The sequence below is a fragment of the Patagioenas fasciata genome, chromosome 1 (assembly GCF_037038585.1).
Source record: "Patagioenas fasciata isolate bPatFas1 chromosome 1, bPatFas1.hap1, whole genome shotgun sequence".
Lineage (NCBI taxonomy): Eukaryota > Metazoa > Chordata > Aves > Columbiformes > Columbidae > Patagioenas > Patagioenas fasciata.
This window is the reverse complement of record NC_092520.1, coordinates 30033695-30322052: the sequence shown is the minus strand read 5'-3', so window position 1 is coordinate 30322052 and position 288358 is coordinate 30033695. Positions and strand designations below refer to the sequence as shown.

The 288358-nt window shown below is 41.5% G+C and overlaps 5 protein-coding genes across 10 annotated transcripts; 3 read left to right on the top strand and 2 right to left on the bottom strand.

The window, feature by feature from the left end:
- Nucleotides 1-22782: 22782 nt before the first annotated feature.
- On the bottom strand, nt 22783-27746 carry C1H13orf42 (chromosome 1 C13orf42 homolog). The gene is made up of 3 exons (XM_065835640.2): nt 27333-27746; nt 23844-23991; nt 22783-23024 (listed from the first exon to the last, which is right to left on the bottom strand). The coding sequence occupies exons 1-3, from the start codon at nt 27744-27746 to the stop codon at nt 22783-22785; spliced, it is 804 nt and encodes a 267-aa protein (XP_065691712.2).
- Nucleotides 27747-55834: 28088 nt separating this feature from the next.
- Nucleotides 55835-104243, top strand: FAM124A (family with sequence similarity 124 member A). Of its 2 annotated transcripts, none has more exons than XM_071805339.1 (4): nt 55835-56008; nt 67328-67359; nt 86190-86929; nt 100433-104243. In XM_071805339.1, the coding sequence occupies exons 1-4, from the start codon at nt 55950-55952 to the stop codon at nt 101036-101038; spliced, it is 1437 nt and encodes a 478-aa protein (XP_071661440.1). In that variant the 5' UTR covers nt 55835-55949; the 3' UTR covers nt 101039-104243. The 2 variants fall into 2 exon arrangements, with proteins under 2 accessions (XP_071661440.1, XP_065711812.2); XM_065855740.2 differs by having other exon boundaries at nt 100235-104243.
- A 22971-nt stretch (nt 104244-127214) lies between these two features.
- SERPINE3 (serpin family E member 3) lies at nt 127215-147169 on the top strand. The gene is made up of 8 exons (XM_065862767.2): nt 127215-127348; nt 128158-128455; nt 132707-132940; nt 134219-134416; nt 139903-140101; nt 141167-141267; nt 144389-144475; nt 147042-147169. The coding sequence occupies exons 1-8, from the start codon at nt 127223-127225 to the stop codon at nt 147167-147169; spliced, it is 1371 nt and encodes a 456-aa protein (XP_065718839.2). The 5' UTR covers nt 127215-127222.
- A 3740-nt stretch (nt 147170-150909) lies between these two features.
- On the bottom strand, nt 150910-194599 carry INTS6 (integrator complex subunit 6). 3 transcript variants are annotated; one of them, XM_071805328.1, is made up of 19 exons: nt 194527-194599; nt 194056-194216; nt 193744-193821; nt 192796-192945; nt 175011-175100; nt 169570-169753; nt 168477-168602; nt 167452-167606; nt 164477-164629; nt 164214-164346; nt 163606-163700; nt 163073-163183; nt 161221-161436; nt 160986-161112; nt 159629-159771; nt 158077-158311; nt 156968-157339; nt 156413-156506; nt 150910-151500 (listed from the first exon to the last, which is right to left on the bottom strand). In XM_071805328.1, the coding sequence occupies exons 2-19, from the start codon at nt 194164-194166 to the stop codon at nt 151407-151409; spliced, it is 2667 nt and encodes an 888-aa protein (XP_071661429.1). In that variant the 5' UTR covers nt 194167-194216; nt 194527-194599; the 3' UTR covers nt 150910-151406. The 3 variants fall into 3 exon arrangements, with proteins under 3 accessions (XP_071661429.1, XP_065717736.2, XP_065717885.2); XM_065861664.2 differs by lacking the exon at nt 194527-194599 and having other exon boundaries at nt 194056-194498; XM_065861813.2 differs by lacking the exons at nt 161221-161436; nt 194527-194599 and having other exon boundaries at nt 194056-194498.
- A 20267-nt stretch (nt 194600-214866) lies between these two features.
- Nucleotides 214867-283883, top strand: WDFY2 (WD repeat and FYVE domain containing 2). Of its 3 annotated transcripts, XM_071805319.1 has the most exons (15): nt 215015-215139; nt 219914-220026; nt 233222-233314; nt 233879-233979; nt 251474-251541; nt 256581-256654; nt 264488-264542; nt 271237-271387; nt 272959-273071; nt 273999-274125; nt 276016-276121; nt 279388-279489; nt 281621-281751; nt 282000-282108; nt 282757-283883. In XM_071805319.1, the coding sequence occupies exons 4-15, from the start codon at nt 233921-233923 to the stop codon at nt 282784-282786; spliced, it is 1125 nt and encodes a 374-aa protein (XP_071661420.1). In that variant the 5' UTR covers nt 215015-215139; nt 219914-220026; nt 233222-233314; nt 233879-233920; the 3' UTR covers nt 282787-283883. The 3 variants fall into 3 exon arrangements, with proteins under 3 accessions (XP_071661423.1, XP_065717986.1, XP_071661420.1); XM_065861914.2 differs by lacking the exons at nt 219914-220026; nt 233222-233314; nt 233879-233979 and having other exon boundaries at nt 214868-215139; XM_071805322.1 differs by lacking the exons at nt 219914-220026; nt 233222-233314; nt 233879-233979; nt 256581-256654; nt 264488-264542 and having other exon boundaries at nt 214867-215139.
- The last annotated feature ends 4475 nt before the right edge of the window (nt 283884-288358 follow it).

The window sequence follows — 288358 nt, the reverse complement described above, 5'->3', positions numbered from 1 at the left end:
ACAGTGGTTATTGATGGTGTGAAATATGTGATGGTGTTATACATAGAGCACAGCAAGCGGCATTTCATGACTCTATTTAATGAGTATTTCTGTCTGTTCTCGTGGGAGCATGTGTCGGTAATGCACAATGTAAGTCCAAAAGACCATGGTGCTCAACTCTTAAAATGCATTGCAAAATCACTTCTCCTGCTTTGTATAATAAAACAACATGTAAATGTCTTGATCTCACACACTGGGCATGGTTTTTCCTGCAAATAAAACCAGAATCACTCTGGGTTGCACGATACGAAGAGATGCCGGAGTGACTAGGAGTTGAGATAGCCAGCTGAGAACCTTGGCTGTACACAGGGTGCAGAGCAGATGAGCTTCAACGCACCGTGTCACCACTGTGACTCACAACTGCTGAGCCAAATTAAGACTACTGAGGCAAAAGTCCTGTTAACACCAACAGTACTTTTGCCTGAGTATGGAATGCAGAGTAGGACTCTTTATTTGTTCGCTAGGGGAGGAAGTAATGCCACAGTAAGAAAACTGTTCTTGTAAGTTATTTATTGCTGAGTTTGGGGTTGGTTAGGACCTGTGCCAGATACTAAATCACTGCAGGTCATGGAAATTTTATTTTTAAGCATTGGTCTTTTGGATGCCCCAAAAATTGCTTTAGCTGTGAATTATTCTGAAAGACCATGACCAATAAAAATGTGTAAACCATAAATCAGAGCCAGCACGTCCCCGCTGGAGAACCTGAATATAAAATAGGAAACCAGAATCAGGATTACTAGGAAATAGATTCATTTTTCTTCTGCAGGTATGGGTAAGTGTAAATACCAAGCCTAAGTTTTCAAAGGGGCTGCCTCAATTATTCTGCAAAATCCATAGGTACCTGAAAAAAATAATGTTTGTGTGCCCAAGCAACTTCTCTGCTTGCTCTATATATTTTGCTTTCTTCTCCCCTCTACTCTGTGCTATCAGTTTATGGTGTGTCCACAGAAAGCCTGATTCCAGCTTATTCATCCCACATTTAGCACTGCTGTAATGCACTAATCTTGCAGAGCTCCTTCCAAGCTGCACTAGAAAGGACAAGACCGAGATACTCAAGGACTCTGTATAACGTCTGCAACTCAACTTTCTCCAGGTAAAAGCCTTAACAGAAAGAGGAGAAAAGCCTGCCAGCAAAGAAGTCCAAACACAGAAGGCAGTGGATGTCATACCCTTTCCAAGTTATTACTTCACTCAGTACAGCCTGTTACTCTGAGAGGCCTTGAGCCCATGGAAACCTGTCCAGACAGGGAAGCACGCTACTGCCGTGAGGCCTGGATCTGCCTGCCAACAATTGACTCTTGTGTCAGTGAAGTATTTGCTAGGATTTTTACAAGGTGAGGGTTAGGGTGATCTTGTTCTTCCATCTAAGTACCTGTATTTTAGGTGTTGGATGGAAATATTAAGTAATGTGAAAATAATTCTGTTCATATGATGTGTGTCTGTGGGTGGCACTGTTCACACTTCCACTTAAAGCTTCCCTTGATGTCTCTCTTAGACATGCTGGATTGTCCCCCTGGAGCACCTACCTTTTTCCACTGACTCACACGTTGAACTGACTGATCCTAGGAATGCCCCCCACGTGAAATCTCCAAGTAGCCTGGTGTAGATAATACCAAAATGTCTCTTGTTTTATAACTGCTTTAGCCAGAAGTGATGGGAAAGAAACTGCTCAGGTTGACTTGTTCCATTTGCCACTTCCTTTTCCCTACTGAAAAGCTACTGAGCTGAAGTGGATCCTCCGTCCATGAAGCTGTGTTGACAGTGTCTCCAAACAAGTGATACTTTGGCATTTTCTCATCAACAGCCCCAGCCAGCACTGGTGCGGAGTGAATCCCACCTCTCATTGGTCAGTATGAATCGAAAATGAAATGGGATACGTCATATCAGCTTCTCATTGTCTCTACCTAGAATATTTAGCAGTCCTTCTTGAACAAGCATGCCATACACAACTTGTAACAGGCTGTTCCCTATCTCCCATTCTAGGGACTAAATAACAGTTTACTCCTCCCCAGGAACCTGTGCATTTGCTTGCAGAAACAAAGACAAAGCCTTGGGTTGATGACAGGGAGTGCACTGTTTGTAAGAAGAAGACGATGATGAGCACTTTATTTACTTTTCTATCTCGTGACCGTCACACTGGTGATGGCAAGGGGCAGAAGAGAAGGCGGCATTACAGCTCTATTGTACCCATGGCAAACATCACTTCAGACAACTCTCCACTTGACTGTTCTCCTCATTACCCAGCACCATAAATTCAATATTCCATGTATATACAATTAATATTGTGTTTTTGCAGCTAGCCAATAAAGAGTTGTAAAATTCTATATTTTCAACAAACAACACTTGCCCTTGTAGAAGCAACTCTTACAAGCAAGGAACAAGTGTGAAATAATTCATTATGTAAATTATTTTTATCTGTTCATGAGTTACTAAATGACATTCTGGTTATCTCTAAACACAAACAGCAATAAAACAGAGTTTGTTCCTGAGTACTTGTTTCTCTAAATTGTCAGTGAATGGACAACTTGGCCATTGTTAAATGCACGGTTTTGTGCATTATTGGATTCTGGACTACGAAGTTCTTCCTTCTGCAAAATTAAAGCCCCACTGCCTGAATTCAGCATGGCGTTTAACAAGAATATTAACCTGAAGTGTATGTTGACCTCCACTAGAATAGGACGTCTTGATTAAATATTTACTGATAAATAAACTCTATTTCAAAGCAAGAATTCAGTCATCCATACCTGAATGGGCTCCTCAGTCATGGCGTTTATGATCTCTTGGGAAGCAAATCCCATACCAAACACAAGATTGGCTCCTCTTAGTGCATGTCTAGTGACGGGGACTGTGCTGCCTCCACCCACCTGTTTCATCCAGACATCAGAAAATTCTACAATCATAAAATGTCCAATTCCTGCAAGTCACTGAAGCCAAATGATCCTTATTATAAATAAGCAAAAAAAAAAAAAAAAATCAAAAAAACTTATAATTTCAAGGATTGCTCAGTGGCAAATTTTTAGTTCGGGTTTTTCTACACAGATGAGTGTAAGGGAAAATTAAAAGATCTGTAAATTCTTATCTCAAAGCATTGAAAAGAATGAAAAAGCCTCACTTTACAAGAACAGATGGTTGAAGTTCTGAAAGAACACTCTCTACCTCAAATTTTCATCCAGTTTCACTCCCTGTGATCACCACATGTTCTGTTCGGTTAGACAGAAGAAAGCTCACAATAAAAACCAATCGAACAAACAAAATCACAAACCACTGAAGAAAACAGCAATAGAAACACTTTATAAACTCTATGGACATTGCCTAATTAATCAAACTTGGAATACATGGAATTGAGTTTAATGGGCTCACTGGCAGAGCAAGTATCTGTGGATGTCACAATATCATTGAAAAGTACTGTGCAGGAATCAAGTTCTCCTGAGGAAGAATTCGGCTCTTAGATGTACATTTCTTCATAAAGATTTCTATTATTATTTGACTCAGTCAGTAATACTCTTTAATTTCCGTAATTTGCCAAAATCCTATTAATTGGTTTAATAGCTGAAGAAAAACTCCCTGTAAGCATAGGAGAGATTCTCATCTTTCTCTGTTTGGTAGCTGAATTACACTGATGTGTGCTAAGTAAAGACACCTCTGACTGGAGTATGTAAAAAGCTTTTGCTTAGCAAGTGTTGGATGGGACTTTGCTAAATTGGTATATTCCAGATAGAAAACAAGCAAAACACATGCCACAAATGCTCTCCTTTCCTATTGTGACTATTTGTATTTCTTTGTAACAGTGTTCTCTTCTGAAAAGCTTTGTATCAGTGGTACTCAGGTAGGAATTTATGATGCAAGTCTCATGGCTGAAGTTTCCAGGCAAGACCTGTTCTTCTCTTGCAGTCATCTGTTCTCCATCATCGCAGCTGTAAGGGTCCCTGATGATGCTTGTATGCTCTGAGTGTTGTAATTCATCACGTAGAGAAAGAGGATACTTTGGGACTGCTTTGGTAAATACACTGTTACAAAGGGAGCTGCGAAGTTTAAGACCAGATATACTAGAGAAACCATAAGTAGTGAAAAAGAAAGGAACCTGCAGTACCCGCATCCACCTTTTTTCCTTCCTTAAGCTGATTCCTTAAGTTTCCTTAAGCTGATGTGTCTTGGTAGCACGGCATATAGCAAGTTCTCTGTCTTTTCTGCCTCCAAATTATTGGAAAAGATCCTGAGCTCTTCCTTTTTCCTCTCCATCTGGTCTGAAAATTCTGTCTCTGCCAGGTGCCACTGGTTCATCAGGATAAGGTCCCTTGTTACATCATGAGGTGCAATGTCAGGGAGTTTTATCTTCAACTCCTCTAGTTATGCCAAGCTGCAGAGCCTACTGGAGCACAAGCGCATCATGCATGGACTCCATCCAGTTCATGTACCCTTTAAATAAAATCATGGATCAATGACACTACTAATGCACACATTTTGTTCCTTTACACCTTCCCAGCCCATTGATTAGTCTGTGATAGAAGCAACACAAGCTAACAATGCTTAACATTTTTTAGACACATCTAGTAATGCTTGTCTCAACATACCAAGACACTTGGAAAGGAAAGCTGCAATAATAGGTTGGTATAAAAACCTGAATAAAGCCTCCTGCACAGGCTGAGGTACAACCGTGGCTCGTTCTCATCACATTCCTCCTTGTTTCCATGCCTTAGATGCAGACAATCATCTTCCCTATGAATTTGGCTGTTGCACCTGACCACAGAATATGAGAAGACCATAACTAGCCATCTAAGAAGAGCTCTCTACATCCAGAAGTCTTTCTAGGAAATGTATCTCACCCTTGCTGCAACTCATCATCTCCAGTCCCTGCACTATGACACAACAAATGCAGAACTGTTTTCATGGAGCAGAACGAAGGACATTTGGAATGTTTTCCAGACATTTTAACAAACAACTGTCATCTTCATGGAGAGGTGGACAAGGTGTTTCAAAAGAAACTGTTAGGAACAATGACAGAGCTAACATCGTTGTAGCGACACACTCATGAAAATAATTTTTTAATGTGTTCATTGGCAACCCATCTTTGCTCCCATTGAAATCAGCACTAAAGCTCTCACTAGAAGCAGCTATGGCAATGCAAAGAGAATCTGATCATCACAGAAAATTACATTTAGGATCTTGGGTGCCTGGGAATATAGGGTGCTAACAAGAAAAAATCTCCAGAAGAGCTGATATTCTGTATCACATTTCTTTTCCATAAACATCTATTCACAAAAGCTCAAGTTGCTCAATTTTTTGTTTGTTAGTTTTGGGTTTGCTCATTTGTTTGTGTATCTTGTCCTCTCCCTGCCTTCATTCCACAAAGAGAAAAGTAAAAGCATATCTCTGAGCTTCAGCATGGGCTGGTTTCTATATGACTTAGATAAATTTTCTCCTTTTGCTTTGAGAACAAATGTTGATGATGCATCTTCTCACACTGAAAATGGGGAAGGTAACTGGTAGATATATGATGGCAAAATATTTGTTTAAATGGGTCCCTGGGTTCCATATTCCTGATATGAACTTCTGAATATTCATATCTGCTTGCTTGACCCACAGCTGAAGGAAGGAAAGTTATGAATAAAGATTAAAAAAAACCTCTTTCAAAATAAAAATAAAATAATGCCACAATGAGTGTCTGCAGATGAGTGTCGATGAGGGAGTCAAGGAAAGACTGATATAAGGGTGAGACAGGAAATCATTTTTTTTAAAAAAGACGCACTGGATGATGTGCAACCCTGTTTCTCACCTTGACTTTGAGAGAAGGCCCTGCTGGTACTGTATTCTTGAGGAAAGATCTCAGGGGTGGCAATGTTTATATCAGCACTGATGATGCTAGATTAAGGCATTTAATGTAGGGATGTCATCACACAATGTATGGAACACTGTCACTCTAAGTTCACTTTGTAGTCAAGGGAAAAAGACAGGCACACTAAGAGCCTGATGTGTGCTCTGAACTCCGAAACTCCAAAGAAGGTATTCTGGAGATCTTCCTCTCCACACTGACTATAGACGAGTCCTCGGCTGACAAAACTGTTAACCCCTGTGCTTTGATTTTGGACAGATTTGTGACTCTGCAAATACCAGACTTCTGCTTTAGTCACAGCACCTTCCCTTGGGAAACAGTAATGATGAAGATCACAAAGCCCCAGCCTCCCAGTCCTGAAGTACATCTCACTTTGGGAATGCTGACTGAGCTGGTTTTAATTTCCCAGGTATATCAATGAAAGCATCAAGTCACCAACATGGTATTCCTTGATTTCCAGGAGCAGGTAAGAAAAAAGCCTGCAAAAAGAATAAGTCTATCTATCTGCATCAAGTTCACAGCAGTCTGGGGCAATTTGTGCCAGGTAAGAAGCCAGCCAATAGACTTATTTCTCTGAAATAAAGGTTTAGTTCCATGTTCAAACCAAGTATACTACCTTACTGCTTCGTCAACCACATCATGGGAGGGAAATGCACAGCAGAATCTTCTGTCTTCAGCCCAAAGCTTCTCTGGATAAACAGGATCAAAAATAAGTTCCAAGTTCTTTGTAAAAGAACCTAATGAGACAAAATAGAGACCAAGGAGACACTAGGAACAGAGAGAGGATTATGAAAGGCATAAGTGGTGCTGGTACAAAATAAGTTTTGCTGAAGGTGTTGGATCCCTTTCTGCTCTTTGTAACTTCAAAAAACATATTTATCATAAACTGTCCCCAGAGTATCAGTCAATTAATAAAAAGTGTTTTTATTTTCCATAAAAGAAAATATCTTAACTAAACTGATTTGTAGAAACTTGACAAACTTTTTCATGGTGCGATTTTTATGGAAAAATAGAAAACAGTTTTGTTTTCAGATTTTCAAAGAAATCTGAACTATTTCAGTGGACCTTCATTTTATTTTGCCTGCAGAAAAGTTTTTGTTACACTTTTCATCAAAATAATTAATTGAAAATGTGGCCATCTATTTTTGCTTCTAAGGAAAGAAATATAAGCTAATCCAGTAGTTAGAAATATTTCTATGAAAAGGCTGAAAGTGGGGGGTTTTGGTTCTTGTGACAACATGCAGATACATTGTCCCATTCTTGGTGAATGAAACCAAAGTAAAAGCAACAGGTTCATATTGGTGTGTCAAGGGAGAGCCATAAAGCATCGCAAGGAAGATGAAATCTGCCTGCCTGAACCCAAGTACTGTCACATGCAAATTAGCAATGATCAAATTCATTTTAATTTCCCAAACTAAATATAAAAGCACATCATCAGAAAACTTCAGCTATCATGTTGAAACTGACCTCAAATGCCAACTTTCTGCCCACAACATGGTTTTATGGAGACTGTAGTAAGTCCAGAAAACAAGTTTTGTGAAAATGCAGTCAGAAAAGGATTCTGCACATAATAACGCAAATATGTTTTTTATTGCTATACAAAACTCCTTCGTATAGTGCTGGAGGCTACCTCAGTGATGCTTTCTTGATTACAAATATACTCACGAACACAGAAAAGCAATAGTTGCCGTTCATGTGGTTTGGTAGAAATGGCAGTAACTTGGCTGCCTCAGCCTATTGAAATCCTGTGGTTGACCCAAGTGCAGTTATTGTCTAATTGCCATTGGAAGAGTTCAAAAAGAAGCCAAAGACAGTCCCAATAAAACACTGAACTGCAGCACATCTGAGACTGTAAATGAATACATTTTGTATATGAATCTATCATGTTCTAGATCCATGATCCTTAAAACTGACATGCTGTCTTCAGACAGCATACATATATATGTGTGTGTATGCATGAACACTGGTGGTGGTAGTAGACAGCCATCAGCAGTTCATATCTAGAATCTGAGAATATATCATTCTGACAAAGAATGAACTGTTTCTTCCTCTTCATCATCCTTCCAAACATCAATGTCCCATCTGACATCATCTATCATCTATGTGGTGCCTTCTTTTCACTTCAGACACTTTTCTGGAAAACTAACTGAAAACAATTCTTGTCTCTTCCTTGGGTTGTAAAAGCAACTGCAGCAATTATATAACTGCTGAAAAAAACAACCTCCTTTCAAGAAAAAATGTACACAAAATAGTTGAAAGAAGCAAAATGAGACGCAGAATATGTATTTTTCCTGAGCATATAACCCAATGCACTGCACCATACAAATAAAAGTTAACTAAAAGCTCTACTACAATCAGAAGAAAATAAACTCACTGCATATCATGGTCTGGCTACATTTAGACAATAAAATCTCTCCCACCAAAACCAAACTCTGCAATCCTTGCATAAATCAATGACATCATCTTTGATGACTCACTGCCTACGATATTTATATTCAGCAGGCTGTCTCCCTCGTGGGAAAGTGTCTGTGCTGCTGAGACCCATCGTTTATTCTGATCCTTGTACAGGAGGTAAAGAGGATGTTCTCTCACCTTACCTTAATTTCACACACTTTACACAATATCCCAGTAGGATTGCTTTTCTCAATTTCACAACAATGTTGAAGAGTTCTTTGTCTCCCGAGAAGCTTCATCTTATCCTGTCTAGGGAACAGAATAGAGAAGAACATATGTGAGTGTGCTCATGTTCCTGTGTATGACATAAATCATCTTGGTAGACTGTTTTAACATGATACACTCAGATAACATGAAGGCTGAAAGATAAGCACTTACTAAACATGAGATGGCAGTGGTGCATACAATATTCATTTTGCTTTAGTCTGTGAAACAGTGATGATGCATTCTTTCATTACATACTCATACACTCTTTCTCAAATACTCTCTTACAAATTTTTATTATGCTTTCCCATTATCTGAGCTGGTAACCCCAGGCTTCCTTTATAGTCAGTAAGAATAAATAGTCATTTCTGCAGTGTATTTCATCTCACCTGAAAACAGACACCTAAAATATGACAGCTGAATCACACTTGAGAAGTACCCTTCAGTCATCTACACCTGTATAAAATACAGTCACCTACCTTGATTGAACTCACAGATAAGTGCCCTGCATGAATGGGAAGATAAAGGACAATCCAACTCATCCATCTTCATCTCTCTTTAAACTTCAAGGCTGTAATGTGTGTTATTTCTAAAATATTGATGGTAGATGAAAAAAACCTCCAAACTGGCAGAAAAAATTGTAAGCAATTTTCCTCATTTCTGTAAATCATTGAACACACCTTATTATCTTTATGAAAGGCTCCATTTTCTGAATTGTGTCCATTCTTGTTTTCCTCTTTGGGCTATTAAACTTCTGCAGCACAAGGAATAATACATACTTCTCTCTGTCTTTGCACTCCTCTTCTTGATTAAAAATGGCCATTGTCACTTCACTGTTGAAGAACAGACTCTAGGTTACCTGGTTTAAAAGCAGTCATATCTTCATATTGTGGTCTAATGATTTAAGTAAATTATTCTACATCAAATGCTGTCATTTTTAAAGTTTATTGATGAAACATCTTTTCTCCCTTTGGCTCAACCTGCATTTTTGCTGTTACCTAGATCATCGACAGGACTATTGGGTATAAAATATACCATATAAGGGATAATTATAGCCAGATTTAATAATGATTTGTATCCCTGCAACTTCATAAACCCCAAAAATATTCAGTCAAGGCATAATGATTCCAGATTTACACCAGAAGAACCAAACTCAACATCTGGTTCAGAATTTCTTCCAGAGTAAAAATGTTTCAAACTGTGAAGCTTCTGTGTGCATGTGCTGGTGGGGGTGGAAAGTGCAAGAAAATGGGTGTCTTTCAGAAATGGAAACACCAGGCAATTTTATAATTATATTACTAAAAGCTGGAAAAGCAAGTTCTGTCTCCCACACCCAACATGAAATTATAAAGCCAAAAATATAATGTTCATCTGACCCTTTAAATGCTATCTCAATTATTTTCTGTCTATGATATTTATAGAGTATCTGTCACTGCATACGGGCACCAGCTGCATAACCACAACTATTTGGATATGATAAAGTTACAGCCATAGGACTAAGAGTAGCAACCATTAATTTCGATTATGATTCCCACTGCCCACAACAATGTGATGCTCACAGTAATGCATACACATGTACAGAACATAAATCCTGGTTTTCAAATGAACAACCAGTGCTGTCTCTTTGCAAGTGGTTAGGTCTTAAATACCAACCAAGACCTCATATCTCAAGCACTTTCAAGCATAGATAATGCAAATTGTGTGTTGAATCCAATGCAGAGCATTTCTAGACACATACAGGTATGGTTCACAAGTAGCTTAGGCTTTGTTCATACAGCCTCTTCTAGCTTTGATTGCCCTGGTTAAGTGAACACCACTCCCAGCCTGCGCAAGAACTGTGTCACCACCCTACCTACCAGTCAGATCTACCAGCTGTGCTGCTCGTGTAACTGCTCCCCATCTATTTCATCCAAAGCCTGGCATGTAGAAACACACTGCCATGTCAGAAGAAAAACACAGGGAGGACTAGGAGGGGCCCAGATTTTAAAAACTGAAGCATTTTATATTATGCACCCTGGTATGTGACTACACTTCCTCAGAAGGTGTCCTCTATTCACAGGTTTCCTCTAAGCAAGACTGTCAGGGCATGCATGGCCGAGTGCAGTACAGGTGAGGTAGCACTTCCATCTTACCTGGCATGGCATGACAAAGGTGTCCCCTGGCAAAATAGCAGTGAAGAAGCATTGCTCTATCTGTTCTTTCCACACAAAAGAAGGTGCATTTATTTCAGATCAGAAATTCATAGTATTTCCAAAGACCTACAGACACTAAAAGTATCTTGGACACATTAGCCACTGATGAAATCGACATACTACCTGTTTGACCTAAAAGATATGTCTTGAGCAAAGATCAGGAAAATAAACTAACTTACTGGAATGAGTTATCCCTTTTTCTTTGCTTCTTTGCTTGGAGGTTTCTATTTGTATTTTGAGATATTACTAATGATACACAAGGCTAGTTTGGGGCAAGCCACACAGAAGTGCTGCTTGTCTCTCATGAACTTTGGTTGTCCACAGAGAGAAACAGAGGGTTATTGATCCTGTTCAAGTATGAATTCAGAGAACAAGGCACTGTCTGCTCATGAAGAGATGCTATGCTCTCCATTAGCCTGAGCAGTGGTGTTCATTTCTCCATCACCGTGTAGAGACAACCTCTAGGGTGGGCTTGAAGGTACCTGAATGGAGCTCCTCACGAATGAGTGAACAGGACTTACTTTGGAATGGGAGATGATTCCCTCTTTGGTCTCAGAGAGAGGTTACAAGCATATCTGCCACAACCTGACATCTTGGTATGACAGCAAGGTCTGCCAGGAGGCACTGGGATAGACATCAATGTTCTCTAAGCCGTAGAGAAGTAGTAAACTGTCTTTACTTAGCATGCCACAGGGTTCTCAAATCAGTAACATCATCATGCACAGCATAGGTCATGAAGGTGTTTTTCACTTCTGCCTGGGTTCTGAAAATACAGAGATACAAATTTCAAGTAACATACATGGAAAATCATCCAGTCTAGTTCCCTCTGAAAATGATACTGCCAGAGACAGGGGTGAACACAGGAGAAACAAAAAGCAGGGTCCAGCAATTTCTAAACTTCTTGATGGTATAAAAGGTAATTTTGAAGTAACAATAAAGAAACTGCATCAATCCCTGTCAGCAGATCTTTGGAGTGGTGGGCTGAGGGGAACACAGGGGGCATGCAGCAGTTCCTCTGTGCTTTCTCCAGAAGGTGTGGTTCCTCAAAAAGAAATGCAAGTGGAAAAAAAAGCCATGTGAGAAAACAAAATGTAGTCCTTTAGCCTGATCTCTTTATGTTTGTTTATCCTAAGCATTTTCAACTCAATGCAGAGCTCTCTTCTCCTCCTCTGTTCACAAAGAAAATCCAGAAATGGTCTAGATTAGAAAACCAGGTGGAAGGCCACAAACAATCATTCCTCAGAGCTTGTGTGTAGCCTGTGTCCCTCTGCACTTGAGCAATTTCCAAAGGGCCCAGACAAGATCATGCTCCTGGTGTGTTTGATGCTATAAAAACCTGTGTAAGAAAGAGTCTCTGGCCCAGTGGGAGTGGGGAGAATCTGAGAAGGAAAGAAAGATGTCATGGGTTTAGAGGGGTAGCTAACAACAAGGTTTCAAAAGTAGGTTTTGAATGCCCAGTTTGAGATGCTTCAAAGGACTCGATCACCAAGTATTTTAACCTGAATACCTAAAATCACCAGAAGTTTTGGAAAACCTTGACCTATGCCACTTTGTTATGTTAAATAATATTTTCCTCTACACAGGGAAGATTCAGGATTGAATGCTCATCTCTTAGAGTGCTTCCCTATGTTAAATGTCACTCTTATCTAACTAGTGAAACTCCTGATAAGAGACAGGTCCTGTCATGATTGCTTTCTAGATCTGAAATACTAATGGCATAAAGCAGCCAGTGGTAAATTCAAATCTCTTCCCAGTGCAGCTACTGAGATTGATCTAATTTGTAACCTTTTCTGATGGCCCTCTAAGCATCATCAAAGCAGCATCAAAACTAGAGAGGAATGGACAGAAGCATATTCGGGCTCCTCACAGTGTGCTTAAGTATGTGACTCCTTTCTACTGACGATCAAGGGCAGTGGATTTGAGCAGCTCTGGGTAGCAGGCAGGCTGAATGGCACATCAATCGAAGACACCATACATGTTGCAAAGAAAAGATTTGCAATTCATTTCAGCTACCTTTGGACTGCTAAAAAGTCGTGCATGTCATCAGAGCTAATTGCCCAGAGTTTTTTTGTATACTGTGAGAGAAAGGTATTTTCAGAAGGTGATTCATCCTGCCCATCCCACCCCTGAGATGAATAGCCTGTATGAACGGCTCTCAGCCTCCAGGGACTGCACAGGGACCCGAGGCACAGCTTATACAACTCATATGAGCCTTTAGGTGCTAAGAGTCATCCCAGCCAGAGTTACACAGGTTGAATATGAGCCCGTGTACCCTGTCCAGAAGAGCTCATATGTATGCACTTCTTTATATCTGGTAGAAAACGCTTATATCAGTCAGTCCTCTTTCTTTGCATCCTCTTGTATTTTGGCTACACCTATCATCATGTTTCTCTTCCTGTTCTCCTGACATTAATGCAGTAAGGCACTACCAGAGAAATACCGTTACACTGTAGGAAGAAGGAGGAATAAAACACACTGTGTGCAAACCCATTTCAGAGGCTGAGAGCAGAAAATTAGAGCACAAGCACAACAGCCTGAGTATTTCTGGCGGGCTTGCAGGCACAACACAAGTAAACATCTGAAAGACAAAACTACTATCAGCTCAGCACAGAAAGCAAGCTGCCAGATCCAGACAAAAATGAGTGTGAGGCCCAACCTAGGCATGTGTATGCATGCTGAAGAGAGCCAGAAAATCTCTACAAATGTCACCATCCACTCCGGTTTGATATACAGGCCCCAGCGGCCAAGAACTTGACTCTCAGATCTTTTCTGTGCAAACTGTGACATCTCAGACTCACATCAAGAGCTTTCTATATGTTTTGGCTCAATAGCTGCTCCCAGTTATGTTGGTGGAAGGAACTTCAGATTCACACCAACCTAACAGAGTTTATTTTGCCATCTGTCTGTGTTTAGTCTTCATATTAATAATTAAGGCAAGAAATGCAGATTGAGATGGAAATTCTTTCCTGAGGAACAGTGCTATGTGCCACGCAAACCACATAGCAGCCACTGAAACTATTGTTTCAATAATTACTAGTGAGAAAGCTCACTACTCATTTTTCCATAAGTATCAGTATTTCTAGGATGTCCAGTGCCATGGGCCTGTTTTTTACCTTTTCTGCTGAACAAGAGCATAACCAAAGAGTAATGGGCTTAGTTAATAACATGCTGTGAAGTTTGTGAGGGTTTTTTGAGCTATAAATGTACTTTCTGTGGTCTGTTAATGAAATCATCCTTCCTGTCAGTGAAACAGGCCCATGGAGAGGTGAGTTGTACGAGCTTCCCCTAATGGAGTTTTTCCCAGCCCACACCACAGCACAAGGTTATTTGCACAGAGGTCCCTTCACTGGCTCAGGAAACTCTTCCAGACAAGGCCATTTCCCTTGAAAGGATCATCAGCATTTAGTGTGGCCTTAGCTCAGAGCTTTTCTCCACCCAAGACAGGAGTGGTGGGTCACCATCAAGCCAAGAAGGTCTCTGTCAGCCATTCACCACTTTCTAACACAGGATGTCTAAATGAACAAGCCTGGTCTATGATATGCAAAACATGAAATCCCAGAGGGAAAAGGTGGACCTGTCAATAGGTTAAAGCCATTATTAACCTCATAGACAAATGCATTTGTCACCATCAATGTGGGATGTCTTTGACTCTTCTGAGTTGTTTCCTGATTTACACTGAGCACAAGAGGCTCAACTTCTACAGGGATATGACTCAGCACTGAATTTTGGCACATTCTGATCAGAATTAATTATAATGGTGAAGTGCAGAGCTGTGGGGGCCCCAATTCTATTGATAATCCTCCTCACCACATAATCAGATTTTAACCCCCTTTGGCCTCATTACCAGAGTCCCCATCCAGGACCAGTACTTCTCTTCTGGACAATAAAATACTTACTTGACTTTTCCCGGGTCTCTTTACCAAAGTTCTCTATAACAAGAGATTTCAGACAGGAATTGATAAATCCATAGTAAAGGGAGGGAAAGCATTAACATATTATACCTCATGGAATAAAAGGGGAAAAACAGAGCTCTTGAAATGCTAGTTAAAATGTAATGACAAGCCTCTAAAGAAAACAACAATGAGCTCATTTTTGTGTGCATTTGTTTTTTCAATAACTCTGCTCATTTTGATCCCTGGTTCTACATTCTTTACATCAGTAATTCAAGTTTCCATAAAGAAAACATAGTAAATTTTGAAGACACAATGTAATTAAAGAAAGTTACAAGAAAATAATTTCTGGGTAATTTGAATCCTTTTAGAACCAATATGGCTGAGCTATTGACAGAATAAAGAGGGGAAATTAATGGATCTCATATCAGACTTGAGTGAAAGGCAACTGTTTTTTTTGGGAAAACCACATAACAACCGGCATTTAAATCTGACTTACAAAACTTGCTATTTAATTTTTTTAAAGTGTTCTCTCACCATATATTTTCATCTTTAACAGTGATATGGAAGACGCTTACCATTGTTTAGCTGCCTACTTGCAGCTTCTGCAAGGCAGGTGTTCTCAGGTTTTTGTAGCATCCAAGTTGCTCCTGCTTGTTGCTGTTCTGGCACACCAAATTTGAGTTTCTTTTCTTCTTCCTTTCTTTTTTTACAGTACATCAGTTCTGAATGTCTAGAGGCCATGGCACACAGGACTGAGAGACCCACAGAGAAATACAAACCCCAATGTTTGTCTTTCTACATATCCTTTCACAGCAGAGTAGGGCATATTACTGTGAAGAGAACAAAGATAAAAGCATTTTTGTTGGTCTGCATCTGAACTAAGTGTTTCAAGGTAAAAACTTGAAGTTGTTCAGGACATGTTGAAGGGAGCGGGTGTTGTTTCTAACAGAGCAGCCTCAGTTTTGAAATCTATAGATTCTGCAGGAGGCTACTGACTTCTTTGAGTGCTGCTGTCAAGCCAGCTCAGACACCCTGCATCTGTATGTGTCTCAGGATATGTCTAGGCAGCCAAGTGTAGTCCATTGCCCACCCAGCCTCTGGGACGAGGTACTCTCCGTAAGTCACATGCCAACTGCACCTGGCAAGTCTGGCTGATCTTTGTCACTGTGAGGCATCACACCACAAGACAAGTAGAAAGACCAAATACTGTGTTTAAAAAGGCAATACTTGCACTAAATTTCTTCATACTGAGATCTCCCCTAGGTTATTTCTTCTCTTCTCATCTTCTGTTTCCCTTCAGCTCCCTGAAGTTGACAGACGAGCTCCAGATCTACCATAGAGAAACCTGATCTAGTTGAAGATGTGTCTACTCACTGCAGGGGGGTTGGACTAGATGAACTGCAAAGGTCCCTTCCAACACAAACTATTCTATAATATGATTTTATAATTCCAGGATTCTGCAATAGTGAAGGATATCAGACTCTGATCTTTCATATTTCACTTCAACAGTTCAGAAATCTTTTTCTGAGGAACAGTAAGGTTGGTGGGATGTTGCCATATCAGCTTGTCTATGGAAAACGTCGCGTTGTCATGTGCAAGTATCCCCTGACAGAGGGGTACTTTTGCAAGAGCCCTTGGACACGCTTCTGTGAATAGAAGAGCAGCAGCAGTTCTCGTATTCACACAACATTCATAGAAATTCTGTTTCCATAAGTAATTGCACTTCCTGGAATATTATCAACAAATCCTTAGGGGCCAGGTTACATGAGAGCGTAAGTAAAAACCAACAGACCTGAAGGAAGACAGCAGCAAGGGCTGTGGAAATCTGACAAAGGTGTGGGACAATTCTTTCTTCCAGAATTATGCCACTTGAGGGCTTAAAGTTAGTAGGCTGAGAGGCCTGGACTAATTCTGGTCGTCTTGTGAGTCTAATTTAATTCTTAGAAGTGGAGCTGTGTCTGCTCTAGCTTGGCTCCAGACCATCTTTTCCAAAAGCAGTCAGGCACCAGTGCAATTGTCAGAGTCACCTAACTCCCACTGATGCTAGTTACGTGCCTTTTGAAAATCCCACTAAGGGCGACTGTAAATCTGGCCCTGAATATACTCACTTCAGTTTATTCAGCTGTAATTATGGGTCAGCTCTGCTCACACTGGAGTCCTTCCACTGAACTGCTCACTTTCCTGGCACAGCAAAGACCTATATCATTGGGGCGAGGGGGTCAAAAAATAATTCTGTGTATTGGAAACTGAAAAGTGAAGCTATTGAAGGGTAAGAATGTGATGAATCAGTTCTCTACAATGAAGTGATACTGAAGCTAGCTTTAATTTAGGAACAGCACAGTGTATTTTATTGTTCATCAAACTCCTTCTCCCTGTGCTGGTCCCTATACAAGTATCTGGAGATGACAGCACTGTGTTTGTCAGTTAACAAGAACACAGTGTCATACATCAACTCACAAGCAAGCCCAGACTAAAAGCTTGCATGTGAGCAGTCCCAGTGCTGAAGTTATACTTGAGCCTTATTAATGCAGGGAACCTCATTAATCTGAACACTTTGGGACCACACAACCATCTGAATTAATGAAAGCTCCTGTTGTTGATGTGCAATCATAACCAACGCAAAGACATATTCCTTTTGCTTTTTCCTGTAAATGAGTATTTTGGCATAAAACAAAGCAAAAAAAACCCCACAGCCAAACAACCCAAACAAACTACTACAACAAAATAACCAAAAAATAAACAAACAAACAAACAAAAACAAACAAACAAAAAACCCCACCAAAACTCAGTAAGTTTAGCATGCATGTACTACATATAAACATACCCCTGGAAGACACAGGAGCAGCTGATGCAGGAGCAAGTTAGCTTTTGACTAATTGAGCTGCTTGGATTAGCAAATTCTCGAATAATAGCATTACAGGCCCCAAGAAGCTAGAAACCTCATATATTGATTCTCCTGGGCCTTGGAAGTAACTTCAAAATCAGGTCAGAAACTCTTAGCTCAGGCATATCTCAAGATTGAACATCTGAATCTTCAAATCCTCTGCTTATTATTTTTTAATCCATCTTCATATTTTCTGTGTCTGAGAGTGCATTGTTTCTGGCAATGACATTACTTTGTCCATTTGTTTCCAGACACAATCAGAGGCAAATGGTCAGCATCTCAGACATGATTTATCGAGGTCCCATTTTCTCCTATGATGTCATGGATATTTATTTCCTAAGGAATCATCTATCTGGAAGAATAAACTCATTTACAAAACTAATGTTAATTGGAAACTGCCATGCAAATGCTTGTGAATAAAGGAGCCTAGAAGTGAATAACAAATACACACATTGACAAAGCAGGACCAAACACTTCCCTTTCCCTTTCACCCCCAATTCTCTTGCTGATCAGACAAACAGGAGGGCTGCAGAATAGCTGGGAATTAACTGCCACCGTGTGGCCAAGGGACAGTTTTAGCTACCTTTCTAGAAATCTCCTTCAACAGCTATTGCTCTGACACAAGTGACATTTCCCAGCACTTACTAGTGAAAGTTTTCTGCTCAATCACACATTTGACTTCGGCAGCACTTGCAGTGCCTCCCTAGCACTGGCCATAGGCTTCTTGGTGAGGTCTTCCTCCCTTCTCAGTCTTGCTTTAATAAAAGGGTGGGACATATAACTTTTGATTCCATCAAATCTTTTTGTATTTTCTCTGATAGGTCACCTTATCTTCTGACAGGGGTCACGGTATCATAATTACTGAGCCATTCAGGTAATGGTGCCTGATCTTGCCTTAAAAAGGATGGATAATTTTTTAATATGACAAGCCTCTTAGTAGAAAAGTTTTTGCCATGCACTAGATTACTGCTAATCAAGTAACAGGCTCTAATCTCTGCTGTTCGGCCTGGTCTGAAGCAGCCAGTCTTATATGTTCTGATTTGTCCTCAAAATTCTTTCAGAACATGTTTTTCTAGCTGTTAAACTCAAGTCAAGACCCATTCCACTAACTTGATGCAACTTGGTTCCACTTTACCACGGGCATTACTCAGAGCTACAGGCCCCAAAGTTGGCAAAAGCCCCCTGAACACATACTGCTGTGACTGGTTGGCTTTGTGCTGCTTTCGTGTCCTTGTGGGACTGTTCCACCACGGAAACGGAAGAGGTGCTCTCCTGAATTTGCCTGAAGAGAACTACAAACCGGTCCTACAACTGTGAAAATTTTGAAGACATCCACCAGGTGTTAATCTATTATTTTTTATACACCTCATTCATTCTGGAGCAGCTGATAGCTATATATCTTTGCTATGCATTACCTTGGAGGATTTCCTGCATTACTTAATGCAGTACTGACACCTTCTGCCTTCATTGTAACTTTATGGCACTGAAAGATTCAAACCTGAGTGCACATCTTGTCCAGCTGCCAACTTTCCATTAGCTGGCTATATTTCTTCTGTTTCTGCCAAAGACGCTTACACTTTCAGTTCACTTACGTGCATCATGATTATATTGAATTGCTCAACACAAAAGGACAAAATGATTTTGAATTCCCCAGGACACTATTTCTTCAACAGACTTCACCTCTCTTCAGTTACTGGATTCTTGCACACAGTGTCTTTGGTTTCTCATGGATAGATGCAGATGAATTCGTAGCCAGAGCCCCTTCAGAGCTAGTGCTCAACAATGACACTAGCTAGAGGAATATGAAATACCTCAATACTTCAGCTGAGCTGAATTTGAAACAACAAAATAAGAGATGGTCTCCTAAAGATCTTGCCTATTACTCCAATGCACTCTGGGAAAGAGCTTTTGGGGATCAGTGCTGCGGTAATGCTCACACACAGTGGCCTTGATCAATAGAGCTCCTAGTTGATGTACTTCATTATCAGGGCCTGGGGGCACAGCTGAAAGAGCTCATTAATAACCTCTGAAAGACGTCTAGGTCATACAGAGCTCTGCTGGTCATTATAATAATAATTCGTCTGTATGATTTGCATTGTCAGAGCACCTATAGTAGGTTTTTAACTTCAATGTTGCAATGCCTAAAAATAACCGCATGTTGCGGGAAGGTCATTTAGATGGCCTAACCAAGGCAGATAGAGCCACTTTAGTGTCAGTGCAGTGTGCTCTGCCTCCAAAAGCCCTGAGGGAATAATTCATAGCAGCCAAGGAGCACCTTTGTGGGACAACTGACTGCTCATGGAAACTATGTGGAAATCTGCCAAGAGTGAGTCGGCGTTAGGCAGTGGCACGGTTCTGTCCCAGGGCAATGTAGAGCATGCTGCCATCCACACTAAACCCTTCTCTGAGGAGGCAGTTAACACCGGGGATGGAAATACTTCCCTTTTCTCTCCCCTGCTTCCTTTCTGCTCAATTGCCTTGTTCTAGCACAGGCAGCACAACACCCAGGTTCTCGGCTTGAACCCTCAGCTCCCATCTCCCCAAAGAGTGCCCTGAGATGCTAGGGCCACTCTCCATAGGCCTGTTGGAGCTGAGCCACGTCCAGTGAGGAGATCACAAGGGTTAATACGCTAAGAGAAGGAAGATGCCTGCATTTATGGGACAGAACATTTATGGGTAGAAAATGTTCTCAGAGAAAAACTGCTTTATTTTACTTGCTTAATAAAATTTTTCTAAGATGATGACAGACTTGAAGTGAGCTTTAAGAAATGGGGAAAAAAAAAAAAAACAAAAACACAGAATCCAAACCAAATTTACAAATATTTTTTCACCCGTTTGTCTCTTATTCATAACAGCAAACACATATTTCACACTGGAGTTTGTATGCTGGACAGCAGGGGGAACCTTACCCTCTGTCACAGCAGATCACCAGAGATCTCTCCATTTTACAAGGACACACAAGAAGCCACAGGGAAGGTCAAACATGCTGAAGCAATCTGGTTCTGCACAACACAATGCATCCTTAAAACGATAGCAAAAAGATTAGCTACTGCAGTGAGTAAAACCTTGGCACTATGAACATGGAGCACAGACCAGGGTAGAACACTGTTGGAATAATGGTCTTCTTCTTTCATCAGTATTTTAATTATGCACATGCCTAATTCTGTTACAGTAGCTCAAAAAGACAGTGAGGTTTTCTGTCAGCATCCATTCATGTCGCAGGTTCTAGTAGCAGAAAGGTGACCACACATTCAGTAAAAATATTCCTCGGCAACTTCAGCATGAGATTCTGCTTGGAGAGGGGTTTCAGGGTGACACAGTTGCCAAAAATGTGCATGTTTTGGCCTTAAATGTTCTTATGTCAAAGGCAGAACAGTTTTAAATACAGTTATGGTGTTCAGTTCAGGGCAGACAGGGCTGGAGAGATACAAAGGCAACAACACTCCCTGTATAGCAAATACAGACTAAGCATGAGAAGCACCAACAGAAGGGAAGCAAAACCTGGACCTTAATTTAAACTCTTCATGAAGATGTATGAATGATGGCAGTTAGGTCATTTTGAAGAGGATACAGACTAGAAAAAGGGTGGCAAAAGCACCTCCAGAATTAAAGCGGTACAGAAAGAACCTAACCCTCTCCTTCACGAATACCACTAGAAAAAGAAACAAAATGTTTTAATCAAACAGGAGATGCCAGCTCTGAATGGAGGACAATGTTTTTTGGCACTCTCCTATCTCATGATAGAAAATGTCCCAGATCAATGACATCCAAGAGAGGTACTTCCACCCCATGGCAGAAATGCTGTTTGAACAACTTGGTCCCAAATACTAGGAACAAAAATCAGCAAGAATTGCCACCTGCCAAATGTTTTGTGTGGTAAACACAAAGGTTATAGAGATTATGATATATCAGATAGGTTATATTGATGGCCAGTGCCTTAGGAAATTTATTCAAGCTTGTGGACACAAAAACTACTGAATGCAGAAACAAGAAACTGTCAGTGAATCACCACCTGGTCATACCAGTGCTGCAATGATCCATCTGCCACAGTGAACCACTGATTCAACATCAGATGAAAAAAATCAGAGACAAAGCATGAACTGGGGGATGTGGCTCAGACTGATGCCTGTGATGGAAATGGTATTCACGTATCTGAAGGGCCATAGCGTAGTATTTCCATAAGGGGCTAGATCCTTCTCACTTTCTATTCTGTTTTACATTGCTGTACTTCAGTAAAACTGGCAGAGTATGGGGTATTCCAAGTATCACATGGAGGACATGTCACCTCTAAGATGAAAGAACCTGAAGAGGAACATTTCTAGACTGCATTCTTCCTAATATGTAGTCTTCAGTGATGAAGTAGCAGAATTCCAAAAGTTGGGTATGGTCTAATGCTGATGCAGTGGATTTGTCTGCAAATTGTCTTCTGTTCCGCCTTTGTTCCAATTTATTCACAAAGTGTTCTCCTCCAAGACATTAAGCTTTTCCAGTGTGTACTGGGATGCCTAGATTCAGCAACAGGGTGTTAAAATAGATGAAAACTAACAGGTGATGTAACCACATGAAAAAGTGTTGCATACATTTGTGCATGCAGTGAATCCCTTGATGCTTGATGTTGTATCCCAGGACAGAAACATTCCCAATAGCAAACAGAGTACAAGATAGCTTGTTTTTTCAAAACACACTGGAGCAATTCCTCAAAACACAGGTTTCTAATGCTGATTCCTTCATCGCAGCTTTTTCTGCTTATACCAGAGTCTGCTTGTACCTCAGCGCTGCTGTATACTCTAGAATCGCAGAGTCAATGATGGCACACATATTTTCTCTCATGCAAAAAGAGAAAGAAGAAAATTCTGGTTCACTGCTCTGAAGTTGAAAACACTGGTGCAAAAGCTCCAACATATTAGCTGACTTGCTTGAATTGCTATGCAGTACTGGAGTCAGAAGAAAAAATACTGCACCAGGGAGTCTCTGAATCATTGCTTTCAATAACAGCACTAAGAAAAAAGGCTTGTCACATCGGAGTTCTCCCCAAGTTGAATGACAAAGCAGTAGTGTTAGGCACAATGAACTTGATGAGTTAAACCCTCATATGAGTCCAATGTTGGAATAACAATGGCTTAAAATATGTCCCAGACAAAGAACCCTCAGTGACCACACACATCACTTATAGACTGTAAGAGCTGGGTCAAAGGTGAAAAAAAAAATAAAATAAATAAAAAAGGCATCAAGTCTTCAACGTCCTATTTCATATATTCTGTCTTCAGCTGAAGAGGGAATATTCATTCAATATTCTTTCTTACGTGTTTTGGGCTTAAATTTTAAAGTGCTATATGCCCCTTCCACAGCTTTGGGCAAATACATAGGATGTCTTTCCAGCTTTTTCCTAGAGCCAGTCGTTCTCCTCTGGCTGTTTCTTTGAGACTGGCTTGCAGCCTTTGTTGTTTGGGCAGCATCTTCTGAGTATCTTCGGGGAGCACGAAGGATCCAGTTTGAATGTAAACTGTGTTCGCTTGTGCTGGTAGCAACTGAAAGACAGAAGATAATCTGGTGTTAACAGTTTGCCAGTGATATTTTTACATGCACAGTGAGAGAACAGGGTGCCTGCTGGGTCCTTCCTGAAGATAATGCTGAGAAACCAACCTGGTTTCACTCCAGGACGTTGCTTGGGTGGGTTTCATACTATCTAATATTTCAATGCCTGCAGTGTAAATACATATGTCAGAGCCAGTCAGTCCCTTTAAACGCACTTTTAGGGCACAGCTAATCTGACCTTTTTCTGATACCCATCTTAGCCTAAGACAAAGGAGAGAAATTTCTGTTTCTCTTCACTGATCATACAGGATAAATGATGAGCTCAAATAAGCACATCTTCATTTAGTTAGGAAATGCCATCCTTTCTGAGGGAAATGTACCATTAGTTAGCCTAATCTCTTTTTTTTTTTTTCTTTTTTTCTTTTTTCTAGTTGGAGAGAAAACATCCAGCCATTTCTCAATGAGCAAAATGAAAATCAGATTAAGAAAAAAATATCTATTTTTTTAGCTCTCCTCCAAAGACAGCTTGGGGTAGAGATGTAAGGGTGGAATTCAGCTCTGGGCAGAAGCACTGTTCTAGCACTACATATGCTACATCTGCTCCTGTAATGGCCACACATAAAATAGTTGCACCCTTTCAACAGGGAACAAGCAATATATTGCTGTAGTTTTACACACTGCATACAATAGTCCTAGATCTGGGAAGCAAAATTTGGAGGATAACTGTGTCTATTAAACAGGCAAATGTGCCACTCCTCCCTTGAACCTCTGCACACCAAAAGGAATCATATTTTGGCTGGTTTATACTTCACCATCAAAATCAACATCCACATTTGGCAAATCCACATCAGGAACTCTTCGCCACCTCTCTGAATCCAGGTCTGCAATAATTGAGTCGAAGAAAGCTATTGCTTCTCTCACATCTGAACCGGCCTGTGGGCCTTTTCTCTCCATGGATGCCTGTTGATCAGATGCAGGGGAGGGGGAAGTTAGCCAAGGGCTGGGCACAATGACTTGGCACAATGACTTCTTAATGAGTAAAGTGTATAAGGAAGCTGCAAAAAATGTATTTGATTGAGTACTTCAAGCTGTCAGAAAAGGACACAGGTCCAGATTACTCCACAGTTTGTAGTCACCAAAGAAAGTGGGACAGCCACCTAACAAACGTCCATCTGGTTACACGCTCAACACCAAACATCTTCCACTTGGGCGCTGCTAGCCAGGTGTTACAAAATCCCTCAGAATCACCGTATCAGAACATTTAATTAGGTGGTTAAGAGACAGCTGGTCTTTGTGACCAAATTTATTCTACCTAGTGGTAGGCACCTAATGAGACACACATTAGAAATGTAGTCATGCAGGGCTCCTTCTGTAATTAATGCAGGGCTTGAGTACCTTCAGAAGATGAGTCAGGCCTCAGGTAGGCTGAATTCCCCTCTGCAGGCAGCTCTTTTAGCTGCAGAGGGATTGTGGGGTAACTTGGTTACTAATTTAAGCATCTTATTAAAATGACTAGGTTAGGTGAAATGAATCCAGATCTAAATTGCTAAAGTCTTTTTGAAACGGAAAAGGACTGTGAGTGTTAAAATATGAGTCATTCAACACTGTGATAATTCCCACAGGAAAGCCACAGGGTTTACAATTATGAGCCTGTCTTGATAAAAAAGCAAATGCCTGTCTATAAATGCTGAAGCAGTCATAAAGCCTCGGTTAGCAATTCTGTAGTCCCATGTGAGATGAATATTTCCTGCCAGGCTCTACCTAATGAAGGGCTGTATACTTTCCCTGCCGGTCCAAGCTAGGTGTATTGCCAGGCAGCAATACCAAGGCAATATAAATGCTACCTTGGGTTTCAAACACGCAAGCAAAAGGTACCTGCTGTATCACATCTCTGAAGGACCAGCTTGCTTCCCATTCTGTGGAGGAAGAGAGATGAACTAGCTTATTGTCCTCCTGACATTATGGGTTGACTGACAACCTCACAAGTATTAAAAGGTAACTGCTACCACACATCGACTGAAAATAGTGACTGCTATTATGACTAAGCCCTTATTGGTTAAAAGATACTTTAAATAAATGCCTATGTACTTCCAGCATCTGAGACACCTTTCTGTTCGTATCTCTCACTAGACCAAATTGGCAAATTTTGAATCCAGTCAGCCTGCAGTCCGGCCCCAGCAGTCTCTGGATTAAACTTCCCACAAGGACAGAGCTGTCTGGGCAAAGTACCTTCCCATTAATCATGCAGCAGGTAGGAGAAAGAAGTGCATTTCCACTGACATGTAATTTAACACAAACAGATAGTTAGGAACAAAACCATTGAAGCCTGTTGATAAGATGAACCTTGAAATCTGTGAACATAAAATTTGTAGTTAGGAAGCAGAGTATTCTGGCTATTCTAGAAGTCTTCTTGACCTTTCTCTAATTTTTGCAAAGCCAGGGCTGCACAGCTGTGACCTTGTCATTTTTGTTGGCAGGAATGACTCATATGGGTGCCATATCCTGCTGATGATTCTATCTGTTCCCAAGGGGATGGCCGGTGGACATAGTGTGCCAGTCAGTACCAGGGCTGTTCATATGTAAGAGCTATTTGGCCACAGTCAGAGAACAGCAATCTTAGCCTCAGCCTGTGGGAGATTCAGCTGCTGGCAAACCCAGGTTAAGCTTCTGGCATCTTTCTTAAGTGGTATTTTCAGTGGCAAACCTCAGAAATTCACAGACCTGCATGAAGCCTACTTGTCCAGAAACTATCTCCCAGCCTCCTGGTCCATGATTTTAGCACCCTTTTGCACTCATTTTTTCCCACCTGGCTGATGGTCAGTCATGTACCGCTCTGCTACATCACTGCTCAGCTCATCAGGGAACTAGAATCCTGTAAACCTCTACTGCCTCAAGCCAATCTTTGTGTGACAGTGCACAAAGTCAATTCACAGACTGTATCTATAGTGTGGAAATCACTCCTGGCACCTGGCACCACCAGACCACTCTCCTATATCTCAGTCATTCTCCTTGTATGTTTCTCTGGTCCTAAATAGTAGTGTCTTTAAAAAATCTTCTCCAGCCCACTGACCTGAGTATTGTTTCCTACTATTATTCCTAGCTTCTGAGAATCACCATTCAAAGTATTAAAAAGATAACATAAAACCCAATAAAACCAAAAGAAAATTCCCCCTGACTGAATGGGTATTAGATTAAAACATAAAATTAAAAAACATGGTACTTAGTCCTAAACATGTGAACCTTGTCCTTTGAATAAATAATGCCGGCAACAGAGTTTCAGCTTCATCCATTCTGACATTCTGCTGTGACAGAATGTCAAAATGTGGCAATAACTTTTTTTTGTGAAGTCTACCTGGTCTAATCAGTAAGTCAGCTATACATCCCTCCTTCCCACCATCCCCATTAATATCCAATTTAAAGACTACACTGGGTAACCTGTGAGTCTGCTGCCAAAATCATGTTTGTGGTTGTGTTACCTAAACAGATCACCCCACCTGCTGCAATCCTTTCCTTTGTCCTCACTAAATCAAGTCCAGAGTCATATTAATGACTGACCTGTCTAGAAACATGCAATTTACAAAGCACAACCAGAAGGAATTTTTACAATGTTTTTCTCTCTAGAATACATAGACAGTCTGTACCAAAGATGATATTTCAGTTCTATTTTCGTGGTATCATTACAGTAAAAGGTGAAGAATTAGTGTCTCAAAATAACCTGCCAACTTATTAAGAAAGTAACCCTTAAATATTCCGCATACCCCACAGGTTACCAGTAGAGCTTGCACTGCTGATAAACATAGCACTGATAAGCTACCTGACCAGACAGAAAAAATCCTGTTTGTTCTGATGAATTTACAATTATTTTGTGTAAATAATTTTACGCCAATAAAAAGGCTGCCAGTAAACTTAGGGATTACTGTGCCTGTTAGTCATTAACAACTATAAATAATCATAGTGGAGAATTCTGGGGCACTTAAGTAGCCTGTCAGAGTATCACGAGAACAGTTTGCTCTTTCATAACATGTTTTCAGATACTTCCCATACTCTTATACTTCTTTCCTTCTCCTACGTTCTCCCACCTCACACAAACACAGATATATATATTTCTTTCCGTGCCGAGCCATGCATGCTTAATTTCATACTACTCAGAAAGAATCTTAAGGTATTTAGCAACATTTTAAATGATACAACAGTAAAAAGATAAACAGCTGAGACCAATAAAGCAGAAAATCAACAGAGGCCATACAGGTAATTGCTCATGGCTTAAGAACAAGTATATGGCAAAAGTTCTTAGGAATTACCTTAGAAGACTCTTTGGAAGGAAGTGGAAGAAATGACTTCTTTCCAGTTTTGGATGATTTTGTGGATGTTGGGGAATCTGCAGCCATATGCATGGATTTCAAGTTATTGATGTTGTCAAGATATTTTTTCCTCAAGGCTAACAGATCCTGTAAGTACTTCAAGCAGTCCTGAGTCTTAGAGTACATCCAGTCTCTGTCTTCCTCTTTTGGCTGAAAGCAAGAGTCGATGCTGGTTGTACTTTTGCATTTTTTTAGTGTTTCACTAATTTTTTCTTGCTCACCTCCAAGGACATACATAGAAGTGCTGCGGATCAATCTCACTGCAGAACCTGTGCCATCACAGTAAGGGATGTCATCTGTCACATTTCTTCGGTGGGAGTTGGGGTGAAATATAGAATGGATCTTTTTGAACATAGTGTATAACTTCTTGCCCTTTATACCTTTTCTCTTTCAGTTCCTTAATTTAACCCTATATCTGGTAATCAGCAGGTATAACTCAGATAATTTTGCCACTTACTGTATTATCCTTCCAGCTGCTTTCAGTCTAACACATTATGAAGAACATGATGATAACACAGAAGTGTGTTTTCTATTCCATTTGTGTCACCGACATAACTTTATCCTTTCCTGGGTTTAAAATATAGCACGGGAGGTCAAATATCATGCTTTGACCGTTTATTTGACTGCTGCTTCCCGTAAGAACCATCAGCATCCAGGCAGCAGTTCCCTCCCCCGCGGCCGCCTCGCCGCTCCTCACCCCCGCGGTGCCTCCGCCGGCCGCCGGCCGCTGACCGTGGTGCTGAATTGCTCTCGCCCTCCGCCCGGGGTCCGGCCGCCTCCTGCCGTACGGACCCGCAGTTCCGCGGGCCTCAGTAGGTTGCTCTTGGGTTTTTGGTTTTGTTTAGTTTTAGTTTCGTGGTTTTTTCTTTTTTATGAAGAGCTTCCTGAGATCAGCCTCGACAGGGACAAAAGTCTGAGTGGGGAAGAATAGTTTCTGTCGAGTAGTTCAGCTGCTGAAAGAAGTCGCTCTGGCTTTCACCCGATGCTAACTAGGAGATGGTTACGGCTATCTGATACCGCAGCACTGCTAGGAACAAGGTGGATTCAGATGTCAGGCTCTATTACACTCAATCCAAAGATGCCCTGTGTAAGGGATGCTGTAAAGTAAAACACTCTTCCAAACACTCATCTGGCAGAACAGTGCAGACAGAAACCAATACATTTGTATCTTTCCATGTTAGTTTTTATCCTAGATCAATGTAAGAACACTTAATACAGTGGTTTTGATGACTAGTTTTTGGCTGAAAGCTACTGAGAACATTGACTATTATTGGCATATTTGAGCATTGCCAGTATTTGTGACCGTGACAACATGATGCATGTGTCAGAGATAAGTAGAGAGTGAAGTTGGTCAGTTCTCACTACTAAGGCAGTCAACAACTTTTAAAAAGCAAGCAGGAATATCCAGATTTACCATGTTCAAAAGCACTTTCATAATTCGTCCTGCTCAAGCATTGAGTACTTTAGGAAATAATTAGTTTGAAAGCCCATAGATATCAATCCACACACTCTACAGAGAAAATTTCTGCTAATGCCACTGGAAGTGTCAATGGAATGTTTAAGCATCCTAAGATCTCAACAGGATAGACAGGTTCTAACATAAATTTGTATCCATTTCCTCCAGAACTCTGATTTACAGGATAATAAACATATACCACAACCATCTTAAAACATACATTTAGATATGCTACACGGGATACTGGTCCTCAATTATAGACTCTATGCAATACCAGTGAGCCTCAAAAAGGCACTCTAAGTGACATCATAGTCATGAAACCTGTTATTCAAGAAAATCAATGGGAGCTTTAGGAATTATTGACAAAGAGTTGAGTCAATAATGTCAATGGGAACTCCACTAAGCAACTGCTTTCAAGATCAGACATTGCCTTTCAATAGCAGATTGATTTCTAAGCTCATCTAGACTTACAAAGAGCTACAAGGTAAAGGAAAAAAAAAAAAAAAAAAAAAGACATACAAACTTATAAACAAACAAAAACCACCAGCAAACTACCAAGATTCTGTTCATGAAATCACAGAAAAAAGATACATCTGTGAAGAGTATATCTGATCATGTATACTGCAATTTGAAACCATTTCATATAGGTCATAGTTTTTTCTACCCTGCTTCAACTATGTTCTTAAAACATAAGCTGACATCTCACTGATTTAAAAAAAGCTTTCAGGATCTTAAGAGGGTTCTCAATTTCAAGCATATTCATTCCCAAGATTTAAAAAAGCTTCCTGGGCCACTTTCATTCTGTGTCAACATATGTGTGGTTCCCATTGTTCATGGTGGTGTTAAAATAAAGAAGGATTAATAAACACATGAGACAATACAGTAGCTGCATTTTATGCTAGAATTTCATTTGCAGTAATAAAGGGTCATTTACAATTATTTCAGACATGAATAATTTCTTCTGTGCTTTGGTTATGAGCAGTGGGACTACATAATCTTCCTTTCCTGTTGTAAAAATGAATATTAATTTCTTTTCTTCAGAGTACCTACTGTAATTTAAATAGCTCAATGGATTTCAAAAGTTAAAGGACAAAATAATTGATATATTTAAAGGTCATAAATGTCTCTACTGTGTTTTGTGAGAACAGGAATGCCCTATGTCTTCTCAAGATATTTTCCTATAATGCATTTGCATCGAAAACTGTTTCCTGAATAGTGCTGTCTTTATAGTCAAACTCTGGTCCCCTCATACCTGTAAGTGGCCCCATTTAAGTAAACAGAAGGGCAATTATAATTCAGCCACCACAGATCACAGGTCTCTTCCCCAGTGTTACTGCTGGGACTGAATATGCTACCGTTATCTAAGATGGCTGGTAATTAAAAACCAGGTCTTATTCAGGAATTATTTCCTTCTGCACTAAGGCACTCATCAAATGACAAATGGGGTTGAAGAAGAATATTTAGTCTGTTGATTCAAAGTACCAAATTCACAGGCAGCTATTAAATCATAAATAAAGACCTCCCAAAGAAGGAGCTTGTGAGAAGTAGATCAAATAGACCACACTAATCAAATAGACCACACTAAAAATTTAATAGCATCTAAGATTACTAACTTTGACAAGGCAAAGCACATACCTTGTTTGCTCATTTGGCTACTTGAACCTGAATTCACTTACTCAATATTTTTTCTTTTAAGTGACTTTTTTCTTTTTCTCTTCCTTTTCCTTTTCCTTTTCCTTTTCTTCTTCTTCTTCTTCTATTATTTCTTTCAGTGTTTCTGTTTGCCCTCTAGCTAGCAGAGTGGTCTACATTCCATGGACCACCATTCAGTCACTCCTAAAACTGCTTTTGTTATCTAGCCCTGGCATTCTGGCAGTTCCTGAGCCATTATGACTGGGTAGAAAAATCGAGTTAGAAAATCCAATGCACACATTCTGTTTAACTGTATTAACTATACAGCAGTTGCCCATAAAATCAGATGTACAGATAGATACAATTAAAAGAAAAGCACACCTTTCAAGTTTTCCACAATAACTTATTTGTCAAAAATGCATTGTTATCCCCAGAATACCACGCTATCATGTATACAAATCTATCTACTTGATTGTTACGTTTCACCCAAGTGACTGGTACAAAGGAATGTCAAATCATCCTTGAAACAAACTAAAGCTCTGGTGTCAAAGAAGAAAAATTTTGACAAACTGTAGATGACAAGGTATTATTTCTGTATCATAAAGTTTTATCAAGCTGGTTTATCTCATTCAGAATAATAAACTTTATTGTATTTTAAAAATTAAAGTGAAACCACACTCCTTTTAAAGAAAAAAAAATCACACATAAAATATGTGAGCGGACAGTAAAGTCATTGGGCCTTGTGTTATTTCAGATAATTCAGAAACTAAAGTGCAGTTGTCAATCTCTGTTTAACTCTGCTGTATCTATACAGCTACTTAAAAGAGCAGATTGTTTGGAGAGAGCTAATTGAAACAGTCCAAACAGGAAAAAGAGCAAACAGTCACAACAGGTATCCACTGAAACTACACTTTGCTCCATAGACACTTGTCATTTACCACTTTGTACATTCCATTGAAGTTCTGCAAAGACACACAAAAAATGCACAATCTCCTAGAGAAAAGAGAAAATCAACAGATGCAGCAATGCTGAGACAACAGCTCAATACTAAAGAAAAAGAACATCCCAAAGTTTGATACACATATATGGTGGTTACAATGACATTTACTGTTTCAAAGACCATACATATTTGAAAAGATTAGATGGTGGGGCATTTCCAATACATAAATTAGGTGCTGAATGTCAGTGCTTTTAGTGAAACTTTGTGGTGGCAATACCACAGGACTCCTACCTTTCATTGACTAAAAAGCAAGGTGGAAGAAGAACACCCCTTGTTATCAAGCCAAGAAGAATCCTCAGGAATGGTTGTTGCTTCTCTTTCAGACCATGAAGTTAACAGTCTGCAGGACTTCTACCTCTCCAGAACTGCTATCAGCAACTGCTTGATATTCTTCATCTTTTGGGAAGTTCTTAGAATACAGGAAAGGAGAGCAATTTTGATACCATGCATTTAATATAGCTATGATTGCTTCTCTGAGGCATGAAACTGGAGAGAGCAGTTTCCCAAGAATGAAGATAAAGATCTTTGCTTCAGCTGATTTAGGTGTAAATGCAGTTAAATCCAGATGTGTTGCCCCAGTCAGATTTAACAGTGATCTTTTTTTTTATGAGTACACGCTTGAGTCATGCTGCCACCCGGGCAACACCGACCTGCAGAACTAACTGAGTCAGAAAATCAAGGCTTCTGTCAAAGGATGAATAGAATTTTTTGTAAATTTGGTGCATCATCTTTTAATCTAATCTAAATCTGATTCCAAGTATTTCCATCTGACTTAGACCCTGCATATTTTCCATAAATTTTCACCGCATGCAAAATTTGCATTCATTGAATAGGTTTTGTTGCAGCATAAGCACTGATTGCAACCAACCAAAGTAGTGATTGCATTCCTATGAGGCATGAGAAGATAAAGAAATGCCATTCATGTGGATAAATTCTTAGGATATGTTTATACAAATGAGACATCAGTCAATATATTTTCTTTTTATTTGTTACCCTGACATCACTGTCGGGAAAAGTTTTATCTGCATCCTCTGACAAAGCAATCAAATGCACTCCAGTGAAACACCCTCTTCTTTAGAGCTCTCTCTATAGCTGTTTTCTGGCAGCATTTTCAGAGGGTGAGAGGTTACCACACTTATCCCCTGCTGTATCTAGCCTCCTCTTTCCCTTTGTTCCTTGAATAATCCCACTGTCATTAAAAACTCCACCTCTGTGACAAGTTTGACAAGGGAACTTTGTATTGTCTTCTGTCACACAGGGTCAAGGGACAACCAGTTGGTCTTGCTTGTTTCATTGGAAGAATTCATGTCCTTTTTTTGTAGAAACATTGTTAGGATCTTTCAAAGCTTTGTTAGTCTTTGTTGGATTAGTCATTGTCTCGCCTCTTGAGCCTTTTGTTCCAAAGATGGCTGAAGAATTACTGTGATGTCTACCTTGTTGCCTGTCACATTCATCACTCATTGATAAAGTCTTTGCCAGGAGAATGTGATGAATAGCTAAGATTCCTCATGATAGCTCAATGAGAAATGGATGTTGTAAGCAGCAGTTCTTCAAATTAGTTTATAGAAGAAAAACATTTAAATGACCTGTGTGTCTTGATCTTTAACTGGATCATCTGTTTCTCATTCCAATTAAATTCTAATACACAATTTATCCTTCCCACAAAGGAAGCCTATAGGAGGATTTATGAGAGCAGACAGTATGGATCTTTTGGCAAGTCACAGAGTTGCCAGACCAGTCATGTCCAGGCAAGCTCCACTCACACTACCTAGAGACATTTTTGTAGGCGCCGTTGGATCCCTACTTCCCATTTCTAGCTCTTTCCTGTTCCATTAACCCAATGAAACAGGGCAAAGACGGTTGAAAACGGAGCAGCAAAGAAAGAGCAGTTTGGCTGGGATATCTGAGGAAGTGAGACTTCGTACAAGTGAGATATGAGCACTACGGAGGATAGAAAGAAAGAGATAAATAAGTCTTGAGCACTTTCCAACAGTATTTTTGAGCATATTAACTATTTTTCTGCTCATATGTCAATGTCCCTGGTGAAAAACATATCTGTACACAGCCTAACAAAAAGTGGTCTTGCTCTGATCCTGCCCCTGCTGCCCTGGTATAATTAATTTCAAGCAATTATTTTATTTCCTACGTGTTTCTTGAACATATCTCCTAGTACATCACCTTCAGAATCTGCAAAAGCAGATTGGAGCAACTCTGGTTGTGCTGAGGAATACAAGGAGCTGGTCAGGACCCTTTCACCATACACCAGCTACACCTGCAACGACAACCTACAAGGACTGAGTCCTACAATACCATCACTGTTATGGGTGCACACCACCAGCTGTCTGTTCCAATAACTGCTGTTACTGCTCCATGTGCTGTTGGAATGGACAAGGTTTTACTGAGAACAAGTAGCTCTCTGAAGGGGAGCGACCAAAATATGCAGGGTGATTATTAACCACGATTGTCAGGAGCAGTTTTTGTTGTGTCCTTCTGAGTGGTCAGTAAAGAAGTGGGAGAACTCAGACTCCACATTGTTCTTGCTCATTTTTCCAGTTCTAACACGAAATACTGTCGCTGGTAAACATGAATTCTTCCTACTCGGCTAGTTTGATCTTCTGCCTCTACAGGCCTCAAGCCTGACAGCATTCAAGAAGCGACTGGACAATGCCCTCAGACACATGGTGTGAGTTTTTGTGGTTGTCACGTGCAGGAACAGGATTTGGACTTAATGATCCTTGTGACTCCCTTCCAACTCAGGACATTCTATGATTCTGTGAATCTACCCAGTTCCCACCTACCCTTCCACTGCCCTTGTAAGGCAGCCCTGCCAGTCTGTATTCAGTAAGACATTGCAAAGGTGCGGGAAGGAGAGACAGAAGCAGCTATACAGCCTCAACTACCACTTTCAAGCCAAACTTCAAAAAGCATTTCCCCTAAACCCACTGTGAACAGTTAGATCATACACTCCCAGAGCTGTGGCTATTTGCATGGGCAAAACCAGGTCATTTACATCCTCCCAGGAATTTTCAGCCCATTAACATCATCTTCCATAGCATTTGATCTACTATGTGGAATATTTAATACATGGAAGGAAATATCCTTCTGAAGCAGCAGCTGCACAGAAGCTGTAGAGAGCTGCCACCAGCCTATTGGGCACAGCACAGTGCTGCTGCTGGGATATCTGGATTCAAAAAGGCCACGTGAAGCCCTTTGGTAACTTGTAAGAGTGGAGACTTGAGGTGGCCCTGGAGCAGACAACTGCTTGCATTGGTTTCAGAAGTGTTAATAAACTTAGAGATGGTTCACCAATAATACTAAAGGATGTAAGACAAAAATAGCTAAATCTTTATCTACTCACATTGTTAAAGCAATCTGAAAAGTCTGAGGAAAGGTATCTGGGTAAGATTTCAGTCATGTCAGAAAAACCACTGAGAGACCTAGGTGCAGGTGGTCACATATGCTGAACTGGGTTTGCAGCTTAGCAAGGCGTTTGCAGTAATCTGCAAAACCGAACAGCACTTTCCAGGCCACGCGTTAAAATTACAAAGCTTGCTTTACTTAGGCTAGGCTCAAAGGAACATGGAAATTGATGCCTGTGCACTGAAATCGGGCAGAACATGTGCTTTTACCCAAGGTGGGTAAAATACAGAGGTGCTATCCATTATTTTCTCTGAGATCTCCAAATCAGCCAGGAGGGAAGCAAAACTAGGTTTACTGAAACAAAATATTTATGTGAACTCTGGTGAACTGCAACAGCTGAGTCCTACATGCCTGTAATCTGGGCATCAGCACAAACTGAAAGGAACGGCCAGAACAGAAAGCATTGAGGAAGCCAGCATTCCTCTTGTGATCTTTTTTCTAAAATCATCATTAAGAAAAAGCATTTCCAGGAAACTGTGGTAGTTACAGAAGTGCACAGGCCAAAATAACAGATCAAATCATGGCCAGAGCTGGCAGCAAGCAAAGGTCACTGCATTTCTGAGTCAAAACATAGTCAGCAAGGACTTTATGGAGGATCTTTAACATATCCTCTGGTGATAAACACATACAACAGGAACATCCAGAAGTATTTGCTGCAGTGGAAATGCACTGCAATCTATCATCCATAATTCTTCCCACATAAAGAGAAATCCAATTGTCTGAAAACATGAGGCAGCAGAAACTGAGTTGATATTTCATTTTAATTCACTTCAGTTCACCTTATTGACTTCAGCAGTATGAAGAACACTATTCTTTATCACTCAAGTGTCACTGTTCTTCATTTTTTGCATAGTCAATATGGTTATGACTATTGATGTGCTTATGAAATATGCATTTAGATTCCTCCACAGTGTCTCTGGATTTGTGTCTGTAGGTATCAGGAATTTTCTTGTGATGGTTGAGTTGTTTTTGTGTTTTGTTTTGGTTTTGTTTGTTTGTTTGTTTTTTCTGTGGGTTTTTTTTTCTGTTGGTTGTTGTTTGTTTTGTTTTGTTTTGGGGGGGGGGGTGGATCTTGTAAAAGCAACACTCCACAAGGTCACAGATCTCTTTCTTTACAGAGTTCACTGCTGTTGCAGAATCTCTAATGTCATTACAGTTTCCAAGAAGGTCTCTATTTGTTCCATCTCATTGGCATATCCTTGCAGAAGTTATCATGAGCCAGATTACAGTTTTAAACTATGTGAAAGAAAAAAGACTATCAAGACCTCTTGACGGGATGATTGCAACGTGGAAATTGTCTTTCTCTTCATCCTCCGTGACAGTCCCATTTTTTCTGGGAAATGAAATCTGAAAATATAGTGCAGAAACCAACCAGGCTTTGCTTTCTACCATACCTGAGGCAGTGGGTCGGGCTCCCAGCTCATGCAGTACAGTCATTGCCAGTACATTTGCAGAATGTCCTGCCTGGCTTTCAGTAAAAGACAACACCCATCCCAGTGAACTGCTCCCCTTCCTGCCTGAACTACACTGTGCCTTCCAAACCTCAGCAATGTTATGGGTTGCTTGGCCTTTCTCCACCTTTTATTTTCTTGCTCTTCTTCCCAGTCAGTTACAATTTGGAACAAGAAGGGGGATGTTCACAAGGACCTAGCCATTCTCATTCTCACGATTTTCTGCTTTTTCACCTTTAAGTTTTACCACTAGATGGAAACCTTGACCTCCAGAGTTACTCCTTTAGATTCCTGACCATTCAATTGCACACCCAAGCTCCTTGGTGAGATGTTTATCTACACTGAGTCAGATATTAAAGTAACAATTTGCTGGAGTCGGGCATTTCTGTAGCTGATTCTTAAATGGAATGTATAAAACCATATAAGCCTACCAGGTGTGGTGGCATTCTCGGATGAAATTGTAAAGATAACTATTGCTATGTAAATCTTTACTAACAATATGGAGCTTGACTGGATCGGCCATGGATAAGCAAAGGGAAGAGAACAGAATCACTGCATCCCACCAGTCTCAGCATAGGGGTGCTACTAAACGGCAGAACCATTTAGATTAGATAGTGTGCATGTCAGCCAGTGGTATGTGAGGCTACATCTCTGCAGATACATCAGACAGTGAAAAGTCAGTCCTTTGGCTCTGAGGGCAATGGACGTAGCATGGATTGTGTCTACCCAAACAAATTCTTTATTTGCCCCAGAATATCTGACTCTGTCTTTAATGCCAGACAGAAAGATCTCTAGTCTGTGCTATGTCCAAATTGCGAGGGGCACTGTTCAATGGAGCATGAGGTGATACAAGCTAAAATTGCTGAAAATCAAGTAGCCAGTGTGGACAGTCGCAGGCTAGTCGTGATTCCATGGTGCCATGGACTGGTTCCATCCACCAGCACAGGTACAATTCTTAAATTTTAGACCCTGAACTGGCATAGATAAGCTAATTCAATGGGTTTACACACATTCAGTGCAGTCAAGGATTTGGTACACATTAGCACAAGTCAGTACAGGCTAAGAAAACAAAAATTCTACAGGTTTGTTTTCATCATTGAATTTCACATTTCCATTTGCCATTGCAAATGCTTTATATGGAACACAGACAGCAAAAACAACCCTCTAATCCACTTCACAGGCAGGTCTTTTCTCTTGGGTTCTTCTTGGGGTTAGAATTGTGCTATCATTACCCTGGATGTCATTAATCCCTTCCATTCATTTGAGTCACTCTGTTTCATAGTTATGTTTGGTTTTATTTGGTGTCTTTTTCATGGATTGAGGCAGGAAGGAAAACATGTACCATCTCTGTGAAGCAATTGCACTGTAACAAGCAATTTTATTGCTTATTACAAGAAGGATAATGCATTGTTTGTCTGAACTAGTCCACACCATACACGTGTTATCTTGGTGGGGCAAACTACTTGAAGTCTAAATGTAGTATGTCTGGACTTCAAAAAGGCACTGTAAAAAAATCACTTTTCCTGGAAAATGGTTTGTTTGGTGTTGCCACAACTAACACTGGAGATTATTGTAATTGAAAGGGATGGAGCATCTTGGGCTTGGGCATGGTTTCTTTTTCTCTACACTCCCTTTGATTCCTTATGGAGCATACTACATGGGTTAGAGCATAGTCCTGCACAAGCTGGAATTTCTGGCTAAGCTTGCCTCAGCTTCTGCATTACAGAATGATAAGCTGAACTAATAATATTCATCTTGTATACATCTCTCACATAGTAGAAAAGAAGGGAAGAAACTGTAGTTGAATACCAAAAAAAAAAAAAAAAGCACACCAGGAATCATGAATGGTTGTACTATCTGAAAATACTTTGAATTAATTTCTGAAATGAAATGCATTTCAGGTGACCAGTGTCCATTTTAAGAAATGCCATTTAATGTGAAAGTCATTTGGAGAAAAGAAGCAAAAGACTCATTGATAATGCTATCAGCATGGAATGAAAGATGTCACTGTATTTCATCATTGCCTTCTGTGGTAGGGCTTGTGTTTATTGAATGGAAAGCTGTAAATAATAAATACATTATAAGCTTCTATAAATAGTATCTTTTTATTATTCTAACCATTTTTGGTTTCCCATGAGTTGCAGATGCCTTGGATTTTGCAAGTAGAAAATGCACACACAGACTGGACTCTGTTGCATGGGAAGAGGTGAGAATGCCAGTCTGATGATTAAAATTTGAATTAATAATTTATTTCAGTTTTATTTTAATCTATAGTTATAACACAGTCATGTGAGCATTCATTTTATGGGCCAAACTGCTTAGATCTTTTATTCCATTAATGAGCCAGCTGCTGCTGAGACATTCACCAAATTCAGTAGATTCACAATCTGTTCCCGAATCTAATTACTAGTAAAGGTGCCCACAGAAAACCTTTTTTAGACTGCTTGATTTTACAAAGTTTAATGTAGTTTTACCAGTCAGAAATACAAGTCAAAAGCTGCACTGGTTCCTGTGTCTGATACAATTAGGTTAATGGCATGAAGCCACTGGAGTGTGGAGATGCAGGCAGACTTCTCTGTGCCCAGGAGTCAGAGCCATGGTCATGTTTGCCCTTGCTGTCAAAGAGAAGAGAACGGCAGTGACAATGGTGGCTAGAAGGATCTTTCTAGAAATAAAAACTGTCAGGCTCTCCTTGCATTCTCATGCCCGTAGGCAGCTGTCCTACAAAGTACTCCTGCTTCCAAGAAATTTCAGTAGGTTTTTCTGAGTATTGACAGAGAACTATTCACAATAATAGTTGAACAACTGGGTCTAATGAAAGATGTGAACGGCTGTGCTCCTGAGGTCTGAGTCTTTCCTTATGTAGACAGTGGCATGAGAACATAAGAAGAGATGAGGATGAGGTCTCCCTGCAAGTGAGAACTCATCTCAAATGACTTGAACATTCCCAGAAAAGCCCCTAATATCTTAAACTTTTTGCAGCAGTCTTCCTAAAAGGTTTGTCCCCATTTTCTTCCTGTTCCTTGCCACTATTTTTGTGTTTGTTGTTTTGTTGTTGGTTTTGCTATTGTGGTTTGGGTTTGTTTTGTTTGTTTGTTTTGATTATTTTTTCCTAGTTTCTATTAGCCTGCTTCCAAGTTGTGTGTTAGTTCAGCTGTAACAAAGTCAATACTGGAATGACCAGCATACTGTCCTCCCTGACCATTGTTCTGGCTAAATAATGGCTTACATCACTCACACTTGAAGTGTGTGATCAAGATCAAAGACACCAAGTTTGATGTCACAACTATCCACTCTTCCTACAATTGTTTCTCTTCTATGGAGGTATAGATACAGGCAATTTCCACCTTCAACAATAGCCTCTGTCATATGGACTTGTCTGTGTATTATATGGAAATCATTATTAAGTATTACTGAGGAAGAGCCTAGTTTATATAGACACGAAGCCTACTTTCATTAAGGCAGTCGGATTTCAGTTATTTATAGACTGGTTCTAGTTTTTTTTTTCTCCTTAGGAAAAAAAATTACTCTCTGTCATAATTCTGTTCTTGTTTCATGGGGAAAAGGAGGTGACTGGGAAGGGCTAGAAAATGTAGAGCAGATTACGTGGAACATTCTCAGTAGTGAGATGAATGATCACCATGCTGCCACTCATGCAAGGACCAGACTCTGATTTCTCGCTGGGCCTGAGATTATCCAGTCTGTTAGGGATGTGCTACACTGCATAAACATGATAAAAGGTCAGTTGAAGCCTTAAAGGAGCTAGAGACACCTGGAGACAACTCCTTAAAATGAACCAGAAGTGTGCAGGTGGAAGGAAGGTACCTGGATATGATACCACTCAGGTCTAAAAGCCGTTGAAAAAGATATGCCAGAGAAGGTTTAGGTTGGACATTAGGAAAAGGTTCTTCATCCAGAGGGTGGTGGAGCACTGGAACAGGCTACCCAGGGAGATGTCACAGCCCCAAGCCTGACAGTGTTCAAGAAGAGACTGGACAATGCCCTCAGACACATGATGTGAACTGTGGGGTTGTCCTGTGCAGGGACAGGAGTTGGACTTGATGATCCTTGTGGGTCCCTTCCAACTCAGGACATTCTGTGATTCTGTGATTCTGATTCAGTCTGTATCCACATGGCACTACACCCAGTTTCACAGTATCACAGTATGCTTGGGACTGGAAGGGACCTCAAAAGATCACTCAGTCCAATCCCCCCGCTGGCGCAGGAACGCCTAGGTGAGGTCGCACAGGAACATGTCCAGGTGGGTTTTGAATGTCTCCAGGGAAGGAGACTCCACAATCTCCCTGGGCAGCCTGTTCCAGTGCTCTGTCACCCTCACTGAGAAGTTGTTTTTCCTCAAATTTAAGTGGAACCTCTTGTGTTCCAGCTTGATCCCATTACCCCTTGTCCTATCATTGTTTGCCACTGAGAAGAGCCTGGCTCCATCCTCATATATTTATAAACATTAATAAGGTCACCCCTCATTCTCCTCTTCTCCAAACTAAAGAGTTCCCTCAGCCTTTCTTCATAAGGGAGGTGCTCCACTCCCTTAATCATCTTTGTTGCCCTACGCTGGACCCTCTCCAGCAGTTCCCTGTCCTTCTTGAACTGAGGGGCCCAGAACTGGACACAATATTCCAGATGGGGTCTCACCAGGGCAGAGTAGAGGGGAAGGAGGACCTCTCTTGATCTACTGACCACCCTCCTTGTAATACACCCGAGGTTGCCATTGGCCTTCCTGGCCACAAGGGCACAGTGCTGGCTCATGGTCATCCTGTTGTCCACCAGGACCCCCAGGTCCCTTTCCCCTACACTGCTCTCTAATATATAATTTCCCAACCTATACTGGAACCTGGGGTTGTTCCTGCCCAGATGCAGGACTCTACACTTTCCCTTGTTAAATTTCATCAGGTTATTCCCCGCCCAACTCTCCAGCCTGTCCAGGTCTCACTGGATGGCAGCACAGCCTTCTGGCGTGTCAGCCACTCCTCCCAGCTTAGTGTCATCAGCAAACTTGCTGATAGTACACTCAATTCCATCGTCCAAATCGTTAATGAATATATTGAATAATATTGGCCCCAGTACTGACCCCTGAGGCACCCCACTAGATAATGGCCTCCAACTGGACTCCGCACCATTGACCACCACTCTCTGGCTTCTCTCCTTAAGCCAGTTTGCAACCCACCTCACTACTCTATTGTCTAGACCACACCTCCTCAACTTAGCTGTGAGGATGCTGTGAGGGACTGTGTCAAAGGCTTTACTGAAGTCAAGGTAGACCACATCCACCACCCTGCCGTCATCCATTCACCTTGTTACATTCTCATAAAAGGCTATGAGGTTGGTCAAGCATGACTTACCCTTGGTAAAGCCATGCTGACTGCCCATAATAACCCTCTTATCCTTGATACGCCTTGAGATGGCACCAAGGATAAGTTGTTCCATTACTTTCCCAGGGACAGAGGTGAGGCTGACCGGTCTATAATTACTCGGGTCCTCCTTCTTGCCCTTTTTGAAGACTGGAGTGACATTTGCTTTCCTCCAGTCCTCGGGCACCTCTCCCGTTTCCCAAGACTTGGCAAAGATGATGGAGAGCGGGTCTAGCAATGACCTCAGCCAGCTCCCTCAGCACCCATGGATGCATCCCATCTGGACTCATGGATTTATGGATGTCCAGACTATTTAATTGCTCCCTAACCCAGTCCTCATCAACTAAAGCAAACTCCTCCATTGACCTGGCTTCACCCGGGGTCTCAGGGGTACAGGGCTCCCCAGGACAGCCTCTAGCAGAGTAGACAGAGACAAAGAAGGCATTCAGTAATTCTGCCTTCTCTGTATCTTCTGCCACCAGGGCACCCACCTCATTCATCAGTGAGCCCTTGTTTCAGATGTACCATTACATGAATTCAGTCAGTGTGATTTGGGACTTGAACTGGTAAGTCCACCTGGCCTGGGAGCATCCCCATCAGCTGGAGAATCTCAGTACCATGCTCCATTCCCAGGTACAGACATCCCTCTGATGTGTCCCCTCCCCAGAGGTGGACAGGGAGAGGTCAGACAAGGATCTCTGCCAGCACCACAGGAGTGGAGGTCACATTAGGAACCTCTAACTGTGATGTGGGAAAAGAAGCACTTGATAGTTTTTTAGCACTTAGGCCTAGGCTTCCACTAAGTGACAGAAGCCAGTGACTACAAACAGTTCCTTTCTTCTCTTGCCCGTGTGTAGCTTCAAAGCAGTGAAAAAAATAAGTCCATCATTTAAAGAGAGATATTCTTACAAAAGCACTCTTCAGCTGCTACAGACTTTTACTGTAACTTGAGTGCCTCCAGGAGTCATGAGACATACAACTTCTAGAGATTTTATTGTAGAATGGAATTCAGATAAACACCAGTAGCACCTTGACTTCCTTTCAGCTGCATTGTCTACCCTGGCCACCCTGCCAGAACTGATCAGTGACCCATGAAGATCAATAAAAGATCACACAATAACAGCACACACACTTACAGCTCAGTATCCTAGCAAACTGCTTCTTTGGTCATTGCCATCTTGATCTTAATAATGAAAATTTTCTGGCTCAAAGCACAAAATCTGCCTTGGAGGTACATACAGGGGCCATTGATTTCACTAACTCAAAGCATTGAAATGAGGTGTTTAGGATACCATCTACTTGCAAAAAGTGTACTGCCTGGTACTTAGAAGGAAGCAAATTCCTTTGGAGGTGACTCAGGGGACCTATTTCTCTTCATTGGTTTTGAAGGCAGTCCAGAGAGATAAGTTTGCAGGTGTATAACCTTCACCAATCTGATCACCTGCCCACAAATTTTCTCCAAGAGTCTCTGCTATGTGGGAGCGAGGGAGGTGTCCCAGAGCACAGACACAGTCCTCCAGTACCATGTCCCCAGTGCTGTGCAGGACAGCAGACAGGCAGCCCATGGCCAAGGGCTTTCCTGAAACAGCCATGGTGACACTGCATCCCCTGTCCGCTAGGTAGGGCACTCAAACTCCAGGAAGCTCCTTTCTGTGTAAGGGTTTTCTGCTAACCTGCAATGCAGGTTAACTTCATGGAAAAATAAAAGAAAGCCACATTGTAAGTCAGGAGCAGCCCTGGAATTAGCTCAAAAAACCAATGTGATGAATATCATGAAAAAGTTTCCTTACATAACCAGATATATACAAACAGTGAGAAAAGCAAATAGCAACATCTCTCTGTTACAGACTAAATAAATAATCAGCTACCGAGGACGCTGTTGAAAGTAGAGCTTGCACTTGGCAAATAAAGAGATAAGATTAGCAGCAGGATTCACAGCATTTTGCATTTACTAATTTATGCAAAATAACAAATACAACACTCATACAGCGCTTCGTATCTTCACAGCACTGAATAAACATCACTCTGGCATATAACTCAAAAAAAACTTATATCTTTTCAGTGCCCCAGCAAGACCTAGCTTTAACCAGACACACGCTCTGAGGGAAGGCTGGCTTCCCTATCTGTCCAGCCTTTTGCCTACAAGGTGGTGAGATATAGCTGTGGTCTTCTGTCACTCACGCTAGAAGAGAAAACTAGAGCAGATAAATCACTATCTAGTTATTGGATTGTAAACCACTGCTATTTTTTGTTGGCTTTTGAAATGATCCAGAGCCCACATTCAGTTCCCTGAGCCATCAAATATAGCCATTGCACAATTAGTCACAAGCTGTACCCTAAGTTTTCACCATTATCACTCATTAAAATTCTTCCTTACTTACAGAATGTTTAAACACATGTTGTTATATCATGGCCGATACAATAATGGCTGACAATGTGGGTGGGGAGGTGAATAAAACTTTTTTGGTCCATTTACTTCTTCCACCACCCAAAACCTTGGCCAAAAAGGAAGAAAGGAAGCAATCACTCAAACAATCCAATAAACATTTTCTTCATGTGGGTGATCTCACGATACAGCAACCACAGTAACTATAATAGTTACTAAAGGAAACTTTTCCACCCCAGATGGATGATCTTATCCCACAAGAAATGTTTGTCTAGCAGAAACAGGCAGTACACTAAGGCAGTTACATTATCTGCAGTCTATTGGTTAGTATGATAAAGCTCCTTCAAGAATGCGGAATTTTGAGGCATCTATACAGGAGAATACTATAATAAATCTGGACACATTTGCCCCACCACCCACATGTAGGTTTCTTCTGTAATAATGAAGAAACATGCCACGCACTGTGAATCTCCCTAAGGGTGCCTGTCCTCTCCATTGTCTAAGGAAGGCAGATGACCAGGTCAGCTAAGTTCCTCACCTAACAGTCCTCAGAAGACTGCCTAATATCAAGCAAAATTAATTTGCTCCAATACCTCTTTGGTTTGGTATGGTCATTGTTCCCCTGGACTACAAAACAGAGCTGCACCCAATGAACTTGCTCCCTGCTCTCATGCATAGACAATCTCCATTCTTCTCTTCCAAATCTCCTTTTGGACAAAACACTTTCTTTGAACTTTTCCCCAAGCAGTGACTTTTCATCTAGCCTTGTGTGCTGGGCTAGTGACTAATGCATCTGGCTTTTTTAACCTATAATTTAACACTACTAGGTTTGCTGGACAAAGATCTGTTTCTCTCATATGTTCAGCACAGACTTCTGAAGAGTAGAGAGTGGAAGGAGAAGATAACACAGTCCTTGTTTACAGCAGTACAGATTTTCCTGTACAGATGCTGAAACTCATAGTAAGAGGCATTTTCATTGTAGTTTCCTGCAAACACCAGAAAAAAGAGTGGATTTTTGAAGGAAGATTAACAAATAGGGTATGGATCCTGAAGATGAGCTAAAGGGGGTCAAGCTGTAGCAGTCAAAAAAGCAAAAAACAAACAAACAAAACAAAACTAACCAATCTAAAAAAGTTATTTCCTCGGGGATATGAGCCAAAAGAAAGGGCAGAAGATGGCCATTTGTATGAAAACTGGAGGAAAACAAAGGGATGGTGTAACCTTGGATGGGATAAGACGATCCTCTGCTTTCCTATTAATCACTCCATCCTTTTCTCACATGTTTGAGAGCTTTCTTATCCTCCAAAACTGACACTTGAATTAATGGCTCCTATTCAGAGCAATAACAGAGATGTAGATTTTGAAGAGTGCTGAGCATCTGCAGTGCTCATGGACAGTAAGCTCCGAAAATCTTGTCGGCTTTATGTGGCAATCTAAACACAGATGTAGATACCTAACTTTAAATGGATAGGCTTGAAAGTGAGTGTCTAAATGTAGGATGAGATTTTATTTGATAAATGCCAGGTGAATAAACTTGGCATCTGAATCATTACTCCATGCACAGAACTTCTGGAGTGCAGTTATGGGAGCAACTTCTGGGCATGCAGAAGTAACTTGTAAAACTTATTTTCACATTCTTTGAGGAAAGGCAAGTGCTTAAAATCATGTACGTCATTTCTTCTTGTGACAGCCTTGGAACACAAATTTTTAGAAGTTTTTGGACCTTTTTTCTTTCTCTTAAGTTTTTCTTAAAGGTTTTTTTTTTTCTCTTATCATTCTAGCATTATCATGGAAAACAGCTGAAAAGGCACTATTTATGAGATCAATCCTGCAAATACAGAATACTGCCCACAGTGCATATTCCAAAAATACTGTATAGATCCACAACACACTATAGTAAATAGTCCCAGAAATGCCAACATGCACACATGCACACACACATATAAGGGTATAAAGGGTATATATATCAAAAATGAAATTTAACATTTTTACATATTAGTGCCATTTGCTGAACAGATGAAAATAATAAGTAGTGTTACCTTAGCGTTAAGATTAACAGTGCATTTTCAGGCAATGAATGTAATTGTTTCATTGGTTTCATACATTTTTATTTTGCCCAGAATCTGTATCTAAACCACTTCATTAAAGTCACAAATCATTTCTTTGAGCATAAACAACATTCCTCACAGACAAGAACATGCTGATCAGCTTCCTTGAATAGCTAGTTAAAGGAGAGATGATGAATTTATTCTCCATTCTCTGTGGAGTGGCATTTTTTTTACATGCTGACATGCTGTGATGAGCACTTTATGATGCGTAGCTGACCGGCTCTAATACCACTTGATCCTTTGTAAATTAAGAGGCAAGAGGCGGCAGCCTGTCATGTAACTCCATTACTGGGATTTGGATTAAGAGTGTTTTGCACATGTTATTGTCTTTCTTTCAGCTGCTACATGTTAGGTGCCTTGAGAACAGCTTTTGGAAACCTTTCTCTCAAGTTGTCTTTTTACTGCCCATCTGGGCTCTCTGAAAGGATCTATTTGCCAGTGAGCTGCATGGGCCCAGCTCTGGGGGAAAATCCAGCAATCAACAGGGAAAAACAGTAAGTTTAGAAATAAATGTTTCTATTTGATTTCCATCTGCATTGCAAAACCTGATCTTGGCTACTAGAGTAAATGCTTTTATTTGCATAATTATTTCTAGGTTCATCCTAAATACCCGTTATACTGTGGCAGTGATTGTTTTCCCAAGAGATAGTTGGACGTTGTCTCTTGATGTGATTTCCACGGTGATTGATATTGTTACCTTTATTCTTCCAGACAATCCTTTTCCCCCACAAAATGAAACCAACATATTCAGAGAGGACATAACAACTCATCTGTATACAGGATTATACCTATAAACCACTAGAGGCCAGCTCCAGTCAGTAGCACTGCCAGCCAATAGTGTTCTTGACAGGTTCACCAAGAAGCTTTTGCTACAGCACAAAACTCTGATTGAGGCATATCAAAGCTGAGGACAAAAACCATCAAATGCTCTGTCACCTACAGAGTACAGATTTCCAGGAGGAATTAAATTAGAGTGTAACTGCTGCCAAGACAGCTTTCCTCTTTCGTTAAGATTTGTTCCCCATCACTAGCTGTGTGATGCTACTAGACTGCTACTAGAATGTGTAGCATTCAGAAAATCAGCCATGTATTCTCATAGTCAAACTGTTACCCCAGCCAGAGGTGGGCTGAGCATACCTATGCTCTGATCCACTTCATAAACTCTTACGATCCCTGGCCTTCTTAAATATCAAAGTTGTATCTTGAGATAAATCCGGGAAGTATCATTAGAAGTTGGCCCTGTTCTTACACTTGGCTACTTAGTGACAAAGATACTGGGTGAGATGGATCTTGGATACGGTCTAGTACAACTATTCTTACAGTCTCTAATAAAAGAAGATTGCAGAGTAGCCAGGGAATCCAGGAGGCACTGCTGTTTGAAGGGAAGGCACTAACACGCTCCAGTGATGGGCAGCCATCCAAAATGCTAAGGTAGATGAGCAGCAATAAACTCCAGAGATAAGCAGATGGCTCCCAAGCTACAGAGTGAGTTTACAGCTACAGATACTAATGGTCTTGAGCTATTCCATGAACTTGTCACAAAATGCCAGAGCCAGCTATTACATGTCTGAGTTTCTTAAACATCAAAGCTATTTTCTTAAATTTGATTTATACAAGCCAAAACAAGTTATACAACTTTCAGTTAAAACACAGAAATAGCATCCTTTTTTTTCCCTAATAATCCTTTCTGGCTAATGGATTTTTGGGCCAAGTTTTCTGCCCTTCATATTTTTATATAGTCCAGTTATAGTTCTGCAATTCTTTCAGTGCCGTTTGAGAACAGCAGCTGAAGTTAAATTGAATCTGGGCTGCTGTGGTCCTGTCCTCAGCCCTAGAGGACTCATGTGCTGCTGGCCATGCTCTTCTGTCCCTCTCTGTGTGTTGCTGCTAGCACTTGTGCAAGCAGAAGGTGAGTCTCTCCAGGAAAATAATTTAGCTGAAGATGAAACACTTCTTTCTTTTGCTGGGCTGGTTTTTAGTCAGAGAAGCTCCTTCAAGTTCCCCAGGTAGTGTGGAGATGAGGAAGTGGATATGCATGGTCAGGGACAGGAGAGAGGGGCAGAATTTGCCACTCCAGTTGAGCTGAATATTAGCTGCTGAGGAGCTCTGCTGCTAGCAAAAGTGTGAGACACTCTGGTTCTGCAGGTCTTTGGATGATGCAGTTTGCAGGTTTAGTTGAGACCTCTAATTTGATCCATAAGCTATCAGAAAAAGCCACCCTGGTACAAATGAATCAACCAGAAAACTGAGATGGTTTACATTCCTTCAGCAATTTCCCTGCTGTGAGAGGACATTAAAGAACTGCCCAGCCCATATGTTGGGGAAGAGTGATTCTCCTCCTTTAGAGTCCCACTGATGTTCTTTCTATGGTTCCTGTATAATACTTTCATTCCTTACCAGTTTTTAATAGAAGTACACATTTATATAAAATATGATTTCTCTTGCACACCTGCCCTTCCCTGTGCTGATCAGCCACGAGGCCTCTGAAGCAAAACTCTCTTGACGCACAACTCACTGGCAATCATTGCCTCCTAATATTGCCAGCACAGGTTGAGACATCAAATATACAAGGTTGCTCCCGACATGACAGGAAGGATATTTTAGCATTTCTTCTCTCACCATATCAGTAAAAGGAGCAGTTATAGTCTCAGTCTAATGAGGGCCACTGGACACAGGACCTCCTTCACCAACCAGAGCAAATGAGACTTCAACATCTCCCTCTACACCAGTAAATCTACTCTTGTTTATAGATCTCTGGAGTAGAAACAGAATCAAATATCTTCTAGCGAAAAATATTTAAGCTTTATTTTTGTGATCTACCTTACTATGTTTACCATGGCTTTGATTACACATAAAACAGCCATTCCTACTGTTTGCTTGATAAATCAGTTGCTAAACTCAAAATTACTGGATTAAGAGTTCTAGTAAAAACATTTAAATGTAACAGGACCATCTGATCATCAATCTTATGATTAAAAATTTGTATCATTGGTAATTCAAAATTGGAGTTTTAAAAAATGTGGCAGAACAATTAAGAAATAAAATCTTCCTTGAAGATCTAACAGTGTTTTAAATGTAGCTGCTTTCCAGGGTAAAATGTTTTACTGTCACAAGCAGTTGCAAAAGAAAAAAACTCAAGACCATTTTCCCCTTCAGAAAAGTCTACATATAAGAGCTGCTATAATATTTACTGCTGCTGCCATAGGGGTTTAATCCTTCCTCTTTAAACACCAGTGGGTACAGGATTGGTCCTTGAAAATAAATGTTTCCTCTGCCTTGTAAAGCACGCTACTTCATGAAAAAATTCATTTAATATAAGTTACCATGGTTACCAGCATAGGAGTGCTTTTGTAAATGTGATGATCATGCACTAAGTACACGTGAAGGGCTCAGGATGCCCACCAGAAGCCAATGTCTCAATGACCTCATAAAATTGACACTAAGTCCTTTGTCTGTTTTCCTGGTAAACTTTTCATAAATGTGGCACCACATGACACTTGCTAACACTCCTTTAAACATGACAACTGAAACATTTTCACTATGCTTTAATGGTTGTGTGCCAATGTCCTATTACCACTTCCATCAAGAGAGAAACCAAGCAAACACTTGAGCATCCCCTAACACCCACTCTGGCTCAGCTGTTGCCTCCCCAACTCAACAAGTCCACAGAAGACAACTTCATTCTCCATCCATCAGCCAGCACATATCAGAGTAGCTTCTGGCCAAGCAGGCTAAGAGCACAAAGAAATACGTGCATATTTGTAGGTCTATGTCCAGCCACTGAGATCTTGAAAGCACCCCTTCAGTCCCAGTGGAGTCCCAGATGGCCTTGTTTGGATTGTGGTGGTTCTTTCTTGCAGGACACCAAAGGACAGGTGCAGTATAACACCAGCAGCTGGTGACCAGAAAAAGAGGCATTCACTTGCATGACCTCCACATCCCTTCACATAACTGTGGCATGGAGTCCTTGTAACCCAGGCTTCCCATATTGAGGGCTGTCCAAACTACTGCTGAGCTTTTCTAGGTTCCTTAACACCAGTGAGAGCTGGGTCAAGGTTTGGAGCAAAAGCTCACTGCTTGTATTTTATCTAGGATATCAGTACCCATCAGTCCACCCACAGACCCTGGGGACTGATTCGTCATCGCCTGGCACAGAGCCACTGCCCTAAAGTCCAAGCCCAGGTGCTGATCCTGGCAGCTTCATGCAGCAAACCCACTGATTACAACCACTGAAAAGATCCATCTGAATGGGATCATTTGCAGTGTGAGAACAGGATTAATCCCTTAAAGTCCACAATACAGAGTCACCTCGACTTCCCCTGAAAAGGGCTTTCTATCACTTATCTTAGTCAAGCCTTCAACCAGATGCTTGCATAGAGATGGGGTGCAACTCTGCTCCCACTTGTACTCCCACTGAGTTCTGGGCTTCAGGATGATACAGAAAGGGACTCCAAACACTCAGGTTTTTATAGAAGTTGTTACTGAATACTAGAAGTTTTCAATAAAAATTTTAATATACTAGAATTCAAGTAAAAAAGAGCCATTTGCTTATAAAATACATATTTTCTGCACTGTACCATGAACTTTGTTAGGAGTGTGCATGCTAGGGTTTTCAAATGAAACTTAAAAGAGTGGGACCTGGGAACCGAACTCCCTTAAACTCCCCTGAAAACCCTCACCTCAGTGCTTTGAAGAAACAGCTTTTTATAGCATAGTTGTATTTTACCTCAAAATTGTAGAATTTTAGGAGGTTGGGCGTCTGGCTCAAGACCTACCACAAATGAAACTGACCTCGTCATAACCCTTCAAAAAACCAACAACTCAACAGTCTATGTGAGAAACTGCCACAAGTATTTTGGCAGCATTTACCAGTTTGAAAGTCAGCCGTTTCGGGTTGACCTAGCTGAAGACTGAACCACATGCCAAGCCGTAACTCTGTTCCTCCTTCCAAAATTGCAATTGTCTCAATTTTTTTTTAATCCACAATCCAGTGTCTTAAGTCCAGTAGTGAATGTTCACAAAGACTTGACCTGCAGAGTACTAATTTCCACTGGGAGCACTAAAGGAGAAAACCTTTTCTATAAATGCCAGATCCTGTAAACTGAGAAGTTCATCACTGCAACACCTAGAGTGCGATGGAAAGTGCCAGGAATGGAATCCAGAACCCCTCATTAGGGGCAAGATTCTGCTTCCAGAGTCAGGTAGCAGAGGATGGAGAGAGCATGATTATAGTAATTTTTGAAAAGTTTTAGTTGGGAATGAAAAATCCTATCTTTTATCATATTTGTCATTTTTTCCTCATGGTACTGCATTCTTTGCTAAGCTAAGATCATGGTCTGTCTCTCAAAAAATAGGAGGACTCTAATTTATAGCATAATGCCAGAAGGAACTGCAGTGGCATCTGTCCCCTTTTCTTTTGGAACTGCACAGAAAAATTGAAGGATCCAAAATGCTGCACAAAAGAACATAATCGAGTGCCCTTATCATCAGAATTTCACCTACATGGAAAGGGACACATTCTTCTTCTTTCTCCCTACCCTACAGTGAAACTCTGCCATTGTGTAGAAAGAAATATAGGGGAGAAGGTAGAAATATCCCGTAAGTGATACCAAAGTCAGTAGAATATTCACATGGGAAATTAAGAAAACAGCCACTTCTTTTTGCCCACTTCTCTTTGGGCTGGAGAGCCAGACTCTCACTCTTCTGCTTGCTCTCCATCCTCACAGTGGGAGCAGGAAAGCTGATATCCCAGCAGGCAGAACTCAGGGAGCAGAAAAGAGTTTGAAATCTGAATCCAGGTGCGGATTCATCAGGGAAATTGATGCTTTTGCTTCCTGTTCTGGTTTAGCACGCGTATGATTTGATGCAGTTCATCTTTCAGCTTTCCACTCTGCCTTTCTTCAGCTCAAGGCTGCAGCTCTCGCTCTCCTACACCATGTTCTCAGTTACTAAGACCATTATGTGAGGGATGAGGAGGAGGAGGAGGTTCTGCTGCCTGTGTTTGCTTCTGTGAGGACAGAGGTAAGAGCAGCTGGAGGTTGTAGTTAAGTGATGCTTAACTTTGCTGATATGAGCTGAAACAGTTAACCATGTACAATCTAGACATACAGCACCAGCCACATGGAAAGTTTCCTTTGGAAGGCAGATACATCCTAATTATCCACTGTATAGGACTTATTATGACTACAGATTTGAATACAGTTATAAAAATTCACTTTACATCCTTCTTTAACTACCTTGAGTCCTATTTTAGATCTGGCCCTAGGCAACTAGAAGTAAGAGAACATTCTGCAGAACTAGCATTAATTTTACACCTCAGTGTTTGGTTTTGACAATAGAGCGCTTTACTTTTTTGCATATTTGAAATTGTCTCCTGATACTTTTGTATCTGAGTTTTTGTGAGCACTGCTATTAAATGCTATTTATTGAAAGGCTTGAAATTTGAGGAAATTTAACCTAGAAATACTTTTACTACTATCCTTATTTTTAAACTGATATCACAGCCTCATAAGAAAGTAATTAAAACTTTTCTCTTTTCAACAAAGCCTACAGAGGAGATAATGTGAAGCATAGGTAACAGAGAAAATCTAAGTAAAGGCCTGGACTTAACACCTCATTCATTAAAATCTCTGAAATGCTTGGAATTTAATGCAGAGAAGTCTCCTTTTCACCATAATTATGTGAAAGACCAGAATAAAACAGAGTTAAATGAGGCAAATATATAAATAACAGAGCCTAGATTTTGTGGTAGCTTTACTTACTGTCTTAATTATATATTTCCTTCATATGTTTCTTTTTTCCTTTGCTGGGACAGATGGAATAAATTAATCTTAAATGCAGCATAAAATCTATTCCAGATCCTCTCATATGCCAGTGCTCAAACATAACTAACTAGAATAATAAAAGTCAGAGATGGAAAAGATCTATTAGCTGACCACCTAAAATTTTACATACAGAAATGTATCAATTTAACTAAACCTATTTCTAAATATTTAAGGAGGTTTGGTTACATCTTAAATCAGTTCAACGGTAGCTAGAGTCAATTTATTTCACTTCGAAATCACACTGAAAAGCAAATGGAAGTGACCTGCTCTTGAGCGCAGTTGCACTAACTAAACAAACGCACATGTGTAGACTAAGAATCAGAGTGTCAGCAAGGCCTGTCCAATTCTGGTAACACAGACGACTGAAACCTCCTTTGTGGGGCTCAGAGTCCTCCACTGCCATTGCAACTGATGAAGAATAAATATTTACCCATTCCCAAAACAGAGCCCGAAGCTGGGAATCAAGATATACTGAATTTATGTCTCAGGTTTTCCACTCTCTCTGGACTTGGATCAATCTCTCACATTGTGTCTGAAAGCATGTTAATGTCTCTTACCTGAATATGATGATTCAAATATGAGCAAGCTGAGAACCTGCTCATGCCACTGTTACTTTCATAGCCAGGAACCACATTTTGGTCCTGGTCCTGAAAGAAATCACATGCATTTAATTTAGTGAGTAAACTGGTTTAGATGGCAGTTTACCAGTCACAAGAGACAGAAAATTTTGTTTCCATACATTCTGAACTACTATGTAGGTACCTGTACAGGACTGTTCTGTATGAGCAATTTCTATAGCATTCTGTCCAAACTACCGTTTAGCAACTTGCTGGGGAAACAATGGAAGAGGGATTGTAATTAAAGGGGCCGACTCCATACCTAAAGCCTTATATTTATGGGAATATCTATGTGAAATCCTTCACATAAACTGAAAAATTATTTATACATGCATGCAAATCTAGCCAGATATTCAAAACAGATTAAAGATCAACTTTCCTATAGAACAATTTTTTTCTAACTCTTGATGAATAGTAGAGGCTGAAAATTTCTTCTAAAGATCACTTGGAGACACACAGTGGACTGAATTCCTGTGATGCCAAGAGGCCACATGACTGTGCACAAGCCCAGTGTCTCTCCATGACATAGCAGCAGGAACTCACCAGTTTCATAATAAGCATTTTGGGTTTGGTACCTGCTCTTTGTTCCTACACTATGCTAACACCACCTTGGCAGCTTTTCTCAAGCTGTTCTCCTTTCCATTGATTTTACAAGCATCCTACACACACCTAGATTAGAGAACCAGGGTCATACCTATTAGAGACAACAGTGGCATGAACTACACCCAGCATGAGCCTGTTAAACAATGCCAGATGTCACTATTAATTTGTGTTACTTTATACAGCCTGATTGACCACTGGCAAGCGTAATTAATCTTGAAATGAAGGACACCAATGCCATGCAATGTAGACATAACTAAAAAAGTACTGGTGGCAAACTAAACCAGTTCAGTGCTTCTTCAGCCAATGTAAGATTGTCTTGTGTAGAATATTTTTACATTCTGGCCCATTTTATTTTTCAAATACTGAGTTTTTCCACTTTTTTTGTTTTGTCTTGTTTCTTCAAGTGGCCATCTCCTGCAGCTGATAGTAATTTGGTAGATGGAACAATTTGAAGAGAAAATCTGAATTCATCAAACCTGATATTTTTCCACAAAACATTAATAGAAGAGGTTTGCCAGCTCTGGAGCAGATTTATTTATTTCAGTTGTCCCACAATATCTAGACTGCGGGGAACACCGACCACCACCGCCCAGCTCCATATTTTAACTTGATCCAAGAGACACAAGTGCTGGTCTTCCAGTTTGGAGACACAAGCTGACAAATCAGTTCTGTCCCCTTCTCTTGTTTTCTGCTACAGTCTGAATAACTGAGTAGATTAAGGAAAGACTGATTTGTTTTTTTTTTCTGGCAGAGTGAGCTCTTGGTTCACACCTACATGGGTGAACACTTGTATTTATGTGATGGAGAAACAGAGAGGTGTTCACCTCTGAAAACAAAACAGGCAGGTTCACATGACAAGCACAGATTACAGGAGCTCACCCACAACTTTTCCCTGCACTCTCAGGTTATTGAACACAACTGCCCTGCTACTGATAGGCTTTCCTCCATCAGCATTTCTTCACAGGCAGCATTCAAAATGCGCCTTTTGCATCACATCATTTTTTTGTCGTCATTACAGAAATTCTCACGGGGTCAGAAAACCATCTCCTGCCCACTTCTCTGTGTAATTTCAAAATTATTGTATTGGATGCAATGAGCAAGTGCTGGGCATCACTAAGGGAGACTGGAGAAAGCTCAGCACAGCGAAAGACTTCAAATAAAAGGCTGTAGACAGCGTAATACTCCAAAGACAGATGGATAGTGAAGACATCCATCCAACAGGCTCTCTTAACTTTCACTGGAAACAACGTGTCGCACCTTTTAGCCCTTCTTCCAACTGGAAAAACAAAATGAAGGTGCTGAAGTAGTTTCTAAAATACAAGCCACCTAAACACAGTGGGCTGTCGGCGAGCGTGGATGGAAGGTTTTCTCTGCGGGACAGGAGCACTTGCAGAGATCCGGGCGAGGCGGGCGGTCCCCTTCTCTCCGCCCGGGCTCCCCCGCGGCAGGAGGGCGGCAGGAGAGGGGAAGGGGGGCTCGGCGCCCGCGACGGGCGGTGAGAAGGAGGCCGGGCCGGAGGAGCGGCTCCGAGCCCGGGGCAGGCGGGCCGGGGCGGGCCGGGCGGCGGAGCCGCTGCCCGTCGCATACGGCGGAGCGGCGGCGGCCGAGGCGGGTCGCGGCAGAGGCAGGTGGCGGCAGCGGCCGCTCCCCCCGCGGGAGCGCGGGCGTGGAGCCCCACCACCGCCGCCACCATGGAGAAGCAGCCCGGCAGCGAGGACGACTGCGTGGACTCCGGAGCCGAGACGGGCGGGTGAGTGGTTTGGGCCGGGCAGGGGGCTCTAACCTTTTTCCCCGGGCCGTGGCTGGAGGGAGCTCCCTCCCGGGCCGCAGCGCCCGCCTGGCGGCTGCACTTGTTGCCGCCTGCCGCCGCCGCCGAGCGCGTACCGGCAGCGGCGGGGCTGGGGCTGGGGCGACGGGTGCGGCTGTGTCCCGGGCTGAGCCTCCTTCCCACGGACGGGACCGCACCCGCCCAGACCGATAGTTCCTTCCCCCCGACTACCCCGGGGCCGGGGATCCTGTGCGATCCCCTGGGGAAACGGGGAGCGCTCCTGCCGTGGGGCATCACAGTGCTTGGAAAGTCCCAAGGAATTTACCTTCTCCTTCGGTTGAATTGGGGGAAGCTCCCCATCATCATCCTTCTACACGTGGGGAGGAAGATACAAAGAGGTCGTGGCCATGGGCTTTAAGTTTGAGCCCCAAAGCACATGGTGCTGCCTCAGCGGTGGGGCCCAGCACAGTGCTTTATGGGCTGTAGACACATTGGTGAGGACTTGGTGCTGCACCATCCCTGTTTGCCACGATAACTTGTGTTGAGGATAGTCTGGAAGCGTGCCCAGCTACCTGTGCTGTCCTTGTGGCAGTGACACCTGGACAACATCAAGCAGACAGAGCTGACTCCTTAGAAGGACCATCAGAGAGCCACAAAAGCAGGCTAGATTTGTAGGCACCCTGAAACCAGCTTGCTGTTGTCATGATACTCATTGTACCATTCTATGAAGTGCTGTAATCTTTGCTAGTAGTTCTCCAACCTGTGTCGTATCAGAGGCAACGAGAATTACTTTCTTTTCTGACTTCGTGACCCAGCTGCCAGAGGTGTGCTGTGTTTGTTAATTGGATGACTTCTCCTGAGATCATGGAGCTGCAAGGATGCTCTATGGGATCCCCCATTCAGCTCCCACATTCAGCCCGTCTCATTGGGAGCGACTGGGAAGTGCTTTCCAGCCTGTCCCACATGCTGCTGCCATGTCATCTTGTCAGGAACAACACTGAGCCTTTGCTCCTTTTCTGACTCCGGAAGGACAAAAGGAGGTTGCCCACTCCTGTTAACACTGTTCTCCCCTAGGTCTTCGTTCTCCTCCATCCTTGTTTTCCCAACTGTATTTCTCCCAGCTCCTTGTCTGGCATATCTCCTTTGGTCTCTAGTCTGACTGTTGTGTGAGCATGAAGGTGTACGCATACACAGATACTTCCCTTGGCAACAAGGTCAAACAGTGTTCCTGTTCTTTCTTTGACTTTTCCTTCCTCCTGTGGCAGGGCATGCTGAGGTTCAGGGAGAAAGGCATTACCTAAACTCAGACTGATACTGGTGAATAATAGCACCTACTGTTGCATCAGGGCACCACACTAGTGTATGAGACTGAGAGCATAACAAAACTGTAAACACAAAATTGTTAAGAATTTTTTTTTCTAAAAAACAGGTGGAAATGGAATATGGCGATATTTTTAATACATCCAGCTATTAATTAAAATCATTTTTTTAATCTCTTCTGTGGTCTGGGAAGTTAAGGACTTTTTCCATCACCTTATATCGTTTATATAGTTGTAGTATTGTGGACACACCTAATGGGGTGAGTTTTAAAGTGGTTTATGTGACATGAGCTTAAAGGAAAAAATTCACGCTTTTTTCCATATAATGGGATAACAGGGTTTTAATTCATTTTGGGGGAATGTGGGGAAAACCAAACCAAACCAAAACAACAAAATAACCAGTGAATTCATGGCTGGTTCAAAGCTCAAAAAATCTTTGGTGAGTCAAGTCATTCTTAGTTTGCGGTGTTTATCGGGACTAGAAAAGCTGGGGTTTCCTTGGGAGCGGCTCTTGGAAGGATGTGACCCAGCTGGTGACATTAGCTTTTAGACCGCAGTGACCAGCAGGACAGTTGCTTGTGTCTGGTGTTGAGGATGTGCTAAAACTGATGATTTTATGAAGCATCCCTGTCCCAGGCTCAACACTGGAAGGGGTAGGTTAGCACAAGAGTCTGTCTGAGGAATTTGAACAATGACATATGGCAATTAATAACTGCAGTGCTTTGCACTGAGTTTATTTTGAAAAGCAATGGATCTCTGCATTTCAATTATTATTTTTAGTTCTGTTTAGCAGCTATTTTAGTCTGATAAACATGTTGCGTATGTCTCTTTCACAATGTTTATATTTCAGCTTTCTCACCAAACCAACTGTTCACAGCACTTGCTTTTCCCTCTTACCAGATCTGCTTTTTGCTTTGTTTCAGTCCCATCATAGTGCTAAATTGAGCTGTTTCCCTTTTTCTCCAGTTATTCAATGGTTGAAAACAAAAACAACAATAAAAAAACAAACAACACAACAACAACAAAACCCAACCTATTCTGAAGTTCAGCCATGATCCTCTGAAAGTCCAAGGAGAGATAACTGTCAGCATAATTCAGTAACAGTTCTACATGAAGTGGTCCCTTTCTGTCACTCCAGGAACAGTAGTGGAAAGTGACTGTAGTAAATCCAGGGCTGCAAGCCCTTGTCATGTTGATGATCGTATGTAATGATGTGTGAGCTCTTATGCAGAGCCCATACCTCTGAAGCTGCTTATAGCAGCTAACCAATCTAATACATCAAGTACTCCATGGGACATATGTTCCTTAAGGTTTTGCTGTGGCTTCCAGCTACAAGAGCAGGCACAACTCTGTGCTACAGGCAAGCCTGGTTACAGTTTGAAGCCTTCATTTTCCTAATCTGTTGGAAAATACCTTCCTCTTACTGCATTTGCCTCGATAAATGGGGTTGGCAAAGAGGCTGCTGAACAAAAGTAGTGTATTATGTGTTCCTGAATCCAATAAGAACGGATTGAGCTGGTGTTGTCAAGTACCTAAATAAAGGGAGTAAAACATATAAGCCAATTAGTTTATATTGGCTGTTTATTAATGAGATTTTAAAGAGTTTGACCATCCTTGCTCTTAGAGATTTTGCCTGTGCAAATTGTGGCTTCTCGGGAAATGTGTTCTTGGGCTTTTTAGTATAAAAACCTTACTTTATCCACTACTGAAATGTTTTAGCCCAGAAGAATGTGAGACAGAGAGCTTTCTATGGTAATAATTTTAGTAGTGGATTTGTACTATAAAACCTGACATTTTAGGAAGAAGTAAATGGTCTTTCTTTGGTGTTTGATTAGAAAGCAAACGGGGAAAAACAAGTGGAAGAAAGAAATTGAAGGGAGGAGAAATATGTGTATTTAAAGAATGGTAGATAAATTGTAAAGAAAAACAAAGCAAAACAAAAGCTAGAAGAAATAATACCAAGTTACCTAAAATGAGTTGTAGAAATGTTCATTTTCAAATTTTCTTGGTTTTACAACCCATGCAAATGCCATTATTTCACTATTCTTTACTCTGAATAGTAAAGTTTTTTGAGTCTGAAACTCCCAAGATAACAAACTAAAACAATTTTAGGAATTGTTAGGTATGTAATTTTGAAGCAGTGAGACAGATTCTTGCTATCGCTAATGTCAAGGGCAAAGCATCAGCTGAATTCATTGTGTTCAGGACTGATATCCCGAGTAATACATAGTGAATGTGGAAAACGGGGAGTTTCTCAGACCTAACGTCTTAAATTTTTGATTCCTAAACTTTTATTTGGTCCTGTTAGCTGTGTTCAAGGACTACTTCTATAGGAATGCTCCCTCCTATTTATCGTGTGTGTATGCCTTAACTGAGCGTAACACTTCAGTGAGATAACTGACATTAATGAAAATTTCAATATATGTGACAATTCCCACCAGATATGTGACAATTCCCACCAGAACTTCACTTGTTCCTTTAAACAGCTGTGAGAGCCCATCTTAAAGGGTTCATACTTTAATCATTAGCTTACGAATAGTATCAAGGTTTGCCTAAACCCTTCGTTTTCTCCTTGTTAGGAGTCATTTAAACCTTCAAGTTTTAACTTTTTACTTAAATTATTTGAATTTGAACATTTCCATTTATGTTTCAAATAAATTATTATATTTTTAGGGAAAATGGGAAGACATTATTGAAGTATAAGGGGTTTTGTTTGTTATTTTGTTTTGTTTTCTGTAGAATAAACTTAAAACCTAAATATCAATGATGCAAACTGAATTTGTCAGTAGTTAATTGCTGAGTATTTGATGAATTTTAGGAAGAAAGAAAATTATACTTGATATACCTTGATAGCAGGCAACGGCCAAGGAACACTTCAATGAAATATAGAGAAACCTATCGCAAAACAAACAAAAGGTGCTTGAAGCTTAGGGCGCTGTACCATGCAGCAGCTATTTTTATGATTTGCTTAGCAAAATTCGTTACTGTTTGGTTACAGTCATATTGAGGAGGGCTGTTCCCTCCTTTTCATTTTCTCCTGTGGTTCTATCCCTCAAATTAAATTTGCAGAGATTATGTTAATTTTTTTACTGTGCCATACTTGTTTATTAATCTTCCTTGTAGCTGCATGTGTGACCCTGGGCAAATCACAAATTATTTGAGCCTCTGTTATCTGTTAGGTAGAGAATTTTTTTTTTCTTTTTTTGGTTGCAGTTCTGTAAAATGCATGAGACTTTAAAGCGGAAAATACAATTGCTAATAGGAGACAAGGCAACCTATAAAAAAGATGGTTTACCACACTTAAAATAGAAAGTATTGAGAAATTGTAATTCACGTGTGTCCTCAGAATGGGTTGCTTAAATTAAAAAATGAGTAGTTGAATGGTTTATTGGAGTGAGAGGTTGTTTTCATGTGACATGTTTCTAGCTTAAAGGGATTCAACATTTATGACTTTGTCATTTGTACGGTAGTCCTTCCATATGACATGTCAGTCTTTTGTCACATATTTCATCCATTTATGAGAAACTCTCAGGAATAAAAATCACTGCTGCTGAAATCTATTTTAAGGTTTGTTTTTACCTTGGGGTTTCTTCTTTTTTTTTTTTTTTTTTTTCCCTGAGGCTTTCACTTCCTATATATCCGTCATTCCAGACGTACCAAGGTTAGACAGCTTGTCTCTGATTTGGCATTTGAATACTATAAAGTTGAGCTATTTGTTGCAAATTGGTGGTGAGGCACCATTTCTAACCAGATCTAATTGGTGTAGCAAAGCTGTTTGGTTTAACCACGGGGCAGGCAGATCTGCTAGCATGTGGCACTGAGGCTAGGCACCGAAAGTGATGCTGAGACAGATTTTAAATCACATTCTGGTGGCCAGAAGGTCTAGGCTGACACTGGTGATCGCTGGGTCCCAGCAGTCAGAGAGGTTTACCTCAGCTAACTGTCGCTGTGCAAAGGTTAGGTGTTTGGTGTAAGGCTGCTTCTGTTGTTAGTTAAGAGTGATGGGACCCTGGCAGGATGACACACCTGCTGGCTTTGGACAGGCAGGTACGTGACACCTCAGTTCTGATGCTCACTAAAGTACAGTATGGTCCTGCCCCATCAGATGCATCTTGAAAGATTACAAACAACTGTTCCTCCTTATGATGATGTCTCTCATGTAGGGCCTCAAGCACTCTTTTTGTTAATAACCTCCTGAATGCGGTAGTTACAGCTGAGGGATGGGAACCCATCTTCCGACTTCATCCCTCGACTAGAAATCCAGAGCAAGGTGTTTTAAGACAAGATGCTCTGAGTTATTCCATTGCAGTCATCTTGATTACAGAAGTATCACAGAATCACAGAATATTAGGGATTGGAAGGGACCTCAAAAGTCCAGTCCCCCCGCCAGAGCAGGAACAGCCAGATGAGGTTATGCAGGAAGGAGTCCAGGCGGGTTTTGAATGTCTGCAGAGAAGGAGACTCCACAACCTACTTGGGCAGCCTGTTCCCGTGTCTGTCACCCTCACCATGAAGAAGTTTCTTCTCAAATTTAAATGGAATCTTCAGTGTCCCAGTTTATACCCGTTGCCCCTTGTCTTATCATTGATTGTCACCGAGAAGAGCCTGGCTCCATCCTTGTGACACTCACCCTTTATATATTTGTAAACATTCATGAGATCACCCCTCAGTCTCCTCCAAGCTAAAGAGACCCAGCTCCTTCAGCCTTTCCTCATAAGAGAGATGCTCCACTCCCTTAATCATCTTTGTTGCCCTGCGCTGGACCCTCTCCAGCAGTTCCCTGTCCTTCTGGAACTGAGGGGCTCAGAACTGGACACAATATTCCAGATGTGATAGATGTATGGTGAAGGTAATGGATTTGCATTGGACTGATATTAGTGGAGCAGATTGTAGTCTGACCCTCAGGAATTTGGTGAGAAGAAATCCAAGACAGAGCTACAAAGCTAAATCTTCCGACTCACACATTGTGATTTAGCTGCTATAAAATCTTCCCATGTGCCCTGTGGAGTGCTTTCTGAGGCAAACAAGCTGTTAAATACAGCTCTTAATATGAAACAGTGAAATCTGAAGCAATGCTAGGTAGAAAAGGCAAAGGAAATGTGAATCCAGCAGGTGCTGTTACATCAGTCCCACGTAAGTGAAGGGTAGGGACAGCAGAAGAGCTGGTAAACTTTCCACAGTTTCATTTTTTAGGGGGATTAAGGAGTCCTGATAATTGAGACCTCGGGCATATCATGGTGTAGTATTGCGTTAGAATAACCTGAGAGATGTGTGTTTTACACAGCAGACTGCCTTGTGGAGGTGCTGCCTGGCTGAGAAACGTAGTTACAGCCATGCCAGTGCATTAAACAGCATATGGGGGTGTCCCTGGGCACTGGACAGAGTTGTCCATAGTGTTGAATACTTAAAATGGTTGATGGCCTCAGTTTGGATTGGACCATCTAGCTCTCCCCCATGTGATTTTTGGGTGTGTTTTACTGTGGGCCAGGGACTTGTTTAACCACGTTCCCACGTCCCAGGGACCGTTCCTGGCAGACCACTTACCAGTCTGTTTTAGAAGGCAAGAGGTTTTAATGGTACAGGTGCAGAGTGTTTCATGGCAGTTGGCCTCAGTCCCAGATGGTTCTCTTGAGCACGTTTGTTTATTAGGGCAGATGTCACCGCTGTAGCTGTGTTAAGGTGATGCTGTGCCATGACTGATCAGTACGCCAAAGTAACTCAAGTGCAGTGTGATGCTGGTGTAGTTACATTACTTGTGTGATGCAGAAATGGAACGCAGTTGTGCTTCTTACCCAAAGAGTATTTTTGTATACCATACTCAGTAACTGCAAGTTGTGCTAGTAGCTACTTACTGATATTTGGTGGTCTATTTCCCTTTCTTGGGTGTTTTGAGGCTCTGTATTACTAATCAGCAATGAGGAGTGCAGGCTGATTTCAGAGGATTGCTCAGCATCATTTGTGCTCACATTTGTGTCTTACACTCTCCGATAATGCACAGTACTGATCCTTCAACAGCACTAATGGGAATTGAGGTCCCACATTTATCTCAAGCTTCTACATTCCTATTTTAATGTCTCTTGACATGTTCACAGCTCCTCTTTGCTGGTGGCCTGACTGTTGAGCTCAAATTCCTTACAGACTGATGTGTCTTTTGACTGAGCGATGAGCCCTTCTTTTCAGCACCTCCCACTGCTTCAATACCCTTTTTGATCATTTTTTTTCCTCATTATGTGCCTATAAAGGGAACAGTCCTCCGTTTGTTCAGTCTCTGTCCTGAATGTCTCTTTCCTTTTATCTGTAATATCTATCAGAGGAAGTAGCTTGCTGCAAGACCATGTAATTGGCCTGGAACCTCTGAGGCCCAGTATGGCCCCAGTCTGTCACAATTAAAACCCATGAGTGCTTTACTCTTGAGGTATCCTAATGGGAAAATCCCCTTCCAAGGGAACTGACAGAAGCTGATACTTGGTGTGTTTAAAACAGGGATGGAAAGAATAGGAAGGAACAAAGTTACTTCATGTCCGGAGACTCTATATGACCAAGGAGATGTTTATCTTGTTACTTAATTTTTCTAATACATGATCTTGTCAAAGGGAATGTTTGCTGTGTAGTAGTCTAAAAAGATTAAAGGACTTACAGAAACTTCAGAATTTAGTATCCTAAATAGCTGACTATAAGAAAAAAAAAAATGTATTTTGTAAACCACTTACTAGCGATTGTCATGAATCTGAACAGTTCGTGCCAATGTTTGAAATTATTATGGATTTTACTAACACTGTTATTTTTGTTCTTATGGACTAGATTTAAGACAAATTCTAGGACAGGAAGAAGTTGAAGAGAGGACGAAAGATACTCAGTTTGGCCCTGAGAGCACACAGAGAGACTCATAGTCATCCCATTTAGTTTTAGGCATGTAGTTGAGGGTCCTGCATTAGGAAAGTGGTTTCTGTAGGCTTCATCTCTAGACAACATCCAGGGAGAGACACACTTCACACCTCCATTTTATTGACTATAGAGGGAGCTTAGGGAGGGTACAATCCTCATTTCAGCATCTGAGGTTGACATAAGCCTTTGAGCTTAATTACCCTTTTTCTTTAATTCTGTGTATGTCAGTTATGCAACAAACATGAATTAAATATTAGCTTGAACCATATTAGAATTACAAAAAAACCCCAATACGATTCTAAAGCCGATTAAAACGTGTCTGTGCAATTAGTCTCCAAGCACACTGTTGTCTCCTCCTTTCTCACTCCCCATCTTTTTATTTTTCCTCTTGTCTCATTTTTCATGTCCTGCCACTTCCTCGGTTCAGGACTCATTAATTCTCCATGTCCTATAATATGCCTGCAGCACTTTGGGATAATAAAATAACAGTGTGAAGTAATAGAAAGCTGCTTCTACTTGCAGTAAGCGAAAGGCAAAATGTTGTTTCCCTTCTATCTGAAACACAAGCAGTGCAGATTCATATTGAATTAGCCACCAACTGCTGAATACATATACATTGATGGACAGCCGCGGGCTGTTTTCAAACAGAAGTGCAGACTAAATGGATCCTTGCTTGGGGTGCTTGGAGGCAACTGGATGTATATTGTTTGCCTCTGGGCTTGCAAAGAGTGACATGTTACACAGTTTTCAAACCCTTCCAAATATACATGCTGCCAAATGATACCAATGTGATTTGCTGCTGAAAAATACCATGCAGCTTTATGGCCCTCACAGCACTATTTAGCCAGCCTCAAGGATCAACCCCTGCTGGCCCCCACCCAGAGCCAGACCAGTGGTGTGTGCATGGCCCAGCAGCAGGAAGAAGGAGGTCTCCTTCTCTGCTCATGTCGTTCCTGCCTCTGCCTTTCCCAGCTACACAAGGGTCCTGGGAGAGGTTGGTTGAGGGGTAGCATTTTGTTTGTGAAGGAGGCGCTGTGTAGCAGGTATATATGGGGCGACTGAGAGGGGCTGCTAAAGACCATTAGGGGGAAGCCGTATGAGGAGCAGCTGAAGTGACTTGGTTTGTTCAGCCTGGAGGAGGCTGAGGGGAGACCTCATGGCAGCTACAGCTTCCTCACAAGGGGAGGAGGAGGGGCAGGCTCTGATCTCTTCTCTTTAGTGACCAATGACAGAACCTGAGGGAATGGCAGGAAGATGTGCCAGGGGAGGTTCAGGTTGAACATTAGGAAAAGGTTCTTCACCCAGAGGACGGTGGAGCACTGGAACAGGCTCCCCAGGGAGGTGTCACAGCCCCAAGCATGACAGTGTTTGAGAAGAGGCTGAACAACACCCTCAGACACATGATGTGAATTTTGGGGTTGTCATATGCAGGGACAGGATTTTGACTGGATGATCCTTGTGAGTCCCTTCCAACTCAGGGCATTCTGTGATTCTATGACCTAATCCTGGAGTCTCTGCCATATGTGACAAAGATGTTTCCTTGCTCCCTGGCATTATCAAAGTGGCTGGGAGTGCAGGATTTAGCAAAGGAGAGAGAGTGCGCGAGAGCTGCAAGCTCCCATCAGCAGCTCTCTACCCAGCATTGCATAGACCTTTTTCAAAAGCTACAATAATTTTAAGGTATTGGTGGATTTTCTTTTCATTAATATTGTGAAAATTCAGTTTGTGTCATCTTTCACCAATCCAGCAGGACTGGGAAGAAGAGTCTAGGGTAGTTCCTCATGGTCTTTCTCATCTAAACTGCAGTCTTTGCATCTGATCTGCCAAATAATGAGTGCTAAGCATGGGGCTAGGAAATAGGGGCTGTAATTGGTTCATTTTTTCTGCAGAGATATGTCCATATTAAAGCAGCTGCTATAGTTACATGAGGTTGATGTTCTTTATTCCCTTGGATGCCTGAGAGCATAGAGTATGAAGGTATCCTGAGAACATGCTTAGATGGTATCTATTTCCATACAAATATCTTAGGAGTCAAGGCTCACATGTTTTTTTTAATTTAAAGCAATATTGCAAACTTGTTGCAATTATTTGTATGAAACAAGCATTTAGGTTTGAATCCAAGAACTGTGTTAGGGCTCCCCAGACACTTTGCTTGTCACGTTCAGGGCACTGCAGGGCATAGGAGCAAGATGTTAGTTGTGGCAGAAAGCTCTGGTGAGTGGGGTCTGTTTTGGAGACCCAGACACCCGCATAGTGGAGGCCATGTGATTTTAAACTCCAAAACTAAGCACTCAGAAGCCATAGGTAGGGCCTTGGAAGTGAAATAGGATTTTTGTTTTTAATACTCAGTGATGGCATGTTTGTTTTACCTGAGTATTTCTGAATCTTGAGGACATAAAAGGGCCATGTTTTGATCAGCCCAGAATGGGTTTTTGAGGAGTCTGGGCTTATATGCAGCTGCAAATTTAATTGCATTGTTGCTCAAAATATTTAACTACTCTGACTTTCTCATGGGTAAGCTGTATGCACTGAAGTAGAACCAATGGGTGTATGGTTTTACTGAGAGATGTCTTAAAGAGGAAAAGGGTTTCCTGAAGCAAAAAGCTTTGTCATCTAAATGTTTATATTTTGGTACTCATTTTGTGTCTTTCCTGCCAGTTGTGACCAAATAGCAATAAAAATTTTGCTCTTTGAATAGAATTATTTTTAAAAAAGAAAAAAATCTGCAAAGCAGCATTTAGAGGATGTAAAGTAAGGAAGATGAGGAGCAGAGTCAAAGTCTAGTAGACTGTCTAAAGCAGCCTATTTTTTCCTTATAGAGAGCCTTCTAAGCTTTAATTTTTATGCCTAAAATTAGGTAGCGTGAATAGCCCCTAGATAAATCCCTAGTTGCTTTACACACTCCACATAGGTGTTTTCAAAATACATGTGGGATGCTAGTTTTTCTGAGGCCATGTTCAAAACCCGTTCCACAAAATATCACAAAAATAATGCTAAATGGGCATTAAACTACTTTAATATGCAATGTGAGTTAGATGTGGTACATTTTTCATTATCTCTTTTAGATTTAATATAGTCTAAAATCTTTTTCTTGCAGGTCTGAGTACAGCCGTATGTCATCTACCAGCAGTGAGTATAACTTTTAGAATTTTTTTTAAAAGGGTTCTCATATTTTCTTTTTTCTGTTTGCTAATATTTATTAACATCAACCTAGCGTTATGAAGGAGTTCACTTTGACAGAGTAAAGCCAATGTGCCTTCTCTCCTTGGATCTGTGTCTAGAAACAGTGTAGAAATTTAAACTGATTGGATGTTTATGACCAAAATAGGATCCATGTGTAAAGTCATAAATATTGGAGGTCACAAGAATGCAAGGCAAAATGAGAACAAAATCTATAGACACAGTGTGGCCAGTGCGAATGGGCCCTCCAGCCAAATGAGTCTGCAGTGATTAACGTCATTAGAGCTGGGGGATGCAGGAATAATTGAATGCTTATTGTAAGCTGATGCCAAGGAAGCATTTGAGAGCAAATTCTGTGAAGCATTTCTTTGATTTCAAGGATGATAGACACCCTAGTAAGTGTCACAGTCTTTCTACATGTTTACAATAGCCAGTTGAATTTCAGGTTATCCAGCTGATAAAAGACGAATCCAGACGCTGCATTATTGTTTCTCTCTTTTTGACCAGTGCAAAATGGCATTATTTTAAGGAACAAGGAACGCTTTTTCAATCCTCTGTCTACCTACTCCAAGCATTTTGTTAGTTGTAGTACATACGCTATTCACAGAACTTTGAAATGCAATAATGCTTATTCATGCACAGCTACTGGTATCTCTCTCTTGTCAAAGTGCAAGGTGATGCCTGTCTCTGCAATTCACACATAGTCGTGGGCTTTATTTATGCCAAGCAAGCAGATAAAAAAATTCACAGATGACAAATTGTGTTTTATAATCTGGATCTTTAAGCACCATGAAAATCGGAGGGGAAGAAAGCTGTCAGTGTTTTCTCATTCACACATTCTGGCTGCAGCATGGAGAGGGTTATTTTCCATCTCCCATGGTCTTCACCAGAGGGCTTTTATTGATTTCAACAAGAGCTGGATCAGACAGTGTTTGTAATGTCTGGCTCCAGAGCTGATGTGACTAGAAGGGAGCTCGCTGTCTTTCCTCCATCTGCTCAGTGTGAGTCTGAGAGAGAATTTAGTGCAGCTTCTTCCTAAATTCTGTTTAAATAGATTTCTGGATTTCCTCTACCCGACATAGTTTTTGAAATGATTGGGAGGCAAATTTCAGGCAATGAACTTTTCTGTGATAGTAAAAGCATATTGGATTTGACTGGTTAGACGAGATGTGTGCCCCACCACCTCCTCAGCTCACGATTTTGAGTGATGGCTTGGGGAATATGCTGCCAGCTTCCTCCACTTTTTGGGTGGTGACTCATAATTATTTGCCTCATAGAAGTGCTTATTTGGCAGACAAGTTCAGAAGACAAGGTGTAAGTAAAGTATTTCTCATCTAAAAATGTGGGTTTGATCCCTCACAACTTAGCATAACTGCTGCGCATTCTACAAATAAAGGTAACAAATTACGTTTATAAGTCTTTGTTTTTATCAAATGAACTGTTTCTAATGGTAATTTTTGGTTGTGTGGCAGCTACAGCGTGTCCTGTTAACTGTGGTCACCCCAGTATCTTGCTGGCCACAACTGTCCAGAATATGTGGGCATTACAGTTGTATTTTAGCATCAGTAATTTGTCAGTACAAGGAGGTATTATCATTCCAGCAAAACCACAAAAGCTCAGGAGACAGGACAGTCTCTTTCTTTCTCTTTTCTGCTTCCAAGGCAAATTATATTGATACAGCTTCACAAGTAGCAGTATTTAACTTTGCATTTTGTGAGGTTTGTGTGGTCGGTTTGATGAGGCAGTGAAAGAGTAACAGGAACAGCTACATAAAAGAATTTCAATAAAATAGAAATGCTTTCATGTTGGAGGCTGGCAGTCAGGGGCTGCACAATGCATTTGAAGAAAAGATTATTGGGGAAGAGATATTAGGAAAAGAAGGTGATTTGGTCATTCTAATTTATTTGGGGAGAAGATTCAGTAAGTGGCATCATTTGTAGTACAGAAAGCAGTCTAATCAATGATAGTGTTAGGCCCTAATATAATACAAAGTAAGTAGTTGTAAATTAAAAAGTGAATAATCTCTGTTACCTACAGCTGCTTCATCTGGAGCTCCTGTTCTAATGAAGTGGAGTTTATCTAAACCAGAAGGATTACAAGCTAATTTGGTTTTACAAGGGTCTTATTCAGTGGTACCAATGAGCATCCAATTTCATTGTTTAATAAATGAATAATCTCCTAAATTTCAGAATTAACTCCACTGGACAAAATTGTTCCACCAACATGCCAAGAAAAGGACAGGAAAGATTTAGCAGGTGAATTAACTCCAGCTGCCTGTGTCACTTGCATCAGTGACAGCAGCTGAACAAACTGCAGGACTTTGCACCAATGCAGAAGTATATGGGAGCCTTAGACCCCCCACGTCAGAAGTAAAATCTCATCAGCTGCTATCTGACAATGGAAGGATCATTCTGTACAAGTGTCATTTCTAGAAGGTTTTTCCCTAAGCATATGGCAGCATTTATCGTGGGCAACGCACTCCTGCAGCAGTTCAGAGCCCTGCCTGGGGGGTTGATTGGACTGTGGGTCTTGTGCAGCATCTCAGTTATTTTCTTTTCCCTTGTGTCCTGGCTTTGGATGACCCCAGAATGCTTTTTACTGGCACCATTCATCTAACATTTGTGGTTTTGTACAGCAAGTACTTTAGAGAAGAGTACCAAAGTTTGCAGGGTGTGTTTATTTCTGCAGGAAAATGCAGCAGTTATCTGCTGTGCAGGCTCTGGCTGTTGTCAGGGTGACTGCGTGTCATTTTGCCTTTTCTCATTGAGCAGAGTAAATAGGCCATGCAAACCTGTCTGCTGGATGCTGGATTTTGAGGTATTACAGCTTTGAAAGGATCAGCAGCGTGATTTCAAGAAAGAGATGTGCTAAATTAATTTTGACCTTTTTTTTTTTTTTTTTTTCCTGAATTCTGGTGTGTGTATCCACTTTTCCCATTGTTCTTTAGCAGGAGGTGTGCTTTGTCTTATTAGGATGTTTTTCCCATTGGTATGCTCTTCATTAATCTAGAAAAAGTATTAAGCTTCTTTCTGCTCATATTTTCAATTACCTTTTCAATTACAGTCCTCAGTTACCATTAGGGATCCCTAATCATATATGAGAGGGAATTGTGCTAGGCAATTTACACACACAGAAGAGAGAGATCTTTACCTAAAATACATAATACCAAAATATGAAGACCATAAGCAGCATATCAATACAGACAGTTGGAATAACAAAGAAATAATTAATTAGTGTTGGTCAACACAAAAAGCAACAGTCTTTGCACATCACTGTTTTAATTATCTGCAGATTGCTTTGAGCTATGTGTTTCAGGGATGATTTTCGGCTAGGGAGGAGGAGTTTTGATGTGGGCTGCTTATTTCCTCCTCTGTATAATCTTTGCATTTATGATAATGGCTCTTCAGAAAGACTCAAAGCAAAGTGGGCATTTGGAGGAAAGACTTTTGTGATTTGTAATATTTGAAATATTCCATACCTAGTCAGCTCTGGAGCCAATTTAACCAGGTTGTCTGAGAAATAATTGTGGAAGTGAGTGATTTTTTTTTCCCCTGACATTTTCAGCTAGGCAATCAGTAGGGAGCTGCCTGGATGCATGTTTGTGCTGTTCCAGCTAAGTCGGTAAATGAAACATAAAACTGGCCCTATGGGATAAGATACAAGTTCGTGGTAGATTTTAGAGCATTTGTGATAGTAAAACTCTGTAGCATGTGGTGGTTCATGTTGTGCTTCTCAATGAGGTAAAGGGCTTGTCGCTTGCTTTGCAGTTGAAAAGCTGGTAATTCACCTTCCCCTGCTCCCCTGCCCTTCATCTAGTAGCTGGGAAATGACTGAGTCCTTTTGGTTTGTTTTTAGATTCTTCGTGTTCTTCCATTGTAAACCTCAGTGCTGGGATATTTAAATTTTATTTCTGTGTTGCACAGACTTTCTAACCCATGGAATTTTATCCACTTACTGGTTCTAAAAATTAAGCACAGGAGATTTTTGGCAGATTTATAAATATGTGGGTTACTGAGCAGGTTTCATCTTAATAACTTTTTTTCTGTTTGTTATTCTGTTTTTATGCTAGTATAAATTCAGATCTTTGGTTTGGGATTTAGTCAGTGTTTTGTCAGTGTTATCTGCATCAGCTCTCCCGGTTGATTTTGGACCTCGTTTTTCTACAAATGGCAAGAGTCCTCATGTGCAACACTTGCAGTCTTTGTGGAGGGCTAATAAGGGCAAAATGGCCCTTGTTCTTGATTTCAGAAGAGGGTGAATTGCTAAGGCTGTGTCTTACCTCCATGCACCAGCTGTATATTGAAACAGGCTGTCCCAATGGCACTTTGGATGGTAGATTTTGTTTCCTGAGAAGTGTTTACTCTTTGTGCTGGATCTGGCCATGGGGAATAGGAAATCACCAGCACTGCAGTACCTGCTATTTATGAAAAGCCCCTTGAAACCTTGTGTTCATGTATGCACCTTGAACTAGTCCAGTGACATACCCTAATCAACATCCTTTTTCTTTCAGACTTATTCCCAATCTTTTTTTAGACACCTAGCAATTCACATTAAAGACAATTAGGATAAATTAATGGCATGTAGTCAAGTGACAATGTCCAAATAAGAAAAAAATGGTTGCCCAAAAGATAGTGCTGTCCTGAATTTGAGGTGAATGTTTGTTTTTCCAAAGCTGCATTACCTTTCATTCCTGATTTGGTGCTGCATTTCTCTGCTCATATTTTGAGCAACTGTTTACCTTGCTGCCAGCTGTGAAGCTAGAGCTTCATTAGAAGTAGAAATTATGTATTTGTATGCACTGTCATTCTGAGGATCCATCAAAAGCTACGCAGGTGCCTGTGTAGTCCATCAGGTTGTGAGGGTTCAGTGTTGGGCCACTTCTCCCATCCATGCTCGGAGCTTGCCAAGGCACCATTACATGACAGTTTTCACACTGCTTCCATACCATGTGTGTGTAACAATATGCTGCCTCTTTCTTTTGATCTTTATCTTGTCTGTTCTCTCCCTCCTCCCCATTTTTTTTCCTTCATTACAGCATCTCCTTCTTGATGTTACTTGGCAAGAACTTTCCTCTTCCCTTTCTCTTCAACTTGTTAGATTTTAAGTGTTGCTGGAAAGAAATGTGAAGAGGAAAACGTATACTTGAATAGCAGAAAGAGTCAGATCCAGCATGAGAACTAGGTCCTTTATAGAGGAGAGAAAGTCAGTGTCTCCCGAAGTTCTCCCATTTCTCATTTTTAAGAATTTTTGTTACCAAACACTCCAGAGACCAAGGGTTTACATCTGTCAAAATGGGCACTAATGGAACTTTTGACAAAAAGTATGTAGCCTTCCTGGTTGCAGAGATAACAGGAGCTACAGGAACATAAGAATCTGTAGTACTATGCAGATTGTCCAGGTTTCAGCAGGGATAGAGTTTATTTTCTTCCTAGTACCTAGTATAGTACTGTGTTTTGGATATAGTATGAAAATAATGTTGATAACACACTTATGTTGTAGTTGTTGCTGAGCAGTCAAGGACTTTCCAGCTTCTTATACTGACCTGCCAATGAGAAGGTGGGGAGTGCACAAAGATTGGGAGGGGACACAGCTGTGACAGCTCACCGCGACTGACCGAAGGGTTATGCCATGCCATATGACATCACGCTCAGCATATAAAGATGGTGGAAGAAGAAGGAAGGAGGGAGTGGTGAGAGTGATGGTGTTTGTCTTCACAAGTCACCGTTACGTGTGATAGAGCCCAGCTTTCCTAGAGAAGGCTGAACACCTGCCTGCCCATGGGAAGTGGTGAAAGAATTCCTTGTTTTGCTTTGCTTGCAAACACGGCTTTTGCTTTACCTAGTAAACTGCCTTTATCTCAATCCATAAGTTTTCTAATTTTTTCCAATTCTCTCCCCCATCCCAGCAGGGGAAGTGAGTGAGCAGCTGTGTGGTGCTTGATTGCCATCTGGGCTTAAACCATGACACAGACCTGTAGGTGCCTTGTAGCAATAGCATAGGGAGAAATGGCTTCCCATTACTTGTGTATCGTTTCAAAATCTGGTTGCCTTCATTTAACCGCTAAAGGTGATGAAAACTAACCAGGACCAAGAAGCATGCATGGTTTGATTTAGGCTTTTAAAAATCTGTCACAAAGCTAAAATTTCATAATATAGTTACCTGCTTTAAGTTAGGTTAGTTTAAACTGGTTCTGACACAGGTACTGGTGGACTGGCTGTCCCCTAAGTATATTTCTCCAAACAATGTAATTTAATAAGAGTAAGGATATAATTGTATTCTTTTAGTGCAACATGAAGATGTACTGTAGCATATTGTTTCTTATTTCCATAGAGAACTGAGATGCTTTTACAATGGCTGGCAATGAGTTGTATTGAATACAATTGTAAAAACAATTTACAGTGGGCTTGCCAGCATCATGCTGCATTTCCAGAAGGTGGTATTACAAAAGGAAGACTAATTAAAGTATGAGGAAAAATGGAAGAGGAAATTGGACCCAAATCATGTAGAGCTCTTAGCCTGGAGCATCTGTCAATGTTGCATATTCAGGTGTTTTATATAGTAGTGAAATTCAAAGTGTCACCTCCTGTGGAAAATATAGTAAGCATCTTCTGCATTTCTTACCCAGCCTGTATTATGCTGCTAGAGGTAAAAAGCAGTGTTCTTTCTTATCATGGCTGTGTGAAGAAGGTAAATGTCACTGCTACATGCCACCTAGCAGTCCTTGGCTGTGCGAAACATGCTAACATAGCTGCTTGTCATCAAATTCCACCACGGTGAAGAAGCAAATGCTTGTATACAGGATAGAAAAGTATAGTACTGAACTATAGAAAAGTATAGTACTGAACTACAGAAAGCTGAGGTTGGAAGGCAGCTCTGGACATCACCTAGTCCAGGCCCTTTGCTGACAGCAGGGGCAGTGAGAGCAAGTTGCTCAGGGCAACCCATCATGTTTTGAATATTCCCCACAGCCCTTCTGGGCAACCTCTTCCAGTGAGTGGCCACCCTCACAGTAAAAAAGTTTTTTCTTATGTTTAAACAAAATTTCTTCTATCTCAGTTTGAATCGTCAGCCCGGAGCAACATCAGCAGGCCCTGTTGCTCCCCAGTCCCTGATTTGCCCTCTCAGTTGCATAATTTTAATAATTTTAATAAAATTCTTCCTGTTTTGTTATGTTATTTGATCACACAACACCATGCCCCCTCCCAGCCCCACCAGCTTTCCCATCTCATCCACAAGCATCCACAAATGATGCAACCTGATTTTCAGGAGCTGCTAATGGACCCTTTCCTGTGTCAGGAACAGCACAGAGCTATCACTGCTGCCAAGCACCATTGCCTGGAAACTGTGCCAGAGATACTGATATTGAGTTAACATTGTTATTTGCACTTTTACCTTTCAAGAAGTTGAGGTTAGGATGTTGTTCTAGCAAGGAAATAGCACACTGGGGCTTGTCTTAGTGGACATGGTTATTTAGAGGCATAATGAGAGGGAATGTGTCCTTAAAGACATGACTAAAGATGGCCAGTGGCCAGAAAGAGGAGATTAAAAAAGAAATGAGGCACAGTCTGTGTAAGGACATGCACAAGCATGTGACTGTGCTTAAAATCAAATCTAGATTTTATTTTTGCAGGCCAAGTGTATGGCATTTATCACAAGCATGCCCTTCCCTTTGTAAATACTGAAGTTCTTGTTTAAACGTATTTAGCTTAAAGTAATCCATATATCTGTGTTCTTTGTCAAAATCAGAGTTTCACTCGTTGGGATCATTTAGCATACACCATACTGGCTTAGTGCCAGCTTGGGATTTCTCTGTCAAGGGAGTGTAAGTGCACCCTAAACAGTTACTGGACCAGAGCCATCAAAACTCTTGGTTTTGTTGTCTTCTACATTATTTTCTGACCACACCCAGTCAGGTGTTTTTTTCTTATCATTTAGATACAGCAGATAAAAACTGGACTAGTTATTAAAAAATAATAATAATAATTAATGTATGAATGACAATCTAAATGTTTTTGAAGCTCATTTTTTGTGCACACATAGTCATATTCAAAACCCAATAGTGGGTCTTTTACCCCAAGCAATGGGTTGCAGGAAAGGTCTTGGCGTTCCAAGTTCAGCTGGTACAGTGATGAGAATGATCTGGAAATTGTTGAGATGTCTGTCTGAACTGTTAAAACCCAAAGAGGGAAGCTAAAAAAAATAAATCTGTCCCATGGCAACTCCTGACTCAGAGGCACCAGTTGTGGTAGAATGGGAAAAGACATCTGACTCACTGAGTCGAATGTCAAAACACTTGTGAAGGCTGAAGCTATTAAGGCAGTTTCTACTAAATGTGTGCTGTTTTGACAATGCCAGCGATTAGTTTCCTCATTTGATGGCTACAGTACATTATCATGGTGTATTTTATTTAGTTGTAACTTTTAAAAATGAATAAATAAAATTTATTTAGCCAAGCTGGATGGGGAACTGGAATATTTGGTGATTGGTGTGTGCAACATTCTAGAGCAGATGTCCACTGTCTGCCTCATGTTTGCTGGCACCACGTATTTGCTGATTAATAGTTTCAGAAAAAAATCTTGTATCTGTGATTTCTAAAAGACTCATGAAAAGTTTACCAGGTGACTCCTGGCTGCCACCATAATAGGATCAGGATGAAGCACCGATGACAAAGAATTCTTTCTATTACTGCTTCGCTTTTCCATCAGCTGGTCTGGGGTAGGCCTTTTGAATGGCACACTGCTGTCAGCTGAAAGGATTATGACGTTCAAAATAGTTTTCCACTAATGTCAAGTCCAAATGGCTCCTTTGCTGTGATGCTAATATTGTTGATTGTCTAGAGACACAAACGTGGCAATGCTTGACCATGCTTCACATCTGATCTGTCTCCTATGGGGACAGGCTGAGAGAGTTGTTGGGCAGTGTTATTCAGCCTGGGGAAGAGAAGGATCTGGGGAGACCTTATTGCAGCCTTTCAGTACTTAAAAGTGACCTAATAAGAAAGATGGGAACAGACTTTTCATCAGGGCCTGTTATGACAGGACAAGGAGTAATGGTTTTAAACTAAAAGAAGGGAGATTCAGGCTAGACATGAGGAAGAAATTTTTTACAATGAAGGTGGTAAAACACTGGCCCAGGTTGCCCAGAGAGGTGGTAGATGCCCTATCCCTGGAATTATTAAAGGCCAGGCTGGATGGGGTTCTGAGCAACCTGATCTAGTTGAAGATGTCCCTGCTCATTGCAGGGGGTTGGACTGGATGACCTTTGAAGGTCCCTTGCAACCCAATCTATTCTATGATTCCATGATTCTATGATCACGTATTTTCTTGAGTGTAGATGCTTTGTTGTGGCTTCTTCCTTCCCGCTGGCTGGGTTTCCCTACTATTTCTTTGTGATACGAAGAAGGTTTGTGCAAAAGTGCAAACTGATTAAAAGAAAAGGTCTTCCTGAAAATTATCATTTTTAGCTAGATCAGTTCTCTGACAGCCACCAGAAGGCATAATCCTGGTTACTCCTTGTCTGAGGCCTTTTTAGTCTGTTCAACATTCTGTTTCAACTCGCACCTAGACCTGACACATGGGAAGCACTGGAAATGCTTAGCTGGGAATAGAAGGGGGAAGGCTGCCAGCAGTGAAGTCTTAAATTGTCTTAAGCCCATCATAAAATCACACTCTTTAACTGGAGTACATTGTGTGAGGTATGGAGCTCATTGGTGGAGCAAATTTGTCAGCTGCTCAAATATAGTGTTTCTTGGGTTTTTTTAAAGCAATGTTCTTTCTGCTCTTTTATAAAAGCCATATTTTTGAGAATCTCAGCTTTACATGTGAGTCAGATTTTGAGAAAATACAATGCTTGCACTCAAAGGGCTTTGAACAGTATGGTGTTCGATGCAGTTTGAATGCTGACATGCATTGTACAGCTTTTGGTTTACTGGTGATTGCTGATAGGAGTTTTACTGAATTACTACTACAATTGCAACTCTGTACAGAGTCTGATATTAATACCAAAGATTTGCAACTGGGTTTTTGTGAAGTACAGCAATCCATATATTTCCTTAGGAAAATGTTATGATTGGGAAGGACATGTATCTTTGCAAAGCTTAACTCTTCTAAAAGTGGGCATATGCAACCTCTTTGTTTCAGTTTCAGGCACTCTTCCTTTCCCTATCCCCTTCCCCCCCCCAAAAAAAAAAAAAAAAAGAGATTACTTTTTTTTTTAGTTCTACATACAATATAAAGTAACAATAAAACAATGTAATAGTTGAACATTAATAATTAATGCACCTTCCCTTTATTTCTTCGCTGGACTGAATGTAGCATCGATATAGGCTGTGACATAAAGTCCCGTGTTTTACCTTGATGGCAATAGCATCACCAAATTCACTGGGGCAAACCCTGCAGGCTGCAGCTCACTGTTGTGCTTCTCTTCCCCACACAGTGGTTTCTGATTGCTGTTTCTTCTTGTGTGTTCCTGAAAGACATAGAATGACAATTGCCATCTGTTTTCCACAGATCGGGAATACTTTTCAGGATATATAAAAGAAAAAAAATCTGTACTGTTTCTCTTATGGGTATTTGGGTATTGAGTCCTCTGTGAGAATTGATCTCTGTGTGATGAAGTCACTTGAGCCCCTAGATGCACAAATCAAGATAGATTATGGCTTTTGAGTGAAGACAGCTAAGATAGTGAAGACAGTTTAAAGGTACCAAATCATGTAAATCTGTTTTGGGGCATGAACATGTGCGGACTGAGACACCAAGACAGCTCTAAAATTGTGGTGACCTGTGTGGAAGGAAAAAAGGGAAATAACAACAGTTGACACCCAGGAGAATATCCGGGAAGGTGTATGAGTATGCCAGAATTTTGGGGTTCTTGCTTTTCATCAAGTTAGTAGCTAAATCTGTGGTTGAGAACAGTATTGAAGTAAGAGTTTGGTGCTCTCCAGAGGATAAGTAGATGACAAGGATATTTTTTTTAAATTGAAATTCTGATTATTTCTAACACTGCTGTTGCCAATGTAACATATGGTGTCTGCAGCATATTTTGAGGGAGGAGAACACCAGGTTGTGAGAACACCAGGTTGCAAGAACACCATGCAGCAAGAGTAAGGAGCTTATGGAGAAGAACACAGCATTGGTGGAAAAATACCTATTTTGAGGGGAGTTTGTGAGGAATTGCCAAGCAGTTTGCTTGCTTGTAACTATGGTGTGAAAGCACCTACTATGCATTCCTACAGTTTGTCTGCATGAAGACGTGTGCCAAGAGAGGTTTAGGTTGGACATCAGGAAAAGGTTCTTCACCCAGAGGGTGGTGGAGCACTGGAACAGGCTCCCCAGGGAGGTGTCATGGCCCCAAGCGTGACAGTGTTCAAGAAGAGACTGGACAACACCCTCAGACACATGGTGTGAACTGTGGGGTTGTCTTATGCAGGGAAAGGAGTTGGACTCAATGATCCTTGCGGTTCTCTTCCAACTCAGGACATTCTGTGATTCTATGATTCTATTATCTTCATTAGAGAACATTTGTGTTGGGTTTGCATGGCAAGGTTTTGTTAGCAGGGGGGCACAGGAGTGGATTTTATGAGAAGCTGCTAGAATCTTTCCCTGTGTCCAACAGAGCCAACACCAAACAGCTCCAAGATGGACCCATTGCTGGCCAAAGCTGAGCCCATCAGCAACAGTGATAGCACCTCTGGGATAAGATATTAGGGAAGGGGAAAAAGTTGCTGTGCAACAGGAACAACAGCCAGAGAGAAGAGTGAGAATATGTGAGAGAAACAACTCTGTAGATACACAAAGGCCAGTGAAGAAGGAGGTGCTCCAGAAAGCGGAGCAGAGATTCCCTTGCAGCCCATGGTGAGGCAGGCTCTTCCCTTTCAGCCTGTGAAGGTCCATGTTGAAGCAAAGATCTGCCTGCAGCCCATGGAGGACTCCACTCCAGAGCAGGTGGATGCCCGAAGGAGGCTCTGACCCTGTGGGAAGCCTGTGCTGGAACAGGTCCCTTGCAGGACCTGTGGCCCCATGGAGAGAGGAGCCCACGCTGTAGCAAGTTGGCTGGCAGGACTTGTGACCCCATGGGGAACACACTCTGTAGCAGTCTGTTCCTGAAGGACTGCACCCCATGGAAGTGACTCACGCTTGAGCAGTCCGTGAAGAACTGCAGCCCATCGGAAGGACTCACATTGGGGAAGTTCATAGAGAACTGCCTCCTGTGGGAGGGACCCCACGCTGGAGCGTGAGAAGAGTGTGAGGAGTCCTCCCCTGAGGAGGAAGGAGTGGTAGAGACAATGTGTGATGAACTGACCACAACCCACATTCCCCGTTGTCCTGCACTGCTCAGGGGCAATAGGTAGATAATTTGGGAGTGAAGCTGAGCCCCGGAAGAAGGGAGGGCTGGAGGGAAGATGTTTAAAGTTTACTTTTTATTTCTCATTACCCTACTCTGATTTGATTGGTAATAAATAAATTTTCACCAAGTCCAGTCTGTTTTGCCTATTACAGTAATTGGTGAATGATCTCCCTGTCCTTATCTTGGCCTGTGAGCCTTTTGTTATATTTTCTCTCACCTGTCCAGCTGAGGATGGGAGTGACAGAGCAGCTTGGGTGGGCACCTTGCATCCAGCCACGGTCAACCCACCACAGCATCCAACTGCAGCTCCACAGGAAGACACTGCTTTGAAGGGAGTGTGAAAGAGGTTTCTCATCTTGTCACTGTGCTGTGCAGAATATTCCCTTTCTTATGGCTTCTGAACAACCTTCATGAGTTTGAGGTGGTTTGTGGAGCAGGGCATTGCTGAGAAGCACATTATCCTGCAGCCCTGCATTTGTCGGATGCTATTAAACAGTGAGGAAAGAGAATGGAAGAGCTGGTGAATCTGTCACATCCTGCTTGTTCAAAAGATTATTGATGCTGCATAATTCATCAAAGCATGACCTAGCAGTGGGTTCTGCTGCCAGAGGTGTCCAGTAACCACTTCTGTTGCAGCTGCCCATAAACTGATGCTTCTTGTTTGTGAAAATAGCCTCTGTCTTTGTGTCTGCCCATGAGCCTTTTGATTAATATGCCGAAAAGGGTCAGTCTTGCCTTGGACTCATACAATATGAAGGTCCTGTTCAGTGAGAAATGCTGCCATTTCAGCATTTCTTTGTGTTTTGAAATAGGACTGAAAGAGGAAAACACTGACATTTTCTGTGCAACAGAAATCTCTTGAGGTTTCAATTAGGAAACATTATAGTGTTTTTTTCTGACATTACTTATGCAGTGATTTTTTTTACATTTCCACAGTTGAAATATTTTGATTTGTTAACAATGAGCAAATATACTAATCTGTTGTGTTCAGGTTTGAATTATTTCATTACTTCCTGATGATAGCAATTATTTCCTGATAATGAAATAACTGCTCGATGGGAGCTGCAGTTCAGAAGCTTGATATGCTTATTCTCATCCTCCCTCATTGCCCGATTTACATCTTCTGTAGTGCATCACACAGTTTGGTCAGAATGAAATGTGAGATCTTACTGCCTGATGTACCAATAAAGGAATCTAGTCTGTAATGTGTAAGAAAGGTTCAGGCTTTGGTTCCCAACAAGCAGCACAGTGCTACAGGAAAATATAATTACATGTTCCAGTGTTCAGATTCTCAATGCAACCTTGCAGGACAGCTCAAAAAAATATTTTTGTCAAATATTTATAGGTTGAATACTTGCTCTGAGTTTCCTGGATAGAAGATTTATAATGTAGGTGCATAGGAAATTGGAACTACCTGCCACAGTTTGTGAATGTACTTTCCCATGCACAAACTGGGGCTGGGATCCAGTCTGCCTAAAATTTCTCTTTGCCATAAACTCCATCCTAGCTCATGTAGTTACTGGGTTTGCCTAACCCTGTAGGTAACTCCTCATTAAATATCTCCTGGTGAGACTGAGAGGTCTATAGGTCCATACCTTGATTCACCAACAGAGGGTTAGGAGAGATGTTTCAAGGGAGACATGTGCTCACCTCTTCCCTAAGCTCTGCTATGGGCTGCGTTTAGGCAGGTGGTGGATTTCCTGCCACATCCACTGGAGAAGCCTGGAAAATCAGGTGTCATCAAGATTGCTGAAGATGGTGATTTGTGAAATAGAGAAGTGGTTGGAGCACTACCCTGAGAAGGGACAGATCCTTGTGCAGGGCAGCTCTAGGGGAATGCAGCCTAGGCCTCTCTCAGTGTAAAAGAGGGACCAGACTGCCAGGTCATGGCCAGATAACCCAGTAACCATTCTATTGAAGCCAAGTGTGCAAAAGTCCTGTGGCCAAAAAGCAAATGCAAGAGGGAGACTTCTCTAACCTAGAGTTATTCAGCTGCCATGGGAGAAAACTCTGCTCATTTCTTCTAGGGACGTTTTGCCTCTTGTGTAGTTTAATGTAAAATGCATACATACTCCAGGGGGAAGGGGTTGTAGCTCCCATTTCCCGTACCTCCAGCTGAGCCAAGCTTCTTCCCAGCTGTTGGGGTTGCTGACCTGAAGTTACATCCATTCATGCCTGCTTTGGGCCAGGAGCCCTGGCTTCCTGGCCAGCTGCAGCAAGGGTGGTGTTACCAGGTACCAGAGTCTTTATGGCACCTCTGAGGCTGCCCCCCACCCTCCGTCCCAAGGGAGGAGAGCACTTAGAGTCATAGAATTAGTGAATGTCCTTAGTTGGAAGGGACCCAGAAAGATCATTGAGTCCAACTCCTGTCCCTGCACAGGACAACCCCAAAATTCACACCATGTATCTGAGGGTATTGTCCAAATGCTTCTTGAACACTGTCAGGCTTGAGGCAGTGACACCTCCCTGGGGAGCCTGTTCCAGTGCTCCACCACCCTCTGGGGGAAGCAACCTTTTCCTAATGTCCAACCTGAACCTCCCCTGGCACATTTTCCTGCCATTCCCTTGAGTTCTGTCATTGGTCACCAGAGAGATCAGCACCTGCCCCTCCTCCTCCCCTTGTGAGGAAGCTGTAGACTTAACCCATTGAGTCCCACTTCACCCATGGATGTTTGTGTCACTAGATGACCACTGTTGTGACAGCCATCCCACGAAGTATTTCTGGCCAGGGGAAGGCTGAGCAGCTCAGGATACCAGCAGGGTTGTCTTCTGCAGGTACTGCTGTTCCCTACAGTGTGAGGGATGTGGGAGAAATTAGGAGGGCAGGATCATCCGCCACAAGTTTTCCAGCAAACGTAGGCAACTGGGCTAGACAGACAAGTACCTGTCCCCTCTGTCCCCAAGATGAGGCAGCTTGAATTTCAGTGAAATCATATCAAAAGGAGGCAGCTGGCACTGAGAGATGTGACAGCACCCACTGCTTTCTGTCAGATCGTCTTTCTGATGAAGATTCTGGTTTCTGGGAAGGGAAAGGAAGGCAGAAAGAACCGCAGGGCAAGGCTGCCGTTCTGCTTTGCAGGTCTTTCTTTTTTCTCTGCTCAGCAAAACTGCATCAGCCACGAAATAAAAAATAGTATGTAGAGAAGGACCCATCCAAAGCTCAGTCATAAAATATCAAGCCACCTTCAGGTCCCAGCTTCAGGACATCAAGTGTGACAGTGCCTCAGCACTTTGGCTGACTCCTTGCTTTAACCTCTCATGGGCGTTTAATACTACCTAACAGAGGAGTAAAAAGTTTAGAATTGTAAAATGGTCTTTCAATCCTGGTAGTAATTACCTCTTAGCAATGTTAGTGCTTTGCCAACTCAAAGAGAACTAATCCCCTTCTGTCATAGGAAAGAAAAAAAAAATGTAGTAGCTGTGAGAACTGTGCAGCTTATTTTCAAATAGATGCCTCAGCATTTTGATATTTTCTGTGGGATTAACTAGTAACACAGGAAGGCTAATACATATGCAGAGCTTTCATTTGCTTCTGTGACCATTTGCCGGGGGCAAATTGAACTGTGACAGGAGAAATGGTGTCACGTCCCCCCCTTCCTTGTCAGTCGAAGCAAAAATACTTGTTAGTAACATAGAAACGATTTGCAACTTATCATCAGTTCAGATGATGTTTCTCTTAGTTCCTTGCCTCATACTTCTGCTTTTCTTCTGCTTTTCTTTTTTCTGACTAAAATAGAAAGAACTGCCATTTTACAAGCACAGAAGCCACATAATGAAAGGTGTAAAAGTGTTGCAGTAAAAGCATCTTTGCTACCATGCAATAGATATGGAAGGTCTTTCTGTACTGATTTGTTACACTTTTCTCCCTTCAGCATAGTTGCTTCCTGCTCAAAAAAAAGATGATTTGCTCTGCTGTATGTATAACCCTAGCTCCTAATGATGGCTTTGTGCCATGCTTTGGAGCTCTTTGGAGGCTGGTTCTGTGAGCATCTGCTGCTGATGGGCACAGGGAGCGATGGCTGCAGAATACTAATGCTGAAACTGGCTCCCACAAGGCTCCACTTCTGAAAAACGCTTTAGCCATTCAGTGTCTGCACCATGCTGAGCAACAGGAGGGCAGAAAAGCCGTGCTCGGGGATTTTTTTTTTCCAGTGCAGAGCAAGAAGCCAAGAGGGACAATGACTCTTTGCTTCACATTGTTGTGCCCAGGCTTCTTTCAGAGCTGCAGTCATTTATACAGATAAATATCAAGCTTGTCACTTATTGCAGGCCTTGATAGCATTTTTGTAACAAAGGAAACAGAGGGAGAAAAGAGCTGAATGTCTTCTATTCCAGTCTTCGAAAATGAATGACTGGGTAGCTATAGTGGTTACTTTCTTTCTGGTTTTCTTATATCACTGTTCTCTGAAATTTGTTTTGCTTGCTGTCCTGTGTGAAGGACCACGAGAGGACCTCCCCCCACAACCCGTTTGTCTTTTTCCCATACTGTGACTATCCACAGGGTATATCTCAAATAATTACCTACCAGTAATAATTGCCACAGCAAAGCTTCTTGCAATGTACTGACATATACTGCTTCAGCTTTTTTCGTCCGTTAACCAAAGTCACTTCGCATTACCCATTTCATTCATAGATGCAAGAACTCTGCTGTAATTGTATTTTTGATTATTTACTTGATTTCTTTATATCCCTGTAGGCAAAATGCATGCTTGCTCTTTGCTCTGCATACCACATCTTTCTGCAGCTTCTAAATTGAGGTTGGTGGTATATTTACCAGTCACCTCTGGAAAGCTATGCAGTTGCATCTAGCTTTTCTCTGGGTATTGCAGCTATTCTGTATTCAAAGACAACTAAAATACACTACTTGTATAATACTTCTTTTCCATTAAAACAATTGCTGAAGCATCACAGGAATGTTGTTCAGATGCCAGGAGGGAGGAGGGAGAGGTTCGTACTGATTGCCAATAGGAGGGGAAACAGCCTGTGAGACAATCCCCCTATTAAATGTGGTCTGCACAATGAAAAGCTTGGGAAGCTTTTCTAAGGCTTCACACATTTAGGCTTTGTGCCCAGGCTCAGGGTCTCAGACATGGAGGTGGTTTCAGAAAGCAACACAGTGGGAGCCATTTCAGCGAAAACACCCAGATTACCTGCATAATTTATTAAACTGTCTTGGATCTGCATTCACATGCACCTTTATTGGCTTGCAGCTCCAGCAGAACAGAAGTGACAATTCCTCCCTTGCTGTCCAACCAGCCATTACTCTGCTTCTGAGCTATCAAAGATGTTTCAGGGGCAACAACAGATAGAGCCCCTGTGAACATTCACATGGATAACTAGAGGCTTCTTTTTTCCTCTAAGTGTAATTTTGTGTGCTTCTTACTTTTACCAGTCTTCCCTAATCTTATAAAAACCTTGAGGCAGTAGTATTATAGTCTTGATGGTCTGAAGATATAAACAGTGCCGGATTTGTAGGGACAAGTAATATCTTTTCCTGAAGAAGGACTTGTGTGCCTGAAGGCTTGTCTGTTTCTTTTTTTTCCCCAACTGTATTGGTTGCTCTAATAAAAGATATTACCTTTCCCTACAAACTTTGCCTTACTTATTAAAACAGTTGCCTCCAGGACACAGAACACTCTTAACTGGGTGAAAAACTCCAACGTCAAGGTGATAGAGTGGAGTTCAGTGGTGTGATTTCCATGCCCCAAGCCAACTGGCACAAATTAAAACAAGGTGGGATGAACACTGAGCACTGTCACACTGAACACTGTACCCTGATAATTCTGCACATCATTAATGTCCCTTTCACACCCACTCTATGTCAGTATTTTTGCCTTACCTGCCACTCAGCTGTATGGGGCAGCTCTTTTCTCAGACAGAAATACACAGTGGGTAATGTCTTTTGGATGCTACCTCAGTAGAAACAGCAAGTCTTACAGTATGCTTGACAAAACTTCTCTGTTTTCTGATTATTTTCTTTGTTGCTATATCTCTGTGCGTTAGTTTATTGCAGGTGAGCTTGGCAGAGATGAAAAAAAAGCCTAGTGTGTCACTGTGTGACTGTGAGTAGACTGTTTCTCCTTTAAGGATCATAGAATCCTAGAATCATTTTGGTTGGAAGAGACCCTCAAGACCATCGAGTCCAACCATTAACCTGACACTGGCACTAAACCATGTCCCTAAGAACCTCATCTATGCATCTTCTAAACACCTCCAGGGATGGTGACTCAATCACTTCCCTGGGCAGCCTGTTGCAGTGCCTGACAGACCTTTCTATGAAAATTTTTCTCCTAATATCCAATCTAAACCTCCCCTGGTACAACTTGAGAGCATTTCCTCTCATCTTGTCACTTGCTGTTTGGGAGAAGAGATTACCTACATGTTGTCAGCTTGATTACAAATCTTAAAGGATATTTTTCTTCTTATACTCTCAGGTGAACTTTCTGTGGAAGGCATACAAGACCCATTCCTTGTTAGTGTACATATTATCACAGACCCAGGTGAATCCAAGACTCTTCAGCAAGCCATCGATAAGCTTCTAGCCTGGATCCATCCAGACCTCCAGCTGTTTCGAGTCTCAGAAAGACGAGTGCCCAAGAAGCGCAGGAAGCCATGTAAGGCTGGTGTTTCTCAGCCAGCCCTTGCTGTCATTCTTTTTCTGCAGGAGGAATATGGAGAAGAACCGATCTTGCAGCTCCACGAAACCTTTCAGCGGCCACCTTGGCGTTACCACCACACAGAAAAAGTGCATGGGAAGTTCCTCCCTTACATGCCATGCAGCCAGGACTTCTACACTTTGGCTCCAGAGACTCCTCTGTGGGCCATTCGCCCAGTGCACTACGGGAAAGAGATTATCCGCTTCACTATATACTGCAGGAGTGAAAACTTTGTTGACATTTTGAAATTGTACGAGTTAATACTGAAAAGACCAGTGTGTCAGAAAAAGGAGGACTTTTGTGTTTTTCCTGTCTATTCTAACATGGAAATAGACATTCAGTTTTCTTTAAAAAAACTTCCGAAGGGCCAGGTGCCAATACCGACAGAGTCAGCGGTGCTGGAGTTCAGAGTAAAAGACGTGGGGCAGCTTGTGCCTCTCTTGCCCAACCCTTGCAGCCCCATCAGTGAAGGCAGGTGGCAGACAGAAGACCATGATGGAAATAGAATCCTTTTGCAGGTAAGTACAGTACACAGGTAAACAGAAGCACATTTCTTTGTTTGGTGCAAGAAGCTTAGCCTGCAATGGCACCTAGAAAAGCAGAGGGTTTTTTTGCTCTGTCCTAGGAGAAAGAGCCAGGACGGTACCACTAAAGAAAGAAGAAACCCCTTGCTCTGTGTGACTAAACAGGAAGGCAGCGGGTGATACTATCCCGATATCAGTCTACCTTAGTTTATGCAAAGAGTGATGTGAGATGAGGTAGCTGTTTAAAAGAATGAGGAGGAAAGGAATTATGAGCCCAAGTGGAGAAATGATGGTTGATGGGTGTAGTTTTATAAGAAATACAGGCACAGAACTGACAGGGGGTTATAAAACAGCTTGCAGTTATGAGATTTTTATGGAAGACAAGCAGAATTCCTGATTGCACTCATTATTTTCTAGCATCATAGAGTAACAAACTGTATCTTCTTTTGCACAGTGGTTATCAGGATGAGGAGAGAGGTGGTGAAGGAAAATAAATGCACCCTGAAGTGCATTTCTCTAAGAGAGACATTCCCACAGACTCTTTTTCAACTAATCTCAAGTGCTCGTAACCAAGCCCTGAAAGAGAATTTATTCATTAGGACATCTGTAGGCACCATATCTGGGCAATGTATCAGCATGCTCTGCTTCACGATGCCACATCTGAGGGAGATAAAGGGAATAACAAGCAGCAAACTTTTAATAGCTCCCTGCCCTGCAGAGAGGGTATCTGTGGCAATCCAGACGCCAGTTAATATGCATTCCTGCACTGCAGAGTTATTTATTGCTGCTTAGCGTTCGGATCAAGGAGCACAGACTCTCACCTTTGGAAAAATGTTGTTCAGATTTTGAAGTAGGATTTTTCAGAGTGAATTGCGTTCATGGAGCTTGTCAAATTGTCTGACCTTGTTTCTGTGGAAGAGACATTGCGGATAGCATCCTTCCACTTGTATGGACCTCCCAGCATGCAGAGAAGTGCGGACACCCTCCCTGCAGCATAGCACCCCTGGGTGTGTAGCTCCTGGGACTGAAAATCCAGATACTCGAGGCATCTGTGCTCTGGTGAGTCACATCCAGGTGGTGGTGACACCTTTCAATGCCTGCTGGCAGACACTGCCCACAGAGACACCCCATGCCAGAGCTGAACAGTACACGTGTAGGGTTCAGGAGGCAGTTCAGCTTTTGCCGGTCTGCCAAGACAATCACCAGTTTGTCAGGGTTACTGTTTTCACTGGAGGCCTATCTGTGTTGGGCTGAGATAACTTGTAAACTTAAGCTTCCATGAGCCATGAGAAAACTTTTGCACAGCAACCACATGCACCTATGTCCTCTTTTCCCTGTTCTTTTTCAGGAGATTTCTGCTATGTGATATGATCTTGGTTTACATGATTTTGCACTGGTTTCAAGTAAATTGAAAGGAAGGGGGAAAAAACCAACAGAGCTTCTAAATAAGGGTTTCCATTTCAGAAAAGCAAACTTTCAGAAATAACAGGCATCAGGCAGTACAGAGGTAAAGTGAGACTTGCCAAACAGCAGGCTGAGGTAAACCCTGCAAAGAAAATTAAAACAAGATTTTAACCATATGCTCCAAAAGAGAAGGGTGAAAGCCTGCTAAGCATGGCCTCCAAGTGCAATTAATTTTCATTTCTATTTTCAGTGAGGATGATGATGCTGAACAGGAGGGTGAAATGGCAAATGGGAATGAAGTTATAGAAATGGATAGCACATTACAAGTGTGGTGAAGCAAAATGAGTTTAATATACATAAAATGAGCAGAAAACAGAGACTTTGGGTCAAACTTACATGACTGTAAAGTCGTGAAGTCTGGGTCCCAATATGCAGGTTTTTAATAATTCTGTACAGTCGGAAGTGGACCTCTATAACTAAACCCAAGGGAAAATGTCCTGATTGTACTCAGATGACTACAAGCCACCGGTACAACACAGCCATGGAAAGAGAAGTGCAATCTCCAGTGTGTACCAGAGTTAGTGTCCCCTAAGTCTCCTTCTCTGGAGACATTCAAAACCCACCTGGACACATTACTGTGCAATCTACTCTAGGTGTACCTGCTTTGGCATGTGGGTTGGACTGAATGGTCTCCAGCAGTCCCTTCCAACTCTAACCATTCTGTAAGGAGTGTGGGAAGTGCTTGTGCCATTGCACAAGGTCCCACGGGCCCCACCTGTGTTCAGCCCTGGGCTCCTGAAAGGTGGCTACAGGGAGGTGCAGGTACAGGAAAGGGCTCTCACTCCATACAGAGGAGTGGAGATACTGTCTTACAAATGGAAACTGGAAGAGCAGGGTCACCTGAGCCTGGCCAGAATACGTCTGAAGGCAGCTCTGACTGTGCTCCGAAAATATGCCAGAGGGTGAATGGCAGGAATGGGAAAAGGCTGTTTCACTGGATGACTCTCCTAGCACAGGAACAAAACAATGTCAATAAATAGGTTTAAGTTGGCAGTTGTCAATATTGATGGCCAACTACATAACAGCCACCCAGCAGCTGCAAACAGATTTCTACCCTAATTCAAGACAGGATGGTCAGTTAAGGAAAAGAGATTGTATAAGGGAGGACAGGTTATAGGAAACACAGGATTGGGTGATCCCTGGACTCCTCATGTTCTTTTAACTCACTCTGAGTTCAAAGAAAAATATCTACCTTTTAAAGTAACAGGGCTACTCTTTGATTTCTCTTGGAGTGCTGCTGTTACAGTATTATCAATGCCACAGGACTGGTAATAACTTTCACTTCTTCCCAATTATGTGAACCCAAACAATGGCATAGTGGTATTTTTCAGTCTGAACATCAGTTGGTACTTAGTAATCAATATATTTTTATTTACTTCATATTGGTACTGTGCCTTTTTACAGACTAAAATTACCAGTTGTACCCAAAAGGACAAATTGACATCCCCATTAATAACAGGCACTATTTAGTGCTTGAAGTTTGAATAAACCTCCATGATTAGACTAACAAGACGTGACCTCTGTATTTTTCTTGGTGTGCTTAAAGGGACTTGGATACTTGCCAGCCAGATTGATCCGTGCTCTTAACCCATTTTACAAATGCAGTTACCAAAGGGCTTAAATAAAGTCAGTGCAAGAGAAAAAACCCAACAAAACAAAACCAAAAGCATTATTAATGGGCAGCATATTTAATACCACAGAAACTGTTCCTTCATTTGTAAGGAAACCCTTCAGAATTATTTTGTCGCAGTTGCTTTTCCACATCGGCAAGTTAGCTCCAAGGGTACACCTAAATAGCAACTGACTCAAAGGATAAGCTTCAGTTGGCTTTAGCAGGAGCAAGGCTTAAAAGCATGTTTGCATCCTGTGGGAAGGCACCCATGCTGCTTTCCCAGTGCTAAACCCAGAAGGAGGAGTTCTGGGGAGCTCTTGGCAGAGCAGTAAGAAGAGTATGGAAATAATGTAGCTAAGAATATAGCATATATTGGCATACTGAACGTACTGCCAGTTTTATAGGTCTTGTCCAAATTCCTGTCTGCCTCTGGGCATAATCTCTGCAGAGACAGCTGAAGTGCTAATGAACTTGCATGGCTGGCAGTGACACATGGGAAGCAGGAAAGGTTAATAACTGATGGGCTGGCTTGGCCATGCGTGTTTGGGAACCACAGATAGTGAGCAAAGAGAAGAAAGTGCACAGATGGCTTCTTTAAGTTGCAAGAATGTCTTCGTATAGGATAGAAGGGTACATTAAACTTAGCATTTTGGCAGAATTTCCTATCTGCTCTGCATGAGGGGGGACATGCAGACACTCTTGGGAGGAAGGTGGGCGACAGCAAACGAGTATCTCAGCCAGGTAGTGACTCAGCACTTAAGTGTAAGATCTGCTGTTTTAACATGCCAAAGCGTACCCAAGACACCCTGAAGAGTTCTCCTGGCAAATTAGACTCAGGACCTACAGGAGCGCTGTGCCCCTCTGGAATGCCAGGCAGGCACCCTAAGAGATGCCAAAATGGACCATACCCCTATGTTCAGGCACCAGATTCACCTTGTAATAACCTATTTCTCGAGGAAATTCCTCCCCCTCCACCATCTCTAGCACCAAGAAAGAAACGGATAACATTGCCAGAGAGCCAAGATAAATAAAAATCCCAAGAAATGTGCAGTTTATGACCAGTGTTTGCTAATCTTGCCTGAAACAAAGTTGTGAGATCTGGCATTGTAAGGCTCTTATGGCAATTATTGTGCTAATGACTCTATACTGTTTATGGGGTGGCTATTTTCTGCCTAGTGCTGCTTTACAGAACGTTTCTGAAATAATAGTGCAAATGTTAACTGATCACAGCTTTTTGTTGGAGAGATTTTTCAGACTATTTGCTGAGGTAATCAGCCAGGCTTCCTCTTACCTATACCGTGCAACCACAATCTTGAGTTCAGAAGCAGAATAATGATATTTAGGAAGCATGGCTTATTACCTACATCTTCGGCTGAGAGAAAAGATTGCCTGTGGACCCAACTGTTAAGTCTTGTTAACCTGCTGCTGTGCCACCTTGGAGGTTTCTCCACCGCTTGGTGTACAAAATATGTACTCTAGATCTATGGTCAGGCAGGACTCATCTCCTAATGTTTTCATGAGGTCAGCTGCAGTCATTTACATTCAAGATCACTATGTTACTGTTGAATATGTCCTTGGAGTTGCCAGAAGTCAATCTGGGAGCGCAGATGTCTGTCAGCTGCATGCGTAAAGGCATTCTGTGCCAGGCATTTGCAGTGTAGAATGCCTGGTGATGGGACGCATCATGAAGGTTACATGTCCACACAGACGTAGGCAAATACATTGTACAGAAAAAAAAAGAATCAAAAGCTTATAGCTGAAAATCTTTTTTTGTATTCAATGTAGTATATACAGGTGTCTGTGAGACTCCTGAACTCATCTCTTCATCTCCTTTTGTCTGGGGCCAAGAGGAGAACAAAAGTGCCTTTATTTCCCTCCGTTTACTTACAACATGTATGTATCTGCATGACAAGTATGGTTGTAGTCAAACCTCACACTCAAGATAGCCGAATACAGAAATTAGAGAGATTGTTTTCCATGATGCACAGCTGATCCAATGTGTTTTAGGCTGAGAGGAGGGAGCAGAGACTGTGCCTTCTTATGGAATGCTGGAGATTGGCCATAACTGAAGCAAGGAGTTGGGACAAGAGAGACATGGGAAATGCAGAAAGTAACCAGTCTGAGATATATGGACAGCAGGGGTGGGTATTACTGACCTGCTGATGTCAAAATAATTACAAGTTCTGAGGTTAGAACACAACTTTTCCTTTTTCTTTCCCAGCCCGAATAGAGACCAAGAGAAACATTCTACTCCCATCTTTAGCACAAGGAATACTTAATCTCTCAATCTTATCTTGGCCAAGGAGAGGTAAATCTTGGAGGCTCAGGGTCCACTCCCGTTTCTGTTGAGAGGTTTAGGGCAGAGATCAGTGTGGTCATGGTTGCATTTACTTCAACTGACCCACCAAACGCTGCCAGACCTCACCTGTCTCTGAATTTCCTCTCTCCAACACACTGCAGCCTTCCCTCTCCTTCCCCTGATTTCCAGTTTGGGTGCCGTGATAGTCATCCAACATTCATATGATCTTGATAAAACATGTAAATAGTCTAGGAGCATTAGTCAATCTGCTACCATTTTAGAGGTCTTGGAGTTTTTTGGCACCTCTATCTTATGCCCCTGTGTGAAGCATACAGCAATGCACTCTCCTGAAAACTGAAATGCTTTCATCTGCCTAAGGTGTCAGCAGGCTCAGTAAAGAAATTGCTTAATGATTTTTAGAATGATCAACACAAGGTCAGACTGGATGATATAATGTACCCTTGTAGTCTTAAACACAGTGAGACCATCTTATCCCTGTTTCGTAAAGCATTACCAGCTACAAACTATGGGTGACTGCAGTCTTGAGTCACTACAGTTAAGTAGAAGAGAGAAGAGCAAGTGAACCAGGAAGCAGAGAAGGTAAAAAGGAAAGACAAAAACAGGTGAAGAGAGGGAACTTTCGCAGGGAACAGCTGGGTCCGTAAGAGGGAAAGTGGAGATGAGAGAAGAGTTTCAAGCTTGTTTGAATTAGTGGTGCAGCTAGTGCCGATCTGAACACAAAGAGGAAGAAAAGCATCAAGGACAAACAAGGATGTATAAAGGACACCTTTACAAAAATTACCTTTACTTTCTGTTTAAAGTAGTGAAAATGACAGACATTTGGAGTAAAAATTGGCCCAGTTAAGGGAGGTGGCTTAAGTTGATTTAATTAATCTCTAAGTCTATTAGTAGCCTCCTGTTTTATAAAATATTCCACTCTATTTTTCCTTTCCTTTTAGTGCCTAAGGTGTTTAGTTTTTCTTAGTGCTAACAATTGGCTTTGGGGGTGACACAGCTGAATCAGTCACTAAATCAAATAGGAGGTGATTTTTTAGTTGCTTTTCTTCATCCCAAGGTACTTTGTATTGCCTGTAAGTGCAGTTATCTTTTGTGGCATAGTAAAATCTCTGATGATAGTACATACAGCAAAAACTCCGGAGAGTAAATATATTTAGCATTGCAAGACACCTACCTGTTCTAGTTTTACAAACACAGTATCTGCCGCTTTTCAAATATATTCAACTCAAATTTAATCCTAATTTTTGTATTTTGCCTTTTAACATTGTGCCCTTCTGAATACATTTTGCCTTTCAAGTAAGACTTATTATGGTGATACTGAGGACTAATCTCTGCCACTTTATTCTCAAGCTGATTCTTTTTTATTATTATTTCTGATTCAATCTCACTGGTTTTAATACAATTAAAAAAACACCATCACACTCCTTTCAAGCAAGGTGGGCAAAATCTGGGCTCGAGATGATGTCATTGCCATACTGGCTGTTTGGCTGGGTTCTGGCCTCAACTCAACGGAGGCCTGCGAGCAGTGCTTAATGCAGATAATGTGTAATGAGATCGCTATCTGCTTTTTTAAAAAGCAGATAACTTTAAATAGACTTCAGGAGCATGCGTGGATTTTTTTGTGTTAGGTGTAGGCAGCCCAACTGAAGTTGAAAGTACATTTCTGTGAGGTTTGCTCCAACTTGTTCATGGCATTCCCGGATATTCGTCATGAAATTCTTCTGCAGTCCATTGTAGTACACAAAGACTCTAAATCCCTCCAGGCTTCACAAAGATTTGTGCAGAGATTATAAATGAGCAGCAGATTAGCGCCACATGAAAAAAAAATCTGTTCTGCTAGAGAGCTAATCTGTTCAGTCAATGGCTGGTTTTGTTGTGCATCCTTATAGCAGAGTCTGATGCCTCTCTTTCCCTGTATTTGGAATTTCAGTCAAAATGAATGTGTCGGTTTGGATCAAGCCTTTGTCCTCTCCAACGGCTGTTCCCCTCTCCAGCATCTCTGCCACACTTGTGCCTGACACAGGCAGCGTGACTGTACTGGGCAGGGCTCTGCCAGGCTGTAGCCACGTATCAGGCGATGCAGAACATGAGCTGTAAGAATGCTGAAGATAAGGACTTAAAAAGGAAAATAATTCAGAAAAATTAAAGCAGATGCAACAGATTCCAAAGCCAAAGGAATTTTGGGGAGGCAGGGGAAGGCTGTTCTGCTGCAGGGTAGCTGCATGTGCATCACACTGTCTTCAAAACAGATCTTGATGTTCTCAGCTTCTCTCTCTCCTTCTTGCTTATTGTGGTTTCACAGAATCACAGAATATTAGGGATTGGAAGGGACCTCAAAAGATCATCTATTCCAATCCCCCTGCTGGAGCAGGAACACCCAGATGAGGTTACACAGGAAGGTGTCCACGCGGGTTTTGAATGTCTCCAGAGAAGGAGACTCCACAACCTCCCTGGGCAGCCTGTTCCAGTGTTCTGTCACCCTCACTGAGAAGAAGTTTCTGCTCATATTTAAGTGGAACCTCCTACGTTGCAATTTGCACCCATTGCACCTTGTCTTATCATTGGTTGTCACCGAGAAGAGCCTGGCTCTATCCTTGTGTTTGTATTTACAAACATAATGAGGTCACCCCTCAGTCTCCTCTTCTCCAAACTAAAGAGACCCAGCTCCCTCAGCCTTTCCTCATAAGGGAGGTGCTCCACTCCCTTAATCATCTTTGTTGCCCTGCGCTGGACCCTCTCCAGCAGTTCCCTGTCCTTCTTGAACTGAGAGGCCCAGAACTGGACACAATATTCCAGATGTGATCTCACCAGGGCAGAGTAGAGAGGAAGGAGAACCACTCTCGACCTACTAACCACCCCCCTTCTAATACACCCCAGGATACCATTGGCCTTCCTGGCCACAAGGGCACAGTGCTGGCTCATGGTCATCCTGCTGTCCACCAGGACCCCCAGGTCCCTTTCCCCTACGCTGCTCTCTAATAGGTCATTCCCCAACTCAAACTGGAACCTGGCATTGTTCCTATGCAGATGCAAGACTCTACACTTGCCCTCGCTACCGTTCATTAAATTTTTCCCCGCCCAGCTCTCCAGTCTGTCCAGGTCCCGCTGGATGGCAGCACAGCCTTCTGGCGTGTCAGCCACTCCTCCCAGCTTGGCGTCATCAGCAAACTTGCTGATAGTACACTGAATTCCCTCATCCAAGTCATTGATGAATATACTGAAAGTACTGGTCCCAGTACTGACCCTTGAGGTACTCTACTAGATACAGGCTTACAACTAGACTCTGTCCCATGGACCACAACTCTCTGGCTTCTTTCCTTAAGCCATTTCACAGTTTCTCCTGAGAGCAGACACACCTGGAAATCCAGATTAAACTCTGTGGGACTGTTAGGCACTGTGAGTTTTAAATGAAGAGGAGCAATCACATGAACGCACAGGCTGCATGTAGTGCTCTGTGTGCCATGTCGGGGTGGTACAAGGGAGCACCATCAATGGCCTTGGAACAGGAATAGGAGCTAGTTTTGCCTGAGTTTTAATCTTGCCTGAATCATTGAATCCTCTGTGTGATCTCTGACAAGCTACAGAATGTAGATACAGAGGCGTCTTATTAGTCCATGTAATCCAGTTGTCTACAATATAGGATTAGCCTTTAATCTTTATTCACTAGTATTTCATGAGATGGAGCTTCTGATACTCTACCTGTAGTACAGTTTGTAGTCCAGTATTCTCACAGTCAGGAAAGTTTTCAGTTACGTTGCTTTAATATAAAGGTATTTTTAAAATCTCCACCTATTGTTTTTCTATTCTGCCCCTATCACGAAGAACAGCATTGGAAAATCAGTCTACTAAATCATAACACATCCAACTAAAAAAAAAATCAAGGTAAACAATTCTTCTTATAAACAGAGCTGTTCAGAAATAAGCTGTGTTAGTGATGCTTCTTGGCCTGGCGTGCAGGCAGCCATCCTAAGGGCAGGCTGTACTTGTCCCCTTCTCCGCACTGATCCACCAGTACCTCCTGCCAGGCCAACTAAACTTGCCGAGGAGCTGTGACCCAGCAGCAGGAATAACAGCAAAGACCTCGTATAAAATGAAATGTGTTTATATGTCCACGGGAACACTGAAAGAGCTAGGAAGAAAAAAATTTAAAAGAACAAAACCTTAAAACTAGTATCTAACATAAAGTAGATTTTTCTTGTTAGTGTAATTATGTTCCAGTTAGGCCAGGAATTTAAACCTGTTTGGCTGCGTGGCAGCAGGTTGCCCCTTCCAAGTGCTCATACTTAGGGGTGCATTTCCGCTTTCTTTTGAGTCTCTACTTTTTATCTACATTTTGGTTAGGAAATTGCTACATGAGAGCCCCTGGGGTTTCTAGCAGAGGTGTTTCATCTCACCTCATCCATTTATCCTGGCATTGCCCTCTGCTCCACACCCTCATAGGCAATACCTTGGGTAAACATCCTTTTGAGTACTGGTAATTTGGTTGCACCACTAGTCATTGTGTGTTGCATATCTGCAGTCCAAAACTAACACAAGGTGGTTTAAACTGGAGAGTTTGTAAATATTAGGGAGATCTCAGAACAGCTATTCTTGAATCTGTGCTTTATTCCCAAAATGCTTAAGACTTTACCTGTATTAATAAATTAAACATGCCTAGGAGCATTCCCAGGCAGTGAAATCTCAGAGATGGAGCGGCCCTTGGTGTGCTTGCAGGCCAGGCAGGGCATGGCAGGTACCTACAATTAGACAACTGAATCAGACACAGTATCTCTCACTAATGGTGATCTGAAAGACTTTTTCTTTGGAATGTGTCAAAAATTATGTCAATAAATAACAAATTATTACCTTCATATAAATGTATGAGGCATTTACTAGTGTGCAAATTAAAGTGAACACATGGGTGTTATCTCTGCAGGACTCAGTTCAGCTCCAGATTGTAAACACCTAAAACTGGTGTCTAACTGCAGATATTTTTGTGTGAGCAGCAGTCTGTGTTCTCATTGTAGCCAATGGCCATGTACTCAGAACAGCCCAAGGACCTAAAGAGAAATTCAGCTAACCAGACACAGGAATTTTTCTTCACGGGAAACGAAATTGCTCTCCAGACTCCACTGGCTGTATTAACTCGACAACTAAGTCCTACATGTGGTATCTGTAGGCTGTGTCTTCTATACATATAAACAGATGGTATGGTCTGTGCAAGGTAAAGCGAAGGTTTTTGTACAGCTTGTGTTTTCAGGTGTAGTTTTGTCCAATCTGTTACCAGACGTAGTGGTCCCAAAGGCATCCTTACCTTTTCACAAACAAGAAGACTGCACTTGCTTGGTCTCTTCCCCCAAGTAACAAGCAATAGTACAAGAGGAAATGGCCTCAAGTTGTACCAGGGGAGGTTTAGATTGGATATTAAGAAAAAATTCTTCACAGAAGGAGTTATAAGGAACAGGCTGCCCAGGGAAGTGGTTTTTTAAAAGATGTGTAGATTAAGTTCTTAGGGACATGGTCAGAGGTGGACTTCACAGTGTTTGTTTAACAGTTGGAGTCAATCTTAAAAATCTTTTCCGGCCAAAATGATTCTCTGAATATATGCTTGGATCCTTGATTTCTTTGGATGCTTGGTCTGCCAGATTATCAACTAGGTACAAAAACACAAGAACATAGCATAAAAACAAGCCATGGTCAGGCAGACCATGCTAGGTTAACAATTGGACTCTATGATCTTATAGGTCTTTTCCAACCAAAACAATTCTATGATTCTGTGATTGTCTCACTGAGAGACAACAGAAGTGTTCTGCAGGTGCTTATGTTCATTCACCAAGCAGGGTGGCTGAGTCCAGGTAGTGTATCTGATATCAGAGCTACTGCAGAGAAGAAAATAGTATATTTGGTTAATGCAAACAAAATATTATTAATGTTTCCTTGGACAAACCCATAAAAAAAGTGCAGTGATTTGGTTTTGTACTTTCAGCATGTCATACTGTAATTGCTGGGTTACCCAAAAATGTCCAGTTAAGAAACAACTGGCATTTCCTTCATGGACACAAGCCTTTTATCTTCCTGAGTAGTTTTTTAAACAAATTACCTCCTGTATTGCATAAATAAAATAATGTTGCACATAGAGGTCTAAAGTGATTTGGAATTAATGTTTTGTTGACAATTTGACTCATGTTATTTGACTCTCTTGTACTCAGTTTCTTATCAGTTAATGAAACTGCTCCACTACTGTGGTTAATTTCCCCATTAATTCCTTTAATTCTTTATGGTATTAAGGAAAGCAGCTTATTATATTATGCAGAACTAGGTTATGAATTAACATACCTCACTATGGATATATTGGTATATGTATTCATCTACAATGCATAAGTGAAATATGGTTTGGCTGTCCTATAAATCACCTCTAGCTGGGTAATCATGAATGAACAAAACATTTTTTGCAGATGTGAAAATCCTTTTTTGTCTATAAAATCACTGCAGAAGAAAACAGAATATGGTTATGACATATCTGGGTCACTAAGACAATGTGATGTGCATTCGGAAGATGTTAGAAGCAGCAATGTATGGAGTTCTTTTAGAGAAGGGGGAGACAAAGGACAGTCTTGGTTGCCAGGTCTCATCCAGTTTTGTCATATCATATAATCTCTTTGTTAAAATGATCAAGCTCCATCTTTATCCATTACTTGCCCCAGAAGACTCTTGTACATCTGTTGTGATTAGAAACCTTTTATTAGTTTGTGGTTCAGGTTTTATAATGGATAGTAAAACTTTTTTTTCTTGTGGTTGAATCTTTTCCAGTGTGAATTTATTCTTTTTCACATTGGCATGATTTGAGTCATATGCAGCATCATGGATGAGGTGTTAGCAGTGTTGTCCCCGCTGCAAGTCCCATAGCTGAGATTATTGTTTATTCTCAAGGGTATGATCTTGCACTTTATCCCGCTGTCCCTTTTGGGACAGAAATCTAGCATTTTGTATTATGTGAGAAAATCCAATAAGGAGACTTTAAATTCAGCTTCTTAAAACCTGAACTTCTAAGAGTGAATAACTTCATGATTGCTCAGACACGAGGGCCTCAGTTCAGTTACCCACACATCAGTGTCTAATCCCATAGGAAGCCTGGCCTCCAGCTGCTTCTTGAGAAGGACATCAGCTCCCGATTTGTCACAGCTGCTGTTCCTGTGCAAATGCTCAAGTATCTGGCAGGTAGACAACTTAATTCTGTCTTGGGGATGAGGTTGAGGTCCTGATTCAGATCATAACCATCAGGTTAGTCTTCAGTCTAGGTGTCTACAAGCACATCCGGTATCCAAAGCTGTCCTTAAAGTTATTACAAGCTAGAGAATAGAGCAAGTGGGTTCTGGGGTGCACTGTTCAACTAACCAGATGTGAAAGTGAAAATGTGGAAGGGTTGCAAGAAGTAGTAAATTCCCATTGAGATGACAGAGTATGAGGTTGCTTGTTAAAGGTTTTTGATATTTCAGTGGAAAAAGTAAAAACATTTATACCACAGTAAGGAAGAAATTAGAAATAATTATGATGGTAACACATGTCTCCCATTTCTTCATTTTTGTTCTTTTGCTGTCCACTAAGGCAGTAATATTGGAAAACAAAATATGAATGAATCTGAATAAGTCAATAGTAAGCGAGAATTTCAAGCTTGTGTAATTCAACCCACAAGGCCAGGCTTCTCTACCATTTATTCTTGTTGTCTTCAAGGCTCCTTATGTAAATATTTGGGATTTTGGCAGGGTGCTTTCTCTTTGTTATTGAAGGGAAACATTTGCTGCAACCATACTGAATAAAGTCTGCTTCGTAATTATTTGCAGTAACAACTTCACAATGGAGACTTCTGGTTGTAAGACTGCCAATTCTGTATTAATGTGATCTTCTTTTCTCCCTCTCCTGGCTGCAGCAAGCACGCAGTTGGTGTAGGAAGTCTGAAAAGCAGAACAAGCAACCATATCCATCTGTGTCAACAGATTCCCACTTCACCACTCTGCCAACCTTTCTTCCTCAGAGCCACCAGTCTGTCCCTGAACAACCAAAAGAAATGGGTCAAAACAAGGTACATCATGCAAACAGCCTTGGTCATTATCTTGGTTTCTCCCAGCAGGACTTGAGACGCAGTAGTCAAGGAGATTTCACACGCAGATCCAGCAGTGCTTCCAGCATTTCATGGTCATTTCAACGAAGCAAGTCTCTATTCTGCTTGCCCACAGTGAGCTCCTCCTCAGCCACAGAGACCTTTCATTTCAGTGAACCATTTAACTTTTTAAGTACTGGGTCATCTGCAACCAGGTTGAAGACATGGAAATGCAGCCCCAGGCTTAACATTGATGACTTGGAGGGTGCCCAGGAGACTGATGTAGACACGGGGATGAAGCTGTCCTTCTCAGACCTGTCTGTGGTCTCTGCATGCTCTGCCCTTAATGGATTTTGCAATGACTTGGAAGCCTCTCTTCCCCCACAGAAACAAACTGTCAGTAAGGCTAAACAGGCAGCCACCAGTAGAAGGCCTGTATCAGCCGTGTGCAATACCTTTGAGTCAGTTGATGGTTCACTGCCTTCTCTTTCTGAATGGTCTTCCAGCTCATTCATGTCAGCATCTCTCTCCAAGCAACCCAAACAGTCCTTGAGACCAGCTCCCTGTTCTCTGGATGATTGTGCTACTGTTTGTCCGCCTTCACCAGCTAATGAAGAAGAATTTTACATCTGAGGTTTCTTTATCTTACAGCTTCCAGGGAAAACATGTTCTACTTGTGAATGACAGCAGTGGGCACACATTGAGCTTGCTCCTTGCTGAGGAGAGGTGATGCAGCACAGCATGCTAAATATTTGGAGAGTGTGCTGGGATCCCTCAAACGTGTGTCCCCAGGCAATTTATAGTAAAGCAGTCTGAACTTGTGCCATACAGCTTTATACTGGAGGGAACAATCAGCACAGAGGCTTGTCCATGGCAGTGCAAGGTGGATGGTTTCTTTGACTGGCCCTTGGACTGGTGGTGAAGGAAATACCAGAAGAGGCAACTAATAATCCAGTTTTCTTTGGCAGAAAATGAAGAGTAATTTGTGACACCAAACTCCTTTAACTTTTCTGAGAAATTCCCTTAACTCAGGAAAGATGGGAGGAGGAAGGAGTCTTCTTTCCCTTTCACAAGTTCCAAAGGCAGCTCTGAGCACAGCAGGTCCCAGTAGCACATCTCCTGTAGAGTCAGGCAAGACATTTCCTGTGGGGACACACATGGTGCCTTCTAACTTCTGAGAATTGACAATGCTGAGGTGGGGAGAAGCTTCACTCCTTCCCCAGGGAAGAGGAAGCTCCACTGTATTGCTTTGACAGTCTGTGATGCAAAAAGTGCCAAAAGGGAAACCTTACAGAACATTTTCATAAAGCCCATCCTTTACAGCTGGAAGTGAGCCATTGGGGCTGTTGTGTGACCTACTTATGGAGACAGTGGTAATCCAAGTAAACAAGGTTTGCTACTTCTAACTCAGGCAGTGAAGAGCTTACATTTTTGGAATAAAAATCAAGGAAGGTAAAACAGTGTTTTAATGTATTTCTACACCACTAGTCCCAAATATATGGCAGCTCCCTATTTTTTAAGGGATTGCAATTTTTCTATTAAAAATAATTAATGCAAAAACTTACTTTTCATTCTTCCAGTGTAAGCATACTTCTTTCTCGGTAAAACACACTTCTTCTCAAATACCTGTATCCAAAGGGAAAACAAGGCACATTTTACTGGCTTTTCAAGTGATAATTTTAAATATTCATTCTTGTTAACCTATTTTGCTCCAATTAATCTGATATTAAAAAAAAAAAATAAGTAGTAAGCTGTTAATATGACGGCTAAGTACCTCCACCGGGATTTAAGTTCCATATACAGATTGTATCATGAATGTTCTGAAAAGTTACATTTTTGACAGAGAAGTGGCACTGATTGCAGCTCTGGTCTATCAAGTGAGAAAATGACCATGTTAAAAGGTGTATATGTAATACTGTATGCAACAGGTACAGGTGCTGAAGACCTACCATGGTGGCATTATGGTGGATGGAATAAAAATGCCTTTATGGAGAAAAATATTTGTTATATTACCAAGGAGTTTTGCTCAGAAGAATTGTTGGTGTGGGAAAAGGAAAAAAGAAAAAAAAAGCACACACATATTCTAAATAACATTTACAAAAAGTAGAACAGCTCCCCTGGCCCATTTAAGTAAATGCACAGTTTGTACAAAAAATTCTGGAAGAAAACCTGGGGGAAATTGAGATCAGGTTTATAGGAGAGTGGGGGGGATTACATTAAACCTGCGCCCCTAATCCAGAAGAGGCCAGAGGGACAGTCAAGAGTCAGGATGCTGCTCCTCACGTCTTCTTCCTTTTACTGTCATTTTCTCCACACATGGAAAGAGGCTAAAGTCTAAGTCTCCTCTTTGTGAGATGCTATCATAGCATGTACCAGAGGTAGACCTTGTCTTTCGTGCTAAACACTATGTATAAATAGAAATATCTGTTCAAGCTCTAAGAGCACAGGAGATTACCAGCCTCCTCCTGCCCTCCAAACTGTTTAGGCTTACTGCAATTTTGGGTAAACTGTTCTCTTAAGAAATGTCTGGACCAGAAATAGCACAAATGAAGGATTTGTCATGGTGTGCGTGTGTTTACCTGCTCTACACTCCTTGAGAGTCCACGTAGTCTTTGTGCTGACGTTTGTGCCCTTTAGATCAAACCCTCTCTGAACACAGCGGACATGATTTATCCAGAGTTGTGCTCCATGTTGTTGTTTGTATCCTGTCAAGATACTTGTAAAACACTGTGAGGTCAGACCAGCAGTTTTTCCTTCAGCTTGCAATTCACCATGGGAGCAGCAATGCTTGGGACAGTCAGGCTCCACAGGTTTAAACTTATGGTTAATTGTTTTCTGTCATATTCGTTTTAGTACAAAATCAAATGATGAAATAGCGTTGTATATTTATGGGACAGGCATTTCATCAACACTAACCACTTCCAGATATGACAACTACCAGGATAAATTTGGTTCAAATCTGTTAAAAAATTTAGTATTCATTATTTGCAACAGAAAAAAAACTTTTAAAAATATTTTTCTCAGTATTTTAGTAATATAGATAACATTTGATGTGAACATGGAATCAAAAACTGATTTGAGCTGATGTGTCTGTCTGATCCTGGAATTATGCCAGCATCCAGACTCCTGACAAAAGCTGACTGGGGCTTTTAACAAAGAGGAGTCTTTGAAACATCATTCCGCCTAGGATGTGCCTCTGCAAGGGGTTCAGCACATCCGGGGCCGCTCTCCTGTCGCAGCAGGAACCACTGGAAGTCTGGTACTGGAGGTCTGCAGACAAGCACAGGACAGCTCAAGTGTCAATCGTGAGGCTCATGTGTGGCATTAACCAGCAGCTCCACAAATAATCTCAGCTCCAGATTTTACCATGTTAATCCTAATGGGAAGAAAGCCAAATGAGCTTCCACAGACTCTGAATTTATGCTGTCTCCAAGTATTTCTGTTCTGTTTACTGATACCTAACTAGAAGTGAAAGTTTTCATTGTTTACATTCATGGTGCTTGTAACCAAATTTTGGAATAACTGAGTATCCTACTGTCAGGAAGAACAGAGATGATAGTGTACATAAAACATTTTGTCTATAATAAAGAAAGACAGATTTTGAAGAGTGTTTCACTGAAGGTAAGCTTCATTAATTCTCTTCACATTATTTAAGAAGGGGTTGATCTCTTCAGAGACTTGAGCATGTACAAGTTTCATGATATTTACTTATGTATCATATTGTTTTGGTTAAATTATGAACAATGTCATTTGAGAACTTGAAGTTTTCCCTGAAATTTCTCTCCTTCCCACCCCAGAATGCATTGCTTCTGTGAAATAAAATAGAGGTGAAAAGTCAGTTGTGCTTAACCTTCTCTGTGTTCATTTATGACATACTGAAGACTCACTGACTATTTTAACAAGGCTTCAAAATGAATGCAGTGACACAAGCTCTCCAGCTCTTGGCAGTGCGTGTCAGTGGGATATTTACAAAATAAACACAGCAAAAATATTGTTATGTTGTACTCAGCATTGCCTCTGCAGACCAGATCTTTTGTTTCTCACTGTGTTATTGTAAATCATTTGGTCCAGTAAAACTGCATGATAAAATAGGAGCTGTGACATATATTGGTAATCTTGCGTGCTTAAATCCCATCTTGATTTGTTTCATGTACATTGGTCTTCATAATAGTCCTTCCCTCTTATTCCTATCAGTGTGTGGTGTTATCTATTACACATTTCTTTATTCCTTTCTTGGGATGTTTCTGCACGTCAACTTTACGTTGTATATACAAAGCTATGTAGGCTTGCCTTTGTTTAGTTTTTACAGTTTGACATTTTGGGTTTTATATATATTTATATGGCAATTACAGGATTGTAGAAACATCAGGAGTTGGAAGAGGCCTCCAGAGGTCATCTAGTCCCAAGTGTCTACTGAAAGCAGGCACAAAGTTGCTCAATCCTCAAGGCTTTGAAGTTAAATCAGGTTGTTCAGGACCTTGTCCAGTCAGGTTTGAAAATACCCAAAGGTGGCAATTTCACAGTGTCTCTGGGCAATATGTGCCAGTGGTTAACCACTGGCACGGTAAAGAATTACTTCCAAATCTGCAGTCAGAATTTCCCATGTTCACACTCATGATCTTTCCATCTTGTTGTTTCGCTGTGTACCTCTGAGAAACTCTGGCTCTGTCTTCTCTATAATCTCCCTTTAGGTCCTGGAAGACTGCAGTTGCTCCCACAGCATCGTATGCTCTAGCTCTCTGACCATCTGAACTCTCTCCAGTTTCTCAATATCTCTCTTGTACTGAGGTGCCCAAACCTGTACACAGCCCTCTGGATGTGATTTGAGGAGTGCTCAGTAGGCAGAAAGAATAATTTCCATCAACCTGATGACAACTCCCTTGCTTATACCACCCAGTATGCTGCTGGCCTTGTCACTGCAAGGGTGCACAGCTTAATCATGCTCAACTTAATGTTCAGTGGGACCCCAAGATCCTTTCCTGCAAAGTAGGTGCTTGGCTTCTGCTGTCATACCAGGTTAGTCCATGCCAGCTGCAGGACTTGCAATTGTCGTTACTGAACTTTGTGAGGTTCTTGTCAGCACCTTCCTCCAGCTAGTGAAGCTGTCTGTGAATGGTAACCCTTGTCTTCTGTGTATCAATCACTCCCCTGAGTTGGGGGTCATCTGCAAACTTGCTGAGAGTGAATTTCATCCGCTTATGCTCGACATAGATGAAAACATTGAACAGCAGTGGACCTAGTGTTGACCTCAGAAGAATGCCACTTGCAACTGGCTACCAGTTAGACTTTATGCTGTTGTCCAGTACCCTTTGAGCCTGACAATCCAGTCAGTTATTCATCTGTGTTGTAGTCCACCCATTTAGTCCATGTTTCCGTGATTTGGATACAAGGATACTGTGGGAGACTATGTTGAAAGCCTCACTAAAGTCAAGGAAAATGACATTTATTGTTCTCTCACCATCCACCAAGGAAATAATCTCACCAAAGGTGGCAATCAGGTTAGTCAGGCATGATTTACTGTTGGTAAATAAATGCTGGCTGTTGCAAAACACCTTCTTGTCCATCCTGAGCATGGAAATGTCTTTGAGGATTTCTTGATAATTTTCCAGGGGTCTGAGGTTAGACTGATCTACCTGTAGTTCCACAGATCATCCTCTTGCTCTTCTTGGAGTGGGTTATGACATTTTGTTTCTTCTAGCCCTCTGGATCTTCACCAGGCACCACAACTTTTCAAAACTGATAGCAGTTTCACAATGACATTGACAAGTTCCTTTGGCGCTGTCAGATGTTGCCTATCCAACCCCATGGACATGTGCATGTCCAGCATCAGCTTATTGCATTCCTGACTCAGTCCTCTAGTATGATTAGTAATTTTTTCCTCCAAACTTTACTATTAGCTACAGACACATGGCAGGCATGACAGCAGACCTCGAGGTTGAAGATCTTGGGACTGAAGACAGAGTTTTTTCCAATTGGCAAGTTTTTTCCAGTTACAGAAGACAGGAATTGTTCTAGTCTGTTTTGAACCAGTTTCCAGTTGTTCAGAGAAGGCTTTGCTGTCTTCTCTTCTTGATCAAGTGAGTTGTAGGAGATACCTACAACAATATGCGTTTTGTTGGCTTGTCCTGACCCATGAGCTCTTGACTGTCTTATCCTCTGTTCCCTTGCAAATGTGCATGCATTCATGCCACCCAGTTGCCTAGAGCACAAACCCCACCAACAACCTTTCCTAAAGAACCTGTATCTAGATATGGCAGCTCTAGTTATACAACCCTCTAGTCCTCTGGTTTTGCATCCTGAGAGTGCTAAGGTCCTTCAGGAGTGATTTCTAGGTTCAGCAGCCTGAGTGTTGGCATTGGCCGTCCCATCTGTCCAGCACAATGGAGCTACCCTGTTCTTGGTAAGACAGTCCCATCTCACAAAGGCCTTTGGAAGCAGAGTAAAACTGTGGATGTGTTAACTATTGAGGAATCAGAATATTGGAACATGCTGGTGTTGTCGGTAGTATTAGCAAGGAGATGAGCATTTCGGGCCTGCAGTTTCATGCCTGGGTAGCAAAGCACTGCAGTGGTCGAGCTTGAACATCTAAGCTGTCTTCATAAGAACATATCCAAATTGTGTGGCTCAGAAAGGCTTAGGGTGCTACAGACAGCAATTTTGCAAATGTTTTCCTTTCTTGAATTTGCCCTTTGTCATCTGCAGCATCCTGTGGCTACATGTGGAACGGCAGTATGTTGTACAGGAGGGGTTATCTGCCAAATCAGCCACCTGCTAACTCCGTTTGGTACCCCCTAGGTTTGCTCTAGGGAGAGACAGTCAAGAACCATTTCTCATTCGTCATTTTTCAGACCAGTCATGGGTTTATAGATTTCTATAAAACCTTCCTTTCTTTTCTCTTTTCAACCTGAGAAGTCCTAATCTGGTTAACTATTCTTCATAGGAAAATTATACCATGCTTTTGTTCATTCTTAATAACATTTTGTGGTTTTTTTCTATTCTGCTATGTGCTTTTTGAGCTAGGGTGTCCATAACCACACATAGTTTTGGAGATGTAGATGTAGATGCACTGTGGATTTACAGAATGGCTTGAAGATATTTTCCATTTTATTCTCTGTTCCTTTCCTAGTAATCTGACTCCTGTTTGACTGTGGCTGAGCACTAAGTTATCCTTTTCATAGATCTTTATATAGCCCCAAGGTCCAATTCCCAAGCACTGAAAGTCAGTTCAGAGCCTACTATTATATATGCAAAATCAGGTTTATTTTTTGGATGTAATTAATTCTAGAATTATCTACATTGAATTTCATCTGCCTTTTTATTGTCCAGTTGCTGGGTATTGTGAGACTCTTCCACAACTTCCCCAGTGGTCCATCATCTTTACTATCTTGGATGCTTAATAACCTCAGCAAATTCTTATCTCAAGAAACCACCCTTTTTTCCAGAGTTAAGTCATGCTGAACAATATAAGCTTGAGTACAAATCCTTGCACGACTCCACTGCCAACCTCCTTCCACTGTCAGAACTGGCTATTTATTTCTACCTTCTGTTTCCTGCCTGTTAATCAGTCCTTTATTCACATAACCTTACCTCCTAAACCACCACAGCATGGTTTCTTTAAGAGGCTTTGATGAAGGACTTTAGAAGACCATTCTTAGCTGTATGCCTATTTGTTGATGCCTTCTGAAGCCTCCACAGATTTATGAGGTGTGATTTCTATTTATAAACCATATCAATCCTTCCCCAAACTAACTAAAAATTATTTCTGTTCAAATAATGAATTCTTTCTGATCTGAGTGTCATTTGAGTACTGAGCAATCCTTCCTGTGGCATCCTTCTCCAGCTTTCAGGGTTCAGCATAATGTAAATTTCTAAATTTACACAGAATCCAGACTTCCTGAGCCAAAAACTGTGTTCAGATCGCTGTGTGACCAACTGCTACTTTGTGCTAGCAATGGATTTATCCTCCAAGAATTTGTCAAATTTCCCATTGAATCTTTTTTAATTAATCAGATTTCCGCGGCAGTTTGTGACAATGAATGACACTGAATTCCTGCCCTGCATGAGAAGACAGTCACATTTTTTTGCAGCCTTCACCCAGGTAATTTAATTGACTGCTTCCTCTTCCAGAAGTCAATGCAGAGTGTGGGGCAATGTTACTTCAGTACCTGGGAAGGATCCTACCACCCTGAGCCCAGGAACAAATGACTTGTGAAATAACTGGGAGGAAATGTATTGCATGTGTGCACATGGGGGGAGGAATTCCACAGCTCCATGTAGAAAGCCCTGCAAGGCATTGTAAATCCTGCAATGGGAAATGTCCACGGTGGTAAATGGAAGAGGGACAGGATACTGGATCACATGGCTGCTTGTTGGCTCTGTTTTGAACCTGCTCAAGCAGCTTTCTCCAAGACACTACCTGGTGCCCTTCACCTCAAGGACTGTTCCCACTATGGAAGAGGCTACATCAAGCCTGGGTCTCTCTGTCTCCAACACTGTCCCACCAGGCTTTGCATCTTCCTGTCCTCCCACGTGCCTTTGGGCATCCCGCAGGGCATGAAACACAGCCGCTTAGGGTCATGCTGTAAAAACACCTCTTAGCTGGGCTGCAACTTTATTTTGGATAACAGTTTCCCTTGCAAAATGGGATAATTGTGTCCTAGAGCCATAAGGATCCCGCAGCAGTCCAGGAGGGAAGCCAGGGCAGCTACTCTGTGGGATGACTGTGACCAATGGATGGGACGGCTCTGAAGGGTGTGGGCACAAGTCAAACAGTACTGGGCTGGCCTTGGAGCTGGAGATCAGCATTCAGCCTGCTTTTATTTAGCACTTTACAGACAGACAGTGTTGCTTCAATTTGGCCACAGAAAGGGCATCTGCAGTCTTGGGGAGCTTCACAACTGAACAGGCACACCCTGTCTCTGCCTTGACTCAGCCTTTTGCATTAAGTACAGTTTACTTTAGAATCAGTTGTGCTTTTTAATCCCTTTTCTCCTTAACACGTGAGGCATAAAATGCAAAATAGTGTGGTAGGTGGAAGCCATTAATCCAACCTGCCCATAGTAAATGAAAACTGCTGACCATCAGTACATAATGAAATAGCAATGGAAATGGATTTAGCCAAAGCTGATCAGTCAGTAGGAGAAATATCCTGTTCACATCTCTGTGACTGCACAATACCTGTATTTTTTGATGGGATCACAGCAATGCAGCATGCTATTTATTTTGTGTACCTTGCTGGGAAGCCAACAGCCTGCAAAAGTTGCTAGTGCCATCTCGTGGTTTTCATGCACACCAGTTCCAGCACAAGGACTTGCCAGCCCAGGCAGGTGACACCCTTGGGCACTCAGTGGGGGGACCCTACGAGCCCTGTCACAGTGCCCTCCACACCCCGCAGCAGTGCCTGGCCAGCTTGAGACATGTCCCTGTCCCCAAAGTCTGCCAGGTACCCTGCAGCAAGCATCCCCAAAGAGCATGGGGTAACTGCAGTGATGTTTGCTTCACAGCATGGTAGAAAGCAAGCCTTGCTCCAGCCTCTCCTCCAATGTGACCTGCCAGCCCTCACACCCTCTGTGCCTTGCAGTTCACCATTAGCTGCTGACAGTGCCTGTGCTGGGCTTCCACCTCCCTGCTGTGCTTTATCGCTCTCCCTTTTGTCACAAAGCTGGGCAGCAGAATAACCCAACGGCTTGATGACCCAAACAGCTCTGCCGTGCCCTTTTGCTGCACCAGAGCCATGGGCAAGGAAGCCACTACAGCCCACAGGGCGACCACTCAGGGCTGTGCTCAGGATGGAGCGGAGCATCTGCTGCAAACAAGCCCTCGAGCACAATGCGGTAAGCTGGTTGGCTGTCACAAATTCCCCTATTTACTTTGATGGAAATGTTAGCCCTCCTGGTACAGAGATAATCTGCTAAGTATGACCTAACTCCTGCCAAGACAATGCTTCTTGTTAGGTTAGCAGTGCCACCACAGTGCTCCTGCTCCTTGGGTGTAATGCACTTGGTGACAGGACATCCCGAAACTGATACAGCTTAAGAATGCAGTATTTAATACCAATTTTATAATCCCTCCTGCTTCAGTCAATTAACAGCTATATTTTTGTAGCTCATGTGTGCTATTGCATGGACAGATTTTTTTCTGGGCAGGATTGTGATTAGGACTGAGTGGGATTTTTTACGTGGTTTGTCATGGTATGGCCATGACTCCCACTTTTTCCTGCTCCGGGTTGGGGTTTTTTGGTCACAAGAAAGCAAAGCTTTAATTAATTACTTGGTGACTCTCATGGATTTTGACTAGTTGCCAGCATTCCCTTGTTATGCCTTGTAAATCCATAGAAATGCAACCTCTGCCCTTAAGTTTCTCTCTGAGCACTTTGCTGCCTTGCTTCCTTTGAAGAGCTGTTCGCTCTGTGGTTTTCCCACAGGAGGGGTGAGGATGCTCATTCCTACCCTGCTATGTTTGTAAAGACTGTGCAGAATTTTGGAAGAAAGGAGATTTGGGGCTGCCTGTGGCAGCAATAGGTACAGCCGCTGCTGGGGCTGCTGCTGCTGCCTGTCTGGGTGGGAGATGGGGAGTAAAGAGCTGGAGATGAGGTTCAGGGGAGTGCTGGGACAAGACAAAGGATGGGAGGAAGATGGGAGCCAGCTGTGACTTACCTTTCTTTTTTTAGCCCCTAATGGTGCACGAGCTCCAGGCACATGAGTCCGTGCAAGACCTTGCTCTTCAAGACATGGGGGTGAGATATGGGGATGGTGGAGGAGAGCCGTCAGCCCCAGGGACTAAGGATGCTGAAGTTGTCAGGTTGCCAACAGGGCCCAAGTGCACAGAGTGTTTTCCAGGTTTCCAGGACAACCTTTGCTCAGAGCTGACAGAGTGGTTTGCATTTCAACCCCTTCCTTCACAAAGGAATTCCCTTGGGTTTTTGCTGCCTGTCCCGACAGACCCTCCTTTTCCCTGTCTTTCTTTTCTTCCCTTTTTATCTTCCCTCTTCTTTGTCTTCCCATCCAGCTCAGTCCTCTCCTTCACAAAACCCCAGGCCCATAAAAATCACACTCAGTACAGCACTAACCCCTCCTTAACCAACACGACCCTAGAGATGCTCCCACTCTTCCCATCTCCCGGTTCCTTCACACATCGCCTGTCTCATCTCTTCAGATAGGACCCAAGTTTGGGGCTGCGCCTGCAGCTCCATGTCTAGAACTGAGCAGCACAGGCCCCAGGCTCCTGTTGTCCTCTCCTTAGCATCTGCTTATTGAATCAATGCAATTTGGTACTTACCTTCTCTCTAGCATTCTGGGAGGTACGAAACTGCCTTCAGCATCATAGAGAATCATTCAGTGACACCTCTGAGGATGCAGCTGCAGGTGTGCCCTGCTCTTCTCTGTGTATGGAGGCTTGTTGTCTGTTGGATGTACCAGGTCACCAGAATGTGCCTTTTCTGATGCTGCAGTTTTTGGTAGATTTTCCAAAGAAAACCTGGCTGCTCTCTGGAGTGACAGCTAGCTTGCAGCCTGACGCAAAAGGACAGCAAGATGGAACAGATTTTTGCCCCAGGCCTTCTCTGCTGATGTGTTAAGTTTGGCAGCATCATTTGGAAGAGAAGTGAATTAATCTTACTGGAGTTGTGTATGAAAGAGACGGTGGGAAGAAAAAAAAAGGAAGAAAAAAAAGGATGTGTGAACCCATGTTGATTATTTTGAAGCCATAAACAAGTGGCATCAAAAAAGAATTTGACAACCATATGGACTTTCAGAAGTGTGAAGTCTTCTGAAAATGATAGGCAATCGTATGAAGAGTGGCATGGAAAAAAAAAAAGGAAGACTTGAGATATGGATGGATGAGAAGTATAGACAGAGGACTGCAGTCTGTGATACAGGAGTTAGGATTCTGAGTACATGACAAGAATGCTATATAGAAAAATGTATATAAATCAAATCAAGTTACAGAAAATAATTCTCCCAAAGGTGACAGGAATGACAGACAGTCCTATTCCTTATTGCTGGTTCTTAGAACTTGGCTGTTTTGGCAACTGCAGTGTCAGGGACTGAGGAACAACTTTTCCATGAAAATAATCGTTGTTTTCCTGGGAAGTTTCACTGAAAATGCCACATGCAATCTGGATTTTACACAGAGCAAAATCTACAGGTACAAGTGCACAAGTCCTGCTGAAGGGCATCAACTGCTTTCCCTGAGTTCAGTAACTAACATGACAGTGCTAGGTTTGTCCCCTGATGTTCACTAAGAGGACACTTCTTATGCCAGAGCTTGGGAGCTGCTGGCATTGCTCCTGAGAGGTATGTAGGATGATAAGAAAGCAGATTTTCAAATTCTGTAACTTCACTGTAGCACATCTCCATACATGCTATATGTGCACATTGCAGGGACATATCTGTGGGACACAGGGCCCAACAGATACACATGCATGATACAAAGTACTCACACACCAGGAAAAGAGAGAAGTGCTGCTCTGCCATCTTGGGGAAACAGGGACTATCGGCAGGGGGAGCTCATCAGATCTGGACAAAGGCCACCACACTGCGTGAGGTCTTACCTGCGATGAGGAGAGAAACTTGGGAATTTTTGATACTGTCTGGGGGACTAAGTTTAAACGCTGACACTCTGAGCCTCTTTAGACCCTGAGTGTTTGATGCCTTTCTCCTTCAAGTTATCACAATGCGCAATTCTGTGAGACACAAACTGCAGCAAAATTCTGTTTGGGTTTGATTTATAAATGGCTCTGATTTGCCTCTGATTTCAGCTTCCCCTTTGGCAGCTGTCCAGGTCCAGGAATTGGTCTGTAATGCTCGTCACATCATGATGGAATGGGAAAAGAAGATGAAAGGTGAAAAACTGAAAGTGGAAAACAAACCAGATGTGCCATCCTAAAGAATGAGGGAAAAAAAAAGTAGGCCCAATGCTCAGAGGAGAAAAGATCTATCATGAGAAAACACAGATGAGGGCAAAAGCTGGTTTTCATCTATTGATAGAGATGTGTGATGGAAAGAAATTACTGAGGTACATGAAATGCATCTATTGGCATAGTTTGGACACTGGATCTGATGCATCAGCAAAACTTTAGGTGTGAAGTTACTGTAGTTTTGGAAGAGGAAGATGAAGTCACCTGAGCATCCTGTAAGGCACATTACTGCAGCTCACCAAAGCACTGGGGTCTTGACCCCAAAAAATGCAAAGATGGCCAATATAGGGGAGCCCAGAATCAACTGAAAGATCCCAGTTGTCTCTCAAAGGAGCACTTGTGGGATTCAGGAAGCCCTGGAAAATGCATGGTTGTTTAGCTCAGCAAAGGTCTGTGGAAGTTGGTAATGATCATCTCTTCCTCTTTCAAACCGACAATTGCTTCTTAACTGCAGGACAGTGGCTCCTCCTCCATCAATAACAAATATTCCCTGAGGCATGGAGAAAGCAAAAGTCCCCTGTGAGATGTGGTCTATAACCAGGCCCTTGTATGACAGCTCCATGATGCAGATCTCTAAGAAGCAGTTAATAATTTCTTATGTGCTTGGTTCATTACTACAACGACAGCAGTTTGAAAAGGGCTGATGTGCCCAGCAGCTTCTCTCATCTACATCCATCAGCAGAGATCTTGCCTCCCTACAGACTTCACTGGTCTTACACAAAATGGAAAGTTTCATCAAGAGAACTTCAGAGCAGCTTTTCTCAGCTGCCTGGGGAAGGTGGTGGGAGGCAGGCAAGGAGGAGCTCCTGGGAGATCCAGGCTTTACAACTGCACAGCAGATCAGACAGGGGAGGATGTGTATGTGTCCCGCTCATAGCCCAACTGTGGTGGCCCCATCACATGAAACCTCCCCCAGAAGCAGCTAAAGGGAGATGCATGGGGTTCCTGTTGAGGAGACCACATGGATCACACCAAGCACTGAGAGAGCAGCTGGGACATGGGACAATAGATAAGTTGTTCTACAGTGAGCACCGGTAATGACATTTCTGGAAGAATATCTGCACTTTTTTTTGGCCTTTGAGCCATTTCCTCTCTTACCTGTAATGCCCAAAGGCGTTTTCTGCTTTTCTCTGGTGTTTGTGGCTCAGCAGGGTACATGCTACAGAATTGCCTACTTCTGTCCTGCTTTGCACCCAGAATGAAGAAAGCACAAAAACTGGGACATATACAATCCTATTGTCTGATATTTTGGGTCGCTTCTTCCTTGCTTCAATATGCCCATTAGACCACAATGTCTTTAAGAACTCAGTACACATACAGAAATCTTCACATCTATCTTCTGTATATGCCTCCTAAATACACCCTTTCTCTCTTTCCCTTTGCTTTTCATTAGCCCATTGCAACACCCAACAATCTTTTGTTCCTTGATGGCATTAGCACCCTCACCAGTAAATTTAATTTCCCATGGACTTCTTCCACCACAGAAGGTGGTATTTGAAGGTAGTCCTAAGAGGGACCAGCAAGAAAGTGACATTGATGAGAACGTGATTAAATGTATAGAGAAACATAAATCTCTTCTGCTATTTAAAAATTAAACTCCTGTGACTAGTTTAAGATGCCATGATCTGTATTTTCAGACTGTGGAGTGACAGGCTAAAGAAAATCATATCAAGACTCTCCTTATTTCTTTCTTTAATGAGGTACAGGGTTTAGCTGGTTTAGCTTAGATGATTGACTGGTAAGTATTTGGAATTTTTGAGGGTCATAAAGATCAAGGCAAATGGATCAATCAAAAAATAATTAATTTTGACACTGTGACAACTGCTGGCTGTTTTTTTTCCCCCAAACATGCTATGAATACTTTTTCTCTTCTCGAAGTGCTGAAGTAAAAGGATTGTCTTATTTTCCAAGGAACTGCAGTATTAGATGTCCCCATACTTGACACAAGCACTTATGGACAGATGTAGCTTTTCTATCTCTAAAAGAAAGAAAACATTGAAAACCAGCAATTCCTTAATTTCATGATTCATTCATTCATCAGCTGGTCCTTTGGCACTTTTTCTTAATTAATAGAGTTGTTAGGAAACAAAGCAGCGAGACAGACACATTAAGCAAGGAAAAAAAAATCCATTGAGAAATAAATGCTTTATGTTTAATTACAACAGTCATACAGTGAGCATACGTGCTATGCCACGTCTCAGGCAGAATCAGCGTATCATTGTGTCCTTGAAGTGACCTTCAGAAAGAACGATTAGCTTTTTAACACTTTATTTTCTATTACTACTAAAATTTCTGATGAAACCAGGGTAGTTTAACAGCTTAATTTTGTCTTCTTCTGGAACACAGATTTGCCATGTGTATATTTTCCAACATACAACCTCAGGAGTTGGGAATATAGTAGTGCTGAGGGTCTAGCTGGAAATGCTGCTCAGGACAAATGTGCACAGAGAACAACTGCAGATGAAACACCAGCAGCCATCACATCCTGTAGCTAATGGCACAGGCCTTCTGCATGGCTTCATACAAGACCCTCAACCACATTGTGCCTTGGTGTCCCTAGAGTAAAACTGAGGGTAACAACATAGTGTTACTGAAGCTAGGTCTAACACAGAGCTGCTTACTACAGACAAACCTGAAAAAGAAATAATTTGTTAGATGCATATTCCAGCAGACTTTAGTTTAAAGGAGAAGGCAGCGCATGTTTTCTGTAAGAGCTGAGACTGCATTTGAGATCTGAAAGTTCAGCTTGGAGCCAGCTCTCTTCTGCCAGCCTCCAGCTGTGTCGGAAAGAGTTCATGGCTGGGTATGAAGCTGGCTGCATGCTGATAGGAGGGAGGGCAGCTTCCCAAAATCACTGCTACTCTGGATATTATTTTCACTCTCTTAATCTCCAAGAACTGCTGCGGTTCAGGGATGATACTTTGGAGTTAAGGAAGGGGGGGGAAGAAAAACCAGGAAAAGAGGGGTGTAGCAAGCAAAGAAACCTCATGCTGGAAACCAGCACTGGTTCATGCAAGTACTTGCTCACCTACTTCTAAGGCTTGAGCTGGTTTTGCGCTCTCCTGTTTGGGGCTGTCTGAACAAAGGTAAACCCCAGGCAGTGAAACACACTGTGCTCAAAGGATTGGAGGTGCCCCAGTCACCACGGTATCTGAAAAACTACCACCTGGCTCCTTGGTGAATTTGCCTAACATTGGCCACTTCAGGATCAGCAAGTTACTTTTCAGGATCCCATTGCTGGCAGATTCTTCTATTTTGACCTTTGTTCTGCTACTTTCTCCATTTTTCCACCTGTAGGAACATATGTGGCAATATAGAAAAAAAAAAAAATCCAATTTTAAAGCTGTTTCTCTGAGCTGTAAGGGTGACCCTATCAACCTGCCTTCATCTGATGTAGAAGTCTTGAGTGACGATCCCAAATGAGGCAGCAGTCCGGCTGGGTTGAGGTGTGTGAGGAGCCGGCAGGCAGCAGGGCAGCAGGGCTCTGTTGTGCCCAGGATCCACCCTTCCAAGAAAAGTTTCATTTTAACATATAGGGTCCCTATTCAAATGCTGGTCTGGCCATTGCCACTGTCACAAAGATCAAGGGCCAGAGCTGCTAACATGCAGCCATTAACACTGTGTAGGGGTTATTTTGACTCTGTAACAAGCTTTTCTTGCCACCTCAGGTATCCAGTTCTCTGTTGCCTTAGCAGATGGTAGACCAAGCCTGGCAGAGCCAAGCACCATCATCTCCTGACACCAGTGGGTAGGAGGGTGCAACTGCGAATTTCCGCTTGTTCCTGTGGAAATGAAATCCATGAATCATCCCCAGCTCTAACACTGCATTGCACTTTTATCTTTGCATGCTCTTTCATACCTAGGAGGAGAGAAATGCAGCTGCCATGGGTAAGACCCTGGTGTCAGAGCCCAAGTGAGCTGCCCAAGTCCCCAGGTTGTGATGGAGGTGGGAGGGAGAGGGCTGGGGAACAGCCAGCAGGCAGTGCTGGGCCATCACAGGGGAGGTGACACTGGTGACACAGGACCAGCCGCTGTGAGGGGAATCAGGTGGATGATTTCCTGAGCTCTTCCCTGAAGAGTAAAGATATCTGCTTTGCCTCCTAGTGAAAAAAATCCCCTGGCTTGTTAGCAGCTATCTGTCTCTGAAGCACAGTGGAGACACACAGGAACCTTCCAGGAGACTGATAGTAGCCTCAGATACTCCACTGGGAGAGAAAGGACTCTCTAGCCTCAGCTGCTGCATCTCCTTGTTCAGGAACTGAATGCCTTCTCCAGGTTTCAGTTGATAGAGACCTCTCCAGGCCTGTGAAGTATATGTGCTAGGAAAGGAAAAAAAAAAAACCAAACCTGCTATAAATGCATGATTTTTTTTCAGAAAACTGTCAGCGGGAAAACAATAGTGTATAACTTGGGGGAACATGCTCCTGAAAAGTGTGACGATCCATTTCTCAGCCATATCAACCAAGTCACATTAAATTGGACACCAACAGGAGGTGCAACCCATCCACCCTGCTGTAAATCAACCCCTTAATGCTCTCTCCTGCACTGACTGATTAAATTTAATTGCCAGAGGCATATTTCCTCTTGAAAGAGGATCCCAATGCCATTGTGAATGTATCTATTGATCCACCTCTGGATCTCCTGCTTTCCTCCTGCCCTTATCCTCATGGCTGTAAACTAACCTTGATTTTTCTGCAGCAGGATTCTCTGTCTCATTGTATGGCTGTCCCTTCAGGTCTGCTCTGCTATCACAGTGGTCACAAGGACAGGCTGAACCCTTCTCCTGGACCACTGGGTAGAAATACTGGACATCACAGTTCCTCTGTGGAGACAGTAAGCCAAAGGTTTTGCCTTGCCTGGTGCAGGACACCATGGGCTACCATTGATCTCACGTCAGGAGGGAGTGGAGAGCAGGAGTCTGGTCTCAGGGAGGCTGTTCAGGGCTTTTGGGTTGTACTGAGACACCTGGACTGTGGCAGTCTGAGAGCTTTACTGTTATCTCTGTGCTTCACATAGGTCTCCGTTGTGCCTTGAGCAGACATACATACCTCCCAGATGCTCTTGCTGCCTGTGGTGCCGCAGCAGTCCAAGGCTCTCATAGCTGCCTCTCCCCACCACCAGCGAAGACTCTTCTTGTACCCACCTTGCTCGCTTTGCTGCATGTTGTTTGCTTTATGGGCTACCATGAGGCTGGGGAAGACCTTTGGCATTCTGTGTCACATGAAGAGGGCAGAGCTTGTTCTGCTTGGTAAGGGAAGATGAGAGCCACGGTGGGCAGCGTGAAAGTAAAGATACATGCTCTCTTGCCCCTTCCTGAGGCTCCATCAGACATGGTATTTGTACACAGGAAAGAAAAAGAGAAAGGACTTGTGTCTACAAAGTTGTGCTCCTTTACTGCTGAAAAAGAAGAAAAAACTATTTTCTTTGGATTTCCATGCTTTTAACTTTCTACCCTGTTGCAGAGCAGCACTGACAAAACAAACAAACAAAGAAACAAAACAAAAAAAAAAAACACCAACAAACAAAAAATAGAAAGATATTAGGAAAAGGTCTTCCAGTTAGTGCTTTCCACCTTCCTTACAACTCCAGCTTCATACAGTGGTCTCCCTGTGCTGTGTTTAAAGCCATATCTGCCTGTAAGTCACCCACAACATGGAGCAATAGACCTCCCTCCACGAAGCACATGCACCGGCAGATAATCCAGATCAGTTTACCTCTGTGTACCTGGCAGCACGCTACTGTGCAGTGACCAAATATCAGAAGAGTTTGTGGTTAATGAGGATCAGATTAATCCCTACTGACTGCCTGTCTCTGTGTAAAAAGGGCACCAGAGGTTAGAAAGTATTAAGTACCTTAAACATCTACTTGCATAATGTAAAAACCTAATGAAGATCCAGAGTTTGGGCTTGAAAGTGTCGATGTGAAATTACTTACTCCTAGATGCATTTAAAGGTGCATCATAGCAAACCAAGAAAATCCATTTAAAAGTTTTCAAGAGGAAGTGTAACAAATATATGGCCAAGGAAAATAATAAACCAGCAGCACAATGGAGATAAGACATCTACAAAGAAAAGGCCTTAGAGATTCTGAACATTTACTTCAGCATATGAAATATCATTTTTGTGGCTGCAAGAAAGCTTTTTCTGGGAAAAAATTGTACTTAGTTTTCATTTTAATAGTTCCTATTTATCATAAACATACAAGAAGTGATAATTAGATAGTTTTATATTTACACCCACCCTATGGCACGCCCCATGAAGCCCAGGGGGCTTCACAGAAAAGGCACATTTCCTTGCTCTTACATGTTTGAATTATTCAATGCATTCCTGACACTAAAATGTAGATTTTGCTTTCTTGAGATGCATAGCTATCCCTAAGCATGTAAGTAATTACTGGACATATCAAACAACAGACACCATTGTTCTCTTAATTTTAAATGTAGTGGGGTTGATTTTAAAAGCTGAGCAGCTATATAAGTGGAGATAACAGTAAAAAGATTTTCAGAGCTGAGAGAGACTAATAAAGGATCTACAGGTCTATGGAAAAATGGCAAGCTTGCACACATCTTCACCTATGCTGATAGACCATCGGCCCATACTTCTTTCTTATTTTTTTGTTACTGGCACATTTATATAAGTATTAGGGACATTTATATAATAACAGGATATTAGCGCCTTTTGAGGTCATCTGTTCTTGTGACTTATTCCCCATTTACAGTCATAAGCTTCTCATTGTGACATCACCTTGGCGGTCACAGCATTACCTGTGATGTCACCACGAGCGATTATGGTCTGAAGTGGGGAGTAAGCTGCAAGAGCAGATCAGCTCCTAAAGAATGAAGGTTTTGTTCTGCCCTGCTAGCAGAGGAAGAAGGAATCACCCACCCACCCTTTCTCCTCTGCCTGTCAATGTGGAGCAGGACCATTTTTCCAGACGGTGCGGGCTGATACTGCAAGGACCCCTGGGTGCTGCCTCCAAAACCCACCAAGACTCTGCTGTGAGCTCTGGTGGAGCAAGACTGGTCAGGGAGATGGACCAGACCCTCCAGAGCTGGAACCCAAAACCTCACTGTTACTCTTTGGTGTTGTTGAGCCAGTGTTGGGGTGGCACAAATACAGAAATCTGTCTGGAAAGAGGCAACCAGGATTTTCAGAAATGCTTTGCATACAGGGACATCTGTGAACTACAACTGAACTTTCCCACAATGATTAGTGTGTGGTGTGCTCTGGTAAAGAAGCACTGAACGCCAGGGAGGAAACTCCTCCAGAGAGGAAGATTTGGGCTGGCTGGGTAGGCAGGTTTGGTTAGTTTGGGTCAACTGTGGTGCACCAAAGTGGGTGCATGACAAAATACGTGCAACATGTACAGATACGTGCAACCTTGCTTCTCTGCCCAGCTCAGGAACACATCACAAGCTGGGCTGAAAGGGTAAGACAACTGAAGTTTTGCAGTGAGCATAGCAAAGCACACTCAAAAGCCGCGATGGGACACACACAGATGTGCTGTTCCTGCTGCGTGGTCCCAGCAGCACCAGAGGACCATCAAATGTTCCTCACTTGGGTCCAGTTGGTTTTCTAACCTTATCCTCAGGCCAGAGGGAGGGTATCTGTGGGATGACAGGCAGGATATAAAAGCTGTGGCTCAGAACTAAGTTTGGAATAGTAGATCCACCTGGCCAATTCAGCCCATGGGAGAGGCAAAACTACAACTGATTAATTGGCCTATGCAGAGCTGCCCTGTAAATAATGTTTTTCCACATTATTCACTCTGGAAGTTGCAGTTTGGTCTCACCCCTCTTGCCTACTCAATCAAATGACTCTTTCTGAAAACCAGGCTTCTTATGGGATGTCAGCTCTGCAACTTCATAAACATCTTCATGTTTTCATCTTCTCTTTGGTTCCCTGTCATTTCAGCCAGATCAGTAGCATAAATTGCAGCTGGCAACATGTTCATATGAGGACCTCTTCCAATGCCATTTACTTGGCACCATTTATTTGGCACAGTAGGAGACTGTGATAGTCAGTTAGATAAGCATTTGGGGGACATCTGAATTAAAATCAGCTTTTAACATACTTCCCTGTCAACAGTAAATGTATTTAAATTGTCAGTTCATGTAGTCATCTGGGAGGAAAATGTGCTGCCACAGTGCTGCTCCCCACCCCTGCTTTTGGCTCACCAGTCTGTCTTGTCTGCGTAAGAATTTCTACCAGGTCCCATGTTAGGTACTGACTCTCCCCCAGCAGCAGTTAAAAGTTGCAGATACCAAACAGGTGACTTTTGGGGGCAGAGGTGGCATATCATAGACTGGCAAGTCAACTCTGAATGTGCTGAGGCAGCACCTCTGAGCCACTGCAGACAGCAAAGTATCTGACCTGTGACAGCAGCCGTCACAGGTCATCTGTGCACTGGGGAAGGCTCTTATCATATGTTAGGAGGCCACAGAGAAGAGGCTTTAGTGCTCTTCATATAGCACTACAGAAAATATATACACAGCTGAGATCATCTCTTTGGTGCTCATGTACTGGTTTTTCCCAGAGTTTCTTAAACCATCATCCCCTGTGAGACACATTTAGGAGAATTATTGGATTACAATAAGGATGTACAAAATCTTTACTCTCACCTGAATCAGCTTTATTTACTTTTTAATTTTTATTGTTATTCAAATAAGTTTAATTAAAAAAAAAAAAAAAGAGTGATCTTGTAATTGTGGTTTCTCAGTTGTTTTGAATTCTGTCTATTGAAAACCATATAATGAGAACAGTCACCATCAGTTAGAAGACTGACCTGATTTGGGCTCTTATTCAGCCTACGCTTCTGTATGTGGAAATGTGTCACTTCATCAGGGTTATGATGTTAACCTCATTCAGTGACAGACAAACTCCTGCTTGCTTTGCTTTGCTTTTCACCAGAGAAAGGCCCTGCGGAAGATATCACACAACACATTAGAAATATTAATATCTACCCTGCAACTTGACAAAAGAGTTGACTCCAACACTGATAGCTCACACCGCTTGTTAACTTACTGCCTAAGTTTTGGGTTGCACCCACCACCTGTCTCCAAAACTGCCCCCAGGTACATTTCAGGGCCCTTTTATTCCAAGATTCATCCCAAAAGCCCCCATGGTAGATCCTGACCCATACCTGGCTTCTCCGATGCCAGTCCATCAGCCCTTGCATCCACAAGGGTGCCCTTGGATATCTCACAGGGCAGGAAACACCAGTTCCTAGTGTGATGCTGTAAAATCACTGCTCCGTTATTCCACTTGCAGTATTAGAGATAAAGGAATATGAACCCACAAAAGTGTTGTATTCATGTTCTAGAAAGGGACTGAAAGCCAAGTCCTATGCAGTTTGCTCACAGCCCACCTGTGCCACTGCCCTTCTGCTACTTAGCCTGCAGCCATGGGCAGGGTGGCTACCTCCAGGTGTGTGAGCTGCCAAAAAGCCTTTATCACTGCTTACAGTGCTTCTTTCCACCTGGAGCTGGGCAAGAGGGTGTGAGGACAGTGGCCTGGGGGCTCCTGCAGGCTGAAGCTCTTCTGTGCGACTCTGCACTGTGTGTCCTGCCCGGCAGGTCACAGCTGACCAGGTGCTGGCACCAAGCCCATCTGTTCAGCAAGGCTGTGCCCTGTGGAGGAGTTTTTTGCCACACCAGTGAATGGAGTTTGGTCTGAGATGCCACCACAGGGTCAGCTGGATGATTTTTCCTTTAATAAAGCCCCACAGAAATGATTCACTTCACTGGACCTCTCCTTTGCAGGCAATCCTCTACAGTGCCCATCCATCGAAGAGCCAAACTGCATCCTCAGGCTTCAGTAGGAGGCAGAGGCAGTGGTGGTTTTTACATTGGCACATACATAGCAGTAAGCAAATTCACTTGAACTTGCTTGGCTTGGTATTTCACAGCTCCACAGCCAATCGCCTCCCTGCAGAATAAGCTCTGCATGAAATGATGACGTGAAATTTTTCTTATCCTGAAATTCAGCAGAACCTTGTCCCTGACTGAGCAAATGTGTTGCTATCTTGCAGTGTGGGCTCTCTCCTGAAAGGGAGATGTAAGCAAGAAGGAAGCTGGTTTGGATTCAATTTCATTTCCCCAGGGTTGTATCTCTTAAAGAGAGCAAGCACACAAAAAACAGTTGCAGATAGAAGGATAAACTTTATTCTCATTTAAGAAGGGGTAAGTGATTAGTAATTCTGCTGATAACAGGGTTGTTGCAGAGCAAAAGGACGGCTGCTGGAGACCAACTTCACACAGGAAAGCAAACAAGAGGGTTCTGAAGTGGAAAACCTGTTTCTCACCTGGTCTTCTCACCTTTTTCAGCCTTTCCCTGGGATAAATTCTGTTCTGGATTTCTGTGTAAAGTCTGTGCAGCAAGAACCCAATCTGACTAGAGCCCAAAGGCAGAACTGCTCCCCATTTTCTCTCAGCAGCCACTCCAAACCAGGGCTCAGTTTTATTAGAACACAGATTTATAAATCAGAGAAAGCTCCAGTCTTCTGGGAGAAACGTTTTGGGGGAAAAAAGGCTTTCAGAGAAATCTCCCTCTGCCCACAGTGCTCATGCAGGCTGTGCCTTTCCCTCTGCTTTCTCATTTCAGTCTTGTGACTTCTGTCTCCTTCCAAGGCTGAACAAGCTCCTCACCTTTTTCCCCAATGCTACTGCCATGGAGGCTCAACCTTGAGTCCATTTTCCATGGTCAGGGAGCACTCTGTCCCCTGGAGAACCCTTTCAGCCCATACTTCCCCAGAAGATCCACATTTTCTTTAGGATCCAAGCTGATGATGAAGGTTTGCATTACACTCCTGTACCTGTGAGCAGAATCTGGCCCATGAAGATTCTGAAGATGAAGTTCTAGAGAACAGCTGTCTCTGACCATCTCTCTTTCCCTTGTCTCTCCTTTTGCATATTTTTCACACCAGACATTGCAGAGCCACCTATGATAGCATCTGTCAGTGCAAAGCAGTGGGGGATGCTTCAACAGTCTGCCCCCTTGCCCACCACGATGGTCACACAGGGGGACATCGAGGGCCCATACAGTAACAGCACTGGCATTCTGCAGAGGCAGACGGGCTCTAACCCATCAGTGAAAACAGTCACCACCTACCCCTTTTATCCAGCACTTTTCACCGGTTTTGCTCCCTATTTGGGTGTTTGCTCACACATCAGGAAGCTCTTTGCTGTTTTCCTTCTCAAAGAGCGATGGTTTTCTCTGCTCAGTGAGAAGACAGGGAGGATGGGCCTCTCTGAAGCCCTTGGACCTGCCCCTGTAGATGCCCAGAGGAACTCCACAGAGGCACAGCATCACGTGCTGCAGCCTCCTGCCCACACACTGCAGTGACATATTTTCTCTAGACCATATTTCTCCTGGTCTGTGCCTTTTCTCACTTCTCTCACAGGCAGTCTAAGTTATCTCAATGTCAAGAAGCATTTCTCAAAACACAGCTTCTACTTCTGCCCTTTTCTGTCTTTGAAGAGTTATCTTGGAGACAAATCAACTGCATTCCTTCTGAAATGTGTTTCCAACTTCTTAAAAACAAAATGATTGCAAGCAAATTTATCGGTACTTTCCCCAGCACCTTGTGATACATATCCAGATTAAGACCCAAAGAAGGATGGGATGCTTAAACTAGGACACAGACAAGTTTAAAGACTCTAAAAATAAATTCCTCAAAAAGGGCCAGAAACTCCCTTTCTCCACAGCAGCCCAATCCTCACACTTCTGTAGGTGCAGGGCACCCTTCTTTTTGACCTGGAATTTCTGCAATAGGCCTGTTTGGTTTGCAGCCCCCAGGTTATGCACCAAACTACCCTCTCTTGGAGAGGTCAGGTCCTGGCTACGTGGGCTCATTTGGCAAGCTCAGTTTTCACATTCATCCCCAAGTGGCACCAGATTTTCCATGGACATCCAGTTTTCAGCTTTGGATCACAGTTTGGGGAAGAGAAATTTAAAACTGAGGCTGCTAAACTGAAGGGCAATGAGATATTTTAATTTGGCCTGGATCATGATAAATGATTTTATCACTTGTTTTTTAGCCACAGCTAGTTTTACTGACTCTTCCTTCTTCCTTACTCTGCTGCCTTTTGTCTTTCTAATAATTCACTAATGGATTTTATTTTTTATTCATTGTATATAAAGCAAATTTCTTATTCCCCATGGCTGCTTTGAACAGCATTTATTCATTTTTAGTTTTCGTAAGTCCTCTGTCCTTGTCTGCAAACACTGCTTTTGCTGCTAAGATTCCTCCACATACTTTCCCAAATCAGTTGCAGAGAGCGAGAGTTTGAAACAAACACCCCAATTTCTAAGTCCTCTCTGTGGTGTGACATGAGCTAGAATGTTGGGTTTTTTTCTTTCCCACAGAAACTATGCTGTCCTACACCACATTTATACTGGGTCTAATTTTCAGTTACATCTACCAAATCTGAATAGCAACAATTTTGCCAGGTGAGAAATGAATGTCAATTTTTGACAGTAATGCCTAAAACCTTCACAGGCTCCCTGTCTTTCTTCCAAGTCTTAATAAATCCACAGGAGAGTATCAAGTAGGGCACAGAGAAAATGTCTTATCAGTTCTGGAACCTCTAGAAATGTCACATCAAATCCAGCTGTACAGTCTTCACTAGTGACCAGAGTTAACTTATCTATCAACAGCTCTGAGACCTTGAGAAATCACTTGGTGGCTTCTGTTTCACTCCCTCTGAATGCATCTCCAGTCAAGTGGACACTATTAATGATAACTTCAGCAGACAGATCCTCATTCGGCAAAATTCTGAAGCCCAAATGTAATTTGCAGCACGAGGATACTGCAATTGACATCCATCACAAAAGCTATATCCCAGCCTGTTGTACTAGACAGGGACTGGTCAAGCTCTCACCCTTCATCTAGCCCAGCAGAAATGCGGTCTAAATCCCAGGATGCTGAGACAGACCTCAGTGTTGGTGTCGATCCCGTCATCTTCTCAAAACAGCAGAGAGAGAGGAACAGCACCAGTGCAGGTGAAGGGAGGCCCATTGCTTCATTCTCATTTGGGCTCTAATTCAATTGTGTGGCTGCTCCTTCCCTAACCTAAACACAATTGCTTGACTGTAATGATCTTTTTCCCCATGTCTTCTTTCCCAGTTGTAACAGGAATGTATACTGTAAAACAGCTACGTGGATATATAGTGTCAAACTCTATATAGAACAATTAGCCGAAGTTTTATACTCACTTTAAAGCTAAAACCTTGCTTTCCTCAGGTGTCATTGTGAAGCTGCCAGGCTGAACCTGTGAATATGATGGGCAAGATTTGATCCTGTCACACGGAGAAAGACATGAACAGCTGCGATTGCTTTTAAAGCAGTCACAACCACAGGTCTTCTGGTTCATTCAAAGTGTCTCCTGCCTCATTTGATCTCCTTTGAGTGCACTGCCTTGTTGTTTCTTCCCTCCTGGAAACTAAAGAGTGAATGAAAATCTTGCTACTTGGGATGGCATTAAAAAAAAAAAAAAAAGCAAATAAAGACATTTTAATTGCATGGGATTTCTGAATAAGGTTTCAAAGTGGGGGAAAAACTAGCTGTGTGCCTGGTACACAGAGAACCCTTTCTCTTCCCCTTTGTGGCAGAGGAATCACTGGAATTCATATTAAAGGGTGGGGGGGGGCGGGTGGGAAGAGAGATAGGAGATGCCTTGCTCCGTACCAGCAGGTCACAAGTCTCATGAGGCTCAAGCAGGGCTTGTAAGGAAGTTGCTGACTCCATCTCCATGTGTACCTTTTTGTTCCTTGCCTTGGATTTGCTGGTCAGTGGCATGCTGCTTTGCCTGGCTCTCCATAGAGCTTGTAGCCTACAGGAATTTGGACAGAGTGGTACAGACATCGCCGACAAGAGACTCTGATCACTGACTATCCCTTTAAATGCAGTCTCATGACTTACTCTTTGCTCCACTACCTATTAAAGAAGGAGACAAGACGTACATAGACAGCTTCCATTCAGACACCCAGAAGGACACAGAAAGGCAAGACAATTTAACAGAACTAACTGTGAGTAAATACGAGGCATTAGAGGTGCTCTCTAGAGCAAAGGGCATGGAGAAAGATTTGTAGGAAATCCTGAAGTGAAAGAAGGCGCAGCATTTCTTAATATATACTGGTATACATTTTCAAAAGGCAAGGTTCTGTAAAGAAAGCTATTCTGCCATTTTAGCATTATTCCTTTAAATTTGAATCTAAGCGCCTCTTAATATAATGTTGACCAATGCTTAATTTCCCATAAAAATTGAAAGCAGTGATTTTGTGCTGCAAGCACTGGAGCCTTTTGCAGATACAACCTTTTTTCACTGGGATAAATTTCATAGAAGGAATATCTGGGGTGGGAATTCAAAATCAGCCTTTTGAAAACTTGGATCTAAAGACCATCCTGGAGTCTTCAGTTAGATACCTGCACCTCCCAAGGAGCGTTCTTCCTTCTGGGAGTGCTGGATGTGATCCTCTTTCTGCTGGGGACAGAAAGGAGCTGTGGGTGCTCAGCAACATGGAGACTGCACTAAAGTGTCTCATCATGTGGGCAGGTAACTAACTTTTTAACCAAGGGGCTCAGTGTCTCCAAGCACTGTAGTGGCCAACCATCCTATACAGGTAGAGCTTTCTGGAAACTTGGTTCTTGTTAGTCAACGGAGTCATCAGCATGCCCCTACTTCTTTTTTCTTTTGGTAGCTTCTGGGTAGACCTGGACAAGTATTTTAACAGTGGTCATTACTATTGCAAGTGAGATCTTAACATTGACAGAAAAAGAAAGTTCCTCTGTCAGCTCAGCCTATTGCTTTTCTAAATATATCTGTTATTAATTGCAGGTATGGTTATCTGTTGAAGAGTGTTCCCAACTTGCCTTCATGTTGCCCATTTCCTTCTCTGCATTTATCCTGTCTGCTTGCTGCTTAGCCAAAGGAAACTGCATCTCCTATGATGAGCTGAAAGAGCTGAAGACTGAATTTGCCATCAATCTCTACCAACATGTATCTGAAGCAGGGAACAGAACCAACCTGGTAGTCTCTCCAGCAAGCGTGGCTGTTTCTTTGGAGCTGCTGCAGTTTGGAGCTCAGGGAAACACCTTCACGGAGCTGCAGGAATCCCTAGGATACAACATTCATGGTAATGTACTGCTTAAAAAAAATGGTTCCTTGCTTACATTTTGCAATAAATTCACAGCTATGCTAAGGAGACAGCAATTCCACACATCATACTAAACTTCTGTCTCACTGCAAGATGTAGGTTTGAAGTGTTTTCTCCATCTTTGATAGCCAGAAATCAGCTGGACAAATGAAACTTGAGGGAGTAGTTTATACATGTTATTCCTCTTTCTATTGATCAGTGCTTCCTCTTTCACTGTACCAAAATACGACTACATTTAGAAAAGCTGCTTCCATGGACAGCAGAATTGCTCCTGTTTCCCAGGCGCTCATCATGTCTGTTGAGTCCTGGCCTCCCCTGTGTCCTCTGTGAGGAGATGCCAGGCACAGGACAGCTGTCTTCTCTCCTATCCTATTAACAAATTTTATGAAGCCTATAAAAACTGAACTATCTTTAAGACTGTGCACCTTTTTCTAGTGTTATTACCACCGGCCAAAAAGATGAAAAGTTGTTAGAAGGAGGCTGGCAGAGAGAGATACATTAGCAGATGGATGGTGCAATTGCATTTTTCCCTGAAAGCAGGCTAAAATAAAACTCACTGGGAATCTGGAAGGGATATGGAAAAGGCAGATGTCTTAAAATCCAGCATTAAGTCAGCTGAATTTAAGGATGCTGTTTTCATTTTAGGTCTGGATTATCCTACCATCTCACATCACACGTCAAAAACTATTTTACATTATGGGCACAATGTTTATGAAAAGCAGATGACTGCCACATCTTCAAAATTTGCAGCTTACATACCAGACTTATGTATAGAGATGACACTGCTGTTTCTCAGCATAAAATTTACTTTCAATATATGAAGACTAAAGATAAAACCTGCAGCAGTTCCACTGTCCGGTGATGTAACCTGCCGTAGTCACCATTACCATTCTGTACAGCATTGATATTCAAAACCGACACGGCAGTAAGAGCTAACTCTGGCTGATATTAACATATACAGATACAGCTGCATGTACTGACTAAAGGACAGTGCATCTGTGTTGTGAGCAGCTGATATAACAAAGTCTTGCCTGTAAGACTCCTGTTTCTGTAAATTCAATAGGGTAAGTCTAAACAACATTAATTCATACAAGTATTACCTCTTTTTTGACACTTCTGATCATTAGGGGCACAGTTATTAAGAAAGAACCTTAACAATAATATTACAGAGTGAAACTCAGGCACAAATCTGCACACAAAATGTAACAAAAAGAAGTGCAGACGCTGTGAATGACCTGTGAGCTCTTTCGTGCTGCTTTACTTCTCATGTGGCACATCATATCAAGCAGACACTTTATCTCAATTTCGTTTGTCTGTGGCACAAGCCACATGAGCTTTGGCTTTCAGCGATATTGATGCATGAATGTGAAAATAAAGTAGGATAGGATCTATTGCTATTGGTTATAACAGCACATTTCCAGTGATGGAGAAGGAACCCCCTTCCTCAAATGGTTTAAATCAAATACTTGAATCAAATTTCCTATCAGATGATTAAAACCAAATCACATACATATACATATCTGATAAAAGTAATTTCTTCCATTATACATTTGTATTAATGTTTCCATTGGCCTGTCAAACAATAATGAAGAATGTGGTTAAAATCTTAGCAGGCTGAAAACAATTAAAACAGTGGTGTTTCATTCACTATTCATGGATATTGTGCTCTTATATGCACTTGTAATCTTTTAATATTTGGAAGACTTGTTCTCCTTTATTCTAGTACTAAGAAAAACAATGTATAAAGGGATGTCTCTCTAGACAGCACAGACAAAATGACATGCTTTCAAATGCTTTCTCCTTGCTGATTTATTTTATCCAAGGTAGACTATTTTAAAGCAATTTTGAACTGTTTTCTGAGTAAGAATTCAGGACTTTGGTTAGATAAGCACTTTGATGTGACTGAAATTACAAGCTGAGGATACCACACCTCACATTAACATCTGCTTCCAATTTACCATCTTTGATTTCTCACATTCTCCAGAGAGCTTGCCAAATGCTCCTGCACTAATGCAAAACACATGAGAAAAGCACTTTACACCTCAGACTGTGTGAGTTTTCTTGACATCTGTTCGAGGAGTTCAATATTTTATCCCTTAAAGAGTAATAGATCTAAATTTTAATACCAAATTTCCCACAGGTGATTAGTCTCCTTGCAGGTTGTTAAAGGAGCACTGTTAGGCCAGAAAACACAAACTGGGTTCTCAGGTGGTAGAAATTGATAGATGTGACACTCTCCCTTTACCCCACCAAGAATCTATGCAGTAAAAGTCTCCTGATGACCTGGTTGGCAGATGGAGATTCAAGGGGATCCTGTCCTTGATCTGATGCTCAGCCTGGGACAGGTCAGCCTAGGCAGGATGGACTTCCCCATTAGCCACCTCAAACCATTCCTGTCCCAGCTGGCAGCCCAGCCTGATGTCCCTCTAGCACTGCCTACACCCACAGTTGTCTGGAGAAACTGGGTGATTCTTCCCTTTGCCTAAGGCCTCCCTTGAGTCAAAACAAAGATTTCCAGCCAGCCCATAACAGTGAGACCAGCCATGCCCGTGGGAAGTCAGATACCTGTGAGCTGCCCAGGGCACCCCAGGGTTTCAGGCCAAGGCAGAGGAGCACCTGAGCCAAGTACAGCAACCTGGAGAAGCAAGGGGCACAATACTGATCCCCTGCTTTGAGACAGTAGTCAGCAATTCATATACAACAGTGAGCTGCTGAGATTTCATGCAGAAATTGGAACACTTGGTGGTGAAATAATGAAAGTCCTGGTGGTCCCACAGAGCCAAGAGGCACTGATGTCTTGTTGAAGAAGGAAAATGCTTCAGACATTTCCCAATCCTCATGGAATACTTATTTATAGAAGCAGGAACATGCTGAAGATGTCTTACTGGCCAATCAACCTCAATAAGACTTTTATTGGCTGGGCACATGCAAGTCTTCTCCAAAGCACAAGAAGAGGGGGGAAAGGGGCTGAATCATGAACATGGGAAGCTTGAGGAGATTTGACACATAGCCCATAAATATTGTTCAGACAGGGTTGGAGTCCCAGGCCTCAGGAAGTCACCTTGGCATGAACCATCCCATCACAAACAGCAAGCAAAATAATGATAGGCAGAAATCTCTGCTAAATCACCCATCAGAGGAACCTACTAGAAACTTTGTGATTTTAAGAACACGAGATCCTCTAAGTTTGCAGGACTCATGCTCCTCTTGGGTCCACACCTCAACACTATATCTGTCACAGAAACCACCACCATTGAACTACCACAGGCTCCCCAGGAACAGGAGATCGGGGCACTATTCAAGTATTTTCATTAGTAGACAACAAACCAAGAGTACACATTACCGAATTTCATAGTTGCTTTAAGAAATTTGAAAGACCAGAACAGAGTTTGAAAGGATCCTGGAAATCAGAGAAACGTGTGAAGTGAGTAAGACACAGTTCAATAAGGACAAGTGCAAGATTCTACATTTAGAGGGAACAATCGGCTGCTTAAAACAGGGAAAAATGAGCAAAATAATAGATGTTTCAAGAAAGGGTCTGAGGGCTCTCAGGAATTAAAAATATTGACTAAGAAATATAATTGTACTAAAGAAAAAGCAGACACTGTTGTGGGTTGTATAAAAAGAAGAGTTGCCTGTGACACACATGAAGCAACCTATCAGCTCTATTTAGCATTGCCAGGGCTCATCTGCAATACTGAACCAGTTCGGGGCACCATCCTTCAAGAAACAAAACAACACATGAGGGCCAAGGGTCGCAGTGACAGAGCTGGGGCAGTCAGGAAGATGACTTTCCTGGGGTAGGTGGCATCAGTGATGGCAGAAGAAGGAGATGGCAGTACTGCACCATCAGCAGCTCAGCCAGTCATGGCCAGAGGCACTAATGGGAACCCAGAGAGTTCCCAAATGTTCTTTATGAACTGTAAGAGTTGTGTGTGCATAGAGGTGTGAGCCTGATGTGAAGTCAGCCACTTGATGTATCTACACTAGGTGATTTCTACAGCAACATGAAGAATGCTGAGAGCTTTCCTGTGCCCAGTGCATCACCATCCTTGACAGTAGTACTTGACAATAATAAAGGCAAGGGTGCTTCAGTTGCTATAGTGCCTTAACTTTCAAGTGACATCAGTGTCGGCAATGGAATTGAAAGCTCCTGAGTGCTTGTGCAATCTCTGCTGTCCTTAGCCTAAGCTTGATAACTGCAGTTTTTCCCTCTCTCTTGCCTGGCAGATCAAAGCGTGCAGGACTTCTTGCAGACATCGTATGAAGGAGTGACAGACCCCAGCCAAGGCACAGCGCTGCAGCTGGCGTGTTCCTTCTTCGTAGATACCGGGGTGCAGCTCTCACCCCGCTTCGCTGCACGTGCTGCGCGCTGGGCAAACAGCAGCCTGCAGCAAACCAACCTCACGGACCCCAACAGAACCACAGCCCAAATACAGGAATGGATCACCGGTCACCTTGGAGGTAACATTACAACCCATGAGAATGGCTGCACATGGATGAAATGCATAATAAAAGTAGTGAGAGAAATTACATTTAACCAAGTATAAAGTTTTTTGTCCCACTTCGCGTTGTCCAAATCAAGGCTGAGAGCCAGGAAATCTAATTCCTGTGCTGATGCTCATTTTCTAATGTGAGGAAAGAGCTGGAATAGGTCTGAATCTGTGAGCACAAGTTTGCATTGTCAAGCTGGTAACTGCTTGGCCTGGTTCCTCTAATTTTTAAAATGGCAATCCTTCACAGTATTTTCAGTTTTAATGAGGAGCAGGCTAATTCCCCAGGGACCAAGTTTGCTGCGTTGAGTGTTTCCATGCTGCTGTGGGGGACATGCAGGAGCTCAGCAGTCAGATTCCGAGTTTAAAAAGTCAAAATGGGAAATGAAAATAATTTACTTTCCAGATAAGCAAGAAATTTAATGAAATTAAATTCTGTGTTAATGGAAAAATAATTGAAAAAGCAAGTCCTTAGAAGCATCAGAGCAAATCAATCCAATCAGCTTAAGTTGCATAAGTATTAATTTGGCCATCGACATGTGAGGTGAAATTAAACACACACATTAAAGCTACTATTGAAAAAAAAAAAAATCTATCCCTCTCAAATGAACTATAGTAAGTAGTCTTGCTTCAATATAGAAAAGTATTGCTCTAGAACTGGATGTTAGATGGGAGTTTTATGTGGTGCTCACATGGATATCAATGAATTAAAAGTGGCTTACACGTCCAAGAATCTTTGAGATACCCAAAGCAAGATCAATTCAACTGCTAACAGGAGAGAGAGAGAATTAGGATATGAGCTTCAGTTGACTTAGTTACTTCATAAAAGGGTCAGTAACCATGAATCCATTTCATGAGGGATTTCTAGTGCTAACAATGAACCACTCAAAGATACATGTGAGCACATTTAATCTAGAAAACCAGTTAGGGGCAGAACACGATGCTGAGCACTGGGCTGCTGTCACCCATATTGTTCAGTCAGTAGCATAGTCCTGGCACAACTTGGGCCCTCAACACTGACCAGCTTGAGCTCCATTCTGGGGAGATCATGGACCAACAGGCAATCCTGATGAGGTCCAGGTGCAAGTGATGAGTGGGATGTAAAGGGTTTAACAGTGCCTTGTGAGTTGTGCCTCTTGCCCCTAGGGATGGAGAGCAGTCACAACTTGCTTTATTTACTCACACGGACCAGGTTTTTAGGCTGGGGTGAGTAGGATTGTGTGTGTGTCCCTGCTCCTTTTCCGTGCAGATGGGGATGTACGTGGCATGACATTGGAGAGTGCTGGGTCGCCGCTCAGCCAGGTTGCCCTGGTGACCACCATGTATTTCAAAAGCACGTGGCAAAAGAAGTTTTCCTTTCTGGATACCCAGATGTTGCCTTTTACCACAGCAGCGGGCTCAACACTGAACGTGCCCACAATGCATCACACAGCCGAAGTTAACTACGGTAACTGTCCTTGATCCAGATTTGCTCTATTGTACAACATGGAACAGTTTTATTTATTTAATTGCTGCAGTTAACGCACTAAGATGTGTTATTTTCCCAGCCTGGAGAAGTCACAGAAGAAACCCCATCAAACGAAGAGACCACTTGGGTGACCAAATCGACACCTTATAATCGCAGGCAATCATTAAACAGATCCTGCATTCAAAATGGTTCCTAAAATATCTACAGTGCATGCCCCATCCCTCACAGACCAACACCTTCCAGCACTCCATAACAAACTTTTCAGCTATAGCAAACAGGTGAAAGGCACCAAGCTAACGTGTCAGGAGAAGGCAGCAGGCGACACTGCAGGTACCCTGGTATATAAAGTCCTTCACAATAGCAGGGAGCTTGTTAAATAAAGCTGCCTAGGAAGGGAGTACCATAGGAAGGACATCTGATCCCATGCCAAAGGGGCAGTTAAAACCAAAACAAGATCAAGCCCCTAGCATTTTGATTTGTGGCCTGGGTATGAAGTTTTCTGGCCCCTCAACCTGATCACTGCTTGCTCCTTAAGTGTGTGAGCACCAGAGAGAGGTTAACATCACCATGAGCACCAGCACTGCACACCCACACCTCCTGCCACAGCCTGTCTGTGGACAAAACTGCATTATGGTAAAACTGAACAACTTTGGGGCCAAATTCTGCTATAAAGGGGACAGGAATTTTTCTGTTCTTTGTATCAAATCAGTGGATGCTCTCAGCATGGGCTTTAAACAATATAAATACAGATCAAATTTTTATTTGTATAATACATGAATACAGTGTGTGTTCCTTTCAAAGGCCTGGAGTTTGTGGGTTGCTAACAGAAGGACTGTAGGCTTAATTTTCTACCACCAGGAATTCTTCCATTTAGCTCTACAATCTCTTCCAAAATATAAAAAGCTCATTTCCTTTCTATCCTAAATTTCAAAATCTCACTTAGGTAAAAACCTTTCTAATTCCAAGTCTACATTTTTTGAAAACCAACTTATATCTCTCGCCATTGTGACAGCTTTATCCTTTTACATAAATAACTTATTCTTAGCTTTGATATTTACTCCCAGATGCATTTGCCAGCCACCAAGCTCCCTCTCAATTTCCTGTTAGCTAAGCTGAAGATACCAGGCTCTCCTAATCTATTAGAAAAAAACGGATAATCCAATTCTCCAGTAGTTCTTTTCTGCACTTTTCCAATTTAAATTAATCTTTATTGAAAATAAGTGGCCAGAAATGTACGTGATACTTTTAATGAGGCCATATACATGCACAATAAAGTGCTCTTGGTATTTCTATGACTAGCTAATATACCTTGCATAGTGCACCACAGAATCATCTCTGGGTTGTTACTTAAGGTTGATTCCAACTGGGCCTTTTTTTTCTTTCTCCATTTTTTTCCTGCCATTGAGTCCTAGGTGAATCAGAGGAGGGAAATCTCCACAGGCACATACCTTTTGTCATGTTTTTGAAGCATCATTTGGTTTCCATCACTGCAGTCAGCACTGTAACCTCGCTGTTTGTCATTGATGAAAGTCTTGAGTGTTGGAAATACTTCAGAAAGTCACTGGTAACCTCTTTTCAAGCTGGGAACCCCACTTGTTACTTAGCTGATTGTAGTTGCCCTTTCAATTGCCTGTTTGCTGCCTTTCATTTCTTGCTCTCATTGCCATCACTTCTATCTGTAAATAGTGCCACAGTAAAACTATATGTTTAATGTTTTACTTAAAACTAGATGGCTGGATCCAAGTCTTTCTTTCAAATTATTCATCAAGACAAAAATGCTTATAGATTTGTTTGCTAGGGTCTACCGATGTTGCAATTCGTCTCACTTTCTATTTCCCTCTGTGACTTGATTATTCTTTTCTCCAGAGTATGTTCTAAAACTTCTCAAACAAAGACACAACATTTCCCAGATCACTTTCTTTTCTTTATAAATATACTCCTGTTTCCCAGTCATGGGACACAAATGAATCTACAGCTCTATTAAAAATCTTTGCTGACATATTTGTGATAGCACATCCAAGTTGTTTTTGTTTTCTAGGGTGGTGATCATCCAAGGCCCCAGATTATTATTTGTCTCTCTCAAGTAGTTTAAACTTTGTTTCTGTCACTGGTGTTGTAATACCTCCTGTTATTTCCTCATTTCCTTTAGGATCCTCACCATTACCCTTTGCTATATTACCAGACTGTTTTTTTCCCATCAGTTCTGGCAATTAATAGGGATGAAGGTAAAAAAAAAAAACTCAGAGTGTTCAGCAGCACCATTCATCTTTCCCTTTTCTCTTGTTTATGTGACTAAAACATTTTCCTTTCCTGTGCAACAGTCACATCGGGCAAGCTGTTGGCCATTCATTATTTTTATGCCTGTTTATCTCTGAACCATAATTCACCCGGTTGAGGAAACACTTTTTCCTCTCTTTGCGAGCTTGTCCCTACTGTTACATCTTCCTTTGTGGTATTTCTTCTTCTGGGACATCCACGGTGTGTCCACCAGAGTTCTTCCTCCTGCTGGGACTGCCAGCTCCTGAGTGCATTCACACTTCTGACTTGGAGCATTCTCATCCTCTTTGCATCCAAACCTGTCATAAGTTAATTTGTTTAGTCTGGAATGCAGAGTTTCCCCTTCTAAAACCCTACACTTTATTATCCTCATTGTCAAGTAACATAAACTACTACATCAACTCGTGTCTTTCAGCCCTGGGTGATTTCCTGTCACCAGCTCATTGAAGCAGCTTTGCTACTCGTGATATCTGGAATAGCCTCGCCTTTTGTTGCTCTGCGAGCTATTCAGGTAAACAAACAGGCTTCTTGGGAGTAACACACACCTATTAGCTCAGGAACAGAGCTTTTCTCTGAACTTTCTCTTTTAGTAAAGTGAGATAAAGAAATGAGAAGCCTAAAATGACAGAAGGCAGAGGGCTGCCAGTGCTTATAAAGGCGGAGATCTCAGGTAAAGACCAGTGACTAGAAATTCGGCAGTCGAGCTGCATTGACTGACCATATATTTCCTCCCGAGCTCTTGCAAACGTGGTGTGAAATCATTAGTTGTGCATTTCTGACCATTTGCCTAAACACAAGAGCTCCATCCTGTCATCCTTAAGTAGGTAACTGGAGTGTTAAATATTTGCACAGCAAAGGAAAGTTTACCAAAATACTGGGATTATCTTCTCATCCGGTCTGAAATGTGTGAGTTCCTGCAGCTGGAGAGACTTGTGAGGGAAGTCAAAATGAGAGGCAGCATTTAAAATTTGCTGATTGTCAGATTTTACAGGGCAAATTCAGTCTTTGTCACTAAAAATGCTATGAATATTTCTAACAAATCAGTTTGAAATTAATACAAAAAACAGGCTCAGTATAACAAAACAGAGGTAGGAGATAACTTTCCTTCATTATTAAATTATAGCAGCTGTCTCCCATCATGATCCAAAACACAGTGAGAAAGATTAGCTGTGGCCTGTTATCGACCTCCGCTTTTACGACATTATTTATCATTCAACATGGCCACACAGAACAAATCAGCCTGGGGACAATTAACACTGCTCTAAGAAAATGTCAACATTACAGTTTACAAATGCCTGTAATACACTGCAGCTATTTTACATATTCATTTTTCCAAGCAATTTGTTAACTATATTTGAATACTGATTTAATGTATATATAATAATCCTTATGGGATGCTCAAAATCATTTCAAGTAAAGAACACTAAATGATCTGACTCAATAAACTCAACTCTTTTATTTTCTTGCTAATGAATAAATAAGGACTGTAAAACCTTTGTGCACAACGTGCTGACTTCAAAATATCAGCGTGCCCACAAATTAAACCTCTCATGTCCAGTGCACTACAAACGTAAATCTGCCCTGTTTGCACCTTACAAACTAGAAGGTCTTTTCGCAGCACATGATCCATGTGCTGAGAGGTGGTTTTAACAACACAATTCCTTCTCCGCATTGCATGGCAGGAGGGCTAATCTTAGAGCCTAAAATTTAATGGCAGAATAATCAACGTTTTGTGAATCCTATCTAGTCCATATCTGCAAAGATAAAAAATTATAGAATAGAATCATAGAACGTCCTGAGTTGAAAGGGACCCACAAGGATCATGGAGTCCAACTCCTGTCCCTGCACAGGACAACCCCACAGTTCACACCATGTGTCTGAGGGTGTTGTTCAGTCTCTTCTTGAACACTGTCAGGCTTGGGGCTGTGACACCTCCCTGGGGAGCCTGTTCCAGTGCTCCACCTTCCTCTGGGGGAAGAACCTTTTCCTAATGTCCAACCTAAACCTCCCCTGGCACATCTTCCTGCCATTCCCTCAGGAATGTTGTACACTAAACATTTGAGACATCCTACATCTATATATTTATTGGCCGATGTTATGAACATGAGCTACCTATATTCCGCTATTTATAAACCCTGACTCAAAAAATGTGCATATATGCCCTTGAAGATACAACTACTACAGCTGGGTGAAGAAGGAATAGATTCAGTATTTTGGATGGCCTGCAGCAATCAGTTCTTTCCTTGTGACTTGTATTTATCTTCTGGACTGCTAGCTATTGCTGAGTGTTCCTGAAAGGCTGTTTATTGGATTAACAGATGAAAAAATAAGGATGTAAAATTGAATCTGTTCTACCGTATAACAGTGACCATTAGAAACAACTGGATTAATTGCTCTTTGAAATATGAAACAGAAATTGTACTTTTAAATAGTTGTTATGACTTGTTGCATAACTAATCACAAGCTTGGAATCCCACCAGCTTTTACTTTTGAGACTAGTTTTTATAACCATCTGATTTTGGTAGGTCTTGATGCCTAGATTTTCAAAGGTGAGGAATTTGGTGCTTAAATAAGCAAAACCCTAACTACTTTATTGTTTAGTGTATTTATTTGTTTCTCAACATAGGGTTAAAACTGATTTTTAAAGGTAGTAAAGATGGAAACACGCAGCAAAGTAGCTTTCCGTTAACTAAATAGGACATTCCGTTTTGGTTTGTTTTAATTTCTATCAGTACTGAAATTTTAGTGAAAGACATCAGAAAATCGTAAGTTTATCCAAAGAACAAGCATTGCAGGAACAGTCACCAGAAAGTTACTGTCATTGCCTCAGTAACAGTTTTCAAAACTCTGAGCAAGGAGGACAGCTATGGTATGAGAAAGTAATAAAATCTCTATGCTCTGTTCAGACAGTGCTTCAGGTGCTATGACTATCCTTGGCATTTTTCTGCCAGGAAATAGATAGATACAGATATATAGATATAGATGATATAGATATATCTCACACAATCAGCTCTGTTGTGAGTTAAGAGCACCCTGAGCTGGCTGCAAGAGCCCGTGCACCAGAGACAAGCCCCTATATCCCACCACTGCTGTTCTGAACCATCTGCTGACCCAGGCTTGGGTTGTGGGTTTGGGGTTTTATTCCCCATTTGAATGATGAAATAAGATCTATGTTTGCCCACCCACAGGCCAATTCCAGACTGCAGCTCTGGAGGCTTTCAGCGTGGTCGAGTTACCCTACCTGGGAGAGAAATTCAGCATGTTCCTGGTGCTTCCAAGCCACAGAAGAACATCTTTGTCCCAGATTGAGTCTCAGCTTTCTGCCAAAACCATAAACCTTTGGGCCAACAGCTTAAAGAGAACAAAGATGGACATTTTTCTACCGAGGTAAGTGATATTAATACTGCAAGGTGGCTTCGCTACTTTGTCAGAATTCTGTGCGAAAACACTGAAATGAGCAATGTGTGAGAAAAAAAAATCTAATTATTAACAAATACTTTCAGTTTTGTCATTCATCACATGATTAGAAAAGCTCTAACCCTTCATGAAGATGTGAGCTGGGAATCCCAAAACTCTCTGATATGTTCTGTACTGTTTAAAAAAACCCATGTACTTCACTCAATCCAAAAGCTTTTACTCTACATTTGTTGGGGCACAACAATACTTTAAAGATCTAAAAAGAGAGAAATGCTCCTGGCCCTTTCCCACACTCTGTTTTTGTCTTTGCTTCAGGGAAGTAAATATATAACCTTTAAAAAAATTCCATAGTTTATTTTTACAACTTGCTAGTGTACTACAGATGTACTCCACAAAGAACTTGGGGCCCTCCAACAGTTATACTCATCTTTCTGTGCACAAAGCAAGTTTCAGCCATCCATTTTCCACTTCAGTCATTTGCTGTTGCTAAAAAACGCACACACCCTGCTGGAATTTTCTATCAGCTGTTCAAATTAAATGGCATAGCAGGAGGAATCAGGTGCAGGAAGGCCTTTTGTGGCTGGACCTATTGTATGGATGAGCACAGAAAGGTTTCGTTACACATCTCTTCCAATACGTTCCCCACATTAATGAAGTGCTGAAAAACAATTTGTTCATTAATACTCTCTTTCTCCAAGATAATCTTTTGCAAATGTTTCAAAGAGTCCTTTGCTGCAGTCAAAAAGATTGTTAAAAAGAGGACAGTTGGGGAAATGAAGAGTTCATGTGTCAAGAAGACCGAAGAGGTGGTTTGATTGCAATAGATGTGGGCGAGGGATTCCTTCTGTCACTGTCTTCAGGTGAAGACAAGCTGCTTTTCTGCCAAGTACACTTAATCAGACAGAAGGCATTGGGCTCACACGGAAATAAATGGATGAAATGCAAAGGCTTGAAACAGATTGCATCTGTTCCACCTTTTAGCTCTATGAAACTACAAATGCCACATTTGAATAAAATCTATCCTATTAATTCCAGGTTCAGTATTCAAAGCCTTTTTGACCTAAAGACAGTTTTTTCTGCCTTGGGAATCAGAGATGCATTTGATCCCATCACTGCTAATTTTAAAGGTATTTCAGGTAAGAGGTTTGACTGAATAAAAAATGATCACTGACCCAATAGTTGTAGGCTCTTGCATTTGAATGATTCAGCAGACCTGGGCCTTCTGAATTGATTATACGTCTTTCTGTTTGGAACTCTCAAACACAATTCATGCTCAACTGTTCTACTTTATTATTGGCACTTGTATTTTGAACTGTTGTTTTGTAGGAAAGAGGAATCTGAAAGGGATAGGGCTGGTTTTATTATTACTTATATATTTTTTTCTTTTCCTTCTTTAAGATTAAACCTGTCAAGACAGCATAGAAAATGGTTAGTTATTCAGATATTTAGGATGCTTTAATACAACTCTCATTCCTATACTTGTATTTAAATAGTCATTTAAGAGTTAGGGATGCTGGTCCAACAAGTCTGTATTCCAGCTCCTGACACCACAAACGATATCAATATATGCCCATGCTCTGTTGTTTTGCTAATCCAGTGACCAGTGATTATACTTTTGCTTTGCTAAAATACTAGTGTTAAAATTGTGAACTGTCTTGGTTTTGGAAGTCTGAATTTATCCCACTTCTTGGAAATTTATCCCTATTTAATATTATATACTAAAAGAACCCAAATTATCTATTTCCTTTTCTTTTTTTTTTTTTTCTTACTACTACCAGCAACACAAATTATTTCATCTTAGTCATTTCTACTCATAGAAAAGACTCAGTGGTAGCTGCCCTGAAAGATGGAGAGTTCATGCAGTTCTTGTGCATGTGGGTGAATAAACAGAGGTATGACAAGAATAAATTCCTCCAATTTAGACAAAGCTGCTTTTATGGAAGAGTTGCTTTCCTGGAATAAACCTCAGAAGGGATGCTACTTATGAGGTTTTTTTAATACCGCTTTTACTGCATTGTTTTATTGCAATACGTATCTCAGACCGCAGAGAGAGGCACATTAAAATAGTTTGTCCCTGCCCACTTATTTGCAAAAGCCTGCAGTTTGGTTTATTGTAAACAAATGTTAATATACGGATGAAGTGCACAAGGATGCATTTTATAAAGTTAACATCTATTTAAATAAGATAAATACTTTGAGGAAATGAACTCCATCATAAATGATCTCATTTAGCAGCTTCTTTTTTGTCTAAGCAACTCAATGGCTTTCTGCTTCACATCATCCAGGGTAAGGCTGGTAGACATATTCGATCCAGCCTGTGGCAGGATCATACATTAAGGGATATGTTGAGGCCCTTCTCATTTCTACTCTTTAGCTACTCAGTTATGTATCATAATAGGAGGGTTATTTCAATGGTCCAAGAGTAAGGTGAGACAGAGTTTATAAGGAAGGTTTATCTTTTATTTAACCAATAGATACAGCTGGAAAAAGAACACTTAACTTTTCAGTTCCTCTTCTACATGAAGGAGTAATCATAATTTTCAGAATCACATTTAGCAAACAAATGTGTTACTTCATTTCACACCTGGAGTAGCTTCTTTATGCCTGAAGGCTTCTAATTTTTTCCCTCGAAATATGTTTGATGTATTTAATTTTAAAAAATCTGCCTCTCCACAGTTTTGTCTTGTTTCCATCCTAGATTTTTGACTGGACAAAATTCAGATAGAAAGAGTTAAAATGGTCTTCTAGTATTTCCTTTTTTTCACCTATACATCAGACTCAATCCTCAGATTCAGAGAAGAATGAAAAAACCTGTCAACCTTCCCCACTTTCTGCCCTCTGCAGTCAGCTGGGGAGAAGCAGACCTGTAACACTCTCCTTGCTGTCTTTCTGAAATTAACTTTTTCCAAGGTCCAATTTATGTCACAGTCCCACTGTTTCTTCCAGAAGAGCAGTTTTGCTGCAATTGCCCTTCCAATGGTTCCTCAGTTCATTCATCGTCTCCACATGTTAATTAATTTTTATGCTCATCATGAAACCTTGCTTTTCACCACAACCTGGGAGACCTCTCAAACTAGAAATTTCCATTCAGCATTCAGTTGACTGTTGTCTGTCTAACGGGACAACAACCATAAAGATGAAAGAACAAGTAAACATGGGCAGAAACGAGGGAGGAAAAGGTATTCACAATGGTGACTTGAGGCTCCTGGAAAAGTCCCTCCATAGTCAGAGGCAGCCAAATGTGCCCATTGCTACTCACACTGGCAAGGGACCTGCCTCCCTCTGTCAGTGATACAGAGATCTGAGATACACCATCTTCCTAATCTTGCTTTCCTCACTTTCAAGATATTGCTATATAGTGTCAAAGTGATGCTCTTCTGTAGCCAAAGCCCAGCTCCCACCACTGGACACCAGTGGAAAGGGGCCAGATTGCAGCTGGCTCCATCAGCAGTAATGTGAGGGCACCTCGCAGCTCTTCCAGGTTTACACCCATACAAACACAGTCAAAAATCTTGTTGTTCCTGCTCCCCTAGATTAAATAGCAGATCTGAATGATGAGAAGTCAATAGCAGAAATGCCTTTAAGCAGACAAAAATATTCCAACTTTGCATTCACCCCAGTGATTCTTTCCTAAGAACTTCACTGCTTGTCTGAAAGTGGGATCCACATTTCATGCAGAAGTCAGAGGCACCTGGGCCATCAAGCAAGCTGCGCTCTGTGATAAAGGGCATGTTCAGGCAGATAGATTCAAGACACACATGAGCATTTTAGCTTATTCTCCAAGCTGCTGCACAGAAGGTCACACTAGCCCAAAAGCCACGTAGTCATACTATCTCAGCTACGTGCTAAAAGGTCCTTAATATCAAACCAGCTTAGATGTTCAGACTGTCTGTACTCATCCATATTAGGTACATGTACAAAAAATCAGTAGCCGAGTCAAAATTAGAACTGAGGATCTTCTGTGGAAGCCAGAAAAAGCAACTGAAAGGCAGGTTTATACTGTGCTGTCTTTCTGAATGTGATGTGGTGAAGGAACCAGTGGAAGGAATTTGCAACAGAAGAAAACCTCATGATATGACACATACTCGATGTGTTGTCATTGAATTAGTCACCCAGGTAAAATACCTAATGGTTATGTCATCCTTAGATTCTGCAGAAAAAAAGGTAAAAGCATTCTGAATTAAGAAAAAAGAAACCTGTGTTCACAATGGAATTCAGAAAATAATTATTAATATTCATTTCTGGGTTTTTTGGCAGAGCAAAGTAGTCTTTATATTTCAGAAGCTATTCACAAAGCAGAGATTGAAGTAACAGAAGATGGTACGAAAGCATCAGGAGCTACAGGTAAAGAAAATATACAAACTTCACTTTTCACTTCTGAAAATTGTCACTGCAGAAACAACTAGTAGTCATTCATAAAAAAACCAAACAAACCAACCAAACAAAACCAGCACAGTAGCATTTAAATGTATGCCTAACCTAAATTTAAACTTTCATATTTAACATGCTCCCATTTTACCATTAAGAACTCTTAAAACTCTTCCCTTTCCATGTTTGATCTTAGACTAACATATAAAGACTCAAATGAGAACCAGCTTTACCAGCCCAGGGAATACCCACTTTAAGAAGATAAACCACTTCTTTTTCTGTTGGTTAAATCTGCTTGCTCAGATCACAAAAGCAAATAAGAAAAATAATGTTTTGTCCATAGCTCCTGAACTGTTACAGGGTTTTAGGAAGATGATCCCTTTGGTATCATTGAAGGTCATGATGGGAAAGTTTTGTCTTCACAAAGACAGGTTTGTTTCTTATGTACTTTGAAGTGTGACCTTCACGTGCATTAGTTTCTACAAAACACTTCCATGTGAGCAGCTGGGACTGGCTGTGTGGGGAGATTCAGAGTAAAATCTCAGCTGTGGACTACAGAGTCAATAAATAACCCTCATGAGCTGAATCACACCTCAACAGAAATCCTCCATCACAATTAACATAAAACAGAACAACTGAAATTACTGAGCTGTGCAATCTTAATTTTTCTTTTTATTTCTGTCACATGAGCTTTATCAAAGACAACCCATGCTTGTTTGTTTCCCTTTTGGAAGACTCAGATGCTGCAGAGAGGCTGTAAGTCAGTGTGAAAGGCAGCAGCAGCAGACCCAGACCCCTGTGTGGATTACATGGGCATTGCTGCCACCAGCTTCTCAGAAGCTGAATGTGTCCTGAAGCTGTTCAAACACCAGGAAACCACGTTTTGCCTCTCTGCTTCCCTGGGCTGTGCTGCCTTCAGGTGTGCTCCATGCACACATTGCAAGTGCTGGTGGTACTTGACGGCAAGACCTGGGTCTCCCCCATTTCTGCTGAATGACTTCAAGTTGCACCAGGGAAGGTTCAGACCGGATATTAGGAAACATTTCTTCACATAAAGGGTTGTGAAGCAGGGAAGTGGTTGAGACATCATCCCTGGAGGTGTTTAAAAGATGTACAGGCAAGATTCCTAGGGACATGGTTTAGTGTCAGTGTTAGGTTAACCATTGGACTTGATCTTCAGGGTGTCTTCCATCCAAAATGATTCCATGATTCTATGATGCTCCTTGCTTTCAGGAGGAAATCCAGGAGGCACGTAGGGAGAGCACCATGGTGTATCTCAATGATGGGGTGGCTCTGCGAGGTGCACCCCCTCACGGCAGACATCCTGCAGTCACGATGCCAAAAGGCACCTGAGCACCCCTGCTCCGGCGCAGCGCTCCTCTGACAACAGCTTTGGATAACACACATGCTGTACATATGTGGGCGCACAGTGACAATTTGACATAACTAGGTTAACCTTCCTGCAGAGTTGTACAGCTTAATTTTATGAAAATGTTCATCTCTACTGGGGCATTAATATTTTAAGTAATTTTTCTGGTAATTCCCATACAAAATAAAAGCTTTTATGTGGCTTCAATTACATACCAAAGACTAAGGGTAATAGCAGTCAGACATCACATCTTTATCCCATTGAAAGCAATGCCAAAAATTCCCTTAACTCCAGTCAGACCAAGCTAAGAAGCTGATTTTAAAAGGTATGATTATATTTGTTATTTACTTAAAAGGCTCTGGATCTAGTCACAGAGTGGTTTGAAAACAACACAAGACACTTTTAGGAGCACTGAAATAATGCCACTCAAACTAGTTTTACTGAGCCTTACTTGAAGTTTCAATTGAATTCCACTGTTAGAGGTGCTCACCAAAAAATAATCCAAATCTGGGGGTTTTAATATTTGTGGTGTTTTTCGTTTTGTTCTGTTTTTTTAACAATGTACTCTTAATACTATGTAGGCACAAGGAATAATTTATTTAAGCAAGAGGTGTTTTAATAATAGCTGAGCCATCATAATTGTTAAGGACTCTTTATTTAATCTAATAATTAACCCACAACCAGAGAGGGGAAGGACAGTAATAAACTGAGATTGAGGATACTCTTGATTCTCTGATGGAAAAATTCCAGGAGGACACAGATATTTCTCTGCTGCTTATCTCCCATTTAGAAAAGAGATTACATTTGTGCCTTGCTTATCTTTTTTACCAGAAAAGCACAGCTAGGGATTGGCAAATAGGTTTGGCAATAGCATGTTATGACTTCAGCAGTTATGGCTGCAATAACAACAAAAATTATATTACCTTTGAAATCCAAAACCAGACAGGCTCACTTCACCAACAGAATACACACCAATCCCCCGCATGTAGTCTCACAACACTTGACTTGTTCATTCACCCAGACTGATCTCACTGCTGGATAGAATTATTGTTTTACTCTTAAAGCAGAGGAGCAGCTCAAAACTCAGGTACTACAGATCAGAGCTTGAGGGCACTGTACAGGAGATGGAATGAAAATGCACACAGTTTACTAATGTTCTTTGTTGCATTACAGCAATGGTATTACTGAAAAGATCACGAACGCCTATTTTCAAAGCAGACAGACCTTTCACATTTTTCCTGAGACAAACTAACACAGGTACGCACGCTCTCCATTTCAGTAGCAGAGTCCTTCATGAGTAGCACTGAAATCAGTAACAAGTTCTTTGTAAATAACATGCCTTTCTTTGGACCAGGAAATTACAACCACCAGGGAAACAGTGGGTTTAGGAGTTTTAAAGCATAAAGAATACAGTTGAGTTTCTTTAAAAAGAATGCATGATAGTCATAGAAGTCAGGGAAGCCAGATTAGCTTCTTGTACGTTTATGCGGTACATGCTGAAAAAGATTTCTACCCTAATTATATGCAATAGAGAGTTCTTAAATGCCCAAAGATTAGGGACTGACCTCCACAAGGCAAATCGAAGTACAAATGGGCTGGATCAGATGGATTAATATCTGAACAAGTTAAAATAGAAATCTTTCCCTAAAAATGAAACTTTTTCAGGCCTCCACAGATGGCACACAGCAAACAGACTTCTGCCTCTAGGGACCAGGACTCCAAGGCCTGAAATTCCCTGTATTAATTCTACCTCAAGCAGTTTCTAGGAGGATATCTCATAAATTCTGAAGACCAACAATCTTTTGCCCGGCTACAGCTCAGAATATGCAGAAGCAAGTTTCTCTTGCCTTGTTATCTTGAATAGCAACACCTTGGAGGAGAGTTTTACACATCTGGACCCTTCACTACTCAGAATCCTCATGAAACACTCAAGTTTTTGAAAGCCACGGATATTCACTCTATGTAATCAAGTAACTTGCTCTGCAAAAAAAAAAATCTAGCTTGCATCTTCACTTATGCAAGGAAGTGCCAAGAAATGCATCTTTCTTTTGTAACTGCCTTTTTTTTTGAATAATGATAATGAACTCACCCCAAAATATACAAACAAACCCCAGAGCATGTATGAAAGAGGGAAGTATCAGAGTGTTCCTCCAGCTGCAGTATTAAAGTATATGTCTCATTTCAGATGTCCAGTCACAGAAGGTACTGCAGAGCCTCTGCCAAAAGAAAACACCATATAGATCATGGGCAACAATGAAGAATCACATAATGCACCATTTAGCAGCATCAGGCCACCTCCAATAACTCATACCATTCTCAGCAATGCAGTAAATTTGCACCTTAAATATGTTCTTAAAAAAGTCCTTCAAACCAACAAGTTTCTCTCATAACTGGAGTCATGTCCGTTTAGAGTTCCAGGGAGCATATAGCCATTTATAGAGTGCAGTAAAACAGGTGGCCTGGCAAGAAGACCAAAAAGAATAATTTTCCTTATCTGCTTCTAAGCAGCACAACTCTGTTCTCTCAGTCAGTGACTATCTGGGCCTGTAACACTCTGCTTAAAAAAATCTGTATCTTATATTCTGACCAAAATGCAAACACAACTTTTTAAGAGAAATGCACTAACTTCATGGGGCTTTTGTTTTGACTATGCTTTGGCAATCATTACCATTCCATCAATAAAAGTATTTTACTTGCTAAATGCAGAATTTACCAAAAAAAACAAAAACAAAAACAAAACAAACTAAAAGCTAACCTATGAAACCTGAGCCACAGACTCCTCAGAATTAAGAACGAACTGATTTCAGTGAATAAAATTGCTCAGTTTACAGTATATGATAGATCATATAAGCAGGAAGCAAACCAGATTGTAAAACATTATTTTTATATGAAGTGTAACAAAATACATACCTTCTAATAAATTCAAAATCAGTACATTTCTGCAATTTTAGCTGTTTAATGCAAGAAGTAAAAACTGAAGACATTCAGCCATTTTGTTTGTTCAGACTTAATAACTGAAGTTCAGGTGTGAAAAGGGGAAACCATAAAGATCTGCTTTTAGTACATTTTATTCACCCAGTGAGAGGGACTTAAACCTTACTACCCCCATGAAGTTCACAATGAATCTTTTATGTAGACCAAAAGCCTTCACCGCATCAGGCCTGTAGCAAGAGCAGAAATATATTTTCCCAGACTTCAAACAGTATAGTTCTGCCCAAAAGTTTGGGTTAATTTAATCTGAATTTCAGATTTGAACACATTCGTGTTGAAAGATGAGCAAAGTAACAGCAACATAACCAAACCTCTAATTCAATAGATCTGAGGCAGTGAATTCATTCAAGGGGTTGTAATAATCTCTTTTGTAACTACAGCATCAACACAAAGAAATGATCTTAGGCTCTGTTTTGCTCGGTTCAAAAATGATTCTTTAGCCCAATGGTTTCAGGTTTTGGTAAATTTCTAATTTGGGTTACCAACTATTTGGAAAGGCTTCTTTGCTTTTACTACAGCAATGTTCCAATTATTTTAAGAGAAGCATGCAATTGCAGTTGAATTTTCCATACATGCAATGAATGTTCACAAATCTGCTAGTTCAGTGCTTGATTTATGTATCTAAACTGTACTACACTTTGAAAATGTCATCCCAAACTGAAATAATATTAATGTTTTCATTTACAGGTTCAGTACTCTTTATAGGAAGAGTTACAAATCCTTCATAATAAACACTAGACAAATACACTGTCTTCTGTTCCTCCTATGGTGAGCTTTCCTTCAATGAAATTAAAAGCTACATTATCTGCATTTAAACAGTATCACTTTTGCAAGAATAATAGTGAGCAAGTCCTCCACTCCCTTCCTTTGTACACACTATTGGAAACATACAGCTCTCTAAGAATCATTAGCACCACAGCTACAGCAAAGATAGTAAGTATATGAACATTTGTGGAAAAGCTGAACAGATTTTGCTACCTAAGTGTTTAACAATATGGACCGATAGCTTCTGCTTACCTCCATCAGAGCTAACGTCAGTTTGACTGCTGCTGCGTGTGTAGGTCATGTGCAAGATGTTGTTTTTCAAGCACAACTTTATTTCCCTGTCCTGAAGTAAAAAACTTAAGAAAAAAAATTTAAGTCCAGTCTGGTCCCAGTCTTAAATATAACCCAGCTAGGAAAGTAAGGTAAGCAAAGCAAGTAGCAAAATGCTGTGAAAAGGAAATCAAGTTGAGAGGCTGTTTCAAAACTGACAGAACAGGTGGGAAGCAGAAATACCCGCTCAATCCACAACCAAACAAATATTATTGCCAAAAAACGTTGTAATACTACCTTTACTAGCTTTTATTCTACCTTTTTTTTTTTTTTTTAATTAACACAGCATAGAATGCACATTCCTGAAGAACTCTGAATGAAGTTAAAAGCATCCTGACAAAAGCTGGGATAATAGCAAGTGTTTTAGTACAAGATTCTGCAAGTCACGGCACAAGCATCAGAAACCCAGCCCCACTAAAATTTTTGGTGAAGTTTGTGAACTACTGTCTCCTAGCAAAAACATCAGAGGGGAGCTGCTCCCACTGAACCAGACAAAGCTTTCCAGAACTTACAAGAGTTTAGTGCAGATGAAAGACACGGGCCAGCATTCAGTGATACTTTGTGTCCAGGAAGCAGCATCTGGTTGCTCCCAAATTTGTAAACACATAAAAACTTGTGACACACAAAACCTCTGTGCAGCATTCCTCAAAGGCCCCTGACTCCTCTACAACAGTGTAACCTGATAAAACTGTGGGTTTTGTCATTGCTGTGGATGTGCACGCAGTGCATCGGTTTGTTATGCCAGTCACCAAACAGCAAAGTACACAAGGCCACAGGGTCTCATCCTACCATAGCTGCAATTCAGCCTGAGCTCCCTTTCACTTGTTCTCTGATTCAGAGCAGAATATCCAGCAATACAAAACTGCTCTTCATTCTTTAACACTGATAACAGAACACAGCCGCTCAGAAAAGGGAAGGGAAAATGAACCATTCCAATAAAAACAGTACTCAATCCTACACAAAGATTAAAATAGAGTTTTTATTGATGGAATAACAAAAGTGCTTTTCTTAAATATTTTTCAAAATACATTTATACATCTTACAATAATATATCCAAAATAACTGTATATACAAAACATTACCTTGTTTAATGTATGTGCTTTTTTTTTTAAATTACAAAGCAACTTTTTGGCAAAGTTCAACCTCAAGAGGTGATAATTTTGAAGGTTGGATTAAGAAAAATAGAACCTGAGGGAAAGTGACACTTAAGTCCATAACAAGCAAGAAGTTCTCTGTTTAGTTAAATAAAAATGTTTTTGTGATATTCTTCACGTTACAAAAATAACAGAAGTGAAGGAAAAAAAAAAGATGATGGATACTTTTCTCATCACTTTATAAAGCAGCTTCTCATTCTTTCGGGTATAGGAACTTGAGATAAGAGCGCATGTCAAAAATGAATGCAAGTAAGGACAGCAGTGCCCTGCTGTGGCTTTCTCTTGTGTGCAGTGTTTCTTAGCTGCTGTTGATATGGTTGACCTGATTGGATCTGCGATGGATTTCTTCCAGAAAACTCTCAAGCTGTTCTATCAGCATTCGTTTTTTAAACCTGTATTTAAAAAGAAAGCATAACAATGGATGCACACAGCAATACATGAAACATCGTTCACAAAACTTTTACTGAACCCTGGAAACTTCAGTTATTATTTTAGGTCTAGTGGACAATAAGGTTATTATATATCTCATATGTATATAGACAGTCTCCTAAAGTTCTGGTACAGTGCTAACTTGATTTTCCATTTAATAAGAGAATACAAAACTATGCTTACTACAGTCTATTCTAGCACATTGCTGAACATCACTCAGCCCTCAGAAAGCCACGAAAAAGAGTGTTTTATGTTTGCTGTTTCCAGAAGCAAAGCTCTGAAGTACAGAAATAAAATATATGCCAAAAGAACTATAATCCTGAAGCTGGCAACAGCTTTTAGGGATTATTTGCATGCCTTCCTGGTGCATTCATGAAAGTTAAGTGAAGTTGGTACTGATGAAGGAATACCCACTACATAGTGCAGAGCAGCTATTCTGACAAGAAAATACAAATGAAAAGTTTGAGAAAGAAGTTAAAAAAATACAGACATAATCCATACCTGGAGTGTCTGATATTCTATTCTATACTGACTACAGAAATTTGAACAGCAGACCATTTTGTCACCTTTGCTATCACCTTTGCCTCAGCGCACACAGCTCCTTGCTGCTTCCAGTGAACCACCCCCCCTTGCAACATTTCTGCATCTGAGAAGCAACTTCTGATCAGTGCTTTGGCAGCTGAGTGCATACTCAGAGAGGTGGCCAAGCAAAGATCACACGCTCTCAACTCAGTGCTATTCTGAACTATACATCTAGTTCCTATGACTTTATTAAAAGGTGGCAAGAGCCTCTAGTCCTGGCCAGGCCTCCCAGTCCATGTTCCTGGCTCACAGAAACATGACATCTGCCCTAATTCCCAGACTATATACCTCCCCACAATCCCAGCTTGGCTATGGGGAAACAAGCTCCATTCCCAGCCACTTAGTAACCCGTTGGACAGAATCACAGAATGTCCTGAGTTGAAAGGGACCCACAAGGATCATTGAGCCCAACTCCTGTCCCTGCACACGACAACCCCACAGTTCACACCATGTGTCTGAGGGTGTTGTTCAGTCTCTTCTTGAACACTGTCAGGTTTGGGGCTGTGACACCTCCCTGGGGAGCCTGTTCCAGTGCTCCACCATCCTCTGGGTGAAAAACCTTTTCCTAATGTCCAACCTGAACCTCCCCTGGCACATCTTCCTGCCATTCCCTTGGGTTCTGTCATTGGTCACTAAAGAGAAGAGATCAGTGCCTGCCCCTCCTCCTCCCCTTGTGAGGAAGCTGTAGCCACCATGAGGTCTCCCCTCAGTCTCCTCCAGGCTGAACAAACCAAGTGACTTTAGCCACTTCTCATATGTCTTCCTCTCTGAACCCTTCACCAACTTCATAGCCCTCCTCTGGACACCCTCCAGTAGCTTTATATGCTTTTTATCCTGTATTGCCCAGAACTGCACACAGTGCTCAGGTGAGGCCACACCAGTGCAGAGCAGAGCGGGACAATCACCTCCCTGTCTGGCTGGCAATGCTGTGCTGGATGCACCCAGGACATGGTTGCCCTCTTGGGTGCCAGGGGCACTGTTGGCTCATGTTCAACTTTGGCCATCGACCAGAAGCCCCAATATCCCTCTCCGCAGAGCTGCTTTCCAGCATCTTGTCCCCCAGTCCGTATATACAGCCAGAGCTCTGGGCCCTGACCCATCCTCATCACAGTTCTCCTCAGGAATCCTACAGAATCCCCACACTTCAAGTACTGCTTCCCCTCCACTCTTCCTCACTGCTTTCACAACTGCTCCCTACATGTTGAAAAGTATTAACATGGGAAATAAATAATTATTCCTTCTCATTCCCTCTAGTAAAAGCCAAATTATTCAAGCTTATAGCAAAGCGCTTTACTATTATATATCTCAGTGAAAATATAACATGCTCATATTCTGTGCAAGTGACTGGGCAATGTTACTTTCCAGAACACCTTCAAGCCTCTCTGAAGCAGCTGTTCAAGTTAACAGCAGGTATTTCCTAGAAACTTAAAACCTGGTGGAAGGTGGAGAAAAAATGCATTGCTAACTGTTCTCATATTGCCGTTGGCACAAGAATTCAGGTTTACAATGCACTATGTCCAGCTCTTCAATACATCTCACTGAAACTTCTTTTCTAAATGCTGAACCCTACAGCTTAAAATTTTTTTTCCAGGCACTAGAAAATTTACCACATTAACTAATATTGTAATTAACAGAACTAAGCATGGACTCTAATTCAGCTGTTTGCTCTGCTAGGAAAATTAGTAGCCTTAATGATAAGACTTCCTTGAGTAGTTCTAGCTATTGAGCATAACGTTTCATTTTACTTTGTATTAATTCTTGCCACCACTTGTATCACAAATGGGTATTGCTCAGCATTTGCATAGGTACACATTTTAAGCTATTAATACACATAGCAAAGCCCAAAGCTCCTAGTTTGGAGAATAAATAAAAAGGAATTTAATTTCTAATACAGAAAAGTCAGTTAATTTGGAAGAATTTTAATCCATGTTTTGTCAGCTTTTGCTCTAGACTATTTAGCAGAGAACAAAAAAAAACCTATTTATTCTTAGTGCTAGGACCATAAAAGCATTGCTATGCCAATTCCAGAAATATTGAAGACATCTCCACTACATAGGCTGATTTCTTTTAGCCCTTTCCCAAACAACTCTTCAATTTGTGCATCCAAAGTCATAGCCATCTACTGGGAAGTCATGTCTCTTGTGTTCAGTAAGGACTCCTTGTAAGCACTAACACCACCTGCCAGGCTGAGCCAAATGTGTATAACTAACCATGAGAAAAATCTTTTTCAGAATAGAAATATCCAAGAATTTGAAACAGAGATGTGATATCTCCTCATCTTTAATATTTTTATGATCAACTATCTACTGTGTCTTGATTTCTACCTTTCAAAAGTGATAGCTTTTCTGTTGCCACAAGAGGAACTGCGGGACAGTTGGTTTCCAAAGAAAACTGAAAACAGTGGATTGTTTTAGAAACCTTTCTCTCCCCTCACAATTCTCTAGTGGATTAACCTCCAGAATTCAATGGGGACTGTTTTTAAACACACACTTTCTTGCTGAAATGCTCAAGAGCTTTCTTAATTCTGTGTTCAGAGTCAGAGCTCCTTGGAGCAGGGAAAGACAGCAGGCACCCCGAATCAGAATTGCATTCCACGCCACTGCAAAGGTCAGCAATCAGTTAACAAAACAAGACTATTTTTTGACAACTCCAGAGAGTCCAGAGATGTTTCTCACAGGGAACCTTGGTTAAATGTGATAGTTTGTCTGGATAAAGAGAGAAGCAGAGAACTGCATAGGGATTGTTGGCAGTGTTATGCAGGTGGATAAAATGACCACACTATAAAAATCTAGCCTAGGAAAGAAGAGGAAGGAAAGAGATTAAGATGTCCCTACACTCAAACCAATAAAAAATAAACTTTAACAACAGTCAAGAGAAAACAGAATTGCCAACTTTTTCCACCAGTAGATATGGAAAACTGTTGGCTATGGTGAGAAACAAGATTTAATTCTGATGCATTCAGCAGCAACACTCAACTGCTGCCAAATTTTGTAGGGAGTCAACTCAAGATAACTGGAATAGAGAGACTGTGCAACAGAAATAAGAATTACAAATGATCTAAAGAGCCTAATTCTAGAGGTGCAAATATTTCAATCCCTCTAAGGGCTGACACACACGCCAGGAGCAACAGTATTGTTTCGGTGCGCTGAGACAGTGAAGAAGCATATATGATCTACAGGCTGTGGAACAACTCTGACCAGGTGATATAACAACAGGCAAATCAAGCAAAAGCATAATATAGTAATTGTTGCTATAGGATGAGCATGATCTATATATATGTACTTGCCCCACTGTGCTGGCAGCAGCAGGCTAGAGGTGCTGTATGAACACCCAGTGTTCACTCTCCCTTAAACTCTCAGCATGGTTTTATCTAAAACTTACTTTGACTTTAAATTTGTATAATAATGTCACAGAAAAAAAAAAAACAAACACAAAACAAAAACTGAAAAAAGCTGAATACTACAAAAACAGACTAGTGGAAAAAAAAAAATCAACTATTCTTTGAGGCTTCTGAAAATAAGCCTTAAAGGTCCAGTTATACTCATGATTCAAGCAAGATGACAGAATTATTAGTTCACTTCAGTTCACACACTGTTGGTTCCAATTATAATTATATGTTTTTCCTTTCTTTCCTCTTAGTAAAGATGTAGAAAGCTAAGCAAGTATGGTCAGTCTAAGGATGCTGTAATGAACAGTTTCTACCTGGATTAACAACACTGGCTTGAAGTCCTCATCAATCTCTCTACTCCACTGACAAACTACATCCCCATTTCCACATCCTCAGAAAGAACTACAATATCTCTGAAAAAAAAAAATCTGAAGAACAGAGAGGTATATTTACAGAGCATGCCTGGATCTCAAAACTGGCTTTAGGATGAGATCTTGAGTTGATGCAGAATATTGAATTTCAACTGTTTCTGAAAGCCTAATTCACAGTAGCATGCAGTTCTGTCAGTTTTTCAAATTAGCAGTATGCTCACACTTGAACTTTGGAACTTGAATGATTTTCTACATTTATCTTCTCTTTCTAAACCATTGTCCATCTACATTTAGGGTGATTTGGCAGTTACAGCTGCCAACATTGTCAGGACAAAATCTGAGGCAATAATGCACATCAGAAAGTTCTTGTGTTTCTGGTTTTTTGGTTGGTTGGTTTTGTTTGTTTGTTTGTTTTCCAGGGAACTGTTTACTTGCATTGTGTTGCAAGTTTCAAAGAACTGCACAGTTATCAAGCAGTTACGTATGGAAGTATATGGTGTAGTTTTATAAGATTAACACAATTCCGTTACCTACCTTGAAGCTTCTTTAATAATATTTTGTAAAAATATCAGTCGGGTTTGTAAGTTTCCTTGTACATGCTTCAGTAAAAAGAAGATCCTTTCATACTCTTAAAGAGAAGAGCAAAATTAGAGTTATGTTAGAAATGCCTATACAGATACCTGTTGTAATAGATCTGAGTGAAATCAACAGATTTCATTCAGCTTTTGTAAGCTTTTAGGATATATCTCCTATCAACCAGGCCTGTAGTGATGACATACTGTTCGATGAGAACTAACATTAAAAAACACAAGGTAATGCAGTTTAGAATATTACTGGAATACCTAACAAGCTAATTGTGATACTGATAATATAAAAAACATGACTTTCATGAACATTAATAGGTATAACAATGTTTTAATCACTCACCCAGGTAATTTTTAGCAGAGGTTTTAAAATAAATCTTTTTCAGCTTTAAATTTATTTTGCTTCAGCCTCATGGTTGAGTAAGTTTCTAAAACAGTGACCTAATATGAATTCTTTGTCTAGCTCCCATGACAATCATCTGAAAGCGAGATTTGGTATACTTACTTCTTCCTGGTTTTCGGATCTCTTTCATAATTTGTGCTCTTAGCTCTATATTAATCTCTCTGGAACTTCTGCAATGCACTGTTTTTTTCCCTTTGCTAGGTGAAGACACTGGCAGGTTCTCTTCAGTACTCTGTTCTTTACTACCTGATTCCTCATGATTCTCCAAAAACCCATCAACATTCAAGTTATTTCCTAAATGTTCATGGCCTACATCCTCTGTGTGAGCTGCCGGTCGGTCCAAGGAATTGAACAGAGAAGAGGACATTGAAAACTCTGAATCCACAGTATTTGGGAAAACATCTGATGAAAGTAGGTCTGTAACATGATTCTCAACCACATCATCCATTGTAACCTCATTATTTGTTTCTGATGCTGAAAAAAAAAAAAACAACATTTGCCAGTTTCACATTATCATCTGATAGAAGCTGCTAAGTTCAGTATAAAACTCTTGCAAAAAGCTAAGCTCCAACTTGCATAATCTACTGTACATGCCAGATATAAGAAAACATGTATGTGGGTTATAACACAGAGCACATTACTATACCTCCTGGCAATTAATGGCTTAAAAAAAAAAAAAATCACAGGTATATTCTTTATATGAAAAAGAAAATTGCTATATGAACTATCAACAAAAGAAAAAGCACCTGTAAAGTGTGCTTTCATGATGTGTTTGCCTTTCCCCATTAAACTGAACTCACAAACTTAACTTCAGTGCTCATCAGTGAACAAGACTGTTTCACAGCACCTCAGCTCTACACTAAGTGAAGTGAATTCACTGCACTACAGCAAAATTCAAATTAGCTTCATGTTGTGATACTTTTGGAAGGTCTGAATTCTCAAGCAAAAGAAGAGCATGGTTCTGACTGTTTACATTGTCTCCTCATTTAATACAGGAAATACGTTGTTTATACTATGAAAGAGACTTCTGTCTGAAGGACTAAATTAACTCTTTCTGTAATTAACCCCAAACACACACTCAAATATTTCCTTTTCAAAAATGAGGGATAAAATTGCCATACCTGGGAAATCAGGCAATGGCATTTCTACATAAAAAAGGTTTTATAGAAATTAAAAAGCAAACTCTCTAAAGATGAAGAAGATTCACTTACTTTTGTGAATAGGAATAGGTTTAACAAGGTCAGGCTGTGCTTGTGTGATTGGTGTCGGTGGCCCTTTTCCTCCAATGTGGTTATTCACAACCGGAGGAGTTTGTGGTCGACCTCTGAGCAGGGGGGACATACAACGTCGTCTTTTCGGAATCCCTTGCATATTTGGTTCTCCAGGTCTTTTATGTTTATTTTGAGGTCCTGACACAAATTCATCTGCTTCATCTATCATCATTCCCTGTAATTAATTTAATCAGAAGAATTCTTAAACTTCACACCAAAAACACATAATATAAAATATAACTAATGCTTTGAGGTTATGATGATGTTTACCATGTAAAAGGCAACTATGCACAACATGCTATTATTTACTGAATTCTCAAATATCGACCAAAGTAACATGGGAAAACCATATCAAATTCTTCCTTGACTAAAGACCTTTATCCAACAGTCTGTGAGGTAAGACAATTGAGTGGGCTGTCAAACTTCTTTTTCAGTAACTGCAAAATGACTCAAACATATAAAAGAAGAGCTCTGAATGGTATTGGTAATTTGGTCGAATTCAAGATATATTTGGACAAAAGACAGCATCCACACTCTTGAAGTTATGGCAAGTTTTTGATGGGGGAAGTTTGGTAAAGGAAACATGATTAGGTATTACCTATACTACAGTGACAAACATATTTAACTTAAAATAGAATTCACAGGCATAATACTGGTTTCCAATAAAGACTGCTCTTCATGGTATAGTATTGATGGAAAAACATCCCAGATGCTTTTTTATAAGCAGTACTTTTCCAAATACTTGTTTCTCCAATACATTGCTCTCTGAACAGTTGTCCTGGTTTTGTTAAAAACAAGTTTCTCTTTTAGTGAATTTTCCTGTCAGCTTAAGTCTTCTTACTAACTGTGCTTTCCTGAAAGCCTGATACATATTTTTGTAGACATAGTAATGGTATGCAAGCTCACTGGACTGATAAGGATGGATGTACATCCCACGAAAGGGGCAACGAGAAGTAGTGACTGAAACTGACCAAACTGAGTATAGCATCCCATTCACAGGATACTTCATATTAAAGCGGGAGATCACAAGGATCTCGTCCCTTCTTCCTTATGGCCGACATTAGGAGAGGACCTTGCGAGTCATCCCTGTGAACTGAGGCCTAGTGACAGACTGAATCCAGTTCCAGTTGGCTGAAGAGTCCAGTCCAGGACTTTGGGTACCAGGCCTACATCTGCCAGAGCAGTTGCCGGGACTTTCAAGATTGGTTTTGTATATTTTGTATTATTTTCTCTATTTTTATTAGTAGCATTAGTAGCACATTTTAATTTTTTCCAACTCTCTTCTCCCCGTCCTTCTTTCCCTCCCAATCGCCTGTCCTTAGTGGGAAGTGGGGAGAGGGAGGGGCTAAAGGGGGAGAGGGGAGGAAGAGGGGGTTAACAATACATCTGCCACGGTTTTATTGCCACCCCACAATCAAAACCTCAACAACGGTCTAATCAGTAGCGTGCACTCACAACAGCACGTTTTTTAAAAGCTTTACAGAAAAGTCACCTTTTTGTCCAATTTGAATGGATTGCCAAATGTATGAAGCCGTCGTGGTTGATCTGGATCAAGCTCTCGGAGTGGAGAAGGTATTTGTTTTAGATACTCCTGGTAGTTTCCCATTTGTGCTATAGGTACACTGTGAACTTGATCTATCACAACAAAAGGTTTTATTAATATATAATACTGCTTGCCTTATAAAAATTTAGTCTATATCCACTTCACACCACCAGTTTTCACTCTTTTATCAAATGCATTAACAAAATAGATGTGTGAACCTCACCATTATTCTTGCCTAAATGATATTTCTAACATCATGTTTTGAGTGCAGGGAACTTGCTTAAGTGAATCAGTACACATCTTGTGTATTCACCATTATGACAGGGAAATAAGCAGTAGCTGTCATGCATGGATGTTAGTTTTCCACTGTGTCCCATGACATTTCAATAGGGCAGATGGGTGAAAAACAGACTGGGAACAAATTATAACAAAAACATTACTACAAAGAAAAGCTGCATTAATGCAAAGTAGTAATGCCATGCTGCATACAGCTTTGACAAAACACTACTCAGTTTTAGCCACTCAAAATTTAATCATTTAGGCTAGCATTCTCCCAAAGCAACAGTAATTTTTGACCATTGGAATCAACAAATCCTTACAATCCATAGGATGGGATTCTAAACTTGTTACAGATTTAAAGTTGCCAAGTTTTTGATCAAGCAAAATATAGGCTAGCAGAAAAAAATCCTCCCGAAGAGCAATTTCACTTGATCACAGATGTAAATCTGATATAAGCAGTGGTAGGACTAATCCAACATACACTCGCCCTTACACTGCCCTTCTCATTTTCTCCACTTATTTGTCTTCTGTTTGATGCCATAAAGCAATACTAGAAGACACAGCAGAAAGGTAAAGGAATAAATTAGTAGACTACTGAACTATTTGCTGCTGGCCTAAAGGGCAAAATAATCACACTGGCAGCACCCAGTGAGCAAGTTTACTTTTCCACTGCTCACAATCTGCTTCCATGGAGAGAGATTGCCATGTTCAGAACTGCCCTGTGTTTTTTTTTCTCAAATATATCATGAAAGTTGGCAAAAAGCAGTAAACAAAGAATCTTATGTAAAAGCCCAAGTCTCCTCATACAAACTAAAAGACAGAGCAGTGAATCCAGATCTTCTCTGTCCTTGTCATTTTTTCTTCCAATAAGTTATTTTAAGAAAAAAAAAAAAATCTAAAAAAGTGTGGTTTAATAGCAGTATCAGACATCCACTAAGTTTTAAAGAACTACACTTTTTGTTGCAGTCTCCATTTTTTTTAGTATCTATCATATCACAGGTAGGCAAAAAATAAACTCTTATCCAACCTTCATCTTGTCCTTTGAGGAACTTGCGAGTACTCTTCAGTAAATTAGATCTCATTCGTGTTAACTGATCCAAAAGATTTCTTCTGGGTATGTCATAAGCATTTCTAAAAGTCTGAGGTTTCAAATCCTATGGTTCCAGTAAACAAAGTTCCAATTAATACCACGTATGAAACAATATCCAGCATTTCAATGGAAGTATATTGAAAATAACAACATTACACACAGTGGTGCTTACCTTATTCAGCAAAGCTATTTGGAACCCAGCATACTCCTTCATATTGAGGTCTAGAGGTCTATGAGGAATTTCCCCAGTAATCCCCTGTAGCAGATGTTGAAAATCGTTCCTATGTGCCATAGACAGGTTGTGTGATCTGCTTCTGACCTTAATTCCAGTCTCTTGCGCTACCTTTTTGCCTACAGAGCCAATGACTCTATCGGACTCTATTTTGGCCTTAATTTGAAATAAATAAATAAATAAAATTGACAATATACTCTCAAAAGGATTAGTCAGACTTATTCATTTTAAATTCCTACCTAGAAGATTCAACAATGTGCTAATATATTATGACGACCATACCCAGGATGAGTGCTTAAGGAGTGCTTAATACATAACCACTTAATGCTTACTACAACTTTAAATATAGTGAACAGTTTGTGCCTAGGTCTTCTGCATATTTCTCCTCTGCTGCCCATTATAGTATCTAAGCACCAATATGCATGCAATGCTTTTATTTTCATAAAATGCCATAATTTGACTAGTAATTCTCTGCAAATCTATCTGTACTCACATAAACTGTTTTCTACAGTAAAAGCTAAACTTTAATTTTCAAAGGACCGATTCTCCCACAACTATAGTTGTGATCAGTCATACAACGGTATAAACTTTTTAAAAACTTAATATGAGTAGTCATAACACTAATAAATACGAAGTACATAATACCTGATTCTGACTAGACAGACCTAAAGCCCCGAGATCACATTAGTTTTGTACCAAAATGAAACATGTTCATAATCACTAGCTTTTTGGCAGAATACAGTTGAACAAAGAGCCAAAAGTAATTTAGTAACACATTTGCCAATGTTGGTTTTGCAGTTTCACATAAATTTGTAGACTGCTCAAAATTTGAATATGTACTTCTTAAGAACACAATCTCTACTGGCAGAGCCTTTCAGAAGTTAGAGAAGCTTTAAGTACAATTTGCAGTGCATGTCATTACATTTTAGGAGTCTAAGATGTCTAGGTTGAGAGATTAGTTCAGTTCACAGAACACTGAGCAATATGACTATGATTTAACAGGATATACTGTAACCTTCAAGAGGAAAAATAATCATTTATATTAATATTTTAAGAAAAGGTCCATAAGAACTCATTAGCTAAGTTACAATTACCTTCAGCACTGCCTCTTGAAGCTTCAAGCCTACTCCATTATCTTGAACAAGAAATCTTGACATGCACAGTTTAATAAAATAAAAGTGGAGGTAGTAGGGTAGAAATGCTTTAGCTGGTGCAGGAGACTAATCAAAGATACCAGCACTATTTTCAACACAGTCAACAATTTCAAAAGGTCACTTTCTACTTCTACATCTGCATCCTTATTTGAGATTCTGAATTATTTCAGTTTATTTTATATTAACTGAACACTTTCCATTTCATTTCACAAGCCAAAGAAAGAACACTTTGTTTGATTCAGATGTACAAGGTACAAGTCTCTATTTTCTGAAAAAAATGCTAGAACATCGTTAACATCTAAGATAAGACAACATGTTTTCTTTTGGACAAAAGTATGTTACTGTCTGTACAAGTAAAAAAGCTCCTTAAATACAAAACAAAAACAAAAAACCCACAACCCGAAACAATCTCAATTTGTACCTCTATATATCTTTATAGTTCAGTCTATAAAGTCTATATTTAATGTCAAGTTTTCTTTAAATCCAGAAAAACAAACTACTTTTTTGCTAATTACTTAGAGGAAGGTATTAAGATTGATCTTACTGCTCTTTTTTCCTTCAAAGCCATTGAACTTGAGTATTTTAAGACTAGCCTGATATTATAATAAGTTTTTACTGCTCTTTTGCTTCAACATTACCTGCTGACTCAACTTTTTGAGATATGAAATGACACTGTAACTAAGTCCATATTCCACATTGTCAGCTATAAGGTTTGGTGCTCCCATCATTCTCACAGCTTTCTTCAAAGGCTGAAACAGGGAATATATTATATAGTCGTATTTAACTTGATAAGTGCTGTATGTATATGTTCAACTAACTCTATCCATTTCAAACAGAACTTTAGGTCCTCAAAGTTAGAAAAGAAGAAAAACAGACTTCCATGGCAGCATCTTTTTTGTTGTTTTAAAGCATTGTTCTATTCATACAAACTCAAATATTAACAGAGATATCATTTATGTACAAGGCACATCTGATGAAATTTTCATAACATTCAGGTCTCAAGCCTTCCCCAGGACTCCAGTGAAACAGTAACTATCATTATGCATAATGTTTAGCTATTCTCTCTTAAATTAATATATATTCTACTTGAAATGGGCAATGCATCCATAGTGGAAAGATAACTACTAGTTACATAACAAAACAGAAATTTTAACACAGTAAGTCATCTTACCCCAAGATAATAAGGAGGCATTGTCTTCAAATAGCTTTCAAATGACTGTCGCCATTTCAATGTAGGCTTTGCCTTGTGTACTTTAAACAAGTCATCTGGTGGTTATAAAAATAAAAGAAAAAATGAAAGGCACATCTAGACAGCATTGCATCTTTTTTTCTAACAAAAGAAACTCTCAAAGAAATGCCAATTTCTCAATGCTTAAATTAGTATATATACTTTTACATATATAAAACTAAACTACATATACACACACAAGATTAATGCTGCAGTCAGAACATGGAACCTGATAAATTATTTATAAAATTGAATTGGTAACTGAGACAACATATTGGGAAAAATGGCTCCTAAAATAATGAAAGAAGTGAGACCAAAACACACCTGAAAGAACCATGATTAAGTAAGTCTTACACATTGAGTCTGAGTCATGAAGGTCAGCCAGCTGGTGACAACTGAAGCAAGTTACTGATGACAAATACATTGCTCAGCACTACACCTTTCTACAGATGTGTGATTAATACTGGCACTACTTGCAGTATTCTATTTAGACGAGATACATTTTTCAATTGCCTACCACCTAAGAAAACTTTTTATGAAGTGGTATTTACCTAGCAGTGGAAGGAGGACTGGATAATTGTAAGGCATCACAAATAAATTCACACAATTCAGCGCTGTACTAGCTTTCAAGTAACCAAAAGGATGACCAAGTTCACTGTATTTTGCACTATTGCTCACATACACCTGCAATAAAACACATTATATCATATGTAAATTCAAATTACTGTGTTCTATAGTCAAGATGGGATGTGAAATTTCAGAACAAACTCCATGAAGAACAGCAATCTATAAATTCAGTGTGCACTCTACTTGCCTGCCAGCAGGTCTGTGGGGATTTTCTTTCCAGGATAAACTGGGTCAGTGGTGAAGGTTCTAACTCGTATTTATCAAAAGGCAGTTTGTCAATGACCATCGGTTCACAGTCAGTGCAGGAGAATTTCACCACAGGATGAGATGTGCGAGGTGGCTAAACATAAGTATCCCATTGTTAGAAAGTCTGCACAATGATTAAAATGCAGTTGTGCTATGTATGACAATTAAAGTAATACAGTTTCTTCAAAAACAGACATATTTAAGGAGCCTATTCAATACCAGATTAATATTTATTGTTAATGAGTCCTAAGCAGTTAATTTATGATGCTAGCACTGGTTTTAAATTTGAAGATATCTTCTTTTCTCAATAAATGCCAGTTATTTTACCTAGTAAGTCCAGAACACTATGCAAGTAAAACTTCTTGCATATACACAAAAACTTTACAAATGGAAGTAAATTCCAGTGGGGACAAAAACCATGTTCACTGCTAGTCTGGGGCATGCCCGTTTTTATTGCCCACAGAAAAAAGGCACTGTAATTTGCATGTACTGACTTCCTCCAGTGCTTTTCCTCCTTGGCTAACATAACAGTTACAAAATTCAGACTGAATTATAATGACTGAGAACAGACAGAACTCAAAAAAAAGAAGCCTTCGAAAAACTCATATTTTAACTAGGCCTGTGAAAAATTATTTCAATTCAAACAATTCAAGTGTTCAGATTTTAATCTTTTTATTAATCACAGGGAAAAGGTCTTTGTGCCTCACATTTCAAGTATAAATCAACAACCTATTCGAAATTTCTTTTGCAGAAAGGGAAAGCTGATTTTTCCGTGTGATGAAAATTAGAGTGGCACACCTTCCATTGAAGGGTTTTCAGGAAAGGAACATAAGCTCTTGTACTTTCCCCCAAGTCTCCTCCAAGGCCACTAGAATCTGGGGAAGAGCTCAATTGGGAAGCTTCCTTCCACTTACTCTTTTACAAGGAGGTAACTAATAAATACATAAGATGAACTCGGGAAACATTGGGTTTCTTGGACCTTCCGACCACCTCACCTTGAAAGACATTTTTCTATGTCTATAAGCTCAAGCCTCTTCCTTTTAGGATGACCCATCCAAAGGCTATCTGCCCACAGAGCTGGCTGTGCCTGAAGTGTCTCCCCTCTGAGGAAAGTGACTGTCCAAACACACACAAAACAAGAGGCCCAAACAACTGAAGGAACCACAGTTCTCTCCAAAGACAATGCCTCAAATAAATAGGTGGAGTTTTTGACTAAGCCATTAAGTAATTATACTGGGCACAAAAATGCTGCAAAAGCAGCTGAGTGCTATGACTTCGGAAGTCCAATAACCCTTGGCTGAACAACAGAACTATTCTCAGTTCAGAGCAGTGGGAGCAGCCATTTATTTACATGTTGATCTGCCAACATAATTATTAGCAGACTTTTATTTAAGAAAGCTTGATTGTATCATCACCTACAATATGCAAAACAGTTATTGGGGTAGGACTGTTTGAGACAACTTCACTGTGGATCAGGTAACAGGGAGGAAAAGAAAAATACCTAACTATGGACTCCTGAATACACAAGAGTTACAACACATACTAAGTTTAAACACTATATTTTCAGAATAGTAAGGAAATACACTATCAGCAAACTTAGCTCTCCGTCATTGCATAAGGAAAGTTCAATGTGGAATTCCAAATGACAACAGGAATTGAGCTGCACATGTAATAGTCCAGTGCTTTATGCAGTTATGAGAGCTAGACATGCTGCAACTGAGATAATTTTTTCTCATCTTCTCAACATTTGGGTAAGTCAAATCTCATGTCTTTAGCAGATTAGTTTAATAACTCTTCACTTGGCAAGATCTATTTTAGCAATCCAAATCAAGATCTGCAGTGGCAGACACACTGCACTGACCCTATAAGGTGAATGGAGGCAGATGTGCCATTGATAGTGATTACAGGGAGTGCACAGGAGTTTTCCTACAGAGTAGCTTTTTAATATTCAATACACAATGGTATTTTGTTTTTTTAAATGACTACAGAAAATTTACTTTTATTCATATATGCCAGCTTACATTGTAGTTCAGAAGGACATTCACATCGTTCAGTTAATGTGGCCACAGACACCAGTAGTATTTAACATGTAAATACAACTAAAATTTCCTGCTTGTATCACTCCTCAACAACCAGTATTTCAAAGGACTTTATATTTTTTTTAAAAACAGAGGAGGTAAAATTTTTGAAAAGTTCAACAAGTTTGCTAGTCAGCACACTAGTTTCAGTTGAAAAATAATTCAGTAACAATAATCACAAAATGTAGGGAATAATTATACAACTGCATTGTTTCTACGTTAATGATTTTCAAGGATGAGTGGAAATACAAAAATATAATAATAATTTCTCAAACAAAACAAAAGGCAGTCACATACATTTTTTATGAAAGAAAACAAATAAAATTAATTCTGTGAGTTTCTCCACTTGAGATAAATTGAAGGTATGGCTAAAGTGCACAACTGCACAAATTACATTTGCCTGCTAGAATGAACTATCATAAGGATTCAAAATTGAGAAGATCATACTATCTTCTAGTAGTACCATCTGCAAGGCACTGGAATTTGATAGGCTATTATCAAAGTGCCACCTTATTCCTGGTTTGATATTTTAACAGAGTTCAAACAGAAACACGACATGCATGTACTAGGTCAACAAATAAATCTGTTACAGGCAGTTTCTTAATGTTTCAAAGTCACTAAAAAACAAACCCTATAATTTTATCTGCTCACTAGTAATTTATCCGAGATAACTGCAACACAAGTTTACATGTGTCATTCCTTCTCGGGTCAACACTGTTTCTACATTTGGCACAATGAAGTACGCATCTCAAGATATTTTAAAATAATAAGTGGATAGAAAATTCTGGAATATTCCCCCATGCACAAACCCTTAGCCTTATCTAACTTCAGTACATACCAGTGTTGGAGAATTTTGGTCTGGCCAAAAGGATTCAGGAACAGGCCAATGACCTATAGGAACCCCAGTTTTAGGGTTTGGTCTGACATAAATAAGTTTGTGACAGCTGTGCCAAGGTTGCGGTCCAAAGGGTCTAGATATATCCACCTGCCCATCTACAGAAGAAAAAGGTTTTATGAGTCAAAACAGTGTTAAAACTCAAAAAGAGTTATTAAACAACTGTGAAAAGTTTAAGAACTATACCCCCAGGGAAGCTCTTCCTGCAGTTAATATTATTTCTAAGAATAGCAGATAGCTGTCAGTAGGCATTTCTGCAACAACTCAAACTATGAGAAACCAAATATGCATTGAACATTTACAGGATCAGAGCTGAGAAAGACAATTATTTGGAGCCCTTCACAACAATCACATTCTTTCTCCTCCCACTATTATTACCAGATAACCTTCAAATCTCCAAGCATTAAAAAAACTGATACACACGACTAATACTGCTGGACTAACTTTTATTGCAGAAAAGCGAGATCTAACAAAAAAAAAAAAAAAAAAAAAAATCAATCTCACAAGCACTTCCCAGTAACAGCCAGCTAAGCCATTTAGAATGAGAAGTTAAGGCTGCACAGTCATATTTGCTATTTCATCTCTTAATGCAGCCACTTTACTACACTAAACAAAAATCAATGAGTATATAAACCCACAGTATTTTCATATTAAGCTATTTACATTTCTAGCTGGTTGAAAACTACTGCTTAAAACTCATGAACCCATGTAACTTGACATGAAAAACTGTGTTTAAGACTACCTGAGTACTATGACCAAACAGAGGTTTTACACAGCATCAAGCAGCTATAGCCAATATTCTGAAAAAGTACAACAGTATTTCAGACATAGCAGGTACTTCATGTAGTAATATATTTTAAATTGAAACAGTTTTCCTTTTGTTTTGGCAACTATTACATTAAGTTCTCTAAATTGTATTGATAGTCATTCCTGTCATTTGATATCACATGTAAAAAAATCTCAAGTACCATCAATTGGTGAAGGATCTGGTCCAGCTTTTTCAAAATTTATTACCACTCCACTTTGCACTTTTTGCACCAATGACTCAAGACATTGATTCAGCATTCTTGGAGAGCACACACAATATGATCGACCTAAAACAAAACAGTCAAGGTTAAGGTACCTCAGTGTTTCTGCCCTTATTTTAACTGGGATTATTCAAAACTTTACCCACCACACATATTGATTTATGTATGGATCACTGACTCAAAGCTGTTACCAAACAGTCCCTCTTTGTTTAAGCAGCAAAGCAGCCTAGTGAAGCAGTGACAGTGTTACAGGCACCTCACTGGAAATCTTTGGGTTTTAGCCCCTTAATGACTTGAACTCAAATTCTTAGTTGCATTCATGGAAACTGGGCTCCCCCTTGTGACAGACATCAACACTTAACTGTCCATGAATTTCAGTCAAAACACTGTTAGTATAGCCTACATTACAGTCAGAAAGCATTGGAATCAAATCCTTTTGGAATGCTTTTTAGATCACTGCTTGCTTTCTAACATACTCCCATCCCAATGTATCAGAAGAATCATCATGTTTTCAATATGGGATGTAATGAAAAACTTTTACAAAAAATTATAAAATTAATGCATGAGATTAATCTGGAATATAATTTTGAAGATATTAAGAATATAAATTATGATGGAGAGAAAAGTAACAATTTTGCAGAATTATCATGTATTCTACATTGCAGAAATTCTACATGCTTTGGAGGGAAAAAATAAAACAAACAAACAAAAAAAAAAAACAAACAACAAAACAAACAAACCAACCAACCACAACCCAACAGGTTTCCTTCATTTTTGGTTTCTTTAGATCAGAGTATACCATGAATTTAGCAAAGCTATATTGCAGAACGGACCCAATTCTTACATTAAATTGTCTATAGCTTTAATGCAGTAAGTGTCTTTAGTTTTATTATATCAGAGTTCTAAACTTTTACAAGTAATATAAGAACTTAGAAATACTTATTCCACTGCATGTACATAATTATTAGAGCTAAATTGAACTAATTTTCATTTTCAAAAGCATTGACTTGTCAAAATAAACCAGGGCACCCACCTCCTGTGACTTCGCACATAGGCGTGATTGCGGAGTCATCTACCGGTACCCCTGCCATCTGCTCTGTTTCCGGTGCTGTAACACCCGGCAAACGGAGAACCAAAGCAAATAACCTCTGATCCCATCGAAAGGGTTCCTTAGTCAACTCACTTCCAGGTAGAGGGGAATTTAGAGGTAAATGGAGCTGCAAAGGAATTTAAATCTGTGAACATACTGCTTCAAAAAAAAAAAAAAGTTACATAGTGATGGCACTTAAAACTCCTCTACAGATACTTCTAATTTGATTCAGGTACTGTACATTACAAGCAAGACACCCATCATTTAATCCAACACTTAAAACATTTCAAGGCAACATGATGCATGAAGTTCAGAGTTCCAAACCATGTGGGAACAACAACTTTTTAAAACTGGTCTAAACTTCAGAATCAGTAAAATATTTTCTTTAGAATTTCAGCAGGAAGAACTGCTTCACTGCAGTGCTCTTTTGTTCAAAATAATTTTCTTTAGAACAGGCGCATTCTCAGCTCAGTCTTTTCCTCAGTTCTTCAAGATAAAAAGCACAACTGAATGAAAAGGTAATGTTAATCTAAGACTCCTACAAAAGAAATATAACTCAAAAAAAAAAATCTAGCTGCCAGGATCACCTACTCAAAATAACTGAGATTCAAAAAGTGAACTCATGTGGTAGTTATGCTATAGAATCGGAATGCAGAGACTTTACATAACAGGTGTATCCACAATCATACCTGTCCTTTAAGTGAAAAGCAGAGATTACAATTAAAATCAACACTGCAATGCACAATGAGTTCTCACTTCTGGGTAACAGGTAACAGTAGCCACAGCTACCCATACAGGGAAGAGTTGCTTGCCATGTGCCATTGTATTGCCTCTGTCTGGGAAGAACTACACAGGAGTTTCAGTTCCAAATACTGAATATACTGTCCAGGGACATACATAAATGGGAGCATTTCTTTTTTGCTTTAATTCCCAAAAGAGACCATAAATATATTCAAGTTTCAATGCAGCAGGCTTGAAGCCTGAAAATACAGCAATGGTCAGGATATTATTTATTTACCAGCAACAGCAAACAGAACATCTAAAATTCCCAGGGCTAGTAGTAGTTTTAAAACTACTTTACTGAAACAAAAAAAGAAAAAAAAAACCATCAATGCTTTAGCCTCTAAGGAACAGCACAAGGCATTCAGAAGACTCTGGGCTCTCCTTTTAAATCCAGATACCTCACACAGAGATTACTCGGGAGAAGAAACCTTACCAAAACATTCAACTACAGAAGCGCTGAACAGACAGACTAGATTTACAACTACAAATTCCAGAAAAATCTGATAGATCCCTGGCTGATGATACCACTGTCAGTACAAGCAAAATTCTCATTTCATCTGGAGCCCTGTAGCTATAAAGTGGAGAAAAAAAGTCCGTAAAGCAATGACTCAAGTGGTGTAAACAGTTCCATTACTTGACCAACTACAAGGGTTAAGCCCAAAAGATGAGGCAAACTCAACACTTTCCATGCAGCATTCAAAAAAAATCCCAATTCTCGGTCTCAACTCTATGTTAGCCCAGGAAACTACTGGTCTGTTTCAAAACCTGATGCAAATCCACAAAAGCACCCATGACAAATTGCATCATTTTTTAGTTCATAGTGGTTAGTTAAGCAGTTTGCAACTAGCTGTTGAAATAGTTTTTTTGCTTGCTTGTTTTTAAGGGATGAACATGAAAGCATTAAACCTGATTTCCAAACTGGAAACCTCAGCTATTTTTATTTACATAATTCCTAGCATCTCATATTGAGAAAAATACATGTATTTGTGTTTGAAAAACAGTCAGTTCTTGGATACAATCTAAAAGGCAGGAGCAAACACAACAAATGCACTCTTATAAAATGTGAGCGTGAATCAGAACACTTTGGATTTTTCAGTGCACCTGATGCTTCCTCCTGAATTTCCACTTTTGCTGAATAAAAGCATTAGAGAACTCTGCAGTGGCAGGGTAGTTGGTGAGAGCGCCATGTTCTTCTGGCAATGACTGCACATACAGGCTCACACGTACATTACGCTAGCACTGGTTAAGCTTTAGTACACAGGTAATTACAGACAGCTCCATCTCAAAAAATCTCATACAAGGTTGTTGCACGATTAGACATTCTCTCTAAGGAGACAGTCAACTTCTCTGTCTTCTTGTATCTCAAAAAATCTTAAAAAAAAAAAAAATCTATTTGCAAGTAACCTTCCTTGCAGACTTTTCTGGTAACCATAAAAAGACAAGACACATCTAACATTCCAAGCAAATGCAGCATTTCATCCTCAGAGGACTGAAGGACTCAGGATGAATGACAATATTCAAGCCCAGCTGAGAAAACAAGCCCTTGATAGACTGAGAAACTCTACTTGGAATTAAAAACAGCATTATGTTTTCCTATATTTTTCAGTCCATTGGTGTGCAATTATAACAGAGATAGAAAGCCACAAACTGTTCTTCCATAGGAAATAATTTAAGATCACAGAGAGACACCAGGTCAACTGACATCACACCAACAGCACACTGCACTTGGCCATTCTGATGCCAGCACTAACCGTGAGCGAGCACACAGCGAACTGATAGTTACACAGAATTCACAGATCACAAGCTCTGGGGCTCAGTGCTAAACACTACAATCCTGGCAACTCCTGCCAACGGGAATAACATGGATGAGGAAGGATGGGAACACACATCTAATGAGATCTGCCACAGATTTCCTGCAAAAATTGTTGAGAGATCAAGATTTTTAGCTAGAAGAACTATGATTAAAAATATTATGGAGCATTTACAGTTAATGATTACTTGTGAAAGTAACCAGGATCTTGCCACTTATTAGTTATTTTGGCAGGGATGTAAGATGATCAACTCTGGAAAGGATCAATGTAACAATGTGAAAGAGTTCTGCAACGAAAAGTCAAAAAAAAAACACCAACACTGATTCCTCCTGTAATAGTCTCTTATAACTAAAAGATCAGAAGAATGGCAACATGCAGAAGCCAAGCAGCATTGCTCATGCTTTTTGTTTGCATAATCTGGGTCAATAACCCAGTTTCAGTCTTGCAAACAGGAGTTTAATGTTTCCTCTTAAAACAGAGGGTATGTAGAAGAAAGATAAGGGAAGATAACCCAGCAGCTGCAAAACCAAAGTATGCCATTTCATGGCATAATATAAAGATGAATTAAATAAATCCCTTCAAGGAATTAAACACTTCTTAAGAAAGATCAGGAAAGGGCTAAGACCAAGTTTGAGGGATCAGGCCAGAAGTGAAAGTGACCCCAAGAAGAATCCATAGCATGAGATCAATAATTAATGATGGTATTCCAACAGTATGAACCCATCCACTCCTCAAGTTACAACTGGGACAAGTGAATCCAGGGAAGAATCTGGTCAACATGGCATGCTGAATGTAGAACTGATGCTGGCGCTTTTCAGTACAGCCGCAGTGATGCGTTAGAAGTCAGTGTCAGAACGGACAGGACTGAAAATCCTACTAACTCGTGCTTGTGGAGAAGATATTTGCATAGACTGCATCATTTCTGTCCTTCAGTCTAAGGAACCACATCTATCAGAGACAAGGTAGCACTGAAAGGGCTGTAAAACCCACATGAAATTCTACAAAGGAGTAGGACATCTGAAGATTTCAGCAAGAGCTCTGAAACAGGGTTTAAGCTTGACTGCTTCACTCTAGGGCAAATGACAGTGTTCCCACAGTGATAAAGCTGATGTCATTGGTAAGAATGCAAATGTTCATCTGAATGACAAAGCTTTGAGAAAACTTGCCTCCAAGTTCCATGCTGGCTTCACAGGCTTTCCAAAAACAACGACTCTGTCGGTTCTCTTGTATGTAAGTTTTAAAAGAACTAAAAATGCACTGCCTTCATCCATGATAAGAACTTTACACAGGAAGTAAAAACACTTTTGTCATAGCCAGTGGGATATGATCACTTCTGAAAAGCCTCCCTAAAGTTAAACCCAAAGAACAGAAGAGACATTTGAAAGTGACTGAGAAGCTTTGTTACTGAACAGAAGAGCAACAACGGATTTCTGTATCTCCAGGGTGGTGTGACTGTATTAATTCTGCTTCATTTCTGCATGTCCAACTTGAGAGGTAGTTGCAAAGAACACTCAAGCTACACTAAGAAAAATTATGATCAATAGAACACATGTTGACAAAAGTGAAAGATCATTCCTGAAAGACAGAAGCACTGTGGATGCTGTTCTACTCAGTATTTGAGACCACAGCCAATCACTGGATTAAGCTGAAAATATCTTCTTGGATTAAAAAAAAATGTGATGAAAGTGAGGTTTTGCACAGACAACCTACTTGATATCACGGATTCAAGCATTCCCTTTCAGTTACTGGCTATCACTGCTTGTTAGTAGTCCACATAGAACCATCAGGTCATTTAACTCTAAGTCAGATAAATTACAAAAACACTCAAATACTACTTTCTGTACAAGCAACTTCTTTAAGTGCTGTAAGAGTGTGATATAATACAGTATTAGGATAAATTCAAGTAAGTAATGAGCAAAGCGTGACAAGTTAATCTGTATAGTCAAACGTGGGGTACCACACAGAGAAGTCTGAATTCTCCCCTGAAGTTTTAGGACAGATCTTTGGACACTAACCTTTTTACCAAAAAGGGAATGAGCTTAGGGATTTTTTTTGTTGTTGTTCTTGATATTGTTTGGGTTTTTTACTACTGCATGGAATAGGCACTGAGCTGGTCAGACCAACCCTATTCCCTAGTGACCTCTTTCATCTTTTTAAGGAAAGAATCCAAAACAGCCAGTAAGTTAAAAGAGATCAGGGCCTCAGCATGTGCTACAGTGCTGAGTTTGCCAGATGTCTGAGCAGCTACTCCAGTATATTAAGATCTGGTGTTTCAAACTGCTCTACAGATTTAATTTGAAATACACTTATTCAGCTCTTATCTTGGATTATAAGGACACTACTGATTTGATTATAATCACTTTAAGAGCCCAGCGTGAAAGAAGTACATATTTCACATACTCCCTAACAGCCACACCCTTTGGGAAATCACTACATTAATTTGAGTCTATGCATAAAGAATTCATATCTAGACCAATTAAACACATACATGCTTTACAGAAATCAATTTCTTCTGCTAACATATTTGAAAAGTCATGAACTCCCTGGTTAGAAATAGCAAACTGAGTCTACTAACAGTTGTGCTATACGCTTCTGTCACAAGTGGTAAGGAAAAAGAACTATTCAGATTTTTGTAGTAATATTGCATAATATTTCCTCAAATTAAAAGGAAAAAACATGCAAGTTTAAGATAGTACTGAGTACACTTTTGAGACATTTTTGTTCCTACTGTAAACAGTATTTTAACATAACATTCAGTACACACCATTGTAAACAGAAGTCAGATCTTACCTCTTCCTGTATCCCACTGGTAGTAGTTAATTTACTTCCATCAGTAACTGTTATAATTATTGCTGGCTCCAGAAAAAAGGGGTTTCGTCCCTAAGGGAAAAAAAGCCATTTCATTTAAAATGCTGTAACAAATTCACAAGCTTCTGTTCAGTCATTAAACGGCCACCGATACCCACTGACAAACCAAGGCCTGAGGTATTTTAAATGCATGTATTATATAGTACAGACCTATGGGTTTCTGAGTCTTGTTGCAGTTAGGCCACGTAAAGCTACACACTTAATATATCTGTATTCAATAAATGCATACAAAAACATGGCAAAAATAGCTAACATTGGACTTGAAGAACAAAATCTACTGCACTATTCTGACAAACTAGCAGCTATTTAGAGGAGATACCATCTCTTCAAACAGAGGCACTTCCAATTGCTCCTATTTCAGGTTTGATTTTATGCACAATTTAATTACTGTATGACCAACCAAAGTATTTGCATAGTACCTTCTGATTATGATCCTTGGGTTAAGAGCTAACACTCTATATATTAAGGAAAACTGACATGAATAGTACCAGTTATGTTTTGGCCAAAGTGGTTCAACCATGCATGCAACACTTACTTCAAAAACAAATACATGAAACTTTCCATATGAATCATTTAAGATATAAAGACATGCGAGGTAAGATATTCTGTGACCCCACCAAGACATTCAACTGGTTCAGCTGTAACAAAAACCCCTTGGTTTGCTGTTGGCACTTCATTTTCCTACTGCCAGTATGCTAGGAGCCTTCTGCCCCTCCTGAAAAAGTAGATCCAAAAGTAACCCATGCACATATCAACTCCAAGCCCAAGGCAGCACATTCTACTCTAGTGAGGGTTAAAGACAGACTGGATAAAGGCCACCACAAGCTTTTGTTTTGTGACCCTTTATGTCCTTCTATTGGCAAACTTAATGCCTTGTTTTTCTTCTTCAGAATAAAGAAAAACACAGCTAAACACATAGCCTAGTTCTGCTTATAAACAGAAACTATCTTACAAATGCTTACAATTTACTCTGAAAATATGGAGAGCAAACTAACAGATTTAAAGACAAAGACCATTTAAACCAATTTTTGAAAACCCATTTGATAGAAAGGATCATCTACTGATTGTGTGCTTAGAACAGAAATATCACCTAACGATCTGGAATATATTTGGTAAGAGGTGTCCAGTTTGAAGTTGCATCACATTTACAGTGACCAATTTATTATATGTCAACAGAAAAATTCAGTTATTTGCTCGATATTTTCTCAATCCTTAGTGAAAATCCTAAAATTGTTTTAAAATAGCATACCATTACTACAGACAAAACAATACACAAAACTAAAATTTAACAGAGAAAAATCAATCTCTCCCAAGAAAAGTAAGCTAGTTCATAATTCAATTTAAACAATTATTCAAAAGAATTTAAGTACTCTCAAAATACACTCAATTTTAATTAAAATTATTTCCTAAGAATATTTAACCTTATTTAATTCTGGAGAACAGTTATGGTAATGTTATTCTGTCAACTAGTAGTTCACCACAACTGCAAAATATCAGCTGGAAGCTAATTATATTGCACTGAAATAATACCAAAAGCAGGGTTTCTAACTAGAGGAAAATACTCTTATTCTCATGAATACTGAATATAAAAATATTTAATCCTATTGTTAATAAACTACTGTAAAAATAAATTCACAAACTATAAAAATCACAAGATTTTAGATTAAGAATGTAACAAGCAATGCTCTTCAGGTCAATATTCTAGTCCAATTTGAAATATGAGTATTAAAAATATAGTCTCTAACAACCCCTATTATTTGGATATCCTCATTATTTTAAATACTTTTGCATACCTCAGCTATAATCTTTCTCAATTCTACCCATCCAAAATTTAAGCCTTAAATTTAAATGCTTTGGTCTCAGAATTATTATAAAATTGTAAGGAAAGAAACAAGAGATTCTAAGCTTAAGTGGTACCAGGAAAAACGTCTGAGGGAAATATTACTTCATCCTCCATCTGTCTTTTATAATTTCACAAGCAGTTTACCTGTACAATGGATGATCACCTTAAGTCAAAAATCAACCCACACAGCAACATACTTAGAGAAGCAAGAAGCTCTTTCCACCAGAAGAACATTGATCTGTAGTCAGAGTAACAACCAATTTGAGAATCTCTGATCCCAAGGACAAAGTAACTCACATTTCCACATGTATCATCTACAGGATAACTGTGGAAACACTAGCAGTGCACTGTTGCAGAACAAGCCACACCTGTTCAAGTAATACAGGAAAGTTTCCCCTTGAAATCTCTTCTTTAGTTAGATGTAAAAATACAGTCATATTGAGATTAACAACTCATCAATACAGCTACAAATATGCCCTTTCTAGAAAGAGTTTATTAAATCAAGTCACAGAGTACACAACTCACTACTGAATTACAGACAAGTGAACAGAGCTGGGTTCACAGCTCCTCACCATTTAGAAACATTAGTATCTATATTCCACTTAAAGTAGCAGAAACAGAATATCTCAAGGAAGAATATCTGATAAAGTGCCTATCATGGAGGTTTACTACTTTTGACTAAAAATTTCCATGTCATTAACATGGAAACACCACTGACTCTACTCCTCATCTTAGCTATATGAAGGCATACAAAACCAGTATTAAGTCAGGTAAAAAACAAAACAAAAAACCACACGCACACACACACAAAAAAAATCGCACAAAAAACAAACAAACAAAAAACAAACCAACACCAAAACCACACAATCTTATATAAATAAGTTCTCAAAACTTACAGATGTTTTTGTAAATCTGGCAAAATGAAATACCAGAAGACTTAACATTTTTTAAATAAACAGCAGGAGGTTTGTCAATTACCATTTCAGAACTTCCTTTCAATGTCATAATTTTCTATTGTTCTTCCTTTAGAAATATACTATTGAAATAAGACAGTAAGAATTTATATATCTTAGAAATATCATTCTTCAAAATACGTAGCAACACCATTGACTGTGAATACATATCAAATCAATTCAGCACAGCTCAACTGTTTTAGTTACACAGCAAAACACCGAGTGACAGAGCACACAGCACCGGCCCCCTGGCTGGAAATCAGCTCAGCATAGCAAGGGGTAAATAATGAGCCTGTTTACAACTTACTCTGACAACTAACTAATCACCACCAGGTTTTTGTTCATTTCAAAACCAAAAATAATCCAGCAGCTAATTTTAGTATCATCTTACATACCCACACATGAAAGTCAAAGATAGAAAGTGTGAAACCCTGAGTTCTTAAAGTAGGATAAAGAGCAACTGAGTACCAATATCTTGGGAAACATAAGGGCTTTGCTCACAATTTAATCTGGCATTATATAGGTCTGTTCTAACAAGCATATAAGCAAAGACACTTCTGTTCTTGTGTTACCTGTTTTCAGACAGATTATAACCACTGATAGTGGATAAACACTTTGGGAGTCTAGAAACTCAACTGCTATATTTAAACTGTGGAAGTCTGAGTCCAAGTTTACTACTCAGGCTACAGTAAACCGAAAAGTATTTTCAAGTTTTAAATTCTTATTTTTAAATAGATTTGCTTATAAACAACTGTTTTGGAAAAACTAAATATTATTTATTTTTCTAGCTGAAAATTCAGTGGTAACTAGCTCCCACAGGGACTTCAGCTAATTGTGTCACATAGACGAACTGGCTCAATTGGTATCCTTTTCAGTCCAAGTAACTGCTAGAGTCAAAATTATTTTCAATAACGTGCTTTTCCCTCTCAAGGTTCCTAGCAGTGGTGAAAAAAGTACTAAGAAAGAAGTACCTAAAGTCTTAATGGCAGATTGTCCTGTTCAACCACCAAGCCTTATGATGTGCTACAAGAGGTTTTTTCATTCTCCTGCAATCTGCATTCTCAAGAAGAGATATGTACCAAGGACACAAAAAAAACCCCCACATGCCTCTTTTTGGAAGAAGGTTCTTTAAAAATCAGCATCAATGCCAGGGAAACCTTGCAAGTCTGCTGGGCTAAAATGCAATAAGCAAGAGATTCAAAGCCTCAAAACTAACATATCTGTTACACAACACACATTCTTTTGAACAATTTGACAGCTTCATGACTATTTGTTTCCCAATCACAGAGCAACTCAGTTACATCAATTGCCATTTTTTCAGTCTCCAGTTGAAGTAGTTCTGTGCTCAGATAATAGGAAACAAGCACAGAGCTGTGAGCAGCACTGAGCTCCATGTAGCTCCCTTGGGTCACGGAAAAGGCAGAGCCAGCCCAGTCCAGCCCGCGATGTTCTCACAGAGGCCACAGATCCAGCCACAAGTGTATCAAAATATCAAGCCACGTTACTGTCTGGTTAAAAACTCCCAAAACTAAGAATTCACTTTAATAGGCAACTAAGTTTAGCAACCAGCTTCAGCATAGTCAGTTAGTACATTTATGGATTTTTTTTTTTTCCCTTCTTCAAAGTATGCAGGTAAAGCCATTCCAGAGTTATTGTGACCTTTCGATGTGCAAGTATAGCATATTATACATACAGTAAGAGGAAACTGATTTAAGACTACTGTTATCTCAATGCACACATTTTAATATTAATTTTGGAGTCAGAAGTGTTGAAAAACTTAAGAAATAGCTGAGGTAGAAACATGACCAAAAAAATGCCAAGCCAGAGACTAAAAATGACATGATCAACAAGCAACTACTATAAAAAGAAGTGTTTGGTAGTACAAAAGCGTCATGCCCAAGAAAGGCTAGAAGTGGAAAATAAATGTAAGCTGAAATAAAGTGCATATTTTTAACAGAATGCATTACTAATCACTGGAAAAAACCCTCATTTTCAGATCACAATAAAATGTCTAAAAGGTACCTTTTCATTTTGGTAAATCACAAAATTTAACAGAAGTTGCACTGCACATCCATCATACATTATATTATCTCAGCAGAGCCTTTTTATTTTCAGAAGTAGCAACCCTAACTGCCAGTAAATTTAGTCACCTGACCAGGAAATGCAAAAGTGCCCTATCAGTTTTTTTATTCAATTGGATTTTTTAGAATTTAAAAGGTCAAGATTCTCATAAATGCTCAATGAGAATCTGTGAACAACCATTGTTCAAAAACAATAGTTTAAAATGAAATCTAAAAGCCAGAATGACAGCAAAATTAATAGCTTTAAAACTATTTTTTTAACTGACAACATCTTTAAAAATATCAAAACACTGAGCGTGAATTTCAACAAACTGAAGCAGTCCAAATCCATCGTAGTTTTGACTTCTTCTATCTTAGGAACTTCAGTTAGATTTCAGCAAAATCACTAAATGTCTAAAACATTAATTTAACATTTATTAGAGGCTTTCCCCTTCACTGCTCCAGGCAGAACACTATCAGTCCAGTACACTGAGGTATTTAACAGCTAGCTGCTCTATGCTCTGACAGTCAGTCATATAGCAACCGTAGCATCTTGTGCAATTTCTTACTTGTCCCACTCTCATTTTCAGCAACTTTTACTATTTTCTATTATCCCTGAAGAACCAATCAACATAGCTGTGAAGACCTACAGAATCAATTGCATTTTATGCATTCACACAATTGTTTCCCAAGTCACAAACACAGCTGAATACACTGGCATCATATTAGTATTTTAGTGAATTCATAATTGGCAATGTCTCTTTAGGAAAACTATTTCGTCCTTTTTCAAATGTACATAGACATGCACCATAACCACACATATATACGTACAGACTACAGTACTCAGGAATGAATAAGCTTTCTGCTTCAGTAGATTCATAAATTCTTTCCTATTACTTGATAAGAAGCAAAATGGCTTTAAATTGAACCTTTCCCAGCTGAAGCTGTCCTGCATTTCATCTAATTAATATTTAGCACAAACACACTATGAAACTCTGTGATCTATCAGAACGCAAGAAAGAAAAGGCTGGGGCAGGGGGGCAAAAAGCAAGAAGGACAGCTGGGTTCTGCCACAACACTAGCTTTGATAAATCTGACTTCTCACAGGATATACCGTTAAGAGCTCCATGATTCTGTGGCCAGACTGAAAAACACAGCACCATGGCGTCACCTAAGCCACTGAACCTGCAGGAGAAAACCAGCTTTGAAACCATATTTGAGTTTATTTGCTATGGCCATTTTAGAACAGAAACTGACCCCAGAAACAGGAACCACTTGAGCGTCAGAGAGACTTCTGTGATTTCTGACTGAATGAGGAAGAGCTGAAGAACATACTGGAATTCTGTACAGGATTAAGATCTGACAAGCCAGGCTTCATGCACAAAGAAAGTTGCTAACTCGTCTCTGTTTTGCTGTCCATAAGATTTTGATACATTCCTTTGATGCTGTTGATTATTCAACAGATAATGCGGTTTTACAGTAGTGGCAATTCTGTCCTTCTCGTAGATGGTCAGCTATTTATATAGCAAACGTATTTCAAGATCACTTTCAGAAGCCTCAGAAGAAAGTTCAGTGAAAGCTATACTAAACACAGGATATAAGCATTTTGAAGTATGTTATTAAGTCTTTAAGTCATAAAAGAAATTTTAATATGAAATGGAAATCTCCCTTGATGCCTGATTAATAGCAAAGATAGATGCCAGGTTGGTCACAGATTATAAAACACTACTTCAGGAATTACATCACCACTAAGAAAAAACTCCCAGTGTTTTTCTGAAAGGGTTGAAGGACAGCAGGGAGGATTCTATACATCAATGTTTGGCCAAAATAGCCTACCAGAGAGTAACTCAACGTATGTAAACTTGTATTTTCACTTTGTAATTGGAAAACTAGCCGGTAGAGGGGGCCCAAGTTAGTAAAATCTATCTTTGCATGAGGTGATTGAGTGCCGAGGAGATAAACGTGAGGCATGCTCTGTTTGAATACTATCTCAAAATACATACAAGCAGGTAAATACTTACTTGTACTTATACAATAATTTATAATTTTTTAGGTATACGCAGTTTTAGAAAAGTAATTAGTCACTGAACCCTAATCTCTTGATCTAACTCTATGCTTAATCCAACAGTTAGTTCATGGTTTCTGACATCAGGGACAGCCCATACTAATATCATTCTACTTCTCCCATTCTTTGCTGTTGATTGCTCATCTTTTAGAAGGCTCTGCCACAAACATTGTATGTATTACTCACACACTCCCTTTTCTTCTAAAGCTAAAAGACAGAATATTTTATTTTCTCAAATGATTTTATCTTTTGGAGAAGACTTTAAAAAAGACTTTTAAGAAAGTCTGCTAGAATTTATCAAGGTCTGGACTTCTGTTTCCATTAACCCACCATCTTTTCCCCCAAGGAAACAGAAAATGCTGTTCAAGCAGTCAGCATTTCTCGTGCACTCATTCACACTCTGAAAGTCAGTGTATCAATGGCAACAACTTTGCAGTAAGAATGGCTACCACAGAAGACCTTCCCTCCATGAGGTGAGGAGATTCCAAAACCTAAATTCAGCTGGGTACAGCTGTCCTTCCCTATAGGCTACAGCAAGGTTGTTATTATAAGCAAAATAATTTTTCAATTTTTCACATCCTAGACAATTCTTTAGTTAACTACATTACAAATACTTCAGGGTTACTCCAATACCCTGGACATGCACTAATCACAGTTTCTAATTTGGAATGTCTATGGAGTAGACTAACACGGTAGTTACATGTTTCTTGCTTCATCCCTTATTGGGACTACAGATTAGCAGTAATTAAAATTATTTCTATACACACAGTTAGGGCATTGATTTGGTGGTATGACTGAAGCTTTCTGTATTTCAGTTGATTGGATCAAATGAGTTGCAGGTTAGGTTTAAATAAATGTACTGCTTAGAGACTATTTAATTGCAGTACATCAGTTATTTTGGAATTCCACTCAAAAAGTCCGTATTAAAAACAAAACTGAAACTAACAGAAAGGAAACCAAAAAAGCAACCCAAAGCAGCCTGAAAAGGAGATTCACTGAAAGATATCATCATTGTCGAATATAAAGTCTCCATATTGAATACTGCACATGTGAAAGCAGAAGGGATGTGTGTCAAGGAAGCATTTTTAGACTAAGTTCATACTGAACAATAAAGGAATGATGGTGGGATTTACTAAGACATCAAACATATAATCCCAAGATACACTGATGTCTTCATGTGCCTAAATCGCAGATTTCCCAACATTACTAAGTCACAGAGTTTCAAAAATGCCAGTTTAATATAAAGGTTTGTCCTGTTTCCTTCATCTAAGAATAAATTTAATTGTGTTCTAAATAACATATTACATAAGTGGTAACTTCTTGATTAACTTCTAAGCACTCCAATTTAGATGAGGTCTTTGGTAAATTCCAAAACCAATTCAGTACTTGATTCTTTCATGATTTTTGACAATTACTTATCATATGACATTCTCAAATAAAAGCCCCACAACCCATAGAGAACAGACTTCATATATGGTGAATTCCAGCAGGTAACTAAACAGTGAAGAACAGCATTAAAACAAAGAACAAAAAGCCACTAACATTTGAAACATGTAAGCGCTGATGTGGCAGATATAAGATAATCCCCAAAAGGGAAGAATTTTAACTTTTCTTTACATGAAATTAATTGAAATATCTACGCAGAAATGCAACCATGATCACAACTTGTACGTTATTTTTAAGGTAATAGAAACTGTCGCTTAAAAAAGGATGCACCTTATCAGTTAGTTGCAGATTAGTAAACTAGTCACTACTTGAATCATGTGAAATTGGATAAATCAACAAATAAAACCTGGTTATTTGACTGAATATAGTAAATGCAAGCTCTTAAAAATACGTTATAATTGAACTTTTATAAACTTAAAAGAAAAAATTAAATAGTCATCCATACCAAACATAACTTTAAAGTCAGCCCCAAAGAATCTGGGTTTAGAGATGATTTTGGTCATATTTCCTAAAAATATTTCTGAGTGTTTTACTCCAAAAATAACTGACCTTGTCAAGTCCTGGATCAAGTCCCTAATTACTGCAGTCTTTCTGCTTCACAGCAATGACTTTACATAGCTGGTCCTGGCTCACTCAGTGTAATTCACAGTGCTCAGGCAGGCCTCTGTTCTCCATATACTGGAGAAGGGTAACCAATTTCACAGTTGCCAACACACCAAGCAAGAAAAACACAAAGAAAAAAAAGAAAAAGAAAAGAAAATGCCAAACAACCACCAAACAAGAAGAAAAGCCAAAGAGAGTTGTATATAACTTTCTCCCCACCTTTTTGGGGGTTATCAATCCAAAATACTGACAAGCTGACTGAAAGCAGCTTATTGACTCACCAACATTGGGCAATTCTTTTCAATAACTGCCCTAAGACTTCCCCCCAGCTCCCTCCCTGAGTTTATCATCACCTACAATACGAGCGACTTAGCTGTTTTAAAACAGATTCTCAACCACTACAATTCACAGTTCAGCTTATTAAGGCTCTGAATCAATCGCTGACTTATTTTACTCTGAGAAGTCACACTCACAACTTGCTTCAAGTTTGGCAGAACTATGTGCACATGAGAGGCTGTAAGTTCAGGAGCAGAGCAGGCAGCAAGGCTGGATATGTCTTACATACAGTGATGCATACAATCAAATCAGCACTCTGGGATTCAAAGCCCCAGGGCAGGGAATGTTATCAGTCAAAGAAAGAAATGGCCACTTTTTACTCATATTCTATATGATGAGCATCAAAAAAGAATGTCAGTGCCCTAAATTGATTCCAGTGACAAATATTCTGGTTTTGTTCATTGTAGCTTTTGGGCTTAAGGAGAAGCTGACAAAATGCACGATGTCTTCAGATATAATTTGTCCTCAAACATTATTGTTAGATGAAATCAGATTAACACCCTGCTCTCCACACGCAGTAGCAGTTATATGTAGATAGAAAACCCCATAAATTAAAGGAAATGGGAGTGGTCGTGCTGAGCAAACACCAAATGTGATTATTCAGGTGAAAGTTTCATCGTCAACAACAGGACATTAAGTATTATTTTCAATGTGCATGTCCCTGAATCACTGTCAAAACCCCATACTAGACAACTCATCTGCAGTGCAGTTCCTGCTAGATCAGTCTTCTAAAAGACCTCCACTATCAATGGCATGGAACTATGTTACACGTAATCAATGCTTACGTTATATCTGCTATTCTAGTTATCTACTACTGCTGTTCTGCAAGATCCACACTTGTCACCTGTATTAGAATAGAGTAGGATCAGATTTTGACAAATCCCCTTGTCCTCTCATATAACCACAAGTCTTATCTATCCAGTGTCCCAGTAACAGTCATTGAAGGTTCCTGACTCAGGTTAGTATCGTATCTTGCAGCCAGCAACTTCTCACCTGTCTATTTTAATTTAGCTGTTGGCACTAACCTAGTTTCCCCACTGGAAAAATTTAGGCTTAAATCTATAGTGGACTGCATATTTACATAAGCTAGGGCAAGTCAGTTAACTAAGGCAGAGACACTATCTCCAGAATGAAAACAACAGGTGCTTAGATAACAGATACTTGAGTTCTCATTACTGTAAGACTGAAATTGCCTATACAATATATTTTTGAAAAATCTAGTCCATTAGGGGCCAACTTCATGATACCAGAGTGATTAAATACATACCTTCCACCTTAGTTGGTTTTGGTTTTGTTTTTGGGTGGGTTTTTTTTAACTAAAACATACAGGCAATAATAAAGAACCTGAAATACTATTTGCTGCCAATATTCAGAATTATAATAACACAAAATATGCTGATACATAGAAATTACTTAATGAACATCAGATAGTCTTTGCAGATATCACAGAAATATAGAACAGAATAATCAGAAATACCTGATGGCTCACAGGCTAGTCCACTTCATTTAAAAAAAAAAAAAAAATCAATTATACATACAGAAGATTTACCATAAATATACATATAACCACTATCTTCTATCTAAAGTATTGGTTCTTCTGTAAATGAGACTAGTCTATACTTTGAATATTTAAAATTAGAACCATAATCATGGACATTTAATCTGAGTTCTGTATTTGTTAGATGCTAATACTCACAAATTACATGAAATTCCATGTTGTGTAAACAGCTGAAAACATCTCAAAAAAAGGGCCAGACAATATGATGCTAAAAACCACAACATGGAGTAGAAACATTAATACGTTCTTTAAGTGGAAGATGCAGATACAGCTATATTCTATAAGCTAAAAGACTCACTATATTGTTAAAGGTACAATGTACTACAAGAAAAAAGCAACACAATCATAGTTTCAACTGAGTCTCAGTTGAATTAAAATTCAGACACATTAACAAATAACAGCTCTTCCCTTCAAGCTCCAAAGATATAGACTGCCTACAACAGAAATCCAAGACTGAATGTAACTATTCAGTAAGGAAACTGAAAACAAGGTTGAAGATAACAAACATCATGACAGAGACACTGGGAAAAAAATGAATACTTGTGCTTCACAAGATAACCAAACTCCTGGCTCTACATCTATATGTATTTGCTTTGCCTCCCTGACAACTGGCTGTGAAGAAGTGCAAATACATTTCAAAAAGACAAGACTACTTCAGCTATGGGACACATACCTTTAAGCACCCAAGTAGCAAAGCTACTATATCCAACAAGTCTATAATGATCTGAGGCAAATAAATCATTCCAGATAGAAAGTCAAGCCAAGAGAGAAAATTTTGGACATTCTCTGGTGACGTTTTAGTGAATCCAAGAATACCAGCCAGAGACAGACGCCTGTATCATCTGTTCGAGCTTTGGCAGCGTGACTGCGCTCACCTGACCCCTAGAAGTGAAAGCCACAACAAACATGTTATGGCACTGCCCCTTCCAAATCAAATGTATGGAAATACTGAGCTCTTAAAGATGCAAAGCAGTCAAAGCATACTGGATATTCAGAACATGAGGAAGTATCTCAGTTCTTTCTGCTAGTGAAACAGATATGAGATCATTTCCATTTGAAAAAAAAAGTACTTTGTGTAAGCTTGTCTTAACTTTTAAATTCTTCTTTAAAAATATACTGGATTAGAAGTGGACAAGTGATTTTAAGAACACTTAAGTTTGATGTGATCATTATTATTGAGACTTTCAGTAAACTTTGTTGCTCTGGGAAAGCTGAAAAGCACACAGTTCCATCTTGCAACACAAGAAAACAGTTGCAACAATGCCTGCTGTCATTCTCATCAAAGGATACCATAAAACAGAATTAATTCAACATTACGAACAATTCGAGAGCGGACGAGATGGTATGTTCAAAGGCTACAGCCTAAAAAGTATAAATTGGAACCAATATGCTTAATTTCATCAGGTAGGAGGTGAGAAAGACTGACTTTCACCATCACTTCACTTATAGATCTTGAACATTAACTGGCATAAAGGCTTATGTTAAGCCCATTTCATTCCACAGAAGAGACTATGAGAAGTCCTTTCTTATATATATTTCTGCTATTACCATTCTTAAGCTTACAATGTTATTTTTCTACTGTCTGAAACTCTCTCATTTGCTTTTGTTGAGGAGGGGGAACAAAGAGAATGGGACAGCTGCTCTGTGAGCACAAAACTCTGCCTCTACCAACAGAAGAAGCAAAGGGCCTGTGCAACCACGCTAGCATGACAAAGCAGTAAACACTAACCTCAACTTTGGTTCCAAATTTGGCTGCACATTCAACATAGGCCATTCCAGTGCAGTGTTTATGATCCCAGATTACCAGGACAAAAGTCATGCTTCAAGGATTTTGAAAGCAAGGAAGTCCAGTAACAATCTTCAAAACCCAAGTGGAAAGTAAAACTGCTCAACAACTTAAACAGAACAAATCACTGCAAAAGTATAACGTGTGCAATGTTATGGGACAAAATTTCGTATGTGTGATCGTTGCAGGGTTTAAGCTCAGTAGATCTGAGACACAGATAAACACATAAGCAAGGAGTCAGCCTACAACGTATGAATTGAAAACCAAGCTGTCATGCACCTACAAGCACAATTAGACTTCATCTCCTCGGTATGCCATTCACATGTATTTGAAATACTACAGTATTTAAGCCATTACGGCAAAACATGCTGATCTCTAGAGACCAACACTAAGTTCTGCTGTGTGAACACACTGGCAATACTGCTACTGTAGTTGCAAATGGGTCTAACCATATATTTAGAGAAAACTATAAAGTAGCAGTTAACCCAAGATTAGATTGATTGATGGTCACACATGGTATCAATAGAAAACCTTGGAAGAAAAACTGTGGTGTCTAAAAACAATGCCATTTTATGCAGGACATCTTCCAACTTCCAGGTCAGAAAGTAACAGATCTTTCCAGCCCTTAGTACATTCTTAAGTTCCAAAAATATTCTCAATCAGTTGAATTCCATTTGGATTTTAGTTTGTTTCAAAATTTCTTAGTTACACTTTTGTACATATGTGAAACTCACTGCAGAAACAAAGGCTTCCACCAAGATGGCACACAGCCTGGTAAGTCATCAAAACAGTGTTTCTCGTATGAGTCTAAATCCAGAGAGCACCTTATTCATCGCTGTGAATGAAAAAATACCTATCTCAAGTCCATGTGGATTACAGAAGCATTATAACTGGCTTTTCTGTTTCAAGCCAAAGTTATCATGTGCTTTTGTTACATCAAATTTGTTTAAAAGTCATCTCTAAGCCAAATTTACTGTACCACTAATAATTATGATGCTGAAGAGTATGTGTAACATACTCTAGTGAGATAAAAAGCTCATTAAAAACTTGTTATTGAAAAGCACTGTTTCTAGTCATAACATTACAACAAAATTTCAATCTGAAAAAATCTGGAGAAACACCTTGATACATCAACTCTCTGCCACTTAGAAATCCACTCAGATAAGTACATTTTATCCTCTCAACCTCACTCTACGTAACACTGCTGGAAAAAAATAGTAAGAGACCTTAATTACACAAATAACAAAAAACAAGGTGAAACACACCAGGTATCACAGAACCAGAGCTTTAGCAATTTTCAGATTCAAGTTTTGGTAGTGCTGTGCTGGTGCTTTGCATGCAAGTATGAAAACACCATTGATACATAGTTTACCTACCTTAGATTCAGAGCTCAATCTTAGAAACATCACTACGAACTGCAAATAACTGATGTACATAAATGGTTCAATTCAACCATTTGTCTACTTTTTCACTGTATTATAATATCTACATTTTTCACATTTTCTGTTTCCACAGAAATGACGCATATTAGTGTTTAACCCTTCCATCAACTATAACAAGCTGCATGTTTGCCTCACTCAAAACTATTCAGTTAAATTGTGACTACACACCCACTGCTGAACAAGTCACATGAGTAAGAATCAGGAGTGTATTCCAAGAAGAAAGAAAATCTGCTAGTAAAAGGCGTGGTATTTCAGACTACCTGAAACAAGGGAGAATCTAAACTGGGGAAAGTATGGTAAAGAGAAGTCAATTAGCTAAGTGCAAACTGGGCTAATGGAGTACAATGTCTTGTGTGACACAACAGTGAGCCCTTAAGTGAACTTAATGTTTTTAAATTACTTTCTTCCTGAAAACATCCACATCCTGTATTTTTGCTAATATTTCTATAAAAAATGCAGAAGATTAAGAGGACCACTACTTTTAGCAAGCGCTAAAAGCTGACACCCTATTTGAAGCTTCATTCTTCTGCGAACATGGTCAGCACAAAGCATACTATGATGGAAAAAACTATAATTATTATTAGACTCAAGCAATATAATACAGAATTTATCAATGTGAAAGTGCTGTAAAAATTAAAGGAATAGTCACCTTAAAATACATGTACTTTCCACAATCTTTTGTTGTTGACAAAAGCCTCCACAAAAACATTAACCTAACAACCCCAGATAAGACCAAGGGTTTATAAAGCCATACCATAGCACTAATATCAGAAACAGTTTATGAAAAAAATCTCCCAGGTTCTTTACAATCTAACTGTGTTGACAGTGTCCCTTTAAGATCTGAATGTGAGATACTGTGATCAGCTAATACAGCTGTACACTTGGTAACTCAATCTTCATATGCAACTGAGTCAGTACTTATGTACTGAAAAAGTAATATGATAAATACTCATATTAAAAATCCAAACATGAATGTTGCAAGAAAATATGAAGCAGGAGATTTTCCTTAATTTCAGAATGACCATTCAGCCATCACTCTTGTTCAGGATGCCAGCTGATGGAGAACTCTGGTCTACTTTGAGAGAAATCAAATATAGTGAGTCACAGTGCCACTTAAACACACAGTTCATACTCAGCAGGGGGACAAGACATCATGCCGTTGGATGACATAACCAGACAATCCCACCAAGCTTGTGTCATGTCTTGTAATTTGTATGTATAACAAAAATCTGTTTTACAATTCATACATGTGAAACAAAAGTGGACCTTAGCAAGCATCTTAGAAGCTTGTCATACACCAAAAAAACCCAAGTGTGATAGTCAAAAGATGTTAAGCCAGAGGAATTTTTCAGATAAAAATCTTAATAAAAGTTTAGATTTATTACTTCACGCAATACCACACCTAAGATCACCTAAATGCTGCATTTTTGGAAAATTATCTTCTCTTCCCACTCTACGATAACAATTCTTCAAATATCTACCTGCTATATTTTAGTTAAATAAACTACTCAAATATTTTATGTTCTTAATATTTGTAACCGCTTTTTAAAAAAGTGAATTAGCACTTTATGTTCTGAGTGAAAACCATTTCAAATGCAAGTGAGCATCCTGATCACTTTTATTGTCCTGAATTTGTAAGTTTCTCATACCACATACATTTAAATACCCATTTATCATGAGTAAATTTCAGGTAGTAAACATAAACAACAGGAAGTTGACAAGATAACATGACATAGTGCTCAAAGGCCAATGTGAAGCTGAGGAAAGTTAACTGCCCTGGATCTCATCATCTGCAAGTGCTAAAAGACCAGTTAACTGCTCCTCAATTTGTTCTGATTTATGAAAAACTGCTACTTTGATAAGTAAAGCCAAAATTGGAACCTGTGACTTCAGCAGCAGATGACCTGGCTCTTGCAATATATTCATCTGTTTTTGCAGACACTAAAAAGATTTAGAATTTCTGCTTCATCACCTGACAGCACATGTGAACATCTCTTCAACAGTCAACTCCACATGTGGCACAGAGCAAAAAACATGCATAAGCAAGGCTGGGTTCAAGCCCAGATAGAGACTTGTAACCAAAACAGATCAGTCATTGCTCCATAGACAAAAGAGCAGCTACTTGCAATAGTGAACACTACTAGTGAGTCAAAACAGTCATGACAGCTCAACTGCCCACTTGATTGAGTAGTTGAGCACAGTTGGTTCACTCAGAACAAATTATTGGATGTAGGTTCAATTAGAATAAGTATCAGTAGCAATGGGAAAGAGCAAGTGTTTCTCATGTGAGCTTACAGTGAAAAGTGTTCAAAAAAGCTTTGTATAGCTCATACAACTAAACAAAAACATCAGAAAATGGCAAAGATTAGTACACACGCATAAGAGGACAGCAGATGGCAACAGAAAAAAAAAATCACACGCAGAACTGGTTGGGGTTTTGTTTTTGGGAGTTTTGGTTGATTTTGGGTTTTTGGTTTTGTTGTTGTTGGTTTGGTTTTTGTTTTGTTTTGTTGGGCGGGGAAGGGGAGCTTTTTTATTTTTTAAGTTTTATCACTGAACTGGCATTTTAAAAGTGTTTAGGCTCACTTGATCACCTAGTGGCAAAGCCACACAATGCAACATGAGACAAATTTCCTTCCCAAACAAACATGGCATGTTATCACATAGACTCTGCTCAGACTGGAAAGGGGAGGGGGAGAAAGGGGACTTACTTTCACAACCACATTCCCATGTTAAGTAGTGAGTAATCCTCAGATAGTAGAGGGAGCGTTACACGTGAACAACAAATGAAAAGAGGACATTCAAGTTTGTATGTCCCACGTGAAAAATACGCGATATACTTCACCCAATACTTTATGCAAAACAAATTCAGGGTTTGATCCAGTGCCAGAAAGAACTAGGTATGCTTCTTCAAGCATGTGTTTAACCTAGAGTTACTGTCGTTTAGCAAACTCATACTACTGAGCAACAGAATGCTGGCCCACCACACAAAGATGTCCTGCTTTAAAGGAATAGCTGTAATATAGACATTTGAAGTACAGGGCTCCTCAAGGCTCTGATACAAGAGACACGCTTATAAAACTACTGGTATGCAGAGAAATGTTGTAGTAAACTCATTGGAAAAAAAAAAAAAAGTTTTGAAAAAGTTGTGCTCCATTCAAGTACAGTACTTTTGGACATGCAGTGTCGTTAGAAAAACAGCTAATCTCCCAAACTTTACTTAATTGATTATACAGCACTGTATAGGCAAAGCATTTTTCAGGACCCCACCAGGCTCATCAGCTAAGGTTCTGAAACATAGACTTGATAAAACAAAAAAAAAAAAAACCACACAAAAAAAAAAAACACAGGACAAAGTTTAACTGAGAAGGTCAACTTGGAGACTACATCAAAGTTTAAAAACTGAGGAATAACTGAAGTTAAAAAAAAAAAAAAAAAAAGAAGAGCTGGGTGTGAAATCGTAGTCAGCAGCTGCAATTCTTTAACCTATCTGAGCTCCGCTTACTTTTGAAGAAGCCCCGATACTGAGTATTTCATGAATATGTCACTTCGGACAACGTCACCTCTGTGAAGTTTGTGGTTTACGACTTTTCTGTCTATTAATAGTCAACCTACCTGCCCATAGTTGTCTATGCCAGTTACTAATCTATTTAAATTTAATAAATCAAAAGCTGTCCTTAGAGACTGGCCAAGAGTCGTCAGTCCTTCAGCTTGAAGGTTTTTCAGCTCATTCATAAACGTTGCATGGTTTTCCTTCCAGCCAGCCTGAAAAGAGAAATGTCAGAAGACTTATTCTCCAGATATGAGATTTGCTTTCTTATTAGGCTACAAAGTGCCTTCTGTGCCACATGCAGTTCACTACAAATGCTAACAGAACATCTCAGAAATTACTAATATTTAGTGACACTCCATTAAGCCTGAAAACACGTAGTTCTCTTAAAGCTTAGAGCTCTTCATGGATCGAATGAAGATTTTTTGGTTTTTATTTGTTCCGTGGGACAGATTCCTGTGAAGCCACCGATGCACAAACCTCGCAGCTACAGACACCGCTCTCCCACAGCCTTTTCTAGCTGGAAGCCGCCTGCACTGCAAAGCGACCTCCAACAGGTTCACCGCCCTGTGTCATGTGGACCCACCGCCCCTTCCTCCGCGGTACGTGCCCCTCGGCCCCTCCCCGCCCCAGTGGGCCGAGGGAAGTCCCGTCCCCTTCCGAGTCCGGACACTCCAGGCTGCAGTCACTCCTTTCCCCCGCTCGCCCCCTCCAAGCCGAACTCTCCTTGGAGTTGCTGTCACTTCTCCCAACTTGAATAAATATCCCCCACAGTTCATTGCTGCTCACACACGCCACACAGGGGAAAAAAATGTCGGCCATGTTGATGTCAGCGCTGCCGCCGCCGCCGCCGGAGCCCGTGTGTGCCGAGCTCCCCCGGACCGCCGCCAGCGCGGGCGAGGCGGGCGGGGGGGGCGGCGGCCGGCAGCGGCCCGCGGCGGCGCGGAGGGGCCGGAAGGAGGCCGTGGGGGAGCGGCGGGAAGGGGGAGGGTGGGAGGGTTAGCGGAGGTTACCTTGATAGCGTAGGGAGGCTCCTCGAAAGTGACCAGCATGTACCTGTCTCCCCTGCTGGCCGGGTCCCGGGCTCGGAGCTGCGGCGCAGGGGACAAAGCAGAGGGTGAGCCGAGAGGCGGCAGCGCCGCCGGAGCCCCCCGGCTCGGCTCGGCACGGCCCTGCCCTCCCTGCCCGCACACACACGCACTCCCTCCCTCTCTCCCGCCCTCGCCCCGCGCCCCCGGCCCAGGCAGCCCCCCGCGCCCTGCCTCCCCCTCCCCTCCCCGCGCAGCCACTCTCGCTCTCCTTCTCTCGCAAGGCAGAGCCGGTACCTTCATGAAAGTCTCTACAGCGCCTTTGGCTATGTCCAGATAGGTGGTGCCCAGATGGGTGCGCTGGTTCATGGAGGCGGACGTGTCTATCAGGAAGAGTAAGATGGGCATAGTGCGGAGGGGCCGGCGGCCGGGCGGCTACATGGACAGCGGGTGGGGGGCTGAGGGGAGAACCGCGGGGTGAGGGGAGGAGGAGGGGGGGGAAGAAAAGAAGACGGCGGGGGACAGGAGAGGAGTAAGTGGCTGTGAGTGCTCTGCACGGAGAAGGGCGCCTCCCCGCTGCCCCTCTGCCGAGGCGGGGGGAAGGGGGGCAGCCCTGCCTGCCCTGCCCTCCTTTGTGTGAGGGGCCTGTTCAGCCCAACACAGGCTGGTTTACGAGGGAGAGGCGGATAGGGCTGCGCTGCTGCTAACCTTCCCCCCCACCACCTTCCTCTACCGCCGCCCGCCCTCCCCTCCCCCTGTTGATGTTACTCAGAAGTTTCAGGCGGAGCAGCCGCAGCCCCACCACCCCAGCACTTTCTCTCTCTGACTGAGGCGCTTCCTCGCTCGCCGCCTGCTTTTAAGGCAGGCTGGGCAGGTCGGGGCCCGCCTCTGAAGGACACGTCCCCGCCCCACGTGACCGCCTCGCAGCCCCACTATAGGCCTCTCCGTAACCGCCTCATTAGCATATTCAAATCGCTCGGGGAGGGCGGGGGGGGTGGCTGGAGCCGCTGGAGTGAGAGGGCGGTGGTGGAGCGTGGCCGCCGCGCAGGCGCAGTGGCGGGGGGAGCCGGGGAAGGGAGGGGGCGCCGCTTCTGGGGTGAACGTTCTCGGGGCAGAAGGCGTGGAGAGGGGCGGGGGGGGAGCGCTGCAGCGCAGGCGGGAGGGTCGTCCCGCCGCCCTCGCTGGGCTATTTCGAGGGCTCTGGGGTGACGCCTCCCGCGGGCGTAGCGCCCTGCCGAGCCCGCCTGCTTTGGGGCGCGGCGGCGGGCGGGAGCCAGCCGATCGGGGAGGGTGGCGGGGGAGGCCCCGGGGGAGCGGGGGCCGCCGCAGGCTCCCCCGGGGCGGTGACGCCGGCGCTGGCGGTTTCTCCCCGCCGGGAGCGGGCGGTGAGTCACGGGAGGAGGGGGCGGGCGGGCGCTGCCCACCGCCCCTTCCGGCGGGCGCCGCCGCTTTCCGTGCGGCTGCGGGAAGGTCCCCCGGCCGTCCCCACGTGCCCCGGCGGGTCCTTACCCCTCACCCGAAAGAAGGGAGCCCTTATTTTTGGAGGGGGAGCTGTATAGCGCTGAGGTGCCAGCACTGCTCCTTCGGCCCGGGCGGCGGCCAGGGGAGCCAGGTCAGGCTGAACCCCGCTGGTGCTGGGGAGCGGGGGCTTGCTGGGCGAGGGGACTCGGGCTTCTGGCAGGCGGTGCTCGTCGCCCGTCAGAGCCACTGGGTTTCGGATGTGGAAAACAGTACTCCGTAACCATTTTGATGGTGAATTCTCAGAAGCGTGGTTTGGCCTTTCACTCCATGCTTAGGAAAAAGGAAGGGGGAAGAAAAAAAAAAAAAATTGTCTAGCCCTAGCTCTGTGACCTTTTCCCGCACATACAAGCAGAGATTAACACTAATGTGGCTTTGATCCATGCCAAGGCACTCCACGGTTACTTCCTATAAATCACATAATTGTGGAGTGTTTCCAACCAATTAATGACGGAGATCTCTGTTCTCAGTTGTTGTTTGGTGGTTTGGTGTGTTGTTTTGCTTGTTTTGTCCCAGCAATTCAGTCTGCTGTTTCTGCTCTCATAGCCTTGGAGCAGTAACTCCAGAGCCATTTCTTAGCATAATCTATTCAGGAGATTGCTCTGCTTCCTATCTGCCTGGTATTTTTTTCCCCGATCCAGCTGATGTGTTCCCACAGCCACTGTTCTAGAAAGCGTAAAGCCACTGTGCTCTTTTCTTCTCTCAAGATAAAATTGGCAGTGTCCTGGTTTGGTTCATCTTGCTCTTCCAGGCAAGATTTCTTTCTTGTTAGGCAAGAGCTGGCTTGGGCTTTTTTTTTTTTGTTTGTTAAGACTAACGAAAGATTAGAATGTAGTTTCTAGGAAGAGGGAGCGATGGAATCATATTTCCATTACAGATTGGTATGCATTCTTTTGCCTGTGAGCAGCTTATTTTGGCTTTCCTGTTGGGACTGCATGTGTGACCTGTGCCATCCATCCTCAGGCACTGGGGTGAAGTCAGGGATGCTTACTTTCAGCCCTGTTCACCAGTCAAGGCCAATAAGGAATCTCCAATCTGAAGGACCCTGTGAGAGGTGGGAAGGAATCTTTGGAGTCGGTGCAGACCAAAATACTGTGACCGGTCTTCTTTAAAAGTAACATCTTTTACTATGAGTATTTCTCAGTGTGCGTTCTGCTGGTGGGGATAAGTGGCCAAGCTCTTGTGCAACCTATGGTTCTTGAGCTGCTTGTACCTTCCGAGCAGTTCAATGTTAGAGCTCCAGCAGTGGTGCTGTGTCTTGTTACGGGCAGCAAGGCTGTCCTGATCCAGGTTCTGCTGGTTAATCTGACTCCCTGCTGTCAGAGGAAGCAAACCAGCAGGTGCTGCGGAGGCCACATTGCCGGGTTGCCCTGGAATCCAGCTGCATGCCAGTCCCCATTACACAGTAAAACCATAGGAGAGACTTGGTTCACAGTTGTTTTCTCTCTACAGAAGTGTTTTAGGACACCCTTCTTCCCCACAGAAGGTTGCCAGTATCTTCTGCAGCTCCTAAGGCTGGCAGTACTGGTTGCTGCTGGAGCAGTAATTGTCTCCCTAAGGTGGTGGGATTCAAGTGATTAAGTAAAGGCTGCGGTGCTGCTTTAACAAATCATATCTTGGGATTAGTAACTTCATTTGGGAGTAATGGTGAGTGAGTGTATGATGTGAGCCTCTAATTGGCTTCCTTTTAGATCTTGGAGATAGGCACGTTCTTCAGACATGCCACCTTCTCTCCTGTTTGTATGTTGCTGATATTTCATTGATGGTCCTAATAAAAACAGCTTCACTTTTACATGTCAAGCATCATGTATCTTCTTGGAGAGCATCCTAAAAATTGAAAACTTCTGGAATGCTTCCTTCTTAAAATTGCAGGAAAAAACGCATTTTAGAGTCCTTGCCATACCAGGAAAATGTTATGGAAGCCTGGGCCATGGAGACTATGCGTAAATCCTGGAGGGTCATTTGGAATTTCTAAGTTTTGTTGCCAATAAGTGAAGAGAGAGGGGAGAAAAAAAAAAGTTAACTCCTAGTGGTAGAATCAGTCATCAACCAGCATGAATTCTGAATCAGCTTTGAAAATTGGAAGCTGCAGGCACACTGTAATTTCTTACCAATACAAGAGGGAGGTGGGACCGAAGCATCTGGGCCTGCTCTACCCTTAGTCCCCTCATCCCCAGTGATTATTATTGATAGAAGAATCCCACAAGTAAAACTTACAAGCAGTTCCAATGGGATTTATAGAAGCAAAACCACTTTACTTTTCTGTATGTACTTGCTTTTCGCTGTTGTCTTTGAAGCTGTTTGGAACATTCAGTTCTTCCTGCTCCTGTGCATCTTAGATCCATATTAGATCCCCTATAGGGCAGAATCAAGGCTGGGTAGGTGTTGTCTGTGGCAGGCATTAGTACTTTTCTGCTGGGAGTGGGCCAATTTGTTTAATATTGAGAAAGATTCTTTCAAAGATAATCAGCCTGAGCCTTAAGTGTGTATCAGCCTCTTGATGTGAGAGTCATAATGGCTAGTGCTGCCATCAGAGTCACATTTATAAATCTGTATGAGAGTTTTGCTGCAAAGGAACAAAACCCAGTGATATTAGTGCCTGTGCTCATTACTGGTAGAGCTGACACAGCTGAGCAGGGGAGAGCTTGAGGCTGCCACTAAAGGCAGATGCATCTTCCTTTGGTTTCAGCTTTTTTGCATGGTGGGCAAAGTTATACCCCATGTGTAGTCTAAATCACAGGATGGTTTGGGTTGGAAGCGACCTTAAAGATCATCTCATTCCAACCCTGCTGCCATGGGCAGGGATACCTTCTACCAGACCAGGTTGCTCAAAGCCCCATCCAGCCTGGCCTTGAACACTTGCAGGGATGGGGCATCCACAACTTCTCTGGGCAACCTGTTCCAGTGTGTGGTCACTCTCATGGTGAAGAATTTCTTCCTTGTATTTAGTTTAAATCCACCCTCTTTCAGTTAAAAGCCATTACTTCTTGTCCTATCACAATGTGACCTTGGTGGCCTCACAAAAAGTCCCTCTCCAGCTTTCTTGTAGACCCTCTTTAGGTGCTGGAATGCTGCTATCAGGTCTCACCAGAGCCTTCTCCAGGCTGTGCAATCCCTGTTGATTATTACAGATAGAAGAATCCCACAAATGAGCCAGTTCTACCTTTTCTCCTAAATCTAGAATGATTGCAGCACAGTTCTGCCTGAAGGAACACTCTTGCTCTTCTGATGATGCAAAAGATTCCTGCTACTTTCATACAGTTTGTTATTTGTCATGCATCCATAAAGCAGCACGAATGTATATGTATGCCGAAGAATACATATTTTCTGATCTTCAGAATGGGCACTGTCCATTTGGGGACAAGTGAGATGGTATTAACAATACAAATTTCACTTTAATTTGAATGCCAAGTCAATAAATCAGCACTCAAACATAAGTATGAAAATATACGTAAAAACATTATATGAAAAAAATGAAGAGCATTTTTCATATAGTTTGTTGTTACTGTGTTTTTTTCCTTAAACAGCTTCTTCTCCCCATCAATATTTGTGAGATTTTTGTTCTGCTATCCCATAGTGTTATCCTTATTTGGTCCTAAACTGCAGGCTTGAATGGAAGATGGTATGCTAAAGACCTTCAAGCAAGTCTGAGAACTAAAATTGACAGTCTAACTTTTTTTTTAGTAAGCTTTCTCTTTCTCAATACAGAATTGTTTCAGGAAGAATATGTCAAGATCTTGTTCAGCCCAGGTTTTATTGATACAGGTAAATTTTTCGGAGCTTCCTTTAGAATACAATTCTGTAGCCTTGTAGGTTGTCAGCACTAAGCTTTTTTTCCCATTTTAAAGTCTTTTACTTTCCATTGCCTAATTTTATGTTACTGTTTGTCATTAAAATATGTATCTTTACACAGAATTCTGAGTTTCAATTTGTTATGTTTTAATAATTGTGTCTTATTCCTTTTAGTGTTGCTTTAGCTAAGTTCTGTGCATTCAACTTACTTGCTTTTTTTAATAAATAAAGTTTTATTTTTCACTTGTCTTGCATACAAAGCAGCTCATATTGTTGGGGTTTTTTTGTTGATTTTACTAGTTTCAATTTGGTGGGTTTTGACCCTACCTTTTTTTCCTCTCTTCCTGAAATTGTCACCAAAGCAAAATAGATATAATCTTATAATTCATGTAAACATATAAAACTCATCCTGGACTGAGTAATTACGGAGAATGCTGGGACCGTGTAAGATATAACCCCCACATTTTTTCAGAAAAGTGACATTAAGATAAGTGGATTTCAGGTTTTTGTGTATATTCTATGACTTGGACTGAGGAGGCCTATTTTTCTAAAATTTGCAGAGGCAGCTGCCTGCCTTTGAAACTGTCTAGCACCTTTTAGAAGTCTATACTTTGGCTTCCTCAGCACCAGAACACGGTGAAACTACATCCCTTTGCAGAATGTTGACCTTTAAAATAAGTTGCATTCTGGCTTCTCTTGGCCCATCTTCAAAGACAGCCTCCTTTCCATTGTCCGTCTGTTGGGAAGCCCACAGGATCGCCTTTGAAGCTTCCTAGGGATTTTTGTATTCCCCACCACCCCTCCAGTCATCCAAATCCCTTGCTGTTTCCTGGCTTGGGATTTGGAACCGCGGTGAACAGCAGCGTACCAGCCATGGGAAGAATAGTTAACGTGGAAATGCAAGAAAATGGGTATTACAGGAGTTTGATATAGTTTGTTTTCTAACTGTACAGACTGAATGTGGGTAATAGGAGACTAGGTTCCTGAATATCTGTGAAATACTTAGGTTCTTCCAAAGAAAGTTATGGTGGCAATACATAATAAGATCTATTTTCAGAGGAAAAACTAATCTCTTTGAGGACCATCTGTGCGGTGACAGCAAAAGTCAGCCAGTTAACCATGGAGAAGTTGAAAGGCACCTGAATAGATGATAAGGAGGCTTTTGTCATTAAAATCAAACTGCATGTTTGATACATACCTTTCCTTTAGTATTGCTGGCCTTCGAATGAAAGGTCTTCTAGGCTGTGAGTTGTCTTCATATGTATTTAACAGTCATAGAATCAAATAATAGTTTGGATTGGAAGGGGCCTTCAAAGGTCATCCAGTCCAACCCCCTGCAATGAGCAGGGACATCTTCAACTAGATCAGGTTGCTCAGAGCCCGGTCCAGCCTGGCCTTGAATGTCTCCAGGGATGGGGCATCAACCACCTCTCTGGGTAACCTATGTCAGCATTCAACAGAGCTGGACCTCTCCTGTTTGGTGCCATGGGCGAATATTAAATCTAACATGGAGAAAGTTGCTAAAAACAAACATTTCAGAATTATCATTGTAATAAAGTAGTATGTATGAGAATTCAAATAGAGGCACAGTTCTTATCTGTCCTTCCTGATGTGTTGCATTGTTCCTTTCACTTCAGGTAGGATTCCGGTCAAGAAAAAAAAACCCTGTCTGAGCTCCAGGTCTTTAAATTTATTCTGTCTCTTGGGTATCTCAGCTTGCATGTCAAGACCCAAAGAGAACAGAAAACACCCTCTAGCATACCAAAGCTAAGACATTTTACCTGTCTTTTTTTGTTTACTTTCTTCTGTAACTTATTTTCCATTCTTGAGATGCTGGTAGCAGCAGCAGTCTGCTTGATTCCTGACAACATCAGAGTGCCCAGGGAAATACTGGTACAGACTTCACAGCTTCCCTCCACCCCCCCGGGCCTTGAAGACAGGAGGAGTCTTTAGTGTTCGCTAAAACAACAGGTCTGAGGAGACCTTTGCTTATTATGCCAAGGAAAAAAAAACCAATCCTCTCTTGTCAGGATAGCCAGAGATAATATTTATATCTATCAGATAGTTTGAGAGAGGTCATATGTAGCAGTCCACCCTGGTTTTGTTTAGCTTTCTCTTTTTGTAGCCCTCTTTAAAAGCTCCTGCATGTGTGGTAAGTGGCTAATGCAGCCCTCCACGCAAATACCTGTAACACACAATGTTGCCATGCAGGTTCTTCCCAGGATGACAGGAATAGAACTAGGATATTCTTCCCCTCCAACACCACTTTTACACAGCCTTTCAGATAGCTGTTACATCCCTCCCAGGGAAGCTTTCCTGGGGTGTCAGTGCCCGGCTGACCTGAGCGATCCCCTGTCACCATTCCAGTGATTGCTTTTGTTCATTCCTCCAAGCATTCCTTCTTGGCTACACTACTGAGTTTCAGTAGCCCTGGAAATCATATCCTTCCCAAAATGCTGCACCCTCCCGCACATTTCATAGCATAGCAACGTGACTCCATTACCATGGATCCCAGACAGAGGCGTGCAGAATTTATCTAACTAATCAAGCAGCTGAGGGACACCAACTCTAGCTTGGAGTATAAAGCAGTTACAGCAAAAAGATAGTCTACAAGCACTTCCCAGAGAGGCAAAACAATGAGGTGTATTTTTCTTCTTTTCTTCTGCTTTAGTGGCTAACGTAATGGGCATAGTCTTGGTAAACAAGAGGACAGAATTATTCATTCATCCCTAAATTGCTTCCCACTGAGGTATCACACCTGCATGTGCTATTTGAGAGCTGGGAGCTCTTTCTTTAAAATATTGCCATGCTGTAGAAGTTTATTATCCAGCTTTTACTCTAAATGTGATTATTGTGCACTGCCAACTTTTGCCCAAAGTCAAAATACACTGTAAAAGAAAGATGCACATAGTGGCTCTTTGTGAAGCAGCTGGCGTGCCTGGTGTCAAATGGAATATAGACCTGTTGGTCTGTCTTTTACCACTTACCAGTTAATGAAAACTTATCAACTCTCAACTAGTAGCTAATTGGAAATACGTACAAAAGCCATCTATAAAGCACAGACATAGGTCTTCTAGAATAAAGCATAAAGCCTCTTTCATCCAGGGAAGAAACCTGTTCATCTGTATTCCATGACTTTGAGCACCTCTGGCAAGGATTTTGGAACTGTTTGCTGAGCATGTTACTCCAAAGATAGAGTTAAAATTAAGTGAGAGGGTTTGTGGTTTTTTTTTCTACTTTCATGCACATATTGAACCCCTGAAATAAGGCCAGTTTGATAGAGAAAACTTGAATGATGCCACCATAGGCAAAACTGCCTTGTACCAACTTGCGGAAAAATATTGTTTTGTTTTAGAAATATTTCAAACGGGAAGGACACTTAAAACATGGCTTTGAAAAGCACAAAAGTATAATTCTTACCAAGTTGAGCTTACAAAAACACTTCTCATTGGGAAAATTTTAGAGCTGCCTTGAGACCAGCTTATAATGAACCTTGAATTACAAGTGTAAACTTTCTTCTTAAGAACAGTCTTCAACAAGCACCACTGTTTTGGTCAGTGATGAGTTCTTTTGTTGTTGGAGATGGCTTTCAATTTCATGATGTTGCAATCAGAAAGCCTCGAATATTTTGGGATCGGTTCTAATGTTTTCCTGGTGGTGAGCCATTTTTAAGGCAATATACGGTTTATGGTTATTTTCCAAACAGGGGTTCAAAATAAAAAGCCCAAGAAAGCCCATCCCATAATTCAGGCTGACAATAAGTGTACGCTTCTCCAAGTTTGGCAGAGTGTGTTGTGTACACTGGTTGTGTGATGAATGTAACATTTTCTCTGATATCCTCCTGCCCCTTCCCTCCTTGAAGGTATTTCCATTTTCTCTTATTTCTGTTTTCCTAGGGCCTTGACACTTATATGCATTCATGTTGGCTGGTTTATGTGAGCTGTGAATACACAGCTAACTGTGATTTACATAACCGGGGTCTTGAAGGAAGATGAAACTTAACAATGCAAATGACACAAAAAATCAGGCTTTTAACTATTATATCCATTCCATTTACTTTCAAAGTATTGCAGTGGGGGTTTTGTATTTTATTTTCCTTGATCAATTATTATTTTTCTTCACGTCTGCCATTTCAGGTCCTCTTTATCTTATATTTTCCTTCAGAAAAAGTTACAATATGTTTTTCTTGACATTTCTACTTAGATATTCAGTATGGCTCGTCTCAGCTGGGTGAGGGAAAACAGGCAGAACTACGCATTGCCCTGACAAGTGTTTTCACTCTCTGTCTTTTCGATGATTGGTTGTGCTGTGTGCTTGACTTCTGCAGCAGCTAATAAGTAACTCCTGATTCCAGAGTAATTCCTGATTCCAAAGGTTGACAGATGTCACTTGAGCTCTCATTTCAGAGGTGACAGCCCTTTAACCCAGTTATAGTCCAGTGCCGCATAACTGGACACACTTGTGATCCTCTACCAAACAGCTACTACAGTTTATTTATGGGTAATTGGACAGTGTTCCTTTTTCAAGAGGAATTAGGGTTTGTTGTGCCTTGTTTGGAATGCTCCAGCCTGTTTCTACCACAGCACTAATTTTTCCATTGCTGCATCTGCTCCTTGTTTCCTAATTCCCTTTTCTGTAGTGAAATTTATTACTTGTATGTTAACGTGTTTTATAGTAGTGTTCACTGAGACATTTGGAGTTTTTACTTTCATCTAGTTAATGGGACACTTTTGTCACAACGTCCCTCTAATTAATACGGCAGATTTTGCTATCGTGTCAGTTACTTTGTGGAATATGTAATTGTGACCTTCGTCTAAATCTGTTCCATATCACACTGGTAGCAATCCAGCAAACCACTGCCACTAGCACCAAACTTCCCTGTAATTTTGAAATCGTAGTGAATTCATCCCCAGCTGGCAATAAGAAGGTCTTACACGGCTTTTTCTCTGCTTGAATTCTCTGTTTTCTGGATTGTGAAATTATCCTCTGCATAATTCAAGAACCGTTTCATGATCTATGTTTAGCAGAATTTGTTACCCAACAGATGTCTGGACAGTTAATGACCTCTGTAAGTACAGCCCTGTGATTTCTTGCTACTGATGGTCCAAGAATTTTTAATCTCTTCTGCTACAAGTCAGCACTAGGGCAGCATGTCACCTCTTATTAAAAACCAAAAGCATAAAATGTGTATAAATTTCATTTCAGAATTGTTATGCCTAGTCAGAAGTGGTATTTCTCCCTCATTCTCTTTTGAACCTTTTTGTTAGTGAACGTGTACATACATCAATGTGCATAGTTCCGTATTTTTCCAGAAAAAAAAAAAAAGGGACATGAATAAACCCCCCTGTAATTAATCAAAATGTAATTTCAAAGAAAAAGTATTTCCATAAATATAACTCAGAACTGACACTGCCAGCCTCCAAGATGGGGAAAGGGTAGCTGTCTAGAAAAGGCCATGGTAGGAAACCCTCTTTGACTGTCACTTTTACATGTATGGCAAATGTAGTCTTACAAGAGGATTTGGAGGCACTGGAGCCAGACCATTACTCCAGGCTAGTGATGTGTTCACAGCATGGCATCATACTGCAGCTGCATAGCCATTCCCTCCTTCTTTCTCCCCATTCAGATCAGGCTCGAGCCTATAGGAAAGTTGTCCTAGTTTCTCTTTCGGTTTTGCTTTTTTGGGGGGTTTGTTTGTTTGTTTGGGGTTTTGTTTTGTGGTTGGTTTGTTTGTTTCTCTTATCTCTCTTCAGTTTTAGGCACTTGGGAGAGGAAAAATATCGGGCAGGATTGTATCAAAGAGGAGGTAACAGAGTCCCTAACATCTGGCAGGGGAGAGGGTCAAGGAATTGGATGCTGACTGATACAAGTCCGGTCAGACATCCCTATGGAGGAATTCTGCAAGCCAGATGCTGAAGTCCCTAGAACATAAATTTGCTTGAGAGGATGGCTCATACTTCACTGTGTGCCACTGTGAAGGAGAGAGACCGGGCTGGGGGCACACAAGTGCACCTGTACCAGTTGGGCTTCCAGCAGCTGCCTGGGACCACCACTACATAGTTCCTGAATGCCAAGAAGTTTGCTAGATGTCTTGATGGTACCTGTTTCTAGACTGGAAGGGTCGTTGTGGCTCAGCTGCTCGAGTGGAAGGTACCAAAACCCTGGAGAAAGATTCATCAGCTGGATCTACACTGGTAGGGTTCAGAGGCCAACGCTCTGGCACTGCTACGCAGAGCTCTTACCTTTGAATTGTATTCATGTTACCTGGCAGTTTTGGCACACAACACTTAGCAGCCTCTCAGGTGGTACCTGGACATGGCTTGGAGGACAACATGGAGCAAAGGCCATTTTTTTCCCCAAAGGCAGTTGTATATCATCACTCTTTCTTGAGGGCAGAAGAAAATGTAGTGCTGTGATGTGAGCTGGGACACAATTTTTGGCCTCAGAACTCAAAGAACAATCTCTGGTCTGTTTTAGGAGCTAATAGAGTTGGATCTATAATGGAGCAGGTACCAGAGTTTCTTGCTACAATTTTGGCCTTGGGCTTTCTAGCTTTAGGGAAAGGTTTCTTTTTTAGTTTGGTTTTGCGGAGGGGTTTTTGTTGTTGTTTTTGTGTTGGTTTGGTTTTGTGTTTGGTTTTTTGGTTTGTTTTTTGTTTGTTTGTTTTCTGTGTGTGGTTTGGGGGTTTTTTGGTGGTTTTGTTTGTTTGATTTGGTTTGGTTTGGGTTTTTTTGGTTTTTTTGGTTTTTTGGGTTTTTTTAATGTGTTGAAGTATGTGCATACATGCATACCTACCCATGTGGATTTTCAGGTGGAGAAAACTCTTTCCAACACTCATTCATTACAATTTGAGGGTCTTTACATGTCCTTAATTACTACCTGTCCCTTCTCCGTCTTCTCACTTGAACAGTTTGGGAGGACTAACAAAGCCAGTTCTTACAGTGTTTCTTGTTGTGGTTCAGAGAAAAATAACTATTGCCCTAGTTCCTTCCTACTATTTGGAACTGATCTAACACACCAGAGAAGTTCTTTTGACTTCAAGAGCAACGCTTTGCCTCATATGGAGCCTTTTGAGCACTTTAATTCTTGACACTGATACCTGATTTAGAACCTCTGTCTGAAAATTTTCCTGTGCTCATATTAAGCATACAATATAGAGGCAATTCTGGGACCAATTAGCCTGAGCATCAGGGGCTAATCAAAACTACTGGGAATGTCAGACTTTTTTTTAAGTCAGTACCAGGTGAGTTGACTAAGGAGTTTTCTTTGTTTTCCTATTTGGAGTTTCCTCATCTACTTTCAGAGGTAGAAGATGTACATTCACCAGTTTCTCAGTCTTCACAGAGGTATTTCTACTACCTTGCCAGGTGATATTTTTACACAAGGAGGTCACCAAGTTACAGATGAGGACATGACTGAGTAACTGGTTTTCCCCTGCAAACACATGTGGCCTCTTGTCTCTAGAGCATTTACTGTTTTACAGATAAAGAGTATTTCTTCCAGTTTTCTGGATTTTCTTATTTGGTGGCTGTCCTGGAATGGGCCAGTGCTTCCACACATACTCTTGTGCCAAAGGATGTCTCCCCAAAGCAGCTAAACCTGACTTAAATACGGTTCTCTCTTCAAAATCAAAGGGCATTCTGTAGATTCTGACTATAGACATATGGGCCTACTACTGTGCAAGATGTTCAAAGCAATCAGACATTCTGGCTGTAATCTATCTAGAATAAAAATTATGCTTATCAGGAATGGCCATGAGGTAATTGGGGAATCAAATGCTCCACAACACCATCTGCGATAGTGCACATCTGAATGTGGTATCGCTGTGATGTATAGATGTGCTCACAGGCTGAGGAACCCCTTCCTGCAGTGATGGCCAGAAATGCTGACTTACCTGCTAAAGTGAAGGTGACTCATAGCATTTGGACAGAATAAGATATTAAAAAGTTGGATTAGACATTCTGGGATTCTTTTTTAGCTCCTCAGACAGCTCTATGGTACTGAGTCATAAATCCCTTTATACACTGAAACTTCTGCAATTTTGCTCTCAAGTTGCTTCTTGGGACATCTTTGAAGGAATTGTTTTCCACAGAAAGTATGACTTGAGCCTCCGTGCTTCAGGAACCACAAGCTTTTTAAGCGATTTGTCGTCACAGGTGTGCTGGTTTGGCTGAAAATGAGGTAATTTTCTTCATGCGGTTAGAAACCTTTATTTTTCATTGCTAGCATGGATATTGCTTGGACTTATTTTGAGAACAAGAAGATAACACCCCAGGACACAGTTAATGTTTTTAATTGTTGTTGTCTGCCAAGGACATTCTGAGCACTCTGCCCACAGGTGTGAGGCAGCGCAGAATGGGGGCATAGATGGGGCAGAGCTTGACTGACACCCAGAATGATCGATAAGAATATCCCATGCCCTTAGTGTCATGCTTCATATCTAAGGAGAGTCGGGATCTTCCAGTTGTGTTCGAGTTGGTTTGTAGCAGACAGAGACCTGTTCAGGGGAGTTCTGCTTGGGAGTTTCTTTAGTTCGGCCTTTTGCCATCCTGCCGTTTTCTCTCTTCTCTTTCTGGGACTGGCTGTTCGGGGCCAGCTGCCACTTCCTGGGACTGACTGCTTGGTGTGGACGGAGTTCATAAGGAATTGCATTGAGTATCTTTTATTTTATACTCTATTTCCATTTTATATATAGTAGTAGTATATTAGTGTTATTTTGTTATTTTATTGAACTGTGTCTATCTCAATCTATGAGTTCCTCCCTTCCTTTTTGATTCTCTCCCGTATTCGGGGGCGGGGTGGGAGTGAGCAAGTAGCTATCGTGGTTATATTGCTAGCTTGGGTTAAACCACATGAATAGGTTTGAGTCGACAAAAATTGGCAGCTTTAGTGAGGGACTACCTATTTTTTTTAAGACTCTAAACTTATTTTGTACAATATGAAGCTTTCCATGTAATTGCAGTAAAGGGTAGTCTACAAAATGGCTTGACTTAAAGAAAACTGCCCAGCTCCAAAAACTTTCAATTGAAAAATGCATATTAAAATGATGCAACAGCTGTGTTAGCAGTACCACTGCTAGGATCTTTTTGGCCACAAGTTGTATAAAACTTTTTTTTTTAATAGTCCTTCATTCCTATGTCTAAGGTACTTTCAACATTTGCAAGCAAAAAAAAAAAGTGTTTAATAGTAGTTTTATTGTTTTGTTTTCTCTTGATATGCTCAGATCATAGAGTCAGCAGAAAGGTTTGGGTTGGAAGTGGCCTTTAAAGATCGTCTAGTTCCAACCCTCTGCCATGGACAGGGACACCTTCCACCAGGCCAGGTTGCTCAAAGCCCCATCCAGCCTGGCCTTGAACACTCCCAGGGATCGGGCATCCACAACTTCTCTTGGAAACCTGTGCCAGTGTCTCACCACACTCCTCATAAAAAATATTCTTATGTTCAATCTACACCTACCCCCTTTCAATTTAAAACCATTGCCACTTGTCCTGTGACTATAGTCCTCAGTAAAAAGTCTCTCTCTGTCTTTCTTATAAGCCCATTTTAAGTACTGAAAGGCCACAATAAGGTCTCCCCAGAGCCGCCTTTACTCTGGGCCAAACAACCCTAACTCTCTCAGCCTGTCCTCACAGCAGAGCTGTTCCAGCCCTCTGATCATTTTCATGTCCCTCCTCTGGCCCCTCTCCAACAGGTCCATGTCTTTCATGTACTGAGGCTCCAGAGCTGGACACAGGACTCCAGGTGGGGTCTCACCAGAGTGGAGCAGAGGGGCAGAATCTGCTCCTGTGACCTGCTGGCCACGCTCCTTTTGATGCGGCCCAGGATAGAGTTGGCTCTCTAGGCTGCAGGCACACATTGCTGGCTCACATCCAATCTTTTATTGACCAGTACCCCCAAGTCCTTCTTACAGGGCTGCTCTCCATCCCTTCATCCCCCAGCCTCTATTGATACTGGGGGTTGCCCCGACCCAGATGCAGGACCTTGCACTTGACCTTGTTGAACCTTATGAGGTTTCAGATTGTTGAAAGCATTTTGTCAATCTAGCAACATCCACTGCTAGGTCCATGTGTAGTAAAGGTGAGAAAAAAAAAATCTAAAAGACAAATGTTATTGTAGGAAGATGTTCCTTGATATTCCCTGAACATGTTTGTAATTGTACACTTCAGATGAAAGAAAATGAAATACTTCAAAGTAGTTTGTGCATTATGTAAGAGAAATTTATTTACCTTTCAAGCAGGTTATGTAGGTGATTTTAATGCATTTTCCAAATAGGAAATGTATTTATTGACAATACTCCGTGATTCTTCAATATTGCAGAGGGAAGGAAAACTTACAGGGGGAAGAAAAAAGAAAAAAAAAAAGGAGTTCTGAGGTCCCGAGGCCTAGAAAAATAAAAGAATAATGAGCTTAGAAGAATTAGTGGTCAGAAAGCTCCACCAAAAAGACAGTGAATTAAATTACAGATTTTTTTAACAGCAAGTTGGGAGCCCAAAATGTGAGTATCACTATAGCAGGATCAGTGAGGACAAAGGAAACAGCAGTAAGACTGCATACAATGCCAGAACTGCTTATGGGGCAAAATGTATGAGCCAGGAGTTCTCATTTTCAGCCCACACACTGACACAGCATCACTTTTTTTGTTCTCACATGTTCACAGTCAGTTACAAAGCCAACAGCACTTGCATGGCAGCTGAAAATGAGTGTATTTCTTCTCGATAAGGTGCTATACAGTGATACTGCCATCCATATTTTTTAAAGCTAATCTTTTTCTCCATAACTTTGACCTACAGCAGATTCGAGTTGTGTTTCTGATAGGTCCTCATTTTCTGCATACCTGCATAAAACAAAACTAATGAAATCTAGGAGAAAACTGTCATAATGAGCCTGTAGGGGTTATTAATAGAAATGTGATAGGCAGTACTACTCATTGTGTGACTGATAAATGCCTGGAGCAAAGTAAGGAGCAATGTCTAAATTTGAGGGTGCATTTTTATGACAAGTTTTGTATTTTTAAGCAAGATGGACAAGCAAATTTTCCACAGAACATTTTGGTGCTCTGTTAAGTTTGCCCTTCTCTATAAAGAGCTCATCTATATTTGTTTCCCACATGCTTCCAAGAATGATGTAGCATCTGAAATTAAAAATATTTTTCACTAACTATCTTATGAAGGCTATCACTGCTGACAAAACAGGAGAAGGAGAGAATTTTAAGCACACATTTTTGCAGTCACACACAAGTGCAAGTTTTAAAGAAATTGTAAATCCTATATACTGTCAAGCTGGAAAACATTTAGTTTACAAACAGGCAGAAAAGAAAAGCATGGGAGAGAATAAAACACTGCCATATTCAATGGCTATTGAGAGGCTGCTCTGCTTGTTGCCAAGTGGTTTTACCTTTTTTATGTGGTTATCTTTCGTGTACATAAGTTCTCTGGCTTTGCATGGGTGATTGAGGAAAAGGCCTCAGAAGCTGAAATCTGGCTCGCTGTCAACAGAGCAGTTTTAAATTTAAGCACTGAATCAGTCTAAGTGCAGTTTTGCTCCCACACTAGTTCCCCTCTTTGCAGAATGAGAGCAACTGGCGTCAGATTACTTAATGGCTCAAAGGAGCATGTGTTGAACAGTTCGTGCCTAAGATTTCATTGCCATAAACCAGTTTTTCATTATTAAAGGCCTCTTCTTGTGATTATTAATATTACTCTTATTATTGTTGAGCACTTTATGAAAGGGCTGTTTTTCTTAGTATCCGCAGAGGCCAACCTGTTTATTAAACTGTCCTACCCAGGGGCCCCAGTGCTTGTCTGTTTCAGCTGAAAGGTCTGTGAGATGCCACTATGTTGCCAGATCATGTAATGATCATAATTTTGCAGAAAAGTTATAATTACACCAAAACAGAATATATCACCGTGCTTTTTGGCCAGGATGTTTTTCCTTCTTGTAAGAAAAAAACTTCACAGACAGGAGCATCTAAACCCAGGGCTGGCAGAAAAGCTGGAGACCCTCCAGCTCCCTCCTCACCTGTGGGTCGGAATTCTCTTCTGCTTGTCTGAACTGCCACACAAGACATGATTACCTACTTTTTAAACAAATTTAGTTCATAAAACTCAGAAGAATCTCACTCACCCTGATAAACCTAAATAAATAAATAAAACAACCCCAAACTAACCAATTAACAAACAGAAGATGGAGCCAGAGAGCAGCTTTTAAAGCAAATTGCTAGAGAAGGTGGGGAATTCACTTTGCCCCAACTCCCACGCTTCATTCATACCAGACTGCAGATGTGGAACTGGAGGAAGTCCCCTGAGCCTCTGGTGCGGTACGAGGGCACAGAAGGTGGCGGCTCCACTGTGTGCGAACACATCGGTTCCAACCAGCACTGCTCCTTCCCAGAGGTCAGGATCCTGTCGTCATCCTGCTCGGGAACACAGCAGTGCTATTGCTCATAGGCTGGCAACCTAATTCTGTTCCATCCAAATCCAAGGAGTGAAAGTCAACCTGCATCAAGAAAATAAAGGCCAAAACTAACAGAGGGAAGGATGTCTTGTTTACTCTGCTGTCATGCCAAAATGCAGGGTGAGAAAATGACGCTAAGCAACAGAGATGAGGTAATATTAATCCAATATAAAGTAAGCCTGTTTTTCACCCTGTGTTACTGAAGGATATGCTCTTCCAGGAAAGTTCAAATAATCCAAGCATACCACACTAGTAACCACACTTTCTACCCATTCGTATTTTTTTTAATAAGAAAAAGACCTTTAAATGAAGTAGTCATATAAATTTCCTTCCATGTAATGGTTATGATTACCTGCAAAAATTATGTACCAGAGCAAGCAGCATGTAATTCTTAACCCCACTTTTTTTTTTTTTAATGTAGAAAAAGAACTGAATTAGCTTTCCTTTCATGGCTTCGAATTCAGTTACTAAGTCAGCTTGCATTCAGTGCTAGCAATATTTTTAATCCATGAAATTTGACCTGAAAGCTAAGACAGAAAATGAAAAAAAAAATGCTAAGAAGTATTTGTAACATTTATTTTCTTGATTTTTTTTTCTGTTATATGGGGAAACACTTTTCTACCCTAATTTTGCTTCTGTAGGTACTCATTTAATTTAATGTCTAAAGGGATTCTAACTTGAAGTATTTTTGTCCATTAGTTTTTGTCATTATGGGAAAACTTCTTTTAAAGTTTTATATTGAATTGTGTGACAAGAGTAGATCTTGAAGAACACTCAGGTCTTGATGCTAATTTCAATGTCTTTTCCACCATTGCAACAATATTCTTTTAGCCTGTTGGATGCAATGCAGGAGGAAGCTCCATGTTCCTGCCTACCTTTGAAATCTTTCAATTTCTTCTCTGCTTCCCCTCCTCCTCTCCCCAGTTTTCCATGCATTACTTTTCCTCCCCTCTGTCATATCAAAACTGCTTTTGTGCACACCATATTCCCCTTTCTAGTAAGGCAGAGTAGAGCATTGACCTCAAGTCTGGACACCTGGTAAAGCGATGTACTACACCTCAGGACATCTTTCTATTATTCAAGAGCCTTCCTGGTCTTGCAGAGGAAATCACCATTACCGATAAGCTTTAAAACCTGCCCTTACGATTTTTATCTTGACTGGCTGCTGGAGCCTCTCTTGCATTGTAGTTGCTTTTGTTTGTTTGTTTCCCAAAGGGTAACTTATTTCCTAAAATCAAAACTTTATATAAAGCATATATTTTATTTCAGCATATTATTTTTTGGATTTGGTCCAAAATGCATGCTCCCCTTTCAGTGTTTTCTTCCAAACAGTGTCTTAAGCTTTGAAGGAATAGTGTTGGACCTGAAACTGTTTAAAGATATAGGAGAGACAAGGTTAATAAGGAAATGTAGCATGTCTTGATCGGCAATTGAAGAAAATTCAGCTAATTTGGGGGATATGTAGGACATACTTCCAGCCCTGTGAACCACACCTTTGCCTATCAAGACAGCAATTTTATCCATTACCTGCTTCCTTAAGGAAGCCTGTTTGGCAAAAGCAGGGTCTCCCAAGAGCTGGCAGTCTGTTCTCTCCAGCACATTCTCAGCCTGTTTATCTGTCAGTGATGCACAGCACCCAGTCTTGAATGCGAACTGCAAACGCAGCAGACCTTGCCAGATTTCACTTTTAAAGGACATTTTTACATACATGTCCATTCTGAAAACTATCAAGTATATCAGCATCCTGAAAGAATATCTCACGTCATCAAGTAGCGAGATAAGCATTTCTATCTGTAGGTCTAGCCTAAGACCACGGGATCATCCGTAGCAGTAAGAGGATTGGTCTTTGTCTCTTTATAAGTAGTTCCCTTCTAGGAATTGTGAGAAAGAGATGTTAACTAGTGCAATCACATGTCCTCTGGGAAAGAGTTTGAGACTGCAGATTCTTTTCCTATAAGCCATTATACAGCCTTCGGGCGTTGCTGACCAGACCTTTCCATCCACAGTACACTTCTGAACCTCCAAAGTTTAGTCAAGTGAAGCTTGTATGTCTTGCTGTGGTCCTGCAGATACTGCTTGTTTGTTTAGCATAACACATATTACTAAACATTATGAAAGTTTAGTTTCTGCCCCAAATAATTTCCTATATCTTTCTTCTGTTGCCTCTACTATACTACATAGGCAACATAAGTGCCAAGCGGGCCATCAGGATTTGTTCTGTTGCTGTGTGTTACCCCCAGAGAAAAAGTGAACTCTTGATCTTTGAGTTTTTTGTACCTGAACTCTTCCAAAGTTTCCTCAGTTTTCTGCTGATGGGCAGGAGCTCTGATTTTTTTCACAGAGAACTGCTGTGGATAAAATTAAAGTTACAGCTGAAATAATGCTTTCCTGTCAGCTGACAGCTTCTCCAACGTAGGACAACAGCTCAGACATTGAGCATGGTTTTCCAGAATCTTTTGAGAGAGATTATGAAAGTTTGGCACACGCCTCCAGAGGAAGTGCTTTTTCACTGGCTTTAGCACAGAGCTTTGGGCAAGTTATCTGGTCTCCTTGGACCTCAGTGAATCTGCCAGGAAAAGCAAGTGAAAAGTAGCATCTTGTTGGATGTGAGCTGCTGGAAGCCTGTTGCATTTTCCTTAGGAATAAACTCTCTGTCAGTGGATTTCTACCGCCGGGCCGCAAACCCGCTGCCAAGCCCTGCCTGCCGCAAGGCTTCTGCTCGCCGCTACCTCTGCCCGGGCTGCCCTCGCCTTTTATTCCACCAATTTTCAACCCTGAATACTGAAAGTCACGTAGAAATTGTTCGATTACATAAACGTTGTGTGATGCAGAAAATAATGCATGAAGTTTAACACGAGGTCCTACTGCTTAATGCAGCAACAGAAATCCTGTTTTAACATCACCTGCTGACCTTCAGCCCCAAGGTAAACCCAGATAGGAAAAAGTAATGTAAACAGAGGGAAGCGATCGCCCCGTTTAATCTTTACCCCTGCCCCTTTATTTCGCAGACGGGTTCACGGCGATGTCACCACGACACGGACAGCACAACAGTGCACCCGTGCCAACAGAGGAGCACCGGGCACCCCTCAGAGCCGGGATGCGTTTATCCGGCTGCCCCCTGAGGCGTGCCCTCGCTCGGCCCGGACAGCCCGCGCCCCTGGGAGGGCGGCCATGGGAGGAGATGCGTGTTTAAACCACTGTCCGCCCAAAGGTTTCCCTCCGCAAAGACGCGGCGCAGCACCCCAACGTTTCGAGATGGCGACGGACGGCCGCCATTTTCCCCTCCTCAGCCCACCCCGCCCCGCCCCGCCCGGCCCGGCACAGCCCGGCTCGGGGGCGGTGCCGCCGCCGCCGCGTTGGTTTCTGCGCCCCAGGGAGCCGGCGGCGGAGCCGGCTCCGGCAAGTCCCTCCTCCGCCTCGGTAGTGCGGGCCGCCTCCTCCTCTGGCCGCAGCGGCGATACCCGCCAGCCCCGCGGCGTCCATGGCGGCGGAGCCTCAGCCCAAGGCGCTGACACGCAAGCCTCTCCTGCTCAACAAAGTGGAGGGCTCGCAGGATGTGGTGAACATGGCAGCGATAGTGCCCAAGGAGGACGGGGTCATCAGCGTCTCCGAGGACAGGTACCGGGGAGGGGGCGTCCACACGTCCTGCGGGGCCGTGGCCTGTCGCGTCCCCCATCACTTACCGGTGATGGTTGTGGACCAGGGTCCTGGTCCATCACTGCCGCCATCACCAACTAGTACTGGTGGGACGTGACAGGTCCTGCGATGGTGGTTTATCTCCATCACTGGCGAGTGATGCTGGTGACACACTGTCACTGATGTGACTGTGGACTCCACCAGCGGTGTCCGGGCAAGCGCCGGGGTCGCGGTGGTCCAGCATGGAGACACGGCTGTAGGCAGCCATACCTGGTCCTACTGGGGAAGGAGTGTGGGGCAGGGGATCTCCAGCTTGGTGTCCATCTCCTCCTCCACCGCCGTGTTGGTCAGGGCAATGAGTGGGCTGCAGTGCTGCGGAAACTTGCAGGACTTGAGTGACTTTTCTTAATGTGGGTAAAATGAGGTTTGAGATCGCCTTTATCACCAGGATTGCTGGGGAGGCTGAGGAGATTTTTGACCTTGCCTACAGATCGCGGTGGCATTGGCTAAAACAGTAGTTTTGGTTCCGGTTTCCCCTCTCCAAACGTTTCTTGGTAATTGTTTAAAAATACCGTGTATCGGTGATAAGATCTTGGAGTTAAATCCCGTGTTGTAAAGCTGCCAGAGAGGAGAATGTTTTCAGGCCATTTAGTGGTTTAGTGCGGGGTCTGAGGCTGCCCAGAGGCAGCTTTGGCTCTTCTGAAAGAGCTCAAACTTAATTCAGCCCTGCAGCTGGAGCTTCAAAACTCCATCCTGAAGGTGTGTGGTGGAGAATATTAACTCTATCCCAGCTGAAACCAGGACAAGGTGCCCGCCTTTAAATTAAGAGCACATTTTGCTTTTGCCATACCTAAATAATTATTTCAAGCACGGTTTCTTTGCAACTCTGGTGCATAGTGTGTAACTTGTGTCCATAGCTTGAAAGACAAATGTTGACCAGTGTGTGATGATGTTTTGATTCTCAAGGGTTTTTTTGGTGGACTGGTTTTCTTGGATGCCTGTTATCTTGTTGAGTATTTGCTTATATGTCTCTGCTAGCTTTTGTAAAACTGAGAGTATTTCTTTCATCTTGTCTTTGTTCTCACTGTGAGTTAGTTTTCAGCTAGTTGTCAAATATGTGCAAATTTAAGGTCATTTAATTTCCTTTAAGCTGTGCTCTCCAAGTGAACTCTCATGCCTCATAGCAAAGAGGAACTTAGCTACTTAAAACAAGTACACTGTAAAAGAGACTTCAAGCAGAGTTTTACATCACCATGATTTTGTTTTGTTATTTATTCTGAAGCTAAATAAAGCTTGAATGTATTTTGGCCTGTTGTAAGTTGTTAGGCTTACTCAGCCAATTCTTTGTATCTGCAAGAAAGTATTCCTGAAATTCATTTGCTATTGTATATGTGTCCCTCAATCTCTGCCTCTCCTCTGACGTTAGAAAAAATAAGTAGCTTCTGCTGTTTTAACAGGTACGAGTTGTTGATGCTCCAAGTCAATATTTTAATGTAGAGCAAGGGATTGATTAGAGATCTTTGTTTCACTAATAACTGAGGTGTCAGCTTCAAGAAACAAGTGGTGAAGTGGAAACCAGGGTTTCCCACTAAGAAATTTGTTAGTTCATGAGCACCACTCTCTCCATTCCCATCCCAGAGCAACCTCCTGCTGTCAGTCAGTTAGATCCTACTTGCTGATGAAACTGAGTGAAGAAATCTGCTGTTAGGTGTACTGGTAGATGTCTAAGGCTTTGCTGGTGATGTGGATAGTAAAATACTGTAGTAATGTCTGGAGGTTCCCAGGTTGTTTTCTGTTTAAAGGCATCCACCAGGTAATTTGCCTGCTTGTGGGGCTGGTTTATGGCGTCTTTGAGATGCTATAAGCTACCTTCATGCCTTTTGTTTCTTTAGGCAGGAAGATGTTCATGGATGGGTTTTTCTTTCATTTTCCATCTACATTAGCATTTTTATTGTAATTATAAGATCCAGAGTTTAAACTTACTTGGAAGGAATAGCAGGTTAGGAGTCAAACTTGGAGGTTTCAGGATATGTGGCATGGAAGAATAATTCAAACTTTCAGTACCTGTGGCTTATGATGAGGTTTGTGCAGATCCTTATGGTACCTTTTCCTGTTTAGACCTGCCTTCTGGTGTTGACATAGTTGTTTAATAGCCTTGGAATGTGGAGGACTTTTAGAGATCCCTGGAAACTGCAAAGGACAGTTATGGTGATGTTATCTCTCTCCTGTTAGTCAAATAAAAGAGTTTTGGTTGCATTTACCAGCCTGTGATATGCATTGCTCCTATAAGAGAAATGCTCTGTAACTTTTGCAGAGAACTTCAGCTGGAAGAACTTGGTGTCTCTAACATTTGCTGCAGGCTGGGGAGGACACTTTTCTGAAGAAGAAGAGGAGGGAGTTCTCCATCAGTTCCTTGGCTAATGGCTGAACATATTCTCAAATTTGCTGGTAGTCTTAACTAAGTAGCTACCACATTAAAGGTTTGCTTTAGCACATGTTATGGCTCTATACCCATAAACCCTTCAAAGCAGGAGCTTGGTCTCTAGACTTTGTATGGCATCAGTGGTTTTATCTGGTTTTAAAAGACATGGGAATTGTTTCAACTATAGCTTGGAGACATAGTCTTGCATTATATAGCCCCAAATTGTTTTATTTGTAGCACATACACATATTTTAAGAAATGAAATGAAAGCTAAGTAATAATAGAGAATGCAGTTATTCATCATAAAGAATGGCATAAAGAGGGAAAGAAGGAATCTCAGGGGAAGTTTACATATTTAACTAGATTATCTAAACTTTACATAACCTGCAAAGTTGGGGTTTCTTTTCTGTGTGTATGACATACATATTTCACTTCTGAATCCTAGTCAGTCATGTTAATTGAATGATGTCCATTGTCTCCTAATCTTAGTTAATTTGGCTGATTCCTTACTAGGGCAAAACAGGCTGAGCCTATATCTCCTTATAGTACAGCTGATGTGCATTGGGAGGGAGAAGATGTATTTTTACTTTGTGTTTTTCTTCCAAGGAAAAGGGGTGCACCTGTCTGGGCCAGGTGAGAGTTAAAGGAGTGGTTGCATTTGTTATCCAAGAATGTATAAGTGTGATGCAGGATGGCTGCAAGAAATAAATTGTTAGCTTTCATCCGTGCTCTTTCACCTGCCAGTAAATGGGTGGAATTAACAGATGCATATATCCAAATGTGTAGAGCAGAGGTGTCAAACGCATTTTCATTGGAGGTCACATCAGCCTTGTGGTTGCCTTCAAAGGGCCGAACGTAATTTTAGGACCGTATAAATGTAACCACTCCTACATTTATATGGTCCTAAAATTACGTTCGGCCCTTTGAAGGCAACCACAAGGCTGATGTGACTCCCAGTGAAAATGAGTTTGACACCCCTGGTGTAGAGTCTTTAGTGATCCATAGCATTGAATGCTGTAGGTGCTGCACGTGAAGCTAAAGTGGGATTTTTCTAATGTGCACAGCTGGCCCTAAGTTCTCCAAGCTTTCTGTGTGTTAAAAGCATGTGCTACCAATTCAAAATTGCTGAGCCTCCTTGTCTTTTGTTGTCTTCAGAGGGAATGTGGGTGTTGGGCATGTCTGAAAAGTAGGTCACTGGCATGTCAAGTTCAGACATATCTCACTCTGTGCTCCAGAGAAGATTTAGTGTCATTAATCTTACCTGAGCATGGGGTTAGGGTGGGAGATGTGCACTGACTCACCCAGCTTTCAGTGCAAGCAGTTCTGCTTGGCGCTGACACCTTTCTGTGTTTCTCAAGAGCCTGCGAGTGCTGTGAGTGCTAATTCAGCTGGGTGTCCGATGTGCTGGTCGTGTGTCACCGTGCAAGACTGGCAGAAGGGGGCTAGGTGTCATCACGGTAAACCCACACTTTGCCACTAGCTGTCTTTTTTTCCACTAGCTATATTATAGGTGAGGAAATCTTAGACGTGTGCTGGTATAGCTAGCTTTCCTGGTATTTATGAGCTCTGCTCTGTGCCCTCTTTTGAGTGGGAGTTCTGTGCACACTTCCATGCTACAGACCTTGGAAATGTAGGTGTTGCACTCAAGAACTGTTCTCCTTAAAGTAATCATGGGACGTAAAAGCTTTTATAGTCAACTGAAAATTGTCAAAATCCTTTGTTTTTTTTAAAAATAGGCATTCTAGACTCTTAGAAGGAGAAAAAAATGAGGAGAAAAATATTTTTGCCGTGGGATTTATTTTATTTTTAAATAAGCAAACAGAGACCTTTGTCTTCTCCACTACCTCATATCATCTTAAGCTCCTTTTGAACTGCGATGTCTCAGCTTCTTTGTGTGGATCACCGTATAAACAGTGAGCCCGGACTGTTTTTTCATGTACGTTCATATTAGTGTCTTCATCTCACGTAAGGAAAACTGTGCAGAGCTTGTGTTGCTACGTTTGGTTGACAGTTTGATGCTTTTAACTGCAGCTGTATACTTAAGTTTTTAAATGCAGATGTGCACTTAAGCTGTTGTCCAAGGCTTGTCTTTTGGATATGGTAACTAGCAGATTTTTAGGGGGTACAAAAAATGAATGACTGTGTTGTGTTGATTAAATCTCAACTTCTCTAAACTAATGGTAAACTGAGAATGGGAATGTGCATATGTGACAAGAAATGTGGGGATTGTCTTTGGCATCCTGCTGTCGTGCTTTCTAGCATGGAGAATTGTGACCTTCCCACCCTTAAACATATCAAAAGCAACCTCTTGCTCCCTGTGGTTTTCTTGTCCAGATCCAGGGTATAAAGCATAAAGAGTTCACACCTGTGAAGTGCCTCTAATGGAAAAGCTGGACTGTTCACTTGGTGCTGCATCCAGGCGAGACACGAGGACCTGCAGACCCTTGGTAAATTCTGGGTTTCCTTTCTCCTGTGGTTGAATGGTAGTGAGCAATTGCTTTGCAGAGCTGTAGTTGCAATACAGGTTTGTAATTCTCGTCTAAATACAGGATTATGTCACTGACAGTCTCTCTGCTTTGTGTGTGGCTGTTGATTCACAGCACAAGTGCAGGTGGTGTGAGAACTGATTTTTATGCTGGCTGTTTGTGTATGTTCATTGCTCCAAGCCTGTAGGTTTCACACCCAGGTTATTGCAGCATGAGCAGCAGTTCAAACAGTGCAGAAGGTGTGGATGCTCTTCATGGGTGTTAAAAGGCTTGTCCCTGCCTGGAGGTTCTTTAAATTTTTATGAAAACATCAGTCACAATAAAATTGTTGAGAGAAAATGAAGAAACTCAGTGCAAAAGTTTGTAGGAGACCTATTACCATAGATGCAGTTTGTTTGCTCTGCATTTTTCTAAACTAATTGGATGTGTTGCAACTTGATGACTGCATTTGGAACAAAGCTGAGGGTGGGGGTTAGTGCTGGCTGTTGGAGTGGAAGAAGTGGATGCTGGGAAGAGGTTTAAGAGAAGACAGGAGGTCCAAAAGCTCTTGGAATCAGAAACTGTTGCAGATGTTGAAAAGTAACTGTTCCTGATTTGACAAACATGTATCCTGTTGAGATGCCAAAATCCTGGGACTAGCACAGAAAATGTTGTGCCAAGTACTTGTTGGGGATGATAAACTCTGTGTAGTAATTTGTGGGATATGGGATGACCTTGCAATGTATTTGTTTAACCTCCCTAGGTGCCACCAGGAGATGACTTGTTGAAGTTTGTCAAACCTTGTATATCCCTTGCCTTATGATGTTCTCCCTCTCCATGGACTTAGCGTCCATTAAAGATTTAAAGAACAAGCATTTAGACTTGTCTTTCCAATTTGAGCTATCCTGCAACTGCTAGTTCATGTAGGTCAATGCACAAATTGGTGCAACTCCTGCAGTTGCATAAAGTTCATGTCTTAACTGCAAGATGGCAGCTGCAAAAATGAAATAAGACAATGTGGCTTATGCATTGTACAGACCTAGTTTTAGCAGTGCGGTTAGGCATCAAAATAGAGTGGAACATGAGGTGTTTGAAAACTTAGAGATGCAGTGGTTTTTACTTCCCTCTTTGATTCAGAGATTATCCTTTATATAAAAGGTGTAAATGCATGTATTGTATCTTACAAACTTCACTTGGAAGAGCTACTTAATACACCTTCCTTTGCCTTATGGTAGCCTCATTTTCCACCAGTTGCTGAACAATGCTCTTGAGTTGCAGCAAGTTTCAGGATGGTGCATCCGCCTCCCATATTACCCAGTTCTCATTTTACTCCTTGTCTTCCCTAACCCCATCTTAATTTCACTGGTATACATTTACAGCGAGCCTGCATCTCTCATCAGTGCATCTTGCATCTGTTGGGCTTGGTGACCTTCCCCTGCAGTGTCTCCAGTTCTGCAGCTGAACAGCGCTCCTTACTGAGAGGGAACTGCACAATGCCACCTCTGTGCGTGCCCTGCAGCCCCTGCAAGAAAAACAAATGCTGCTTATAGAGGATATGTGGTACAGAACCGGCATATAACTATAAATGTACTGTTGCAGGAACCTTGTTGGTTTTTCTTCTAAAGCTAGGGATGGCTAGAGGAAGCAGTGATGTTCCAGTGTTAAACAGCAGTAATATCTTAAAATAAAAGAATTGCAACAGTTTTGAAGTGACCAGGCTAGTTCAGTAAGGCTGGCCTTTCATTGAGGGTCATTTAGTGGACGGAAGGTCTCAAATGACATGCGAAGCTGTAGCACAATAGAAATATTTCAGTAGCTCATTTGACCTACCTTATAGGATTTTGGTTATTGTTTTTTTTCTTTCCCTCTCTCCAGCTGCACCAGTTCTTGCATGGTATCTGCAGACAGTATTCTGTGCACAGGTTTGGCAGCAACACCTTTCAGCTATGTGATAATATGTACAAGAGAACTGCTGAAAAGTGGAGCAAGTTTTGTAAAATGTTGTTTGTAACAGTCTCTTAAGAGAAGCCAGGATATGCTTGACAGCCCAGAGAACAAATGGGAGAGAAAGATGGGAGGGTGTAATGCAGGCGTGTGCCGCTCCTGTGCTTGAGAGCTCTAAAAGCTTTGTAAATAATGCACAATGCCCTAAGGAGAGCAACTGGTTTTTGCACAAGCATTGTCTGTACATCACTGTGTTCTGTGCCCTGTAACCTCTCAGACATTGTTGGAAGACCATTCACTTAAAAGCACCCCAGAAACCATGTTTAATTACCTTACCCATGGTACTTCTGTCACACACCTGTCAAATACAAGTGGTTTTATATAAAACTCTGCCAGTATCTGCATGTATTTGTCCAGAGATTTGATTAGAATTGCAGTAGTCCCTAGCGTAGTCTTTTGCAAAGAGAGGAGCAAGGGAAACCACATCTGTTTCCCTTCTGCTTATGGTGTGAGGGAGTGAGGGATGCAGCTGTGGTGCCACAGGATGGGTTGGGACATCATGGGAGGGGACAGGACCAGCAAACTTGGGGGACCGAGAATAGCCACACACAGCAGGACACATCCTGTTCAGCAGAGCCTTGTCCTCGTGTTGTTTTAGGAAAGAGAAAACAAAATTTACTTCTTTATGCTGTTGTGAGGTGAAGCATGAAATGCAGTAACTGGGAAAACTGTAAAACAGACATCCACTCAGGAATAGCAGGTATGGCAGCAAACAGTTTGGGCGAGTGGCTGGAGCAAGCCTAGAGAATGATGAAAAGGACAATTTTGTGAAAGGAGAAGGCAGGTTTACCAGGCAGCTCTACTGGGAGGGAGCTTTACATATCATGAAACCATATGTATGTCCAGGGTTCTTCATATGTCACATTCTGTCTGCCTGATGGCTTGCAACTGTGCATAAATAATAGTCAAAATGGATATTTGGCTCTTAGAAAGCAGGTAAAAAAATTTGCATATTAGACTATCCTAAAATTTTTGATAGACAAAATATAGCCTTCATCCTCATAATAGGAAGAACAGTTGTGAAGGCTGGGTTAAAAAAAAAAAAAAATTAAAAAAAAAAATGGTGTTTTAATTTTTTTCTTAGGCTCCAGGAAATAGTGTTGTGTAACTAACCTTGGCCAGACTTTGAACATATGGGCTTTGCTTGTCATACCATGTGTATTCACCACTTAAATTAAGTTTTTTCAGGGAACTCTTAAGGTTTTGAGCACTGAATCGAAGGCAGTGCCAAAGCACAGTTCTGGGTAGAAAAGCACTGCTGTTCTGCTGCCAAGTTTACAGAGAAGTTTGATCTAAAGTTGTCTTTTATCCTCCAAATCCCGTACTGTTCCCTCTTACTGCAAGATAAAAGATCAATGTTCTTAGCAGTTTCTTGAAACAACAATAGTTATTGATCAGCCCCAGAAGGCAATGCTCTTGACCTTTACGAGTTTGTAATAGTGATTTCCTTAGGAATTGAGTCCTGCAGCGAGAAATCTGAGAAAAGACTGTCCTAATGTGAATTGGCCTGTTTTGCCACCAGGTTGAATTATCTGGATTAGAATTATCTGGATTCAGGTGACAGAGCAAATACAGTGCCCTGTCTTGAAGGGATATGGAGAGAAAATCCTAACCTGTGTTTAGAACATGACAGGTAATGAGATTTTACCCCCTCCAGCAGTGAGTGTAAATTTGATAAATATACCTTCGATTTTGAATTCACTTCTAATAGCACATAAAGGCTTAATTGTATTCTTAAGCAGGTGGTGCATCTGCCTTATGGAGTACTTTAGGGTCTTAAGGTAAACAGCTTTTTAAAAAAACAAAACAACAATTACAACCAAAAAAAACACATTCTAGTAAGGTCTGATCATGAGTTTGTCCTAAAGCTTTTAATTTAGCTTAAAAGGTAATAGGGTATAGTGAAAACCTAATTACATCCATGCAAGCTAATGTATGCCAGAAGGTGGGAGATAAAGAAGGTTTTGGTGTTTGTTCAGAGCAGTGGTATGTGTCCTCTTGGTACACTGGTTTCAGGATTTAGATGTATAGCTACTAGCAGCCTCTGACTTCCACGCTATTTAGTTTATCCGTGGCTTGAAATAAAAAAAAAATAAATATATAGGCAGTGACTGAAAGTGGATATCCAGTAGGTTTATTGTGATACAAGCTAAGATGAAGCAGGAGAGTACTGAAAATTAGTCTGTTCTATTGCTTTCCTTCTTGATGTTTAGCCTTCCTGAAGCAATACAGCAAAGTTTTATCTTGTAGACTTCTCTTCTGATTTGGATGCTTCTCTGAGAACATACACACTGAGGTTTCTTCCCTTGAAGGTGTTAGCTGAATATAGTGTTGAACTCAATATTCTTTAAGGCATTTGCCTATACATTTGTTTCTGGAACAGTTTATTACATGAACTGTTTATTACATAAAGATTGCCTTTTCATGTAAAACAGTTATGTGTGTTAAGAGACAAGTCCTCACTAAGTATTTTGCCCTCTTTATTTATGTCGGAAACTTCAGGACTCTTGGTGCTGTGAGACTGGAAATGACGACTTAACGTTTTATTTGTAACTAGTTTGCATCCATTTTCCTTATGTGCTGTATTATCCTCACTTCAAATATTTTTCTCTTGATCCTTAGTGTTATTAGGCTGTATGTTCTCACTCCCCTACTCCATCCCTATTTCTCTGTTTGATACAAGGAAATTCTGTCCCTCCTCTCAGCTGTATTTTGCTGGAGCAGATATGGGCTATGAAGTTAACCAACAAGTGGTTCAAATCAACATGGTGAAGGCCTCATGTTTTACAGCAGCCTGCATGCGGCGCAGGATGAAAGTAAAATTTCTGAGGAGATCCTTTCTGCTTTCATGGTAAAGACATAGTCTGTGGTCCAGCCTGGCTTTTACTGCATGCAGGGCTGGCTAAAGACAGCTGCAGCATTTTAATGGCAGGGAAGAGATACCACTACATGCTGTCTTGACTGGACTTACGATTCATGCCTTTACTTCACTGGCCATTTCATCAGCTTCACCAGCAATATGCTGTTGTCAAAGGCCAATTGCACTTCCACAGTTCCTGGAAGTCCAGTAGGGAAGTTCATGCCTGTGTGTTTTCCAATGTCAGGCACACAGCCCTTGTGCCTGCTCCTGTCCTGTTGGTCCCATTGCTTCAGCCTCCTGTGGCACAGGAGTCCTTGATCAGGCAGTGGCCTTGGTGTGTAGCCTGCTTTCTGCTGGCCAGGAGCTTGAGGGGAGGTGGGCCTTTGCTGGAGAGTCCTGCAATTGGCTTCCAGAGCTCAAGGATTGCTCTCAATATGCTGTGGTAATGGTTTTCTTCATCAGTACCTGCTTCTGCCTGCGGTGAAAGCTACAGATCATACTAGAGCAGTGTGGTAGGTGCTGACAGAGGGCAGAGAGGACTAAAGCTGGTTTAACATTAATTGTGCTGTAGGGTGTGGGTGAGAAGATAATGTATTTGTCAAGTCAAAATTGACACCTTTGGCTTTATCGTACCCTAGGCCTGGACTAAAGTTATTTAATGACTGGAATTAAAAAGTTGATACTTTCTGTGACAGTGAAATGCTGCATTTTGTTCTGTTCCACTGAGCCCTATTTTGTGTCCCATTCAGTCAGAATAACTGTAATTAAACTCCAGAAGTGCATATTGCATCTATCAGAGCCTTTCCTGGACTGGTGTATGTGCTGCCTTAGTAGCTGAGGCTTTTAGCACTGTCTGATGAGCGAAAGCCTGTCTGATATTACCTTATGTTCTCTAGCTTGTGTTGCATCTGAAGTCAGGACTAACAGGAGTTTCTGAGGGTACACTAGCTGCCATTGTCAGCTAAGAGTGGACATACACTGGATTTCTTCAGGTGGGGAAAAGCAGGGGAATTCGTTAGCTTAAACATATCAACTCCAATTGGCAGTAGACCACTGTACTTGGCACGGTGTCTTACATAGCAGGGGTTAGTTACATAACATATAGGCACTAATCGAAGAAGAGCGCAGTCTCTTCCCGTCAGGAAATGAATCAGACTTAATAAACAAATCTCTTCTCAGTAACTTCTACAATGGCCAGTAAATGAGTGGGAATAGAGAAATCCATCATCATGTTTTCAAAATATGAACTAGTTCATGATCCTACTAGACTTCAGCAGGGACATCAGTTCAGCATGGTACAAGCACTTACTGAACCTTCACATACACGCTCTGATTCCTCCTGTTGCTAGATTTGTTTGTAGCTAAAAAGCAAAAGCACATAGACTTTAGAGAGTTTGCTGTGGTGTTTGGAGTCCCATGGCAGCCTGAGCTGCAAAGCATCAGCAAATGAGGAGATCTGTTGAGTGTGGTGGGCTGTTACAGAGACAGCCCCACTGCAGACAGGGTTTTTGCAGGCTGCAACAGCTGCAAACTTTGGTCTAGGGGACATTTGGGACCCCTGTTTTTTGGCACCTCATCTTTCCCTTTGTACGATCTTCATGGTAGCTTGTAAGGTGGTGGAGCTTGTGATCAGCGGGAAAGTAGGAAATCCCACAGTAGCTTGTACCACTAATTCAGTTCCAGAGTGTTGGGTTTAGAGTGGAAGATTAAAAGCAAAGGTAGGTTTTTGGGTTTTTTTTTGTGAACAAGAAATGCTGTAAATGCTGGTGGTCATGGACCTTAGGTTTCCAGCAGTTAACTTTTCCACAGATACTGTGGCTAAGTCGTATTAGATACCAGAGAAAGTAGTAGGGAAAGGGGAGTTATGAATGTACTGCTTGTTTTAAAAAAACATACATGCTGTAGTGCCTAAATGCATGAACTTTATCTGAATTCTGAAAGCTCCTTTGTGTTTTAGAATACTTTTACTCCTCCCTTACCTCCTCACAGTAGGTTCTTTCATAGATAAGAGATAAGCTTGGTGAGGATTTCCTTAGTAAGTTTTCATTAACAGGAAGCCAAGCCAAGAAGTCTCCAAGCCAAACTAGTTTCATCCACAGAATACTTTTTGTTACAGCTTATATTCATCCTCTAAAAGCCTGATGACTTAAAAAAAATTTTTTTGAGGAATCTGAAATGAACATAGTTGTCTGCTTTTTATGAGATGGGAACATGTCTGCAAGAATGGCCTGAGGACTGCAAATGTTGAGGTCACCAGCAGGAAGCTTGGATAAACCTAAGAAATGTCTTGGTGTGCTTCTGTCTGTGTCTCCCATGGTCTTTCCTTTGCTCTAAAATTGAGCTTGTATTCCCCTGCACTTTTTGACATGAACAGACATCTTTACATGGTTTAAGGAACCAGATTCTAGTGGAAACAAGTGTAATTGTTATTAACCTCTTAATCACAAAACCAGCACTATTAACTATGTAGGCAAGAGTTTTGTATACAAAGTGATAAGAGAGAAGTAGATAAATAACCATTTTGACAAAAATCCTGGATGTGGGAAAAGCAAACTACATAGGTAATTGCTTAGTGATCTGTGTTCAAGTGTTTTGCATGTAGATTAAAAAGTGCAAACTAAGGTTTGAAAAAATGAGGTGCATGCATGTATTGCTACCTCTGACTCAATGGTATTCTTCCAGAAATAAATGATACTACCTGTGTTTTCAGGCAGGCTCCTAATTTGAAAGGCAACCATTGTGATACTTTCAAGCATTATTCGGGCAATGGTTGTCTTTTTGGTTTTAGTTTCATTTCTCTTTATGGCTGCGTGTGATGACTATTTAAGGCAGAAAGTGCTCTTTATTCAGTTTCTGGCCAATGCCTTTACACTGACCTCAGACTAATAAAAACGAAGGAGGGAAAGTGGGAAAGTATGGGCCACCTTGAGATATTATTGTGGTGTGCAAGGTAACAAGAAAGGAAGGCTCTTGTGAGCAGAAATAGCAAACCACTGCTTGTTCTGAATTCCCAGTCCTTCTGAACAAGCCCAGTATTGCACAGGGTGGTGTATGTAGGGCAGACTTCAGCCAAATCAATATTGTTCCTCTTTTCAATGACTGCATGACCCAGCTGCGAGAAATGGACAGCTGAACCCAGGGCCAGTTGCTATAAAGACTGTATTTCTAGTAAACTAAATAGCATGAGGGCATGTATTCAGGCACGGGTATCTGGCTGGCTGTACCATATGATTGTTGGTACCAGGCACTGTTCTTGCCATGAGCCAATTTGCACAGCATCCAATAATCCCCAGACAGGGTTTGAGAGTCAGCTTGGACTAGGGACCGCTCCCAGTACACAGCGTGGATGCAGCTGCTGGCTTCTGTGCCAGGTGGCTTCGCTGCCGGAGACTGGTCCCAGGCCTGTGTCATTTATTAATCCAGGTGTGTTTCACATCTCCAGGGCACCCAGATTACATGGCTGTCCCTGCTGATGGGGAGTGAGATTGCCTATAGGAAATTTGTTTTGTGATTTAAAAACAAATACAGCCAACCAAAACAGACAACAACAAGGAAAAAACCAAACACACAAAACAAAACACACAAGCTGCTGGTTTAAAGGCAGCACAGCCTTTAAAACTAGTCCGCATGTAAACATTTCTGCTAATTTGAGATCTGTAACAATCTACCTGGAAGGATGTTGTAGCATGGAGGGTGTTGGTCTCTTCTCCCAAGTGGCAAGTGGTAGAACAAGAGCAGATGGCCTCAAGTTGCACCAGGGGAGGTTTAGATTGGATATTAGGAAAAAATTCTTCATGGAAAGGTTTGTCAGGCATTGGAACAGGCTGCCCAGGGAAGTGCTGGAGTCACCATCCCTGGAGGTGTTCAAAAGGCGTTTAGAACCATCCCTGGAGGTCTTCAAAAGGCGTTTAGACGAGGTTCTTAGGGAGATGGTTTAGTTGATCTTGATGATCTTGAGGGTCTCTTCCAACTGAAATGATGGTATGATTCTAACTATGAGTTTTAAAAAACTGAATTTGAGACCAAAAATAGTTCAATATTCTTAAAACTGACTTCAGCCAGATGTCTGGGGGAGGGCAGGTCTCCTGGGGCTGTGATGCTGAGCAGAAGAGCATGTGCTGCCAAATTCCTGTGTGTGACATCAGCCAGTGACCCATGGGGCTGCAGCCAGGGCTGAACACAGCTGGAGCACTGAGGTGGCACTCATGGCCTCTGTGGGCTAGTCCTCTGACCAGACCGCTGTGTTTGCTTGCTGCACCACCAGAAGCTCAAGCATTGGGCCTGTAACCTGTGTGAATATATCTCCTTGTCGTCATCAGCAGCTGTCAGGATAATTTGTGTCCACAAGCCTTTGCTTCAGACAACCAGGGAAATATCTTTGGTTTGAGCAGAGCACTGCTTCATCATGTCCTGTAGCTCTGGGAGATGGGACATGAATGCTTCTTTACATGCCATCTCACTCTTTGCTGATGCCATACTGGGGTAACATCCTTCCAGTGGGACTGGTGTCACGGCACTGGGGCTGCTCCATGGGCTGCCAGTAGAAGAGTGCAAGCCTCATCTCTGATGAGTGTGATGGTCCCTCCGTTGTTTCAGGCCATGTGAAAACTTTGGTCCTGTATTTTGAAAGTCACAGAACAGTGCTAAGCTGTACTAAGACCAGTTTTGAAGTACAAGCCACTGATCATTTACCCCTTTGAAACATACATATAGTTTCATGTTATGTGCTAAAGAAAGAATGATTCATGGGGCTCTACACATCTTTTAAACACTTCCAGAAATGGCGACTCAACCCTTCCCTTCTTTCCATGAAGAATTTTTTCCTAATATCCAATCTAAACCTCCCCTGATGCAACTTGAGGCCATTTCCTCTTGTCCTATCACTTGCTACTTGGGAGAAGAGACCAACACCCTCCATGCTACAACCTCCTTTCAGGTAGTTGTAGAGAGTGATCAGGTCTCCCCTCAGCCTCCTTTTCTCCAGGCTGAACAGCCCCAGTTCCCTCAGCCGCTCCCCATCAGACTTGTGCTCCAGGCCCCTCACCAGCTTTGTTGCCCTCCTCTGAACTCCCTCCAGTACATCAATGCCTTTCTTGTAGTGACGGGCCCAAAACGGGACACAGGATTCAAGGTGGACCCTCACCAGTACTGAGTACGGGGGGGACGATTAGTGCCTTAGTCCTGCTGGCCACACTATTCCTGATACAAGCCAGGATGCTGTTGGCCTTTTTGGCCACCTGGGCACACTGCTGGCTCATATTCAGTCAGCTGTCAATCAACACCCCCAGTTCCCTCTCTGCTAAGCACCTTTCCAGCCACTCTTCCCCGAACCTGTAGCACTGCCTGGGGTTTTTGTGACCCAAGTGCATGACGCAGCACTTGGCTTTGTTGAACATCATACAATTGGCCTCAGCCCATTGATCCAACCAGTCCAGATCCCTTGCAGAGCCTTCTTACCCTCCAGCAGATCAACACTTCCAGCCATTTTGGTGTCATCTGCAAATTTACTGAGAGTGCACTTGATCTCCTCGTCCAGATCATTGATAAAGATAGTGAAGATAACCGGCCCCAATACTGAGCCCTGGGAAACACCACTTTTGACTGGCTGCCGTCTGGATTCAACTTGATTCATGACACTCCTTTGGGCCTGGCCATGCAGTCAGTTTTCCTGTGCACCTTGAATCATAAGTACCTTGAATACCTGGGACATAAGGGTTTTACAACAGTCTTTATAGTATTTTTGTACAAAAACAGAAATTCTGCTCAGCCTTTATTGCATAAAATCTTGCGGAAACAACAATATTTAATCAGATACAAAGAGACAGGAGCAGATTTTGAGTCAAATTTAAATTATGAATAGCTATCAATTATGCAGACTTGGCTCTCCTTCCTTTTATGTAACTAAATTTATACTGATTCCTAAAATTACAGATCAGAGTGGCATTTGTGTTGCTATTTGGCGATGTATTATGGTTATGTATTATCTGAAAAAACTTAGTCAATTGGGGAAAAAAATAAATTGCTGAAGTATAAATGGAAAATGAATGCGGAGAATGTGTGATTATCCATCCTGCCTTCCAAAGAAGTTAAATCCTTGTTCAATTGGTGTTTATGCAGTCTCGATTGTATGTTTTTAGCTGCTGCTGGAGGTAACTGCTGCATCTTTGGTAAGTTTGTGCAGTGGTTAGTTTCTACTGTAAGAACTGAGCAGACAGAGGAGACTTCTGAGTGTCTTGGGGATAAAATGGCCAGGTTAATGTGTCAGTCCTTCCAGGGGACCTAGCATCAACTTTTTGTTCAGTTATTCCCACCCAGACTTGTGTTCGAGATTTGATTCTGGGGAGGATGGTATCAGTCCCCACATGCTCAGATCTTACTACCTGCCTTGTCCTCTTAGTTGACTGCTCTTAGAGCTAAGCTCTTACAGAGTAAAAACAGGTCATGGGGTGAGATTTTTGGGATCCAGGTACTAATGCACTCCAGATTAGGATTGCAGGAGGGTGTCCTGGTCTGAGGAGGTTGTAGGATTTCACACAATGCATTTTGCATTGGTTGGCTTGAACTGCCGTGTTTAATGAGAGGACAATTTTTGAGCATCTACGTGTTTCAGGAGGGCAGTGCTCCCAAACACGTGCACTTTCCAGAGACCTGCTGGTGTTTGCTGTCCCTGTCCTTAGATTCTCTTGTGGAACTGGGTGGAGGTGCTGCTTTCCCCACCTGTCCAAGATTGATTTAGAAGTATCTCAAACATATGGCTTTTATTTTGACTAATGTTAATATTTGGTAAATATTCTGTGAACAGGACTGTGCATGTTATTTTTTTAATTAAAAAACTAAGCTGCTTTCAACAAAAAAAGTGGTTTATTCTTGGGACTTGGTAGTAACTTGACTCAAGCAAGGGAGGGAATGAGAGGACGAGCTTCTTAAGAGCTAGTCCTGACACTTGACATTTTTGACAAGCACTGCACAGGAAGCCAATTGAAGTGAAGCTCTTTCTCTCCCTGAAAAACTGTACAGTGCAAATGTTTTCTTACAAGTACAAATTTTGCAATATGCAGTTGGCAGAAAGATAACTTGAAATTTAATTCAGATAGTCTGTGTTAAACTTTCTTTTTCAAACTATTGTTTATTTTCTAATATGCTTATTTTGCAGTGATAAATAATGAACCTTTTTTGCCTTCAGTGACAAGAAAACCTCACCATCTGTTAAAAGAAAGCTGATACAGTCTAATGGGTTTAGTATCCCAAGTATAATTAGCAGAGCAAGAACTTCATATCTGTGAGGTACCGACATAAGTGCAAGTGCACTGTCTGGAGAAGCCTGAATGTGGAAAATATTTTCCATGTTAGATATTTGGAGGTTACACGCAGGGAAATAGTTGTGGAGTACAGCTGGAAGGGTTTTCATTACGTCTGTCACCACCACACTGCTTTGTAAATGGAAACTGTGGAGCTGGACTTCTCCGTTCCTTCTGGTAACCTTATGCACAAAACCCTCTTGAGACCTCAGTGACTGGGTTCCAAGGAGAGTCTCAGGGTTTGAAGGGTTTCTCTTCAGCCTGTTGCCTCCATTTGGATGGATGAATTATTACCAAAATACTGTGCTGTTTCAGTTTTCTTGTCCAAGGGTTACTGAACCAGCAGCTCACTGCCACCCTTACTGCAGACTTGGTATCATTTTTATTTTATAACCAGTTCCCTACTGCTTATTCTTCCCATTCGTCTTTTATCTCTAACACAACTCCTCTCAACTCACTCTGTCCTTTCCTCACCTTCCTGTTTATTCATTCTTTTGATGGCCCTGTCTTGTCAATTCAAAATTAAAAAAAAAAGGATGACTGCCTCCTTCCTGTGTGAACTGCTGGAGCAGCTGCACATCCTTGCTAATGCTGAATACTGTTAAATACCAATATCCAGCAGTCATCTCATACAAGAGTGAGATGGGGCAGCTTGGACTGGGAGAAACAGTAGCACCAGAAAGCTGGTATAAAACATGTTGTACATTGGTGATGTGAAAGGTGTTCGGTGTGTTTAGCTGTTTTTATCTGCCAGATGTTGCCTTTTGAAAACGCGATGTATCCACTATATTCTTCTGTGTTCCAGCAGCTCCTGTCCCACCAGCAGCCTGTAGTAATTCCCAGTTTATTAATGGATTTCTTAACCTCCTTAAATATTATTAAAATGCATTCAATCAGTTTGAGTAATTGGGAGACAGTGAATGTGCGATACCTCTCAGGCAACAAGGAGTGGGCTGGGGTACTATAACCAGTACAGAAATGGAAACCGAATGGGAAGCAATTATTTCCTTTGCAGTGAGGTGGAAGGAATGGCTGTATTTGTCTTTGCCTCACTGCTTTGAAGCCACGATTGACTTGGTGAGGAAGGGAACAAGAGCTGCATGAGCAGGTATGTGGGCTACCTCTGCAGTTGCTTGGGGTTACACAAGTGCTGAAGAGTTGCTGCTGCCAAGGAGAGGTGACCTTGGAAGTCTGGTGCCTGCTGGTTAATGGCTATTTCCAAAAACAGGGGATTGGGATGCGGATTGAGGATCTGTACCTTTCCCCCACACAAACACACCTGAAGTTTATGTTCCTGCCAATAGTGTGAGTATTCTTAAAAGCCCAAGTCTAGTAGGACTTGTAAATCACTGTCAGCCCTTGCTGAACCAGAGCGCTGAAGCCAAAATTCTGGGGAGAGAAATAATGTGGTTGAAAGGTGTGTGAAAGTGAAGCATGCTAGAGGAGCAGACAGTGTGGGATGATTGGGAGAACTGATGGGAATACAGCAAAATGACACTAAGCTTTCCAGTGCGTGATTTGGAAGCAGACTAACGGGCTGTCTTCTTTAGTTCTTATGTCTTAAACAGGGGTTACTGGATGACCACTGGAAAAGCTAAGATGTAGTTCAGCATTCAGTGGCTTCTAATTACCATGTGGCTGCTATACCATGAGCTTCTCTTTCCTTCTACAGAAATACTTCCCTTTCAAAAATTCAATCAAGCAAAACCATTAAATGGTCTGGACAAACAAAAAACAAACAAAAGTGAGAAAAGCAAAGACAAACTTCTCAAGGTACAGTGCCGGGGGGAAAAAGATGCATTTGTGAAATGATCTGGTTGTTGCATTTCTAAGAGCCTTTGTTAGCTCGCGTTTGTTTATACTGTGCAGCACAGATGATGAAAATTTCTGTGTATTTCCAGAACAACCCATTTGTTCACTGTAGTGTTCAAAGTCATAACTGTTCTGGGTCTTTCTTGTAAACTCGATGTTACTGTTTATTGGTATTATTTAGAGCAAGCTGTCCAGCTGATCTGTTTTAGAGGGCAGATCCTGCCCACAAGACATCTCTCTGATCTCTGAATGGTATTTTCCGTCTTCCCTCACAACTGGAATAGAAATTGATTATAAAAATTGTAACCTGCCACTGACCTCTGAGTAAATTATTAAAATACTGCCCTCCATGTGTGCTGCCTCCCTCCAGATGCTCAGTAGTTGGGCCATCTCTGAAGTGAGGTAATTGCTTAATCTGCTGCAGATTGTTAATGGTTCACATTTCTTGATAACTGCTCACAAATTTGATATATCCCTTCAAAGCTCACTCTGTGTTTTTGATAAGAAGACACAATTTACTTATAGTAGATGTGGAATATGGAAGAGACTTACTGGACCATCAGGTTGTTCCGCCTGGATGTTTTCAGCATGTCTCAGATGCCAGAACAGGAGAGTGGGAGGAGGAATTGCTTGATGCAGCAGAATACACGTGGATGTTTGAAACAGAAAGAATGGATTTTACTTTGTGGGAAGCATATCTCGTGGCTTGAGGTGACTGAATGTATTGTCTCAGCCTTTTTTTCATAGTAGCTTATCTGCCTGCAGGGAAAGCTGTTCCTCCCTTCACTGCCCTCCATGTATGAGCCAATCCTGTCTGACCTGTGAGTAGCTGAGTCAAAATTACAAATCTAATTTAATTTTTCAGGCAGTGCTGAGCCTGCAAGGCAAAGAGATCATAAAGGACCCTTCCCTCATTAACTGCCTTTACCCCATCTCAGCTCATCTTTTTGCTTGGCAGATGCTGTGAGCTGATTTTATGCTTTAACTAATAGCACAAGGATTTACTTGCCCAATGGGTGGTCTTTAGCTGTCTTTTACCTTGTATTACCATTTAAAATCTGGTGTCCTCTGCCAAGGTCAGCGATAGATCTAGTCTGCTTCCGTCTGCTGCCATTCTCTGCTTTCAACCACCCTCAAACAGCCCAAAGTGATTGCCTCAGACACCATTCTTTGCACTGTCCGTGCCTATGCTAACTAATAGTCGTCTGCTGGAAGGCAACATCTCTGAATGGAGTGATGTGGAACAAGCTGTGTTCATGTGCATGCAACCACTCTGTACGTAACTCGGGTCACTGTGAAAATATTACTTAATTCAGAGATTAGTGATGTGTACTTGTCTTGGTTAATATCAAGTTACCCTTTCCTAAGAAGAAACCATGCACATCATCTTGTTGCTAGTGGAATAGCACAACACCATCCTGACCATGACAGAGTGCGTGGTACAGCACTTACATGCAGCATACGCTGTTGCTAATAATGTAGCACAGTGGATGACGGGACTCTTCAAACCTGCATATGCACTGTGCTGCTGTGGTGGGCCAGCTCTGTGGCACGGGTTCTAAAATGACTTGCACCTGTTGTAGCCTTCACATCTGTCAGCGTTCTTTTATGTGAATGGAGAATCCTTACTTGTCTCAATTTGGGTAGGCTGGTGTGGGAGCTTACTGAAAGGAAGGTCTCTGGTAAGGCACCCCATCTTTGTTCAGGATGGGGAAAGCTGATCAGCCTTTTCCAGTGAAGCTGTACAGTTGCTCTGTAGTTAAATCAGCAATTATTATGTGAAGTCCTTGCTTTGAAAGTACTCTGCCTCAAATCTCTGATTCCTGTGAATTTTATTGTGTTCATCATGCCTAACAGTATAATCTAGTAAGAACTTACTGCTTTTGAACTTCAGGATGTTGCCTTTTGTATTAGCTTGGAATAAGATTTACATGTGAGGGGCTGCAAAACAAAGAAGCAGATCTTTAGAGCTGATTTTGTCTGAAGACCTCAATTCTGTTTCTTCCAAGATAAGGCTGATACTTCCTCTGTGAATGGCAGTGATAAAGATCTGGAGAATACAAGCAGAGACAGCATCTGGACAGGAATTGCAGAGGACTCGTAACCCTCTAGAGAAAAATAAGTTAGTAAAGTAAGCTAGTAACAAGGTGCCAGCAGAGAAGTTTTAGTCATGTTTGATGCTTTTGCCGTGAACTGGATGCTTTCCCTTATTGCAAAGCAGAACTTAGCAATATGGCAACAACTAGATAAATGAAGTGGAACTGCTACAGGCTTTGTTGGTTTGGTGCGTGGGTAGCTGTCACCTAAGCAGAGGCCTCCTGTCAGTTCTACCAGGCATCTTTACAAAGCTGCACTGTAATATAATACATCATTTCACATATTTAATAATGTATGTTTCTGTACCTGAGGAGAGAGTTGGTCTTTTGTCTGTCCTACGTTCATATAATAGACATGACTTTCCCAACCCATCTTCACTAGGAGAAAGTGTGATGTCTACCATCAAGGTTTTCCCTGGCATGTGATTGCCTCAGCCCATTGCTCTCCTTTATGATTTTATTTCCACCTCTCTTTACCAGGAACATGTGGTGGTTCTGGGATTGCCCTTAGGAGCTGTAGTTGGTGACTCCTCTGTTCCCTCCCTTACCGGTGCAGTCTGGGCCAGTTGTCTGCCCCAAATTAGCAGATAAGCTGATTTGGTCTGGAGAGATGTGAAGAACTGCAGGAGAATATAGTAAGTGGATGGCAATGTATTGCAGAAAGAATCTAATATTGATAAATAAATGTTTTTCTTTCACCTATATTTTGTAAGTTTCTAAATCCTGCCAGTGTGAATAAAAAACATGTACAGCTGCTGCCAAATAAACAAATGCTGCTAGGGTACATACAGGGAAAAGATGGATAAAGAAAGGAATGATAATGCTCTTATAATTCAGCAGGTTTATCTGTGTCTGGATTGCTGTGTTTCGTACAGAAGATGCCAGTTCAGACAGGATATTGCCTCATTAGAGGGATTGGAAGACAGGTAAGGAGAACAGGACCCAAGAACAGCTTTCCCAAGAGATGGGATAGATTGATTACCTTAAAGAGGAAGCATTTAAGAAATCATAGGAGTATACACAGCAACTAGCCAGGGGGGAACGCAGAGACAACAGAAGCTTCCAATTGTGTAGCACAAGAGCAAGAGGATCTTCAATGAAATGAGCAGTTAACTAACTTAAAGATGGTAGAATAAAATTAGCAGAGTATGAAGTTGAAAGCTGAAGAATGAGAATGCTGTAATGAGGCTATCTGAAAGAAGTAGCTGAATCTGAAGAGGGAATGCATGTTTAAGATGATTTTTTGTTTGTTTTAATAATAAACCCTTAGGTTTAGTATGTGACGTTCAGGCTTGCAATACAGGTTTGAAGACAGTTTTTATTCCCTTGTGCTGATTTCCATCTCCCCATGCATCCCCCACAGGAATGCAGAGGTGACAAACTGTGACTGTCTTATAAGCCCTCGGAATGTCACATCACCTCTAAATGACAGTCAGAGGTTTGGGCTTTGCTGGCATTTGACAAAGCACTCAGTATTTGTGATGAGAAGAAAACTGAGAACCCCTAGCAGGGCACTTCAAGGCTGCAGTTCTTTTACAGCTGAAGAACTAACCTTTCAGGATGAGGTTGAGTCTGAATTGCTTTGCCCTGCTTTCTCCACCCCTATTTACTGACACTAAAGCTGCTGGACTTGCTGCTTTCCTTTCCAGGGAGTTCTGTGACTTTCCAGCTGAAGTTGTCCTGCTGGGTCAGAGCAAGGGCAGCTTCATGCCTCCTCTAGTAGAGCAAAGAAGGTAGGAGTTGGGTTTGTGTGAGGACAGTGGAAATATCACTGAGTCCAACTGCCCTGAGAAGAAAATAGCAAAGATCAGAAAAGCTGAAGGAACATTTCATCACCTGTGAATCATTGTTCAAGTTGAATGGTGATCTAGAGGAACTGGAAATGGGAATCCCCTGCAGAAAGTCCTTGATGCCCCAAGGAGAGCATTTCCAGAGGCATCTTGATGTGGTGCAGAGCATACAGATACATTCCATGTAGATATGTTTGCTGTCTCTGGAAAAACAGTGCCATATTTGTTCATAAATAGTTACAGAACAAAAGCCTGTCTGTTTTTAGAGAAGGTTTTTCAATAAGCCTTCAGCATCTGTAGCATGTGACCAGCTGATTGTCCTATTTATTTGCTAAGGAACTTAGCTGTACCATACAGGTATGAGCATTGGGTTGGGTTTGGGTTTTTTTGTTTTGTTTTGGGTTTTTTTGGGGTTTTTTTTTGCACAAAGAACAATGAGTTAAAGTGAAAGTTCATATAGTGACAGAAATACACGTGTAAATGGAGAGGTAACAACTTCATGGGAACTTTTACAGGAAGAAATTCTTCACCATGAGAATGATCAGGCACCAGAACAGGTTGCCCAGAGAAGGTGTGGGTGCCCCATCCCTGGGAGTGTTCAAGGCCAGGGTGGATGGGGCTTTGAGCAACCTGGCCTGGTGGAAGGTGTCCCTGGCCGTGGTGGGGGGATTGGAACTAGACAATCTTCGAGATTCCTTCCAACCCAAACCATTCTATGATTTTGTGTGGATGTTAGGATTTGACAGCTGTTTGCCTGGAAAGGGGTTCATTTTCATTGGGATATGATTGATGGTCTTCTCAAAATCCAAGAAACACAGGTTTTCCCCTACAACTTTGTGTTGTATGAATTACATGTTAGGTGCTTTGTGACTGAATGTAATAAGAATACTGTTAGTGGAAAACGACACTTTAATGGTTGGTGCATACTTTTGTCTATTTGCAGCTAGGACCCTACTTTCCTTACGTTAGGATTCTCAAATATCTGCAATGAATGGTTATATTCTGATTAATACATGAAATATCCTCCAAGAAGCAGTGAAGTAGTTAATGATTTAATTTAGTCTTTTGCAATGGATGATGCAGATGACTTATATCCAGAAATCAAAATGGTGAGAGAGTGCATCATCCTATAGATTTGGAAATGTGTGTTCCTTCCCCCACAGTAAATCCATAATTTACTAGATGCTGCACTGTATAGTTAACCAAGGAAAATATTTATATGAAAAATAAACAGAAGCCTAAGGGCATGACTGAGCCAGGATGTTTCACCTTCCTCTGTATCTCTTTATTACTTGCGAACTCATTTCTTCTGCATTCATTTCTGCTCCCAGGTGCTGTGCTGTTTTGTTACCTGATGCCGTGTTATTGTTTCAGAGCAGCATGGAAAAGTAGAGTAAAACTGAGGAAATGCTTCCTGCTATCGTATATTGGCATTTATGTTTGTTGTAAATTCCAGCCAGGGACTTAATTTAGTGCTTGGGATCAAATGTCAATCTTTCGTGTAAGTTGATCTAAATATGAATATAATTTCTTAGAAAATGTTTGCTGGTGGTATGTATATTGAAATGGGTATGTCCAGCTTTCACTTCACAGATTCAAAAGCATAAGCTTACTTTTTTCTCTGATGGGTAATTAATTCATTTTTCTGCAAAGTGAAGTATGCGTAACTTATTATAAAAATGAGCATTAACTGAGTTGATAGCTCATAGCAGCTTTAGAATAAAAAACCATGTTGTGTTCTGAACAGATGTTCCTACCAGGCAGCTGGAAGCTGCTGAGCTGGTGACCTGGTAGGTTCTTGTTCTTTGCCTTTGCTACATGGACGATTTAGAAGGTGGCTGGAGGGTTGCTTTCTTGCAAATCGTGGATCCGCTAGGTATTTTTAACATGGCTCCACTGGGTCACTTACTGCATAGCAGGCCTGTGTTTTAATCTTTCTAATAACTTCCATTATTGAAACATTTGAATGTGGGAAGGAGGTGAAAGTAATTGAATTGCAATAATTAAATCATCCAATTACCTTCAAAAGGTTGTGTGTTTACACTTCCCAAATGCAAACAGGAATCAATCAGTACAAGAATCACTGAAGTTGCATCTGTTCTGGAAGGAGATAATTTGGTGGGATGTAGGTGGGAATGGGTGCCTGTGGGTAAGAGGGACTGATGATCATTTTGTTACCCCAAAGCTCTGTAAGGAAGACTGATGCACAGGTCTTAATGAGGGAGTTAATTTTGAAACTTTGCTTGAAAAAAATCTTACTGTGGTATAACAGTAATTATCTAATAATTCCCATAACTGCAGACTGATGCTCACTGAGAACTCCAGCTCTGCATTTATCTGCATTTGCAGATAAAATGAGCTTCCCTACAGCGTTTGTGCTGGAATGTGGTGTAGTCACTGTACTGCTTCATATGATACATGATGAACAGTGCTTTTGTGGAGCTGCTGGACACCTGAGGCAGCTCAGGTCTCTGAACTTTGTGCTAGTAACCTCAAGGGAACACAATGTTTTTCTGTGGTTGTGACTTCTGGTTCATTTCTTTGGTTTCTCTTTACTTGCCCGAAGTTTCTGCAGTGGAAACTGGTCAGAATCTGATTTAGGTCCAGTGCTTGACCAGCAGAGCATGCACTGCTTCCAGGCATATGTGCTCGGATGACTGGAAAAAATCACTGAACTGCATTGCTTATTGTCCAGAAAACTGAAAAATGGGTGGAAACTGTTTCACAGCTGAGTAGTAAAACTGTCATGTCACTATCATCTTTCTGAGTCATAAAAATCCATTTCTCCTGAGATGGTCTCTTATGAATCTTTGTTTTCTAGTCACTTCCCACAAAATACTCAAAAAGACCTCTGTGTAAACCAAAACTGTGTTAAATAAAGTGGTGTCTCTTTCTCTTAGGTCTATGTACCACTGATGCTTGTAACTATAGCTGCATATAACCTACCAAAACTGTGACATTTTTCCCTATTCTGCAATATGCATTTGCATTCAGTTTATGGCAGCATGAATTATATTGGGAAATATCTTATAAAATATAGTTTGGGTGAGGATGTTGTGTAAGCTTTGTGTGAAAAAATTCCTGCCTTTCAGTCTGTCTGCCTCCTTGCTTGGGCTACTGTTTTGTCTAAATTTTTTTTCTGAAGATGGATGTTAAATGTACAGTATTTCACACTTGCAGTTTCTTCCCTATTGTACCTTTGTACTGAGCTTCATTCCAGGACTTTTCCACCACAGAAAAGAACTAGTAAAGGCCTTTGCGAGATCATTAACCTCTGAGCTTAGTTTGCACAATACTTTAGTAGCTTATTCCCTAAGATGTTGGCTCAAAATGAGATTATTCATGATCAAAAGTTTTATATGACATAAATTCTTTATTTTTTGTAGGATATGGGGTCTTGCTGAGTTCCATGGGAAGATACTATACTTGTGACTCTGAGAAGGGATGAGGCAAGAGGCAGTTGCAGGGGAGGATTATGAAGGAGAGCTAATAAGACTATTTAGATTTAATAAGGTGAATCATTAAAAGTAGCAAAAATCAGGTTCATTGCCACCAGCTGATGGCCAAGAAAGTCCATGAGTGAACCCCGTTGTTCATTTCTCCCCTACCCTACTCTTTGCACCAGGCTGCAGAGTTGCTCCTGAGGTCCCTGTTCAGCATCAGGTGGGTGCTTGCATTGTAAATTCTGCATCTGGTGTCACCATTGTGTGACAGAAGGAGAAAAGAAGAGTCTGGACTTCAATTGACCCATGTCTGAAAAGTGCTATGTAGATCATTATCATGGAGATTGCTGTAGTGATGAACTTCACTTGAAATGTTCTCTGCAAGCCTGGACATGTATAAAATCAAAGCAGTGGCATTTTATGTCGCTGGGTGGGATGGACAGTGTGCTTGAACGTATAGCGACTCGGTCAGATTCCTTCCTAATGCACAGTTGGTGCCTGAACTACTGCTGCCAGATGCAGATGCTTCACAGTATGTTTGGAATTGGAAGGGACCTCAAAAGATCATCTAGTCCAATCCCCCTGCTGGAGCAGGAACGCCTAGGTGAGGTCGCACAGGAAGGTGTCCAGGCGGGCTTTGAATGTCTCCAGGGAAGGAGACTCCACAACCTCCCTGGGTAGCCTGTTCCAGTGCTCTGTTACCCTCACTGAGAAGAAGTTCTTTCTCAAATTTAAGTGGAACCTCTTGTGTTCCAGCTTGATCCCATTGCCCCTTGTCCTATCATTGTTTGCCACGGAGAAGAGCCTGACTCCATCCTCGTGGCACTCACCCTTTATATATTTATAAACATTAATAAGGTCACCCCTCAGTCTCCTCTTCTCCAAACTAAAGAGACCTAGCTCCCTCAGCCTTTCTTCATAAGGGAGGTGCTCCACTCCCTTAATCATCTTTGTTGCCCTACGCTGGACCCTCTCCAGCAGTTCCCTGTCCTTCTTGAACTGAGGGGCCCAGAACTGGACACAATATTCCAGATGGGGTCTCACCAGGGCATAGTAGAGGGGAAGGAGGACCTCTCTCGATCTACTGACCACCCCCCTTGTAATACACCCAAGGATGCCATTAGCCTTCCTGGCCACAAGGGCACAGTGCTGGCTCATGGTCATCCTGTTGTCCACCAGGACCCCCAGGTCCCTTTCCCCTACACTGCTCTCTAATAGGTCATTCCCCAACCTATACTGGAACCTGGGGTTTTTCCTGCCCAGATGCAGGACTCTATACTTTCCCTTGTTAAATTCCATCAGGTTATCCCCCGCCCAACTCTCCAGCCTGTCCAGGTCCCGCTGGATGGCAGCACAGCCTTCTGGCATGTCAGCCACTCCTCCCAGCTTAGTGTCATCAGCAAACTTGCTGATAGTACACTCAATTCCCTCGTCTAAATCGTTAATGAATATATTGAATAATATTGGCCCCAGTACTGACCCCTGAGGCACTCCACTAGATACTGGCCTCCAACTGGACTCCGCACCATTGACCACCACTCTCTGGCTTCTCTCTTTAAGCCAGTTTGCAACCTACCTCACTACTCTATTGTCTAGACCACACCTCCTCAATTTAGCTGTGAGGATGCTGTGAGGGACTGTGTCAAAGGCTTTACTGAAGTCAAGGTAGACCACATCCACCACCCTGCCATCATCCATCCACCTTGTTACATTCTCATAAAAGGCTATGAGGTTGGTCAAGCATGATTTACCCTTGGTAAAGCCATGCTGACTGCCCCTAATGACCCTCTTATCCCTGATATGCCTTGAGATGACACCAAGGATAAGCTGTTTCATTACTTTCCCAGGGACAGAGGTGAGGCTGACCGGTCTATAATTGCTCGGGTCCTCCTTCTTGCCCTTTTTGAAGACTGGAGTGACATTTGCTTTCCTCCAATCCTCGGGCACCTCTCCCGTTTCTCAAGACTTGGCAAAAATGATGGATAGCGGTCTAGCAATGACTTCAGCCAGCTCCCTCAGCACCCGCGGATGCATCCCATCTGGACCCATGGATTTATGGATGTCCAGACTACTTGATTGTTCCCTAACCCAGTCCTCATCGACTAAAGCAAACTCCTCCATTAACCTGGCTTCATCCGGGGTCTCAGGGGTACAGGGTTCCCCAGGACAACCTCCAGCGGAGTAGACAGAGACAAAGAAGGCATTCAGCAATTCTGCCTTCTCTGTGTCTTCTGCCACCAGGGCACCCACCCCATTCATCAGTGGGCCTACATTGCCTCTGGTATTAGTTTTATCTGCTATGTATTTGAAAAAGTTCTTCTTGCTGTCCTTGACCCCTCTCGCCAGCTGTAATTCTAAGGAGGCCTTGGCTACCCTAGCTGCCTTCCTACATCCTCTAACAGCAGCCTTATATTCCTCCCAAGTGGCCAGTCCCTGCTTCCATGACCTGTAAACTTGCTTCTTCTGCTTGAGCATACCCAGCAGATCCCTATTCAACCACGCAGGCCTTCTGGCTCCCTTCCTCGACTTCCTACGTGTGGGGATGCTCTGATCCTGAGCATGGAAGAAGCAATCTCTGAATGCCATGTCATTTTTGATGTGTTTTCTGTGCTGTCCATGTCTAGGCCTGCATGCAGCCATTATCTGGTTCATCTCCCTTGCAGCAGTTTTGTTTCTCTGGGGCTTCTGAGCTATGTGCACAAGGCTTGCTGGACTGACAATGGCAGCGGTGTTTCAGATAGAACAGCGGGATGTCCAAGGTGCGGGCTGGTCCAGCTTCCTCTTGAAGCCAGACCTCACTGCTTCTATGACTTTGCTGCAGGGCTTGAGGCAAACAGAGTAAAGAAAGCAATTATTGTTCAAAAGGCTTTTATTTTATAGGAAGCCTGATGCATGAGTTACAGACTGAGGTTACAATGAAGATATTATATCATCTAGAAATGCCCTTATCTAATTCCTGCTTAAGAGGGAACCTCTCTAAACCAGCCCTGACATAAAGCCAGTTCTTCAAAACTTTTTAATCTTTTCCCCACTCATTGTCCCTCTTTCCTGAACTAGTAGCTCCTGCATTTCATTTTAGAAACCGAACCTGCACCTTTATAATATGAAACAACTTAGAACCGATCTACAGTGATGTACAGCTATACACCATCTAATAGTCTTAGAAAGAGTCCCAAGAGTAAACTCTTGATTAGTTCAGTTTAAATTGTACATCAGTTTATCAAAACCAGTGAAAAGAAGGTAGAGCCTGGAATGTGCCCAAAAATCATAGGGTTTATGCAGAACCCTACGTCAGAGTTGTGTGATGTGCTATGAGGGCACTAGTGTGGGTGAGCCGGAGAGACACAGTCCTGCACTTCCCTGGACCATTGGGACAGGCGGTGGTGTGGAAGTGTTGGGATTTGGGGTTGTTGCTGTTGTTGTTGGGCTTTGGGAGTTTTTGTTTTGGGTGTTGGGTTAGGTTGGTTGGTTTGTTTGTTTTCAGGAGGACAGAAAGTGAGGACATGCTCGATAAAGTTGTCTTGATGCCTGAGGTTTTGGCACTCTGCCATTAAATTTCTTTTTGTTTTCTCTGAAACATAGACTCGCTCAGAAATCAGTTCTGGTTTTGACTTTTGCTTTTGTGTATTTTCTTTCAAAATTTGTCAGAGAAATGAAACTCCTCATCACTGGTTCCAGTACAGTCACAGTGATTCATGAGCTGCCATTGACCATGAAAGATCTTTTATTCTTTCAGAAAATCCCAGTAACAGCTCATGTCATTAACTGGTGGGAGCAAAAGTCTATATATCTTGCCTCAAAAAAGTCCCTGGAGAAGCTGGGAGGTTTGCAGTACTATAGTATCTTTAATGCAGTTTTAAGTACTTTCCTTATCTAATGACAGCATCTCTCTGTGAAAGGCAGTAAAACTGTCAGTGCTGTGCTTGGATTTCAAATACTACTATTGTCATGTTTGTTTAATGACAGCAGATAAAACTTTTGCTGTTTCCAAAGCAGATATTTAGTTCCCGGAGAGACATGGCTTTTTAATACTTCTGAAATTTCTGTTTTCAGATATTTAGGAACAGGTAGAGCTTTTCAATGTTTTGTTTCAACAGTAAAGATGATGTCAGTATATGTGCTAATACTCCATTAGGTATGCCTGATACCTCACCAACTATACTAACCCTGGTTGTGGTATTATCCTAATCTCTCTTTCTTTCTTCTGTCAATTAGATAGCTAGATGAGCATTTTTAAGTATTTTTCCAGAATAGTTTAGTGCCTCCCTTTTCCTGTTTGGACAATGTTCTGTAGCTGTGTTAAACCAACTCTGTGGTTAGGACAGCTGACTTTATTTTTAACCCTTTGCACTGATGATCTGCCTCCCTTTCCCAAGGAGCAGTAATGAGCAAGGGACAGGCATTGATCTCTGGATGGGCCTGATATGACTTCAGAAAGAGACAGGTAAAAATTTCTGTACCAGGTGCTCGCTACAAATAGGAATAAAACTGATTTCACAGCTTATACTGGGTTTGATGCTTACCCTCTTGGTCTCTCAGCAGGACAGGAGATCAAAAAAAATCCACAGTAGATTCTCCAAAGTATAAACAACAATGAGGAGTACATTCAAATACCATTTAAAACAATTTCCTGAAGCCCAAGAATACCTACAAAATCTTGTAGTGAATTGCATGTGTTGAAGGTTACCTCTGCTCTGTTATACAGCCGTTGTATGCCTGGGGCATGAAGGCAATAGTGTGTTACACAAGTGCATCTCAATGAAGAGAAATAGTTAAAAAGGCAGGAGTGAGGAAGGAAAACATTCACAAACAGGAGAGGAGGGATCTGTTATGGGGAACAGATACACTGGCTTTCTTCACTGACACTGTACAACTAGAATGGGTGGTTTTATGGATATTCTGGAGAAGTGGAGTAGAATAGGGATAAATTTTTCCTCTAGGGAATAGTGGTGTTGGATCTTCCTGCAACAGAGTTCACAGTATTGCAATGTGGAGACTTCTTGGAACAGTGCTTGGACGTGTCCAGAGAATCTTGCATCCTGCCCTGCAGCGTTGTGCAGACTTCCATGAAGCACACTGCAACCTGAAAGCACAAAGTAAGATTTGTACGAGCAAAACGTCTTTATTAGAGAGAAGATACTGTGACATGTACTGCTGCTTGGATAAATTTCTGTAGATAGAATCATAGAATTGTTTTGGTTGGAAAAGACCTTTAAGATCATCAAGTCCAACCATTAACCTAACACTGCCAAGTCCACCACAAAAACAGGTCCCTGAGTACCTCATCTACACATCTTTTGAATACCTCCAGGGCTGGTGACTCAACCCGTTCCCTGGGCAGCCTTTTCCAATGCCTGACAACCCTTTCTGTGAAGAAATTTTTCCTACTATCCAATCTAAACCTCCCCTGGCGAGATGGTGAAGTGCAGAGCTCCCATACTGAAGGCATGTGCTGTTGACATGGGCACCTCTGTGAGCAGTAGATGCTCAGATGAAGCCCACCTCCTGTACACATGCACAGTGTAGCAGTGGGTTTGAGACATGCCGATACAACCACAGCCACCTGGGCTTAAGACACGTACTCTGGAGCATACCAGAGAGAAGCAATTTTTCTTTTAAAATATAAATTTTTCACATGCCCTTAATATGTGGAGACATAGCCTGTCTTTTGCATGGCAGAATTATTTCTGTATCGCCTGTCTCATTTAAAAATAAATCATCTCTGTTATTAAAAGACTAGAAGAGTATCCATTGATTTGACAGGTTCTAAAAATCTTTCTAAATCAATTCACTGGCAACAAAATGAAGGGACAACTCATTTCCATGGTGATGCCAACTGAATCACTCTAGAGCCATTGAAGAATGGATCCTGACCTGGGTGTGTGCCGTGTTTAAGTCCAGTAACCATGCAACCAGCAAGTACTCTTTGTGCTATATATCCATTTAAAAAAGCCTATTTACCTTTTTTTTTTTTTTTTTCCTCTTTGCATTCTTTAAAAGCTTCAGAAGCTTTGGGTTTCAGGTCTAATGGGTAGTATTGTGTTAATAAGTATACAAAACTATGCAGAACTGAAAAAAAGACACTCCCTTCCAGGAACATTTGGCTTCTCCCAAGTTTGGTTGTCAGTTGTTTGTTCCTTAGCCCAAATCTACTTTGAGAAAGTTACCCAGAAAAGTTTAATGAACTGATGTCAGTTTTTCTTCTTTCAATAAAATGCCTTATCTAATCCAGTGATCTTAAGAAAATAATGAAACATCATTTTCTGACATAATGAATTTTTACACTTTTACATCAACTTATACATAGATATTGAAATTCCATTAAAATGCTTAACATAACTTTAAAGTGCTTATTTTAAAGACATGCATAGTAATCATCTTTAATTTAAAAGTAAATTGTTTACAAGATTTTTTTCTCCTTTATTTAAAATTATTTACCGGGAAGATAAGTATTTCTGTAAGGAGTTTCATGAACTAAATTGCTGGTTATGTTCCCTTTCACACACCTTAGAGTTAAAAAACATCCTTTCATACTCTCTTTATTCTTAGAACACTTTTTTCTCATTTTGCATGAATTAGTCATTGGATGGATATATATTTGTCTACCTAATGAAGCGAGCCTACTACATACCTACAGAAGAGACCTACACTAATAAAAGTACTTTCACTGTTAACTAGGAACCTCCTAGTTTCTACTTTAAATTAAATAGAAAATATTTTTGTTTCAGTATTATTCAACTAAAAGTCTTAACATTGACATAACTGTCAAATTATTTAGCAAATCTGTAGTGGCTACAGTTTAAAAACCAACAAAAACAACACAAAACATCCAAATCATTGCTATTTTTGCAAATCAGATGGATTTTTATTTCCTCTAACTTTTGAAGAAACATTTATTGTATGTAGTCCTTTTTTAACAAGCAAAATAATCTGCTATGTTGTACTGGATTTATTATTTGCAAGAACCTTAAAATGGAGATGAGAGGCAACTTTGTTGAAACCTGGGAATTTTGAAACTGGTGGCACTGAATATATGGATGGGGATGGTAAAGAAAGACAAGCCTCTCACAGCATATTGGTGCACCTCCTCAGGGCTGTTTCATATTGAGTTATTTCAGCTCCCTGTGATTCATCTCATTATTTTCTTGTGCACACTCATTTGCTTACACTATAACTTCACTTGTCGAGGATAAACACATCAGTAGGAGCTCGCCTCTTTGGGAAACAGAGTGGTTGATCTCCTTCCAGAATTACAGTGATCATGTTAGCAAAGGTGAACCCCTTTTGGTGGTCACAAAAGTTTCGGACCCTGTCCCAAACCTGGTGGCTGTGAGCATCTTCCCAGACCTGTGTGCTCATGTCTGGACACAGAGTACTGCTCTGACAACAGCCACCGTTACCTACAGCCAGAAATGACAGAAGGATTTGACCCTCTTGCTGTCAACAATACAATACCTTTGTTATCATCTGATAAATTGTCCCTGAAAAAGTATTGGTGGTTTTGCATCAGATCTGCTGAAGAGCTGCTGATGTGTTTGTTGCAAAAAGGCTGTTAGACTTAAGGGTGATTATACTGAATTTTGTGTGTTTTAAGTATTTTGTGAGAGTAATCTAACCATGGGACTTGCTGACCCAGTGAAGTGTTATTTTTTAGAGCAACATACTGTGTCAGAGTATGCGCATGAGACATTTCTAAAATGATACAGCTTGTGTGGTGCCCAAATGTGCAGCTCTCTGAATTATTTGCTGAAAAATGAGTTTGGATGCAGGGCAGGATGAGCAGAAAACTGATTTTGGGTATGTGCACTCCTGGAACACACCACAGTGCAGTCTTTAGCTTGATGTTCGGAGGACAGATAACTGTTTCTTGAATTGCTTGATTATATTGCATCAGACATGATTTATGTATGTAATGTCTTAGATCAACTTCTATTGTGTTGTATTAACATATTGCTCTAAACATCTGCTGGCTAAAAACTGCTGAAATCTGCTCTTCCATGAAAACAACTTAACAATAGGAATGACCATGTAACCTTTTCCATAAGCTATATTTCCACATGTTTCATGAACTGGAAAGAACATTCTTGTGGGGTTTGTTGGTTGGTTGGTGGTTTTTTTTTGTGGGTTGTTTTTGTGGGGTTTTTTTGGTTGGTTGGTTGAGTTTGGTGGCGGTGGGTGTTGTTTTGGGTTTTCTTTTGTTTGGTTTTTTCCTTAATACTATCAAATGCAAGTTATAGATTTGCTACAGGAAAATAAGGCTTATTTTTAACAATAGTTTTTAGATGCCTCTTGTAGCTATTGTCACATGCTGACTTAACTGAAAAACTGAATAGTCATGGATGACCTGGGTTGAAATGTATTGTGCTACACTAACACAATGCTGTCTGTATTGGACAACTAGATTTTCTAGAGAAGGTGAATACATTTGGTGTAAATCAGTAACACATGGAATACAGTGTTATATGGAGAATTTGCTAGTTAAAACTGGAGATGACAAGGCTTTGAGGAGCAGTAAGGCACATAAGAGTTGTCTGTAATTGAGATGATCGTGGCTTATGCAGGAATCAAAGAATCACAGAATGTTAGAGACTGTAAGGGACCTCGAAAGATCATCCAGTCCAATCCCCCAGCTTGAGCAGGAACACCCAGATGAGGTTACACAGGAAGGTGTTCAGGTGGGTTTTGAATGTTTCCAGAGAAGGAGACTCCACAGCCTCCCTGGGCAGCCTGTTCCAGTGCTCTGTCACTGAAGTTTCTTCTCATATTTAAGTGGAACCTCCTATGTTCTAGTTTGCACCTATTGCCCCTTGTCCTATCATTGGTTGCCACTGAGAAGAGCCTGACTCTATCCTCATGATACTCACCCTTTATATATTAATAAACATTAATGAGGTCACCCCTCAGTCTCCTCCAAGCTAAAGAGACCCAGCTCCCTCAGCCTTTCCTCATAAGGGAGATGCTCCACTCCATCATCTTCCTGGCTCTGCACTGGACTCTGTCAAGCAGGAGATAACTGGTTGCCTGCTGCTTTAACGGGTGGCACTGTTTTTAGGCATGTTTTGATTAAATTAGTAGCTGATGAACTAAAGTAAGAGAGAGCTTCAGTTAGAAAGAGGCTTCAGAGACTGGACCAAAACAAATGGCACTGAAGACTGAAGTAATAAACGTTTAATGACCCAGATAGATCATCAGTGGAGATTGTTGGTTCAGGAAACAAGCAACAAGTGTCTCGTGCATGTGAAGGGCATGGATTGAGTGACAGGGAGCTGCCAGCATGAAATGATTATGAGAAAGCAAAAGTAATCCTGAGATACATTGGGAAGGTCTTCTAGCAGAGGGGACACCACTGATGTGTTTGTGGAAAGGCCTTAGACCACTGTGTGGTTCTAGGTGCTTCTGTTTGAGGATGGCAAATCTGAACTGATGGGGCAGAGGAGAACTGCCAGGCTGCATGTTGCCTTGATCATCTTCCTCAGAGAAGGTTCAGGCTTTGGTTTCTTCAGCCTAATGCTCAGTGGGCATCTGATAGCACTCTTGAGTACGCTGAGGAGACGGGAAAGTCCTGAAGCCGAAGAGCTCATTGTTGGCACAAATGGATATAATCTTAATAAACAGAAGCAAAAAATCTCAGAACATCATTGCTTTGCTTAGAGATTTTCCTGAAGCAGAACAATGAAATGACAGGTAGCAGATGGACCAAGGCTTACCCTGAGATCTGGGGGAAGGCTTCTGCAGTGAAGGGGTCTGGATGGGCTGATACAGGAGTGCTTTCCTGGACTAGCAAGGGTGTCCCAAATCCTTACCTGAGGCAATGAATGAGCAGTGGTGTTCCAGTCCTTGGGAAAGGCAAAGAACAAAAAGCCACTGCAGTTTACAGATACTGTTCTGATGTGTTCAGCTGAGATTTTGAGTACTACATGGTACCAAGGAATGGGCTACCCTCATCACCTTACAGTGGTTAATCTGAGGTTGACATATAAGGCTGCTGTAGGAGTTTGCATGGTTTTTTTTCCCCTCTCAGTAAAATAATTAAAGTTTCTTGTGCATTCATCATCACCACTTAGTTTTCGTTCATAGTCACTTTTTCTTTTTTCCTCACACGTGTGTTGTGCTTTTTCTTTCGTAGAACAGTTCGTGTCTGGCTGAAGAGAGACAGTGGGCAGTACTGGCCCAGCATATACCATGCAATGCCATGTAAGTATAAGGAGATGCTTGCTATCTGCTATGTATTTGCAAAATGGCTTTTCTGGTTTTGGTGAAGCTTTATGTTTATGACCATTTGCAAGCTTATCACTCCATATTAAATACTGTTAATGAACAATCCTCTTGGTTTCTGTGAAGCTTTACCAAGTTACGTACTCATACTTCTGAGAGGCATCAGGGATTACAGCAGCAAAAGATACAGATATGGTAACAAGGGATGAGTATTTAATCCAAGCATAAATTAAAAATGCGGGAGCTCAAAATGTAGTCTTGCATTCTGCTACTAATGGAGTCCATAAAGCTTTGTAGGTCTCCAGTATAAATCCCTGTGCCCATCCTTCTGCATGTGCTCCGTCTGTTAGAGTGCAATGGTAGATGGTTTTATTTGATAACTTAATATCCTGCAGCAGCTAATATGATAGAGAGGATACTAGAGAAGGAAGGCAGCTCTTTCAGTGAAGGAGGAGAATCATTTTACCACTGCAATTAGATGTTAAAAACCAAGTCTCCTTGATGGATCGCTCCAGTATGATCTGCTGTATGTCTCCTCTCTCAAAGTGAGTGTTCATGCTTTAAAAGAAACTGCAGATCGACGTCAGTTTTTTCAAGAGACAGTTGAAGAAATCACTACCCTAGAGATTTGTCATAACCCCTGTGTTGAGTGCAGGAATATCACCCTGCAGATCATCAGCAACAGGGATATGTTGATGCTATTCAATCAGCTTCAGAGGTGCTGAGTTAGCCTGTCTTTAGAAAGCTTATGAAGCTGACCTTACATTCACAGATTGGAGAGCATTTATCCAGTCCCATTGAGGCATTCTTGCTGTCTGGAGAAATAATTCTTTTAAGCTAAGATAGCTAGATTTGGAAGAGAGCATCTGTCTCCATGATCTGTCATGATCACTAGCAGGTGGCCTGAGTTCCCTCGGTCTGTTCTAATCTGAATCTGTATGCTTTCCCCAGTCAAACTGTTATGAAATGGCTATTCTAGCAGATTGGCATGGATACTTCTCTTTTTCCATGTGGTGTTTTTGCATACATTTGCATTTTAAAAACATGCACGTTAAGTTCTCCTCTGGTCTTAGTAAGGCTGCATTATTGCCAGTAATAACAGCTTCACTGGAAATGATAGAGTAAATCCAGATCCACTCAAACAGGACTATTATAAAACTCCCTCATAAATTTGAACACCTGACACTGCTCCTTCACTTAGAAGGCTGCTAAGCTTTTGAGCCATGAGATATTAACGTTATACTGTGTTATTCATCCATTTCAAAAATGATCAGGTGTAATTGAGAACTAGAGCAATGCTAGTTACATTGTTAGCGGCCATGACTTTAAGCTTGGAAATAGTAGGAAGGGCTCTGAGTAAGCCTCTGCACAAGTCTGCACTTGACTGGAGATAATAGTTTTGTCTGTTTCTGTGTGGAACACCTTTTTGACAGTCCTCGGTTTTAGGTTCACATGGTTTTTGTTGTCTGGAGAACAACTGCCCCGAGGTTTTCTCTGTAAAAAATGTAGTAGGCATCATGGTGCCTTTGTGCGGCTTAGCAAGCTGTGAGTAGCGATCTCAACCATAGATAGCCTGTTAGCATGAACTGTGACTTTGGTTATGGTGGTGCATGACCCACATCCTTTTATAATTTGATCTCAGGTAGCCTTAATAATTGAGTTTGCACCTTGGGTACTCTGGGAGATGAGGAGGATGAGAACTGGGGCCAAGTCAGCCATGCGCTTTGGTCAAGCTCTTCAACCAAATGGGGCCATCAGTGTGTTCTGAATGTGAAGCCCGTTTAATACCTGGAAAAAAGATCAAGATTGTACATCCCTTTTGAGTAGGGGTGCATGCTGCTGTTTAGAGGTGGGATTTTCCCAATTACAAAATTTTATGTCCTGTCTATGGGTGTTTCTGTGGTTGGAAAACTCTGGACAATATGATGGCCACATTTTTTATCGTATCCTCTAGCCCATGAGAAAGAGTGAGCTGTGGGTATTATACATACTGTTATATTATCAGTAAGGCAAACTAGGTAAGCTGGAAACCTGGCTAATGCATCTCCTTCATGCCAGTGTTGTCTCAACAGCTCATACTAACAAACAGAGTTCTGACGAGCATGTTAACTCTCCTCGTGGTTAGATGTGTACCCTTGGTTACACATGTAACACAGACTATAGGTGTGTAACCATAGTTAGATGTCTGACTTTTGGGTGGTGTCTGTATAGGAGAAAAAAGAATTAATATACACAGATTTATAGAAGGGGAAGGAATTCTAGTCAAGAGAAATGAGCTTTGGGGAAAAAAACCAACAACAAAACACACAAACAAACAAAACACCAAAAAACAAGGAAACAAACAAAAACTACAACAGAAACAAAAACTGAACCAACCAATCAAAAAGACCCAAACCCAACCAAACAAAAACCTCTCACAGATGTGAAGTAAAGGATTTATTGTAGTGAGGAACAGTGGAGTGTCCAGTCTTTGGACTGGGTAATACTTATGACAGTATTCATAGCTAATGCTTTGGTTTGAACATGAAGGTAAAAAATCTGCAAAGCAAAACATATTCCTTCGGTCTTAAACCACTTTTAGGCACTTCAAAATGGGGTCTCTGAAGCTGCAGTTAGTTTGTGTTTCTCTTCTACTTCTGTCAGCCTTTAACAGAGGTGACACACAGTTGAGAGTGTGAAACATGTAATTGGGCCTTTCCTCCATAATTTATTTTCTAAAGGCTAACATCACTGTGTATAAAGACTACAGTCAGACTTCTGCATAAGGAATATCCTACCTGTCCTCTGTAGTAGTTCAGATCAATATTTTTCCAGTCTGAAATCCATAGCTAGGTACCGAAGTAGAGGGCCTTCAGAGTGCTGTTATTTTTCCTGGCTTTTATTTTAAAAGGATCTTAAACATGTCATAAGCTTAAGGTTTGGGTGTGTTTTGTGGGGGTTTTTTTTGTTTGTTTTTTGTCTCTCCCTTTTCTTACTGAACACAAGTGCTTATCTGAATGCCATCTTATTTTCACTAAAGCATAAGCTGCTGAAATCTTGTTACAACTGGCATCACTTCAGCTACATTAGTGTAGCCAGTGTGCACATCATTTTAGTGCTGACATAACGTTTTATCCAAGAGCCCGTGTTACTGAAGAATTCCCTTAGGAAAACAAATATAGCAAAATAAGTATCTTTGCACTGTTATGGCTCTGTACACATGAGTCTGGAATTTAGGAGTGACTCTTTTGTAATCAGCCTGTGTCAAGCAGTTGCTTGCACCTTTTGTGTCTGAAGTGTTTCAGGCCCTTTGGGAAGAGCATACTTCAAATAGCTAATTTACCTGAGACTTTTTCTCTGCAATCTGTTGCCTTCATACTAGTAGCTCTTTCAATGTATGCACAGTGTCTAGCATTTGAAGGCTGATATGTGGAATGTGCCCATTCTGGCATTGAGTGCCTTTAAAAGGGTTTGTTGTTTATTCTGCTTAGAATTGCCTTTTTTTCTGTCTGTTTTTACTACAACTGTCTCATCCTATTACAACCCTAGAAGCCTTAAATAAGAGTTAATGCTTGACCATCCAAAGGAATAATTCAATTTAGCCTTTTCTGAGGGAGGGGTATACGAAGGACCAATTTTGTCAGTGTTATTAGCCCTAATTTAAGTGTTTCCCTTATGGCAGTTTCTTAAACCAAAACTTAGCCTTTGATTTAATTCAGTCAGCCCTTTCAGGGAGGAAATAAATTGAGGTTCCTGCCTGAATGTGGATCTGGTAGGTTTTCTGCTTGCGGCTAGTTGTCCTTCAGGAAGTGTTTCAAGGGGGAGTCAATACTGAAGGTAGAACAAGTTTTGTTAAACAGTCAACATAGACCTGCCTCTTCTTCATATAGCTTTGCTGCCAACTGAACTATTGAGGAAGATTTGCTGAGCTATGGACTGTTTAATCCAAGGTGAGACATTACACAAATTGAGAACATACCAGATATATAGTGTTGCAAAAGAGAGGACTCAAAGCTTGTTAGTAACAAAAACACTGCGAGTAATCGCAATGGAGAGTAGAAACCAAGAGGGGGAAAAAAGCAGAACTAAAAGCACATCTGACAGTACTCTATATTTATCACAAGAATATGGTTTAAAAAATACTGTTATTGCTATCGAAGGAGCAAGAATGCCTGCCCCTAGCTGCAGTTGGCAATTGCTGCTAAAAAATGATTCCTGAAGGTTTCTATTGGGACAGCATAATTCTCAGCTGTGTGCTGCTGTGTCAAGCAGTAAAAACAATCCCTGCCTTCTGAAGGCAAATTCACAGTTTCTCAATTAAACCAAGGATAGCTCTTGAATTCTTGCAAGAAAGTTCTGTTTTTACCCTTGATGGGAACCCTGCCAGATCCTCGAGAGAGCATAGTATGACTGACTTGTGCCCAGTTTAGGAGTATATCCTGACTAATACTAATATAATAAAACAATGACTAGTTTTCAATACAGTCTTTTGTTTTGACCATAGTATGTGATACTGTCATAGCATTGTCTGTGGTGAAATTAGAGGAGGGGACAGCTGGACTCATGGTCCTTAAGACTGGCTGATTTGTGGATTCCTACAGGTTAACTTTCTTACTGCAGGTATAGGATGCAAGCCTCTGATATAGTACAGTGTTTTCTTTTATTATTGGTAAAGTTCAGGAAGATGTAAAAAACTAAGTTATTCAGCTAAGTAATCTCTCAGATTTATACTGAAACGCCAGGTGCCTCTTATATCAAAATGCCACCACTGCTCTACTATGACGTGCGTGTTTTCAGATAACTAGCAAGAAAAAATGAAGGTGCTGGAGCAAGGAATAGCCATTGTTCCATGTCCTAATACGACAGGGTTGAATGAACTGCAAGAACACTTTTTTTTTTTCTTAAATGCTTGTCTATTGGAAGGGGCAAAATGCTGAACAGCATCATAAAGCATGTTGGCTAGTTTTAGGCTTTCCAGAACTTCAAGAAAATGAGTATCACAGTTTTGTTAACTTCATCAACATGTTCATTTTTTTCAGCTCCATGTTCATGCATGTCTTTTAACCCGGAAACCAGAAGGCTGTCCATAGGTCTAGACAATGGTACAATCTCAGTAAGTACATCCAAAGATTTCTAGTTGAAATGCTTCCCTTTTGAGAAGTATATGTGTGATGTTGTGGTGAGGATTTTTTTGCTAGTGTTTGGGAGAGAGACTTTTTCCTGCTAGTGGCACTGAAGCTGTAGCGTAGAAAATGGTAGATTATTTCAAATTTCATTCCAGCTGCCACAAAGAGATTGAGTGGGGTTTGCAATATTTATTAGGCAACTCAACAAACGTCTTAATTTGCATATCTCTTAAAAAATGACAATACAGAAAAACAGCTGCTGTTTTATTACATTTTAGTGCCTTGTTAATCATACAATACCAAAGTTTTTTGAAAGCAACAATTAAGAGGGGGGAAGTTATCTTCTGAGAGGCAGAAGGTGGATTTCTACTCCATAGCTAGCTGCTTTTCCAGATTTCAGGGTTCAGCTTTTGTTTTCCTCTCACTTCCTTCAGAGGAGCTGCTCTTAACTGGCAGTGCTGTCGATGAAAGATTTGGTTCCTTAACATCTAAGAGGGATCTGTATGTGTGCAAAGGAAGCTGTGTATCAAAACAACAGTCTGTCTTTTAGATCTGGGACAGAGGGTAGCATTTGACCTTATTGGTTGGCTTTTTCTTGCGGGAAGGTAAAGAGCTATATAATTTTGTGGGAGGGTCATGGGTCAGAGAGATATTTTTCACCAATGCCTCATCAATAGACTCCTCTTCCAGTTTAAGATCATTTTGCCATCATTTCATATTTTTATTGCTATTGTCTCTGCCTTATGAGCTTTATAACTGAATGAGTGTTTGCAGGTTGACATAAGGGTAGCTGTCAGCACTAAAGCCAAGGTGGTATCTGGGAAAGGATGTGTGACCCTTTTAGCTGTTCCCGGTGAACTGTACCAAAGATGTGAAGGTTTTGACCTATAAAGCTGTTAATGGCTAGTAGCAGAGATTTTTTGTGCCTGTAGGAGATTTCTGCTTTTGTGTCTAGGAGATGGAACAGCTGCTAGAGAATTCCTTGAACTTCTGAAATTCCCTCCTTCCCACTCTCTGAAATAGTTGTCATTTGCCAGTCCTACTAGACACTTTTGCTTTCACCAGGCCTTTGAGGAGCGTGAAGGTGACTGTAAATAAGGTATTTAAAACTCCACTTTGCAGATGACACCAAGACAGGTGGGAGTCCTGAGCTGCTGGAGGGTAGGAAGGCTCTACAGAGGGATCTGGACTGGCTGGATCAATGGGCTGAGGCCAATTGTATGAAGTTCAACAAAGCCAGGTGCCGGCTCATGCACTTGGGTCACAACAACCCCAGGCAGCGCTACAGGCTCGGGGAAGAGTGGCTGGAAAGCTGCTTGGTGGAAGAGGACCTGAAGGTGTTGATTGACAGCTGGCTGAACATGAACCATCAGCATGCCCAGGTGGCCAAGAAGGCCAAGAGCATCCTGGCTTGTATCAGGAATAGTGTGGCCAGCAGGACTGGATAGTGATTGTCCTCCTGTACTCAGCACTGGTGAGGCCCCACCTCGAATTCTGTGTTCAGTTTGGGTTCCTCAGTGCAAGAAAGACATCAAGGTGCCTGAGCATGTCCAAAGAAGAGCAACAAAGCTGCTGAGGAGCCTGGAGCACAATTCTGATGAGGAGCAGCTGAGGGAACTGGAGTTGTTTAGCCTGGAGAAAAGGAAGCTGAGGGGAGACCTGATCACTGTCTACACCTACCTGAAAGGAGGTTGTCGCATGGAGGGTGTTGGGCTCTTCTTCCAACTAGCAAGTGACAGGACGAGAGGAAATGGATGAGAGGTTTAGATGGGATAGTTTCTTTACAGAAAGAGTTGTCAGGCATTGGAACAGGCTGCTCAGGGAAGTGGTGGAGTCACCATCCCTGGAGGTGTTTAAAAGATGTGTAGATGTGGCGCTTAGGGACGTGGTTTCGTGGTGGACTTAGCAGTGCTAGGTTCACAGTTGGACTCAATGATCTTGAGGGTCTTTTCCAATCTAAATGCTTCTCTGATTCTGTATATTGCCATCTCTAAGGCAGATTCTATTTGTTGCTAAGATGGGCTTTTCTTTTCCTGGTCTTCTGGATACAAGTACATGTCAGGGGGAAGAACTTGTCTGTGTTGCTTGATTTAGTCCCAGTAGTTGCAGGCAGTTGTGTGGCAGAGGATTGTGTGAAAAATGTGCTCCGCAAACTTCCACAGACAATGAAACGTTTCCTTCTGTAGCAAACCTAAGGCTTGTAAGAGAATCCACAACTGTAGTGTGTTACAAGAAGTGGTGGAGATGGGAATGGGCGGCGAGCAAGGATAGCCCCATATTCAAGTCCCACCAATACCAGAGTGTTAGAGAAAATCCCCGGGTATTTGAAAGTGTGTTACCACTACACTCTAGAGGAAAAGATGAATTTTCCTTCTGGGCCACAGCTATGATGATCAGTTTAATGCAGGAGATTACAAGCAGGGCATGCTGACCTTAATGCCCTTACTTTTAACACTGTGGCCCTCAAAGGGAAAGTACAGGCAATGTACTTGAGCAGCTTGAAATATTTGGGAATTAGTCAGCAGTTCCATGTCAGCACTTCTGGTAAGGCCCAGCACTCTTTCGTACGCAGGGTACAGGACCAAAAAAATTGCTGAAAATCGTTTTGCATCTTCCCTTTGACTGTGTAGAAGGAAAGGACCCCTGGCAAGGGCTACAAGTTGATACAATACTCATGAGAGCGCCACATAATCTCAAACTAATCTTTTTGCAGTGCAAGGAAGTGTGGCTTTTACTTGCAGATATAAATGGGGATAAGAAAGTGGAACTGCCTTTTTTCTTTTATGTTACATTTTTGTAAATGTTATGGATTTTGGCTATAAGCCTGGAACTTCAGAAACGTGTTTGGTGCACTTTGAGAAGGATGGGCAGCAATGCTACTGTCAAAAAAGTTACAGCAAAGCCACCATGAAGTGAGCTTGTATGGCCACCTTTGTGGAACAGGGTGAAAATTTTTGCTTCTACAAAGATGAGGAGATTTTTTTCAGCCTTTTGTAACTTCTCAATGTGAAGGCTGCACAAACTTTTGTGCAGTACAGTAGGCCATTCCCTTGAGCAAAAAATTGTCTAGCATTGCAACCCTTTTTTTGTTTGAGAAGTTCCATTTATGTCTTAGAGGCTGCCTGAGGTCCCTTTTTGAAACCAAAGGATTTTATCATAGTCTTAAATTCCTTGCTCTGAAATGGAAAAAAAAAATGCTTTAATGGGTTCAAGTCTCTCAAGGTACCACAAGAATGAAGAGAAGAAAGGTCTGTTACTTGCAACAGATAGGAGACTTCCACAGCCAAGATGAGACTCCTCACCTTATTTCATCCATTTGAAAGTTGCTTCCTAGATAAAGTTCATCATTAGGTTACGTAGCCAGTACAGAAGAACTGAATTGCCTTTGGAGATACCCAGGTTACGTATCCTAGAAACTGCCTTAGAATGGCGCAAATCTCTCTCCTCATTTCTGAGGAGATTTAAATGAGAGATTTAGTTTTTAGGTAGCTCTACTTGAATTAAATTGATCTTTTTTTGCTGACCATGCTTTTGTCTAGATGGAGCTGTTACACACTTGGAGCAGGGCCACAAGGACAACAGGGCACCAGAATAACCCCTTCAGAATTCTTCCTCAGGGATGGTAGTTATTAAGATAGATTCATCTTCCACATCATTTGATCTGCAGGTGTCTACAGGTTTGGCCACAAACAGCGCTTTGAATACCTGAGACTGAGTCAGGCTCTACCCACTGCCATGCACCCTTCCCCTCTGCCACTGTGGGAAGTTTACCGTTTTTTCCTTCAAGAAAACTACATGATAGTTTGTCCTCTCCCGGTTTTTGAACTTTTTTTATAAAGTAGAAGTGAAAATAAAAAATACTATACTCATTTTGTAGAGCTTTCTTTGCAACTGACATAGATGTAGGGTCTCGCAGTAGATTTAAAAGTCTTCCTTCTCTTCCATTTCTGAAGTGGGTTTATTGTTCCCTGGGAGACATGGTGCTAGTGCTGTCGGCCACTTGTGTTAACAGGGCAAAATCAAACCTTTAAGGAGATCCTCAATGTGGCATGATCTGTCAGACTACAAACTGTAAATTCCCTGGGGTGGGAACTGTGTTGTGAATGGGTAACACATAACTAACATATAAAGATTATTGACTCTCAGAAATGGATTGAGTTGCCTAAGCAGAGGTCTCTAGTGCTGTTTGGGGATACTTCAGTTGGCATCCACCCGTTCTCTGGAGAGGTGTGGATCTTCCTTAGGCCCTGGGCCCTGTCAGTCAGCCCCGTGGCCAAGGACTCTGAAATAGCACACGGCTGGGTTCTGTTTGCCTTAGCAAGAGTCACTTGAAAAAAGATACTGATAGTATTTCCAGGGTGAGGATTTACAGAGGTCTTAGGCTCAAGAGAAGTTTGTGGTGGGTGTATACATTTCAGTGTGAGGGAGCTGTGTTCCATGAAGGTATAGTTGAGAGTCTTTGTACAACAGTGGCACTTGATGGGACAGTCTTTTCAGATGCTCAAGACTTCTTTCTGCTTTGTGAAGGCTTTCATGGTACTAAGTCACCATTGTAATAATAAGAGTACCTGAAATAACCGAGACTGATCACTAACATTTTCAGTGTGGCAAAAAAGGTAGTAAGGTAGCTCGGAAAAAAACTTTGAAGAGGAAAGAGCAATCTTAAAAAAAAAAAAAATTAAATTTTTAAAAAAGAAAAAAAGAAAAAAAAAAAGCTTTTCCATCCCTGCAAAGAAGGGTTTTGGTCTTGTTATCCTGAGCAGTCTGATATACTCCAGCCCCTCCTGTGCAAAAGGGCTCTCACAGGACTCGGAGATCTTTCTCTGTTCTGTTAACAAGCACTGGCTGAGCTGTGTGAGTGACCCCAGACTTTCCAGCTCATTAAGAAGAGCCAAAAAGCTGCCTAATGAGAAGTGAGCGTCAGCAGCTCTGAGACGCACAAAACATCTACGTATGAAAGGAAAAAAAAATGAAACATGTTTCTGCTGGTACAACATTAAAGAGATGTAGTCGGTGTTTTTGTAGTGCAGATGACACAATGTATGTGCAATAGGGCATGAATTTCTTGAGCAAGGTGCCCTCTGCTAAAATACCTGTCTGTTGATGCAACTAATACATTTGGCCTTGAGAGGGAAAGGGGAGTGAGTGCAATGGAAGAACATGTGACAGTGTAAAAGGGAGCAGGGAGCAAAAGACCTGGAGAAAGATTGGAAAATGCAAAATGAGAAAACACATTGGCAATTATCAAATACATTCAAAGGAGAAAATTAGAAGCAAGAAGTCTTCAGGGGTGGAAAAAAAAAAAAAAAAAGAAGAAAAAATTATATCCAGTATTCAGGTTAATTGAATTGTGTTTATTTTGTACTGTGTTTGTTTATTTCTTTGGATTGAGTGGTATATTAGTAGTACCTAGCTGTGGTTTGTATTAAAGCATACAGAGCTAATCAAAACTTGGGTAAACCTTACAAATTGCAGTTGTGTTTGATTCACTGTACTATAATGGAGAGACTCAAACCTTTTCAGTCTTCCACTGAAACTTTGGCACTCTTCAGGTCATGGAACAGAATGGCCATATCAAATTTATTACGGGAAAAATGCAAAGAAAAATGAGAATGCAAACCACACTCTTCATCATGCCTGAAGTCAGCAGCACCTGTGTTGCAACCACAATGAAAGTTGAGGTCAGCTCCAGGACAACCAAATTGGTAGGAAAGACAGACATATTCTCCCGCCGTGTGTTGCAGCGATTGAAGCTGTTTCCCTTTAGGTAACAACAGCAGAAAATTACCATTCATAGCAAAGGGTCTTGCTTCAGGTGGGCTTTGTACACAGCATTTCGTGTGGTGGCTTAGCATTCTTCAGGCAGTGGTTAATGAAAACCACTTCCCCTGTAAGTAGCTAGGGCGGTATGGCAGGTTTTTAACTTTCTGTGGTTTGTAGAGTTAAGGTGACCCTGGTATAGAAATCCAGCTGACTTAATTGATTTGTTATTGCCATTTAAATAACACTCCCCACTGTAGTCCTCTGCTGCCAGGGGAAAACTAATGGAAGGTGGAGCAGATTAAGGAAAGGAAGATGAAGAAGAGACATTCAAGAGAACATATCTATAACTAACTCGTGAGCAAAAACCTAGAAATAGCAAAATATACAGATAGCTGCTTGTTGCAGTTGTTTTGCAGGAAGCTGGGATCTGTAGATGTTCATAGATGAGTATTGTAGCCTGTCCTCCTTGGTGCCAAGCAGTAGAAAAAATGTGGTAGGGTAATCCCAGTGCTGTAAAGCCATCCAGATCAGCTGTGGTGAACCCACAGAAAATGCAGTGACTTGACTTTAAGTTTAGATTTGGAAACTATGGGTAAATACCAGGTTTTCAGTGGTTAGAATGTCTTCTCAGTGTCCTTTGTGCTAAATGTTTAGTTTCTCTCACCTATAGTCTGTAGGCTCCTGAAACCAGTCCTCTCCACCTCCATGTTGCACAGGGCTTTTGACAGTGCCTGCACATTAATACTTCCCAACTCTGTGCTTTAAAATTAAGCTTATCTTGTGTTTATAATGCTTCTCTCATTCTCACCCTGTTTCCAGATTAAATGAGTTAGGTTTTACTTCTTCTGTCCCCGAGGCAGAGGAGCTCAGGGAGTTTCTGTGTAGTTTGCTATAAATTATTAATATGATGTGCTTTTACACTCCTGGTTTCTTCTTTGTGTACTCTGAGTACATGATGCATGTATGTAGATACCCCACAGCAGTTTGGAAGCTAATTCATGCGATGGGGCTGCAGAGCCTACCCTTTGCCTGGGTGTTTCCTCCACAGACGTTTTGGTGTGGCCACTCCATTTCCTCTGCCTTGAGCAACCTCTCCTCTTCAAACCAGCAGGGACATCCAGGTGCTCAGTCAGTTTAACCACATGTGGTTTTTCCTGGAGCTGAGGCTGCCGTGCAGACCCTCAGCTGCTGTTTTCATCGTTTTCTTGTGCCAAAGCCGTATAGGTGGTTAAACAGCAGGCCCAAGGCAGCAGGACTGCAGAGCAGGCAGTCCCCATGGCTGTGCCCTTCCCTGGCTGCAGGAGCCAGCCTGGCTGGGTCACACCACGCTTCTCTCCCCAGGCAGCCACAGCCACCCTCCCTCACACACACAGCTGCTTGTTGGCCACAACCAAGCAGTAGCAAAGCAAGAAGGTCTGCTTCTGAGATGCCAGATTAAATATTAACCAATGGTGGGATAAAATCAAGGGGGGAAAGTCTGGGTTTCTGTTTGTCTGAAGCGCCAAGAGACTTTTGACCAGAAACCTGAAATGTGTTCCCATCGATTATTGGTTCCTAGTTTGGACTAAGCAACTTCAAAGGGGTTCTTGCATAATTATGTTGAGTTTTCTAAGTGTTCAGATGGGGATGTAGTGTGTGTGCACACATGGATACATGTGTGTACACACATGGACACATGTAGCTGTGATCACATGCAGGTTTCTGCCCAGGCAGCCCTGAGCAATAGGTGTTTGCTATGTGCCAGATCTCAACTCTCTCATTTTGTGCCTCATAGCCAGCCATTTCTGTCAGCTCTTTTGACTTCTTTTGTGATAGCTCCTCTTTTATCTCCACCATTCTGTTCAAAAGCACTCATGATGTTGTTTCTTAGGCAGCTTTAAAAAGTAAAATAATTCCGTTTTTTAGGTGGAGGTACTAAAAATTAGCAAAAGTGTAGACAGGGTGGTGGTTGCAAAGGAGGGAGAGCTCACCTTGGTAACAAATTCAAATGAAAACACTCTCAACCACTTTACATCTCTAAGCACTGTTTCTTTTGTTTTTTCTTTCCCCTCCATCAGGAATTCATTTTATCAGAAGATTACAACAAAATGACACTAGTGAAAAGTTACCAGGGTAAGAACCATGATCTGTCTTAATTGGTTTGTATTGCCATTAGTTTTTGTTAATGTTCTCTTCAGAGTGTGAATGGAGAGAAGTCTCCTTTACAGTGATTGATTTTTTTTTTTTTTTTTGAACTAATGTAAATGCTGTTTTTATCAATAGATCAATAATGTATTTTGTTCTGAAATTACAAAACTTCTAAAGAGCTGTTTAATTTTCTGTTTTTCCTTATAAATGCTATTTTGGAATATCATTCAAGACAGCAAACTGTCAAAAATCCAGACCATGTTTGGGGAAGAGACGTATTAATTTTTCATCTTTATTAATCCACTGTATTTAATGAAACAACTTAGAAAACTAACCCATCTCTTAGGGATGAGGCATTTAAGATTGTAGCTTTTGGAGTTAGTCTGGTTATATTTCAATAACTGTCAGCTTCAGTAATCTCAAGATTATCAGTGAATATCTCATAGTAGAAGGTCAAGAAATGCTAATCCATAACTTTTCTAATTATATATTCTGTTATTCACAAATGTGATGTTTTAAGAAACCTCGCTATTTATCCATGTCAGACCTCTAAAGGACACTGCGCTTGGGATGGGTGTTCTTATAAAAGTCACAAATACATGCAGCAATTTATTCTTATATCTCTTGCTCTTAGACTAAGAGGTGGTATGATATTCTGTGGTATAATATCATATTATATACTAAACATGTTTCTTTATAGAAGCCTCTGACATATTGGCTTGAGATTTCTCACATACATTTTAAAATATGTATTTACTAATCTATTTTGAGTTTTGTACCTTGAAAGGTTGAGAGGATAATTTAAATCTCTAAATGGAGGCTCTGGGGATCACTTTGTAACATTTAGATTTTAAGCTATGAAAAGAATTGTGATTTTTTTTGCAGGGCACAACTAACATGCGTCGGCTTTTGAGCATTTTACTTCAGCTCTTTCATGAATGCCTGGTGCATTGTAAAATTAAACTAGAATTTTTTCTTAGCTTGTGAAAACTGAAGAAAAATATCCAATGATGATAAAGTACATATGTGAATCTTAAAGAAGATTGCTGTGGTCTGATGGTAGTAGTCTTTAGTATCGCAAGTTGTGATTGCTCCATGATCACTGAAGTCTCAGACACCCAGGTTTCATATTTAAGGGCTGTTGCACTGAAGAGTCCTACTGACTGTTCTGTAGCCCCCTTTATCAGCTTATCTATTTGCATGCTTGGATTCAATCATGCAGGCCAATCACAGCCCAGGAAGGGTGAGCTGAAGTCTTTTCTTCTGCATATGCTGAAAAACACACACACGAGGCCACTTTTTTTTTTTTGAGCCCTTTAGGGAAAAGGCTGAGAGGGGTGGCAGAATAGCCAGTTGGCTGTGGCAGGCCGCCCAAAGCCTGGGGGGCACCACCCATAAAATTTAAAAAGAAGGAAGGAAAATTAAGTCTGTTCTTATGGCCTTTGGCTGCAGCGTGCTAGATGTGCTGCTGCTGGATAGCATTGGAGGTCGTCTCTGGATAGAATGCAGTGAAGCTGATGTTCTGCTTTCTACACATTGTTGGCCATGTGGACAAAAGTTTGCTTATGGAAAAATATGCCCTCAGTACTATTAGAGATGCTTTTTTTTCTTTTATTTTTCTCACCCCACTGCTGGCTTAGGAAAGACAGACCTGCTGTTAGTGCTGCAAATGGAAATGATGCCCAGAGAGAGGGAAAGACAGGTCCGAATTCCTTGCTACAGGAGGAACAAGACTCTGTGAAGGGCCATTTGGATTTGGTAGGAATCTTTCCTTGGAACAGTGCCCAACAGCTGCCATAACGCAGCCAAGCAGGACATGGGGTCAGAGGGGAGCTTCTGCACAAAGACATGCTCTGCCCAGCTTACCAGGAACGCTGGCAACCCAGGCTGAGCTACACCCCTCTGGGCTGCTCCTCTGTCCAGACCAGCAATGGCATGGCACTCAGTAGGTTACAGCAACCCAGTGACAGTCTCAGCTTGCCTCAGCACCACTGGAAAGTGTCACTCAAAGGGTGACAATTGCAGTGGGCAGGTTTCTGATGGTGCAAGGGAGGAGAACAAAGCAGAGATTCCTCACTGTTTGCAGTGCACCAATGACCTGAGTCTGCCCACTGCTCCACAGCACAGTTCTTCCTGCCACCCCCATCCATAGAGGCATCCCTGACTCTCCACTTCTCTCCCCATGTGTTAGTAGGGGAGCACAGAACCCGCTCCTACACTTCCCTGGGCTTGGCTGCATCTGTGTGGGAAGTCTGGGGTGCTGGGCAAGCATGGTGAAAGTGAGATGCTCTGGGCGCTGCTGTCAGTCACAGGCTCCTACAGCTTCATTGGAACATGCACCAGGAGGTACTCCTGTGCTCCTCATAGTTGTCTTCATCCAGGACACTGGATCACATCTTCCTGGGGTTGTCACTGGGACCAGAGTCCAACAGCACTGCTGGGACACAGCAAGGTGGGAAAAGCCCTGTGTTCACCATGCTCCCTGGGAAAATATGCAAGGAAGGACCGCTTAGTCCTTTGAGTAGGCATGTGGTGCTCCAACAGAGATGAACCTTCCTCACCTGGTCCAGGATGTCTCCCTTCCACAATCCTGTCCCTGTAGAAGAGCTTCCTCGTGTGGCTGTGCCAAGGTATAGGGGTTGGCATAAGCATCTTGGCAAAGCCTTCAATGAAGGAAAAACTTTATTAAAAAGGACCATGGGGTTTTGTTGAGTATGGTGGCCTTCTAGTGGTTCGCTTGTTAAAAGCCTTGCTTGTGAAAGTGTTGGGTGTTTGGGTTTGTTTCAAGTTTTCAAGTAAGGCCTTTATGTTCTTTAAAGATATTTTAGGGGGAGCAAATAATCTTATTTAGTCTACCAAGGAGCTTTAGCTCAGCCATGCTGCCTGGTTTTGCCTGTGCTGGCTTTGTTTGTAAATGTTCAGCAGTGCTCTTCAAGTAGCACCTTGCCCAGTGATTGGCAGGCTATTGATCGTGTCCCACAGGAAGGTGAAGGTGCTGTAGTGATTACAGGACAGTAATTGCATTTTGAAAGGCCATGAATATGCCTGCCAAGTGATCTGTCAGTGACAGAGGATGACAGCATGAGCATAGGCTGCGCTTTGGTCTTGGCAGGGATCTGTGGCCAGGTCTGGTGCCATATGGTGACTGAGCACTGACAGTGGAGGTGGCATGCCACGCTCCGCGGAGGTTTTGCTGTGATGCTGTGTCTGGGGTTGTGAAAACTTCCCTTTTGAGAAAGGGATCAAAACTCAGAGATTGGGGATGTGACACACTGGTCAGGACTCCAAGGTGGGTCATTTCCCTCCTACAGGCACTAACTCCTTCCCTTGCATGAGGAAGGGTGGTGCAGGCATTTGAGTGGTTCCATTTGGGATGCTCTGGGTGCATTGACAAAACCCTTCCCTCCCCTCAGCAGCCTCAGTTCCAGCCCCCTCCAGCCCCTCACAGGCTGGTTCTGCTGCGTGGCTGTTGAGGCTTCCCGCTCTGCGCAGCCTTCTCCACCCTGCTCCTTGCAGCTGCACCTTCTTACCAGAGGACTCTTCTGTCTGGATGATATGGCAGTTCCTGGTGCAATACGTGCACTGGTTCTGCTGAGCAGGATTTGTAGTCTTGCTTCTGTAGCCTACCAGTTTCAGGGCTGTCCCCCACCCTCCTTTCTTTCAGGCCAGCTCATGCCGTGCCCTTACTTCTGCTTTCCTCTTTGCACAGCCTCTTATGCTTTTATTGTGCATGCTAAGCTTTGCTTTCTTACCACTAACTTCTACCTCTCTTTTGGTGTTTGCTGCTGCTTTTCCCTGTTGTAACTCTCCATTTCACCCAGCACTTCTTGCCCTGCACTGTGTGTGGCCACGCACTGCCTGTGCTTCTCAGACCTTTACCTTCACACACAGCACAGACCCTCCTTTCCCCTGCATTCTGGCTGCTTCTGTCTCAGTGTGCTGGCTGCAGCTGCTTTTCTCTAGGCAGAGCCCTCCCATCCTCCCTCCAACCTGCTCTCTGCGTGGTGCTCACTGCTGTTATCTCATAGCAGCAGTGCAGCCCTTCTGCTCCCTCCCACCCTCCTGATGCAGGCAGACTTCCCTTCTCCTGTCTGCTGCTTCTCTGTCTTCTGTACAGCACAATCTTCCCTCGCACACAGGCTCTCTTCTCATGCTGGGTTACACAGATCTCCTCTTGCCTGGTGCTTGCTGTGGCTTTTTCTGTACAGTGACCACATTTACCCTTCATCCCTGCTTCTCCATCCTGCTGTTGTTGCAGTGAGCAGCTTGGAAAGTGCTTGCTCCACTTTTGTTCTGCACACAAATGGTGATCAAACCACCTGAGGCTGAAGGACCAGGTTTTTGTTTTCTGCTTCACAACCCTGAACCTGTGTTAATCCTGGGGCCCAGACTTCTTCCTTGCTCTACTATCAACTTCCAACCTTCCGACATTTTGCTTCTTTAAGACTTACGTGGGTAAAATTGCCTCTAAATGACAAATGACCATTTCTATTTGCATTTGTCCTTTCTTTCCTCCTTTACCTAGATAGTGTACACCGTGCTCTTTGACTTAGTTCAGGTATTTTTGCCATCAGCATGTGTGTGGTGGTACCAGATAATAAGTGCAGCATGTGCGGGTGGGCAAGAGAATGATGAATTGAAAGCCTTTCTTGAGCAGGAAGGATAAGCAAAGCTACCATACGCTCCCCCTTCTACCTCTTGGCACGTACACATTTCTTTAATGTCTACTCCTTACTTGCCAGAGAGCTGCTTCACCATCCGTGGGCAGTACTTCTGGCAAAAGGTACAAGCCCTGACTTTTAGAAGAAGTTTTAGGAGGAGATTTAGGAGATTTGGGTCATACCTGGTCTGGTTGAAGATGTCCCTGCTCCTTGCAAGGACAGTTGTACTAGATCACTTTTAAAGGTCACCTCCAACCCAGACTATTCTATGCCAGCTATCCCCATGGCCAGTTCAGACCATGCGAAGCTGACATGAGCAGTAGCAGTTACCATGTGCTGAGAAAACATTCCTGGGCAGCCTTGAACACCCTGATCTCAGCCAGCTTTGCATGTCCTGTGGAAGTACATTGGTCTGTCTTCAGCACTGCTGGTGTACACAAGCCCCTGGGACATGTATAGGAGCTTATGAGGTGCTTGCAGCAGGATGCATCCCCCATCGTGGCCCTTCCTGCAGTGCACCACTCCACCAGCTGGTGCAGGTGCTTCCAGGGAGACCAGCAGTTAGGTAAAGACAAGCTTTAGTCACCCATGGGGCCACTGGATTTCCTCCCAGAGGAGAAATCTGCAGGATGAAGAGAGGATCTGTTTAAAAGAGCTCAAGTGACTCCTGGGTGGTCCCCATCCCTCTGTCCTTATTACAGACCTGGAGTTTAAAAGTGTATGGAAACAAGAGCCGAAGTCCAAGCTCTTCTATGGGCAAGGGTGAAAGCATCTGGGCACAGTTCAAGTCTGATGCTGTAAACTAGTCCAGCTGCCAGTCACAGTTATGGAAATTTGCGTCAATGCATCTTTTGACTATTCTCCTTGGGGAATCTGTGTGCAAAAGGCAGCATGGATCAGGGGCAGATGTTGGCCTGTGCAAGTCTCCTGTTCTTTGCTACAGCTGCTTTCTCCTCATAGGGTTTGAACACAGCTCTCATCTGTGAGGTATATTTGTATAGGGCAGGCAGCAATCTTCCCATACTGTTCTGAAGGAATTTATCTGCATTTCAAACAGAGGTTTCAGGGTGGTTTTTAAGCTTCCAAAGATGTTTAATTTTTCCAATGTGTCAGCTTTTACACAAACAAATACAAGCAGCCTGCTTTGTATGACACGTGTTGCCTGGTCTCTCTAAACAGTAATAAACCAGTAGGGCTGTGGATTGAAAAGTATGGCATTTGCCACGGAGTTACAGCTGGGAATAATTCTGCATGTCTTTCCAGCCACTTGTTTTATTAAAAAGTCATCTCAATCAGCACTTCATGACCAAGCCCACTGGTCATTCATACAAAACAAAATGCCTGTACAAGCCTGGTTTCTCTTGCTTTAATGAAAAGCTCTTGATGGCTATATTTAGGTAGCAGTAGAAATTTATTCCTTCAGCTGTTTTATTCATCTTGCCTAGCTGTGATCTTTTTAATTTTTATCTATTTTATTTTTGCTAATTTTCTTTTTAGCTGGTTTACATGCAATGCTAAAACTTCCCTTTGGTGCAGGGTTGTGCCTGTTCTGGGCATCATTCTGCTGGGGTACCACAATCCACCACCCAGATCCACCAGACCTCATGGCAGGAGGAGCAGCAGCGTAGGCATCTGCACTGCTGTCATAAAACCAATTCAAACGATGTTTAAGTAGAGCCCCGAGTGTTTTGCACAATGGCAGCTTTGTTAGTGATGATACAATGATGGAAGGAAGACTTGTGCTACTGCAGAAGTTAAATGGCTGCAATAGGCATGGAAGGAATTAAGTCTTTGTTCTGCTCTTTCTCATGCAAGCGCTGAACATATAGAGCAGGGACTTTACAACTTGCATGGTAGCTTGTGTCAATGGGATTATTAAATACCAGCTTCTTCTATAGGGAGGGGGAAACGGGTGAGCAGGGAGCGGAGGAGCTGCGTGCAGTTGGTATTTGCAGTGGTCTTCTGCGTCCATGTTCTTCTCCACAACGTGATTGTATGTCTCTCTGCTTAATTTTCAGCTCATCAAAGCAGGGTCATGATGGTTCTTTTTGTCCTGGAGATGGAGTGGCTGCTGAGCACCGGGCAAGACAAGCACTTCACGTGGCACTGTTCGGAGAGCGGCCAGCGGCTGGGGGGTTACCGCACCAGCGCCGGGGCCTGCGGCCTGCAGTATCCTCTGCTGAGCTCTGGGTTTTGCTTCTGCTCTTTGGCACTTAATGAGCCTTTTTGGTGTATTTTTCTATTTGTCTTCCAGATTTTGTTTCCTTTATAGATACAGTGCTTTGTGAGAGAAACAGTGATTTAAAGCCAATTTTAAAAACTGTCTGTTCTCCTTGCTTTATCTCCTTAACGCATGGTGGCATATATAGGTCTAACCATTTTTGAGCAAAACAAAGGGCAATCTGCAGCCTATTGTTGTCTGCTTTTGTAATAAATATGAACAGGGCCTTCATTTAAACATGCAGCACATGCTTTTTTCTAAGAATTAACGGTAGCAAAGTAGGTCAGTGATCAGGTCAGCGTGCCTTTGTGTATGCATGGTAAAAATTAAATTACTTTAATATAAAATAATGAGTGCTTGTCCTTCACTCTGGAACAACCCACTATATATTGGGAATTTGGGTTAACTAACAAGTAAATAGCTCCAGAAATGGCACTCAAGTGGCTTATTCACCTAGAGCTGCCCCAGCTGCCTGGCAATAAAAGAAATATTAATTCAGCTTTATTGCAAATGAAAAGGGAAGTGGAAAAGTATGAGCTCTTACGCTGAAACCAGGGGTTAGCATAAACAGACTTTTTAGTGCCCCGTAGCATATGTGGTATAGATGATGGGTGTTTTGCTGGTTCATGGGAAGTGACCCAGAATTACTGTCTGAACATGGACTTGCTTTATATTGTCTGGTCATTCAGCCAATTTAAAAAGCATTAAGACTAAACTTATATTTTAATTAAGTTATAAATAATTTTGAAAGTGTGATGCAGTAATTTGACCTGTATTTCCTAAACCTCTCTAGGGAATAGACCATTTTGAGTGATTCAAAATTTTGGAGGACACTTTAATTTGGGTCATCAGATCATACTGTTGGAGGGCAGGGGAATGGAGAATCACTGACAAATATTGCACAAATCTTGGCAGAACCAGGAACGTGGTTTTTTCCCCAATATTCTGTGTGCATAAAATCAGTGCTAAGCAGTTGTACCTTAAATATCCAGTATGGACTCTGAATGTGGAATTAAATTGGATGAAGAGGTCAGAATCTGTCCAGATAGGTGGTTCCAGTAGGTGGCTGAATGGGTCCAGATTTCGCTCTGTCATCGTATTTGTAAACTTAACCATAATGAAGAAACAGCAAACTGGTAATAGTTATTTTATACAATTTGGGAAGGGAAAGAGAGAGTGGATGCCATCTAAATCTAGCACCTAAGTTAGAGAGCCTGAGGAGATGACTTCTCTGTTCATGGTGAAGGGCTACTTCAAAGGTGTTTCATAACATAAACACAAATTGCATCCTTTGGAATAGTACCATTTTTTCTCACTTTTTGTTTTACTCAAGGAGACTGCATTTTTAACATGAAGAGGTATAAGCTTGGTGCCTAAAAGTACACTCTGAATACCTCCTTGAGACTGGAGCACTATGCACGAGGTTGTAGTACACTCATGCTAAAAGAATTAACAAGTCATGAAAGGAATGCAAAGCTTGTATATAAGCAATGTATTTTCCTCAGCATTTATCCATCAGATTTGACGTGGAAACCCGGCACGTGTTTGTTGGTGATCATTCTGGGCAAGTGACCATACTCAAACTAGAGCAAGAGTCCTGCAGCCTTGTGACGACATTTAAGGGACACACAGGTAAGGCCTCGGGGGTAAATCCAGTTGGGTTCATCATCTCTGCTCAGCATCATGGTGATTTGACTCTCCTGTGAAACGCTAGGATGGCTTGTGTCAGTGCATAGCATAGAAGGGAAGTAGGTCTCAAACTGTCACTAGAACTCAGGGAAGTTTATTCTTTATGGGTAAAACTGAGAGCGATCAGATTTCTGATCAGAAAACTTCTGTAGCAGAAAACACCACAACCAGTAGCTGCTAATTAAAGCAGAGTGAGAGCAGGATGAGTTTTGGTAATTCGGGGAAAAAGGTTGCTCCTTAAGGAAAGAGCCATGTTGATAGACACTTTTGCCCAAGTGGAATAGGCATATCTCAGAGGTGCTAATTCCTTGTTTCACTGCTGGGACTTGTGCCACATCATGCTTTAAAAACAGTAATCCTGGAATGTGATCCTGCCATTTAACAGAAGAAATGGTGGTCATTTCTAGGCTCTTTTTCTCCATAGCCCTCCTCTCTGATTGAACGCTAGTAGCTCAGTCATGAGGTACAACAACGTAGTTCAATCCTTGTGCTAGGATACTGTGAAGATGCCCGTGATATTGCACACTTGCTTCTCTTTTTTTAATAAAATCTATCTTCTGGGAATGATAGAGATGAAAAGCTGTGTAGTCACACCATGACCATCCTTCTACTTTACTGCTCATTGGATTCACCCATGCAAGTGGCAGCAGAGCTCTCTGCCTGCAGAAGGGCACGATGGGGCTTCAGTAGATTTTCTAGGCTGTCAGTTTTCAGCTGGCAAGCACAATGGCTGTGTGGCCCTTGCTAAAGAGACCTGTGTTTTAATCACTCTTATTTTTTGTTGTGTGTATGTATCTATCTATCTATAGCTACATTCCTATCTTCCACTTTCTGTAATTAAATTACTGTTGTGTGCATGTCCTATTTCAGGTGGTGTCACTGCTCTCTGTTGGGACCCAATACAGCGAGTTTTATTCTCAGGCAGTTCTGATCATTCCATTATAATGTGGGATATTGGAGGAAGAAAAGGAACAGCCATCGAGCTGCAAGGACATAAGTACGTTCAAAGCCCTTCCTCCTGCTTTTATGGGAGAAAACCTAAAGCCAGAAGCCACATCTGGAATCAAACATCCCAAAGGTTACAGTCTTCACATGCCTCAAACTTGTATATGTGACTCCCTGTGGTCCATATACAACTGGAATAAGTTGATTATAGTAAGTTTTTTAGTGTTGGACCCACAGGCTGGTTTGAGAGTCTGCAAAGGGTGGTGAAGGAAAGCACAGTATCTGTAGTCCTGAATGTGTCATGCCAGAGCCTGCCCCTTTGTTGGAAAGAGGAAGGTCCTAAAATGAGAACAGCTGCAGGGAAATTCTCACTTTTTAAGTGTTAAGGTCTTTCCCTCCCCTAGAGGGAGCATCAGACTTGGACAATTAGTCCCTTTTTACTCCACGCTAACTTTTTCCCTACCGCTTTACTTACAGACTGAATTCTAAATGATGTGCTTTACCCATAGGGGCCTTCACCATCTCCTCAAATGCAAAGAGGCTTCATCTTTGCGTGTACATACCTCACGTTTGCACAGCATAGTAAAAGTCTTTGGAGAAGAGTACGCCTGTGCTGTGTATTGAATAGAGATCAGAATGCAATGATCTGGCAATGCAACAGGTTTCTTTCAGTGTGTTGGGAGTGCGTATATATGGGACTTGCACGCTGTGCTGAGGTCTAGAAAGGCAAAATCCCACAGTGGTTTCGGTCTAAATGTTTCTTATATATTCATACATTTCTTTTGAGTAATGCTGCACTCTGCTGAACAATTTGGACACTGCTGGGATTTCAGAGCACTGCAGAGCTCTTGCCGAAATTCCCAGGTTACCCTTGTACCCTAACAGTTGTTCTTACTAATGTACCACTGCTAGATTTATTGCTGTGGAAATCAGTTCTCCTGATAAAAATTTAGCCTCTGGGTCTTAATCTGTGGCACAGCTGTTGGCTGGCACTGTACAGCGTAGAAACCTGGTCCTAAGGACAGCAGGGACCAAGAAACATTTCACCTGATGGTGCTGCTGATGTGGGCGGGCGGGTGAGGTGAAGGCAAACTGTGCCATAAACACATTCCCCTCTGGAGGAGCGGCCCTATGTGCAAGAACGTGCATTGACATCAAAGTCTTTTGGGCAGACAAGACCAGCGGTGGTAGCAAAGAAACCAAATGTGGATGATTTCCAGTCACTTTATGCTCAGTTTTCAGTTACTGATTCTTCTTAATCTCATATTTTCCCAAAAGAGTCTCTGTTTCTCAGGTTGTAAATAGCTTGAGATGAGGCCTGGCTTTCTTTCTTTTATGAAGAACTGAGCACAGCTTTAGGGGTTTAAGCTGAATTGTTTCTCCCATGTTGCTTTTTACTTAAGAAGCAGAAGCAACTAAGTTGTCCACCATACCTTAGGAAGGTTTAGGAAAAATTTAGTGATTCCTATATTATTTTTTCCAGTGATAGAAAAGAATCTTCAGCAGTTCCTCAGTGCTTCTTTCCTAGATGTTACAGAGATTGATGGAAACGAAGTTGTTACTGACTTTCGGAGAAGAAGGTACCTTGCCGGGGCTGCGTTTGTGCACCCGAACATGGCCTCAGAGGGGCCCAGAGCTGCAGCTCTGTTCTGGCTTCCCAGTGCAGCTGGGACCTCCCATCTCAAGGGCACCAAAAGCAGTTGTCAGAACAGGTCTTTTCTTTTGTGCATACTGCGCAGATGCTGCCCAAATGAGCATCAGTCTGGTTCTGATCCCAGCTGGACTGCAAAGACTGATCTGCATCTGATGGATGCCATGTAAAGGGAGGGGAGGAAGGAAACATGGGCATACAAGTGACTTATACTGCTTTATTGTATATTCGACACTTACTTGTGTGCTAGCCATAGATGGTTGGTTAGTAATTGTCTTGTTTCTTTTTCAGTGATAAAGTTCAGTCTCTCTCCTATGCTCACCACACTCGGCAGCTCATCTCCTGTGGTGCAGATGGGGGAATCGTTGTCTGGAACATGGATGTTGAGAGGCAGGAGGTAGGTACTTGGTTCTTGTCGATTTGGTCTGAAACAGTCTTGGGAAGAAGGGGCCTTTCTAAAATGTGCAACTTTCAACCTGAACAAGATCATTCCAGGCTTTAAAAATGTTTTTGGACATGCTCCAGTTGTTATACAGCAATTATGCTGTGCCTTTGATAATATAGTACAGGGGAAATTGTCTGGAAGAAATGCATATTAAGTAGGCTGCTAAATGGCTCTTACTCTTTACATTACTGCTCCAAAAGACATCCTCTGAGAAGGGTATTGTGAGATGTTCTGCTTTATTTTTCGTGACACCATGAGAAATATCAGTTCAGAGGTAAATGGATTCATAATTATTAGGGTTTTTTAAGAAAACCAAATAAGAAAGCTCTTTGTCACCTCTGGAAACCTGCAATTCAGAGTTCTTTTCCTCTTCTTGCTAAAATGACATTTAACTAGGGCTTCAATCTCACCCATAACTTGGTCTTGCTTCCCCCTGGTGTAACCACACAGAAGCAGGGTAAGCGATGTCTTTACCGATCCAGACAGTAAGATTTCACCCACACGCTCCTAATCGCTTTTGTGCTGCACGGCTAATGAGCGTAAGCGGGTGCAAAAACTGCACCCCAGGTCTTTGGCGCTGTGGGAAGCAGCCTCCACTTGGCAATTTCTGAGACCTGACTCAGAGATGGGGAATGAGCACGGTGCTGAGTGAGTCAGGCGCCAGCCCGGCTCAGCACCATGGCAAATCCTGGCAACATGAGTCATGGCAAACCTCTGCCCTGTTCCTGTTCCTGCGGGGGGCACACGGGCACTCTGAGTCCCTGCGGTGGGTAGGTCTGAGCAGGGCTTTTGGCAGCACAGGCTTTTGCCAGCTTTGCTGGTTCTCAAGGGCTTTGGCCTCCCTGGGTCCTGTGTGTCTCCCTGGAGCAAGGAGCAAAGTTAAGTGGAAAATTGGATTTAAAAAAACTACTGCAATAGGCCTAGGCAGGAACTGAGCTCCCTTTTTAATGTGAATTAGCATTCCAGTTGGCTGTCTTTAATTGCTAATCTAATGGCCAATTATGTCATCAGCTCCAAAGTGAAGCGAAAGCAGAGCAGCTTCCTCCTTCCCAACAGATGTTTCCTTTTTGCTGCAACTCAAGCATCCAGAAACGAAATTCTTTATATATTTGCTGCCTTTGAAAGTCAGGGCTAAGAGTTAAGACTGGCTTCTCACAAAACAGGCAGCAATGCAGTGACAAGGCTGGTTTAAAAAGTGGAGGAGAAATGTAATTAGCTAAATGAGGGCTTAGCAGCAGATGCTAATGGGTGCTCTGCTTTCTCTAACTGGCTATGTGTGCTTGTTCATGTTATCAAGTAACACGATAGGGTGTTCATGGTGCTAAACCACCCCTGAAACATGAACCTCTGAGATTTTAATACCAAATCTTGGTTTGGGGTCCTAGAGTATTTTCTTCTGGATTTTGGCTTTGTTATTTTTGTCCTTATTTAGGGGTTTTCTGCATGTGATATATGTGCTCAGTACTCATTTTAATGCTATCAGATTTTCCCAGATCTCTGAGATTAAGGGAATTAAACCATTTTAGCCCTCGATTGTTTTATTTTAATCTCTGTTTTTAAAAAGCTGTAACATCTGAAAGATGCTGGAAGCTGTGTTTCTTTTTGACTACAAAGGAGTTACTTGTCACAAGCAAAATGTCTTCCTCATCCGTAGTGTTCAGATGCTTAAGAGCTGAAATCTTATAGATGCAGATGTAAATCTGTAGACATTAAACGGGAAGACTGTTGTGGGTAGAAAAGACGAGGATTTGTCACAGCAGAATGAGCTGCCTTCAGAGTTACTAGCAGAAGAAGTAGAAGCAGGCAGTCAAAGCTGTCCTGGGAGCTGAGGGTCTCCATCAGCCTTACCTTATCTTTGCCTGGCTTTTGTATTATTTTTAATTCTTAATTTCAGCTGGGTTTCTTGCCATTTTAAATTGCAGTGGCCAGTGGCTCTGATAAGGCAACCACAGTTTGCTAATAGCAACTCCTCATAAATTATTAAACATTATTAGTTATTTGATCACCTGGAGTTGGTGGGGCTGCTGGGAAGGTGTTGCAGTGGTGCTGGGGCAGTGCTGACAGAGCCGGCCAGGGTTGTCCCACTGGAGGGATGAGACAGACCTGCTTGCTAGCACCAGCTTTAGGCTGAGCTTTTGGGGAGGACAAGGAGAGAGGACCAGAAGTCATCTGCTGGGAAGGAGCATAGGCCAAGCTAGGACAGATGGATGGACGGCCAGCTGGAAAGGGGTCAAGAACCAAGACGTTTCATGAGTCTCACATCCCCCAAAATGTTTCTTAAATATTGTGGGGAGACACAGTGTGTGTCATCCCCCTAGCAAGGCGAGTGTCAAGGGACCCAAATGTAGGGGAGGAGATCACTTACCCCCTCTGCATGTCCCCCTGCCACTTCAGGTGTTTCCTGAGCTCTTTCAGGGTCTGGCAAGACTTACTTCCCTATAGGGTGTCTGGCCCATGCTACTCTGCACAGCAAAACCTAGCTGCAGGAGACAGAAGTGCCTTTAATATTTTCTTTCTTTTCTTTAAATCTTCTTACCCTCTTTATCCACAGCATGAGTGCAAAGCTACACCCTGTGTTAGGAAATGGAAGACCTTCCTTCCATCGTCTTTGTGTAAAAGCAGGGAAAAGCTGGTTTGGGTTTTAGGCTTGTTCAAGTGAATCTCATCTTGTTCACCCCTGTGTGTGATTTGTAGCAGAGATACCTCTGGCAGCAGGAATGCCTTTTACAGTATTGAAAGAAAAAAAGAAATAATAATGAAAAATCCCTGGGATTTCAGATACCTCTCATTCCCTCCAGATGAGTAGCTTGGCTTTTGGAAAATACTAATCACCCCCAGTTCCCACCAGAGGCAATAGTAGATGTTAAATGCTGTCCAGACAGGACAGAATATTTCTGCATGCTTAATTCCAAACCTGGGGAGGTGGGAGAGGGTTGCTTGCTCCTGGGTTATTTTTATGGTCTTATAATCAAACTCTGCTTCACGATTTGGGTAAGAAATGTTCTTCCTGTGTCCTTCAGGGCTCAGAGCTGAGCCAAAAAAGACATCCCAGAGAACAGTCAAAATGGCATCTTGTGAAAATGGGGATTTTAAATTAAGTTTAGTTGGCTGCATTACTATACCACAATATGTCTTTGTTGTCCTGTCTGTAGGCTCCATTGGAAGCTTTTCTGTTTTTTTGCTCACTCCCACTTTGTGTCTATGTGTGTGTTTTTCAGACCCCTGAGTGGCTGGATAGTGACTCCTGTCAAAAATGTGACCAGCCTTTCTTCTGGAACTTCAAGCAAATGTGGGACAGTAAGAAGATAGGCCTCAGGCAGGTTTGTACGCATCCTTGGTGTGTTAATATGGTGCAATTAGGCTTTTCTTTCGTAATAAATAGTGGTAACCTTTTTCCCCATAAAGCCTTGTGAACTTGCACTTTGTTCTTCCACTGAGTGTTCGATAGTGGGACAGTGAGCTCTGCTCTGATGAGGCTTGATTTTGTGGTTGGAAGGAACACACTTCTTTTTTCTTCTTTTATTTTTTTTTCTTTTCAACCAGTCTCAATAAGAAATGCATGTATAGGCCCTGGGCAGATTAAGTTGGTTTGGGGCCTTCCATGGCTTCAGCTATGTGGGATTTTGCTTATTGTTAGTTGAATGTGCTGTAAAATGAAATTTGCAGCTGATTTTTGGAGATTGTGCTGGAACCAAAACTGTTTTCAATAAGGTGGAGTAAACATCTGTAAATGCTCAGGCTGTTTTGGAAAAGGCTTATTGGTCTGCTTGGAACATGCTGCTGTGTTTTCCTGCCCAGCAGGAGAGGTTTGTGGATTGCACACTTTTGGAAGAGAAGCATAAAAATGCTGAAAGGGATGTTCTCATGAAGCTCAGAGAAGTCAGGTGTCTGTGGCAGAGCTGAGCTGCATCTTCTCTTTATGTAACGCTCATCACTGCAGAGCCTGCCTGTCCTGCAGCCACCAAGGCAGCCTTGCAGTTCTACACAAGCTTATTGGAGGAGGGGCAGGTGCTGATCTCTTCTCTCTGGTGACCAATGGCAAAACCCGAGGGAATGTCAGGAAGATGTCCCAGGGGAGGTTCAGGTTGGACATGAGGAAAAGGTTCTTCCCCCAGAAGGTGGTGGAGCACTGGAATAGGCTCCCCAGGGAGGTGTCACAGCCCCAGGCCTGACAGTGTTCAAGAAGAGACTGGACAACACCCTCAGACACATGGTGTGAACTGTGGGGTTGTCGTGTGCAGGGACAGGAGTTGGACTTGATGATCTTTGTGGGTCTCTTCCAACTCAGGACATTCTGTGATTCTATGATACACAGCCAGTACACAAGAAAATGTGAGGCGGGTAACATCAAAATGCAGAAACACTTGTGCTTCTGGGACCAAAAATGGCCAAAGGAGTTGACCAAGATGATTAGGTGGTAGATGTTTATAATTAGAGGCTGGGATGGGACTCCAGAATGACACTGTCCCAATGTAGCCCTGTCCTACCTCAACCTGGAGATGTCTTAATGTGTCACATGCTGCTGAGTGGTGGTGTCATCCCCTCCAAGCCCAAAGTGAGACTCTTAGGGACAGGGGTAATTATAGCTCCCAGCCTTGTGGCAGATGCCCATCTGGCAGGGACACATCTCTTATGTACATAGCAGGGCTCTTTGTCCAGTGCTCACATCTCACACTGTGCTAACAAAAAGAGGACAGCATAGACTTCCTCCTTCTGCCCTGTTGAAAACCTTCTGTAACACAGGTCACACTCAGTGCAGAAGTCCTGACCCACAACTACATCCACAGATGCCAGGTAGTGGAGGCAGTGATGATTTACTGGGTAGTATATAGTGTCACCTGGAGCCTGAGAGAGAGGTAGAGTCCACCTAGCCTGGGCAGAGCTTTATCTGCCACCTTCCAGTGTCCATACTATTGACAGCTGCTGCTTGCCTCAGGTAATGGAGGAGAGGGGGAAAGTAAGAATTTTTTTTTCCCCATTTATTCTGAAGTTGTTGCCTATTTTCCTTCATAGAATCATAGTATAGTTTGGGTTGACCTTCAGAGGTCATGTAGTCCAACCCCCCTGCAATGAACAGGGACCTCTTCAACTAGATCAGGTTGCTCAGAGCCCCATCCAAACTGGCTTTGAATGTCCCCAGGGATGGGGCATCTACCACCTCTCTGGGCAACCTGTTCACCCTCATTGTAAAAAATTACTTCTTCATGTCTAGCCTGAATCTCCTCTCCTCTAGTTCAAAACCACCACTCCCTGTCCCACCACAACAGGCCCTGCTACAAAGTCCATCCCCATCCTTCCCGTCATCTTCTTCATCTTTTCTGGAAGAGTCACTTTGCTGTTTGCTGCAGCCTTTGCTGGGTCTTGCTTGAGTGAGACAGTGGAGCCAGTGGGACCTGAGCAGTGACGTGGGTTTGTGGCTCAAGATGTCTTTCTGCATGTTGTCTCCCACAGCATCACTGCCGGAAGTGTGGGAAAGCCGTGTGCGGCAAATGCAGCTCCAAGCGCTCCTCAATCCCACTGATGGGGTTCGAGTTTGAAGTGAGGGTCTGTGACAGCTGTCACGAGTCCATAACGGATGAAGAGTAAGTGTGGACACTGAGCCGGCTTGCGCTGGAGTGGGGTAAAACTCCAGTGTTTGGGAGGGCCGGGGGGGAACGCGAGCCCTCCACCCTTGTGCCTCTCATGCTGGAGATGTCTCAAAGTGAAGTTTACAAAGAGGCTGCTGCGTTGATGATTTACAGCAGCATTCAAATACTTATTGGACAGAGAACGTTTTTGAGGAAAATCCTGCAGTCGCAGTCTTTGCTGATTTCCGGATCTCTTTCTTCAGGCGGGCGCCCACAGCTACTTTCCACGACAGTAAGCACAACATTGTTCATGTACACTTTGATGCCACCAGAGGATGGCTCTTGACCTCGGGGACAGACAAGGTTATTAAGGTAGGAGCGAGGAGCTTGCTCTAGCTCCTGTATGGCATTTCCCTTTCTTCTCCGGTGTGGTTTCAGGTGTGTCCTACCTGCTTTCTTACACCCAGAGACCTCTCACTGATCAACTTTTGCCCAATAAGGACCAAGGAGGTCTCGATCTATGAAGCTGCTGCCTGAATGAAGGGGCTGGGATAAGTGCTCACTGTAGCTTTTCCTCTGGGAAGGCAAACTGTATTTTGACACGGTGAATCTCAGTTTGTGTGGCTAGGTAAAGAAATAGCTAAAATAATGAATAAGTTTATAACAAAGCTTGAATAATTAAAAAAAAAACCAAACAACCCACATCACAGTGTGTTATGACTATGTTAATCATTCAAGTTAGCAATATAGTGTGGGGTTTTTGGTTTCTCTCGAGGCCAGCTCTGAAGCTGGTTCATAAGGCATAGTGACACACAATGTCGTTTGATCATCCTCCATCAGTCGGACATGAGTGCTGGAAAATGAAAGGAAACTTCTTCAGACTTGCTGCTTCCCCCTCTAACCATGTAGCCTCTATTAAGCAGAAAAAAGAGTGAAATTATTCAGAGATTACTTTATATACTATATTTTATTCTCTTTTACCATTATTCACTATATTGTTTTGTTTTGTTGTATTAACAGTTATGGGATATGACACCAGTAGTGTCTTGATGGTACATCAGTGGAACTTGAAAGGTGATATTTACAGAAGAAACAGATTTCCTAACCCTAATCATACCGCAGAAGATAGGTAACGCTGGGTGCATACAGCAGATGAAGAAGGAACTAATGTGTTTACAACGATTTTACATCCTCTGCTTGATCAAGGCTGAACATTTGCACGAAGACTCTTTCCACTTATTCTCAAAATATACAAGAAAGTATTTTTTTAACTAATGGTTTGTACGATCCAACTTCAGTTGTCCTGAGTTTCTTCGGAAAATACGCGTGCTGTGCAATTTTTAGTTTTTATATTTCACCATGTCAAGATACTTGCTGATTTGTACAGAAGGTTCTTGGGTTGTGTCTTACCATGTGAGTTTTGGGTATCAACATACTGTATCAGGCAATCGGCTCTCCCCGCAGCGAGTACCTATTGATTTGGGATGTTTCTGCGGACCACGTTCTCTTCAGTGTTGGAACTGCAGCCGTGCTGTCGTGTGTTCTCCAGGTGCATCACCGAGGAACTGATGGACTATTGCAGTTCCTAAAAGGGCTCTACCATCTACCTGTCCTAGCAGGCATCACCCAGAGAAAGCGTTATTGGTTTGTAGTAGCTAAAATCCAGCTTCCTGCCTCTTTCCTTGCTGCACAAGTTGCAAAACCAGGGGGGCAGGTTGCTTAGCAACTAGTTTCTACAAAAACTGAAATAGTTTTCCGTCTCAGAGCATTACAAGGAGCACACAGACCTGTTTGAGTTTGATGAGGCTGACAGGCTGAATCAAATTAAATTACTGGCAACAGGAACTTTGGGGTGTGTGTGCATGGGGGGAGGGGGGACAGATCTAAAACTGGTCTAAGTCTGAAAAATCTAGTTTTCCTCTACCTCTACCTTGCTCAGCAACATTTCAGCATTTATAGCTGTCTGTGTTGTTGAAGAATTCAATTTTCCTGTTTTCCATATGGTTAGTCATATTTATTTTTTAAAATGCTGATGGTTTTTATTAATTTCCCCTATAGACCAGAAACTGATATTGCTGAATGACACACATTGTCCTATTGTCATATTTTATGGTTTCTTTTAAAAATAAAACCAATTTTAAAACCTGGATCGACCTATATTACCTTTTTAGAAGGATATTGCTGGGATGAATGAACAAAAAAAACGTGCTTTTTCCAAAGGCATCTTCTCTGAGGAGTCGACTCTTTGTGCCTTTAATCCGTTTTAGCATGCTGTTGGTGTAGAGAACAGAACAGCAGACTAGTCCCAGGGCTTTCCTCTATCTCCTCCCTCAGAAGTCCTCGTGCTGTGTGACACAGCACATCAGGGGTGCTCAGTCCTGCCCCATTCCAGACTGCACTTTTCCCCGCTAAAGCAGGGAGGCCATGATGTTTACCACTGCAGAGCACATTGCTACCTAGAGAAGCCTTGTGTTTTCCCTTGAGTGATACTGCCAAAAGAGAAGAAGGATTCGCTTCTGTTTGTCTGGAAGTAATTTGCTTTTTTGTTTCCTCAAAGGTTAACACCACCTGTTGCATTAATTCCAGACCGGTGTGCTGCTGCAGTAAAATGTGAGTGGACTTCTGCGTGCGTGTCACAGGGCTGCTGTGTGTTTTCAGGGAAAATTCTCTTTTCAAACATCCTATAAGCTGTGCTTAAGCATTTTGCCGTCACGTTCTCCGAAATGATGCCACTTTGGCTTTCCTGGTCATACAGCCCATTGTTGGTTCCCCTCTAGACAGCATAAAGTATATTTTAAAACATAATTCACACAGTACTGAAAAGGTTCTTTTTCCAGCTTGAATGCTAATTGTTTTCCAAGTCCTCCCACTTTCTCTCCTGGAAGCTAGATGCTTGTTTCCTCTTGGAGAGCTTTTCGTTGCACCTTGTGCATGTTTTCTGATGACTGAAGTGTTCTTGGCTGACGAAGCCATGCAAGATGAGCAAGTCGCCTGCCAATATTTCATTCCAGCTGGAGGAGGTGTGTGGAACTTTGCTGGACTATGCTGTTCCACACCACCTTGGGCTCAGGGCCTTTTGGCTGCAGACCTGACTCGCTTTGCTGTGCAGGGAGAGTCTCACATGGGAGCACCGAAATGAACTGAAATCATTGTGCAGTGCCTTGCTCCTGAAGACACATCGCTGTTGCAACAAGCCTGGGACTCCAGCGTGGATTGTGCTTCCAGTGGTGGAGTGGAGTCAGCAAGCTGAGGATCTGCTCCTGGGTCCACGCTCAGTCCTTTTGAACATGTAATGTCCAAACGAAGGTGAGGAACCAACTCCAAAAGAGACTAAATTTGAGAGCGAGGTGTGTTTGGGTTGCTCTGCAGTAAGTGATTGGCCACCCCCGCTTCCAAGCTGTTGTGGATTCAGTGTTGCTTATGGGTGGATGTTGGGTATACAAATCCATTTTGTAAAATTTCTCTTGCTGTTCTTTCTGACTAAACTATCTGCATGGTTATCTGAATTTAACCTGAACATTCCTTTATCTTGCAGTCTCAGGGCAGACTGGTCTTGGCTTAGAAAGTGATATAAGCTGAAGGGGAAGCTGGTGGAGAAGGGGAAGTGTGTCCCTTTGCTATGATCTTAAGAGCTGTAATGTAGAGAGATGAAGGGAAAACAGGTGTCTCTAATTCAAGTAATTCCTTTACCTTCCAAATGAAACAAGAAGGATTTGATGTTGAGTGAGTTAAAACACCTGCCTTTCTGTTCTGGTGTGTTAGGGGAACAGTCTCATCTTCTACATCCACATATCCTTGTTGCCTGGTTGTTTTATTTCCATGTTAGTTGCTGAATAACAAATCTGAGCTATTTTTATGAACTGCATTATCGGGGGGGGGGAGGGTGTCTTCTGTTACAGATGCAAATTATATAGCACCCCACACACACTCATATGGAGCAGAGTCCCTTTTAGCAATATCTCCTGCTGTGCAAAGGGATGTACAAACAATACTGGCCTTCCTCTGCTCTTTGCTTTAGAAAATTGATTTTCATTTTTCTCTCAGCTGGTGTTTCCTTGGGGGAAGAAGCAGCGTTCTTTAGAGCATCTACCTGCCATTCTTGGTCTTAAAATGAACAGTATCTGCAGTGCTCAGGCAGGCGATGGAGCAGCCGGTGCTCACATAAGCAGTGTCTGAGCAGCTGACTTGAGCCACTTGTGGTCCAGGTGGCTGAAGGAAGGTCAAGTTGAGCCCCAAACTTCAGTCTTTTCAAGCTGAAAACATTTGTTGTGGTTTAACCCCAGTGGGCAACTAGGACCACACAGCCACTCGCTCACCTACCCCAAGTGGGATGAGGGAGAGACTCAAAAGGGGAAAAAATACCCAAACAACCAAACTTGTGGGTTGAGATAAGGACAGTTTAATAGGGCAGCAAAGGAAGATAACATAATTAATAATAGTAATAGTATATACAAAACAGGTGATGCACAATACAATTGTTCTTTGGTTTGATTGCCCAACAGTATTTACGTACCTCAAGTAGCACTGTGAAAAATGCCCTAAGTGTATACTCTGACATTAAACACGTCACCACTGAGATGGGGCAGAAAAGGTGTCAGGCCTTATGCAGATACAGGTTTTGCCTCTCTCCACTTACTTGTTCCCCAGACATTACATCATCTGAATTTATTAAAGGGTTTATCTCCTTTGTACTTTCCAGGTTCTTTACATAATTTTTTCATCCCTGTTCGCTGAATTCAGCACCTTTGCAGATATTAACCAAATAAAAAAGTTTTACAACGTATCAGGGCTTCCTTCAGATGTGAAAGACTCATCATTCACAGGTCTATTTTGTCCTGTCCCAGGAAAAATCTGTGGGGTTGCCACCACCAGCTAATTAAGACAGTTTCAGGAAAATAAAAAGGGTACACGGACATACTTGATTCATCTTTGCCATTACCAGTAGTTTCAGGTGTGGTTTAGTTTTCCAATGAGAGTTGCTTCTGGATCTACTTGGTAAGTTGAGTTCCCCATACTGACCAATATCTTGTGGGTTTTGTTGTCTTTCAGAATAGAGGGCTTTTTTTATGTGAAAAAAAGTCTTACTACCTTATGTTGCGGTCAGTGTTTTCTAGGAATACTGCTCAGCCACTTGACCATCTTTTCTGCTAATTGTATGGTAACACTTCCTAGTTCTGTTCTGTTAATGTAAATAAGTGCCTCCAATGTAAGTGAATAAATTGTGCTAGTTAAACCCAACTAAATGAATTTCTATCAGCTTCTGCCTGTTACTTTTCCTTCTCTATGCGTGTGTTGTTTTGTAATGAGGAATTTGGGTTGTTAAGTTTTTACTGGACCTATTCACCTACCTGTTCTGCGTGCTGTCATAAAGCTAACAAGTGTTCTATGGGCACACAGGGTCATTCCTTTGCTATGATGAATCTTCACTGCACCTGGCAGCTGCTGAGCAGCCAGGGGACGCAGCGTGTTGGGGCAGTGAATGAATTGCACTACTTTCTGCATCACCTCAAGGCTCCCTGTGGCTTCTCAACTGGGAAGTAAAGGGAAGATGATTTTTGACCATCAAGGAGAGTACCACTTCCTGGTGCTCCTTCCCTGATGCTTGCACCTGTGCAGGTTTTACCACTCTTCCTCTGTTTTAATCTGTGAAATACCACTGGCACAACTAAGAGTTGCACTTTCTTGAGCAGGCTGAAAATCTGGCCTGCTGAGACCTTTGGCCAGGATGATGCTGTGTTTCTTTGTAAAGCTGAGCATTAGCTTTTGTCTTGAGAGAAATACACAGTTTTTCCTAACGGCTATCTGATGGCTCCCTCTAGAGAGAGGAACATGAATACTGACCTGCTTCAGAAACTGAAGCTCTTGGATTGGGTCACTTTTAGTCCCAAAAGTGTTACCAGTTTTGTTACACTCGCTCCTCATCACACTCCTTGCCTTTTCAGTGCCTTCTTTCTTGTCTTGTCCAGATCTGTGCGGTTAGCGTGACTGCAGGATACAGCGTTTTCAACTTACTTGCATTTCAAAAGTATCTCCTGTTACCAGCCCATGTGTCTGACCAAATGCAGCCAGAGCTGCCTCTCCCAACAAAATAAGACACATGAGCCTGAGTTGCAAACACGGAAATACGCTGACCTGAGCCAGGAGACATCTGAGGCTTCCCACCACTGGTCAGTGACAGCGGGTGGCTGTTTACCAGCACCAATTTTAGATAAGTAGGACCTGGTGTCATGAGAAGGGGCACTTTATCTTTGCAAGGAGGGTGAGAGAGCAACTCACACAGGGAATGGAAGGCGGCACAGGCAAAAGGAACTTGTGGATTAAACTGGTTTATATAATAGCTGCCCTTCTCCGCTGGAGTGAATGACCACCAGGTGGTTCTCTGAAAGAAAGCTCGCCTTCACTCTTCACTCACTGAATTAATGAAAACCAGTACTGCTCCTAGTGCTGTGGCTCTAAAAAAACACTGTCATTCCAAAAATGCAATTAGTGATTTAATTGAAAATTGCAGTGTCTGGTCCGGGGCTGTGTCTCACCAGATACATTGCTTATGTTGAGTTTTTCAGCACTGACTTAAGTTTCTTTACATTGAAGTCTATAGCACAGCTCCCCTCCTTGGGCTAAG

Bases quoted from the DNA above. Each gene is read 5' to 3' on its own strand.
- C1H13orf42 (XM_065835640.2), bottom strand. From the start codon at position 27,746: ATGTTCAAAAAGATCCATTCTATATTTCACCCCAACTCCCACCGAAGA. The intron at 23,992-27,332 runs GTAATTCCTAAG...TCTGATCAACAG, and splicing joins CTTCCAAAGAGTCTTCTAAG to GCATCCATGGAGAGAAAAGG. The intron at 23,025-23,843 runs GTGAAGTATAAA...TCTGTCTTTCAG, and splicing joins TGTGGATGTTGATTTTGATG to TTGCTACCAGCACAAGCGAA.
- FAM124A (XM_065855740.2), top strand. From the start codon at position 55,950: ATGGAGAAGCAGCCCGGCAGCGAGGACGACTGCGTGGACTCCGGAGCC. The intron at 56,009-67,327 runs GTGAGTGGTTTG...TTTTTCTTGCAG, and splicing joins TCCGGAGCCGAGACGGGCGG to GTCTGAGTACAGCCGTATGT. The intron at 67,360-86,189 runs GTGAGTATAACT...TTATACTCTCAG, and splicing joins CCGTATGTCATCTACCAGCA to GTGAACTTTCTGTGGAAGGC.
- SERPINE3 (XM_065862767.2), top strand. From the start codon at position 127,223: ATGCAGTCTCATGACTTACTCTTTGCTCCACTACCTATTAAAGAAGGA. The intron at 127,349-128,157 runs GTGAGTAAATAC...TATTAATTGCAG, and splicing joins ACAATTTAACAGAACTAACT to GTATGGTTATCTGTTGAAGA. The intron at 140,102-141,166 runs GTAAGTGATATT...TATTAATTCCAG, and splicing joins ATGGACATTTTTCTACCGAG to GTTCAGTATTCAAAGCCTTT.
- INTS6 (XM_071805328.1), bottom strand. From the start codon at position 194,166: ATGCCCATCTTACTCTTCCTGATAGACACGTCCGCCTCCATGAACCAG. The intron at 167,607-168,476 runs GTACTTGAGATT...TTTCTTCTGTAG, and splicing joins AGATCCTTCACCAATTGATG to ATGGGCAGGTGGATATATCT. The intron at 164,347-164,476 runs GCAAGTAGAGTG...GTTTTATTGCAG, and splicing joins CCCCACAGACCTGCTGGCAG to GTGTATGTGAGCAATAGTGC.
- WDFY2 (XM_065861914.2), top strand. From the start codon at position 215,003: ATGGCGGCGGAGCCTCAGCCCAAGGCGCTGACACGCAAGCCTCTCCTG. The intron at 256,655-264,487 runs GTAAGTACATCC...CCCCTCCATCAG, and splicing joins TAGACAATGGTACAATCTCA to GAATTCATTTTATCAGAAGA. The intron at 273,072-273,998 runs GTAAGGCCTCGG...GTCCTATTTCAG, and splicing joins GACATTTAAGGGACACACAG to GTGGTGTCACTGCTCTCTGT.